This window comes from Canis aureus, chromosome 25 (assembly GCF_053574225.1).
Source record: "Canis aureus isolate CA01 chromosome 25, VMU_Caureus_v.1.0, whole genome shotgun sequence".
In the NCBI taxonomy this organism is placed as follows: domain Eukaryota; kingdom Metazoa; phylum Chordata; class Mammalia; order Carnivora; family Canidae; genus Canis; species Canis aureus.
In genome coordinates this window covers 40773139-41016931 of record NC_135635.1, presented here as the reverse complement: position 1 = coordinate 41016931, position 243793 = coordinate 40773139, and the positions used below count along the sequence as shown (strand labels likewise).

General features: G+C 42.9%; 2 protein-coding genes and 4 long non-coding RNA genes across 22 annotated transcripts; 4 read left to right on the top strand and 2 right to left on the bottom strand.

Annotated features, from left to right (window-relative positions):
- Nucleotides 1–1412: 1412 nt before the first annotated feature.
- On the bottom strand, nucleotides 1413–8339 carry LOC144297379 (uncharacterized). The gene is made up of 2 exons (XR_013364416.1): nucleotides 6304–8339; nucleotides 1413–2156 (listed from the first exon to the last, which is right to left on the bottom strand). It is a non-coding gene; the product is annotated as an uncharacterized LOC144297379 (long non-coding RNA).
- On the top strand, nucleotides 7710–120906 carry KCNA1 (potassium voltage-gated channel subfamily A member 1). Of its 7 annotated transcripts, none has more exons than XR_013364412.1 (6): nucleotides 7710–9010; nucleotides 9375–10757; nucleotides 114364–114467; nucleotides 114965–115077; nucleotides 115244–115396; nucleotides 120524–120906. XR_013364412.1 is itself a non-coding variant. In XM_077871368.1 (5 exons), exons 2-4 carry the CDS (start codon nucleotides 9914–9916, stop codon nucleotides 115061–115063), a joined length of 1047 nt encoding a protein of 348 aa, XP_077727494.1. In that variant the 5' UTR covers nucleotides 7710–9010; nucleotides 9375–9913; the 3' UTR covers nucleotides 115064–115077; nucleotides 115244–115856. The 7 variants fall into 7 exon arrangements, 4 of the variants coding, with proteins under 4 accessions (XP_077727494.1, XP_077727495.1, XP_077727493.1 ...); XR_013364411.1 differs by lacking the exon at nucleotides 120524–120906 and adding an exon at nucleotides 115734–115870; XM_077871368.1 differs by lacking the exon at nucleotides 120524–120906 and having other exon boundaries at nucleotides 115244–115856.
- Nucleotides 88509–103261, top strand: LOC144297380 (uncharacterized). Its single transcript, XR_013364417.1, has 2 exons — nucleotides 88509–101083; nucleotides 102858–103261. It is a non-coding gene; the product is annotated as an uncharacterized LOC144297380 (long non-coding RNA).
- Nucleotides 120907–134161: 13255 nt separating the features above from the next.
- KCNA5 (potassium voltage-gated channel subfamily A member 5) lies at nucleotides 134162–177812 on the top strand. Of its 10 annotated transcripts, none has more exons than XR_013364399.1 (4): nucleotides 134162–136256; nucleotides 161627–161801; nucleotides 176024–176131; nucleotides 177600–177617. XR_013364399.1 is itself a non-coding variant. In XM_077871356.1 (3 exons), the coding sequence occupies exons 1-3, from the start codon at nucleotides 134458–134460 to the stop codon at nucleotides 177640–177642; spliced, it is 1950 nt and encodes a 649-aa protein (XP_077727482.1). In that variant the 5' UTR covers nucleotides 134162–134457; the 3' UTR covers nucleotides 177643–177812. The 10 variants fall into 10 exon arrangements, 1 of the variants encoding a protein (XP_077727482.1); XR_013364398.1 differs by lacking the exon at nucleotides 177600–177617 and adding an exon at nucleotides 163806–163900; XR_013364402.1 differs by lacking the exon at nucleotides 161627–161801 and adding an exon at nucleotides 152526–152766 and having other exon boundaries at nucleotides 134163–136256; nucleotides 177600–177615.
- On the bottom strand, nucleotides 144204–225688 carry LOC144297373 (uncharacterized). Of its 2 annotated transcripts, XR_013364408.1 has the most exons (4): nucleotides 225424–225688; nucleotides 154352–154452; nucleotides 148816–149148; nucleotides 144204–145095 (listed from the first exon to the last, which is right to left on the bottom strand). It is a non-coding gene; the product is annotated as an uncharacterized LOC144297373 (long non-coding RNA). The 2 variants fall into 2 exon arrangements; XR_013364407.1 differs by lacking the exon at nucleotides 144204–145095 and having other exon boundaries at nucleotides 148587–149148.
- On the top strand, nucleotides 185985–189672 carry LOC144297374 (uncharacterized). Its single transcript, XR_013364409.1, has 2 exons — nucleotides 185985–186693; nucleotides 188419–189672. It is a non-coding gene; the product is annotated as an uncharacterized LOC144297374 (long non-coding RNA).
- Nucleotides 225689–243793: the final 18105 nt, after the last annotated feature.

Here is a 243793-nt window from a genome sequence, read left to right as displayed (position 1 = left end):
AGGCCTTTTCCAAAACAGCACATTTGGTTCACTATGGTAGATGATCAACATTAGCAAGAGAGAAGTTGGCTTTTCTTGAGGTGATCCTTTCTGAGGTCATCCCATTGCCCTGCTGGGATACATATAAGCATGGGTCTCTACAGGCTCAGACACAAGAGACAAAATAGAAGAAAGGCAAGATGGAGCAGGGTCCTGAAAGGAGGGCAGAGGGATGAACAAGAAGAACAGGGACAACTGGGGGAAAAATGAATTCTGATATTAAAACTTAAGTGGAGTCTGACTGTACTGGAAAGTGATCTAATGGACAACGGTTAAGAAATATATTATCCCCGTCATTAGCTTCTGATTATATTTATGATTGACCATAAAAAGATTGGGTCTTTATGGTCATAGACTGTGGCACTTCTAGATGACATGTGACAAAATGGGAGGGTTCCATATGTTTTCCAAACCCACTCGTCTTTGAGACTATCTTCTATCTTTCATGGATTCCCCTTGTATGTCCATTAGTAGGTAACATTTTCTACTTCACTAAGAAACTAGAAAACCTCAGATGGAATCTCCCTGAGTTTCCTGAATTTACTTCCCTGTTACAGATGCAGTAATGCATTTCCATCAGTTTTCCCCTCTTTTCACTCTATCACAATGAAAAAAAAAATCCCTTTCTCTTCCTTAAGACTATTTCTTCTAGCTGTACTCTGCATTGCTCTATTCATCATTCCTAGGGATCCTGTTCCATTAATTACCCCATTTCTAGCCTACATATTCAATTTTACCCTTCCTTATAGTTTTTTTCACTTGTCATCTTTAGCATTTAAGCATTTTCAAATCTCTCCTACGTTAAAGACAAAAAAGTTTCCTCAATCTTGCCATCCCGTTTAGCTGTTACCTCTATTTCTCTCTTGCCTTCTACTTCTAAGATTCTTCAAAGAATGCTTAGTTGTCCTAACATCACTTGCCCACTCCATTCATTCTTTGACTACTACAATCTGGCATCTGTTTCCACTACTCCCTGGAAACTACTTTTTTAAGACAACCAATGACCTACATCTCATTCTATCGCTTGTATTAACCGACCTTCCTGAAGTGCTCCCTTCTCTTTCTGATGTGCATTTCTCTCCCAGATGCCCAAATCAGAGACCAGGGAGCCACTCTTAACTCTCTCTATCACCTCCCACCCTGTCTCCCTAACGTACAGTTCTCTCTTATCTTTTTCACTAGCACTCAGGAATTTCCCACCACATAGTTTGGGTGAGATTAACCACATCCTATCTCCAGGGGAAAGCCCTGATTTCTTTAATCCAGTCAGCACATCCCAATTTCCCAGTTGCAGTGATTGGCTCAAAGATGAGTAACAATACCAGTCAGGACAATCAGGGTCACTAAGACTTAGTTCCAAAGCTCTCAGAGCATTCAGAGAATTGGATTTATTTCCTACAAGACACAAAATATACAGTCTCTGGTGTGCCTGGCAGCCATGCTTGAGAGTAGAGTTTGCATTCATAAAGGGAAATGGAGAAAGAAAAATAAATAGATCCTGGCCATAAACTCTGCATGCTAGATATAGCCTTTTCTTAAGTTCCAGATCTGTTCCCAACATGCTTGGTTTTCTTAGCCAGTAAATCATCTTTTTAAATTTAAACCATTTGGGTTTAAGTTTCCACTTCAATTATCAGAAATAGTTGTGACTGACATGAACTCCTGCATCTAAACCATTTCTCCAAATTTATCCATAATATTTTGCAAGTTTCTTTAAAATTCTTAATTAGGAGCACTGGGTGGTTCAGTGGTTGAGCATCTGCTTTTGGCTCAGGTTGTGATCCTGGGGTCTTGGTATTGAGTCCTGCATCAGGGTCCCCAGAAGGAGTCTGCTTCTTTCTCTGCCTATGTCTCTGACTCTGTGTCTCTCATGAATAAATAAATAAAATCTTAAAAAAAAAATAAAATCCTTAATGAGAAATTCTTTAATTATATTTAATGAACAAGCTCAACTCAAACTAACTTGACAATAAGAAAAATTTGAATTTTGTAACAGAAAATTCCATAGCAGAAAGGCTTCATGGCTGATTGATTCAGCAGCTCAATGATGTCACCAGGATCTGGATTCTTTTTCTCCTTCTGCAATGAAATCTTCAGTGTTGGCTTAATCCTTTGGGCTAGTAAGAAGATGGATATAGTAATGATTCGTCCAGAAATGACATCAAGAAGATGAAAAGAAAGTCTTTCTACAGCTGTTTCTTATCTCTGAGGAAGTCTTTCCCTGAAGCCCTCCAATGGACTTCCCCCTCATATCTCTTTGGCTAGGATTAGATCATGGGCCAATTTCTCATGAGAGAGCCTGGAACAGTTGGCTTCTCTTCAGGCACATGACTATGTGTAAGATAATTCCACTGAAGAGAATGAAGAAGACTGGAGGCTCCAAAGGAAATCAGAGGACTGGAAGCTCAAAAGGAAACCAGTGGGCTCAACTACAGTGACTATCAAGGAGCTTTATGACCTGGCTCCTGTCAACTTCTCTGGCTTCATATTTTGCCACCCACCTCATTAAACTTGATCTTCCCTGCAGATTTCTGGTGCTTTTTCTCTGTGTAACTACTTCCTTTTCAGTAATTTGCCTTATAGCTTTCAGCTCAGCCTCACTAGACTGCAGTCTCTGTCTCCTCAACTCAGGGAGTTCATCAGGCTCACTTGGACTCCATTTCTCAGTGCTGCATCCTGTATTTTACATTTTACATAGTTTTCTTTTTTTTTTTTTACATAGTTTTCTAGTTGCTTATTGTGGTAGGAAATGTCTAGCACTAGCTATTCTGCTTTGGTTTAACACTAAAGTTGGCTGTAAGGATTCTGAATGATAGGTGTTACATTTGTTCTTTTCTCTTATTCTTGAATTTTCTAGGGGCTGCTCTGCTCTCAGTGAATATTTATTAAAGATCTGTCTAACACAATGATTCTTGACCTTTCTGGCCACTTTTTCTTGAAGTTGGCATTTCATTGTACTTTAACTCAATGCCAGACACTATTGATCAGTACTCGATTTGTATTTTCCCTCACAGCAGCCTATGATATAGACACTACATTTTACAAATAAGGAGATAAAAATGTAAAATAAAAAAAGTAAAATGATTGGAGTGACTTGTCTAAGATCTGAGTGATTGAATTAAAACTGATCTCTGATTTAAAAACTGAGGCTTTCAACTGTTCCAGTGTAATCTCCTTTTAAGATTTTGACAAAAAAGAGGACCCATACCATTTATTGTCACCTTAAACCCTTGGTGAACTTCTGAACTTTGCTTCCTGTCTGCTAGTCGTTCTATATTACTGTTTACCATTATATTTCATACCATGAAGACCACCATTCCTCTGCTTGTGACCCTGGCCTCAGCAGAATCTAAGGTGAGTTCACATGGCATATCTTTGCCTGGTAAGGCCACTTCTCATATCATGTCTTACCTTACCACTACCTATCACTTAGGAGACCAATCATAAGAAGGAGGCTATATTTTGAACTAATTTCACATTTTCCTATAAAAGATCATTAAAACCAATTCTATTATGACTTACTTCCAAGTTTATGCCAAATACTCAGGGACTGATCACTGAAATGCATACTGCCTCACCACAACGGAGCCCATGATATTGCCAGGCAATCCTTTTACGTTTCCTAATCCTTTCACTTTCCTATTCTCTTGGGTGGTTATTTCACATTCCCTGTTCCTCCCTCATATTTCAAGACCTCCTTTCCATCCTCACTTTTAGTTGTTGATCTTGTTTCCCTTTCACTGAGAAAATTGCTTCTGATTGCATAAGTGAAAGTCCACCAATTCTCACAACCACATCTACTAAACTCCTTGTGTCTGAACTCTGCTTCCTCTCTCTCATTTCTATAGACTAACTGTCCTTCTCCAAAGCCAATCCCTTCTTTTGGATCTTCGATCCCATTCTCCTTTTGCCTTCTCAAGAACATCACTTCAATTTTTCTCTTTCTACTGCATCAATAAATTTTCCTTTTCTACTGAATCATTCCCATCAGCATACAAATATATTGCAATAGCTCTCAATCTTTAAAAAAGTCTTGCCACACTTTATCTTCCTTCAGCTTCTATTCCATTTTTCTTTTTCCCCATTGATCCCCAAATTTCAAGAGTTGATTTTACCCACTATCATTAGTTCTTCTCTCTCAAACTCTTACCAATTCAAAATTTCTAAATCCAATAGTCAATGGTAAGTTCCTCATTCTATTCACCCGATCAGCAGTATTTAACAAAATTGATCTGTAGCCCCTGAAAATACTACTCATTTGCTTCTTTTTAAATATGGAAAACTTATTTATTTATATTTTTTTTAATTGAAGTTTGGTTTGCCAACTTATAGTATAACACCCAGTGCTCATCCCATCAACTCATTTGCTTTGACAGATCCTACCTACACTAACCTGGTTTGCTTACTTTACCAGTCATTCTTTATTAGCTTTCCTTATGTTTTTAGGTCTTAAGATTAGGATATCTTGAAGTGCAATCCCTGAACATTTCCTCTTTTCTTTCTACCTTCATGTCCAAGTGCTCTAGTCTAGTGCTCTAGCCTTAACTATCATTCACCCCAATAGTTCCTAGTAGGGGTGATTTTGCCCCTCGGGGGACATTTGCAATGCCTAGAGACATTTTTGGTTGTCATAACTGGGACCAAGTGATACTAGTAGTTAGTGAGTAGAGGCCAGGGATGCTGCCAAACATCTTAAAATTCAAAGGACAATAAAACAAAAATGTCCTCTACAACCAAAAAGTATCCAGCCCAAATATCAACATGTTGATCCCTGGTCTACCCAGACCTTCTCTCTGAACTCTATACTCACATGCCTAACTTCCTACTCAACATCTTCATTTGGATATTTAACAGATAGCTTAAAGTTAACATGTCTCAAACTGAAGTTTGGATTCCTTTCTGCCTCAGTTCAGGTTCCCTAGAAAACAGAACCCAAGACAAGACTTATGTTTCAATGGAAGGTATGATCCCCATGCAATGAGAGTAAGGAAAATGGGAAGTGAGATGGGGAAGATAGGTTATAAATACAAGGTGGTAAGTTACCAAGCTCGCAACTGCTTCATGAGCCACAAAGAGATGCAGCCCTGTCACTAGACTATGTCATTGTTTGTCTCTGAAAATATTAAAAGAGAAGGCATTTATCTACAGGCTTCATCATATCTCATATCTCATATCTCCTACTGGGCAAGTTCCCACTGGTCCATTGAGTTAATGCTTCCAAATGGCAGTGTTATTCACCTGAACCTTTTTCCAGTCCTGAGAAATCCAAATCCTTGCAGTGTAGTCAACTTCAGGAGGCAGAATTTTGCTGCCCATGCACAGCTGGCTGTTCCAGCACCAGTTGAGGCAGGGCAAGTGGCTACAGGGCAAGAAGAATTGCAATGTGGAGAGAACCTGAGGAGAGGCTTCAGCTGTCCAATACAGTAATAACCAAGGCACACAAGGTCCAAGACTGTTGTAGTTCACATTCTGGTGAGACAGAAGCTGTCCAACCCACTCCTCCAGTCAATGACATCACCATCCACCTGATTACTAAGGCTAAAAACCTAGGAGATGTTCTTGAAATGTTTCTTTTCCCCACATCCCAAATCCTGCTATCCTTATTTTCAAAATGTAATTCTATTCCAACCACTCCTCATAAGCCTACCTGTACCTTGCTTGTTTCAGTCATTGTTGCCTGTGCTACCTAATAACCTCCAATCTCACACCTTGTTTCCAGTAGCCAGAATAACCTTTAAAATGACAAATCATATTATATTACTAAATGAAATATTCTTACAGTGCCCTAAAAGGCCCTACATGATTTGGTCTCTGACTACTTTTCTGACCTACCATCTATGACACCCTTCTTTGGCTACTTTTTTCTAGCCATACTGGTACTCATTTGTTTCCCAAATATGCTAAGCTTGTCCTTGCCTTGGAATCTTTGCATTTGCTCTTACATCTCTGTTTCTGTTTTTCCTACTCCTTGTTCTCCCTCTTCTTGAATTTCTTTGTTCAAATGTTACTTCTGCAAAGGCCCTTCCTATCCATACAGATCTATATCTGTCACTCCATAGCCCCCTTTCTTTATTTTTCTTGCCTAAAGTTGTAATGTGTGGCTTATTTTTTTATTGTCTGTCTCTCCCACCATAACGTTAGCTCCATGAGTTCTGGGACCTCACATGTCATAGTTACTACTATATCTATAGTGCTGCAACAGGAATGACACAAAGCCAGAACTGAGGCAAATATTTGAGTGAATACATTTCTTTAGATCCCTACCAATGGTGGGTTTGCATCAAGAATGATGAGTTCCAGGGTGCCTGGATAGCTCAGTCAGTTAAGCGGCTGAATCTTGATTTTGGCTCAGGTCATGATCTCAGGATTGTGAAATTGAGCCCCCCTTGGGCTCTGGAGTCTGTTTAAGATTCTCAGATTCTCTCCCTCTTCCTCTGCCCTCCCCTAAAAAAAGAAACGAATGATGAGTTTCTAGCTCAATAATGTTCTTCTAATTCCTTGGAGGTCCAGTCCTGCTGTAAACACATCTGCTAGGAATGGTGTAAACCTCTGGATTTTATTATGCCTCTTAATAAAACCCTGAATTTAGGAACCTGGTATCCCATGCAGTCTGCAAGCCTCTTCTAGTTAGACAATCTCTAAATGTTGAATTGGGACAAGTGGAATCCAAATGATGCTAGGGAGATAACAGTCTTAGAGACATTTAAAAGGAGGAAGGGGGCTACCAGCAGAGGGAGGTACAGAAGCCGGGTGGCTGGGACATGGTCAGAAAATGTTCATCCCGTCTAGTAGCCCCATGTCCCATGGGGCTGTAACAGCCACAGCAGGAACAGCAGAAACAGGGAACTTGACAGCATTTCAGTGCATAGCTCCTTCCTTCCTTCCTTCCTTCCTTCCTTCCTTCCTTCCTTCCTTCCTTCCTTCCTTCCTTCCTTCCTTCTTTCCTCCCTCCCTCCCTCCCTCCCTCCCTCCCTCCGTGTAATAGAACAGTAGTGCAGAAAGGCAGGGAACCCTGGAGTGAGTAGGATGCAGGAATATTGTGTGTGGAAGGTGGGGAAAGGGCAGCGTTTAATATGGGACGGAAGAATTTAGGAGAACTCACTGTTCGTAAAAGAAAAGCTGAGGATATGGATCTGGAGGAGTGGAGCGAACAAGTACTTTTCTTTTTCTGAAAGGAATGCTAGAGTCTGAATCTGGAGGAGGGATTTAACTAGTTCCGTACCCAGGATCCTTGCAGTGCCTGCGCAACCCCGCACAGGCCCCTGCTTTCCACTAGCCACAATAGAGTGGGGAGGATACAATCCTTGGCTTTGATTAAAGTGGTGGCTGGTGTAGGCGGGAAGCAACGCGATCCGCGGTGGTGGGAAGGGTGGTCCCGATGCAGCAGGGGAACCAATCAGAGGCGACTCCGGATTCTTGCATCCTCCTTGGAGACTCCGTAGCAGAAGTACCAGAGCTGCTGGCTGCCTTCTGGCGCGCTGCGGGCGCCAACGCGCAGCGCCTCTGGGGGAGCAGCTGCAGCCGCACTCCGAGTGCACGGCGCACGCCCCCGGCTCCTGCTGCCCTGCGCCTCTGTACCGACCCTTTCCTGAAGAAGTTGCAAGCCTCGCAAGTGGCTCTGTGGAGGCCCTAGGCCGAGAAAAAGGGCCCGCGGGAGGAGGGACGTAGGTGGGAGGTGGGCAGGCGACTTGCTTCTCAGATTCGTCCCAATTAGCACCAAGTTGGCAGACAACCCCACAAACCCACGAAGCCTTTGGTTGCCCACAAATCGCATTCTCCGTATTTCAAAATAATCTGACCGTAAGAAAACTTCCAACTCCCATCCTAGGTCAAGGAGGGACAGAGTCCTAGCACCACCGTCTTGCCGTAACAGTACATAGAACAAACCCGGGTGATCCTAAACTGCAGAGCTCTCCCCAAAGTACACATCTCTCCCAGAACGGCGGAGACAAGCTAGGTCACCCCTGCAGAGAGACCCCTGCGGGAGGGGCAGGATGGCATGCAGAGCATGGCGGCAGAAGCCTATTATCGTGGGACTGCACAAACGCAAACCCATCCGAGGAGTTTTGCCAGGAGCACCGCCGCCTGCATTGCGTCGGACCTGACCATTTCCAGTGGGCAATTCCCGGGGAAGGTCGCGACCAGGGAGCGTGCGTGTGCGGGTCTGTGCACCATAAGGCAAGTAGATTGGTGGTCGACTTTTCTGGCAGGAGAAGGAAAAAGCTGTGTTGGCAAGGGTGGGAACTGAATGACAACCCCCCTCTGCCGAGCCACCCCCTCATATTTTCCATCTACCTCCTCGCTCCTGCCCTCCCCCGCCCTCCCCAACCCACGCCCGAGTGGGCCAATCGCTGCTCCGCATTCCAGGCGCTTTCTCAGGTTTCTGCTGATCTTGCAGCGCCCAGAAATGGACCGAGCGGACCCGCTGCCGCACGCACCCTGCCCCACTCGGAGCTCCTAACGGCTCCCGGCGCGCCACTCAGCCTCGGCGAGGTCCACGCTGGGGTGCGGGAGGCGGAGGGGATCCGCGAGCCATGTAGATCCAGGCTCTTGCTCGCCCGCCTCCTTCAGGATCGGATCGAGGGCTCCCACAGTGTTAGGAGGGGGCGAGAGTGCTGTTTCTCGTCATTTGCTTCCGAGCCTCCGGAGAGGGTGGCATTTTGCTTTTCCGCCCCGCATCCTCCGGAACTCCCTGCACCAGCGAGAGGACGGCGTCTCTAGGTTGCTGGCAACCGGTGAGAATGGGGGTAGGGAGCGGACATTTCCTCCGTAGCGCCTCGCTCGCTCGGCTGTCCCACTGATCGGGCGTAGGACGAGGAGGCGAGGGCTGCGACTTTGCCCCGGCGCCTCTCGGATGCTGCCGCGGCTGGGGCTGCCGCTCCCGCCCCGGTGCTGCAAAGGCGACCTGCCGCATTCCCACTCGGGCGCTCCGCCGACTCAGCGCCGCCCCTGCGCCAAGCCGGCCGGCCAGGTAGGGGGCTCCCCAGTCCGGGGCTGCAGCAGTGGGGGTCGGGGTGCGGGGTGGGGAGGCCGGGGCTGTGGGGATACTGCCTGGGACCTGGAACTCCCCCGGCGTCTTTGGCGCTTTCCCGATCTTTAGTTTAACGAAGTTGTAAACAGATCGGCTGTTGGGCACTGGGGAAAGTGGGATGGAAGAGCCCAAACTTGGATTTCCGGGTGTCTCTGTGTGTCTGTCTGCGTGTATGTGCTACCCCTCGCAAAAGTCCAGTGCTTTCTAAAAAAGCTAGAGGTCTGTGCTCTTCGGTGTCTGTAGGTCCGTCCCATCTGAATGCTTCTGATTTTCTACCCCCGTATCACTTTCTATTTCTCTGCAGCGTCCATCGATCGCCCTGGTGGGAGCTTAGAAGGCGGCAGGCGAAGAGGGGTAGGAGGGGGGAGAGCCGAGGAGGAGCAGAGGGGTGACAGGCGAGGGGATCTGCTGCGCTGGCTCTGCACCCGGTCCTAGGAGGGCTCACGGAGGGGAGGGGAGGCCAGGGTGACCCCCGAAGCGATGGCCCGGTCGGCTAGAACGGCACTGCGTTAAGGCACCTCCGAGCAGGAAGAAATACCAACCAACCTCCCCCCCCACACACACACACACTCATCCCACCCCTTGGCAAAAAAGCTGCACCGGGGCCTCAGGCGAGGGGGGATTCCAAACTGAGTAAAAGGCAGGGTGGAGGGGAAGGTAAGGAGAAGCGAAGTCACAGCTCGCTCCACCTGCTGGCTCTGAAGCCCCTCCCCCTGAGCGTGGGGGAGCTGCGCACTCCGGTGGGGGGGGCGCTTGGGTCCCCCCCACCCCCACCCCTCCTCTGCTGCTGCTTCCCACCCCCGGCCCTCTCCTGATCACTCACCCCTGCGCCCTGCTTCCACCATGACGGTGATGTCTGGAGAGAACGTGGATGAGGCTTCGGCCGCCCCGGGCCACCCCCAGGATGGCAGCTACACCCGGCCGGCCGAGCACGACGACCACGAGTGCTGCGAGCGCGTGGTGATCAACATCTCCGGGCTGCGCTTCGAAACGCAGCTCAAGACCCTGGCGCAGTTCCCCAACACGCTGCTGGGCAACCCTAAGAAACGCATGCGCTACTTCGACCCCCTGCGGAACGAGTACTTCTTCGACCGCAACCGGCCCAGCTTCGACGCCATCCTCTACTACTACCAGTCCGGGGGCCGCCTGCGGAGGCCGGTCAACGTGCCCCTGGACATGTTCTCCGAGGAGATCAAATTTTACGAGCTGGGCGAGGAGGCCATGGAGAAGTTCCGGGAGGACGAGGGCTTCATCAAGGAGGAGGAGCGCCCCCTGCCCGAGAAGGAGTACCAGCGCCAGGTGTGGCTGCTCTTCGAGTACCCTGAGAGCTCCGGGCCAGCCCGGGTCATCGCCATCGTCTCCGTCATGGTCATCCTCATCTCCATCGTCATCTTTTGCCTGGAGACTCTACCTGAGCTGAAGGATGACAAGGACTTCACGGGCACCGTGCACCGCATCGACAACACCACGGTTATCTACAATTCCAACATCTTCACGGACCCCTTCTTCATCGTGGAGACCCTGTGCATCATCTGGTTCTCCTTTGAGCTGGTGGTGCGCTTCTTCGCCTGCCCCAGCAAGACAGACTTCTTCAAAAACATCATGAACTTCATCGACATTGTGGCCATCATCCCCTATTTCATCACCCTAGGCACCGAGATAGCCGAGCAGGAGGGGAACCAGAAGGGTGAGCAGGCCACTTCGCTGGCCATCCTCAGGGTCATCCGGTTGGTAAGGGTTTTTAGAATCTTCAAACTCTCCCGCCACTCTAAGGGCCTCCAGATCCTGGGCCAGACCCTTAAGGCTAGTATGAGAGAGCTAGGGCTGCTTATCTTTTTCCTCTTCATTGGGGTCATACTGTTTTCTAGCGCAGTGTACTTTGCCGAGGCGGAAGAAGCTGAGTCGCACTTCTCCAGTATCCCCGATGCTTTCTGGTGGGCGGTGGTGTCCATGACCACTGTAGGATACGGTGACATGTACCCTGTGACAATTGGAGGCAAGATCGTGGGCTCCTTGTGTGCCATCGCTGGTGTGCTGACAATTGCCCTGCCCGTACCTGTCATTGTGTCCAATTTCAACTATTTCTACCACCGAGAAACTGAGGGGGAAGAGCAGGCTCAGTTGCTCCACGTTAGCTCCCCTAACTTAGCCTCTGACAGTGACCTCAGTCGGCGCAGTTCCTCTACTATCAGCAAATCTGAGTACATGGAGATCGAAGAGGATATGAATAATAGCATAGCCCATTATAGACAGGCCAATATCAGAACTGGCAATTGCACCACAGCTAACCAAAACTGCGTTAATAAGAGCAAGCTACTGACCGATGTTTAAAAAGCCAAGCAAACTAACAAAAAAAGGCCCACTTAGCAGCTTGAAAGACTTAAAACAAAAACAAAAACAAAACAAAACAAAAACAAAAGAACAAAAACTCTAGTGACCCACGTCGCTGTTTGTAGATACTTTACTAAATAGTCTCTGTATGTTCTATTTAACTGTCAATGCATTGTTGCATTGCGGATTTTGGAGATGGGGAACCAGAAGCTTTCAAGATTCAGGAAAAAAAGAAACTATTTTCATTTTATTAAAAAATGAGAAAAGAAAGTGTATTTTCTAAAACTGGTTTAAAACAATTCAGTCCATGAGCTAGTCTAGGTAAAATTAGATTCATATGCTTCCTTATACTGAGAGATTTTTAATCCTTTGGCTTCTTTAACTTTTTTCTTTGAACTAAAAACCAGATGATCACTTAGAAATATAAAATTTAAATTTGCATGGGACTCCATTATAAAACTTTTGCAAAATGCACAGCACTTTTAAAATAGTGCATCTGATGTATTATACGTAACATGACATATCAGCCAAAATGGGCAATGAACAAATGTTGTTTTTATTTTGATCAACTGAACTGTATATTACAAGGTGAACACACACACACACACACACACACACGCAAAATTATTTAAGACTGGTTCATAAAGCACCTTATAAATCTGATATTGGTCCTGGTCTGTAGGGATTTTCCCTCTGCCCCATTCCCCTTCTAATCCAAACTATTCAAACTATACTCTAAGAAATAGAGATTTCTCTATTAAAAGATAACTGAATTATATTAATTGATTCATCTGCAGTGCTGCTAAGTTTTCAACTGCAGGTGAGCCAAACACAGGTCTTTTCTCACCAGTCCTGAACCCTGACCCCTGGCCTCCAGAACTGGATGTAAAACCTTTGCTTCCTTATTGCAAGAGAGCACAAGTGGAGCTAAATGTAAGCATGTTTGAATCTGATCATATTTATTTTATAATCGCATGCCAAGAACGTTAACTCAGACAATAGAGGATAAGCTTACGTTGGAATCAACTCTTCTAGAAATAGATCCTTTTTCATTTGCATTCACCAAAAGTGCACTCCTTCATTTATTAACTATTTTATTAGTAAATAAAGTACTGTATTTAAGTGCATATGTTAGTCAGATGGGAACAATAACTTTTTGGAGCTCAAAGCATGTTCTCTTATTCAGCATTATGGCCTATTTGACTAAAGTGTACCTTGAATTAATTAATGCATGATTTCAGTAAAAAAGAAAATTTAAAATCATAAAAATTACAAGTTTGTGGGATGAAGGGCCCAAAGAAATAGTGGGGGGTGGGGGGTGGGGGGACACTCAGTTGATTTTCCTGCCTTTGCTCAGGGAAATGTCAGGTTTCTGTGCAGGTGTAGGCAGAGAGAGGACCAATATGCCCATCCCTTAAAGGGAAGCTATGTGGAAACCTAAGTAAGTCATCAAGGTATATATAGCAACACCTAAGAACAAATATTCTTTCTAGCTAAAAATAAACACAAGCAAAACAAACAAAAAAGGTGCAATACTGCATGTTTTTTGGTGCATTCTTAGGATGTAAATGAACATGTTTATCTCTTGTATGCATCCAAAGCAGAGCTGATTTCTTTTGCAGTCATGATTTGAAGTCTGTAGAGACTTCAGCCCTCCCCTTGAGGCTCCCTGAAGAAACTCAACCAATTGATTTAATAGTTGCTTAGTGCCTTTATCCTGTACCCACAGTGAACTGTAGAAAGTGCCTCCATTAATACAGCGAGAAGTTACGTAACAAAAGGGAGGAAGAGTTGAGGCACAGATATTTTGCTTTTGCTTTTTCCACCCTCCCTGTCTCACTTCACCACTGTGAGAAGACCACACCATCCTAAACGCGGGAGAGGAGAGATCCAGGAGGGTGCTGTCTCTCTGGCCATCCACTGGACTTGGTCCCTTTGGCAGCCTGATCTGGGACCTGAGACCCATCTTCGAAGTGGACATGAACCAGGAACTTGTTTTTTCCCTCTCCTCCACCAGAAGGCAATAGAAAGTTTTTGGGAATTTGTTTCCTGTGGAGGGCCACTCTGGACATGCAAGGCTTCCTCAGGTCCAGTGTAGCATTCCTTGCAAAGTTCCTTATTTCTCCTCTGTTAGCAACAGGACTCTGCAAATCTCTGATTGTCTGATCTTTTCAGGCATCAGTGTGGATGTGGGAACACTGAATTCCTAATAACCTTTTCTGGGTCTTCCCTCCTGACCTACTCCCTTCAGATATTTTCTGTGATGCTCCTATGATCTTCCTACCTGGCAGTCACTTCACAGGCTGAGCATCTAACTTCTGCTGCCCTAGGCTCCCAACCCAGAGAATGGTGGGGACCCTGGGTCTAGCTGAAACAGAGCCACATAACATAGGCCCCTGGGGCCCAGCAGCTGTCCACCAATGGAGAGGCACTCACAGCCTTTTTAAGGACACCGAGGTGGGGAATCTTCATTCTGCACTTAGCATGTGGCTACCTGCTGCTGCCCACCTTACATTCCTGTCCTGATTCTTCTGGAAATCTTCCCTGTTACTTCCATCCCTTCCCCCACCTTATCCTAGAACTAGCAGTGAGGCAATAAATCAAGAAGCTAGAGTAACACCCAGGCTGGCTGACTCAGTTGAAAGAAAGAACATGGATATTTTATTTTCCTGTGTGGTTTGTGAATCTGTAATACTGATGTAACATCATGGAAGACATGGGGCCAAGGATTGAACAGCATCTGACCACAGGGCATTAAACCCTCCCCTGTGATGTTTCCTTCTCTTTTGAACCTTGACTCATCCTGGCTATTCCTCTCCTACCTACCTGCTTAAAAGTCTCCAGTTGGGAAAAAAAGCCAACCTCCCCTAAATTTCTGGGGATATCTTGATATTTTATTTAGACTTTGAGGTCTAGGACACACAGAACTTGAAACGCTGCACTCCGTCAACAGCAATAATCCACTCAGTACTATGGGATGGATGGGTCAGAGGATGAGAAAATGGGACCAAGACTGATAAGACTGGCTTTGGCTACCTGGTATACCTCTCATAGATTTGCTGGACTGGGATTCTTCTGCATGTGTTACAGGAAAAAGTGTTGCATACATGAGCCTGTCAGCCTGGGATCAGGGATGAGTTGTTATAAATTTGGGTGGTAGGGGGGAAATGAATGCTGCGTTTCCATCTGTGGCTCATTGAAACCAAGTCAGTAGGAATGGAGTACAGGGACTATCTGTGTAGCATAGGCATGCGAAGTTTGACAAAGCTCTTACCCTTTGCACTGTAATGTGCTGAAATGTTTTTGTAGACCTGAGGGTGCACTTAAACAAAACTGCCTATTAAGGAATGACTATCTTTTGGTTTACTTCCTTTTATTTATTTTACTGGGCTCTTTACCTTTGAATCCCCTTCCTTGATTCTGAGCTTTAATGGCTCATGTCCTGAATACTTGTTTTCTCCAGAAGGAGAGACTTCTGACTTCTGACATGCTAATATCCATAGCTCAGCTCTTCCAGTGTTTCAGGGCCCTAGTTCAATAGGGTGGCAAGTGGAAGGGTTGGGTCCCACCAGGGCTGTTAGCCATCCCAGCATCTCTGAAGTGGTTAACTCACCTCAAGTGATCTGAATTTGAGAGACCAAAGACATTAATTCCCTCTGTCCTCAGATTTAGAGAAGACAGATTGTAGCCAGGAAAGCTTTTTGTTTTTGCATCTCCCCTTCCCCATCTGTGCACAGCCCTCCCTCGCTCCACCCTTGAGAATTGAGTACTGATTACCAGTTAAAGCAGTTCATTGGGAGTGTGTTAGTGAGTTAGCCTAGCAAAATCAAAGGAACCGATGGCATATTCTTTTGGAATATATCTGATAGTCATTTCTCTAAAATGAAATTGTACAACAGGTTTAGATTCCACTGTGGTAGAACCAAAGCACAGGTGACATAATCTTGAGATTATTAATCTTTAAATCTCACTTGAGAATAAATAAAACAAAGAGACCAACATGTAAATGGTGAGTGAGCAGATTTCTTTAAGTAGAAATTTGGTTTAGTCCACAAAAGGTCTTCTTTATGTTGTGTAGAGTTACAGATTTTTCAAATTAGTTAACATCTGAAGAGTCAGTAAAAATAGTTTCTTGAACCTCCCATTTAGTATAGGAGACCTCAAAACGCATACTTTTTAACAATTTTACAATTGAATTCCTTGTTTGGTAGATTGCCTTGAACAAAAAGGAAGAAGAGCACATCAGCAGAAGGCAGTTCCCCATTTTCTTCCAGGGACGACTCATTCCTGGGAGAGGTGAGAATTGGTGGGTGGTAACCATCCATAGTATAGAATTGTTAGAAAGAATATAAACTGCCAAACAGCCATTTTACCTCCCCGTTTTGTCAAGAAAAGATGAAGTCTTTCCATGTTTATGTTCCTTTCAAGAAGACAAACAAATAAACATTTTTAAACCAGACACAACCCAAGTTGAATTGCAATCTCAGGAGGTGGCCTCTTATTCACCACGTGGCATATTAATACTTGTATTTATATCATGGAATTTCAGGGTATACGCGAACATGTTCAGCATGACTCAGGTAAACTTCAGAAGAATGTACACTACTTATCATTTTTGTAAGACGCGGACAGGAGCTGAATTGTTAACCAAAACTGTTCCATTACCTTGGGTCACTGTGCAAACTCATTCAGGGTTTAGGTGTAAGTCTCAGAAGTCTTGGGATCAAATGCCAGTCTCTTTGCTCAGGCAAAACGACTACGGGCTTTCTTGGGAAATCCAATGTGTATGTAAGGGGTAAGGCCCTGCAGACCTCAGGACTATTAGCTTTAAGGAGATTAGCCCTCGTCCTAGTGATTTTTATGTAGGAGTTAACTAGGAGTTTACTTTTTATGACATGAGACTTCACAGAGTATAGAAGAGTTTTGTACCATAATCAGAGAAGAAGAAGAAATGGTGTGAGGAAGGAAAAGAAAACAAAACACAAAAGACCCCTTGCAAAATATTTCAGGTCAAAAGTTGTCTCCTCTCCAAAACCTGCAGAAACACCTTTCTTCTCTTCAGTGCACTGTCTGGGAGCTGTTTAGGCAGCAGCCATAAGCCAACAGCATGGACTCTATATGACATACCTCTAACATTAAAGATACGGTATTACCAAGGTTAAAAACTAAAAATTGAGTAGTATTAATTTAAAGTGCACCATCAGGACAACAAACCATTGAAGCTGAAAAAGCACTACTTTATTTCTTGAGTTTGCCAGTTGCTTACACCTTGAGTTAAGGATGTGTCTCATTTTCACCTGCTGTGCATTTCCCCTGCCCTAACTGTTTAATATGTCAGGTAGAGGACATTGAATGTTATGAATTGAGAACCTAACTGAAGCGCATAGTTTTCATCTATGCAATTTTACTTGCTTCTGTCACTTTATGATCTGTTCATATTTGGCATCAATTAAAGATAATTTTTAAGGATCTTATCAAGGAATATCTTGACTGGTTATTTGTCTCTTGTTTAACTGGTCTTTAGGGAGGTTTTTCCTGTGGGATATCTTTAAATAGCATAACAAATACAAGATAAAATTATGAAGAATCTGGTTTTCTGTGAAATTCATGTACTATTTCTTCTGTGCAAGGAAATGCACTGGGGTTGAATTTTGATAATAAATTCACAGTTTGGTCTCAGGTAGGATTCCAAGGAGAGGCCTTTGGAATTTGGCTTATGAAAGCAGTGGGGAATTAAGCTTTGAAAAGGGGGGGGGAAAAAAAGAAATGAGGCCCCGGGGAGTAAAGTAATTGATTATATTCGCTTAAATTGTTTTCGATTTGAAACTGTATTTTTCATTCACAGTCTAAGCCTCTTAGAAAGGATAGTGTGTACGTGTGTGTGTGTGTGTGTGTGTGTGTGTGACAGTGTTGTGGTCTGGCATCAACTAACTTGATAGTTATAATATGGTGTTAGAAATGATTTTCATATGAAAAGACAAAGCAATTCCTAGTTGTTCTTTACAAAGACTTTCCCACGTAGTTCTACATGTGGTTAACATTTCTTTCTTTCTTTCTTTCTTTCTTTCTTTCTTTCTTTCTTTCTTTCTTTCTTTCTTTCTTTCTTATGACTTATTGGTGCATTTCCTTTGGATTCTTCCTGAGATTTAGAGGTTCTCTTTTCTTTACTTTAAATATCTTATTTTATACAAGCTTTTTATGTCAGACCAAACAGGGTTACATGCTTTATGACAGGTGTCTGTTATATGACAAATGCATGGGGTGGCATAGAATTGTATTGCATTGTGATGGGTCCAGATTGTAAGATTTGGAGATGACTCTTTCTTTTGCTATAGAAATTGCTACTGAAAGTAGATCATGAGGTGAGGTAGGCTTCTGTGAATTTTCTGTTGTGATCAGAAGAAGGGTAGGGTGAACTTTGACAGAGAAGGATGAGAAAGAGCTAGAACCACATCATTGGTGGGCAAAGGAGCCATGATATTCACAACCCTGAGTGTGTTTCTTAGAACTCAGCATTGGAATGTTGTTCTTGAAGCAGAGACAGACAGGGCTATAATGGAAGCTTTGCACTGCACAAAACTTCAAAAAGAAGGCAAGTCAGTTTTAAGGGAGGCCAATTAGAGGACTCAAGAACAGGGAGCTGATGTGATTTGATCCCAGCCACTGCCACTGGATAGGAAAACTGGCTGCTACTTCCTGCAGTTAATCTAGATTTGTAAAAACCCACTGGCCTAGAGTGTGGAGGGAAGGTTAACCCTGAGGCTGAACAGAGTGTGTCCATTGAAAGTCCTATGCAGGTAAGACAGAATGGTTACTCTGCATGACTGGAAAGCACCCCTTTGAACAGGCTTCAAAACAGGTCATTGAAAATATCCTGTACTAATTAACTGATTTTAATGTACCATCAATTTTAAGATGCACTGTTATTTGACATATTTGTAAGAAAGACAGCTATAGACAGGTATGATATGCCACTGTATTTATTCATTCCAACTGTAGAGATGTAAAAATGTAAAAAAAAAAAGAAAACGAATCTTACAATTGATGAACCACCATGAATCAAACAAGTGTCCCCTTTTATTTCCTGGTGTGGTATTAGCTTTGAATTGTAAATACTAAATTTGGCAGTTCCTTCAGATCTGAACCATCTCTAAAACCTTTAGGTCTTCTCTTCACTACCTTTAAATCCTATGGTGTTTCTGCTCAACTCTGCTGTTATCTTCGGCTTTGTACAGATGTACTTCAGAGCCCCCGTCCTCATGCCGTTTTAGCATCTAGAGATCATTCACCCAATGGAGAACTTAGGTTTCATCATGTCTGGAAGGAAGTTTGCTCTTGCTGATCCTCCTTCCCTTGTCCCTTAATAGATCTATTATCAGACAGGTAGAACCTTCTGCAGCCCTTTACTTTTATCAAGTTGAAGGCAACCTGACACCCTCATTTCCAGGAAGGTGCAAATAGCAACACCTCCAGTTCGTTTAGCTCTCTTTGGAGTTTTCTTTTTTTTTTTTAATTTTTATTTATTTATGATAGTCACAGAGAGAGAGAGAGAGGCAGAGACACAGGCAGAGGGAGAAGCAGGCTCCATGCACCGGCAGCCCGACGTGGGATTCGATCCCGGGTCTCCAGGATCGCGCCCTGGGCCAAAGGCAGGCGCCAAACCGCTGCGCCACCCAGGGATCCCTCTCTTTGGAGTTTTCAAATCACTTCCACATTAATTATATTGCTTTATTCTACTTGGAGAATTAGGTAGGGCTGATATTGCTACCCTTGTCTTAGATGCCAAGGGATCTGCCCAACGTCTCTGGCCGGAGGGAGCAAGCCTAAGTTCATTGATGATTCCATGTCCCATTGCTGGCACATGATAGGGACTCTAGTGTTTATTGAACTGATGGAATGCTGAAAGTGTAATGTCACATGATAAAGAGAGACCGGGAACTTTGCTTGGCAGTGTAGGCTCTCTCAGTCTTTAAATTGCTCATTTCGAAAATGGAAACATAATAGCACATAGGATTGTGTAGATTAAATGAGATGATATAGGTTAACATGTTTGGTAAATGCTAATGTGTCCTATCAATGTAAGATATGAATAGATACATTATTCATTATAATGAGGAACAGAGGAGCAAGTAGAGGAGGCTGCTGCATAATCTATCCCCAGAGGAGGAGTTATCCTTTAAAAAAAGACTCCATGGGGATCAGATGCTCAATTAAAAAAATAATGGTATTATGGTAGAGTTTGAAGACTTGAGGGCAGAGACATTTTCAGTAGGGATCTTTAGTACATCCTGTATGTAGCAGCAGTCATGTTTCAGCCCCGTGGAACACTGAGCTTCTATTTCTGGTTCTGTTCCTCCCTTGCCCTGTGACATAATGTTATTTTACATCTTCAGACCCCAATTATCAAGGGAAAACTTTATTGTATTATAAGAGGAGGAACCATAAGCTATCTTCAGTAATTTGCATTGCTTCTTATTGCCTCATTTCTCTCATGTACCAAATACTGTGTGATTTAATTTTTTCTTTCCACCTGTGAATATCGAGAAATAAAGCAAGATGTTGTTTCCAAAGTTTTCTCATAAGCTTTGTCTGAGAGATATTATATAAATATAAAAAATATTCGTAACGTCTCTTGCTAAAAATAAAATAACCAGGGGATCCCTGGGTGGCTCAGCGGTTTGGCGCCTGCCTTTGGCCTAGGGCGTGATCCTGGAGACCCTGGATCAAGTCCCACATCGGGCTCCCTGCATGGAGCCTGCTTCTCCCTCTGCCTGTGTCTCTGCCTCTCTCTCTCTCTCTCTCTCTCTCTTTGTGTCACTCATGAATAAATAAATAAAATCTTTTAAAAAAATAAAAAAATAAAATAACCCTCACAAGAACACGAGTCAATATAGCCTTTTCTTGAATAGCACAATGCTACAAAGATGTTTCTAAGAATGTATAAGTTATCTCTACAGTGATCCAACCCTTCCTTTTTAAAAAAAATGGATAAAGTAGCTGTGATTTAAATGACAGTGAAACTTTATTTGGTGTTCTTAAGCAGTTTCAATGTAATTAAGTAAAGAGTTGAGTATCTGTTAGAATCTTTGGTTTATGTGACATTTTTCTAGAGAAAAGCAGTCAGGGGCTATATTCTCTAACCTACTAATAATTAGAAAAATAAAATTTACATGGCATGCTCATGCTTGCTGAAACAGATACTTCCATGTTGTTTCAAGTGCTGAATAATATATGCATTTTAGGAGTGTTTCTAGAGAAACTAATTCCAGTTGAAATGTATTTTTTCAGAATTGAAATCAGAGGATGATCAATGAGTAAGGGCTTAAGCTTGGGATAATTAAGTTTTGAGCTCAGGGCCAAATCCAACTTTTACTAAACATGCTCATTATGCCATGTATTGAGTTAAGAATGTTTGGAAATCCAAGGTACTTTAATTATCTCTACAATGATGATTGCTTTTTTTCCCATTCCATACAATAACATTATTTCACTGTTTCAGAAAGGAGGTGATTTTGTTTTACGTGAATTTTAAAGGAAATCTCTCTGAGACGCAGATTTGCCCCATCAAATATTCTCTCTTCGTTAACAAGCAAAACATTTTTTAATTTTAGAGAAAGCTGTGTGTATGTCAGTCCTAAAAGATGGGATGCCCAGCTCAGTTTTTGAAAGATCACAGGATATTGAGTAATTGTTAAAGGACGTTTCTAGTTAATATAGAATGGTTTTCTCTGAAGTTTCCAGAGGATGAAGATCATTTGTTGACATTTAAAAAAATAGTGTTTATTCTTAATGAATAAAGGTGAGTATATTAGTATTCTAAACAGTATTTAATCACATGTTTGGTAATTTAAAAAGTAGAATAATTTATAGCATACAAAATTAGCATGTTGGAAGAAAAGTATTTGTCCTCTGCTACAATTTCCAGGTGGTGCATTAGAGCAGTGTTTCAAGCCAAGGCACCCACTGGATGCACAAAAGGAGGTCATTTAGCATGAAAAATTAAAATACATGTTTTTAATTCTAATTCTCAAGAGTTTGTAGCAAGAGTACGATGGGTGAATGAGAACAATAATATTTTACCTTTCTGAAGGCAGACAGTTTGGCTGGGTTAACTTTCAGGTTTTTAGTTTTAAGATGGGTGGTTGAGAAATGGGCTCACACTAGGGAGATTTGAGACCTGGCTCATCTGTTGTGCCAGATATAGTGTATTAAGTCACTCATTAATTACTCATGGTTATTATGGTGACTAAAATAAAGCTTCCGTCAATTAATGCTGTTTAATGTTAAGTGATGGACTATGCTGTTTCTAAAAAGCCATATAAATTGTGTTATGAAAAAAATTGTGTTATGGGTCAATTTAATGCACTTAGTGGTCAGTCAAGTTGTGACTTGGGTTGTTAAACTCAGGACTAAATTATCCAAGAAGTTTGCTGGTGTTCAGTAAGATAGACTTTTTTGTTATCATAGATTATATAGACAGAATCTTACAAAGAAGAAGAGTAATTAGTCAGATCTTAGGGTATGACCTTGGGAAGCCTTAGAATTCTAATGTTCAAAACTAAAGAACAATATTTTCATAGGTCCTAAGTCTCCTGACCTAAAGAGAAAATGATTAAAGATGATTTCTAACAAAGTCTTGGAAAGTGAAGGAGGATAACCATGTTTCATTTAAATATATTTCATTTACTTCTGATGGTTTTATATTAGCTGCAATTTCCACTCTCCACATAAATTATACAATTGCTCTGTGAATGAAAATTCTGAACTTCTTGCCTGTCACAGCAATTCCCAATTTCTCTGGCTGGCTGACATTTAACCCCCATTGTAGTTCAATTTCCCAGTTCAGTAAACATGGTACTTAAGATTTTCCACAAAAACTATTGTTCTTGGTGTTGTCTCCTTTGGGAAGGAGCCTTTTTTTGTAGTTTATTTTGACAGCAAGTAGCTTTAACCATTGAGAGTTCATTGATAATTGAGTTCTTTCCCAAGACCCAATGACTGAACTCTTCCAGAATATACATTTCATCATCCTTCTTGTTTGAGACTGGATTGGTACATTTTTCACATACATTTCTGCTTCCGTTAGAGGTCAGATGTTGGTAATTCATTTTTCTTGAAAGCTGTTATTCATATTCTTAGCTTACCTGGGGTATGATTTGTTAGAGCATCTCTTTTAGATTGGTAGATATCCTAATATTTTTTTGAGAGTCTTAAAAATTGTCTTACTGGTACATCAGTGCTATGTACTTTTCAGGAGCAAAAGTGGGAATGGGTCTGGGCACTTGAAGATGGAGAAATAGAAATTTATCTCTTCCTTATTATCCCTTATTTCCTATGTACTATTAAGTACCCATACATCACTTATTTTGGGTCCCTGATATCTGTATTGCCAGGAACATGCCTGTCCTCATCCCCAGCTCATGTATTTGCATACACACACACACACACACACACACACACACTTATACACTCCGACTTCTCCTCATGAACCTATAGGTATGTTAGCCCAAATGTGGTAGCACTTTTAATTGATATTAAAGATTTGTCACCACTCCTTTTTAATTAAGCAGCATGCATACATAGACACACACAAATAGATCATGATAAAGTTTTCCATTTTTGCAGTTAAAGAAACTGCAATTCAAACGGAAAGGAAAAAAGCAAAGACCAAACAGTAGAAATTGGGGACCCTGGGATATTTTCCACTGGACTCTGGGTGCTTCCCACAGTGAGTATGGTGACAGTGTTATCTGATTCTTTCTTGAATGGGTTTATGCTCCATTGTTCCTTGGACAGCTCAGGTGCATAGTGACAGGGAGTGGCCTGGGGTGGACAATATGTATGTGGATCATCTCTCATTGGTCTCTTCCTGCCTGGGCCAGTTCTTTCCACTTTGTTAAATGCAAGAAGTATATATTTTCTGTTGTGTGGTCTGCTGAGGAAGTGACATTCCTAAATGAAGCACTAAGCTGGAAACTTTCCTTGGATTTGTAGAATTTGGAGCTCTGTGCCCATATCATGTTTTTTTACTCCTCTAAGACTTTGCTGCTTTGTAAATTTAAGTGATAACAAGAGTACCTGCCTTAGCAATATTATGCGCCTGAGTCACAAAATACCAAACTATTTTGATACTTTTTGGAAAAAGGTTATTGACCTCCTAAAACCCGGCAACACTCCTCAAATTTGGATGAATCGAAGACTTGTCATAAATGAATACAAATTTAAGTGATATAAGGTACTAAAGGTACATAGTTTTTGTATTGTTTAAATTCACTGCTCAGTAAACTTGGACCATCAGCTTTATTTAGACTCTAAACTTGCAGACCACAGAAAAGGTGCACTTTTGTTTTCTATATGTACAAATACCCCATAATTTAATGGTGTCTTAATTAAAAGGGGAGTTTAATAAGTGTTTCTCCTTTATCCTTTGCAATTTATAAGAAAATTTCACATACATGATCTTATTTGACACCTACAGTGGCTGCTTGAGGCGGAAGGTAAGATATAGCTATTTCTTTCCAGCTGGAGACTGAGCCCTCCAGGGAAATAGACTAGGAGGTGGAGATGCCATGCAGGAAGACTGTTAGAAAGTGCTGTTGGGATTATACCTGAGAGGGGAGAGAAGGTGGGGCTGAACAGAGAGGGGTGCACGGTGGCAGTGCAGTCATAGCAGAGGCCCAGTAGGGAGCACTGAAGCTAGGATGGTCCTTCCAAGTTGCCCTGTGTTGGGACAAGGGGGTAGGCCTTTGTTTGTTCTTTCTGATTCATCTTTGGATGAGGCTACCCTGAGAAGGAACTTGTCCTTGGATGAGGTGACTGTCTTTGTCAGAGGCAATTCCCAAGGAAGGCTCATAGCTCAGGGCACTCCCGGCAGCTGGGGGAAGAGTTATTCACTCATGAAGGGGGCTTGAGTAGTGCATCAGAGCACCAACTACAGAGGACATAGTATACCTGTATGTGGCTAGAGGCTAGGTACCAAGTGCGAGAAAGATGAACAATAAAGCAGACGAACATTCAGCAGTGCAGTCATCAGTTTCTAATAATCAGGAGTTTACTATAGTTCATAGATTGACTTGTTAAATGGACAGAGTGCTCTGAGGCCCCTGGAGGTGCTCCTTTTTAATGCATGCTAGAAGGCATCTTCCAGACTAGCCTGAGCTTTTCCTGTATGGATTGAGTTCAATTATTAATCAGGAGTGATGGGCAATGCTGGCTAATGCTGCCTAATGGCACAGACTGGGTAATTGCACTCCTCTGTAATGCATATGCAGAGCACAGGTTCAGATGGTATTGATGCGGTCTGCTCCTTGCTTCATCTGGGTACCTCTGTGGTGTAATGCTTTAAGGTCCCAGTAAAATGCACCAAACCACTCGTGTGACTTAATGCATCTGGGTAACATTAGCGCTTCCTTTTAATGTGTCACATGGATGACAAAGAAGTGCCAGGAAAGGAGTGGGTGGGAAGGGGGCTTTTAAAAGCAAACTTAGCCCATGTGGCATATCACCATGCCACTAAGGGTTTTTGTGGCCAATTTAGATTTATTCGGCATGGAGTCCATACACCTGCATCCTCCTCAGGAGAGTAAGCTTTGCATTTAGTCCAGAAATGACAGGATTACTTGGATCTTCCATTTGAAAACAGATCTCAGAGGAACTAATTGTTTGGACAACTTTGCATTTGGATCTGAAAAAATTTCTAGGGTATGGTGATTCATGATAATTCTGATTATTCTTGTATCTTTAACCTGCTAGGAGGAAATTTGCATTTGCTAAAAAATCCAGTTTGTCTCACCAGAAGCAGATCTGATCCAAAGAAGATTTGAAACTGTTCAGAGAACAAATATGATTCCCTAAACATCTGTCATTCTGTAGTATCAAATCACAGTTGTATTGAAAATTAGATTTTACATTTTGAATCCCAAACCATAGCATTCTGATACTTAAAGTGTCGAATAAAATGTCAGCTTCTTTTGGCTTACGTAGTAAATCACAGAAGCCCATAGATTCTTGCAGTTTATAAACTAACCATTTAAAGAATAAAAATGGATTAGTCATAGTTAAGGCAAGCCAGTTTCAGAGGTGTGAAAGACCCTATAATATTTCTATTTCTCTAGAATCGCTAGGGCCTGAAGCTTGATGGTCTTTGAGGAAAAGAGGGAAGATAAAGAAGTTATCACTTCAGAGGTCTGGCTCTCTTACCTCCCATTGGAAATAATGTCTCTATATGTACGTTTGTCCTTGTGCAGTATTTTTGCTTCCTTATTTACTTTTCTTTCTTATTCTAAGTTTTCTAACAACCAGTGAAACAACAGCTAAATATGAATGACCTTGTTTCAGACCAGACTCCTCTAGAAAAGTGACTTGTGGGAAAAGCTGAGTTGGAACAGAGAAGTACATTTCTTTCTGGCACTCTAGAAACATCATCACTGTCATTTGATTCTTCTAGAAAAATGAGCTAGTCTCTCAAATGAATTCCTTTCTTTAAGGGATAACAAAATTGAAAGGGCTCTAAATAAATGAGATCATTAGCATCTCAGTGAAGGAAAGGGTTATTTCTTTAAAGATTTTTATTTTTTATTTACTTGAGAGAGATAGAGTGAGAGAGAGAGAGCACAAGCAGGGGAGAGGGAAAAGCAGGCTCCTTACAGAGCAGGGAGCCGGATGCAGCGCTTGATTCCAGGACCACAGAATCATGACCTGAGCTGAAGGCAGATGCTTAACCAACTGAGTCACCCAGGTGCCCTGGAAAGAGTTATTTCTATGGGGTAAATTGAATAAACATAAGGACCTATGGGGATAGATTAGATTTTGCAAATAAAGAATATTTGCTTCTACCTAACACTCCACGGATCCACTTTCAAAAAGATATTTGCAAGGATGTAAGGGCAAATCAAAGCAAAACCCACCCTTCTGACAGCACCAGTACCTCGGTGATGTTACCCCTGGATTAACACTCTTGGAAACATTGCCCAAGATAGTACCAAGAAGCCACTGGCTGCCATCGCCCTGTGGCTGCAAAGAGAGAGAGAAAACTCAATGGCAAGGATAAGCTTCCTTATCTTCTCTCTTAAGTAGCTAACACCCAAGACATTTTCATTTCACAGCAACTAAAAATATTCCAGGTCTTGGACGTTATCTAGATTTTTTAGTCTGTTACAGCTCTGGACTAGAGCTTATGCTTACCAAACTGCCTAGGTCAGTATGGATTTCCATATATCCTACTGTCACACACAATTTCCCAGCCAAATGTAACTGGTGCAAACCTACATCCTCTGTAATGTTCAAAATCTGTAATGGTAGCTTGTGTGCAAGATTCCAGTTTTTCTGTGATCTGATATCTATCTATCTATCTATCTATCTATCTATCTATCTATGCAATCACGTATATAATAGCCCCTTGTTATTCCATCTTTAAGTGTGGATGAATAGAAATTTTGTCCAAATAGAAGTTGTGCTATTTAAAATAGCCATCTCAGATGAGCAGGGCTTGGAAATTATGAAATCCAGGGTAGAGTTTTCTCCCTTCATTAATCTGTACATTTTGCATGAAGGAAAATGATCATGCACTATGCCTCTAAAGCTCCCTTATGCATATATGGTGTTAGTCACAAGGGAATTCAGTAAAAAGGCAGGTAGCTGGGAACCTCACATTCATGCAAATATCTTTCTGAGGATAATGCCTCAATACTCAAGGTCATAATGCTGAGTAGTAGAAGAGATGGAGGTCAGAAATTCTGATTCTTTAGCTAGGATTTAGCCATATAATCTTTTACTACTATGAAGATAAGTGATCCGATGAAGCTTGAGAAAATGTTGTAAATAGTAATTAATATATTTTATTCTTATGCCCATTTTAAGTCATTCTACCTGGACACAGTGGTGGTTTAGCATGGTGTGTGGAACATTCATCTAAGGCAAATGCAAAATGCATTTGTTTTTTTATGAACAGATACATATATACATGTATATATGTATATAATTTATTTAAAAAACCCCACTTTTTCATAAATTTGTTGAGGTCTCCCTAGTACATGGTGTGCATGATTGTATATTTTACCAGTGCTGTGTACTGTAATATGAAACCTTTTTTCTTTTAGTTTATTACACCATATTTTATCAGCAAAAGCTTTTAGCCAAAAAAGAAATAAAATCAGGTTTTGGCTAAATAAGAATTTTAGCAAACAAAGAGGATTAGTCAACTTTTTTAGGTGTTTGGAATCATTATTCTCTTCTTTAAAAATATTAATTCTTTCCCACCCTATAGAGGATAAAGTTCACATTCCTTAGTATAGTAACCTAGGACATTAGCCATCCAATCCAGGAAACCTCCCCAAGAAAGGGATGCAATTCTTTTCTCTCTTAAGTAGCTACCACTCAAGAAACTTTTATTAAATAGTATCATCTTATGCCACTTTAATTTGTGTACCCTTTGCTCCCACATCACAGAACTACTCACCATTTCCTGAAATTTCTTTTCTTTTTTAAAAGATTTTATTTATTTATTCATGAAACACACACACACACACAGAGAGAGAGAGAGAGAGAGAGGGAGAGAGAGAAGCAGAGACACAGGCAGAGGGAGAAGCAGGCTCCATGCAGGGAGCCTGACGTGGGACTCCATTAGGATCCCAGGTCCCAAGGATCACACCCTGGGCTAAAGGCGGCGCTAAACTGCTGAGCCACCTGGCTGCCCTTTCTTTTCTTTTTTCTTTTCTTTTCTTTTCTTTTCTTTTCTTTTCTTTTCTTTTCTTTTCTTTTTTCTTCTTTCTTTTCTTTTCTTTCTTTTCTTTCTTTTCTCTTTTCTTTTCTTTCTTTTCTTTTCTTCTTTTCTTTTCTTTCTTTCTTCTTTCTTTCTTTCTTTCTTTCTTTCTTTCTTTCTTTCTTTCTTTCTTTCGTCTTCTTCTTTTCTCTTTTTTTTCATTTCCTGAAATTTCTACTCACCATTTATAAAAATGACATTAATGATATATTTATGTTACTATATTTTTGCATGCATTGTCCTTTGATTGATATTGCCTTGTTTTCCTACTTTTATTTTTATCAGACAACTATTCAATACATAAAAAACCCATCTCAGTCATCACCACCACTATATCCCAATAACAACTTGAAAAATATATTTAAATAAATATATTTAAATAAATAAAATATATTTAAATAAATTCTTATTTTTATCTGTTACTCCTATTATCCTGCACTATTCAGGGGTAGGAATCATGTTTGGTACACAGTAGGTGAGCAATAAATGCTGAAAGAATAAGGAAAGAAATAATATTTTGTTATGTTGGATGCTGTGGGGAGAACTCAAGAGAGTTTTGCAAGCAGGTAAGATTTTAAGTGCTTATAATATATTATTTATGCAACAGCTTTCTTTGAGGAGCTTAATGTTCTAAAGTCTTTAGCCTTATTTTATCCTTCCAGATTTACCATTTGACTTTTGAAAATAGGGTAAATAGTACTCTGTCTGTTATTGCTGTCTTTCACATGGCCCATACAGGTCTTCCTTATGAACTCCTTGTCTATACATCAAATTAAAAATTACATAATGGGGCTGATCACTATACTTCTTTAAGCATCTCTAAGAGAGGGAAGGAGATAGGGAGAAAAGATAGTGAAACAAGCCCAGAAAAGGAAGAGAATCTTCTAAAAATGACACTAAATTAATGGCAGATCTAAGAGTAGAAGCCAGAAGGCCCAACAGGGTTGAAATATTTTCTCTCTCTTAAAAGTCAGACTATTACTATTCATAGTGCAGTGGGGACTGCTTTTTGTCTTTCTGTTCTCACTCAAGCCTAGGAGTTGTGTGTGGTTTTCCACTTAGGCTTTTGATTTCTATGGCTCACAACAGCAGGTCAACTCTTTTAATGCTTCTAGAATTAAACCAGCCCAAGGCTTCCTACCCCTCCCCACCAAAGCATCATATTATAGAAACACTGAGGTTATACAATTTGTCCTAAGTAAATGACCCCAGGGAAAAGCTATGCCATAGGCTTTATTTGTTGAGGATCATGTGGTCTCTCCTGGGTCCCCTTTGTCACCCAGTTGAGTCCTGTCCTCTCTTTTGCCGATATTGTCTTTACCATCCCCATCTTGTCCAATTTCTTTGTCCTCTGTGGTGTTTGCAACACCTCCCAATTTAGCATCCTCCTGCCTTTAATGAACGTGCTGTTAGTGTTTTCCCCTCCTACTTCATCATTAATAAAGATGTTAAGGGAAACTGGGCCCATCACCAATCCATGGAACACCCCGCTAAACACCTCCCACCCACTTGCAACATAACCATTTATCATTACCCTTTGTTTACAATCCTTTCAACTGTTCCTCATCAATGTGGCAGTGCTTATATCCCAGCCAGCTTGCAGTTCTTCCACCAGGGCAACAGAGAATCCTGCAGTTTTCAGCTGCATTGTAATCAGCGAGAGAGCCTTTGTTCAGTGGCAGTGAAATTTGGTGAGAAGTAAGGGATTTGATAAAGAGCAAATACAAATGCTTGAGGTCTGATATATACATATTTTTTAGCAATTATTTCCAGAGAAGGAGTAGACAGCACATAGAGGGTTGACTTAAGAGTCAGATGCCAAGAAAATGACAAGTGTAGCCAGTTAATCTGCCAAAGAGATGCTAGCAGTTTTGTCAACCCAGAATGTATGTAGAGACACTCCCAGAAGCACATACACTCACTCACTTTCTTGTGACTTAAAATAGGTTTACAGCCACCCTTGACTCCCAAATGTTAGATGAGGAGCAAGTTCTCTTGGTCTTTTCTTAAGACTGCATTTTATTTAACTTTGATATACAAGATTCTGAGAATTGAAGAACAAGTAAGACGAGCTCTCTGTTCACAAGGAGCTCAATGTGGGAGAGGGACAGACTCTAGCATTGGCAGTATGATGGAGTAAGCTCACTACCAGCAGGACAAGAGGGAGCTAATATTTCTGACAGGAGGGTCGTGAGAGCTGCTGGGAAGGGGAGACATTTACACTGGGCCTGAAAAAACCTTACTTTGGGGGAAAGCAGGGGGCTTACGACAGTAGGAATGTATTCTCTCACAATTCTGGAGGCTAGCAGTCTGACACCAAGGTGCCACAAAGGCTGTATTCTCTCTCTTTCTCTGAAGGCTCTGGGTGAGGATTCTTCCTACTGACTTCTAGCTTCCAGTGGTTGCAGGCGATCCTTGGTACTCCTTGGTTTGTATGCACATCACTCCAATCTGTCTTCATGAGACTGTCTTCCCTTTGTGTATCTGTGTCTAATTTCCCTTATCTTATGAGGATATGAGTCATTGGATTAGGGCCAACAACTAATCCAGTAAGCATCATTACATATATCATTACAGATCATCCTTTTTCCTACCTGTGTTCTTTGATCTAATTTTAGTGTGTCTGTCCACATTCTGCTCTCTTGAGTTACAGTTACTCAAACTGCATACTGTATTCAGGCATGGATATGCCATAAAAGGTGAAGAAGAATTTTTTGTTCCTTCTTTATAATGCTTGTTTGGTCCAAGAAAATCTTCAGCTTAATTTCAGCCAGCTATCTTTTCTCAATTCTCTGAACTGCCAAAGCATGATATTTACCTCTTTTATGGTACCTCACACTTAAGGATGAGTTGTATGTCTTTATCCCCCATAAAGTTTGTATTGGAAGGAGCCACATTGTGCATTGTGTGTGGCCCCCCACAAAACTGATAGCTTTCCTTACCTGCATCAAGTTGCTTAATACATGCATGAATAGATGCACACATAAATGGAGGAAGGAAGGAAGGAAGGAAGGAAGGAAGGAAGGAAGGAAGGAAGGATGGAAGGAAGGAGTGGTTGTCCTAATATTCTCCCAACTAAAAACAAAACCAAAAAATGATTTTCCCTTCTGAGAACTTCCCTCTCACGTTTCTACTTTAAAATTACAGCAGATAAATTCAATCAAGAGGTAACACAGAAAAAAAAAAAAAACATGATCAATCAGTGACACTTAAAAAAAAAATAGAATGTGTTTTTTCTGCCTACCTTACATTTTTCTGCTGACCTGACCTCTCCGTACTTCCTTTTCATCAGTCTCAGCTCTCCTGCAGGCTGCCAGCTCCTGCACTACCCATGGGAGATGCCAGCAGGTGGGATTTTGGTCTACCTTTTCCTCTAGACTATATAGGTATTAAAACACTCATCTAAAACTTGAAAAGAAAAGACATTTTAAATTTACATACACCTTTTAAATTTTTCTTCAAATCACCCTGTATTCTGATTCTCTCCATTTCTCCCAATGATTCCTACATCTTAGCATTTGCATGTCACTTGCATCCTATAATAGCTGTTTAAATCCCATTTTGATTTTTTAAACTGAGAATAATGGTTGACAAGGGTGCAAATATGAATATGATTCCACCTCTTCTTTTTGCTTAGGAATGAAACTAGCAGGGAAAAGGCAGAAAATTACATGCATAAGTGTGATAGTTGAGAAGTGAACACATTCAGTAGAATAAAATCAGGTGGGATTCTGCACATCTGGGTTTTGGTACTGGCTTTGCCATGGGCAGGTGGTGTGATCCTGCTTTAGTTACTTCCTCTCTCTGGGCCTCAATTTCTCATTCCTTTGCAGTTTGGATATCTAGGTCTCTTTCTAGTTCTGTAGCATAAAACAAAGCTGAGCAACATCATTCTTGGGCAGAGTCTCAGCATATCATGTGATCTCAAAGCATAACTGGCTTTGTATTGTCAGGGGCTGGTTTTTCACCTTGTGATTATTCAGACCTCTTGCTTCTTTATGATTGAGGGAGAGAAATAGAGCAATTGAATCAAATGTTACTTCTAGGCACTTCTTGTAATGTTTGGGAGAAGAGGATTTTTTTTAAAGTAAACCTATTAGTTCTTTGTGAATTTGATTTTAGTTTTATACCCATTTTCCCATTATTCTGGAAAGTAAAAAGCTTCTTTTTAACGGGGATGATATGGACAGTTAGTGGTGTTTAATAGAATGAGTTTCACTGGTACTTACAATGACATAGCGATGATGTAGGAGCAAGCTGACTAAGCTGAACTTAGGAAGCCACATTTATTCATTTATTAATCATACTTGGGTTTCTTCCAGAAATAATATGGAGGGGTACACAACAAAAATTACACTTGTAATAGGACTTAAAGCCATAGTGAAAAAAAATGTGTAGTAAAGGGAGGAGAGATAATTGTACAAGAAAGCCAGAGTTAAAGGTTTTAATTTCAATTGAGCACAGACTTTATCTTTGAGATTCCTGACAGCCAAGGAGAGAAAGAAAACATAATGAGTCACATGGTTCTCATCATCTAGTAAAATAAGCATGTTATGCCTTGAGGTAATGCTATGCCTTGATCTAATTTTTTTCTAATGCTGAAACTCTAACAGCAATTGAATAGATAACTTTTATGCCAATAGGCCTTTTTTCATTAGTGCTTTTACAACAGCTGTAGAATTTTTTATTTTATAAAACTGTATTTTATACAGACCTTCAAATAAAATTGAAAGCATGTTACACTGTAATTATGAAAGCTTTTCTAATGAGATAAAATAAAGCAGTACATAGATTTTTGTTTTTGTTTTGCGATTTTGATAGTTCAACTGGATTCAAAGATAGACCATAAAGAATCAGAAGATCACATTGTTATCATGTTCCTAATTTAATGTGTCTCAAACATGAATTGTCTCCTGCATGCTTTTTTTTTTTTTTTTTTTTTTTTTTACAGGATCTGGAAGTTTACTGTTTGAGTGAAAAACATAAGAAATCCACCTTTTTTTTTTTTTTGTGGAAAAGATAACCATAAGCTTTAGCTACAGAGCAGATTGGTGGCAAAGTCAACATTTTGCTGTGCAATTAAAACTTTCCCTTGTAAGGGAACCTGGATGGCTCAGTTGGTTAAGCCAGCCAACGCTTGATTTCAACTCAAGTCATGACCTCAGGGTCCTGGGATTGAGCCCCATGTGGAATTCTGTGCTCCGAGGGGAGTCTGCGCAAGGATTCTCTTTCCTTGCTCTGTCCCGCCCCCTGCACTCTCTCGCCTTCTCTCTAAAATAAGTTAGCAAATCTTTTTTAAAAAGTTTCCCTTGTAATTTCATCGTATGTGAATCCATTTTATGTGAAAAGGAGGTGGGCTGCTGATTATTTCAGAAAGGTTTAAATTTTGACATTTAAAGTAAAGACAACTATAAATGTAGATAAATCCTCTTTGATGTAGCTTTCCCATTGGGATGTAGTCTTGAGTAGAAAAGTTAATTCTTTTTTTGTTTTTAAAGATTTTATTGATTCATGAGAGACGCGGAGAGAGAGGCAGAAACATAGACAGAAGGAGAAGCAGGCTCTCGCAGGGAGCTGGATGTGGGACTCAATCCTGAGCCAAAGGCAGACGCTCAACCGCTGAGCCACCCAGGTGTCCCAGAAGAGTTAATTCTTAATTCTTGAAGCCCATGGAGATAATAACTATGATGTGGTATTCCCCAAATACATTGAACTATGAAATTATTTTACTTAACAGCATAATAATAGAAATTCAACAGGAGCTTATGAAATATAATGTGTGTTGAAGATGTGAAATCACAGAAGAATTAATCATTGTAAAAATGATCAAACTTGATTCATATGTTTAATATATAATAAACATTGACTAATGTCATAAAGATATGTGAAAATAATAAGATATGATGCATAACATGGACCAACATTCTTCAAAGAGATGATGCACTAATTTGATGCTGGTTTGTAGTTATTCAAGCCAAGGTCTGAGTTTCCAACCCTTTGCTTTTTTAGAGTGCTTTTGGTGGGTAAGGTATGAATACAAAACACTGAGCCAGATAGGGATCACAATATCAGCTTATTACTTGACATACTGCCAAATTATATTAGAGGGCATCATTTAGGCTTGAAGTATCCTTGAAGAGAATGGAGTATCCTCCTCTTTTGCATAACAGAGAGCTGAACCTGCCCACCCAGGCTTACTAAGAGAAGCAGAGGAATTATGAGATGTCCTTTCATCTCCACACACACCCTGCCCAGTAGTTTGCTTGAACCTAGGGAAGTCAACTCAAGAGAGCCAATTGTTAAATATTTAGGAATTTTGCAAACCTATTGTAAAATATAGCCATTATAAGAAAATAAATATTATAAACTTGAAATTAAGGAAATTATATTAAAAACAGTGGCAATATTCACAACTCATCACTTTTTGGCTATTTACTACATTTTATTATTATCAGTGCTCTCAAAATTATACATATCTCGTATATCCATATAATGAAAAAACTCCATAGCTGATGATGTCTAGTTGGTAACTTGAAATTGGCCATGGTAGGAGTATTTACACCATAAAAATTGGCTAATACTATAAGTCCTCTTATATTTTTTGAAAAGTTTGTTGTTAGGCATTTACCAGCACTACTGTGTGCAGCCCTAGCCATAACATTATTATTGTGTCTATTTTGCTAAGAGGAAATTGAGGCAAATAAAACTTAAATAATTGTCCCAAGGTCACAGAGCTGGTTACCCAGGCAGACTGGCTCACGTCTTCCACTCTGATAGCTTGCTGGACTGTCTTGTTACATAATGAGAGTAATGTTTCTACACATGAGATAGCTGCTTCCTGTGTGAATAGGATATTAGGTGGAGGTAGACTATAGTAATTGGCTAATGGAGGTACCAAAATAATTAACAAATTTATTTAAAAATGCTGAGCAATCTTTTGTGCCAGACCCTGATTGTGAAGCTCCTTGCTGCTAAGGAGATGATAGCGGGAGGAAGACAAAGACAAGTCTTCACAGGGTTTTACTACAGCATGGCAAGTGCTGGAGTGGGGTAAATATAAGGTCCTTTAACAGTATATAGTGGAGGGACCTCCCTAAGACTTCAGATCCAAGAAGTCTTCCTGAAAAGAGTAATTTCTAAACTGAGAACTGAAGGACATATAAGCCTTAGATAGACAAAGATCATGGAAAGACTCTTCAAACAGTAAGAATAGCATATGCTGAGGTTCCCCAGAGTGAGGGAGTGCTGAGGAGTTCAGGAACTACAGATTCATTGTACAGGAGTACAGGAACTACAGGTTCATTGTGGACACCAAACAGGGAGCAAGAGGCAGGCCATGGCAGGATCGTGGCAAGTTTTGCCAGCCAAACCTCTGATATTACATTTTTTTATCCCAAAGGCAATGGGGTAAGATTTTAAATAGGAAAGTGGTAGAGTTCCTCTAATTGTTGTTTGAAAACAGACTGGAGGGACCCAAGACTAACAGTCAAGAATCTTTTAGGGCTCTGGAACGTGGGAATACGGACAAAGATGATATTTTGTAGGATGAAGAGTCAGCCTCTTCCAGTGAGTTTTTCACCTGGGGCAACACCTTTGAGAGCAATGCCAGTAGAGTGGCTGGGAAGCCTGGTAGCAGTGGGCTGGGGATTGGATAGGAGGCAAGAAGTGTTGAGAGTGTTCAGAAAATCTTGGGGATTGGTGTATAGGGAAAGCATGGAGGTCACATGAAACTAGAGAAAAGCTTCCATCCACTGGAAGTGGCTTTGTTTTTTGACTTCTTTCTTATGATCTTTCTTATATCCTCAATGTTCCAATTTCAGGAGGATATACACACCTTACTTGTTGCAAACAACCTCAGCTTTCCCCCCCAACAAGTCCAACCTAGGTTCTGGAATGTCTTCTTCCCCTGGCTTCCTCTGACAAAATGCTGATTTTCTCAACTTTCAGTTTTATTCATTCTTGGCTGTCTGAGGACAGAGTCCATGTCCTATTCATCAGCATATCCCCAAGATTTGGTTCCTGTTTGACTCTAAATCTTTGTGGAATGACTGGTTGACTGATTAAATTGGATGACAGTGACTTTGAGGCATCAAATTCCTTTGGAGGGTATTTTCAAATTAAGTGGTGTTTGTTAGCTCAAAGAATTCCTAACTTGAGAATGTGAGGAGAAAAGCTTCTTAGAGAATGAAGTATATAGTATTTTCTCCATGCTTGCTCACTCAAGTCCAGTCTTTCTAGTTTTTCCAGAGTCAGATTGAGGTGGGAAGGAGACATTACTTAACACCTCTTTCTACAAGCCCCTGTTTCAAAATGGAGAAGTTCAGAGCGTAACTCACCTCTTGTCCTGAAGACATGTTCTTCTTCCATTTCTGAAGTGGCGGTCACCAGACTCCTAAACTAAAGCTTCAGAGTGTGGTCCTCAGCAACTTCTTTCCTGCTGCACCCACCTCAACATGGGTTCTTGCCAAGTGGAGCTTCTCATGCTGGCCCAGACTCCATCTCTTGCATAATCTACTCTTGCTACACAGGCACTGCCTTTGCCCAGAATGCCCTTCTTCACTTGGACAATTCAAAGCTGTCTTTCAAGACCATGCTCAAATGTCACTTCCTTGATGAAAGCTTTTGACTCATGTAGGCAGACTTAGTTGCTTCCCATATTTCTGCAATAACTCCTACCACATTGTGGAGTAATTTATCTGTTTATAGGCTTGTCTCTTCTAAATCATGAGCTATCTTTGTATAGACTCATCACAGTTCCCATCACATAAAATATGTTAAATAATATCTACAGAATGATAAATGAATACATGAATGAAGATCCACTTCCTAGTGGGTCCCTGGAAAATGTCTCTGTATGTTAGGAAGACATTCTGCTCCCTCTCCTCTCAATTTAGTGATGCTCATTTGAAATCCAACTGTCTCTTGCATATCCTGTAATATCTCTAGTCTGCTGTATAAGTTTGAATACCTCTCTGGAGGGCACACGTGAATGCTATTTCAACATGAAACTGCTTTTGTTATACTTTTCTATAATTAGACTCTCTATATAATGGGACTTGCTAAATTGGGAAGAGTTAGAGCATGTGTGGGGGGCAGGAAATAAAACTGATAGATTATATTCAGCTCAAACTTTCAATCACTCAAGAGATTTGTTACAGACATGGCAGATGGTGAAATATTCTAAAAAGACTTGTAGAAAAGGATCCACAGAATGCTTTGGAACCAAAGCAAAACACAATCAAATATGAAATGCAGTGGTTAGACATGAAAATGAGAAGACATTCATTCAGTCCACCAATATATATCTCCTCTGTGGTTGTTCTAAATGTCTGGGATACTGCAGTGAATGGTAAAGACAAAGAAGTATCTGCTTTCAGAGAGTTTATAGGCTAGTGGGAGGATACAGATAATAGTAAATAAGTAAAACATACAGACAGTACTAAATGAATGGAGAAAAATAAGGCAGAGAAGGACAAAAAGGAATGTCACAGGACATTAACTTGAAATAGAGAATCCATAAAAAGCAACACTGAGATGGTGATATTTATATGGAGACCTGACAATAAGGGTAAGCCATGCAGATATCTGGGGATTGAGCATTCCAGGCAGAGGAAACAGCAAGTGCAAAGGGCCTGAGGTGGATGTGTGTCTCGCTTGTTCAGACAATGGCAAAAAAGCCAGTTTAATAGTAGTAGGCCAGATGATGTTGGGTTTGTAGATCATTTTAAGGACTTTGGCTTTTGCTTTAAGGCAGAAAGGCACTGAAAGGTTATACGCCAAGAAGCAACATCTGACTTTGTTTTACAAAGACAGAATGGATCTACTCTGGCAGCATTTTGAAATGGATTTCCTAGGTGAAAACAAAGCTAAGCAAAACACTAATACACAGATTCTATGTTAATTCTCTTTCCACAATACCCTTCTCTTTTTAATTTAACAAATATTTAAGAACCTTTTTAGTTCTTTGAGGATGCAGTGATGAGCAAGATGGATAGAGTCCTCACTTTTACAGAATTTGCAGTATAATGGGAAGATAGATGTGAAACATAGTATGTACACTAATTTGGTCTGGGGGCACAAAGGAATATCTCCAGAGGAAGGGGCATTTAAACTGAAATCTGATGGCTGAGTAGAGGCAGCTGAGTGAGGGTATGGAGGAGAGCATATCAGGCGAAGAAACTGCATGTTTCTGTGGTTGGAGCAAGCCCTGTGTGTTCTTGACTCTCAACATATGGTAAGAGGCCAGTATGGCTAGAGTATATGAGTTTGGGCAATGGGGGCAGACACAGTGGTATGGAATGAAGCTGGAGAGGTGGAAGAGATGGATCATGAAGGGCCATAGAAGAATTTATTCTGAAGGCAATAGGGAGACACCAGATAATGGCATGATAAGATTTATATTGTGAAAACATTTTTCATTTTATTTATTTTTAAAGATTTTATTTATTTATTTATTCATGAGACAGAGAGAGAGAAAGAGAGAGAGAGAGGGAGAGACACAGGCAGAGGGAGAAGCATGCTCTTTCGGGCATGCAGGGAGCCCGATGTGGGACTCGAACCCAGGTCTCCAGGATCAGGCCCTGGGCTGAAGGCGGTGCTAAACTGCTGAGCCACCCTGGCTGTCTAATGTTGTTCATTTTAGCTGCAATGTGATGGATGGATTTCCCATTGGAGACTAGCAAGTATACTGTTGTGGCAAGAAGTAAAGACAAACCATGTGGCAGGGATGTGAAGAGAACTGGGTGGATATGGGACATGTCAGAAAGGGAAATGAATAGAATACGATGATTGATTGAATATGGCAATGGTAGGGGAGTGGGGGAATATCAACAATGACTCTCACATTTCTGGTTTGAGAAATTGGAAGGTAACAGCACTGAATTCTGACATAGAATACAGGGGGATTAACAGGTTTGGTAAGGAGAAGTAGGAGCTGACTTTTGGTAGCTGGGAAGCATCTATGAACATGTAGAACAATGTGTAGTTATAGTGATATGTACCAGAGATACAAATTTGGAAATCCTTAGCACATGCATGGTACTTGAAGCCTTGGGAATGATGTGTGACCACTAAGGAGAGAGGCAAATGAAAAGGGCCTGGGGTGCTTTGAGGGAAGTCACATGTAATGGCTGGAATGAGCTTGAGGCTCACAGTAGTCTAAGGAATGAGCGTGAGGCTCACAATAGTCAAGAGAATGTAGTGCCACTGAAATCCAGTGTAGAAAGGGGTGGCTTTGACTCGCTGCAGTTGTTTTCAGCTCTGGGTCCTCTGTTTATGATGTTGCTGAGACTACTACATCAACTAGATCTGATCCTTCAAATTGTCCCCTCTTCAAGTCCAGGAAAAAAGCATGTACTGCCTCATTATTGAGACAAGCTTTGTTGTCTACTTCTCTTTTGCCTTAAAATTAGACTGACTTTAGTCCTGTCTTCTCAAGTGTATGCAGTATAGACAAGGTCTCTCTGATCCACTTATGATACCAAAGAGAATAAAGTGTAGAATTTATGGTTTTTCTTTAAACCATAAAGTGACGTATTCAGGTTCTAAGAGTATTTATTGGGTCATCCTTGGGTCTCCTCTGGTCATCTACATTGAAATCTCATTCTATAAATATGAAGACTGAAGCTCAGAGATGGATTTTTCAAGGACTAACAGTAAGCAAGGGTCAGTCAGGACTTGAACTCCCAGCCCAGTGCTGGCACAGTTCTTTGCTTACACACACCTACACAAAGCACACCCCAGACACACTCACTTACAGTTTGGAGCTCCTACTTATTCAGCCATCAGTGGAAGAGGTTAGAGAGACACAAACTTTTTCAAAGACAGTTTTGGAGAGACCATTAGATGCTGTTTGTCCACACTTGCCTTTCATGTCCTGGTTCTCTTCTGATAGGCTTTTGTAAAAATATAAAGACAGACAGGATATTGACACTGAGTTGCTGAAGTCAACTGGAGAACTCCACAGAACCAATAAACCAATACCTTGCTAAAATTGCACTTTATTTTCAAAATCCAAAGGGTTGAAACCTATGACAACTGGCTTCCAAAACATCATTGCTTTTGTTATCATAGCAGTAATAAGAAGCAGGCTGGATTATGGGGAAAGAATAAGACTAAATGATGACTTTCTGTTCAGTGAAAGGCACCAGAGACTAGTAATAGATCACAGACATAGGGATGGTATTTTCAACATTTAAAATTAGTAAGAAAATTGATCCAGAAAAGGGTAAGAAGTCAATAGAAAGAAGCAGAAAGTATAAAACTGGTGAATAACTAACGAATATTTGAAAGAATGCCCTGTCTCGTTAGTAATAAAAGAAAGCTAATTAAAAATGAAATATTGTTCTAAACCTATTTATTGACAAAATTTTAAAAATAGGATAATAGTGTTTCTGAGGATATAGGGGAACAAGAACCCTTAGGCTCCTTTGGTGAAAGTGAAAATTAGCACGGCCCATTTGCAGCAGGAATTTAAATATGCACCCATGACACAGTAGTCCCCACTCCCGTGTACTGACTTTAGAACAGCTCTTGCACAGGTCTGGAGAAATGTGTGAAGGTGTCCATCACAGCATTGTTTGTGATAACTGGCTAATGAATACAGCCCAGGTATCATCTCCATAGAAAAGGACAAGTTACATGTGGTGTGTACACAATTGTGGAATGCTTTATATCAAATGAGAGGTGGATCTTAAAACAATAGACCGAGTTAAGGTTGAGTCCTAGAATACATATTTATTAATGTAAGTAAAAACACACACATGAATTAGAGTACTGTCTATTCCTCAGGGACACTTATTTATTCAAAGACATATAGCCATCACATTGGAGTGGGTATTTGTCAGGGAACTAAGAAAGGGAACAAGGGGGTCAAGATCAGGGATGAAGGGGGAAAATAGCACAAAAAAGTTCCTTGCAATGATTCTCAGGACCTGAGATCCAAAAACAAAGGAAAAGACAAGGCATAGGATTTGGAGTCATAAGGTTGACATTTTCCATTTGAATGTGGTCCCTGATCCTTATGCACATGACTTAAATATCCAGTCTCAGCTTTCTCATCTGTAAAATTAGAATAATCAATAACCTCCCTGATAGGATGTGGTTGGTAGCAATTGAGAAGATGAAAGCATCTTATTTGGCACATAGTAGATATACAGCCAACGTTAAAGTCCTGCCTCCTGTCCACCAGTATCTCTTGGGGAGATACAGGGGTTTACCCTCCACATCTTTCTCCTTGGCTGGGTCTTTAACAGTTGCTCATCTGTGACCATTCCCTCCAGTGGGTACTGCTGCTCAACACACAGAGTCAGACTGTTGAAAGGACACAAGATGTCCTGGGGCCAGAAACACAGAAGAGCCTCCTTGCAAGATCAATCTTCTGCAACCTTTCAGCTCAGGGTGAGCAAAGCAATGCTGGTTTTTCCAGGTTGTTCCTCAGAAACAAACTGGCTTCTCTGCAATCTGAGATTCTGGGTTTCTGTGCCCTTGTTCCCACTTTAGTGAAAGGCTGGGCTGTTCCTCTCAGAGACCTTAGTTACTTCTCACTTAGTTTATCCAGCCAGCCTGGAATTACTCCCAAACCCACATGGATTTTCAAAGGAGGTTTTGTTTTATCTTCTTTGATTAGATCTAGTCTAACAGAAAGGCCTTCTCCCTCTCTCACCACAAGTAAGTAAAAGCCCTTCAATAGTTCCTCATAGTCCTTGGGATAAATCCCAAACTTCTTATGACAGGCTCATCTGCCCTCACTTTACCTGTTTGAATAGGTTCATCTCTTTTGACTCCCTTAAGTCTTTAAATTGTTTGCTTCAGTCACCTAAATTCTCTTTCAGCTACTTTGATGTGTTCTGCTCTCACTTTAGTGTCTTTGCCCAAGCTGTGCATTCATTCACTCAACAAATTTTTGTTGAGCCCTACTATATGCCAGGCACCACAATAGGCTCTATTCTTTCTGTATGGAATATTTTCCCTACCCTATCTTTTCCTAGTTACATCTCATCATCTTTCAGGATGCCTGTGAAACATCACTTCCTTCCAGAGCCTAACTCGATCCCCTTCCCTATGCAGGTTAGAGGCTGTGGCTGTGCATTCCATAGTACCTCATATGTCTCTAATCATTGCACTCCTGTATAGCTTCCTTTGCTCTTTTGTTTCTATCCTTGGACTCCAAGTGCTAAGAGCATAGGGCTCCATCTGTTTCAATCACCTCTATGAATGGCTGGTGAGTATAAGAGAATGACCTCATAGCATGTTCTAGTGTTGTGTTACACTGCTGTTTTAGATTCAAAGAGACTCTGGAGATAGCTTGAGCTCAGGCCTTTTTTCTCCCATTCTTTTTAAATAAAAAAAACAAGTGTTATTAAGATATAATTCATATACCATAAGATTTATTTTTTAAAATGTGTCCAATTCAGTCATTGGTATATTCACAAGGCTGTGCAATCATCACTACTACCTAATTCCAAAATATTTTTATCACCCCCAAAAGAAATCTGGTGCCCATTAACAGTTGCTCCCCATCTCCTCCTCTCCCCAGGCCCAAACAACTGCTAATCTACTTTCTGCCTCTATGGATCTGCATCTTCTGAACATTTCATATAAAGAGAATTGCATAATAGGTGGACTTTTGTGTCTGGCTTCTTCAATTTCTCATAATGTTTTTAAGGTTCATATATGTAGCTTACATCAGTATTTCATTCTTTTTATTACTGAATAATATTTCATCATGGGGCTATATCACATTTTTATTTATCCATTCATCAGACAATGACTGGACATTTGGGTTGTTTCCAACTTCTGGTTATTTTGAAAAATACTGCTATGAGAATTCATAAATAAATTTCTGTCTGAACATATGCCTTCAATTCTTTTCAGTATATACCTAGGAGTGGAATTACTGGGTCCTATGGTAACTCCTTTTAACTTTTTGAGCAACTGCCATTTTGTATTCCAGAGTGGCTGCTCTATTGTTAATATACAGCGGTTCAAATTTCTCCATGTCTTCACACACTTGCTATTTCCCTTTTTTAAAATAAAAAAAAAAGTCTTTCAGGTAGGTGAAGCTTTTCTTTCTCACCAATATCTTGTGTCCCTTTATGGAAAAATAATTTTTTTTTTGCATTTGACCTTGGATATGTTATTTAACCCTTGGTGAACTCTCTTTCTTACAGAGGCAAATATTTCTATCTCATAGGGTAATTTCTGCCTCGTAGGGTCATTGTAGGGATGGAATGAATTGATGGCTAGAGAGCACTTAATGCAGTATGTGCCCACTGGATTCAGTGGATGTAAGCCATTATGATTGTGGCTTCTGATGAAATTCTCTGCATCCAGGGATCCTCACAGACAAAGAAGATGAAGTTGTTCAGCTTGGGCTTTGGCTTTGTGGGAGCAATTGCCTGTGGCAGTGACCTGAGGTGGCTGAGGAATGGAGAGGCTGGAAAGGCCAAGAAGCCCTGGAAGTGCAGAGGTCTCTGACCTCATGCACTCCATCCACATTTAGGGAATGTTTTGGAGTGAATGAGGTCATACTCACAGACCTGCCCTGCATATTAGTGCTGGCGTGGAACCCTATTATATCCAGGGTAGCCTTGAACACAGGAGCTGTGGTCATGGTATGTGAATATTCAGAAAGCTAGAAAACATGGAGCCAGGTGCTTTGGCTGCCCCCTTCAGATGCTTTGGCAGGTCAGTATGGGAACACTTTACAATCTGAGAGGAGTTTTTGCTGGCCAGTTGATTCTTTTCAGTACTCATCTGCCATGCCCAGTCACTCAGCTCATGATATCTCATCATACTTCATAATAAGAACTGCTCTTCTCATTCCTGTCAACTAGACCTGTGGGAAAAGTACCTCACTGTGCTGCTGTCTTTTGTACTTAATGCAAAGGCAGCAGCAGGAATGGAGGCAACACAACCCTTCTGTGGCTCTGCTATAATTACTTTGGCCTGGGGAATTCCTTTAGCCTCAAGGATCAATAATTCAGTCTCTGAAGCCAGAGGACTGACCTGCTAAATGATATTCCTTACCCCAGGTCCCTGGGTTTCCCTGATCTCTGAGCAGCCAGAGTGATGGCATATATTAATTCTGCTTGATGTATGTTTCTCCAATAGTCAGCTGATTGGAATTCCTGATAAAAACACCAAATGTACCTGCTAGGAGACTTTCAAAGCAGATTAACTTGGGTGTCCTATTTACTATGAGACCTGCACACAATGAGGGGTTTTGCAAATCTGCCCTGATTGCCCCTTACTGTGCCTTTTACAGCTCAGCAGGAGCATTTCAGGACATATTGGGCCAGAGGGGCCTTCTTTCCAGTGCCTCTTGGGACTTGTTACAAGTACAGGCTAAGCAATTTCAGCAGCTCTGCTGTGGGGTTTGAATTAATTAGCCAAGGTGAAGGTGCATTAAACTGTGGGGAAGGGATGTCTGGGTGGCTCAGCGGTTGAGCATCTGCCATTGGCTCAGGGCGTGATCCTGGAGTCCTGAGATAGAGTCCCACATTGGGATTCCTGCAGGAAGCCTGCTTCTCCCTCTGCCTGTGTCTCTGCCTCTCTCTCCGTGTGTCTCTCATGAATAAATAAATAAAATCCTAAAAAAAAAGAAACTGTGGGGAAAGTGGGGGTAAGGAGAGTATTGCAGAAAGAATATGGGAGCCCAGAAATGGGACATGTTGATAGTGACTGTAGGTGGTTGGGTTGCCACTTTGTAAAATATTTCCTCATCTGAAAAGTAGGGAATTAATTGGAACTCTCAATCTCTAAATCTGTGCTTATTGCCATTGAGTAGCCTCAAGATTAAAAGAAATAATAATAATAAGTGGTCTAAAAACTCAAGATTTTTAGCTGAAGTGGGAGAAGGAGAGGAAGGAGGCATCCCTCCCTCCCTCCCCTCCTTCCTTCCTTCCTCTTCCTCACTTCCCACCTTGCTTCCTTCAGCTTCCTTCTCTCCTTCATTCCTTCCTTCCTCCCTCCCTCCTTTCCTTCCTTCCTCCCTCCCTCCTCCCCTCCTTCCTTTGTGGCCACGTGAAAAATAATTGTGATTGAACGATTAGTCAGGAACCAGCAGAAACAACTGATGTCTCTTGAATGTCTTGAAAAATCTAGGGTCCATGACATTTTCAGAGGAGCATAAACAAAGTTCGGGGAGATGTGCTCAGAGATGCCTAATGGAGATAAGGGAGGCATATCTGACAGTGTTTTTGAAGAAATAAAGACAATAATAAAATCTCAATCAAATGTGATATCCCCCTCAGCTTCAGGGAACTGAATTATGGTATTTTACTTATTGGACTTATTGGACTCTTAGGTGACTTAATCCTTTTTAAATTTAAATCCACAAGTATTTTTGGTATGCATTGTATTTACACATTAGCATTTCTACTTTGTTTTCAGCATAAAAATTCAGATAGTATCTTGGTTGAAAGAGAGAGAGAGAAAGAGAGGGAAAATAAAATTTATTTGCTCTATGTAGGCAACCAACCTGCTACGATCATCTAAAACATATTTGAAGATATCAGCTTCAAATTGGGATACTGCCTGTGTCTATGACAACACACTCATGCATCTCAAACACATCCTGGATGGGCCTGATTACTCTAATTTTTTTTGCATTGCATGTTAGCCTTTTGAATTTATGGCATGAAGTGTGGTGGACAGAGGACCCTGGATGGAGGGGGACAGAAGAAAGAAAACATGTACATGTGTGAGAGAGTTTTCCTAAGACTGAGGATGGAGGCCTATTGTATATGGGGTTACTTCTTTTCCTCCATTTATCTAAATTCAGCTCAGCCAGCTCATATCTGCATCCAGGATTCAAAAGGGGCTTGGGAAACACCATTTTTGATACTGCTGGGGAAGACATTTTTGGATTAAAGTATTGGGTTTGGTCATCTTGGTGAATTTAAAGAACCTTTTTAGAACTCTCAAGGCTGTCCTTTGACTATCCTTTGTGCTCTATCGATTATTCTGATATTCTGGCAAATTGTTTATAATGACCTAAAAAAAAAAAAAAAAAAACAAATGGTGACCCAGTCTCCATGTGCTATGTAGAAGGGACTTCTGCAAGGTCTTTTGTATTCCACCTGTGAGAAGGCTACCTCCTCGGCAGGGCTGTTCTGCAAGGTGGTGGAAGACTCTGAGGTCCACACTGTGGACTGCTTTTTCTCAGCAGCGGGCACAGGTGGCAGAACTGAAAGCTCTTCGAAGGTGAGCCCAAATGCTTACTCTGGCTGCTGGGGCACCAGGAACTGCTTTCATCAGAGAAGAGAGAGGAGAGCATCAAGAGTGTTTAACAGAGGTGAGAGAAACTTTTCTACCATGCTACTGCCTAAACAGATGGTATGACAGTGAGTTTTTCCAAAGTCCTTCAATATGCACTTTCTGAACTGAACTATTTTGTGCTTTGATTTCTGCAGGCAACAAAAGCACACTGTCCTCCTCCTAAAATCCTTATTAGATTAGCCCCTTTCAGCCAAAGAGTACCTCTCATTAAAAATGCTCATCCACCTTGGGAAGGGGATACTTCCAAATGTTAGAGTGCTGGGATTATGGATGTTTTTGCTCTCTTTTGTAAACCTTACGTACTTTTGGTATATTACTTTAAAATAGAAATCACTATGTAAAAAAACTTCAGTTTTCACAAAGCTCATTAAGGCTAAACAGGCTCATCATCACCAAATGATCATTTAAAAACACTGGTGATTAAATTGTAAATGAAGTAGAAACACGTGGATTAATTTTTCCACGGGGACATGATTGCAAATTTATATTTTGTTGAAGATAATATATTTGTACAAATTATTTTGTTAGAAAAAAAAAAAAGCTTCTTCAAACCATTGCTGAAGGATCTAGAGCCTGGAAAGGAATTCACATAAAAGTGAGGTTTGGGCTTACAATGACATTTCCTGGAAAAGGTGGCAGGAATGCAATAATTTATAAAGCATGAACATGTACATCAAATAATAAACCCTCAATGAAGTAGCACAATCTTTGCATTAAGACACAGGATGTTTTTGGTTTTGTTCTCTAGGCATGCATCTAACAAGACTGTAAGCATCTCCAGAGCAGGGACCTGTTCCTTCAACTGCTCTGTGAAGTCACCCTGCACCAAAGATTTTGTGTAGAGTTAGCATGCTGCAGCCTGTAGTGACTAATGGAAGCTGATTTAGGGCACTGAAAACTCTCATGGAACAATTTTAAACAATGTTATTGGAGTAGATTGTAGTAGATGCTGGATACTTGGCGCCCTCAAAGCTAAGAGCCGTGCTCGGGGGGCTGATGCAACTGTGGTGGTAAGAGGTTCACTGGTAGCTTTGCTGTACACACACTTCCCCCCCCAGAGAACTGTGATCCATATCATCTCCCACTTCTAGAGAACATGGACCCTGGCCCTTTCTTTTTCTGCCAAGGCAGAAAAAGAAAAAGGCTCTGTTTGGTTCTTTCTTTGGAACTTAGCACAGAGCTAGCTAGCCGGTTAGTCTCCAGTCTGGTCTGTTAGAGAAAGGGCACAAAGCCAAATATAACAGCTTGTGTGCTATCAGAAGGACCCTGTACTAGGTCTGCAGTCCTGGGTGGACCATACCCTGGTACGTCTGACTTTGGAGTGTACCTGGAGGGTCTGTAATCAGAGGAAAGAGATGGATTGCACCAGATACAGTCTCAACTAGACCTCCTTGGCCCCCCAGGGGATATTTGGCACTATCTGGAGACATTTTGGTTATAATTACTGGGGTGGTGATGCTATTAGCATCTAGTAGGTAGAAGCCAGACATGCTGCTAAACATCCTACAGAGTACAAGACAAACTTCCACACTAAGATCTGTCTAGTCTGAGATGTCAGTAGTGTCGAGGTTGAGAAATCCTGCTCCAGAATAGTATGGGCTGGGTCATTTGTTAGACACAAGTTTTGATCCTTTGTAGCAGAGCTATGAGCTGGGTGATGGTTAAGCTCCTTTTTAGCTTTTTAAATTTCTTTTCCTTTTTAAATTTTTTTCCTTAAAAGATGAGCAGAGAGGGATGCCTGGGTGGCTTAGCAGTTGAGCATCTGCCTTTGGCTCAGGGTGTGTTCTCGGTCCTGGGATGGAGTCCCACATCAGGCTCCATGCGAGGAGCCTGCTTCTCCCTCTGTCTGTGTCTCTGCCTCTTTCTGTGTGTCTCTCATGAATGAATGAATGAATGAATGAATAAATAAAATATTTTTTAAAATGGGTAGAGAGTTGGGAAATGAAGGCAGGTAGAAAATTAAGGTTGTTTAGTGTGAGAAATTGAAAAGTGAATCATTTGCCATCAGGCTTAGAATTTTTTTTTACGTATGTTTTTTTCTCCTTTGGAGAAACATTTTTATTTTTATTCTCCTTTGGAGACTAAAGAAATGGTAAAATTTGTGTTTGATCTGAAAAGCTGTTTGTGCATCATAAGAAATTAGTCTCAGTTGGCAGAAGAAAGTTGTACAATCATTTTTCATGGAAAACCTTTAATGAAGTGAAGGGATAGTTATCTCTCTGGGATGAGGAGAATAGCCTTGAACCCAGGGCAGAGTCTCTTTGAGTCTTGGCAACCTATGGCTCTTTTATCCTATCCTTTCCTTATTCCACAGGATAAACAATTTCATGATTGCTATTTTTTCCCTTAGCATTCTGTCCTCAATTTTCATCTGCTCACCTCACCTGCTATCCATCTGCACCTGTTAGTAAACATAAATGGTTACTGACTTTCCACTTGCTTCTTTCTGCTCAGACCCATTTCCATCTCTCTTCATCCCAGCATCATTGACTATTGGTTGAGAGCTTTCCGGGGCTAAGGCTCACATCAAATGGTGCCCTGTAATTGTGACCCACCTGGGGTATAAACAAAGAACTCATCACTCTTTTAACCCACGGTGTGATTGATGCCTTGGCTTGGGAAATTTTGCAAGTCACATTAGCGTTGAATTTTTCTGCCTTATTGGATATCAATTCTGTATCTAATTTGCTGACCAATATCATTATCCTTAGATCTTTCTTGATGTTCCTCCAAATCTCTCCTATCTGCCAAAGTTCTGTGATTGTGATGATTGTTTCCTGTGGAAAGTATTTTCTGGATGGATTTGATTTTTGTGGTCTTTGCCCCATGTTTGTTACAGAGGAGGAAGAAAATGATTCAGTCTAATTTTTTTCTGCAAAGTTTTAATGAAAAAGAAAGGAGAATGTAGGATGTTTTTCTCCTTCCTCCCTATCCTCTCTTCAATCTTATGTCTTCCACTTCCACTTTGACTTCTCAGGGTTTATTTCCAAACATCCTGGGCAGAGAAGTTGTGTCCCCTTTGTAAACTAATTATTTTCATTTAGAGAAAAATTCTATTTTATGAACAAACACTGTATACTCTTCCCCAAGCCAATGATCTTACAACATTTTTGCCTGGCAATAGTTAGAGAATGGGGATGCTTTTGTCATAGCTTGCCCCTCAGAGCACGTGTCTTCCCATTGGCAGCTCATTTGCATAATCTTTCCTGATGGAATTTTGTCTTTCAATCCTACTAGTTAAGAGTGCAGGCTTTAAACTGTGGAAGGAACCTCAGTGTCCATCAAAAGATGAATGCATAAAGAAGATGTGGTCCATGTATACAATGGAATATTACTCAGCTGTTAGAAACGACAAATACCCACCATTTGCTTCGAGGTAGATGGACCTGGAGGGTATTATGCTGAGTGAAATAAGTCAATCGGAAAAGGACAAACATTATATGGTCTCATTCATTTGGGGAATATAAAAATTGGTGAAAGGGAATAAAGGGAAAGGAGAGAAAATGAGTGAAAATATCAGTGAGGGAGACAAAACATGAGAGACACCTAACTCTGAGAAATAAACAAGGGGTAGTGGAAGAGGAGGTGGGCGGGGGGTTGTGGTGACTGGGTGATGATCACTGAGGGGGGTCACTTGGCAGGATGAGCACTGGGTGTTATGCTATATGTTGGCAAATTGAACTCCAATAAAAAAATAAATAAATAAAATGGAAAAAAAAATAAAAATAAAGAGTGCAGGCTTTGTGGCCAGTCCTGCTGGTTCTAATCTTTGCTCTAGCACTCTGTGACCTTAGGTATGTTACCTACCCTTCCTCTGCATTAATTTCTTCATCTGTAAAATGAGTCTCATGTTGGACATTGACCATAAAGGGTTCTCATGTGGACTAAATGAGATAAATTACTTAATTCAGGTCCTAGTGCAAATAATCCCTTTGTAAATGTTAACTATGTGAACTAGTTATCCAAAGAGATCTGAAGCAAAGAGAAACACATTGGAAATTGAGATATTCTGAAACATCCAGAATTCCTAGAAATTATTACTATGTTATCTGCTTGTCACCATTTCTCCATTGAACAGGTCCAATTTTGGACTCAGTTGTGATCTTGGATGGATGTCCATCCATGGGTCCTGGGGGAGACCATGGATACCAGTGTGAGGGGCTTGGCCCTGGGAGAAGTATGCCATTCCTGCCCATATTCTGGAACTCTCCTTATCATTGTTTGCTGCCCTCAGTTTTCACCCTTGCTAAGGGTCACAGCCAGCTTTCTGCCAGTGTGCCATTTTTCTCTCCAAGTCACAGTTGATTTATCATGTCCATTTTTGTGAACTCTGGTTTCAGATGTGATCTAGAAACTGTCTATTCATTGTTTTTTGGACCAAGGCAGTTGGTTTTGTCTGGCCTTTTGTATTTTAGGAGAACCAACTGGTGTGGATACCAGTCTTCCTAGGTAGAAAAACAGATGCTCTATTGCCCAGCTTTAGGATGTGGCAGCTGCACAACTTACCAACTTGGAAGCAAGCACCTGAAGTGCTGTCAGCAGTTTCTTAGAAATTACTTGTGGATATGATCTGAGCCTCTAGCTCCTTGCTTACTTCCCAGGCCCCTTTCTTATCTAGATGATTTATAGGACAGAACACTCTAAATAGCATATGTAAGGAAATGTGCATAAGTCAGAATATTTATTATGCTTTTCTTTTAAATTTTAGTTAGATATATGTGTATGAGAGCTTGGTTCTATGTGAGGTCAAGTTCTTGATGCCCTGAGGGGCTGATTTGGTTCACAACGAATGGTGCACTGGTTATCTTTTAACCTTAATAGGGGAATCCTGGGGTATCTGGACCAAAAGAGAAAAATAGGTTGCAGAAGGAGGGTTGAGGGGCACTCATGGCCCCTATTGTATCAGGTCAGGAAAAAAAAAAGCCAAATAAGGATGAAGAATGGAGGGACAAAGCTATGGGAAAGGGATCTGTCATGGACACTCCTGTAGACCCTCTTCTGCCACATAGCATCCCAAGCCCTTGGTCTCAACCCAAACTTGCAGATAAACCCAGAACTGCTGCTGGCTGCCAAAATTGTGTATGAGCTAAATAATCTCCAGGGTATTGTCAAATATGATTTGATATTGGCATTTAATTTTCTCCTTAACTCTAACCCTGTTCTTCTCCAGAGCAAGTAACTCTTAGCAAAGTTGAGGCCAGTTCGGCTTCAGCTTGTATGGCTCGTAGGCCACCAAGGACCAGAGAAAATGCACTGTGTTGTATGTTCCTGTTGGGACCTGCTGACTCCCACTTCTTTGCTCCACCTAAGGTTTTTTTTTTTTTTTTTTTTTTTTAATTCCTTCTTAGGCCAGCAGAAAAATCCAGCTCTGTTTACTTCTTTTCAACTCAGTTCCTTCTTAAATCAGGAAATTCTTCACTGATTGTCAGTGACTGTGGAGGACCCTGGGCTTTTGAGATGGAAAAGAGAGTCTCTGCCCTCAGAAAGCTCTAAGTAGAGGAGAGAATAAAAATCAAACATCTGGCTTAGTGTGATATGTGCCGGAACAGAGGGCGCGGGGGAGCCAAGGGAAGACAGAGGAGAGCTGCCTGCCTGCTGGTGTGAGGTGGGGTGGGTGGGGCAGGACGAAAGGAGGACCAAGAAGGCTTCTCAGAGGAGGTGAAAAGCTGAAACACAAGTAGGAGTTACTCTGGCAGACATCCCGGGAAGAGGGAAGAGCATGTGTGAAGGCCGGAAGTGTGAGACCCTGGTACTTTTGCAGAGCTGCTGATAACTGTACGGGTGCAGTGTGGGGTTGGGGTAGGGAGTCTGGCAGAGAGAGGAGGGTAGTAGTAGGGGATGAGGTGGGAGAGGCAGGCACCACTCGAATCTTGAAGGACCTCATGGGCCAGGAAGGTTATAAGATGCAATGGATAGGGGGTTGTTTATAATTTTGCAACACTCCTTGTGGCCATGATGTAAAGGAAGGATTGGAAGCTGGGAGAAAAAAACAGATATGTTGAGAACCTTCACTCTAAAGGTGGTTGGAGTTACTTAGAAAGGTGAACCAGGGGTCCCCATTTTGCACAGGGGGCATGAGCACACTTTGCTGTGTCAAACAAGACAGTTAACAGTGGTGTGGGATGCCAAGCCAAGCTTGCTCAATGCCCTTGGTTGGGAGCTGGCTCTTCCTATACTCTTTCTCTAGCATGGATCTTTGGAAGGGTTAACAGAATAAAAAAGGAAACAGCTTCAGCTATGGGGTATGTGAAAAGATCTTGTGAAAGAAAGCAGCCAGAAAATCTCAGGCAGAGAGCGGAGGAAGGGAAAATATGCAGAGTAACAATGGATTTTAACAGAAATGTGAGCCCTTGTCAGAGGGGATGTGTCTGACTCACTCTTCAATAAGGAGCTGAGTGGAGGGGAGCGTGGTGGCTGCCTGCTGACAAGAAGGGGACAGGGGATCTCAATAATCTGCATTTCATTCATGCACTTTGTGTTTGGACCTCTAGTCAATGTTAAGGATGGTAAAAAGAATCTAACCACAGAAGAGAGTGGATATTGATGGTAATACCATCAGCAGTGATTCAAGTAGAAGCTTGCTTACAATACAAAGTCAAGGCTATGAAATAAAATCTTTGATGATATTGTCTTGGGATACAAAGAGTGCCAGAATTTGCTACTGAGGGCTGACATTTATTAAGCCCTTAGAATGTGACAGGCACAGTTCTAAGAGTCTTGTATGTCACTCACTCAAGCCTTCTGGCAGCCTCAGGAGCTAGGTCTTATTATTAGCATCCCCATTTTACAGATGAAGAAACCAAGACACAGAGTTTATCTAAATGACTCAAAGTTGCACAGCTCATGAAGTGAAGAGCTAGGACTGCAGCCATCCTACTAAGCCTTCTCTAAGAGTGGCCTAGTTAAGTGAGGTAAACCAGTTAGATGATATGGAAATGGATGTACATGCTGGTCAGAGCTGTTCACAGCCAGCACTGGAAAATTCCAAGTACATTTGGGAGAACAGAGTCATTGGAAAAAGCCAAAGACATCCCAATGCAAATCAAATGGCATGGTGCAACCTTGCTGGAGGCAGGGAGACTGAGGACTGGTGAGGACTCATGGGCAGGAGGGGCTGGGAGGAGAGGCAGAGGTATCTGCTGGGGAGATGACTCTCTGAGGAGAGCATGTGTCAGCAGGGCAGTGGACACAAAGCAAGGAGCATCAAAAGAGCCCTGCCATGTGGTCTTCCAAAAGTCCCATGTTCAGGACTGTGCTCTGGCAACTGAAAGCTGACTCTGCAGGACCAGTTCAGCCCTGGCCTAGGAAAATTGGGGCAAGGTTACCTGCTCCTCTCCCTGTCCACATTTGACCTCACTTATCCATCTTAGAACACTTGGATTTTCTGTCCTTATACACCCCTGGGATAGCTGGGAGAAGATACCCCTGTTTCTTTTGTAGGATCAGAATTTTGTGAAATCAGCCATGGTTCCTTTAAATGCTTGAGATGTCGGGTCATTTGTTTGTTCATGGTCTCAGTGACAGTGAGAATTGGATCAAGAAACTAGAGCCTCTGCTGGTCCAACTAACTCCCTTACTTTACAGACATAGAAACAGTCTTAGGAAGAGAAGTGCTTGACAGGGACACCCAGCTGGTTGGGGGCAGGGCAGCATTGAGTTCAGTTCCCCTGACTTCTGTTCTGTACCCTTTGACGAGCTAGTTTTATTCAAGTTCCACTTTAGCAAAGTGTTCAGTTCAGATAGCCAATGAAGTGGTTAGTTAGCCACTCAGAACCAGTGAGTTCCTGTGTTAAGAAGTCACTTTATGTTTGTTTGTTTGTTTTTTCTCTGTCCCCTGGTTTTCTTTTTCTCCTTTCTTCTCCCCACTTATCCCACATCTGACTTCTCCCATGATGGCCTCCCTGTCCTCCTATTCCTTATATTCTCTCAGGGTTGTTACTCCTGCTCTTTCTCCCTTCCATGGCTCTCCTCCCTCCCCTCCTCTCTCACCCCTCCCTCCTCATATACAGGGCCTTGCTCCCCTCACACTGGCTCATGGTTTCCCTCTCAACTTAGAGAGAGACTCAGACAGGCTGGCTCCATCCTCTCCCCCTCAGGAGTGCTGAAAAACAGTCCATCTGCTGTGGATCTGGTTATTATTTGAAATTTTGCCTTATGGCAAAAGACAGAGGCCAGGATTCCTACATTTTCTCACTCTTCTCTTTAAACACAGGGAAGTGGATTTTTCTCACCTAATAAGCACAGTAATAAAAATTTGGCAGGGAATAGGGAAGCCATATTGACATCCACTTCCAGGGGAATTAGTGCGGTGTTTTTTGTTGTTGTTGTTTTGTTTTTTGTTTTTTTATTTTTTGTTTTTTGTTTGTTTTTTGTTTTTTTTGCAGATGGGCACATAATAAATTTTTGATGATGGAAGTGATGTGGGCTAGTCATGGCTTAAACACTAGCTTACTGAATAGCCATGGACATCAGTCAGTTTTCTTTCTTGGAATTATTTTGCCATGTTGGATTGTAGCGATGTGGCCAGTAGGATGACTGAGGTTGGAGCAGTGAGTTAATAACCCTGGAGTGGGATTTGGAGGGTGCAGGAGGCCCAGGGCTAGAACCCTGACTCTCAGGTCAGAGTGGCCTGGTGTGGGAGTGGAGAGGCAGTGAACTTCAGAGCATTGAGAGGAGGAGGGGCCATCTGCCAACTCCACTCAAGAATTCACTCATCACTAATGGCCGCAGAGTGCAATTCCACTAGCAAGGACTTCTCAGTGGGAGCTTCTCATCCCATGTTGACACCTCAGGGGCAACTAAATGCAGTTCAAGTATTGTCATTCCTTGTCAGCCCCACCTTGTGCAGACTTGATTTTGTTCAGGATGTTTTCTCTCTCCAGGAGCTTCCTCAAACAGACTCCATGAATTTCTAGGTCTCTGTCACCACTCACATACCTACCCAACTCTTCTGTTCAAGTCTGCTTTTCTGAGCCACTGGCCCTCTTTTACTAAGGTGACTTATAGGGTTGGCCTTCTGAAGTCCAGTTTTCTCCCCATCCCATCTAGTGTGTCTCCATGTAGGCCAGAGATGAAGGGAATTCCATTTTATTTCACTTTAGTTACAGGGCCTCCTCCCAGATTTCATGCCCCTGCTGCTCCCCTCCTTCTGAATCATGGACTAGTGTATAGCCAGGACTCAGAAGACTAAAATGCTGGTGGGACCTTGGACAAGTGTCTTCATGGCAACTATAAAAGGAGGCTATTAAGACCAGCCCTTCCTACTTCACAGCAAAGCTCTATTTTACAAAGGAATTGTGAGAAGTATGGAATGCTATGAGGGAAATATCATATTGGCCTTTTAGCTGTTCGAGTTAGTGTTTTTAAAGTTGGGATGATGAATAATGTTATACATTCACCCTCCTCAAGAGCCACAGCCCATATTAATATTGACTAGTATTAGCAATGTTGTTGGGTGCCATGGAATCAAATTCTTTTTTCCACCAGGATTGAATCCCAAATATAGACCTCATTATCCCTCTCCTTCTAACTTCCTGGGATAGTCTGACTGTATTATAGGACTGAATGATTTGGGAATTTTTTGGGAGATATGTAAAGACATCCTTAGTTTCTTGAAGGAGAAGCCAGGGGGTTATAGAGAAAAATGACACTTCCTTCCAAATCTCTGCCCTTCCTGAACAAAATCTTCACCTATGGTGCAACTACCTTCCTAGTAGGCATTTAGATATGAGTAAAAGGATTGGTGTTGTCATTGTGACATTTGGTGCCAGGAGCAAGAAATGCCAAGCATTATGCTCTACTGCATCCAGTCTGCACTGTAAAAAACTGTTCCACCCAAAATGCTGAGAAGCACAGGTAGGAAGTCATGCAGCTGCAGCGAAATGGACAGAAGTCCAGTCTGAGGCCAGGATTCCAACGCCCTCCTTTTACAGAGGACTGAAAAGGGAAGGTGGTTTGCTTGAGGTCATGCATCTAGCTAGTGGCAAAGTTGGGACAAGAGCCCAGCTCTGGAGCTCACAGCCCAGTGAGCTTTCTGCAGTGTTAGTGCAGCAGAGGGAATGGAGAGAGCTGCAAGAAAGGCCTTCACTGAGCATAGCCTGCAGGCAGGCCCTGAGTGGCAGGGCCACTTGGTCATGGACTGTATCTGCAATTCTGGAATTGAGCCAGCATGCCACCCCCCAGGTTCATCACTGCCCAGGGCTGGTTGGGGACTGTTGCTTTCCTTTAGAGCAATAGGTTTGCTTATTTTGTTTAGCTTTTCCTTCTCCCTCTAGGAAACGCCCCCCCACCCCCCCAAACAGCCCCTATGTTGAAAGCAACATTAGTTAGCTTAATGAAATGTAGCAACTTCCCTGGGGATAGAAGTAGGAGCTTTCTTGATGAATGCCCCATGTTGTATACACTAGTAGAAGGAAGGGGGAGAGGCTCTGGGTGGGTAGAGAGCAGGAGGTCGGAGGTTTATTATTAGCTCTGTTGCTATATGATGCTGGGCAAGCCATTGAGGCTTCTTGTTCTCAGCTCAATCAGCTCTTGGTGTTTGGCCACCTGTACCCCACCTTGGGCATTGCCAGTGGGTGAATCTTCAATGTGAAGCTTCAATGCTGGAGCTGGGTCATGTGGAGGGTGGGAACCTTATGGAATCTGCATGCATCAGTCAATGTCCACACAGGAAATAGATACCACATTCAAATGAGGTAACTGAAGATATTTCAATAAAAGAATCGTCCTCTATGGAGGCAATCAAGTGAAGTGATTCACTTCAATGAGTGAAGGGTACTCGGTGGTCTCAGACCTCCTCCTTCTCCCCTATATAGACTGTCTTATCCCTTCTGGAGGAGAGTCTCAGGGCTGCTGGGTAGCTTCCTTTTCCTTCTCTAAATTTACTCTTTATGCTTTTACACCTGCTCTGTAACCTCAACTTGGTAAGAAATACATTGTCTGGGCAAGAGAGAGAGCTGCGTGCTCACCCACTGCTGGGTCATTTGTTGCTTGGCCATATTCTTCCTCTGAGGCTGCAGCTCCTATAAGCTGGTCCTCTCCACACAGTTGACCCTCTGCGTCCTAGGAATTCCCCTCCCCTTCGTCCTGTAGGTGCGTGAAACATCCGTACTCACAGTGAGAAAGGCCGGCAATGACCGGCAATGACCTGGGTGTTCAGCAGCAAGATTCCTAGCTGCCCGTGGAGATGGCAGAAAAGGCTTCTGGGAAGCAGAGACACTTGAGTTCAGTCTTGACCATGGATGAATGGACAAGATTAGTACCAACACTATAAGCAGAAGGAACAGCACATGCAGAAGCACCACTGAAAATGAAAGTAATGAAGCATATTCAAGAACTGCAAGTCCTTTTTTGATTGCAAACAGTAGAAACCAAACTCAAAGTAGTTTTCCCAAGAGAAAAAACAAATGTGTTGCTTCCAAGAACTAAAAAGTCCAGGGGCTGCAGGTATGGTCTGGCTTCAGGTATAGCAAAGGTAATCCTCAGGCCTCTGACTTTCCCTCTGCCCATCTCAGCTCTGCCTGCATTAGCTTAATTCCTAGGCAGGCTTTCTCCACTGTGGGAGGTGGGGTAGTAGAGGTGAGGAGGTGGAGGAGGAAGGGAAACAGTTCCCATGGCAGTAGGCTCCTGTGTTTCTTTTAATATGTAAACCTAGAGAAAGTGAGGCACTTCTCTTCCAGCCTCCAGAAAGCAAATATGAAAAGTTAGCCCTGCTAGGGCCAGGGCTCCTCCCAGCTGAGACAAGAAGGAGTAACTAGGACAAAGTCTGAGACGAGGCCTATCCTTGGGTAGGTTGAAGGCACGAATCTGTACACTTAGACCACACAGAGAAGGTTCCCACAGGAAAGAGGACCCTTATTACCGAAGAAGAGGGAAAGGCAGAGCATTCTGAGAAGACCAAAACTAGAGCTCCCACAGTTCATTTCACTGCATATAACTGGAGAGCAGGATGCATGTGTAGGGGTATTAGGGGATGAAGCTGAACAGGTAGTGGGATCCAGGTAATGGCAACTTCCCTATGAGCAATGGGGAGCCCCTGAAGCATTCTAAACTGGGAAAGATTTAGTCAGACTTGTATTTTTGAGGCATAATTTGAAAAGCAATGCTGCTCTCCACTAAAATAGTAATGATAATAATAATTAAATTATATTAAATTTAAAAATGAACCGTATTTTCTTCCTAAAGCCAAAAAGAAATGCATTTGGAATCATTTGTTGTTTAGATCTCCCTGTTTTGCTGTCTTCCCACACATCCACTCTGGAGTTTGGCTGCATCATCTGAGGACCAAGCATGATCTGAGAGTGTGGCTTTTCAGACACATTAGACTTCTACTTGTGAAGGGGCCTGATCCTGATCTGGGAGGCTGGCTGTCTGACAGGCAGCCTCCCAGAACTGCTGCCTTCATCCCCACCATGGGCCTGTGAGTCACAGCAGGGTCCTGTGACATGTAGAGCAGTCACTAAGCCACACACTCCACTCCCCACCGTAGCAGACAATTGCTACTCACACTGTCCAGTTGCACAACCATGTTTCATTTGTCAAGACCCACCTGTCTCCGTACAGAATAGGGACTGACAGTCAGTTGGGGGTGGACATTTATCAGTTTGAAGGAAGCTGAGACATTTTGGTAAGAGTGACTATTGGAATATCAGTAGCAGAGGATTCGAGAACGTGATGGGAGAGAGGAACGTGGGCTCTGGAATTGGACTCTATGTGTTCCACTGCAGTTACTGGCTCTTATTGGCATGCTGTTTCAGGCAGGTGACTTTAACTTGTTCATCTGTGAGCTATGAGATCCAAGTACCCACTTCAAGTGTGTGCAGGTAAAATGGGATGGTGATGGCAAAGTACTCAGCACAGGACCTGGTTAATAAGTGTTAACTGTCATCAGTGTCACATTTCCCTGGCCTTTTGATTTAGAGGAGTCCCTGTTTGTGATGAGACCTCTCCATATTGCTTTATGCTGTTTTCCTCAGTGCTGGATGGTTGGTGGGTGGTTAGATCAGGCAGGACAAGCCTGGGCAGAGGAAGCAAGAAGCTTTGGCCTCTAGGGCCTTGGCCTCTAGGGAGGCACATCTTCTGTCTTTCTCAGAAAGGACTTCCTCTGCACCACACAGTTCCTGCCCTTCTGGAAGGCAAAGAGGTCATTACAGAGCTAGAAGGGACATGTGATTGGTTTAGTTGCAGAACTAAAGTATTGCAGAAATACTTGGTGTGCAAATATTTTCACAGTTTCCTCATTTATTAACTCAGACTATACATTGGAAACCTCAACATTTTCATATATGGCCTCTTCTAGGGTCATTTGCATTGAAAATGGATGGCTTATTTATCCAATAGTGGGTTTTAAGGACATTTTTTTCTCAATTCCTTGTTGTGACCTTCATTCTAGTGTATAAATGGTCATTCCCTCCTAGTTTGGGCCAACGGAGAAATAAGACTGCATGGTTGTAAAAAGTGGGGATTAAAAGATGAGCATTTTCTTAGTGATAAAGCAGACGTGGAGAGTAAGACTTGTGGTCACGACAGTGCTCCCTAATAGTTTCAGCCCTGAATTAATCTTGCCATGTGGTCACAGGCAGAGTTGCACACACCCAGCCCCTCCTGTGAGGTCAGGCCTCTGGCCCCATCGATGGAGGGCAGGGGAGGAGAGGCACCTGTGCTCTCATCTTATACCAGCATGTCTGTAACCAAACCTATTGCCCTCTAGGGTTCCAAGCTCAGCAAGTGGCACCACTGAGCCACCTTGGACACTTAGGAAGAAGCCCTCGAGCCCCCCACCCTCCCCCCAAACCTCTTTTCCTTCCCACCTTCCATCCGATATGACAAGAATTTATGGTGAACATATCCCAAAAAAATGCATCTTTCTCATTCTTAACCATACCTCAGCCCCACCGCCACCTTCGCTTGATCCAAGCCATGCTCACTTCTTGTTTAGACAACCTAGATATCTTCCCAGCATCTCTCTTTGGTTTCCCTCTCACAACACAGCAGCTAGAGTGATGGCCAACCATAAATCAGACCATGTTACTCCTCTGCTCCAAAACTCCTCATAGTTTTCCATTAGAAGGAAAATGTAAGCTCTTTAATTTCACTTCTAAAGCTCCTCATGACAGCTCCTGCCAGCTTCTCTGACCTTACCTCCACCCCCGACCCAAACACACTGCTTCAGCCACTGCGCCCTTCTTGAGATTCCTTGAGAACTCCAAGCTCAGGATCTTTGCACTTGGTATTTCCTCTTTGATCCATTCTTCCTCTGATCTTTGCTCATCATTTAATTCAGGTCACTGCTCAGCTTTGTCTCTCAGAGAGGCCACACCTGATTGCTTTGTCTAAAATAGCTACCCTCTCTATTATTCTCTTTTCCTTTGTCTCACTTATTTAAAATCACTTATTAGTACCTTGACATTATATTATGCAACTTTTATTTACTAAAAATAAATAAAATTTTAATTCCAGTTAATTAACATATAGCTAACTAATACTAGGTAGTATTAGTTTCAGATGTAAAATTTAGTGACTCAACACTTTCATACATCATCCAGTGCCCATCACTACAAGTACCCTCCAGGATCCCCATCACCTATTTCACCCATCCCCTACATACCTCCCCTCCAATAACCCTCAGTTTGTTCTCTGTAGTCAAGAGTCTCTTATGATTCTCCTCCTTCTCTCTTCTCCTGTTTATCTGTTCTATTTCTTAAATTCCACATATGAGTGAAATCATATGGTATTTGCCTTTCTCTAACTTATTTCACTTAGCATAATATACTCCAGCTCCATCTACATCATTGCAAATGGCAAGATTTCCCTCTTCTTAATGGCTGAGTAATGGTCCATTGTATATATGTATTTTAAATGCTTCTTTAGAACCCTGTTTTAGTAATACTGTTTTCCTAGTGCTTAGCACAAGGCCTAACTTGGAGTTGGAGCTCAGCAGATGTGTACTGAGTAAACTTATCTTATAGTCAGGCAAAGCAGATGAGAAGGCATTCTGGGTTGGGAGTGTTAAGTGACTTCCCCAGTATGACATGACCCAAAGTAGCCAAGCAGAATTTGGACCAAGGTAGTTTGACTCAAAATGTCTTTGCTCCCACCCCCGCCCCCTTGCTCACATCTACTGCCTCTCCCTGGGGAGCAGAGGCCATCAGGGTGCTATTATGAAGATCAGTGGGGTGAGCGCTGTTTAGCCCTTTGGGCAGCCCCTATGTGATCCAGGGCTGTATTGGGCACCTACTTTGGGCTGGCACTGTGCTAGTTCCTGGAGATAGAGTGTTGAAGGTGACAATCTGTACCCTTAAGAAAGTTAGTGTGGTGGGGGAAACAGAAGAGTGAAACACAGCAATTTTACTACAGTGTAGTAAGTACTATGATGTCATGAGCCCAGGAGGCAATAGCACATGGGAAGGATTTAGTCTTTCTTTATCTAGTCTTGGGAGGATTTCAGAAGAGGGGATCTACCTGGAGTCCTGAAAGATGAGTGGAACTCAGCCATTTGAAGGAGAGGAGAGTGAGTGCCATCTGCCTCAAGAATCGCATGCCGTTCTCAGCCTTTGGACTGGATTGTTGAGTGAAGGAATGGGGACAGATAAGTTTGGAGAGAAAGACAAGAGACCATATCCTGAAGGGCATTGAGTGATGAGTGAGAAAGCTGAGATCATGTCCTGCAGGCAATGGGAAATGAGTGTCTTGAAGAAACTAGGCAGTGTTGGCAGATATGCCTGTGAGACAGATCATTCTAGTTTTAGTGTGGACAGCAAACTTAAGAGAGAGCCAGAAAAGAAGCAAGATGATAAATCATGAGACCACTTCAGTGTTTGGGGCCTGAACTAAAAGGTAGATCTGGGGATGGAGAGAATAGTAGAGATTTAAGAAATATGACAGAGATAAAATTGTCAGCTACCATCTTAAATAACTCTACACTTGACAATTTCCAGGCAAGAGGCACTAGGAACAGTATAATGAAAATATGGACACAAGGCTATATATCTTCACTAGAGGAGGATGCAAGCCCATCCCAAATGCTTCATAGGTGTTATGCTTTCACCTCCGCAGTGAGTTGGTCCTCTGAGGAAGAGCTGGCCAGTTATAGCCATGGTGTTACGGCTGCAATGCTACAGCCTCTTGCTGAAGCAAAGCTGTTCTGCAGCTGTCATTCTTCCCCCATCTGGCTCTCCCTGTGACTTGGAAGAACTCAAAAGTGCTGGTTCTTTCCACAAACTGCCCTCCATCACTTCTCTTCTGTTCTCATGCCACTGGCATTCAAGAACCCCATGACCCATCCCATTTGACTGCTCCACCAGATACTGACTATTCCACCTTCACTTTATAAAATTTCTATTGATGTTTTCAGGAATCCCAGGAAATGCAGGCTTTTGAACTTAGACAGGTGAGAGAATCTCTAGGGACTCCAGGAACACAATGAAAAAGAAGTAAAAGAAAATGAATTACAGCGGCTCCTCAGATCTTTTTTTTTTTTTTTTTTTTGGTTGCAGCACCCTCTTGGTAAGATCTGAACAGGACTTGGACTATCCACTAGCAAGGTGTGGATGAACTAACTAATGATGACAAAGCCCTTAGAAATTAAGGTCTTAACTATTCACAGGTGTCACAAGCTGATGTTTGTTTTGAGCTTTTGAATTGAACCACTGAAACGTTTTCTTTTTTGAGGGATAGAGTATAAATATAATAATCCAGAACAAAGCAACCAAACATTTTTGATTAATTTATTTGCTTCCTTACCTGAATAAAGTAGACATTTTCCAAGCCTCTGTTATAAAGCATCCATTGGGAGAGTAGTAGGGAATAATGCACACCTCTCCTTCACCCCACCCACAACAGTTGCAAGGAGAGTATCTCCCCCTTTTTCCCACGATTTCCTCACTGCTTAAGGAAAATCAAGTTAAATACTTATTGTTAGTCATTTATTTTGAGAGAAAAATCTCATTTTCCATTCTGTAAAAGCAACCTTGTTTTCATAACACTTCTTGTAGAAGAGACAATATATACATTGTAGTTAAAGACATGAGTTTGAGTCCTGGCTCTTTTGACTAAGGTTCTAACAATTACTTGTTCTCTGTGCCTCAGTTACCAACCTACGGTAAGGAAATTTTAAGAGTCTTTACTCAGAGTGTTGTAAAGATGGAATGAAATAATGTGTATAAAGCTTCCTGCGTGGTACATAGTGAAGGCTTAAAATGTAATTGGTAATGACACTCATTGTGGTAGCATTAGTAATGATAATAAAATATAATAAAGAACTCAGAGCTCTTTATTTGGAGGTTAAGGCATAAGTGGTTAGGTTCATTTTAGAGCTTAGGATATCAAGACTCTTGGCCACAAGTCAGAGATGATTCTTCGAGTAAGAAACAGATCCTGAAAAGGGATCACTTCCCCTTTCAGCTCTGTGGAACCCCATCCTCTTGTCCTGGGGTCATTCATACCACCAAGGCATTGAGGAAAGGTCTGTACATTTCTCCCTGGTAAGGAGAGGCAGAAGACTTGGCCATTCTCTAAACAGCAATCCAAAAAGAACTCTAATGAGGCTGCAGCAAATCAAGAATGTATCTATAGCTCTTTGAGATAGATGGCAGTTGGAATCCATATGGAAAAAAATAAGGTTGTGTGTCCTCTCCCCATTAAAGTCTCAGAGTCTGTCCTGGACTGAGCAGTTATAAGAAACTGTTAGCAGCCTTTTGACCAGAGATTCTATGCCTCCTACTTCCAAGGCTTCTGGGGGCACATTTGCCATCACTTTTCTCTTGTTACTGGTTCCCTCTTCAACTACTCAGTGCCTTTCTGATATAACACACATATATATTAATATATGTAAATGGCCTGGAAGAAATAAAGACATCCATGAACCAAATCGTAAAGGTTCTGAGATATATGCTGGATCTCTCCACACTCCCTTCAGTAAAATTCTCTTATCAACTGTCTCAGTAAAACTTGATTAAAAAAGAAACACTAAAAAAGAAAGAAAGAAAGAAAGAAAGAAAGAAAGAAAGAAAGAAAGAAAGAAAGAAAGAAAGAAACACTATTTTCATATAATGTGAATCCTGGATTGTTTCTAATTAAAGAAAGAACTCAAAAAACACAGTATGAATGAAATGTCCATAGAACTATATTTATTGCTGAATTTAAACAATGTATTTCAAAATAATTCATTGATTACTAAGTGTTTTCATATATGTTTTCTTAATTGATTTTTATAACAATTTTGTAATGAGAAAGGTAAGTGTTATTATGACAATTTTATATTTTGCAAAATCTATAGAGCCATTTTTCTGAGTCAACTGTTCTTCAAACTGCGTCTCAGTTTAAAGGTGTATTTCTTCAATCTCAGAGGAGAAAAGAGCTACAGAAGTCTGTTACCTTGTCTATACATGTTCGATCTTCAGTGACCTTTGGAAGGAAGGCAACGGATAGATAACAGTTCTCCTGGTTTCCTGCAAATGGCTTTTCCATTTAATGACTCTGGAATACCAACCTGATCCATTTGTGCTGCATACTAAATCCACAGTCTCTGCAGGGTCCTCATCAGAGGTGAGAACAGTGACTACCATGTCCCAAAGGAAACTTTGGGGCTGTGGGAATGTTCAGTAGGAACCTTAATAACATCTGTCCCAGCATAATAATCCCAGTTCTGTCCACTCATCCTCACAGTTATCTCCCACAACCTCCTGTGCATTTCATTCCTCTTCCTCAGACATGAGTGGGTGGTCTCCACAGATAGATTTTCAGAGCGAATGACCACTGTAAGCTCTCTGGTCTAAAGCCTTGTTCTTAAACTTTAGTGTGCTTGAGACTCGTGAAGCGAACACACCGCAGACACAGCCCTCTAGACTCTGATTTGGGAGTCCTGGCGGTGAGGCCAGGAGGTACGTTTTGAATCAGCTCCTTTAGGAACTCTGCTGCAGGGATAGTTTGCAAACCAGCTCATGACCGGAGCAATAATTTTAAGTGACTGCAGAGGAAGGCATGGGTTCTGCCACATAGCAGAGCTCAATAAATTCTGTTTGAATAAATGAAGAATGTTGTTCACTTCAGAGTGGATTGATGCTAAGAGACTTGTAAAAAGTGACTCTTCTATCCCTACCAGGCAGAAAAGAGATTAGTTTTTACATGCTTTTGTTCTTTTTTTATAATAAATTTTTTTTTATTGGTGCTCAATTTGCCAACATACAGAATAAATACATGCTTTTGAAAAACAATGGGCAGAGGAGTTTTCCTGCAGATCCACTGTCAGGGAAACAGATTTAGTCAATGTAGCATAAATCCTATAAAGCATGAGTTGGTATTTTATCACATGGCCTCAGCTTCCACAAAATAATAGGCCAGGCAACTCACCCCAAAATGGAGAACCAAGATGCAGAAAACCAGTTGGCCCCTCAGGAATTTTGTTGCACACACTGGAAAGATCACTAGCAATATTGCTATGACTTTTCAGGGAAAGGAGTAGTTGCATTCAGCTGAGGGGGTCTTGGAGGACTTTGCAGAGATGAAAGGTGTGAACTGAGTCTAATTTGGATAGACGGGAGCAGCATATTCTGGGGGATGGTCTACGTGGAGAGAAGCATGCCTGGGAGAAAGTAACTGTTCTAACTATAGTGAGGGCAGCCTGGGTGGCTCAGCGGTTTAGTGCCGCCTTTGGTCCAGGGCGTGATCCTGGAGGCCCCGGGATCGAGTCCCACATCGGGCTCCCTGCATGGAGCCTGCTTCTCCCTTTGCCTGTGTCTCTGCCTCTCTCTCTCTCTCTCTCTCTTTCTGTGTGTGTGTCTCTCATGAGTAAATAAATAATAATTTTAAAAAAAGAAATTTAACTATTGTGAGTTGACTGGCTAGACTAACAGTTAGGAGGGCGAGAGGGGGAAGATGCTAATACAGATATGTTACATATACGTAATTTTATTTAATTCTCATGACAATTCTACAAGGAAGGTAATAATGGCCCGTTGTATGGAAAGAAGATCAGAAGAGTAAATTAAAATAAACAATTCAAAACCACACAGTTTGCACAATGCAGACTTAGGATTTGAATCCAGCTCATGTGAATGCCCAACCTAATGTCAGGGTAGGCTCTCACTTCCCCAATTAAACTGCCAGAAAGCCCTGAATGTCAAGCTTAGGGTTTTGTGTTCAACCTGCAGGCAATACATGCCTTGTAGTCCAGAGGCAGATTCCATCCAGAAGTCTTTCCAGTTCTCTTTGCATCTTTAGTATTATCTTCTGAAACTACTACCCTGGAGATAACCACCACCATGCCATTTTGACCCATCAGATCCTGTTGGCGGTTTGTTGAATGCAAACAGAGTATCATGCGATAGCAGGTGGAGAGTTTTACAGATTCCTTCTCTAGCTGCTATTGTCTAATTAATATTGTCACCACATGGCCCAGTTATCTTGTCAGGAGCAGGCAAATGTCATCAGTGCATGCTTGGGTGTGTGTGTTTATAAAAGTTGTTGATAAATCAACAGCTTTTCCATGTGAACAAAGCCTGCGTCTCCAGCTGACATCTTAATTCTAGGGTTCAGAAAACACGGGACAAGGAAAATGAAACTTCCTGCTTGCTGCTTGTAAGTAACAGATTAAGAAACTCCTTGACTGTGTGTGGCAAGGGTGGCCACAGACATCTCTGGTTATCACTTTTCATCAGGAGGTTTGTCTGGTGAGACAGTTCCCGCACAGGGCTAATAGGATAAGGATGGCTTGAAGGGGGTTCTCTGTTTCCCCAATAAAACTTGTTTCTTTGCTGTATAAATGAGATACCAATTTAGAAAGGATTTTTCTGTTCAGTGATCTCCAAGTTTATCAAGTATTTTTCCACATAATTTAATTCTTGAAATAGTCCTGGGAAGTTTCTATAATCATCTCCATCCTTCAGATGAGAAAACTAGGTGCCAGACATGAAATGTCTTGACCAAAAGTTAAATAAATATTAGTCAGTGTGGGTGGGACCACTACAACTTGTATTAGCTGCTCTTATATGTATTCACACGTTTGCTTGTTCATTCATGCTTTCATTTATTCATTCATTCAACATTTATTGAACACCTGCTATGTCCCTAGCATTGCGTTAGGTTGTGGAAATCTGAAGATAAAAATTAGAGCTATTTTGAGCTCCTTGAATAGAGGCTAATGAAAGAGGGAACAAGTCAATTATTGGTTCATTCTTCGGAACTCTAATTGGTGTTATTCCCATTCACATTTAGATACAAAAAAAAACAAACAAACATTAGGATCTATGAGTTTTTCAGGTAGTCCCTGAAGGTATTTTGCTTTCACTTATCCATCTGCACATTTTAAGGTGTTCTATTACCTGCCCTGTTCAATATTTGCCTCAGTTCAATATTAATTACTTCCTGGATGCATATGTTTCCTTTCTCTCGGTTCCTAAAAAGAATATGTTTCAATGTATCTGTGTGTTGAATCTATATAAGATAACTTTTCCACCTGAATCATCTCCATAAAGGTTGTCCCCTACTTTCTTTTTCTGAATCTTCTTGGAAAAGAAGATTTAATTCCAAATGGCCATAATTGCAATTTGATAGAATAAAACTTGCTTCTCTCCCCATTGTGCTCCATTCTGCAATTATTTTTTATTTATTTTTATTATTTTTTTAGAAGGAGGGAACATGGGAGGGGCAGAGGGAGAGGCAGAGAATCTTAAGCAGGCTCCACACCCACTGCAGAGCCCAACATGGGGCTCGATCTCAGGACCTTGAGATCATGACCTGAGCCAAAATCAAGAGTTGGACACTTAACATATTGAGCCTCTCAGGTGTCCCTATTTGGTATTTTTCATATCACATCACACAGTGCCTTGGAGTATAGGTATATGTCTACATGTCCTACCTTCTTTACTAAATTAAATGGTAAGCTCTCTGAATCATGGTGCATTTAGCACTACACCCTTCACAGAACCTAGCACATTCCATGATTTATTTAAGAGTCTCAATAAATATGTATAAATTGAGATCCCATGATGCCAAAGCTCATTTCTCCAAAAGATTCCTTCTCAGAGCACTTTGAGTGTTACCTCAAGTGTCCCCTACCCTAAGGGGGTGCAATCTTGACATTGAGCCCACCCACCACCACCTGACCTGAACAGTAGCCCATGACCTCTCTTGCTGAGCGTTTCCTTTCTTTGTTCCAATTTTACTTAAACATTGTTGGGTTCCTCAGCTTCTCCTACTTGGAGTTAAGTTGGAATCTTTGAGCAGAGCATCAGGATACCTCATAAGAGGCTGCATCTGAGGGTTTGTAGCAGCCAAGCTGTGGTTGTTCTATATCTCCCAGTTACAATTTGTGTGGATATTGTTTCCTCATGAGAACACTTACAAATCTAGTCATTGTAGAGAAGAGCATGGAGCCCAATAGAAGGGAAAGAGACTCAGAGTAAATGGGATATAAACTTCTCTGTTCAGAATCAGAGACGTGGATGAAATCGAGCATCTATGGCAGGTGCCGCCTGGGGATGAAGGGCGGGAAAGTACTTGATTTCGGGTCAGAATTTTTACTACTAAAGTCTTGAGGTGCTCTGAAGGTAAAATTACAAACTTACTTAGATCTTCCAAAATGGTTCATTTCAATATACAGGTGTATTGAGTCTCCTCCTTATCTTCCATGAGTATCCAAAGCAGGCAGTAGGTGTCCACTATGGGATGGTACCATTTAACCTACAAAGACCTCCCTATTGGGCAAAGCTGCCACTGAGATTCTTGGAGTTTATGAGGTACCAAGAGTCTACATGCCTCCTAGGCTGCATGACATGCAGCTGGTTGGGCAAGTCAAGTTTGTTACAATCTTTGGAAAATATTGGCCTGTAGCTGGATCCTGCAGAACAGTTTTGCTATGCTGAAGAATAAGAGACCTGGTCATGAATTACATTCTTCTAAGGACTTTTTCTGTTTCTGCATCTGTAAAGAGAGATATTACTTTCCATATATGTGTATACCCTCAGGGACCATGAAGTGATGTCACAGAGAGAAGTAGGGTGAGTGTAGGTCAAGAAGGCATGAGGATAACTGGGGGATGCAGGACCTGCATAAATGCTCTCAAATTTAAAATTTGTCAAGCCAATTTGTAAGCTCTGTTGTAATGAGTTTGGCCTTCTCCTTGGAAGGAAAGTAATATACAAGTAAGTCTAAGTCATTATCATCAGCAATCACTTAGTCAATAGTATTATTTATATGCTCCCTATGGACAGGGTTCCATGCATGTGCTAAAGAAGAATTCACAAAAATTTTTACCATGTGGCCCCTATTTTTAAGGATTTAATTATCTGGTCTAATTGTATAGACCAGATGCCCACTCATATTCATTCATTAAAGAAATACTTACCAAACAGCTACTATGTGCCTTCCTCAGATCTATAAACACAATGTGGGTTTACAGTGGTGATCAAAAATACAGGGCCTACATCGAAAGATGAATGGATAAAGAAGATGTGGTTTATGTATACAATGGAACATTACTCAGCCATTATAAATGACAAATACCCACCATTTGCTTCAACGTGGATGGAACTGGAGGGTATTATGCTGAGTGAAATAAGTCAATTGGAGAAGGACAAACATTATATGTTCTCATTCATTTGGGGAATATAAATAATAGTGAAAGGGAATAGAAGGGAAAGGAGAAGAAATGTGTGGGAAATATCAGAAAGGGAGACAGAACATAAAGACTCCTAAGTCTGGAAAACGAACTAGGGGTGGTGGAAGGCGAGGAGGGCGGGGGGTGGGGGTGAATGGGTGACGGGCACTGAGGTGGGCACTTGACGGGATGAGCACTGGGTGTTATTCTGTATGTTGGCAATTTGAACACCAATAAAAAAATAAATTTATTATAAAAAATACAGGGTCCCTGCCTTTGTGGAGGTTACATTTATTAAATTCAAGTTCAGCCTCTCAAAAGGTCCAAGGGACACAGTGAAGGCCAGGATGTGGGCTTTGCCCTCAAGTAGCTCATATGCTAGTGAGAGAGACAGAGACTCATATGACCCCCATTCCCGACATGAGATGGCACTGCTAGAGTGGGAACATGCTCCAGCGTCTGTGGCTGCAAAGAGAATGGAGGATTATTACCCTAGCAAGGATCAAGATGGACTTTCTAGATGAAGTCATATTTTTGTGAATCTGGATTTTGATATGTAATTCAGTTCAGGGGTGAGTGGATGGCGATATATTTTAGGGGAAGAAACATACAGAAGGGACCCAGAGGTAGAAGAGGCAAGGAATAAGTGGTAGCATCATGTGGCTGAAGCCTTGAGGGATACTATGTGGAAAAAAGGCTGGGGAGATGGACAAGGCATGGATAATTACACATGCAGTGTTAAGGTGTTTGGGTTTTATTTCCTTGCCATTAAGGTGTGGTGGAAGACTTGAGACATGATCAGACTCTGGCAGTAGCTCTTCTCTTCCTACCTTAAAGGGCTTCTCCATTCTCACCCTCTCTTTCCTCTCCTGCCTCAAGGAACAAGTGTAACTATTTATCCACACAGCCTGAGACCGAATTCCCTGACTTCTTTTTCTCCACAAGAACTCTTGACTTTGACCTTCGTTTAGGATTCTTCTGTCATATGTCTTTATCGATTCTCTCTCACCTGCATTTTCCAAATGTTCCTGCAAGTCTAGACCCTTCTTCCTTTCCTATAGATATGCTTAGTTTTCCTCTCCTAAAGTCAAAACTGAAAATCTTCTCTTAGCCACGCACGTAGTAGGTGCTTAGTGATCATAATTATAACTATTACTGCTCTTTCAGGCCACTGCCTCATATTTTTCCTTTGACCATGCAACTTTTTGGTTTACTTCATGGCCACCTGCTTCTACTTTCTTTTCATTCACTGGTTTTTAACCTCTCGTAGTCTGGCATATGCCTTACCCCTGGCAGGGGCTGGGCTTTCTTCCTGATTAGCTGTGGCCTATCCCCAACAATTGTTTCCCTCAGCCTCTCTATATTCGAGTGTGCTTGATCCAGGAACTTCCCGAGTCCCCAGGGTGGGCTAAATGAATTGCCCTTCACATGTGATGCCTCAGTGTTCCTCTTTTTTGCTGCATTGGTTGGAAGTATCTGTGCTATCATACTTCGCTCCTCAAAGGCCGGGAACACACTTTACCCATTTTGGATCCCTAATACTCAGAATAACCAGTACCTACAGCAACCCAGTTTGGTAGCCATGAACCACATGCAGTACTGAACACTTGACATGTGTCTGCAATGAAAGGTGCTGAAAATGTAAAATATACACGAATTCCAAATATTTAGTACAAAGATGTAAAATATCTTGTGAATAATTTTATCCTGAGTACATATCAAAGTGACTATATTTTGGATACAATGAATTAACTAAAGCATATTATTAAAATTAATTTTACTTGCTTCATTTGACTTTTTAAATGTGACTATGAAGACATTTTTAATTATATATGTGGCTCCCGTTATATTTCTGTCGGACATGTGACCTATAACACATCCAGGAAGACAGGCCTGCAAACCATGGTTATTAAACTGAACTGAATTGGATTGAGTACAGTACCCAGTCTTTTGAACCTCCTTCCCCAGTTTCAGTAGTGATCCTCTCTTGGTTCTCCTCCCACCTCTGACACTTTCATCTCCCACCCTCTGAGCATTGGTCATGGCTAGATCTGAGCCTTTATCCAGCCCCTGTGTACATAGCACTTGGAGACTGATCTAAGAAAAAGAATAAATGCACAGAGCCATGGTGATTTTTTTTTAAAGCAAATGAATGAAATAAAAAAATGAGGGACCCCCTAGCAAATGGTGCGGGTTAGCCATTGAGGGCCTCCATGGCAATGCAACCTTCCCAAGAGGCTTTTGGAGGCAAGACACAGGGAAGGGCAGGCTGGCAGACACAGCCCTCCTCCACCCACTTACATAAAGGCTGCTGTGAAACGCAGAGCAGTATTTTAAGTGCATCGGAGGTCGTGGATTGAAAACTGAGAGACCTTGAAATCGAGAAGTGTTTGCTTTAGTAACCGCGGGCGTTGCCTCTCTGGATGGGAACAGCAGGGCGGCTAGGCAGCAGACAGGCCGAGGAGGCAGCCCCAGGGCTCCTCCTGTGCCCAGACCTCCAAGCCTCTTTAGTCCTGTTCTGGGAGAAAGCAGCTGCCAATGGTCATTTCAGCTCAGGGCTGGACGGGGACCCTCCGTCTGCCAGAGCACTGCCTCTCTGTTTGGAGCCCTGGTCAGATTTCAGAAACAAGTTCTCTTACTTTTGGCTCACCTTGTTCTGGAACCTTGATTAGATCCCTCTGACCTCTCCATTCCATGACTTAAAAGCCTTTTCTTTTTCCTTCTCAGAGTTCGGAAAGATGAGTAATGTATAATAAAAAAGGATTCCGAGTTTCTCTAGGTAAATGTGAAGTTGTAGGTAGAGTTCTGTTATCAGGCAAGCTGGAAAATCCTTAACCAACTTGGGACAATCCCCAGTTTTATTTGTTCCTGTCAGTGACAGGGCTTAGATGAGTTAAGTATCAATGTCAATATTATTGCTTATTGGCACCCCCTATGTCCCTGTCCTCTTACTGGCCAGTGAGCTGGATGTTAATGTCAGCATCATGTGGATGAGAAGGCTGATCCTCAAAAGATCCCACATATAAGGGGCAGAACTGGAAGCTGAGTCCATATGTGTCTCATGCTCTTTTCACTGTTATTACATACAGTCCTCCAAAAAACCAGGAACCCCAAGGCTGTGTTTTGTATTCAGTTCTCATTCAGCAATTAGCTTTTCCAGTCCAATTTAATTTGGTCTGGGAACTACTAAGATTTGATAGATAGTGAACGGTAATCTCTAACATTTAACTGTAAAGTTATATTCTTAAGTGTTTGAAAAAGTGAACTGGACAGGGATTTTTCAGCCCTTTCACAAATGGCTGATCTAATGTTCAGCACAGTGATGTGTTCAAGGTCACACAAGGAGTGAATGGCTAGGCTGACTGTCTGGATTCTGGGCAGGGAACATTGGAAAGAGCTGTCCCTTCCCTCTGCAGAAATTCAGAGGGCACAAGTTCCCAGAACAGAGGATCCAGCCCTTTCCAGGCTGCCCTTGAGGCTGGGGGAAGAGAGAGGGCTGTTGTCTGCAGATTGGCATGCCTCCCTCTCTAATGAGTGCCATCTGTCCCTGCAAGCGTCTTGTGTGGTGGCGGCATCCTGTTCTCCCTTGCTTGTATTCTCAACATAGGTCTCTGCATGGTCTGAGAACTCATCGCACAGGACTACAGCAGCTTAGAGGAAGGCATATGAAAGCCTTTAGAATGGTGGGAATGCATCTTACCTTGAAAATTGCCTGGAAACAGATGATTCATTATGCCCTCTGCTTCCAGGCAAGATCACACCTACAGCATCCCCAATAGTATGTGGGGAAAGACAGTGTATTACCGTTCATAATGGTCTATGTGAGGATCACATAACCCAGTACCTCATGGGTAGGCAGTTCCTCTTCACATAAAGCTCAAAGCTAAGGAGTCAGGGAGGAAATACTTTGAATATCCTTACTCAGGATCTTCAAAAAATGGTGGACTGTGCCTGCCTCCTGGGGCTGACAAGGCAGGTATCATCAAGAACTAAGCAAGGATCAGGGGACTATGGCTGAGACCAGGGACCTGTCCTTTGGGCTGAGGAACTCATACAGGCTGGTTAAGGTCAAAGGCTAGTCTGGAGGCCTTTGGTGTAAGTCTTTCAATTTGCATATGGAGGAACAGGGTACCTCAGATCGTGGTTCACCTCCATCAGTACTAAGTCGGAGGCCAAATCAGAATGCTTAGTGACTGCCACTTCTCCCTTTGTGGACAGTGTACCATCAACTAGCCAGAGGTTCTCAACCCAGGCTATACACGGGAGTCTCACAGACACCCCTCCCAGAGACTGAGTTAGTCTGTGCGAGGAAGCCTGAAATTTTTGTTTTTAGCCTTCACAGGTGATTCTAATGTATGGCTAGGATGGAGAGTGAACGGCCTGGGTGAGGTGGAAAGGCCAGGAAGTAAGGTCATGTTTGGCCAACGTCTGCTTTGGCTTGTCAGTCAGGCTCTAGCATATCACACTGGTTGATTTTCTTATCTCAGACTGGAATAATTTCTTTGCTTACATTTTCTGCCTCTTCCTAGTAGAGTGTAAACTCCATAAGAGCAGAGAGGCAACATTTTTCATTCCCCACTGTATTCTGGCACCCAGAACAGAACTGGCACATAGTAGGTGCTTCATGAATATCAGTTCAGTGAATCATCAGGGAAGGAAGTTTGTAGTGAAAGTAGCAGATGAGCTGGGTCTTCAGGCACAAGCAAGACTTTCCAAGGAAAGGGGAAAATATGGAGGCACAGCAGGTTGGGAGTGGGGAGTGAGCAAAATTGCCCATGTAAAACAAAGGATGCATGTGTTTGGGAAAGGGTGGGAGATAGTGAGTAGGTCGGATTGCCTACACAAAGGAGTGCTTTAGGGGGAGCAATGAGAGATATGGCCAGAAAAGCAAGTCTGAGATTATTAGTGGAAACTGTGAACGTCAGGTTCAGAAGGGTAGTCCCACTGAAGGTAAGTGAGGAGGAGATGCACATGGTCATTCAGCAGCTGCATACAGATGTTTGAGATTGAGAGAGCAGCCAGGGACCCTGATGTCACAATGATGACCTAAGGAGAAAAGTCTTAGTCTCCATGCTTCCTCAAGTGCCAGGTGGCCTAAAGCTGAGCTGGAGAGGAGTGCCCCCATGGGAGGTGATTGTGTCAGGGGAGGGGGCAGGGCAGGCGGCCCTTTGGATGGGCTGGCAGTGCGCCCTCAATGCTGACAGAGAATGACTCAGATCCCCTACTGGCACCAGCCTGCTCCGGCAGTGCAAGCTGTTCCTTTGGCTCCTGGAGACTGGGCTGGCTCCTCACTTCTCCTCTAGGATTGAGGCCAGGGAGAAGGGGTGCTGGTGTCTGTGTTCCCACCCCTCCCCTTCTCCCAGCACAGGGGTGGAAGAGGAGGAAGGGCAGGTTGGGGTCCTGGGCTCTGGGTGCACTTCCTGCAACACCTCCCACACTGCACTGTCACAAGCCTGCTTAGCACACACACAGCAGGATACCAGGCATGCTGGATAGATGACCAGGTAATGTGGTACTTGCATAGAAGGTTTTCCTGAAAAGTTACCATCAAAATATGGGTCAGGTGAAAAAATACTGATGGAACATGGGCAATGACTTAATGGCATGACCTAAGATTGTTCAGCACAAAACATTTGTACAGCACTTTGTAGCTTGCAAAATCTTTTCCCGTCAATATCCTCAGAACCACCCTGGGACCTTTGCTCTGACACCTGGGAGCAAAGTGATATTCCTGGGGTTTTTTTGTTGTTGTTGTTTGTTTGTTTTTTGTTTTTGTTTTTGTTTTGTTTTGTTTTTTTATCTGAAGCTCAGAGAAGGTAAGTCGCTTGCCAAAGGTCACATAGATGTTGAAAGGCAGGGCTGAGAACCTGAACCTGGGTCTCTGGTTTATGAGTTTTATGAAACCCCATACTTGTGCCAGCTTTCTTGGACTCCTAGACATAAGCATTTTTATATTTTAACCTTTTCTTGAAATATCACATGAAGAACTCTGGTGATCACTAGTGCCTGTGGACCCACCCATTCACACTTTTTAAAGGATGATATGCAGGTGAGTAAATACTGGAAGTCCCTATATTTTCAAATGATGATTCACTCATTGATCAAATATTTCCTATTTATCCTGTTTATCAGTTATTGCTATTTACTTAACCTGGCATATTACATTAGGTTGAGTCATTTGAAATTGCCATTTTTTGTTAGTCAAAAATGGTCAAATGTCAGCCATATTTTGAAGTTCAACTTAATATATTAAAGGTACCATATAAGCAACTGCATTTTATTTGAGAGAATCTAGAGCATATGGGGGTTCATATTTTCAAAGCAGACTCTGCTTCCTGAATCTATATCATGGAGAGAATACCACCCTGGAGTGTTGTTGGAGGATAAATCAGATACTTATAAAAGAGCTTGCTTAGTTCAGTGCCTGTGAGATTACTGCAAAATTAGCTTTCTCTGAATGGGCATAAAACCTTGCCCTCTGTCAACAAAGGGAGTTGAGGCTTACCCATCCAGAAAGAGTCCAGGGATCTTGAGTCTAGTGGTTGGAAGGTAGTGTTAAAGCCAAGACCCTGAAGTCAAAGTTCCCTGGCTGGAATCCTGGGTTTGCCATATGCTTGCTCTGTGACCTTGGGCAAATTACTGTTATCTCTGTGGCTCAGTTTTCTCATCAGCGGAACAGGTTAATAGCATACTTACCTCACTGAGTTGTGAAGATTAAGATAATGAATGCAAAGGACTTAGAATTGTTCCTGGCACCTAGAAAATGCTCAGTCAGTTTTAGCTGCTATTATTACTTCTATAATTATTCTTAATATTCTTATTTCCTGAAAGAGAGTACTTGTGGCACAAGATGGAAGATCCTCCTGCCTATAATCTCAGGGTAATGTTCACAGCTTCTGAGAATGCTGTTGTCTCTGATATTTGAGTTCCCTTGATTAGGCTCTATGACTAGGTCTCCCTTCAGTGGGAAAGGTCTTCATAAAAATCTGAAGATTGGAAGCCAGGAGAGTTATTCATGGCTACCCAGAGCATCTGTTGTCCTACTTCCCTGGGTTGAATGACACGTCCTATGTTTCACATCTCTGAATATATGAAAGGTTCTGCAACATTTGGGGGAGCACAGTCCATATAAGACCACTTTTATCTCTGACACCAGCTGTAAGTTCAGAGATTCCTAAGACCATGTTTAGGTTTGATAACTTGCCAAAAGGATTTGTAGAACTCACTGAAAGCTGTTATGGTTATGGTTTATTACAAGGAAAGGATAAACTTGAAATCAGCCAAGGAAAGAAGCACATAGGCCAGAGTCCAAGAAAAGCTCCAAATATGGAGCTTCCAGTTGCCCTCTCCCTATGGAATCAAGACAGCATTACAGTTGACTCTTGAACAACACAGGGGTTAGAAGGTGCCAACCTCCTGCACAGTCAGAAATTCATGTATAACTTTTGACTTCCTCAAGACTTAACTAGTCATAGTCTACTGTTGACCAGAAGCCTTACAGATAACATAGTCGATTAACAAATATTTTGGGTGCACCTGGGTGGCTCAGTCAGTTAAGCAGCTGCCTTCAGCTCAGGTCATGATCCTAGGGTCCTGGAATTGAGCCCCACATCAGGCTCCCTGTTCAGTGGGGAGTCTGCTTCTCCTCCCTCCTTCCCTCCCTCTGTCACTCCCCCTGCTTGTGTTCTCTCACTCTCTCTCTCTGTCAAATAAATAAATAAAATATTTAATAAATAAACATTTTGTATGTTATATGTATTATATAGTATATCATTATAATAATTAAGCTAGGGAAACACTGGTAAGAAAATCATAAAAAGAGAAAATACATTTATAGTACTGAACTGTATCAAAAAAATCCACATATAGTAAGTGGACTCATGCAGCTCAAACTCATGTTATTTAAAGGTACTTTCCTGACATTGATGGGTGACAGTACACATGGTATTGCCAAATAGGGAAGTCTTCCTTCAAGCCTTGGTGCCCAGAGTTTTTGTTTGGAGCTCCATCATGTACATGACTGACTTCCCATGTGGCTAATCTCAGTCCCCCAGGCTCTCAGGAAGTTGCTGATACCATGTGACTGACTCAAAGACTTCACCCTACATTATATTGTCACTGTGGCTCAAAGCCTACACCCTAAATCACATTGTTGCTATCTAGCTGGCTTTAGATCCCCTGGCAAACAGAGATACTCCTATTAGCCATGACATCCCAAGGGCTTAGGGATTATCTCCTAGAAGCCAAAGATAAAGGAAGCCCTTTTTCTGGGCATGGTTAAATTCTTTACTACACAGGTTCTATGTAGGCCTTGGGGACACCAAGGTAATGGAATATGGCCTCTATTCCAGGGAGCTCATAGTCTACTGGGAGAGAAGGTAGGTGACCAGTGCAAGTCAGCCAGTGTGTGGTTGTACTAGCATCCAAGATCATTGGAGGGCACTGCAGTGAGGTTCTTCCTGGAAGAGCTGGCATGACCTGGTTATAATCGGAAAAAGGCCAGCCTGGTTAGTGAACTTTGTGTCCAAAGGTGAGACCCCCAAAGTCTTTGTAGATAAGAGGTTTATGACTTATTTTGACATGCTGATCAGTTCCACTGGCCCAGAGGATCTCCACATTCAGCCTTCCTCACTCACTGTCTCCCTGACTATGGGGGCTGGAAGGCAGGGTGAGGGTTGAAATTTCCAAAACAAATGGGAAGCTCAGCATCTCAGTAGGTTGAAGTAGCCTTGAGGCTGGGCCAGAGTAGGTGAATGATTGACTGGGGACAAAAGTGTGTAGACATGATTATGTAAGCTCTCAGAGACCTGTCCATAAACCACCCATCAGAGTCAGCCCTCACTTGGAAACTGTTCTCTTTAATAATTGTAGCTGCAACACAGATTTCCTCTGGGGTCAGTGAGAGGGCAGGGCTGTTCTTCCTCCACCATAGTCTTTCTCAGTGGCTGTCCTGGGCCCCTCTGGGTAGGAGGAACACCCTCAGATGCTCTTTGACACAGTTTGCCTGCTAGCCAGTGCCATGGTCTCCACTGCCATCATTCTCATCTCTCACCACTCCCAGGAATTTGCTTATACTGACACTGACCTCACTATCAACACATTGATGGAAAGTTAAGCTCAGAGTCCCTTTCCCTTCCATCCCCATGCATTTTATGTTCTATTTCTGGCCCTCACATTCATTCCCTGGGTCCCTGGGGATCAGAAACTCTATTAGACCAATTCAGAGGGATCATCACACCTGTCAGTCTGCAGATAAGTGGCCTTGCCAGGAGGACTGCAAGTGTCAGTAGGGACTATAAAGACCACACCTGGACATGGCCCTGTGCAGGAGGGCCCCATCGTCTTACGTCCCAGGAAGTTTCACTCCTGAGTTAATTTAGGCCTTGTTTAGCATGGCTGGGCAGCACAGTGCTTGTCCACAGTCCTTACATTGTTCAAGGGAAGCAGCAGACTCTGGGTCTTATCACAGAGTACCAATCCCACAGCCACCATTTCACAACTTGATAACTGATGATACTTTTTGGGGGGAAGAGGCTTCCAAGTAGCTTTATGTTTTTACATTTTGTGATTTTTTTTTTCCAAATCTATGTCTTGGCTTCTCTGTATAGGACTCCAGGGCAGCAGGTAAAAAGAAATCTGGTTCATTCAGTTCATGAATATTCATTAAAAATTCACCATAGAACTGGAACTATTGGCGTTCTGGGAATTCAGAGGTGACAAAGTCATAGTGCTTGAGGAACACGCAGTCCAATTGGGGAAGACAGGCATGTAAATAATAAACTGAGCAGCAAAGTGACTGATGCCATCAAGGTGGGGATAGGTACTGAATTCTTCTGCAAGGAGTGACAATCAGGCAGGGGTTCCCAGAGAAGGAAATGGTTCAAGCTGGCCTTGAAAGAATACTAGAGCTCCCCAGTTGAAGAATAGAGAGAAACTGTACAGGCAGGGAGAGCTGCATAGACAAAAGAAAGGAGGTGTGAGAATGCACAATATGTTCATCGAGGACACAGAAGAATCAAGGCCAACACCCACAGTTGCTATGACTGTGCACTGCACAACTCGAGGGAGGCCAGTTATCCAGGCTGCAATGTGAATAGCACCTGGAGTCCTGCAGTGTGGCAGTCAGACAGAGGGTACATGGAAGCGGGGGGGGGGGGGCGGTGTAGCAATAACAGGTGTCATCTGTTATTTTGGCCACTAACGAGAAATTGCCCAGCAAATATTGGTTAACTATTGAGTAGTTGGGACTTTAAACTATCTCTGTCATTCTAGTCTACTCTGCAAGCAGAGGCTATTGAGGCCTGTCTCCAATAATTCTTACCAGTCCTGTTCAGCAGAAGGTCAGCACTCTTCAGACCTAATGATTTAGCTCACATTTCAGTGACAGGTGTATGTCACTGAAATGACAGTGAGCCCCTGTCGTCCGGCATTGCAGATGTCTTCAAGTAGTAGGGGATGGTAATGAACATCTAATTCAACATCCTTACCCTATGAATGAGGAACCGAGAGCCATAGGAAGAAATGACTTGAGAATCACACAGATAGATAATTTTAGAGCCTGGACTAGGAGATAGGTTCCCTACCTTGAATTCAGTAATATTTCCATCAAATATCTTTTTTTTTTTATTTTTTTTTTAAATTTTTTAAAAATTTTTATTTATTTGTGATAGTCACAGAGAGAGAAAGAGAATGAGGCAGAGACACAGGCAGAGGGAGAAGCAGGCTCCATGCACCGGGAGCCCGACGTGGGACTCGATCCCGGGTCTCCAGGATCGCGCCCTGGGCCAAAGGCAGGCGCCAAACCGCTGCGCCACCTAGGGATCCCCTATTTCCATCAAATATCTAAAGAATTGCAATTAAGTACCATTTATTTGTCTTTCCTAGAAGAGAGAATTGCACCTGCACCAGTTCCAGCTGCTCTGATAGTAATCATGGAGAGTCCAGTGACCTGACACTATAAAAGTTTATATCTTATGGCCCAGTAGGGTGACCTAGGGGTGTCAGGGCTTCCAGCTTGTAGCAGAAAGAATGTAAAAAACACATTCACTTCCCCAGATTAGGAGGAGTGATGCACATCTCATTGATGAGAACAATTGCAGATTGCATCTAGATGCAAAGGGGTTGGAAAATGTAGTTTAGCTGTGTGCCCAGGTACATAAGATGAGTTTAAGTAGGTATCCAGCCAGCTATGCCACAGTAATAATACTTCTGTGTCATAGATGTTATCCCTGATGCTAGCAACACAGTCAATCAAGTAGTTATCTGGTCTTCACCCCCAAATAAAGCCATCACCAAGCCATCACCAAGCCATCACCTCCTTCCTTTTTGCCTCTCTCCATGTTTCATTCCTTAAAAGTGGAAACTCTGTCCCAGCAAATGCAGTGACCTGTCCAGGGTCATGCCCACCTACACAGCCCAGGACTTAAACCCAGGGTTCTAAATTTCAGGGGGTGCCCCTTCTCCCTTCAGGTGTACTTGGAGGCATCTGTGGCTTCTCTCAGAGGACCAAGTTCACCACAGCACATCTCTGAAGGGTTGTGTGCAGTAGTGGGAGGTCCAGGCATTAGGGTCCCTGGGGAGAGAGAGGAGAAAGGAGGGAGCAACTCTCTTCTCTTGGAGATGTTTTTCCTCATCTGCCTGCCCTGCTTTCCTCTTCCTCAATGATGGAATTGTTCATTTTTCCTGACAGTGAGCACCATGGCTCAGAATATTGATCTGCAGGAGAGAGCAGCAGGGATGAGTCTTGGGCCAGCATGTGTGTGGGTATGTGCACTGTGGGTTCATGCTCACGTGGCCACCTGCTGCTTTGGTTTCAACTTAGCTTGCCCTGTGGTGCAGGGCAGAAAGCAGTTTCTTCCCACCTCCGGGCACCATGGAGGTCATTCTGGGGGAAGGTTATTTTGGGGGAAAGCAGCGGTTTGGAGAGAGGCGTGCATAGTCTCCTGAGTAACAGCCCCCTGGGGTCAGTGGAGCTCTTCTCACTACTCAACACACATCCCTTTCACACCACTGCTTTTTCTTCCATCCCAATCTCCCAAGGGCTTACCAGACTGAGCATTTACCGCCTTTGGGTATTCCTGCAGGCACTTGGAGGGCAAGGCCAGGGCATGAGATTTGAATCCATTCCGAAAACATACCAGTGGGTTATTTGATCTATTTAGAATCGCTTCTTGGTTCCTGAGGACACTACCCCCTAATCTTTAAGCTTTTTTACTTGCAGCCTTAGTTCAAGCTGTTGAAGCTTAAGTACAACAAACTTTTATTTATTTACTTACTTATTTGAGAAAAAAGATATTAAAATTTATTGAGTTCCTTGGTGATAGGCACTGTGCTGATTGCTTTCTTTTACTTTATTATCTCATTTTATCCTCAAAGCAAGAGGTCATCAGTTGCTGTGTGGAAGGCACTTGATTAGACACTGCACAGGTTAAAGGTAACTTTAAAATGACTCCATTGTTCCAGGAACTCAGTCTAGTGACCATAATGGTTTCTTGCCAACGTAATCACTATCATGAGTGATAGTATGGCAGCAGGACACAGGTTACTGAGTGAGCTTCCTTTTTGTGCCAGGGAGTACACGAAGTACTGGACATGCATAACCTTGTTTATTCCTCACACCACTCCTAGGAGGTAGACGTTATTATACCCATTTTACAGTCAAGTAACCTGGGTCGTGGAGAGGTGAAGCCACCTGCCCAAAGCATGGAGCTGGTATGTAATAGAGCTGGTATCTAATTGATATCTGGCTGACTCTAGAGTTAAGAAATAGATTATCTGTCACAAAAAAATGCAATAGAAGCCAGAACTATAGAAAAGACCACATCAGAGTTACAGATGGAGTGCCAAGGGAAAGGGAGAGGTTAATTAATTCTCAGTAGGGAGACTTGGAAGGTGACCTAGATAAGCTTGAACTTGAGTTGGTCCCTAACACATGGCAGGGCTCCCAAAGGCAGAGTTACACAGCAGGAAGTCCAATGGGAGAGAACATCACTTCACAAAGGTAGAGGTACTACTTGAGATGGGGTTGTGAGGAGCCCACCAAAGCAGTAGAAGGAGCTAATTCATGTTTTTCCCCATTTATCTTACAACTCCTTCAAGTAAGATTATTTCAGAGATATTTAAATGACCAGAAGAATGATTGCACTACTATAATGAGCAGGGTTATCCCTTCCCATTTGGCAGACTGGGGTCATTAAAGCTCTGTTCAGAACTGCTAAGGCACAGAGAATGCTCCCTTCCAGGCATGTGGAACCAGGGCTGCAGGAGTGCTCAACCACATTCCTTCAGGGAGCTCTGGCCTGCAGTGAGCTGGGAAGCCCTGGAACAGCCTGTGGCCCCTCAGACCTGGGTGAGGGCAGCAAGACAGCAGCCCTAGGGATCTAGGACAGAGCAGCAGTGTTCTCCTGCCTGCTTGCCTGTCATGCAACCTCCATTCTTCCCTGAACTTTGGGCTTCCCAACACAACAAAACAGAGCCTGTGTATTGTCACCTCAGGCACAGCTGGAGCCATTGTTCCTGAGATTTCCAGGCCTTTTCTCTGGAAGCAGAGGCTAAAGAACCAAATGTCCACCAGGCTGACTTTTGCTCTCTGCTTGTTCTGTGCCTGGCTCTGTGCCTGGAGCCAGTACACACTGCTGCCTCTACTGATAAAGGCTTCAGGTTTCTTCTCTGAAAACAGAGATGAGCCAGAAAACAGCCAGTGACTCACTGTCATTAAGCAAATGAAGTGTTATTGAAATAGTGATGTGCTGAGGATAGAGCAAGCATAATTCAGCCACAATTATAACAGAAGAGACAGAGGGCTGGCAAGAGAAAGATCTCCTTGCCTGTTGGGATGGGGCAACTGTTCGAACAGACCCGCAAGGGCTGTGTGCAACTTTTTCTCTAGACATTTACGATCAGGATTGACATGTCAGATTACAGGAGAAGGGGGCAGTAAATCCTGACGGAGTTCTGGGGAGATATTCTCTGCTTCTGGGGAAAGGCAGTGCTTCTCAGATTTTAGTGCCACCCAGGTCACTTGGGGATCTTGTTAAAATGCAGAGTAGGATTCAGATGCTCTGGGTGGGGCCGAAGAATCTGCATTTCTACCTAGGTCCCAAAGATTGCTGCTGCTGCTGCTGCTGCTGCTGCTACCACTGGGCTGAGAACCAGCCAGAGCAAAGTGGCAGAGAACATGGCAATAGGATTCTTTCCAACGCAAGAAGGTTTAAGACTCGGATGTGACTTTTCAAAATTGCTTTTGTTTTTAAAAAAATTCCTGAGGTATTTATCTGGGAGTGGAGGAGGTGAGGACCAGGCACGAAGAAAATAGATTGTTTGTGCAGGATGAGCCAAGGGTTTCGTAGGAGCCGGGTTCAGCCAACAAGTCCAAGTAACCACCCAGGCAGGACCTAGTCTCCAGCAAATTCCCATGGGTCTGGGCCCTGGGAGTTAGGTCAGGCCTTGCTGCCCAGGAACTGCAGGAGGGGGCTTCATGGGTGGTGGTGGGGACAAATGATTCTATCCTTTCTTCAAAAGACATACATTCCACCCTCACTTGTTATGACCAAAATAGTCTGTAGAGAGCAGGATATTCTGAATTCATGAGAAATCCAGATTATGGGGTTTGTCAAGAGCTGCCCTTCAGTGACATCTGATATGTGCGTACCTACAGGTCCTGGGGGTCTGCTCTCCTGACAGAGTCTCACCTGCCCCAGCCCTGCAAGTGCTCCTGGGAAGTGGATGCCACACAGGAACTTAGACAGGCAGTTTCTTGTGGGATGTGTTGGTGGCGGAATTCGCCTCTGTGCATCTTTTTTATTTTTTTATTTTTTAAAGGAAAAGCTGAAGTGTTTTATTTTTGTTAATAATAAATGTATTTTTTATTGGTGTTCAATTTGCCAACATACAGAATAACACCCAGTGCTCATCCCGTCAAGTGCCCACCTCAGTGCCCGCCACCACCATCTTTTTTATATCTTCCATCAGCTCTGGTCATCCTTCCTCAGCTTAAGAAAAAGATAGGCTTCAGCCCAGGTTGGCCTATTTGTCACAAGTTCTAAATTATGAAGATGCAAACTACAAACCACCCAGCAACCTGGAAGGGTCCATATTGTTTATTTGCATCCCATCTCTGCAGGGCAGGACAGAACCCTGTTAGGGCTTATTACAGAGAGATGGCCCTTAGTTAAGGGGCCAAGTAGTGGTCAGTGACATGGTTTCTTGAAATCTCCTTTTAGTCTGAGGTCTTCCCCTTGGCCGGATTGCTTTCTTGGCCTCAGCAGTCTAGTACTCTTGATCGGCTCCTTTATAATTTCCAGTTATTAGCAACTGTGCTCTGAAGCAGGTTTCCCAAGGGCCCTAGACCCACAGTTCTCAACCCAGTGTGATTTTGCTTCCAGGGAAATTTAGCAATGTCTGGAGATATTTTTTACTGTTACTACTAAGGGCAAGTCCTACTGGATCTAGTGGCTAGAGGCCAGGGGTACTACTAAACATCCTGTAATATACAGAACAGCCTCCACCAGAAAGAATGATCTGGTCCAAAGTGTCAGTGGTGCTAAGGCTGAGAAACCTAGTCCTAGAAAAGCACCCAGGAGTCCTGGGCTGAACCGGGACAGCTAGATACACAGGTAGCCCAGCTGGGAATCTGCCAGAACACTTACCTCAGGGCAAGGTATTATGGCTTATTTCTCCCCTTAAAATAATGAGGATTTCTATAATTTGCTCTGTCTTCCACTTGCCTTTGTAAACTGCCTTTCACATTATTGTCAGATCTTTTGGTGTTGTCCAGCATTGAAGAGGCTTTAATAGGTAGCTCTGATATAGCAGATGAAATAGTGGGGGAACCAGGGTCTTTCCTTGCATTAAATTCCATACTGGCCACCCTTAGCATCACCCCACAGTTACAGTCAAGTAGAGAAAAAGCACAGGCTGTGGAATCAGACAGTCCTGGATCTTAACTCTGTGTTCTTTGGAAGTGAGTTGACCTCTCTGTCCTCAGTTTCCCCTCTTTCAAGATTCATGTAGCCATGCATCAAACTATGCAAACATTAAAACACTGTGGACATTTAGGAAATGACAGCATAGTTATAAGCACCCAAAACTTTTATGAAATGCTTGATTGCTTTTCTCATCTAACCCTGGATGGTCAGGAAGAGAAATTAAGTCCCTGAAGTCTAGAAGTAAGCACACTAATGATGGCAATAATCACAGGCCGAGAGAGATTCAGGATTTACGCTACATAAAACAGTTATGTCATGATTCTATGTAAGCAAGTGATCTGCTCATCTATCTGCATGCTGAGTTGGATTTTGTCAAACCTCAGGTCTGAGGCAGGGAGTGTTAGAGATAGGTTAGTAGTGCAGGTTAGAGAGTTTAAGTGCATGTGCCTCTGTGGATACGCTAGGACACCATGATGCCTAGGTACTCCAGGGTGCCATGATGGGTATACATATTTGTGGTTAGGTGTGCAAGACTGTGAGAAGTCAAATGAATTTGATTTCCTAGCAATATATAAGCACTTTGAGGCTTAGTCTTGTTTTGCGTTTTATTTTTCTCAGCCTCCATTAAAAGTAAATATGCTGGCAATATATAAATACTATGCTTTTGTTAATTTCTTTTGACATGTCTACTGTCTTTTTCCTAAGAAAAGATTTGAGATAGGTCACATCTAAGGACATAGATAAAGACATAGATGTAGGTAGAGTAAGCTTTCTAAAGCAAGAATGTATTTGTGTATCAGGATTTAAAATCATGCTAATTCTGTAGGCCAATCTACTCACTGTAATAGTTCATTGTATTTGTCTCAGAGCTTCTTGCCAGCTAAGGTAAAAAGGAAAGAGGATAAAATTACATAATGTAAAGTTTTTATGTGTGACCTTGAATGACAAAGTGAACAACTCTCCCAACCACAATTTTACAAACAAATGCAGAAGTGTTTTGTACAACAAATCTTAGTACAAGCTGAGGGCATAGTTTTTGACTGCAGGTTAGTAAAGACAGCCCCCCAAAGTTTCTGAGGGGCCAATAGTCTTGGAATTTCACTTGATAAGGGCTCAAACTTGGAATGTCCATTGGAGTAGAATGTCACCATTCTTTTCTCTAAATATAAATTCTCTGACTGGGCTTTTTACCAGGAGTTATTTACAGATAATTTGAGATGTTACTTCCTTATAAGTACCTGGATGCTGGTTTTCTATATCATAAGCAGATAGGTAAGAGTTCCAATGCTTTATTTTGGCATCAAGTGGGCACTCTGTTAATCTTTTTGTTTATTTATTTTGTCCATTTGTTCTTCCGTCTGTCTGTCCATCCAACCATCCATCCATCAGTCCAACCATCCATCCATCCATCCATTCATCCATCCATCCATCCATCTAGACATCCATCTAGACATCCATCCATCTATCTACACATCCACCTAGCCAACCTTCCCCTAATTTTGCACAAACAGGAGCATATAGTGGCTGACATATCATTTATTTAGATGAGCTTAGATGTCTATGAGATGGAGGCTGCCATCCTCCAGACTCTATAAATGCCTTGATCCTCACTTGTAGTTGTGAAGACCTGTGGGACAGAGTGGAGATGAGCAGGCCTGGCTGCTTAGCAAGGAAACTGTTGTTATCTTGGGCAAGCCAAGCTATGGGAAGGTAATCTAAAAGGCCATCCACAGAATACCTAATTAAATGGGTTCCCCAAGTAAGACCATGCTGTGAAAAAAGGCTTTGTGGTGTCCCTCTCATAAAAGAAAAACAATTCATTGCTTGTTCCATTTCTAGTTACATATTTATCATTGAGGCCATGCTTGTTTGCTCAGCCAATTCTATGGGTACAAATCAATTTATTTTTGTTTTTAGCATTCTGCTATTCAGTTGCCAAAGAAATACATCAATTACTTAATGGTTTACCTAATTCATTCTGTTGATCCTCTGTAATATGATCCATTTCTTTGTTCTTGGTTAAAGCAATCATGTGACTAGAATGTGCCTGAAATTCTGCTTTGAACATCACCATCTCCCATGTCCTGGGCAGGTGCACATATAACTATGCACACACAGTCACTCACATGTACACATTGCATGTATGCCTTTGAAGGCCCAAAGGTTCAGAAAGAGAAAACAGATCACAGCAAGTACAATCAGCCTCTAACTCTCTAAAATCCCCTTGTGACAACTCACATAGCTGTCACTTCTTGAGGAACTAAATTTGAATTCTTCAGGAGCTGTACTATTCTGGCTAATGAACTATGAACTTTCTGAAAGTTCACCAGGACATTTTTTTTCTTGTCTTTTTTGGGTTGCACCATGCTATTGTAACCCTTTGCCACCTTAGTAAATATGAATAATTGAATCTACCTTTGAATGATGAAGGCTCATTATTTTAAGGATAGAGGCTCATTAAGGCATAGAGGACATAGATTTTGGAATGAGACATATGTGGCACTGGGCTTCAGGTTTAAATGCCACTTACATGCTATGTGACTTTAGATAAACTGACTTAAATTCTATTAACCTCTTTTATTTACTGGTCTCCAAAAATAGAGATGATCATATTTACCTTATAGGGCTATAATGGGAGTTGGAAATGATGTAGGTAAATTGCCTGGAGCATAGCAGTATCCCACATATGGTAGCAATTGTTGTTTTGGCTTTTATTATTCCAGAGTGTACCAATGAAACATATAGTTATAAAAGGTTCAGGAAATTGAAATTGAGTCAAATGTGAACTGTGCTCAGGACAGTCTTCTGAAAAACTGAATTCCGATGCCACAAGCAATATCTTCTTTATTAATAACATTGGAGTTTAGTGGAGAGAGATCCATATCTGGTATGTCTATTTGGTGTTCCTCTGAAAGTTGTTGGTATAAGTGGTCTGTGCAGATTGATGGAACCCACATGGGGGAGGGTTGTGTTTCTCAATCACCTAGACTAGGCAAGAAATGCAAGAGCAGGAGTCCTAGGGACTTTCACTCCAGCCACACAGCAGAGTGAAGAAGAGGAAGAATCAGATCTTCTGCCCCAGATCCTGTAGCTGCTGCCTGGTCTCTAAGCCACATGGGTTCCATTCTTTACTTGGTGTGATGGAAGTTGGTTATGGCCCTGTTGTTGAGTAGAGAGAGACATGAAGAGGCAGACAGACAACAAAACATGCTCTTTGGGCATCGTAAGCCTCTAGTAGCTTTTAAGGCAAAGGACAATTTGATGAAATATCAGCAAATCAAAGACCTATGGTTTTCACTTCTTGCTCTCAGACTCCTAGAATCATTAAGGAGGAAGAGGTTGACAGAATATGATGTTGACCCCAGGTAGCTGAAAACCCACCTAGGCAAAGATCCAGATGATGGTGGCAAGAGGGACGGGAGCTCCCACAAATCACGGCCATCCACATTTCTAAGAGCAGAATCATATTCAATCAGTCCTATATTTGCCAAGCCACAGCGTACAACAAAACCTCAAAGAATCCACTTTAGATAAAAGAGCTGAGGCTACTTAAATGTCTTTCCTTCCATTTCTCTTGTTCAGAACATCATAAAATCAAGCCTGACATCTTCAGCTAATAAGGTATTTGAGGGAAAAACCCAGAAAGAAAGAACTAAGAAATCCCCAGCTACCAGTATCCTGGGACTATTCTGTTTCCAGGGCTGGATTTTCAATTATTAATTAATCACAAATTAGTAAATAACAAAAAGTAAATGATAAGAAAGTGTTATGAAGTCTTCCAGTGCTTCTGAAAATGCTAAATGGCAATCTCCATTATAAACTCTCAATAAATATAATTAAATGCCTACTACATGTCAAGTGCTCTGCTGGGCACACTGGAAGTCACAGAGAAGCACCATTTCCTCAGGTCCTCCAGGGGAACTCCGAGTCGATGGGGTATGCAGGAGACATCATGAAAAGGCCACCAGCCATAGGAGAAAGTGCCAATGTCGTGCTCGGCTGGCCCCCCAACTCCAGAAGGCCACAGGACCAGAAAACACATTAGTTGGAAATCTGTTTTCTCCTTGTGGGTTTCATGACATGAGTTTCAATAAGAGAATTTTCAACTGGATATGTTATGTCTTCTAGACAGTAACAGTTTTTAAATCCCAAGGGAGGAATTTTTGAGGATGTCGAGAGAGATTATTCTTTCCTGGAATCTTTGCTCCAAGTGATGTGTATTTGTTTTTTTTTTTAATATTTTATTTATCTATTCATGAGAGAGAGAGAGAGAGAGAGAGGCAGAGACACAGGCAGAGGGAGAAGCAGGCTCCATGCACCGGGAGCCCGACGTGGGATTCGATCCTGGGTCTCCAGGATCGCGCCCTGGGCCAAAGGCAGGCACTAAACCGATGAGCCACTCAGGGATCCCTCCAAGTGATGTGTATTTGTGAGAGGAATGGACCATGATGCCTTATTCTAAGGAGTTCTTACCTGTGCCATTAAATCACTACCTGAACTGAGCATGTATACCACACTTGCATGCATGTGCAGTAGAAGCTGGACCACTGACATCTCCCACGTCCCCCAGGACCCCCCACCCTCTGCCCTGTCTCTAGGCCAAGTGGAATCTTTGACACCAGAGAACCTTCCTGGGCACAACCAGTTTGTACTGTTATTAGAATTTTTGCCTGCTAGCCTGCTAGATACGCTTAGCCTTGATGTAACCTCTGCTACATTAGTAGCACATTCTTGTGACAGTCTGGCTCTGCTCAGCCTACTCTCTGGAGTAAAGCCACCCATTCTTAAATGGGTGCCCCAAGGCTGTCTTGAAGCATTCTCTTTCTTTTTCCTCCCTTAGCTTCCCACCATCTTCTCAAAAGTCTATCTGAAAAAAAGAAATTTCTTCCCTAAACTTTCCCAAGTATTTGAAGGACTGTAGTATAAAAGAATGAGCTCTAACTTTGAGGATATACAAGTGTCTATTCAAAGCATGACTTGGCCACTTGCTAGCTGTGTGGCTTTGGGTAGACAAATTGACCTCTCTGATCCTAAGTTTCTTCATCTGCCAAATAGAGTCTCTATAAGTATTATAGGGTGCCCCACTGGCAAAGCAATTTGTACGGTGCCTGGCATATAGTAGGTGGTTGTTGCATTTAATGTACTTCCTACCCAAATTTCATTTCTTTTTACATGCCTTGCTTATACTAGCATAATTTAGTTCATAAAGTGCCCTTTTATGAGACAGCACTTTGCTAAACACTTTCCTAGGCACCATCTTGTTTAACCCTCCTGTTTTGTTTTGTTATTGTTGTTGTTTTTCTCAGAGATGCTATTTTCAACATTTTCTAGATAGATTTATCAAGGCCAGATATGAAGACTGTAAGCCAAGCTCTCAAAGGATTCCAGAAAAGGCCACCATTGTCTCTTCCATATGCTTCATAGTTACTTAGTTATCTCATTGCCGCTGTTCAGACATGTCATACAAAGGAAGACCATGTTCCTCTCCTCAAGGTGCTTCCAGTCTGGTCGGTGAGAAGAGAGAGAGAGAGAAGATATTGCACATACTTGTTGAGGGCAAGACAGTGCTTTTCTATTCTTGTTGGAGCCTCCTCCTGCAGCCACTGGCTCAACAGGCTGCTCAACTGAGTCTTCTCCATAGCAGAAGATGGCAAAGACTTCCAGGGAAGGAGGCAGGCCAAGGATAGAGCTGGCCTGCATCTCACAATGGAATGTGTGGGTCTGTTCTAGGGCACTTTCCCAAGGATCCTTTTCATAGCTATTCTACCTGTCAAAGGGGTCTATATTTCTAGGTATGAAGCTTTAAGTGAGGGAGGCAGAAAAATGGAAAGGCACAATCCTGTCCCTCAAGGAGCCAAGGTCTTCAGAAAGAACACTTTACCCAGCTCCAGAGACATGGGTACCTGTGGCAGCAGCGGGAATGGGGCAGTGAAGAAGGGGTGGGCCTGCGAGGTTTTGAAGATGAGCTTTATGTGGCCTTGGAAAAGACATCATTGCTAGAATAAAAGAAATGGCCTGAGAATCAAGGGGTGGAGATTTCCTTATTATGAACCAAGAGAAGTATTTCTAAAATTCAGGCTATGGTGAGTAGAAAAGTGAAGGGAGAGAGGACAGCATGAAGGTAAAAGAGATGCTCCAATATGTTGTCAAAAACGTGGCAGGTCTGTTAAGTGACTTGGTAGGATCTTGGTGACAAAGTAAAGTAGCGATTTAGAGAAATAAAAAACAAAAACAAAACAAAACAAACAAACAAAAAAAAACGTGGGCTCTAGACCCAAATTCAAGTCCTGATTGTCGGTGTTGCCACAGAATATGTCTCCTATGATTCATAGAGGCGAGGGCACTACTTCAAGGGTGCTGGTGAGAAAGAAAGGTGGATGCAGCAACTTCCCCTACAGGCAGGCTCCATGCCCCTCTCTGCAGTCCCCACTGCTTTCCTTTGGCTCAGGGCCCCATGGATATGGTCCCACTTGTCACGAGAGAGGTTTGGAGGAGCAAGTCCTCTGACCTTCCAGAAGGAAGCATCCTTCTCCCATGGTGGGAACATAGGCCCTAACTAGCTGGGCCTGTGGGCCAAGATGGGGTGGAGGGTGGCCACATCCCAGCCTGCGAATCCCCACCTGGTCACCCTCTACTGTGGGACACTAGCCCCTTGGAGTTTGCCTCCAGATGATCTTTGCCATTTCTGGAGCTGTGGGATCCAGCCAGGTATAGTTTTCCTCCCCTGCGGCCTGACCTAGTTCTAGTTAAAAAGTATTTAGATTTCTCATGGAAAAGAAAAACAACAAATCAAACATTATATTCCTTTCCTGCATTTTTTAAAATTTTAAAACAATCATTTAGGGGTGGCTCAGTCGGTTAAGCATTTGCCTTCAGCTCAGATCATCATCTCAAGGTCCTAGGATCTAGTCCCACATCAGGCTTCCTACTCTGTGGGGAGTCTGCTTCTCCCTCTGCCTCTGCCTGCTGCTCCCCCGGCTTGTGCTCCCTCATTCTCTCTGTCAAATAAATGAAATCTTAAAAAAACAACAACCAAACAATCCTTTAAGTGAGCTTCTCATTTTCTGAATGGTAAACTGAGCCACAGAGAAGAATACCAGCATGCTATTATCCCACAGTGAATCAGGATCAGAGCATTGGCATGCTGAGCTCCAGCTCTAGACCAGCAATGTGCCTATGAAGCACCAGAGCCTGTTATAAGTAGGTGCTCTGGATCCACCAAGTGGGAGTCAGGTGGAGAAAGCCTGAGCTGGGGCCCTGGGCTTCCCTGTTCTCAAAGTCCCAGGGCCTTCTGACACCAAGGAGAGGGGCCCAGGGACTGCACTTGAGCGTCTTTGCCCTAGACGGGAGATGCTCCACCTCCTCTGTTCCTTTTCCTCTCTTGACAGAGTGTTTTTCTCAGAGGTTCCCCTCTCTGCCCTGCTCAAGCGTGGCCTGGACACAGTCTCGTGGCACCCTGTGAAAACCCCTGCTCCAGCCACCTGTCACTGCCATAGCCAGCCTATTGATGGGGTCCAGGCTGACGAGCTTCCTGTGTGGCCAAGAGAGGACCACTTGGAGGGCTCCAGGACATGTGAGCTAGGCCACAGACTCAGTCTCAGAGACAGGTGCTTTGGGTCCTGCCCCCCTCTTCTCTTCTTCCCTGACGGCTGTTTGCAACAAGCCTGAGCCAGAAAGTCCTGCTGTCCTGTAACCTCTCTGCTGGGCACAATTCGTTTGGGCTTCTTTTCCTTCTGCTTCTGCCTTCACCTCTCCACCTCTCATACTGGTCTTCCCGACTCTAGCTCCCTGAGCTCTCTTGCTCTGTCTCCCGATCTCCTGTCTGATCTCACTCCACTGAGATCCCCAGCATCCAGCCTGCCAGATCGGAGCTAGAAGGCTGTGACTAATGTGCTTGAAGGTGAGTCATCTGCTAAATATAAAAACCCACTCACTCCTTGGATGCCAAAGATTCTGAGAGGCTCTGTGTCCTTCCCACCCAAACCCATCCTTCCTCAGGGGGCCAGGAGAAGTTTATTTGTGAACAGCAAACAAATAAACACCGAAGAGCAGCAACAGCAGCATTATCTCAGTGCCCTTTGGCTCTCTCCTGAGGATCTCTGAAGGCAGTGAATTTCCTGGGTCCCTCCAGCTCCTCTAGCAGGAAGGAGTTGAGTTAGGAAGACAGTGCCTCTGCCCCACCTCCATGGATTTATGAAGAAGGCAAAATTTATCTTCAGGATTTGCTTTCTCCTCTTTCTGCCCTGTCCTTATTCAGGAGACCCCAAACTGCCCATCCTCTTGCAAAGGTAAAGATAAGGCTTGTAAATACATATGCATCTTACAGGAATTAGGTGATGCTTACCCATGCACGAATGAATAGGTAATGGAGGGGTTCAGGTATGGGGCCCCACTGTTGGATGGGTGCCCTCCCATAGTGTCACTCTGTTACCCTCTGCAGGTTGCTTTCTACTTAGCCTGACTGCAATGGTTCTCTGTCATCCTTGGAATATGAGTCCTTGTAGTATATGTATTAAATATCACATGCATATTTAATACTGGATACTCTTGGCAGTTACTTTGTGTCAGGTACCATGCCTAACATCTTACATGGAGAGTTTCAATTAATTTTATCAATCCTATAAGTCTATCATTATTCTCAATTTACAGATGAGGAAACCAAAGTTTGGAAAGATGAAAACAATTATCTATAGGCCCAGTAATAGATTTAGAACCATGATTTAAACCAGTACTTTATACTTTACCTCTAAGCTGAACTAGTAATTTTCAAACTTTCTTTGATGCCAACCCATAGTAGGAAAAATATTTTATGTCATGATGCCATGAATACACGCATACACATATACATGTATATATGTACATGTGTGTATATCTGCACACACATGCATATGAGACAAATGTCTGAGGAAACAACACTCTTACTGTTTTCTGATTCTATTCTTTGCTATTCTATTCTACTCAGTTTCTGTTGTGGTCTAATTTTATTTTTAAAATTATGCAGCCCACCAGATTGTTTTCATGTCCTTCTATAGGTCATTATCTGCAGTTTGAAAAACACTGGGCTGAACCATACTTAAACCATAGTAATTGTTCAACGGGAGAGTGTCTGGGAAGCCAAGTTCCAGTCATAGGACAGTAGCTAAAGTCTGTGACATTAGGCAGGTGTCTTCACTTCCCGGGCCTCATCTTCCTAAAGCCTGATGTGAAATGGCATTTTACAGAATGGCCCAGGAGGCCCAGCTCATGCTTTTCTTTAATTGCCTCAAACCCTCTGCTTATATCACTTTCTGTGAAAGACGAGTGGGCACCTCCCTGGGCATCTATCTCCCGTGTATCTCATCTGTGCACTGGGAGATACTGACTGATGGCCTGGCAGGTCTTCACTCTTGCTTTGGTGATGCGCTTGATCACTGTGGTGTGGAATAGAGAAAATACAGTTTCCACCTGTCTGTGAGTTGTGATCTGAAATGAAACAGCACATTTTTCTCATGCAAAATGTGAATCTGATTCCCCTTCTGTCTTTATATGTGTCTGCTGTTTGGTATCTTTCTTAGGCTTTCTGAAAGGCAGAGGAAAGACCATACCAGTGGAGACTGGGAAGTGTGAGTTGTCAGGAGGGAGACAGACAAAGAGAAAGAACTGCAATAAATCAGATAAACCAGAATGGTGTGTCTGGACTCAAAAAGACTGGGTCCTGATCTCCCTGTGGCCACTAGTGGCTGTGTGACCTTGGACATGACACCTGTCCTTTTTGGGCATATCATTGGATGTGAAGACCTTGCATAAGGTTTCATCCAGCTAGATATTCTAGAATTATGAGTTCACACCTTGAGGTAGGGAGGAGAGAGAGCCAAGCCCTTGGGTGATGCTTCCCATAAGTGGCCAATCCAGGAAACTCCTGATGATGAGAATTGCTTAGGTCTTAATAACTAAAATACCCTGTCATTCTTCTGTTGGCTTCACTCAAAGGGTGTTTATCTCATTCCAATGAGTTTCAGACTTCCAAATTGGCTGCCTGTTGTAGGTGTGCTCCTTTGTGGACAGGTTGCATGCCTGTGCCAAGTGCCATCGAGTAACTAGAGCAGATCAGCACACAGGCATCTCCCATCCTGTAGATTAAACTTTTGGGGAGACGTGATTTGTTTGGGTCCCAGGCTCATTGGTTGCTCTGGCCTATGGGTGATGGTCTACAGAGGCATCTGTAGCTGAGGCCAGGCCAGCTCAATTCCGGGATAGGCTGGTTTATACACAGGCCCTCATGTCTCTGACTCTGGGATGAAGACCCTGTGGGGTTGGTATGCCGCCCCCACTTCTGTGCATCCCAGCTGGCCCTGTGGCTAGGAAGAAGTGCTCTCCCCTGGAACCTGGCCCCCAGGGGGTGGTATTGGCACCAACATCCCTGCAATAACTTGCACCCCACCACCCTGAGACCCAGCGTCACTGACAAGGATACCATTGGCATGCACTCTCTGGAGGCTGTGCTCTGCACTCACCCTTCCCCTCTCTGGTGAGGACACTCAGGCCAGTAGGTCTGTGTCTTTCGGCCCTCTGCACTGTTATCAGACAGGGAACATCCTGGGGGTGATTGGCAGGCCCTGAAGCACAGGACGCAGAGCTCCTTTTACCTGCATCGAGGTGCATAGTTCCTCCCTTCCTGGCAGCCTCCCCAGGAGAGAACTGGGCTCTCCAACTGGCTATGGAATCTACACACTGAAAGAGACTTTCAAGGGTCACCTTGATCCCCTGCCCAGAGGAAGACACAGACCTATTTGATGACCACAGCCTCTGAGGCCAGAGGAGGACAAGCTGCTGCCCTTGTGTGGGGACTCCCACAGGCAGGGAGGCAGCAGCTGAGGCCTCCTGGGCAGGCCTCTCCCATTTGCATTCTCTCCCTCTCTTCCCCCAGCAGGGGATGCTGCCTCTGCCTCTATCAGGGGCAGAGAGTCCTCTGGCTCCCCTTGAAGAGGCAAGAGGAGGAACATCCCAGCATTGCCACACTCCCCAGCAAAGACAGTCTGCATTTCTAGGTGCCCCTAACAACTACTTTGTCAAAAATGAGCCACAAATGTCCAGCTTCTTTGCTCAGCCAACATTCATGGAGCACCTACTCTGCGCCAAGCACTTCCCCATCCTTAAAATGCATGGCGCACAGCAGCTGGATCCGGTTTATCTCAGGATCCCATTTATCTGCAGGCCAGGAGGAAGGGTACCTGTAGGCTCCTGCCCATCCGATGATGGTGCATGGCAAAACACATAGATGCTGCCTCCCCTTCTTCCTCTGCCCCAGTTGGTTAGGGAGAAGAGTGCTGTGCCCTGCTCTGAGGAACTGCTGATGAACTCTGAGTGCCCAGGGAAAAAGGAACATCTGCCTGAAAAATGTTTCCTACAATTGCAACAAGAGAAGGAGATGCAATTTTTTGGCTTGAGCCGGGTTCAGTGCAGATATGGCAGGTAAAGAACGTGGGGCACTGTCTTCTCAGAAAGAGAGGGGTCCATCACTCAGCTCGTGGGAAGACACAGGTCTGTTGCTTCCTGGCCAGGCCTGGTGTGAGCCCCATCCCCACTGGGTCTCCTGGGGACGTGAGCCTGGCTGCTAGCACTACAGGCAGTGAGAGGATGGAGAACTACCCAGTGCAGGACGCAAGCCTTGGTAGCTCCTGGCTCCTGCATACACTGCTCTGTCCCTGGATGCTCAGTGCCTGTTGCTCCAGGATGTACACTTTTGCTGCTTCCCCACAGTGCCTGGTGTGGGGATTCTGCTTAGCCCAGTTAACTCCTGTTGCCTTGAATCAACATGAATGAGGGGCTGAGGAGGAAAGGCAAAAGAAAAAGCAAAAAAAAAAAAAAAAAAAAAAAAAGCCTAGGATTTGTCTCATAGAAACTTATGTTAGTCTTTACAAAACCTTTGTAAGCAGAAGGTGAAGCAAAGTTGATGTAATTTTTAAGCCCACACTCTTGATTTCTTCCTGTCTTGGGCTTTTCCATTTCAGACCCACACAGAGCACACTAGCTTGCCTCTCACAGAGCTGGCTGAAGGGTAAAGGGATAGTCACCGCCACCCACTTTATAGATGACACAAAGGGCCACCAGAAGCACCTGAACCTGTGTATTTCTCCCCACCCTTGCTGCCAGGGATCAGGAGATGGATGGAGGTGCATCCCCTCACATCTCAGCCTTTGGTAATGAAGTCCAGTAGCGCTGGAGGCAGAGCGCCCATGCGTGGTCAGCACTGGGCAGGCACCTCACCTCAGCTCTGCAATGGGGATGAAGCCATGCAAACTCTGTAGACTTGTGAGGACTAAATGAGAGGAGGAATGTTTGATGGTTGGTACAGTTCTTTCTGGCTGTTTATCTATCCTGGAGTTCCATCACCTTCTCCATACTGCCAGACTTTGCTCCTTCTCCAAAGTCCTGATCACCCCAGGATTCCTGGTCTTGTGGAGAAAACAGCAGGAACTTTGAAGCCAGGCCACCCTGTGTTTGAGTCCTAGCTCAGTCACGTACCGGGTATGTGATTTTGGGCAAACTCACCACTCTGACCCTCAGTCTCTTCATCTGTATAGTACTAATACCCCCTCTCCAAAGTGCCTTGAGGATCAGGTAAGGCAAGGAGTATTCACAAGCATGGGACAACCTGGCCCTGCTCAGCCTTAACCCCAAACACACTCATGGGCACATGTTAAGTTTCTCCTCCTTTCTCAACTCCTCAGACTGGCTTCTGCACATCAGCAGTTTTCTAGCTTGGAATATTTGGAGAGTGGAATGTGAGAAGGTGACTCCAAGGTGATACTGCCTGGGATCAGAACACAGAGGGGGCTCAGAACCTTTAGTTTGAGGTTCTCCACTGCAGAGGTAGCAGAAGGGAGGCTAGAGTGAGGTCATAGGACTGCCGATATATATGCCTTTGTTCACTTGGTACATCTCTAGTGATCTCTGAGTTAGACGTATCTTGGCAGATCCATTTAGTATTCTGTTCAGCCTGGAAGCCCAAGGTGCCTTTGGAGCTGCAGAACTGGCTGGCTGACTCCAAGGACGCACCTGCCCTCTAATGGTGAGAAAGGGAAAGGCATGGCAGCCCCAGGCTAAGCTCGCCTACCAAGGAGCCCGCCAGACTTGAGATACTGCAGGTGATGATGTGTGTGGTCACCTGCAACACCAGGCAGCACAGATCCAAACTAGCCTAACACGTGGAGGTCAGTCCCTGGACACACTCCAGGCCCCAGATCTGGGGTTCCACCCACTGATGCATTTATTCATTCCTTCAACACATTTCTATGGAGTGTCTCCTATGGGTGGGGAGGATGGTGGTTCTAGGTGGTAGGGAGATAATAGTGATCAAGACAAGCAAGTCCACCCACTCAGAGTTTTCATTCTAGTGAGTATGCTGTTTGTTGGGCAGGAGTGGAAGCTCTTCTTAACTCTCCCCTTGTCTCAGAGTCAAGAAATCAGCAGACACCAACTAGGCACCTGATTCATGCCAGCATCTCTCATGTCTGTTTCTTTTCATAAAAAATAGTATCAGCAATTAAATGACACAATATAATAGAAGGAGCACTGAACAGACAGTTGGTTGGACTGAGTCTGAACTCTGATGCCTCCACTTACTAGTCGTATGATCTTGGGCTCCTTATTTAAACCCCAGCTTGGCCTGTTACCTCCCAGCAGTATGCCAGGAGCTCATGAGCCAGTGATTGACTAGAGCACATGGTCCATTGGGCTCTCCAGTGATGGGGTGGGGGGTGCCATAACATCAACCTACCCTGTGGCTGGGGATGCTGCAGTGCCTTTCACCTGGCATTTGGAAGGAGCAATCAAAGATTCTTTGTTTTATCATTAAAAGAAGGAAATAAATTCATAAATATTAATTTGATACAATTTGTTTAGTTTCACCATGCACCAGTATTTCAGTTCTCTGCTGCTGTGTAATGAACCACCCCAAAACTTAGTGGCTTAACACAACTGTGCATTATTACGTCTCATGATTTCTGTGGGTTGATCAGACTCAACTAGACAGCTTTTCCACTTTACATGATTGCTGCTGGAGCTGGAATGTCCAAAGTGGCTTTTTCATGCACCTGTCTGGCACTTCTGCTGGAATGGCTGGCTCAGCACTGGGGAAGGGAGGGCCTGATCAGGCATCTGTCTCTTCATAGTGTCTCCAGTGGGTACCTGGCTTTGTGGTGGATCAGGGATCCCAGAGCTTTACAAGAGGCTGAGCCCCAGTGCACAAGTTCTTATCAAAACTCTGATTGCACTGCATTTTCCAGAAGAAGTCATGAGTTCCTGCTTCCTAAAGCAGTGGGGCTGTGTCTTCAGTAGTTTTGGGAATCAGAGCGCATTTTGCTGCTACTGTCCTTCCCAGGAATGACTTCGAATTGGGAAATTGGATGGCTCCATAATCTGGTGTGGCAGGAAATAATATCAGCCCAGCAGGATCACGCCTTCATTTCTTTGAGCAGCAGTCATCCCAGCAAAGAAGCTGTCTACACACTGAGAAACCTGTAAATTTCCTCATTTATTTATCCTTTCCTATTTGTCATCAGTGAGAGAATTGGTGGCATTGGAGGGATAGGACATAATGGCACTAAGGTTTTTGTGAGAGTCAGCATATCCAATTTAAGGTCACTGCGTTCTAGACACAAACTCTAAAAAATAATTTCCAGCTGCTAAGTCTTAGTTTGTTTTTTTCCCCTATTTCTATCTCCAGTGTAGAGGTGGGTTAATCATACCCCTCAGGTCATTAAACTGCCCTTGTCTTGTTTTACTAATATTTTTATGTATGTATGTATGTATTTTCTTTGATTTTCATTCCCACTCTCCATCCCCTTGCAGGCAAACATTCTAAGGCACCTAATTGTGTCTTTGTGCACATTCTTCCAACCGATGCATTCCTCTTTTGTTGGCATATAGGTTTAATTTACCTAACCAGGGTTATGTTATCAATCTAATTTTGCTTTTTATTTTTTTCCCTCAGTATCATGGTTTGTAAGTCCATCCATGTAGCTCCATATTCTTCTATTTGGCTGTTTCTTGGTGTGTACTCACCTAGTGCCCTCCTCCCTCCTTCCATTCTGCTTGGCCCTTCCCAGCAGTGGACTCCCGGATCGCCTCAGCTCCCTCCTGTGAGTATCACCTCTGGGCACATCCTCAGTGGACCTCATGGGCATTTCTTTAGGCTCTTGTGCAGAAGCAGAATTGCCAGTACAGAGAAGGTGTTTATACATCTGTGATGAGATAGTACCAGTGCTTTTCTGAGTGAATGCCCTGGACTCACTTCCAGCAGCAGTGCTAAAGGGCAGATCCTCGGTTTGCAGTCCAGCCCTAGCATTAGCCATAGCAAGAAGATGCAGGCAAAGCCCCTGCTCACAAGGATCCCGTGGCATTACTCCCCAGTTCATCCTAGACACAGGCGCTTGTGGACTTGGGTCTTCGGATTTCACCCCTGGAAGTCTGACTGGGCCCTGGGCAGACCCAGGCCACAGCCATCTGCCTTGGCACCCATGCCTTGTCCACCTGCCCTCTATATGTCAAAGATCTATGCCATGGCAACACACCAAAGCATCTGGGACTGGATTTACTCAGAGAGGAACTCAATGCAGATGAGAGATCTCATCTCCCCAGGGTTACCTAACACATCTCTGGGCTAGCCAGGTGCAGTTCCATAGGTAGTTGCTGGAACACAGTCATTGGCAATAAGTACTTTGTTTTACCATTGGTAGTGAGTCTGAAAAGCCAACTTCTTGTTTGGTTAGTATAGAGTAAACAATGTGACTTTAATGAAATGACCCAATGCCAACCAGATCACCTATTTTACAAACTCTTCACTTCCCAAGAAAAGACACTAAGATCCAGACAAACGATCTTCCAAAGATGGTTGGGTAGTTGAGAGATAGAGCTGAGGCCAGAACCCAGGGACCAAGTTATCCAATCTCCATCCTAACCATTGCCCTAGTTCCTTCTACATGTCAGGGACCCCAAATCCACAGTCTTCAACTCTGTTCCATGAGCTTGAACTCCTTCCTTCACCAGCTCAGTCTTGAAAAAGACAAAGAAATACTAAAGTGGGCTTATTGATGGCATTTCTTCCCTCTCCAATCCAGTAAACAGTAAAATGAGACAGGAATAAATAAAGAGGGAGGAGAAGAAAATAACAGAGCTATTTCTCAAGAGTGAATAGTAGGGTATGGAATAAGGGAATAATATCCTATGAGAATTCTAAGCCAGTGGGTGTTTCCCCCCATTTTCCAGATGGAGAAGCAGAATCAGAGAGGCACCCAAGGAGTAACTGTGAAGAAATATAACTGATTATTTAGCAAAGAGATCTAAAACTATACACACAGTTCCACATTATCCTGTTCACAAGAGTCACCAAAATAGGTTTTATTTCTTTGTAAATGTCTTTTCCTTGTGGCTCAAAGCTATAATTCCCAATATCTTCATATTATATCTTCATTCTTTGATCCAACATTCCCTGAGAATAATAACCATAGTAGTGGTTTCAAAAACTGTTAAATAATATTTACATACCCTTGTAAAATTGACAAAGTTGGACACAGGATGCTGCTTGAGAAAAATCTTAATTCTGTACAAGTAATTAATCGGGAAGGATGGTAGGATTTGAAGATGAGGGGATAAGTTCTGGAAATAAGTAAACAAATATCTAATTGGACATGATCAAGGGGAAGTCTGCTGTTCTACATTACAATACCTTGGAATGTCCTCAGAAACTTCCTTTGCAAATTAGGATAGGTTGGAGGAGAAGAGGATTTCAGAATTTTGAGCTCATTTGCTCTCTACACAGTAAGAGGAATGTTAGAAAGAATGAGTGCTTTCTTTGTAATCCTAAGCCACACTAAGCAATAGCTTTGTGAATGGGGTCATTCTATTCCATTCCAGAGAACGCTTTGAAGGGAACATGACACATAAACATCCATGGCATCCGTGTCCAGGACTGCACCAGTGGACAGCGTCCCTGGCTCTGCAAGCCAGCACTTGATGGCCCCCACCTGATCCCATGCCTTGGAGAGATTTTTTTTATTTTCGAATTCATACACTGTAAAATTCACCCTTTTAATAATGTGCGATTTGGCAGTTTTGAGTATATTCAGAGTTATGGGCCTTCCATCACTATTGAATTCCAGAACACTTTCATCACTCCAAAAAGAAACCTTATACCTGCTAGCAGTTGCTCTTAGTTCTCCCCTTCTTCTGCCCTCCAGTGCCTGGAAACCACTAATTTACTTTCTAACTCTCTAGATCTGTTTATTTTGGACATTTCATATAAATGGAATCACACGAAATGTGGCCTTTTGTGATTGTCTTCTTTCATTCAGGGTAATGCTTTCAGGGCTTATCCTATTGTAGGTTGAATCAGTACTACATTCATTTTTATGGGTGAATGATATTCCGTGGTGTGGATATGCCTACTGTATTTCATTTATCTGTTCATCAGTTGATGCACTCAGAGAGGATTTTAGTACTAATCTGAGCTAAACTTGAAACCTATAGGCAATGAGTAACTTTTTCTATTTCCTGAGCAGGCTGCTAACATGACAAAATCATTGATTTCGGAAGATATCTGTGGTGGGTTGGCCTGTGAAGATCAGATGTGCAGTGAGGCAGAAATGAGCACGGTGGAATTTGGAGCTTATTCTACTAAAGAAGAGAGAAAGGCCAAGGTCACCCAAGGAATCTTTGTGCAAGGAGTAAACCTGAACTCTCTCTCTCTCTCCATCTCTGACCATAAAGCCACAGGCTTATAAGAGCAGCTCATTCTGGTGGGGGAGCACTCAGCAGTGGTTTCAATCTTGTCTCATAAGTCTCTTGGAAGCTCTGTTGAAAATCATCCTACCACACTCCTTCCTGGAATGCGCATGACTGATAATTGCCTTATGCACAATTATCTGCCAAACCCCGTTGTTAATGAAATGAATGATTTAGTTATCCTTGTTGGTAATGGCCCACATTGTACAAGGACCTATTACTGCATCTGTGAGGCTGGCAGGAATGCCCTGCCAAGGCACCTGTAAGTGATTCTTACAATAAGCTCTCTCAGCTCAAGCTTGTTTGGGGAAGGAGGCTGCCTGAGGCCATGGGTACAGCCTCCAGCCTGTACACCCCCCACATGTGTCAAAGCTGGAAACATCTAGGGACAAAGTGAGAAACCAGGCCAAAGTGCAGCAACGTTTGCCAATTTTGACCTGCAAAGCCTGGGGCTGCTTCTTGTCAGCACGTGGGAAGGGACATGTTAAAGGACTGTGGTGACATGTCAGGTTCCCTGAGGTCCAGGGAGATGCTCACCTGGCTGGTGGACATGGGCATCTCCACCCATATTGGTACATCCTAAACCCCTCCTCACATCATGCCCACTGAAGATCTTCCTTCCCTCCTCCCCAGTTTGTCCTGTAGTGTGGGGCTTCTACTCCTTTCCCTACCCCTGTTCCTGGTACTGCACACTCCAAACTTCCTAGATTTCCCTGGCAAGGGAAGCAAGGCAGAGCATCAGAAAGAAAAGTAGACAAAAAATAGGAATGGTTGGGGCAACCCCATGTTTGCTGGTCAGGGCAAATATGTACAGACAGAAATAAAGTTACTTGGCTCACACCATGTTTAATACACCTGTGTGGGCACATGTGCATGCGCGTGCGCATGCGCACACACACACACAAACACACACACTTTCCTTTCATCTTGTCTTTAGGAATTTTCCACTTAGGAGAGATCCTCAAGTTTGGAGCTAGGCACTCCGAGTTATGATGGAGAGATGTAGCTCAGCTAGGCATGCATACCCGTATGGGGCTTTCATGAAGTTAGCAGAACCAGGCAAGCTGGGTAGTAGAGGCTGTGTGGGCAATGGTGCAGGAACAATGGCCTGACTCTGGCCACTGAACCCACAGTGGTATGTAACAGTTGCTCAAAGACTGCTTGCATTCCTAGTTATTTATTTTGACAGCCTCTTGCATGCCGCTCGAAAAATGTTGTCAACTTACAACAGTATTAATGTTACAACAGTATTAATGAAACAAAAGGCTAAACTAAATTATCTCATTCATTTGGGGAATATAAATAATAGTGAAAGGGAATATAAGGGAAGGGAGAAGAAATGTGTGGGAAATATCAGAAAGGGAGACAGAACGTAAAGACTGCTAACTCTGGGAAACGAACTAGGGGTGGTAGAAGGGGAGGAGGGCGGGGGGTGGGAGTGAATGGGTGACGGGCACTGGGGATTATTCAGTATGTTAGTAAATTGAACACCAATAAAAAATAAATTTAAAAAAATAAATAAATAAATTATCATGAGAGGAGCATAACGTATGAAGAATATAATAAAATTAGAAGTAAGATCAACACTGGGAAATGCCTCTTTTGTGGCTGGAATTTAGTCCTGTGAAGCACAGCCCTTCCTGCTTTTGATAGTGAGAAGGTATCACCCAGGGTCCTGGGAGGGATAGTGTATGGAGGCAGAGGGTGGTGCTTTTGATAGTGGCCTTGCAGTGGAGAAAGAAAAGGTCTCACGACTGCTTCTGGGGGCACTCCTCACAGAAGATAGGGGTGAGAGTATGCCAGCTCTCCTGTCAGCACAAACAGCAAAGTATTGCTGCCCAAATTATCCAACTGGAGCTGAGGGTAACATTCACATTATCTATAGTGGTCATTTTCAATGTTTTATAAAAACCAGTGATACTCTTCTATTCCAATAAAATCTTGTGCAAGCTCTCCCCAGAGAGGGGGGGCAAGAAAAAGGGACAGAGGGAGGAGGAGGAGGAGGAAGAGGAGGAAGTAAGAAGAGGAGAGGGAGAGGGAGAGAGAGAGAGAGAGAGAGATTGACAGAAGAGAGGAAAGAACCTTCTTCAGTTCACATTGGAGAGGACCTGGCCATTTTTTCAGCACAACAATATTTGCTAATTTTGACCTGCAAAGCCTGGGGCTGCTTCTTGTCAGCACATGGGAAGGGACATACTAAAGGACTGTGGTGACATGTCAGGTCACCTCCCCAGACAGAGGTGGCTGAAGTGCCCCTACTTTGATCCCAAGGGTCTGGAAATCCCTGGTCTGATCTAGGTGGATGGATGGGCATTAGGAGGTAAGGAAGGAAGGACAGGAGAGAAGAAAGGGGAGAAAGGGAAGGAAGGAGGCTTCTATTGCTACTTGCACAGGGTTATTATGAAAATCAAAAGGAGAATTTGTATTTTGAGTCTGATAAATTGGAGTTTCCTTTTCCTCAAGGCACACTTTGAGTCTTCCCATCTCAATAAAACAAGCCGTGGTACACCAAGACACTTGAAGGGACAGTATAACACACTTGTTAAGTGTATGGGCTCTGGAGCCATACTGCCTCGCTTGAATCCTGACCCTGCTACTTAGGAGCTGTGTGATATTGGACAAGCTATTTAACCTTTTTGTGCCTTAGTTTCCCCATTAGTAAAAGGCAATGTTGATAGTATCTACTTGGTGGGGTCATGATGATCCTACCTGTCAGTGTGTATATGGTGTTTAGAAGAGTGGTTGGCATATGGTAAGGGCTTACTTACTTAGTGGGAGCTATTGTTACTGTATAGGTATGTAAGTATAATATTCTTTGTAAATGCTGGGTCCTACACATAAAATTTCTAGCCCTCTGCTATCAGATAGGCATCCTGCCTCACCTCAGCGCTCCGGACAACCCCAGAGGTGGCTCAGCTCACTCAGCACTCAGAGCAGCTAGGGCACTGTGAGCATGATGGGTCATAGGGTGAGGAAGGAGCAAGAGAGTTTAATGCCCTTTATTATTTTGCTTGATGCGGAAGGAATCTGAGTGGGTATTCAGCCACAATCTTATTTGACTGTTGTAGGATATGGAAAGACAAGCCTTGCCCTAGTCTTTATGATCTATAAACCCCAAGGGCATTAAAGGAGGAGGGCATGGTGGAAGACCAGTGGACTCCTCGCTCAAAGTAGATTTATGCTGAGCTCAAAAAAGGCACGAGGCTATAGTGTCTCTTGCCTAAAATTCATAGTTTAATTCTCTTGATGCCACCTGCTTCCCAGAGATAAGGCAGTGACATGACATCTCAGGTCCTATGCAAAGGATTTTCGAAGGGTATCCCCCAACCACTGTAAGGAGATCCATGTGTAAGAGGTTTTATGATGACCACAACTTTAGGTATCTTGTTTCCATCTGCCTGGCATTGCCTCTAGGGCTCCCATTAGTCTGTTAAATGCAGAGGGGGTCATTTCCCACAGGGAACTTACCATTTACTCTGGACCATTGAACTCACAGGCTAACCTCCATGGTACAGACAGTATCTGTCATGGTCAGAGGGATGATGAATGGGGGCCTCTGTGGAAGAGGAAGGAAGAGTATGCCTTAAATGGGGAAAATGGAGGTGAAAGAGGAAGTATGGCCTCATTAGAGAAGTAGAAATGGGTCTGGGTGGGCCAGGGAGAATGAGGAGACCAGATTGATGGCAGCCTCAGAAGTAGCACATGGACCTAAAGACGCGAGGGTCCAGCAGGAGTAGGAGTAGCCTGCAAGTCCCAGCTGGGTCATTTTGACTTGATTCTATAGGAAATGCCATGTGATATATGACTGAGAAGGACTTGTCTTCTGGCAGAAACCCAGCTAAGAAACATTCCCAGGCAGGAGAAGGGCTGGGGCAGTGTGAAGGTCTGTAACAGCTTGCATGAGTGTACAGGCATACAGCTGAGTGTGTGTGGCCAGACACATCTCTAAACCAAATCCTCCTGGTGGGGATTATGCATTACTTTCTCTAGTTCTTCAAGTCCCTTAATCCTCCGGGCCCTGAGCATGGATAATCTACGGCTTACATAGACATGATTTTTCACAAGCCTTTGCACAGTGTACTGTTTGCTGGAGGAGAAACTGAGGCTCTATGTTTTAAAAAGCGTGGTTCTGGGATCCCTGGGTGGCGCAGCAGTTTGGCGCCTGCCTTTGGCCCAGGGCGTGATCCTGGAGACCCGGGATCGAATCCCACATCGGGCTCCCGATGCATGGAGCCTGCTTCTCCCTCTGCCTGTGTCTCTGCCTCTCTCTCTCTCTCTGTGACTATCATAAATAAATAAAAATTAAAAAAATAAAATAAAAATAAAAAGCGTGGTTCTAGGCGTGGCCCCAGACATGGGCTGCTGGCTTATCATTCAGGGATCTGGCTTCTAAACTTGGTTTTCCCATATCTGATCAAGTGAAGGAAGGACGTACCTAATTGCTTCCTTTAGGCACAGGTTGATAGAGGAGAGGTTGGGAATCCCAATTTCCCTGTGCTCCTTCAGCTTATACTGGTGAGTGGAGAGCAGGCTAAGAAAGCCTGCTCTCCTTAATCCTTGTCCATGTATCCACATGGGACAGAGGGAAGAAGAAAGCAAACCTGAGCAGAGAAGGCATGGCCAAAATGCTGGAGGAGGCATGATGTCCCATGCACACCTTCTTCTCCGAGAGGATTGCCTGTGCTAAGAATGAAGAGTGCAGGGCACGGGTGATGGGGATGCAAAAAGGACCAGTGATCTGACGGTCTGCCTCCATGTGGGCACTGTCCATCCGTGAATTTCTACCCACCCTCTCCAAGCCCCAACCTCTGTTCTTTGCCCTCTGAATTTCTTCTTTCCACCTGGGCTGTCTTTTGTTCTCTTTCTCCCTGAGGCTATGACAGTGGCAGGGTGCCCAGCCAGGACATGGACATCAGCCATGGTTCTAAGTTCTCTGCAAGTGTGTGAGTGTGTGTGTAGGGGCTGGGGATGGGGCTGGAGGTCATTCACAGATCAGAGCACAGGAGGGGAGAGAGAGCTCCTGAGGGTAGGACTGCTGGTCATTCACACCCTACGCCCTGGAGCCCTGAGGACCTGTCACTCGGACCCACCACCAGCCAGAGCAGCATCAGTCACTGACCAGAGGAGCCCAGAAGCCACAGGAGTAAGTTAAGCCCTGGAGGGACTGGGTGTGACTGGGCTCAGTGAGGGGCAGGAGAAGCCAGGGATGTCCAGAAGGAGCAGGCATCATGGAGCCAGAGAAGGGGGAGCAGCAGAGCTTTCTGTACCCCTCTCCCTTGCTCACTGCACAATATCCACATCTCTTACCCTTGGGAACTGCAGCCTGAGGGTCACTGCAGAGACTGGAGATCCCAAGTGGAGCAGCAAAGGGTGTGAGGATTAGAACAAAGTTATGGGCAGTGGAGTCTCTTCAGAGGTGCATGATGGGTGGTTGTCCAATGCCCAAAGGTAGGAACAGTGGGGAGGTCTGCAGTCAGTCGTCATGGGGCGGGGGGCTGAGGAACCTGGTAGACCCTCAGCTGGCCATGTGGTGAGGGAGGGAGAGAGTGAGCAGAGGAAGGTGGTTTGGACAAGGAACAAACACTGCTCTCACTTACAGGTGCCCACATGGCTGGTACATTGGAGACGCTCTGGAATAAATACACCTGGGCCTTTGAAAACGGAGGTAGGGAATGATGTCATTTAATGGGAACTTTTGTTTGTTTAGCCACCCCATCTTGATGTCTGACTTTTGAGGAACCAGAGATGGTGACTGAGCAAGGCCTTGGGAACTGGCTGAGGGGAGGGCTCGGGGCTGGTGGGCATGGTGGCCAGCTCGGCTGTCTCCCTGCCCCTTTGCTTTTCTAGACCTGAGGATGGATTCCTGGTTCCTGGTACACTCACCCTTCCCTGTCCCCCTTCTTTTTGTCTTCTCTCTTCTGGTGGTGGCAAGTCCTTGGTTCATGTCCAGATGGAAGCCTCTGAGGTTAGCAGGACCCCTCGCTGCCTACAACCCGGGCCTGGTAGCTCTCTCAGGGTATCTATTCTGTGAGGTAAGGCCAGTGGGGCCCTGCAGAGTTCTAGAGTCTCCTCCTTTTTTAGGGTGCCCAAAGACCATGATCTGCCTCAGCAGAATGCTGAAAGCCTTGGAGCAGACATATGTAGGAGCTGGGGTTCTGTTCCATCTCTGGTGATCCTGCCTTCCTTGTAGAGACACAGATCCCATCTTCCATTTTCCTATTCTTTAAATGGAAAAATAGAAGTCAGTAGCAAGCAAGATAGAATTCATTCCCCCACCCCCCTACACACTCACCTAATAGAACTCCCAACATCTCCTGTTTCTACCTAGGCTCTGTTCATCTCTGCTCAGTGTTCTGAGCCCCAAACATGGGGTTCCTTCCAGACACCTTGCTCTCAGAGAATGGTTGGTCAGCATGAGCACTGGGCGTGCTCTGGGTGCCAGGTTTTGTGAGGACCTGTAGAGTTGCTACTGGAGAAGGCACAACCGCCCTCCAGGAGATCCCGCTCTAGGTGGGGAGTCAGATGTGGAAATGGGTGATTACAATTCAGGGAAGGCAGGGCACAGAAAGTGTGTGCCAGGGACAAGAGGGGTCAAGTAACTTGGCAGGTGGCAGTGAGGCGCTCTGGCTAAAGAGCTTGCCCCTTCACCTCCAACCCCTCTGCCTCAGTGTACCAGCTAGGAAGCAGTCAAACCTGAAGAAGCAGGTCCTGACAGCCACACCTCTCAGCTTCCCTCCTCTATCTATTGGTCTCTCTTCTCCTCCAGCCCAACCTCTGCACTGCTGATGGGATGATCCTCCCAAATACCTACACACCAAAAGAGACTTGTGGCCCTCTGAAGGCTTCCTGGCAGCCTTACCCTCTGTGGATGGGTGTAGAAGCCTCCCACAGTTCTCTAGGCTCAGCATTGCTCCATCACCTAGGCAGCCTGCACACCTGCCATCTCCAATGCCGCACTGTTTCCCAGGCCCACAGCCTCACCCCATGGGCCCCAGGCCTTGGCACATAATTGCTTCCTGCCAGAAATGCTCTTGTCCTGGGTGCCCTGACAAATTCCTGCATGTTCAGCAGGCCAGGCTTCTCCTGAAGCCTTCCTTGGCTCTCTAAGGCCAGGTCATTTGTTTCCTTCCTTAGGTTTCCACCTCCCTTCTCCTTGGGGGGAACTAGGGCCAGATTCTCCAGCTGGAGAGCACTGCCTGCACGCATCTCTCCCCAACTCCACACTCAGTGACTTTCTGGTAGCTCGAGATCAGTTGTGGTGGGAGCATTTACACCACAGGAACTGGCCAACACTACAATCCACCCATCTTCTCCCACCCTGGCAGCCTGGTAAGCATTTACCAACACTCTGCCATCCCACAATTTGCAGATTTTGTTGGTCTCCCCTCCAAAGAGCAAGTGCTTCAAAGCAGGGCCATGTCTCACTTTTAAAAGTCAGGCCCAGCATGGTGCCTGGTACCATGTGGAAGATACAGATAACTTGTGAGACATGAGACATGCCCAGAGAGCTTATCATTTAATTGTGGCAACAAATTACTCTGCTGCCACCATAATCCTTTGAGAATCTGCCATGCCCACATCCACTTCTTGCTCAGAAGCCCTTCGTAGCTCCCTTGGCCTATCTGACCAGTTTGGGAAGTCCTGCAAGGTAGGGATTTTTGTCTGATTTGTTTTAGGGAGGTGGCTTGGTGCTCAGAACAGAGTCTAGCACGGGGAAGTGCTTAGTACTATTCAACATGTCATTGTCATATGAATATTAAGTGATAAAGTTCAAGCTCCTTAAAATAGTCTTCAAGACTCCTTGTTAATCAAGTCTGTTCTCTCTCTGCATCTGTGGCTGCTCCTCCCCTGGTGGAAGCCTCCACTGCATTCTGACTGATCCCTTGGAGTTGGAAGAGGTCTGGGTAACCAGCATGCCTCCCTTGGTGTGAAGCTGCCTCCCTTCGCCTCTGTTTGCCCAGGGCCTCCTCCTTCTCCAGTCTGCTACCAATGTCTAGAACACCTCCTGGTTCCTACTCTTCATCTGGCCCCAACCTTACAAGTAAGGGTTGTTTCCTCCACCTCAGTGAGCCTTCGAGTTCACTGGGGGCAGGGCTGTTGTCTGCACAGCTTGGTGTTCCTCTCATACTCCAGCACCTAACTTAGGGCCTCACACATAATAGGTGTCCAGGGTGGTTATGTGGTCCATAGTTGTGCACATTAAAACAATTGAGAGACCAGCAAGACGTCTTCAAGTCCCAGCATCTGCTCTAGCCATTCCATGGAGTTGCTCTGATTAGCAGTCACTCGCTGACTATCAGTGAGGGTTGGGGAGGGATGGTGGTACCCAGAACATGACGGGGGAGGTTTTAGTTTCACAGGCCCTGAGCCAGGTAGGTGGGTCTCATGGCAGAACATGCTTTATGACTTGATCTTTCCTTCTGTCTTCTTCTTGGTTCATGGCCACCTCGTTCCTGGCTAACTATGGCTACTTCTGCCGGCCAGTAGGTTACCATCCAAGCGGGCTCAGAATAAGGGGATGGCAGGGCATAGCAGTGTTAGGCCTTGAGAGCGGGTTGATAGGATCCACTTTGTAAAAATGGATCTTGATCAGATGGTGTCACCTGAGACTCCTGAGACTTCTGATGGGAGGCAGTGAACTGGTTGGTACCATAGAGGCCCAGAAGACCTCAGTTTGAATCTCAGCTCTGCCAGTTACTTACTATGTAGCCGTGGGCTGCTTAGTTACCTTTTATGGGCCTCAATTTTTTGATCTATAAAATGGGGGTAATAATAGTTATTTTATAAAAGGAAACAACTGGAAGATGATTGAAATAGATAATGTATGAAAGTGTTTAGCTCTGGGCCTGGCACACACTGAGCTAAGTGGTAGATATTTCATATTTTTTCATATTTTTTTAGCTGTTCTGTTCTCTGTTCAACTGGAAGAAGAGCAAGTAGTTTCCTTACAGAAAAAAAAAAAAAATCTAGCTGAGACTTGACAAGTCACCAGGTAGTGATCTGGATGCTGAATTGAGGGATGTTGAATGATGGGTTGAAGTCCTGTCGCTCAAAGTATGGTCCCCAGACCAGCAGCATCTGTATCACCTGGAAACTTGTTGAAAATGCAGAATTTCATGTCCCACCCCAGGTGCACTGATTCAGAATCTGCATTTCAACAAACAAGCTGACCAGAAAATCTGTGTGCTCATTAAGATTGAATGGCTACAGGCTAGAGTACCTTTGGAGAGTCTTTCTGTTAATACTTCTGGTAGCTTCTCCTTTTCCTGTGCTAACAGGCATCTTTGGGCAGGCGGGTGGGCACCGTGGGAGCAGGAGGTGCAGAGGAACAGTGGGGACTGTGGCTGAAGCCAGCCCTGTCTGGCCTGCTGCACCAACAGCAGGACCAGCAGGCCGGATGAGCTTCCCCTTGCTGCCCAGAAGATGGCAAACGTGAGCTGGTGGTGCTTCTCAAAGGCCATTGAATTGCCCAAAATTCTGAGTGCCAGGTTGCTTTGGCTCTTACACACTTGTAGGGAGTTATTTCTGCTAGCTAGGTCTGGAGTGGTTTTGGAGGTGCCTTGTTTGAAGCCTTCCCTCCAGCACTCTTGTTGGATGTTCTCAGGGTTGTCCCAGGTGGCCACATCTGAGGCTGATCTCAGAGTAAAACCTCGGTTCCACTAGTGGAAGTGGACACTCAGGGGTGTAACATCTCACATCACCACAGTCCCATGCACTCCCCCTCTTCATTCATGCACCTGCATAAATGTGTGCATTTGCCCCTGTGAGCAACCAGGTTCTAAACTAAATGAAAATGAAAAGATAAATTTAAAACCCTAATATTAAGTGGCAAGGATCATCAAGCAGCAAAAGCCATTCTTAAGTGTTAATGACGAGAAGAAACCTTGCTTGTGAATCCAGAAAGCTTGTAGGATTGAGTGGGATTGCAGCAAGGTTCATAATTTTAGGGGAGTGATGAAAGGGAGGGGGCTCTTTCTTATTAAAAACTTGACAAATGGGGAAGCCCAGGTGGCTCAGCGGTTTAGTGCCACCTTCAGCCCTGGGTGTGATCCTGAAGACCTGGGCCCATGTCGTCGGGCTCCCTGCGTGGAGCCTGCTTCTCCCTCTGCCTGTGTCTCTGCCTCTCTCTCTTTCTCTCTCTCTCTCTGTGTGTCTCATTAATAAATAAAAATCTTTAAAAAAAACTTGACAAATGAACACTGAGCAGAGAACATTTGGGAATTTGTCTTATGGTTGTCTGTGTCCCAGCCTGGGTGTTCAATACCTGAGTTCTCTTCCCAGTGCTCTGGGAAGTGGGATAAGATATTGGAAGGAGCCCAGTTTCTGAAGCCAGACTGTGTTCAAATAACCTTGGGCAAGCTACTCAATCTGTCTATGCCTTAGTTTTCCCATCTGTAAAACGTAGGTAAGTTTAAAGTGTATACTATTATGAGTGTTTATAGAATATTTAAACATGCAAAGTACCTTGAACACAGTAGATGGTATCCAGGTGTTTGACTAGTGTTATTTTCCCTGAGTTCTAGTCTCCCTTCCAGTAAGGCAGGCAGAATCACCCTGTTGTTCATGACAGTTGAGGCCTCAGGAGAAGAGTGAAGAAATAAGGTCCCCAGAATTGACATAATCTTTTCTTCCTCTCCAGGTCTTCTGTATATTAGGAAGGAAGCCAGAGCAGATCACCTTCCTGCAAGTCTGCCATGTTCTTCAATCCATGGGGTGGAGTCAGATATGTGCCGCAGAGTCAAGGTAAGTGACACAGATGCAGGCAGCCCTGCCCCAGGCCCTTGTGAGGAAGGCCCCACTCTGCTGGGCTGAGTCTCCAGCTCGGGAGGTGTGCATCCTGTAAACAATGGTTTGGTTCTAAGGTTCCCCTTCTTTGTGGCCATGAGACAGGCCTTTGCTTCCATTTTATCTCCGTTGTTGTCAGAGCTTCCTAGCCACCCTCTCTGGTATGGGGGAGGGGACAGTGGGAGATTCTCAGGGCCGTGTGCCCAGATGGTACAGACGGGAATTATGAGCGCTCTCATCTGGCACCCCATCAACCCCAACCCACCATCATGACCTCAGGTGTCTCGTGCCAGACCTCACGGTAGGACCTTACCAAGGATTTTTTCTGTAGGATGTGTGGAGGAGCTCTCTGCAGCTTCAAAAATTAGAACATGAAAGAAAAACCCAAACCACTAGGCCTGGCTCCACTATTTCCCTTTATCTCCCCATCCTACTCTGTTGCTTTCTTCATCAAGATGCTGAAATTTTGGTCCATGTCTTCACATATCTGTACCATGGACTGGCTAGTCCGGGGCCCTGTGTGCAGCTCTGCCTGTGCTGGAAGTGACATGTAACCATTCTTCAGCAGGTAAGAAAGACCCATTAGCTCCAGGGGCCATGGCTGAGCCCTAGGTTCTATTCTCAGCTGCACCTATGATGAGATATCTGACCATGAACAAAAGCCCAAATCATCACTGGGTCTTCTTTAGTTTCTCAACTTGCAACTTTCTCACTGACTATCTTGTCAATCCTAGAACCAACCTTAACTCACCGACGTGATGTGGGACCGGCAGCAAATGAACTCCACACTTAAGGCTTCAGTCTCATCTGTGAAGTGAAGGGGCTGGGCTATTTGGCCTCAAATCACTAATATCCTGAGATCTTGGGATCCCTGACTGATCCTCCAGGTGACTGAGTGCCTTGTGTTTTGGGGATCACCATTGCCAGATGCCCTCACGGACCTAGGATGGACGAGTTCAGGTCCATGGCTGGATCGGGGCAAATGGGACACCAGGGCCAGGAGAAGGGTCAGGAAGACTCTTTAGATCCTAAGTTAGAAGAAAATGGGAATGGTGCTTCATCAGGCTTCCTGGCTTTTCTCTTCCCAGGTGGCAGGAGGCCTGCCCCCTGCTGGCAGACAGGGAGGTAAAGACAGGAGGGGGCAAAGGCAACATCCTTCTAGTTCCTTAGCCCTGCTTCTCACTGCTCTCCTGGTTATTTTCTCTCATTCTTCCTTTCACCCAGGGTCAGTGTGTGGCCACCGCTGCCCACTCCTTCTACAATCTCTTCACTGAGCGCTCCGTGATGGGCTCAACATGGTGGGCAGAAGGCAGCATGGGCCGCAGCCCACCCAGATACCTCTGGGCCTGCATTTTGTTCTGTGAAGAATGGAGGAGAGTTGTCTTTCTTTTTTAGAGTTCAGGAGGACAGAATTGGACCACGTTTCCTGTACTCACTTCTGTCACAGAACTCTCCTATGGATTTGTAACGGTTTGCACCTCTCCTTCCTTTACTGGATGTGAGCCCTCCCAGGAGGGACTGTCTTACGCTCAATGTTCCCTGTACCTGGTACAGCGCCTCCATAAATGTGCATTTGGACCCTTGTTTTCCACCACAGGCAGTCATGACTGCTAGTGAAGATCAGGGCTGGCCACACGCCAGAAGTCAAGACTGGCTTGATATCTAAACTTCCAGTAGGAAAGGATGATAAGAATATCTAAGGGTGAGCGTAGGTCGGTTTGCTTTCCAGCGTGGCTGTGTGAACGAACATCTGCTCCTGTATCTCTTCTTGCCTATTCTTTACTACCTTTTTGTAGTTATTCTGTGTGTGTGAATGGGCTGATGGAGAGGGCTACGTGTATATGTCTAAATATTTGTTTTCAAATGTACACGCATGATCCATTTGGTATTCTCTTTGTGTTATTTGCTTGTCTTTTCTGTAAGTCTCTGTAAGTGCCACACAGTAATAAAAGCCTACTGGGATCAATACTTCTATCCCCAGTGGGAGATGTGGAAGTTCGCTGACAATTTCTGAATGTTTCATGTTTCACTGAGAGCCTCCCAAGAGGATGTGAGAAAATGAGAAATGGGAAAAACGAATACTGCTATCTACTTCATAGAGAGGGAAACTAAGAACCAGCAAAAGGGACTACATGGCTGAAATCACATAGTATGGCAGAAGCAAACATTTGCTGAGCCACTTAAAACTAGGAGTGGAGAGTCTTGGGGAAGCAGTTGGCCTGGGAGCTGTGTCTGTTTCCAGGATGCTTATTTTTCCTTTATAATCCCTCTCCTTAGCGCTTTTCCTCCACTAAGTAAATCCTTCTTTTGTGTTGCCTCACCAGTAAAGAACATTCAAGAACTGTTGAAGTTTATGCAATGCTATTTGGGGACTATTTATTCATCAGGTACTCTAGTTAATTAACTCAAGGCCAAGCAGGGCTGCATCCTGTGGACAGTATATTCAGAGAAAATTTCCTCTAAGTTATGCAGGATGTGAACACATCCCACACACTTTTCCATACGCAGGTTGAGTGCCTTTGGAGGTGGGTGCCTATTTTAAGGCAAACTTTTTTTTTTTCTCCTTAAACACATAAGAGTAAAGTCTGTTCATTTGCTTAGCAGCCAGGAGAAGGGAAAAAAACTCATCATTCCAGAGTTCAGAGCTAATGTTCATCAGATCTTTGTAGCTGCCTCTGCCTGATTAAGCAGCACAAGAGGAAGTGATAGGTCCCAGGTCATGTCTGAATGAAGTAAGATTTTGGCTGGGGAGAGCCTGGTGTAAGGCAGTGTGGTAGAGAGGGTTTAGGGAAATATCCTTGGTGAACTGAAAAAATCCTTTCTTTAACCTGCACTATGTTGTAGTGACTCTACCTGATTCAGGAGTACTATGTAGGCATTGTTTACCAGTGTAGAAAGGTTCTGTGAACATTACAAAACACAAAGTTATTTATATTTGTCAAATTATAGCCAAATTTATAATTAACATTTCAGTCCACTTCCAAGAATTTTTAAAGATAATGATAAGCAAGGGTGCTGGTTAAAATTTTAAATATATAGCAGGGTTGTGCTGTAGCCCAGAAAGTGGCCACGTGCCAAGACAGAGAGGCCCAGAGTAGCCAGTGGGACTGTCCCAGAGACAGAAGTAAAGGGTTTGTGCTGCATGTGACATAAGGGTGCAAAAGCTGATGGTCTGGGTTCCTGGCTATCACTTCATAAATCAGAATACATCTAATAGAAGGAATAAAACCCATTCAAGATGGAGCAGCTTTGTGATCATCTTCTAGCTCAGAATTCAATGATCATTCCCATTCCTGCCAGCTGACACAACACTCCATTGTGTACTCAGCTGAGCATGCATCCCAGGTGCTGCTGGGCCTGGACAGGTAGCTGGAGCCAGAAATTAGGAGAAAAGCCATGTTCCTCTTCCGTCACCCTCCCTTTCACTCTTTCATGGGGTTCTCTGTGTTAATGGAGGAACCTTTCCAAAAGAGGACAGTATTTTGTCTTTTGTTCCTGGATGGTCTTAGGGCAAAATACCTGCTACAAAGGTAGACTTAATTAGGGTTTTTGGAATTGAAGCTGTCCCAATCAGGATCTAAGATCTTATGGATTTGCAAGCTTTAGGTAGTCATCAAGCTGGTCCGGCCGATACTGGTGGGAAGAAGAGGGAGTAAACCACCAAAGAAGTAGAATATCTTGATTTGAGTGACGTGCATATTAACAGGAGAGGGAGGACAGGGGATCATGAATAAAATAAGGGAAGACCCATTTCCAACAGTCCACATAGAGCCATTATAAAGGTGGAGACACACGCTGGACAGCACGCACTGGGGAGCCCTGGATTCTCAGAAGCAACAGCTGAGTTGAGAGTCTGCCTTTGTCTTCTTGCTGCCAGGGGGATGTGGGCAGTTCACATCATCTTTTAATGTCTTTTTCATGTGTAGAATTCAGGTAGAGGGTGTTCTTAGCTCTAAAAAAAATACTCTGATAGAGCTGGGGTAATAATATATGATCCCACAAAACCCCATTCTTTTAAAAAATGTAATAATTTATCAATACATAAGGGAAGGGAGAAGAAATGTGTGGGAAATATCAGAAAGGGAGACAGAACATAAAGACTCCTAACTCTGGGAAACGAACTAGGGGTGGTGGAAGGGGAGGAGGGCGGTGGGGGGGGTGAATGGGTGACGGGCACTGAGGGGGGCACTTGACGGGATGAGCACTGCGTGTTATTCTGTATGTTGGTAAATTGAACACCAATAAAAAATTATTTTATTAAAAAAATACAATGTTAAATAAAAATGTAAGAGCATCCCAATTTCACAGACAATTACATGTAAAATATGAACATAAAAATGTTAACAACACCATCTTGTGAGATTATGGATGTTTTGAATTTCTTTGTATTTTCCTGTTTTCTGCAATGCCAGTTTTTTTAATCATAAAAATTTTACTATTACAATGTGACATATTCAGGATTCCTAGGTTGTTCTTTTTTTCTGAGAATTATGAGAGTATTTATTTGATCTGCTCATCAGATCTTCATTACTGACATGGGTGGCACAGTTGACTCCACTACTGACTTCTAGGTCATGCAATATACAAATATGGAGGGTATACTGTGTTCCAGGTGCTGAGCTCTGTGTTAGGGATCTGACACATACCAAATAGGATTTGCACTGAAAGGATGATGTGAATACTTAAAAAGCTAAACCGTTAGCCACTTCCACTGGTTCAGGACAAGTTAGGTAGAAAGGCAAGTTTGTCCCAGCGTGGTAGTGAAAGAGGAGTTTCAACAAAAACTTATACTTAGTTTCAAATGTGAAAATGGGGCTGACACCCATCCTAAATCCAACCTTCCTGTGTGACTCCATTCATTGGTTTGAAGAGAGCTTCCAGAACATTAGAAGTGAGGCATCCAAATGGAGATCTGAAATCCTTTCTTAAAAATTAACCAAATATGATACATTTAAATAATTATCCATGTCCAAGAGTTAACTTTTGCCCAGACCATGGACTAATTTACACTTGTTAGCAAAGGCTTTTTGAAGTGAGAATCTAAGGGGGAGGCTTCATAACAATCTTTACACGTGGAACAAAAGTGGATTGATTAGTTGTGAATGGTAGTGATTATTGAACTATAGTTTTGTTGAGTTTCCAATGACCTTAGTATTTAAAGACGTACTTGAAAAGTGAAGAAAATGATGAGGAGAATCAATATAATGACAGAGCCATAACTGGGGCCTTTGCTTCTTGACTGCTTGTCTGGGCTCCTTGTCCTCTAGGCCTGGGTCAGCATGAAAGGAATGTATTCTTGTAAATAGGGCAGTTTAGATATCCCAGATCCTAAGTCCTAGCTCATAGCTCATCCTACTGGAAAAATTACATTAGGCTTTCTATCTGCCACTACCGCCATCCTGTGCCTCCTTTCGTTCTTTTTTTTTTTTTTTTTTAAGATTGTATTCATTTATTTGAGAGATAGTGAGAGCCAGAGCAATCACAGAGGGAGGGGCAGAGGGAGAAGCAGACTCAGCTGCTGAGCAGAGAGCCTGATGTGGGGCTTGATCCCAGGACCCTGAGATTATGACCTGAGTGGAAGGCAGATGCTTAACCTACTGAGCCACCCAGGTGCCCCTTGTGCCTTCTTTCCTGTCCCCTATTTCAAACATAGTGTACTTCTTTGGTGCTTAAATTCACCATGTAGCTCAGTGGTTGCAAAATACAAATAGGATCGGGATGAAAAGAGGGGGAGAAGGGAAAGACACGGAGGGAAAAATTGTTTTAAAAAGCTGATTTTTAAAAGGAAGAAGGAAAAAAGGTATCTGCAGTCTTCAGATTCTCTAGGAGCCAAAAAGGGTAACACAGGTATGGTTTTAGAAGCTCCAGCACCAGATCTGAAGACAACAGCCTTACAGAGACTGTTTCGCCAACTCCCACATTGGGTCAAGTCCCTGTGACTAATCCCTTACCATACATACCTCCTAGTGGTCAGTTTCTTTGATACAACTCTGGCTGATATCATTTCCCCGCAGGGTATACAGCTCCACAAAGTCACAGAGAGCCCTGAATTAAAAATGGAGAGAAGCAGCCTTTCAGCAGTGTCTGCAACCTGTTAAGAACGGAGAGCAAAGGAGGCTGAGCCGGCAGCGATTGCAGGTGCTCCTGCAAGGATCAAGAGCGCCCTCCAGCGCCAGGATTGTGAACTTCACCCCAACCCTGGACAACCTGGGGCTGTCTGAAGATCCAGCTTCTGCTTACCTTTCTTCATTAAGGCAGCTAGATAAGGGGACCTTCCCTGCATTAAGATTATCAGCCAAATCATCTGAGAACAACAAACCTAAATTCTTGGCTTTTGAGGAAAAGTCTAAGTTCACATGTAGGGAAAGATTGGAAAATATATATGAGATTGAGCAGGGTTGGGTTTTTTTCTTCTTCTTTCTTCCTCCTTTCCTTTTCCTCTTCTTCCATCCCCACCTGCACCCCCACCATCTAATAAAACCAAGGGGTCGGGGAGGTTGGAAGTTATGTAATTCAGTTAGACGTGAGTGTGGAGACTCTGTGTCATGTACCAGCTTCATTTAGTTTGAAGATTTGAGCAAGGGATAACCTTGTTGAAGTCTAGGGATGTGATAAATCTTCCAGATGAGACAGTAGATATACAAATGGACAATGGTGAGACCATCTATAAAAGTAGAGCTCAGATCCAGTCTGCAGAACCAACCCAGGAAACCAAACCATTACTGATAGTACCCAGCCCAGGAAATCAGAGAGGCTGTGAGATCAGCCTCTCTCAGTGAGATCAGATCAGGAAATCAGCCTGCTAACTACAAGTCACTGGTAGGAAATAAGAGCAACCATCTCTAGCAAGTGGTCCAGAAAGCCACACAATAACCTCTATAACAACCACCTCAAACACTAGGACTTAAAACTGACAGATTCCCTAATTTTTGTCCCTGCTCCCAACTTAGGACCAACCCAAAAAAAGCTAAATATGCACGCACTCCTGACCAATTGCATAGGATGCCTTGCTTCAAGTTAGCACACCAACAGTTTCCCCATACCAGCAGCCTCCAATCAGGGCACATCTGAATCCTTTCCTTCCCACTATCTAGGTTTCCTAACTCTGTCTGCTTTGAGATTCTGCCAAATGCAATGGAGATTGACTCCCTGCTATCACAAGCTTTGCTTGTTCCCCTTTGGTTCCACTTCCTTTATTTGCACATATAGAAGTCTCCTGTGCTTGCAACTGCAGCAGCCTTAAGGTAGTATGGTCTGCCTATGCTGGAGAGGGCTGGAAAAGTTTCTTGAGTTTCTCGTGACTTTGCACTGACCCAAGAGGTAGGGTTGCCAAATAAAATGCAGAATGTCCAGTTACATTTGAATTTCAGAAAAATAATGAATAATTTTCAACATAAATATGCAATATTTGGGGCATACTTATTCTAAAAAGGTATTCGCTATTTATCTGAAATTCAAATGTAACTGAGTGTCGTATATTTTTATTTGCTAAATCTGGTAATTCTACAAGGAGGGCAACTCAGTGCTCTCATGCCCCATTCCCACAACTGGAAAGAAAAATTTAAGAAGTCAGGAGTGAGATCCCTGGTGAGTCTAGAAAGAGTTTCAGAGCTAAAAGGGGGAAAACACATCAGAGGTGACTTGGGTAAACTTCCCAGGGATTGGATGAAGATACAGCTGTGTCTCAATGGATTGCCACGGTAGAGGAGGCATGCCCAAAAACTAGAAGCAAAATGATCATTGTAGAGCAAAATAGTGAGCTGGACATATGTAGGTCCAGAAGACGGTGTACACTTCTCACCAATGATGCTACATTTGTGTAAACATTACACCCATCCCCACCCTGCCCCTCACCACAAGCCTAACATCAACCCAGAAAGAAGGGAGGCAGATGGAAGCAACATCCTGAAAATGATTGAGCTGTCAATCTAAAATGACATGTTAAGACTTCTAGGGGAGTGTGTCATCATTGCTGGATTTGACCAGTTTACCTGGAAAGAACTAGATTACATTTCTGCATCTGTCAGAATGGACCCTCAATATTAAAAAGCAAATCTAGTTCCTCCAGAGAAGTGTGTCAAATCTCACTCTATTTGGTCTGCATCATGAAAACAATAGTGTTATTTTTCACTTTCCAAATACTAAGTTACATTTTATTGAATATACTTTTCAGCCTTCATATCAACCTCCCATGTCATCAATGTTGACATTGACTAGACTATCTATGTTGAGAATCATTGACTTAAAGTCTACCTTGTTTTCTTCCTACATAACAGATTGATGATGATGAAGGTGATGATGATTATGATGATGGCCATGATGACAATAGTGATTCCCCCCAGTTGAGGGCATGCTGGATTCCACTTACTTTCTATGTATCATCCAACCAGATCACAACTCTGCAAGCTGGACATCATTGTCCCCATTTTACAGAGAAAAGTGAGGCTCAGAGAGGTCCAGTGACTTGTTCAATGTATCAGAGAGTAAGTGATGGAGTGGATTAAAATCCAGATTTGTCTAATTCCAAAGCCTGTGACTTTTCCACACAGCCCCACTGCTGGCCACCACAGTTCCCTAATTCGCAGGAAATTCTTGCATCCTTTGGTTGGCTCTAATTATAGTCTTTCTAAAGAGGAATGTGCTGGGCTCTCTTCCTGGCATTGACTGCACCTCACTGGGAATGTTGGGCATCTTTAAAATTTCATTTATTAATAAACACTTATATAATGCCTGCTGGGTGCCAGACACTGATCTGAGCAGTTCATAAATATTAACTCACTTAATCTTTACGGCAACCCCATGGTTAAGCACCATTATTATTATTATTACTCTTATTTTACAGATGAAGAAACTAAAGCAAAGAGAAGTTAAGTGACTAGCTCAAGGTCACACAGCCAGTAAGTTTTGTAGAGCCAGGTTTCACATCTATTATTATGCAGTGCAACCCACTCTTCCTTCTGAGATTTGGATTTCTCATCCTAACCTTTCCTTTAACTATTTCCTGTAGGTGCTGAGAGAACGATGGGGTCAAGGGCTTAGAGTTCCCCAAAAGAAAGGTTCTGGGTAAGCTCAAGTTTTAAAAAACATCCATCATAAGGTGAAAGCTGGCATGGTCCAGCTGAAGCTCCCAGCAATTATTATCTCTGTTTCAAAAAACAGGTCCTGCCTTATGTCCAGAGTTTGCTCAGTGCTGATGGCTTCTAAGAAGGCTCCTCCTTCTGAGATTGAAAACCCAATATCTAGACTTGGTGGTCTTAACCTTCCTTCCTATCCACAGCTCTCTTCACACTCAGTGCCTCCCTTATCAGCCAAGCTGCACAGGCCAGAGAGGTGCAGATGGAAGGGAGAGTCGACAGGGGGCGCTGTCTCCTTCGAGTAAGCACTGTGGCTGCCCTAACCTGGGAAGTCACACACCACCAGGTGGAAAACCTCTGCCTCTTAGAGTCACGTGGTTTTGACAAGCTGCCAAGCATCCCACCTTTTAGAATTTCTTATGCTCTAGCAAGCAATGACCTGGAAACTCTTCAGAGCTATCAGTCATTCACACCTATGTCACTGGCTTTTCCCCAAAAGGACATAACAGAGACTTGACATGGCCAAAGGCAGGGTGGACAAAGATATAGCAAGTTAGGAAGAGAGAGCCCACAAAAAGCTCCTTCTGTTATACCCTTGTTCAGACGAGATGCCCTAATAATGGCATAACAACTAGCAGTTACCAGGGCTCTGCATTTACATCTCAATAAATCTTAGATAACTTGCTTACCTGCATTTAACTCTCAGTTTCCATATTTGTAAACTAGGATTCATAATAGCATCTATCTCATAAGGTTGTGATTGAGGATAAAATGCCATATGTATGTAAGACGATCACTTGTGTAGTTAAAGATTAAGCATATAGTAAGAACTCAAGAAATGTAAATTATTATGATTATATAATAAATACCAGCTTCTGTGCAGTTTGCTATTTTACATGAACCCAATTATAACCTATGGAGTCAATGTTTATTTCCCATTTTACAGATCAAAAATGTTAACAAATATTTAGAGAAGTTAAATTACGTGCTCAAGCCACCTGCTAATAGAGGTACAGAGTGAGGCCCCAAAGTCTTGGTTGGCTACCTTCCAATGTCACACCTATTACATTGCCTATAGACAGTGTTAGCAGTCACCTTCTTCTTCCTCCTCAGCCAACACACACGCGCATACACACACACACACACACACTCTCTCTCACACACTCATTCACTGCTACTTCCATTTGTTCCTGAGCTCCAGGAAAGCCACCCTTACAACGTGGTAATTGGCTTTCATACCACCCAGTGTACTACACTAACTCTGGAGAGTGGAGAGAAACCAGGCAGTTCAGAGAGTCAGCCATGGGGGCATCTGCAAGCCATTTCTTTGTTGGCAGAGACAAAGGCTCTGAAGCTTAGTAAAAAAATCCAATGGGTGGTGGCTAAGTCCCAGCTGAAAGTGTGAAAGTCCTAATCATGATCCTCCCCATCATATTCCTACTGATGGCATCAGCCTACTAAAAATAAGGAAGATATTTCCCCAAGATTAATGAAAAGAAAGGAAGAGGCTGGGAGGTGGGGGTTTGGCGTCGGCTGGGGAAGGGGAAATAGAAAGCAACAGACATTAAAATAGCAGCAAATGAATACTGTGTAATTTCAAACAGTCGATAATGTCACACTGCAAGGTTGGTAATTCTGCGGAGATAATTGCCCTTCCCCAGATTACTGTCTTTACCAGAGAAAGAAGTGATGGCTGTGTGTGAGAAATCACATTGCCTCTCACTTCATGAGCAGTGGCAGTGATTAATGAGAGGTCAGGCTTCAAGTTCACAAATATTTTATCCATGCACAGGGACTTTTAGGAGTAGAGACACAGCTCTTCGAGCAAAAAACATGATCAATGCTTCTTCCACAAACAGGGAGACTGAGATACTCATGGAATGATGCAGCCTTTTGAGTCACGTTTTATCTTCCAGCAAGTCTGGGTCTGAAGAATTATGGCTTGACATGACTGGCCACTCATGGGTGTTTCCCTGCTGCAGAGAGATTGTCTGCTGGAGAAACCACTGAACTTGACTCCCCAGACCTGGGTTAGACAGCCTTGGGTTGCTCAGCCTCTGCTTCTTCTCTGGAGCAAACTTTCAGGTGTTTGTTATCAGTACAATGGAAGAATTTGACTAGCTAACAGTGTCGGTTCCACTCAGCACTCAAAGCTCCATCCTCAGAGTCTCTCTGGGAGGGGCAGGAACACTGTGGCAGGCTGTGTAATGGTCCTGCAAAGATGTCCAGGTCCTCATCCCTCATATAGCAAAGAGGATTTAGCAATGTGATTAAAGTAAGGATCACAAAATAGGAAGCCAGCATAATTGAAGGTCCTTAGAAGATGGAAGAAAAGCAAAGGAGACATGAAAAAAGAAGCAGTGTTGGAGGGATGCTATTCCACTAGCTTTGAGGATGAAGGAAGGGGCTATAAGCCAAAGGATACAGGTGGCTTCTAGCGAATTCTTCCTGGAGACTCCAGAAGGAACCAGACCTGCTGACACCTTAATTTTAACCCAGAAAGATGCATTTTTGTACTTCTAACCTCCTGAATTATAAGATAATAAATTTATACTGTTTTAAGCCATCACTTTGGGGTAGTATGTTAGAGCAGCAATAGGAAACTAATATTAACAGCAAGACCAGGGGCCAGACGATGACCAGTTTACCCCCAAACCCACCACTTAGGGCAACTGCAGTGCTGGGCAGTTTTACTTTCCACCAAACTGGGAACCCATAGCTCCATGACTGGGTTAACAGAGAGGAAAACCATTAATATAATGACACCACTAGTCACTACAAGCAACTAATGGAGATGATTTAGGGCCCATGCATTCATTTGGCACCTGTCAGATTACATGGACTAGCTAGCATTAACAATATTAATATCAATTGAGTGCTTATGATTTTCTATACATTTTAATGCCTAAAACAAGTACGAAAGGTAAGCAGTATTAGTGTCTTTATTTGACAGAAGAAGCTGAGGCAGAAGCTAGGGCAGCCTGCGTGGCTCAGTGGTTTAGTGCTGCCTCCAGCCCAGGGCCTGATCCTGGAGACCCGGGATCGAGTCCCACGTTGGGCTCCGGGTGCATGGAGCCTGCTTCTCCCTCTGCCTGTGTCTCTGCCTCTCTCTCTCTCTCTCTCTCTCTGTGTGTGTGTGTGTCTCATAAATAAATAATATCATATTAAAAAGAAAGAAGCTGAGGCCTAAAGAGGTTGAGTGTCATAATGAGTAAGAGATGTTGCTGGCACTCCACTGGGATCTACCTCAATCCAGATCCCAAGCTCTCTTGCAGGAAAATTTCCCAGCCCCTGGATTCCTTATGCAACACAGCATCTAATAAAAGGACCAGACTCCTGAGTGGGACAGGCCCTCTAGGACATGGGTTCTCAAACTTTAGTAGCATCAGAATCACCTGGAGAGCTTGTTAAAACACAGATTCCTGGGATCCATCTCCAGATATTCTAGATTCAGCAGGTCTGAGAAGAGGCTTGGCAAATAACATTTCTCATAAGCTCTAGGATGATCTTGATACTACTGGTCCATGAACTGCTCTTTGAGTAGCAAGCATCTCGAAGCCATCCCATCTCAGCTCCTACCTCCAGGTGCAGCCACACTGAAACTGTGGCTGAGCCCTAATCCTGTTTTATGACTAAACCATCTTTTTGTCAAATCAGAATAAAGAGGATTTATTTTTATAGGGACATTGAGAAAAATGGGTGCTGTCTGGCCTGCATGAATTGTATAGTGACCACATGTTTTTCCAGACTTAGGAAGGATGCTCCTTCCATAGTAATAAAACTGTCTTACCTTTGCTTAGCACTTTTAAAATAAAGTGCTTTTTGTGTATACCTTGATACATAGCCTCAATTCATAATATATCTTTATGCGATGTGGACAACAATTTAGCTAGGAAAGCCATTGAATGTAAAATTCTCAGCTAAGGGGTGCCTGGGTGGCTCAGTGGTTGAGCATCTGCCTTTGGCTCAGATAGTGATCCCCGGGTCCTGGGAGGTTCCCCGCAGGGACCCTACTCTGCCTCTCTCTCTCTCTCTCTCTCTCTCTCTCTCTCTCTGTGTGTGTGTCTCATGAATAAATAAATAAAATATTTTAAAAATTCTCAGCTAATGCCTTCCTTGATCTGGATGCCAAGGCAGAAAGCAAGGAAATGAGAGTTATAGGTAGTATTGAAAAAGTGAAAAACAATTTAAATACCTCTGGCCCTAACAACACATGAAGCTCCTGGTTCATAATTTCAAAGTCAGAAAGTTTTCATGTTATATGAGTGAATACCATAGTGAGGTGTATTGAGGGCAAAAAAGAAAGAGTGAGAAAAATAGGATGCATGGATAACCCATCCACCAGCTCCTCAGTGGAGGAGCAGAGGGGGAGAGAGGGAAACCATTATTCACCTGGGCAAGTCCTCCCTTGAACCTCCCAGCCCCTGTGCATCTAGGTCACTTCCCTTTCTATGTTTGGCCTCTGAAAATGCAGTGGACGTATTAATGAATTTATTCCTGGATTAAATCTGGGGAAGGAGGGAGGGAGGGAGAGAAAAAGCCAAGCTCCAGATGTGAGCCTTGATTTGTGAAGGGCCTCTCATCTTAATCCCTGAAACAGGAAATCCTAGCAGTGGGCTGAGGTCTCTCTCAGGATCTGGGTCAGTTTAGGTATAAGCTTTCCCTCTCTGCTGCTCGTCATCTTCTCCTGCTTCCATCTCTTAACACAGCAGATAAATCCTCTCCCCCACACCCCACAAACACACACTCATTTGTTCCTTGTATGCTTTGTTGCCTCCACCTCTGCTGCTCCGATACAACAGGAAAGGAAAGGTCATTTCCGAGGCTTCCTTCCCAAGGTGTTGGATTGAGGGGCAAGTGAGAAGGGAAGGGGAGGGAAAGAAGAACAGCTGCTCCCCTCATTAAGATGTTTTCCACCACAGATCTTGAAACAGAATACATCTGGGAGAGAGGATTAGGCAAGAGACAGCTTTACCCTTTCTCTGACTAATACTGTATCACCAATTATTGCTTGATAATATGCCCTTGTAATATGTTATTTGATAGTAATGAACCATAGAATCATATACTTTGTAACATTTAGCAGTAAGATCTAGCCTATCAGGGGTCCATTAATCACATTTTCCTCTTAATTTTTTTAAACAATGTATTTTGGTTTATTTTAACTATGCTGCCTCCTATCTGGTTCTCCTGGTCCAGCCTAAGAAGCCTTGAGTCCTCTCTCCTGATTCCTAGCACCTCCATGTTTCCTTAGAAAGATGCTGACCAAGGAGTAGTGGGGAGGTTGAGGGAAGATAAGCCTCCCCAGTCTGAGGGTGACGGCTTCCTTCATGGAGGAGATACCATGGTGATTTTGTCCAATTTTCCTTTATAATGAAGAGGAGATTCAGGTGTGATGACAGTAATTCAACATAACTGGCTCACCAGAGTGATAGGAGGGGGACTGGGGAAATGACTCAGCCTGCACCTCTCCTCCTTAAGAAATCTAAGATCTCACAGCCATGGACAGTACCCGTGGATGCTTTAGAGATGCCGTCCCCTAGGTCCCCTTGGCAGAAGCAGAGCATCTCTCCCTCCAAAAGAAAGAGCAGAAGTACCTGAGCCCTGAGGCCCTGACCAACTGGCTACTACTTTTACTGGTTTGTCAGCCTGGCCTGTTGCTAGGACCCTCTCATTGCATTTTTGATGAGATTCCTAGGTCTGTAACCTGTCCAAGGTGGAGAAGCAAAATTGATGTTTGACAGGAAAGACTAGTGGCATAATTAGAACAGAATTTTATTTTTGTCTCTTCCTGTTCCTTTAAATTTTGTCCAATGGTGGAAGCTTTTCCCTTGATCTAGATGAAAATTCAGTGGACCTTTATGCTATATGGTTTTGTCTTATATAATATATAGAATTACAGTAACTTTGGTTCTCAAAGTCTCTCTCAGCTTGGGAACCATATTGCACAGTCCAATATATTAAACTGTTTTTAGCCACAAAGTTGTTTTCATACACAAAGTTGAGGTGGGTTCTATAATAATAAATAATGCATATATCCTGAACAAAGGGCCAAAGCAGATTTAATTCACTTCCCCTATCTGGCCACCCAAATGAGTCTTAGATTTTTCTGATTGGGTTCCATGTCCACAATCACTTTGAGTATTTTTCTAAAAGATTTTATTTCTTCATTCATGAGAGACACACAGAAAAAGGCAGAGACACAGAGGGAGAAGCAGGGTCCCCATGGGTAGCCTGATGTGGGACTCGATCCCAGGACCCAGGGATCACGACCTGAGCCAAAGGCAGATGCTCAACCACTGAGCCACTCAGGTGTCCCTCACTTTGAGTATTTAATCTCAGAACTCACATTCAGTTCCTATCCCTGTTTCTCCCCCCTTCCTGCTCCATAGCTGAACTCCTATCTCTTGGTTCAACTACATTTAACTCGAACTTACTGAAATTCATAAGATGAATGTTTGGTGGGGTAAAGAAAATTGGGGATGAGTAAAGTATGGTCTTTGATTTCAAGATCTATTTCTATTATCTGTCTATCCATTTACCTGTCTACCTACCTATGTATTATCTATCTATCCATGCACCCACCTACCTACCTGCCTACCTATCTATATATCCATCTACCTGCCTAGGAAGTGGGAGGGGGGAAAAGGTTAAAACAAGTAGTGGAGTGTAAACTAGAAGTACATTGCCACATTCACTTTAATAGAGACACAAACAACGTATCTGAACGTGGAAAAAATGAAGTATTATTGCATCTTGCTTGGGTGATCATGAAACCTGACCCAGAAAGATCTTTATAATCTGGATCCTCCACCTCTCTAGCCAGATCTCACAGAACTCTTTCTGAGCCCCCCATCAACTATCCTAAGCTCCTCTAACCAGCCCTAGGGCCTTGAAACATACTCTTCCTCCTGCCTGGAATAGCTGTCTTCCCCATCACCACCTCAGGAAAGCTTCCCTGGGTCCAAGATGAGGTCAGGCTTCCCACTATTCTCACAACACCCTGTATTCTAGATGGTACCTCTTAAAATTGTAATTAAACAACCAGTGTAAAATTAGATGCTGGTGGCTTTTGCCTTCCCCAAGATATAACTCCACAGAAATTAGGAAATATATCTGTCTTGGTCATCAGTATACTCCCAGAACCTGGAACAATGTTTTGCACATAGTAGATACTGAATAGATTATTTTCTAATGGATTAAAAAAGGTGGCATTTAGGATTCTTTCTCCTCCTCCCCTTCTTCTTTCTCTCCTTCCTCTTTGATCCCAGCTCTCCTTCCCATCAATGCCTTACTTCTCCCAATATTATTCTTTTCTTTTTTTCAAAGATTTTATTTATTTATTCATGAGAGGTACAGAGACAGAGGCAGAGACATAGGTAGAGGGGGAAGCAGACTCCCTACAGGGAGCCCCATGTGGGACTCGGTCCCAGGACTCCAGGATCATGCCCTGAGGCAAGGCAGGGGCTCAACTACTGAGGCACCCAGGCATCCCAAATAATATTCTTTTCTTTTTGGTTCTGTACACCTTAAAAGTCCTCCTGTGGTCTTTGAGGACCATCCTATGAATGAAGAAAAGATTTCCCATTTATCTCCTCTGAATAGCTCATGCTTGAACATAGTCTAGGTGCTCCAAATAATTCCTTCCAAGGCGAATCTTTCCGAGGTTTGTCTGAGAGGAGGTGCTCACAAGTGTGATCTTTGGACAAGAGTGTCAGCAGTGCTGTGGACCTGGCTTGAAATGTGGTCTAAGAAAAAAAAAAAAAAAAGAAATGTGGTCTAAGTTCACCCTACATCAGAGTCTGTGTTTGAACCAGATCCTCAGTGGTGGTGCATGTGAAGCTCTGCTATGGAGGGGCTCATCTCCTAGGATTAGTTGGGTAGAGAAGAGGGTAAGTTTCAGTTATATGATGTGTCAGTTGGTGCTGGAGTTCAAGGAGTTTACTGGAAAGGAACGGAAGAGAAAAGAGCCTGAAGAAGCCAGCAGGGAAAGCCTTCAGCCCTTGATGCTGACCTGATGACACCTGTGAAAGGAAAGGGAGGAGGAAGAGGGATGAATAGAGTCTCAGACTGCAAAGAATTTCTTACAAAGTTGTGGCCCATTCAACCGGGGAGATCCAAAGCAAAGAGAGCACAGCAGAAGAGTCCTGCTCAGGGCAGGACTGGCTAGGTCTCTGTAAGTCCGTCAGGCTCAGTCATTGGCAAAGGGCTGCCCAGGAAGGGCCCCAAGCTGCCAATGGCTGGAAGCTCTCAGCAAATTGTACTCCTTGAAGCTGAAAAGCAACTTCTTTCTTCAAAGGACATCTTTCCAGTATATCCTGATGGCTGCCACATGTGACATCTGAAGGTAATTCAGATGGATACCAGCTCCTATCAAGGCTGGTAAATGTATGGAAAGCAGATTTAAGAATTTACCACATCAAGGAGGCCTGCTTTGCATGCTTTTTCAGCACTGTTTATGTTGTGTTCTTATTCTTAAGGGAACAATCTCTCCAAGGGCTCCTGGAAGACAAGTTCCAGAAGACTCCCTCCCATAGGGACCTCAAGCAGAGCCCGTGTGAACCAAGATGTTATCCCTGTATTCACAGGATGCATGAGTCAGTAAACAAGACTCAGTGGCCATGGGTGTCTGAGCTCAGCCTCTATGAGTTCAGTAGGCCCGAGGCTCCCAGGGGCAGACCTGATCCTGACTGACAGCCTCAGAGCCAGAGAAGAATAAAAACCCCTGGGCAGATGGAGCAGGGACAGCAGAAGTCTGGGGAGGGGAGTACAATGCCCTGTGGTTACAGTGATGGCCTCACATACTGATTTTCCCTCTCCTGCCCCTTGCTCACCAAGGCACATCTGCAAGGACAGCCAACCACATGTACAGAGTCACACACAGCGAAAACAGTTACATATACCCAATTCACAACCGCCTTCATGCAACACACAAAAAGGCCCCACACGTATATACTTCCCCAACCCCGACCTAAGCTAGTATGTGCACACCTTGCTATTCCAACAAACACTTGTGCACCTCATAGCAAGTTTCCAAAATTTCCCTCAGGTACAGATATAATCACAGGCAAGAGGCTGTAACATCCACATATAAAAACAGTAAACAGCATACAAGAACAAAAATAGACAAACACATTCGAAAACTCTGAATGCACTTCGAACATTCAAAAACAGTGACTTTGGTGACTTAAAACCAACAAATACCTGGAGAGTCTGTCTGGAACTGGCAGATACGCCTTGCAAGATATTTCCTTTGGCCACAGATACCCGCTAAAATCACACAGGGGCTGGAGGCAGATGGCCCATTTCTGGACCCCAAAAGACAGCTGTGGCCTCAGCCATCCTCCTGCCTCCTGCAGGAGAAAACGGGAAGCTCTGGGGCCAGAGGCTGGGAGGAGGGCGCACTTGTACCTGGAGGAGGGGTTACACGTTTCTATAGAGGAGTGGAGTGGAGGGAGCAAGGGCTCAAAGTCCACTGGCTTGGGATTGAATCCCAGCCTCACCACTTTCCACCTATATGCCCACGAGCAATGTACTTCATCCTCTGCGTCTCATTTTCCTCACCTATAAAGTGGAGGTAGTAAGAGCACTGAGAGAATACATTGCTATAGGAATACACCAGTCAGTCATAGTAAAGAGCCGACAATGCACCTGGTACATCATAGGAACAAAGTAAGTATTGCTTCTTATTCTGCTCCGTGGAGGCCTCCAACCTTGGGATTCCACAGCCTCCAGGGCCCCACTCCTGCCCCCTACATACCCCCCCGCCCCCCCCCCCCCCCCACACACACACAAAGCTGCAGTTGCCAGCTCCAAACTTCACTGGAGAAGAACAGCTCTCTTCCTCTCTTTCTCTCTTACTGGATTTTGCAAACCGGATTTATGCAGAGTGAGGAGTTGTATGTCCTCAGGAATAGGAGACCAGGCAGTGAATTTGTCCCACGGGCCATGACTCTCTGGACTGCGAATCAGGGCTGTCCCAGGGCTATGGCAGGGGGCACTGCCAGCTGTCAACCGGTTACCTTTGGGTGGGAAGAGAGAGGCTTCTACACCTTGGTCTGGAGGTATCTCCAGCCCTAGGTATCTCTAGATCTATAGATCCCCAGAGCCCATAGCTCTGCCCAGCCTCTTCTTGTCCATAATTCTTCCCCAAGAAGATGGAATGGTTAGTTACTCCTCCAAAGGAGGATTGTAAAAGGGCTGTTATTTCATGTCTCATCCGTCCAACCCAAGGCAGTTCATTTCCCCTGGAGTCCACTTGGCGTTCAGCGGGTTCCCAGGTGAACTGAAATCCACAGCTATTCTCATCTGGTTGCCCTGGGAGTTTTGGCGCTGTCGGTACAACCTGTTCCTTCAGCCTCTCACTCCCCCCCTCCCTCCCCCCACCTCCAGGCTGCTCCCTTCTCCGCCACACCCCCCCCCCCAGTCGCCCCAGGCCCCAGCCGTGCCCTCCCTCCGGGGAGACACCCGCTGCTGGAGACCCAGGAGGGGACGCGGGGGAAGGAGGAGGGGAGGGGAGGGGACGGGGCGGGGTAGGGAAGAGGCGGGAGAGCCGCGCTGGGTGGAGGCCGAGGCCGAGCGCCGCCCCGCAGCCAGAGAGGGGCGGCTGAAGGTTGCATCTGCTGGAAGGAGGCTTTTGGCTGCCTGGTAACGGGCTGCCGGAACGGAGAGCGGAGAGCGAGGCAGCGAGCAGGGCAGCAGCTTCCTGACGTCAGGGCCGAGCCGGGGATCGCGCCAGCAGCCCCAGCCCGCCCCGCAGGGAGGCCGGCCGACGGCTGGAGAAGAGCCTGAGCCACGCAAGGCGCCCAGCCGGGCGCGAGCGGGGGCTCGGACGCCGGTCAGTGGGGGCGCAGCATGCCCCCTGCCCCCCGGCCATGGAGCTCGCCCTGGTGCCCCTGGAGAACGGCGGGGCCATGACCGTCAGGGGAGGAGGTGAGGCCCGGGCAGGCTGTGGCCAGGCCGTAGGGGGGGAGCTCCAGTGCCCCCCGACGGCTGCGCGCGGCGCCGGCCCCAAGGAGCGGGAGCCCAGGGAGCGCGGCCCGCCGAGGGGAGCGGACCCCGGAGCGCGGCCTCTGCCAGCGCTGCCTCTGCCTCGACGGCTGCCCCCGGAGGACAAGGAGGGAGACGGCGACCCCGCCCTGGGCCTGGCGGAGGACCAGGTGCCGGGCCCGGGCTCGGGGTCCTTTCACCACCAGCGCGTCCTCATCAACATCTCCGGGCTGCGCTTCGAGACGCAGCTGGGCACCCTGGCGCAGTTCCCCGACACCCTCCTGGGGGACCCGGCCAAGCGCCTGCGCTACTTCGACCCCCTGCGGAACGAGTACTTCTTCGACCGCAACCGGCCCAGCTTCGACGGCATCCTCTACTACTACCAGTCCGGGGGCCGCCTGCGGAGGCCGGTCAACGTCTCGCTGGACGTGTTCGCCGATGAGATCCGCTTCTACCAGCTGGGGGACGAGGCCCTGGAGCGCTTCCGCGAGGACGAGGGCTTCATCAAGGAGGAGGAGAAGCCGCTGCCCCGCAACGAGTTCCAGCGACAGGTGTGGCTTATCTTCGAGTACCCGGAAAGCTCCGGGTCCGCCAGGGCCATCGCGATCGTCTCGGTCTTGGTCATTCTCATCTCCATCATCACCTTCTGCTTGGAGACCTTGCCCGAGTTCCGGGACGAGCGCGAGCTGCTGCGCCATCCCCCGGGGCCCCCCCACCCCCCCGGGCCCGCCCGGGGGACCAACGGCAGCGCGGCCCTGGCGCCCGCCTCGGGCCCCACGGTGGCGCCTCTCCTGCCGCGGACCCTGGCTGACCCCTTCTTCATCGTAGAGACCACGTGCGTCATCTGGTTCACCTTCGAGCTGCTCGTGCGCTTCTTCGCCTGCCCCAGCAAGGCGGAGTTCTCTCGGAACATCATGAACATCATTGACGTGGTGGCCATCTTCCCCTACTTCATCACCCTGGGCACCGAGCTGGCCGAGCAACAGCCAGGCGGGGGAGGGGGTGGCCAGAATGGGCAGCAGGCCATGTCCCTGGCCATCCTCAGAGTGATCCGCCTGGTCCGGGTGTTCCGCATCTTCAAGCTCTCCCGCCACTCCAAGGGGCTGCAGATCCTGGGCAAGACCTTGCAGGCCTCCATGAGGGAGCTGGGCCTGCTCATCTTCTTCCTCTTCATCGGGGTCATCCTCTTCTCCAGTGCCGTCTACTTCGCAGAGGCTGACAACCAGGAGACCCACTTTTCCAGCATCCCGGACGCCTTCTGGTGGGCAGTCGTCACAATGACCACGGTAGGCTATGGGGACATGAGGCCTGTCACTGTGGGGGGCAAGATCGTGGGCTCGCTGTGTGCCATCGCCGGGGTCCTCACCATCGCCCTGCCTGTGCCCGTCATTGTCTCCAACTTCAACTACTTCTACCACCGGGAGACGGACCACGAGGAGCAGGCCGCTCTGAAGGAAGAGCAGGGCAGCCAGAGCCAGGGGACAGGGCTGGACAGCGGAGGCCCTCGGAAGACCAGCTGGAGCAAGGGGTCCCTGTGCAAGGCTGGAGTGTCCCTGGAGAATGCAGACGGAGCCCGAAGGGGCAGCTGCCCCCTGGAGAAGTGTAACCTCAAGGCCAAAAGCAATGTGGACTTGCGGCGATCCCTCTATGCCCTCTGCCTGGACACGAGTCGGGAAACGGATTTGTAAGGGGGAGCCCCGGCAGAGTGGTGGTAGTGGGGTGGGGATAGCAGAGACCTCCTGAGCCGGGGTACTGACTTTATACCACGGAGTATTTCAAGCCCACCTTGAAGTCTGTCCCTCTTTAGACTTCTCTCCTTCCCTCCCTCCCTTGATCCCCCATTTTTCCTCTTCTTTCCATGACACCAAGGGTCGCCTATTTTTAAAAAGTACCACATTCCATGACGCAGGAGCTGTTGAAATGGTGAGCACTACGAAATGGATGTATTTGTAGCCAGTTCCCTATACCCAGCAGAGGGATAACCCAAACAAAAAATGACTTTAAATAGCCAAGATCCCAAGGGATTTTGTAACCCCCTCCATGTGTTCCAAATTTGCTTTACATATGATTTTATTTGTGTATAGGGGAAAATATTATTTTTATGGCTGGTGAGTGGATTTTTGTACTGTAGTTCAGATGGAGATATTTTGGATACATTTTCCAGAAATGCTGTATTTATGGAAGAGGGAGTTATTGTGATGTTTTTCTGTGATAATTCTATTAGAGCCAGAGACCCTGGTTATGGCTGTTCTGGTTCCTGTTGTCTGTAAGCCTCTCTGTTTTCTGGGATCTGGTATCGGTGTTTTGCGTCTAGGGCAAGGAATGTTCTGGAAGAAAGGCAAGACTGACTTTCTCTGTGCGCCTTAAACAATTCTTGTAATTTTCTTTGAAAAGCATTTTAATGATGTTGAAGAAAGACTTTTGATAATTCATTCTCTTTATTTCTATCCCAGGAAATAAAATGTATGTGGCTGAGGCGAGTGTTAGTTGTTTTTTGTTGCTGTTTTTTGAAGTTTTCAAAAGGAGTCTGTCACTTGCTGTTTCTGCTTTTGAAGTCAGAGCAAACACCACCTTGACTGGGGTGGATTACTTGGAAAAGTAATGATTTGATGGTAAACTTCTTTCTGTTGGGACCCCTCTGTGCATCACAGAGGAGCAAATTCTGTTTGTCTCAGGCTGTTCCCGACATACTGCCTGATGCTGTGCTATCAGATGCAACTGCCAGCACGTGTGCGTGTGTGTGTGTGTGTGTGTGTGTGTGTGTGTATGCAGCTAAAAGGCAAGGGAAGATCAGACCCCCGCAGCCCCACAGCCACCTCTTGGGGCTGCAGTTCGGAGTTCTGCTTTGTCTGCAGGCTTTAAGCCCTGCTTCACAGGGCTCTCAACAGCTCTGTGAAACAAGCCTGATTCTCACAGACATAAAGCCTGTTCACAGAAGTGCAGTCCTGGTGTGAAAGTCACAGAAGAGTAAAGGAGGGAAGATTGCTCTATGTTAAACTCTCCCCCTCAACCATGGTGTGACAGAGAATGCAGAGCCTTTCTGGTGGACAGAGGCAGAAAGAAGGATTTGCCTGGCCACTTCAGAGGCTAGTTTCTACAGATTGTGGCCTTGTGCTGAGCAATCCCCAACTCAGAAAGAAACTCTTGGTTTTCTGTTCACTGGGTGGGTGGTTCATAGTAGGTATAACACTGGCTGCAATTTCTCTCTGGGATTAACTACGTTCCAGGGGGCTCCAGATTCCTTCTCTTGCTTTTGCTGCTAAATAATCTAAAGACCCGTTGTCTTACATCCACACCAGGGTGGGCCACAATCACACCTCCCCCACAACAACAGGGAGCTTGATGTTTGGCTCTGAGGGTGCATCCACATCCCCATGGGGTGAGAGAGGCTTTGCTAAATTGATGTCTGGGAACTGTGGATTTAAATAAGACGCCGACATGATAATAAAAGCCAGTGTCTGTGACTGCCTGGAGTCATTTCCAGTCAGGAACTGTTAACAGCAAATCTGAGGCGGAAACAGAAGAATTGTGCAGGCAGGGCTCTGTTGTTTTTCATTACATGCTGAAGCAAAAGAAGAACAGAGACTATTTATTTATAATTTACAATCTGCCTAAAAGCAGGGCATCTTGCCAAAGCTCAACTCCACAGACTCACCTCCAAGCCCTAATGTATGTCTTTAAAGCTAATGCATATAGTTCAGCACACACCTGGTGATTGGGACTGGATCCCCCTTCAGGCTCCACCCTCCTTTAAAGATAAAAGGGACATCATTATCTGAAAGTCAGTTCTTTTAGGCTCAGAGAGCAACACGCAGGTCTTAGATGTGTCTGGGTGCTCATAGGTTTTGGTCCAAATAGAACAACTGCTTCATTGAAATGTCCAGTAAGTGGCTTCCATCTAATACAAATCCTAAGCGAGAGAGGGAAGGAAAATAGACTGTTTATGTAGTTTACATGAAAGAAGGGGATACAGGGCAGGGTTATGAAGGGGGGCCCTCAGGGCAGTGCTGGAGGGGGTGTCGGGTACCCGAGTGGCCTGCTGCAGCCTCCCATCCCAGATTTCAGTGCCCCGATACCCGCCCTGGGGTACTGGCTGGGCACCCACCAGGCGGTTCAATGGTTTCAATATCTCTGTCTTCCTAGTCCACCTGTTGCCATGATTCCTGAAATAGGCTGTGCTGCTTCACTCCAGCTATCATCGTTTGCCTCTTCACATTGATGAATGAAAAGGAACCTTAATGTCAAAACTCTTACTCAGGCTATCTGAGATAAGGGTCCCTTCATGCTCTCCCCCTCTCCTCTTTTATGCTGTCATTGACTTTCCATAGCCTCCACCTTCCTGAGGAGATTAGATCAAGTGGCTTCAGCCAGGCTTTTTATCCAGATGTTGTGTCTTGGCTCCCACTGCAGGAAACCGGCACTGAGTTCCTAATCTACCAGCTCTGGCAACCAGAACTCAGAGAGCAGGGCTGCACTCTGCGTCATGCTCTTGTGGAAGGACAGCTTCTCTATTACAAAGCATCTGGCCCCTTCCTTTTCTCTACTTGCTGGTTTCTTCTCCTGTCCATATGCTTCCTGAACCCTAAGCAATGACAGATTCAAAAAACAAATAGTTTCACATGCTTTAAGAAACCCAGCTCCTTGATTTTCCCTGCCTGAAACACTCCCTGGAGGGGAAAATGAAACAGAGTATCAGCCCTAGAGGAATCTTTTCACAGAGCTGGCCTTTGAGTGATTCTAGTGTTAATGATAGAAGCACTTCTGGGCTTGGAGTGGACGGCACAAAGTGTTTCTCTTGGAGCAGGGACACCTTGCTCCAAGTGCCCTCCAGAAATGGCAGACTTGTGCACAGTGGAGTGTGACCCTGGGTGGTGTTCAAGTATTCTCTGCACTTGGACTTCAGCAGCACATGGCTACTCACCAGCTGCTCCAGGCCCAGCACTCCTTATTGTGCTGGGGTTGGGGAATACCAGAACACACGTCAGGATGTGGTCCCTGCCTTCTCACGCTTCCAGTCCCTCTCGAGAAGCAATCCTTATAAAACAAGCAAATCATGCAAGACAGCATGTGGTCAAGTGTCTTGGGAGTTCCCAAATAAAGTGTTATGGGTCAGGTGTGGAAGGGTGAGAAAGAATAGGGTAGAAAAGAGAAGCTTCTGGAGACCTGGGAGGTGGCTAGGAAGAGAGGAAGCAGTGGGAATGAAGGAGATGGGAGCAGTGGGTCAGACAGTGACTGCCCTGTCCTATCACCATCATTCTCAGGTGGTGTCCAGAGTTAAAGGCTGCTCCCAGCACTACAGTCGGAGTTCCAATTTTGCCATTGACAGGGACACTCAGCGGTTGTTCAGGGCAGAGGCTGGCAAAAGTTCTGAAAAGGGCCAGAGAGTAAATACTGTAGTTTGGAGGCCTAGAAGGAAATGGAAACTCCTACCATAGGTACGCACATAACTATTTAAAATATAGTCATTTAAAAATGTCAAAACCAACCTTAGCGCAAGAGCTGCACATCTGTCTCTTATTGGTTTATCTGTCACACAGAGGGTGCCTCCTGGGCATCCAGTCATGCCTGTGATGCCTGACCTGGCTCCCTGATTTGATTTTACCCCATTGAATTTGGTGTTTCTTGCAAATGCTGCTCCCTGGCTTAGAGAAGGTCTCTCATGCTAGGATTTCCTAGAGCAGGGAAGGCCTTATTAAGAAGATGTTACTCACTTCTACATCCTTAGGAAAATTAGACTGTGCTAGTGGCTATGGGAAAGGCTGCCCTGCTTTGAGGGAGGAGGAAGAAAATGCCAAATTGGAACCTCTGCCTAAGACTCTGAGCAGTGGGTTTTCCGCAAGCTGTGGGTGGAAGTGGGCCCACACTGCCAGAGGTTGGGCCTTCTTCTCCTTCTGGTCCTTAGTCTCTCCCTGGACGTGACATCATACAGGGAGGGAGTCCTTGGGATACACCCTCTCTCCCCTCTTCACCTGACTCTTCTCTGGCAATGGGCTCTGGGCTTGTGTGTCCCTTGCGTATGCATGGTATGCATATGGTATGCACATGTATAGGAGTGTGCATGATGGGGGAGCTGTGACACAGCCTGGAGTGAATCAACTTCAGAACACAGGCCTCAGACAAAGCCAGATGCTTGTTACCTGCCCTTTTAATTGCTATTTATTTTCTCATGTCAAACTTTGCTCCATGTCATGTTCAGCTGGCAGGAACCTTCCAAGTAATCTGGTCTGTCCTGCTTATTTTACAAATGAGCAAACTGAGACCCAGAGATAAGAGGTGATTTCCTCAAGGTCACACCCAGAGTAAAGTAAAGTAGGACTGGCATTGTCTTTCCTGACTCCTAGGTTGGATTTCTCCTTGTGTTCCATTCTACTGTTTTGGCATGAAAATTCTCAATCTGCCTCCTACCCTGCCTTCCTGAGCACATCCCTGCCACATTAGTTTATGTTTACCCAGTCTGCCTGTGAGGGCTGCCTCCTGGGTATCCAGTCATGCTTGCAAAGCCCTGATTTGTTTCCTGTGATTTGATTTTGCTCAATTCTACTTACACTTATTACAAATGTCAAGCCTCTATGGGCAATGGAGGTATAGCACTGTAATAAACAGGCTCCTATAGACAAGATCTCATTGTCTAGGGGCGGGGAACTGAAACATCTGTAATCCAGTGTCCCTGATACTATCATTCATTCATTTGTTCATTCACTTATTCGTTCATTTATTCAACAATATTATTCAACCAATATTTCGTTTGTGGCAGCACCATGCTATGCTCTGGGAATAACTGCCAAGGGACCTTCCCTGATTGGTTTTCCAGTCTAGTGGGGGAGAATCAACAATCAAGTAAGCAAATGAATATTTTGCTAAATCATTTGGAAATTGTGGGCCATTGGGGAAATGAGCAGTGTTGTGACTAGAGGAGAGAGAAGCATGGTTCAAGAAGAGCAACACATGAGGGAAGAAGGAGAAAGCACAAAATAGGGTGAAGAAAGGGGGACAGGGGAGTGGGGACCATGGGAATACCAGGAGGGAGTGAGTGTATGTTTTCCTAGAGAAGTGCAGGGGTGGAGACCTCAAGGCTGAGTGCCAGGGGAAAGTGAAGTCCCCCTGGACAGCTCCAGGCAGGATTGTCAATCCCAGCACCACCTACCACTGAGGAACAGGAATGTGGCCCTGCCATTTCAGGCAACACAGTCGAAAGAGATGCAGTGGGACCATCTCACCAAGAGAAGCACAATGCAAATTTCTTCTGGAAGGCCAATGATGGGTTCAGACACGAGTTTTAAAAATTAGTGGGGGTGGGTAGGGAAAAACCCTCAGATATCCCCTTAATTGCTTGGTCAACTAACAGGAGACCCTAGTAGATTTTTGAGTCTGTGCTAAAAAGCAGGTATGACCACTCTGAGACTGTGGTCTGAGGTCAGCCCCACATGAGAGGTAGGGAACAGAGAGGAAAGAAGCCCTAGACACCTATAGTTTCTCATAACTATTCAAAGAGCAGGAACAGTAATGGTAAAACCTAGGAGGGGATGTAGTGGGATCAAGAAGAGAGCATGGTGGGAGAGCCAGACTTCTGTGTGCAAAGCCTGTGATTGCCTAGACATTCAAGATAGCCCCACTGGCACCTGGACAGTGAAGTCGGCTTGGATGCCCTTGAGCATGCTCCTCTGTGGTTCTTTCAAGACTGAAGGGCTCTGGAGGACAGTAGGGTTTCCCCTTGCAGCCTCCCCACACTCTTTCCTTCTTCTGGGAGGCACTGGGTCTCCTTTCTCAGTGTGAGAACCCTCCTTTGGGAGAAGTGGAGAGGTGTAGATGGTAAAGGAACTGAAGACAAGCACTGGCCATTGAGGTGGATTGCCCAGTATTTCCCTCTTCTCACCACATTCTCTATATCCTCTCTCATGCATGTCCTCTGTACCCAGGAGAAGTTACTTCTGTCTCCCACAGTGTCCTCTATCTGCTGGCACAAGCCAACAGTCCTGGGTACTGTGATGGAAACAGGAATGAAACCAATTCTGCTCTCAGGAAACTCAGAGACTCCTGTGGGCAGGCTATACCTGCCTGAACATAAGCAGATACCTGCAAAAAATCATAACTAAAAAAAAAAAACTAAAAATAAAACCAAAGAATCAGCTAAAAATGCCCTTAAGAAATACAATTGCACTTAAAGGTTTGGGGGATCGATCTAAACCCAGCAGAGTTATTTGAACCAGGGTTTCTAGAAGTGATCCAGAGCAGAGTGAGGGAAAGGGCATTAATTTAGTGCCTCTTAGTATAAGTCATCACCATCCTCCTGCCCCATGAGCCCTCCTGCCAAGTCCTACAACCCTGTCTTGTCCCATGTAACTCTAGCCCTCGGGCCCAGTCAGAGATTCTCTGTCAGGTTGCGAGCTGGCTGCTCACAGCACATGACATCTTGGGTCTGGCCACCACTGTCAGCTCCTTGCACATGGCCTTTGCATACATCAAGCCATGCACTCCAGTATAGTGAGAGATCAGTAATAATCTGCTAAATGTTCACTTCTACATAGAAAGAATGAATTTGCCTTTTGATTTTCTTGTTTTCAGTTTTATAGTGATCTTTCTTCTAAAACATCTGAAGACTACTTTTAAGAGTCCTCGACTTCATTTTTTTTTTTTTTTTTTTTTTGGTGGTGCGTAAATTGTGTTCCAATGCAAGGCCTGCTCTTTTGGAACTTCTACGTGCCTATAATGTAACACCATTGCAATGGAATATTTATTGTAATTTTACAGGTTGCTGCAATAACAAAACTGAAGATTTATACAGCAGCTTTACTCCAAGAAGTGCAAACATCTGTCCCTCTGGCATGTATTATAAACAACTGAGATCACTAAGACCTGAATGGGTACCTCTTAGTAATCCGTGCCAGTCAGAGGAAACATGGCTTGTTTTCTTCCCTAGCTGATTAAATTTTCTATTACTGCAATAATCTGCATTTTTAAAAAGGATGTCACATGAAAAATTGAAGAAAGCGATCCCAAGCACAGTCCCTTGTGCTTAGGTGGCCAAGGCATCCAATTGCCAGGAAGTACAATTGACCCCTAACAACATGGGCTTGAACAGCATGGATAGATTTATACATGGAAATTTTTTTATACATACAGTACAGTCCTATAAATGTATTTTCTCATCTTTATGGTTTTCTTAATATTTTATTTTCTCTGGCTTACTATTATAAGAATACAGCATATAGTGCATGTAACATACAAAATATGTGTTAATCAACTGTTCATGTTATTGGTAAGACTTCTGGTCAACAGTAGGCTATCAGTAGTTAAGTTTGGGGGGAGTTGAAAGTTATATGCAGATTTTCAATGGCATGGAAGGGTGGTGCCCCTAACCTCCATGTTGTTCAAGGGTCAACTGTATTTCTTACAGAATATCTAGGTTGGACAACTGATCATTGTTTATGCTTCTGTTCCTCTATTGTTCTCTCTATATAGTGTACACATTATTATTATATTGTTATTTTTTGTTGTTTTTCTTCTTTGGTTGTAGTAAAGTCACCTATAAATTCCATGTCCTTTGGACACCAGTTTTAAATTAGAGTCTGGGATGGCCATAGTATGCTTCCCATGGTCTTTCTTTTTGCCTTTCATGTCTGCCTCCATTCAACCTACTTGGAACTTTTAAATTAATCTCTCTGGAGGACAACACATATGATCAAGTCATTTAAGGACTACTAAACAGAATAATACCATCCCTTTGACCTGATGTGGAAGTTCTCCTTAATGTGATATTTAGATTTTCCTTTTTCAACCTTTTCTTTCTCTACATAATGTACCCTCCAAAGACCCTCAGACCTTGTAGCCAAATGGATAAAGTTATGTTCCTGGGTGACACCCAGCAGAGTGCCTCAGTCATCCTCTTGGTTGGAATACCTGACTCTTACTTTTATCTGTTGAAATTCTACTCCTACTTCAACGAACAGCTCAAATGCCTTCTCCTTAAAGGAGCCAACTTCAGTTCCTCCAGCCCACAGCCATTTCCCTTCTTTAGTATTCCTATCATAAATACATCTGCCCCAACCTTGGTGGTTCTTTACCTACCTTCCTTCCTTCTGAGTAGGAACTGGCTGCCATCTTCCAATTCATCTTGATGCCTAGAATTAGCCTGGAATCCAGTGGGCACTCAATAATATGGCTTTCTGGGCTGCATTGACTCCTCTTCTGACATTTTGCATGTACCCTAGGAGTAGGTTCCAGGCCTCCTAAGACACTGTGCATATATATGAGCTTCATCATAATCTCCATATATAATGTGTTGATGAGGCACCTGCTATGGTTATGGAGCTGGGTTAAGTCCTTGGCATGCTGCTTTGCAATGCAATAAAATATAGTCACTTTGAGCCTCCCACAATGAATGTTGTAGAGTGGTCACTGATACATTTTTTTGCATCTAGGAAGCTGTGGGAGATTGGCCTGCATTTTCAATTGTCATTGTTCTGCCTTCACTCACCATGTGTGTAGTCCAGGTTGATGAAGACATCCAATGTGAGCTGGCTCTCCTAGAATTAGAAAGATGGAACATGCTCTGGATGAGGATCTGGGGGAGTGTTTCAGAGCTGAGGAAGAGCCATAGGGTGGGAATGAAAGAGAGGATTTGGCTGAGGGACAAGGTGGAAGACCGGAGAAGTTGTCACTGTGGGTAAAAAACTGTTGGTGAAAGTGACTATACATCAGATCTGCCAAGGACAACCAATGTACACCTGTTGTTGAACGATGAAATCTTACTATTTCCAGCACTCCATCTCCCTTACTCCCAAAATGCCTGACGCTGGAAGATTATTAAACGGTCGCCCAAGTGCAAGTGGGAGGTGAGGGGAGTGGTGACTGTCTCTTCTTCCATCAATATCCACTGTCATTTCCATGGGAAGCCTTGGATTGCTAGGTTGGTTGACTGTCATACCAGTAGCAATAGTGCCTACAGGGCCAAGTGTAATGAGACCATCATACATTTTCTGAGCTGTGCTGTGCTAGCTGCTGGAATTTAGGCATACATAAGACATTAGGGTGTTCTGTGTGGCATTTAATCTGTCCTCAACCCCAGTCTCATACAATATAGTTGTCTAATTCCTGGCCCAGGACTGGGTAAAATCTTTAGACATCTTAAGCACTGAAAATAATATGATGCTCCCTCATATGTAATTCAAAATAAAAGCAATACTAACCAAAGCATAAATTTAAGAAAGTTCCCAAAAGTTCTAATATTTTCCTTGATGCTTTTACTGAAATATCAAATAATTAAAAAAAATTTTTTCAATGTCACCTCTTGAGCTAGTGCCCTCAGTTCAGGTTACCTCTTTTTGTTGGATAATCTGACTCTGACCAATCCCCTCCCAGCCCTCAGGGGATCCCCATGCTTCCTTGGCCACATCACTAGGCCCAATTATGGGTATAGGCAGTTCTGTCTGGGTGGCTTTTCCAAGTGGGAAATGGATTCCAGATGTTGACAGCTGGAGGCCACCAAACCAGACCTGGATCTGAGTGGAGCATGGAATTTCCCAGAGCCACATTGAAGCCTTTGTTCTGCAGCTTTGAAAGGGTTGCTCTGATGCCATCCCCAGCAAGACAGGGTTTGTTAGGTCTTTTCTGGGAAAACTCCAAGAGGGCAATGTTGAGGATTAAGTCTCTGCTGTGAATTAGTGATCACCCCTTTCTGATGCTGTGTCTAGACCACCCTCACGCTGTGGGCAGCAGAGGGGCTATATAGTGTGGACACTGAATTTCAGAGACAAACCTGGAAAAAGGAACAATGATGGGATCATGATGAAAAAATGTTGAATTGTTTGATAAACAGTATGAATGAAGTCTAACCATGAATTCATTAGAGTTTTCTAAAGCAAATTTTATGTACAGACCTTCTGACACCCAAATAATAAATGTTCAACATTTGTGTGCTACTCAGACTCAGTTCTTTGAGTTGATGGATATCAAATGTCAAATTCCCACTGAACTTTAAGTGGCATGCAGTCACTCATACTTTGGTATGAACTAGTTAAATGCAACTTAGTTATAATCTCACAGCCTAGAAAATGGGAGTTTAAGCAGAAGGTTGTGTAGAGGGAGGCAGAGTCTGGCAGTGGAATGCTGGATGGTAGATGGATTAAAGAATTGTTGGGGGCAGCCCAGGGGCTCAGCGGTTTAGCGCCACCTTCAGCCCAGGGCATGATCCTGGAGACCCAGGATGGAGTTCCACGTCAGGCTCCTTGCATGGAGCCTGTGTCTCTGCCTCTCTTTCTCTCTGTGTCTCTCATGAATAAATAAATAAAACCTTTAAAAAAAAGAATTGTGGGGAATGAAGAATTTAGGGCCTCCAGATAGCAGCTGGGGAATGTGCTGTACCCCAAGAGGCTGAAGGTAGGGCTGGGATATATGGGCCACAGGTGGAAGAGGGTCAGGAAGGCATAAAGAGAAGCCACAGGGCCAGTGTATGGGGGGGTAATGAGTCAGTCAAGCATTTGGTTAAACGAGAGGTTTGGAGGCAGGTAGATCTGAGTTGGAATCCTAGTTTTGCCATTTATCAGCAATATGACCAAATGCAAGCAATTCCCTTCTAAATGTCTTGCAGTCTTTTCCAATGATAAACTAGGAATAATAATATGGCCTTCTTTCAGAGTTGTCATGGGCAAATATAATAAACAACATAGATGTTTGTTAGGCAGTAAACCCTCAGCAAGGGTCATTTTTTTGTTGTTATTGCCATGTGAAATTCCAGAAGGGAGCTTAGAACAAGCCCTGCCTCTTCCAAGTGGGAGCAATGTAAAATTCATTTCAGCAATGTTTATTAAGCACTAATATCTCCCCTGTTGGGCTAGGGCTATAACATGTAAAAAGATGAATTAGAAGGAATTATTTGTCCACAATCTGTGAAGCAGCCCAAACTAAGTGCACAAATGACAAAAATGGATACAGGAATCAGGTGTTTGGAATGGATTTGAAGGATGGTGGGATGTACACTGGTAGAAAAAGTGGCAGGAGATCCAGGAGGAAGCCTTCGTTTGAGCAGAGGTACATGGGTAGAATTCCTGGGGCCATGAGTGGACCCTCAGTGCAGCAGAGCAAAAATAAGACTGTCCGGGCCCACTGTACGAGAAGCCCTAAATGTGTGACTGGCTCTCATCTTATCTCAGCTTTGTTTCCAGCATAGATCTGAGAACTGGGCTCTTTCCTGACCATCACAGGGCACTACACAAAAATTTCTTGTGAACTGATGAGCTACACAGGAGGAAAGAAAATGTCATTTATTTTACTGTTTGATTTGTCCAACCTCAAAAACTAAACTCTCTCAGACTGCCTCTCATCTCAGACAAGTGGCTATTTGGTTGGATATTGGAAAATGTGTGAGTATTTGGGTGTAGCTATGTGCCAGGTGCATTTACTATATGGATTCCAACAATCCAAAGCCTGAAGCACATAGGCTTCATCTCTGTAGCCCTCCTAGAAATTAATGAGGTAAAAGATCACGTTGACAATCGATCATTCATTCGCTCATGCCTACATGCATCACGGGATAGGAAACCAACAGGTCCTGAAATGGACCACCAGGGTTTGCACTGTCACTCTAGCTTATTTTCTATGAAACATCTTTGGGTCTATCATGAAGGGATTGCAGTACCTTACCCATATGGCAGTTGTGAGAATTGAACGAACAGTGCATGGCAGGTACTCAGTCCATTCCCTGTCATGTAGTAAATTGTGAATAATGTGACACATCACTATCATTCAGCATCTTCTATGTATCAGGTGCTAAGCTTAGTGCTATGAATAAAATGTAGCCCTCGACCAAGAGACCTAGAGTCCATTCTAGTATCCTTTGTGTTTCTCCAGCATTTATAGGCAGCTCCCTACTGGAAGGAATTTCTTTTTTTTTTTAATTTATTTTTTATTGGTGTTCAATTTGCCAACATATAGAATAACACCCAGTGCTCATCCCATCAAGTGCCCCCCTCAGTGCCCGTCACCTAGTCACCCCCACCCCCCGCCCACCTCCCTTTCTACTACCCCTTGTTCGTTTCCCAGTGTTAGGAGTCTCTCATGTTCTGTGTCCCTTTCTGAAATTTCCCACTCATTTTTTCTCTGGAAGGAGTTTCTAAGCATCTCTTCTCTTATATCTTAGCTCTTTTGACAAATTAGTCACACCACCTCTTCAGAAAGGCTTTCTCTGACCTCCTGCCCCTTCAGCTCCATCTACCTGTCTTTCATCTAATTTCGTTTATAGCACTCACCATTTCTGAACTTGCTTCTTTCTTCTACTGGAATGTAAGCTCTATGTGAACTAGGACCTTGTCCGACTCATCCACTCTCTGTACCCCAGGCGCACAGCAATGTGTAATAAATATTTCTAGGCTGGCTGACTGCTGACTGAAGGCTCGCAGAAGGTCTTGGGTAATGCAGATTTGACAGGATAACTATATTTTAAATTGTTCCTTGAGGACAGAGGCCATGTTTTTTTCTGTTATCTTCCTTGGCTCCCGATAGAGTTCTGAGCACATAGTAAAGCATGATAAATACTTGTTGGTTGACTGATTGAATCAACAGCAACAAGAGAGAAGGCATACCTAGATGGAGAAAAGAGAGTAATAAGATTATTGGTCTTAAAGACCGAAAAAAAAAAAAAAGGCATAGGAAGTTATTTCTAGCATAAGGGGAGGTTTTATTATTGTGCTGTGGTAGGGACAAGTGGATTTATAGTAATTTTTTACTATTTATAAATTCTAAAATACGGTACATGGGCTTATATAAGAAATCTGGAAGTTTCACAATTTTCCATTGCTTTGAAATAGAAGTGACTTCCATATACACTAGCATCCCCGGCCCCACCCCCTCTGGGGTCTACGTGACATTTACAAATCATTTATCTGCATTGAACTCCCAAGAGCTTGCCCTGCCATTCTCTTAAGATGTTAGCTGACATCGCTGACAAGGGAAGTTGGGATGTGTTTTGACAACCAAGTGGTTTCCTTAGCAAGCTGCTGGTGTTCTCAGGCAGCTCCACAGAGAAAGCTCTGGCTCTCAGATCAAGAGTGTAACTCTCAAGGGCTTCCCTTCTCAGAAGCACACATCGACTTCATCCTAAGAATGTTATATGGATTTGTCTCCAGGCTCTGTGAAGCTGGCTTGTCAATTGAGTACAAAGCTGGTCTCAGGCCTCATCACCTTTATTTTACTTAAGAAAAACCAATGAACTTATAGCAAAACACCCAGAGACCCCCTCAAAATATTTTCTGAGTCCATTCTAAAAACTCAGAAGTAAGCCACCATGGTGGGGGGAGTACAGTAAAGACACCGTGAGTCAAATTGAGTCAGATGAGATTTAGGAATTCAAGGTACTAGGCACTACTAATACTACTAGCTTCTACTTACTATGCACCTACTGTGTCATGCTTCATGGCAGACATTTTATATGCAGTATTCCCAATCATAGGAAAAACTTCCCAGCTTGTAGAGACAAGAAAATTTAGAGAAATCACACAGTTAATAACTGGCACAGCTAAATTTAAACCCATACTCTCTGCCTCCAGACTGTGTGTCTCTTTCCACCCAGGAAGCTGGGTGGTTGAGGGCTGACTGTGTAGGAGCAAAGATCCATGTTGGTAAGTGGTCAAGGTAAAGCAATGAAGACCTACCTTCAGGCTAGTACAGGATTTGAAAAGTTGGAAAAGAAGAGCCAGGTCAGGGAAGAGCAGAGCTCAGTAGCAGGAGGGGAAATTATGACCACAAAATTCTGGAGGTAAGTGTGTAAAATGCACTGAGAAGAGAGTAAGAGTTTGTTTTTGCTTGAGCCGAAGGTATGTGAGTATCTGAGAAGGTTCATGGGAATTGTAGGAGCCCAATTTGGGAAGATAAGTTGAGGCCAGCTGCGGTAGGCTTTGAACAGCTGATTCAGGAGCTTGGGACTCATTCTATACCATAGATGAGGGCCACTATGGAGGTTTTCAAGATGAGGGAATTAGGGTTCCTGGGTGGCTCAGTTAGTTAAGTGTTTGCCTTGGGCTTAGGTCATGATCCCAGGGTCCTGAGACTAGGCCCTGAGTGGGGCTTCCTGCTCAGCAGGGAATCTGCTTCTCCCTCTCCCTCTGTCCCTCCCCCTGCTTGTGTGCATGCTCTCTCTCTCTCTCTCAAATAAATAAAACCTTGAATAAAAATAAAAAGAAGAGATAATTACCTGATAAAACTGATATTTTAAGGAGACAGATAAGGAGGGCTTGTAGGAGATCTGGGGCAATGACGTTCAGCCAGGGCAGAGGCCTGAGAGTGTTCCCAGGTCCCTACTGGCTTTTCTGTCTGAGAACCATTTTCTTTCCTCTCTGCTTATCTCCATTTCAGCACAGCTGCTCATGTCCTCCCATAGTAGTCAACACAGCTCTGCCCTTCCTATGTGCTCTGCCCAGCTCCTGTTAGGCCTGTGGCCTGACTCCCTTAGGCTGGGGCACCACCACTATGTCTAAGGTTGCCTGGCCATGCTGGGCCTCAGCAGATCTCCTTGGCCCGAGGGAAGCCTGCCAATGCATTGCCACCAAAAAGGGTTACACATTTTTTGCTTTCTTGCTGAAAAATGCCATTGGGCATTAGAGAAATAACTTGGATGTTGTAGAACAAATTTATTTCCTTTATCCCACTTAGGAAAGATGGGAAGATGGTGCATCTTGTTTTAAATGGAAGACCAACATTACATATTCCATAATATCATACCTGACTTTTGCTGAAACGTTGTCCATGAGGAACAGATAAAATATCATGATTTTTTCCCCTGCAATGTGGTCAGGATTCCTGGAAAACATAGTTACTTTTGCTTGAAAAATATCAGTTCGCTGATTGTGGGCTGCTATAAGCACCCCAGGCTCAGGTGACACACTTATGGCAGATTTTAAGTGATTTATGGGTGTGGAGAAGGGAAAAAAGAATTCTGAGGTCTCTTCTCTCTTTGGGTCTTAGACACTTATGATCAGTTATCTACTGCCAAAGATCTTCATGATTTATATCCTGATTCCTTTAACAATGTCATTGCCTAGTATAATAATCAGGACCATGTTGTTTTAGAGACACTAACTTCTAGATATGGTAGTGTCTTTGTTGAAAAATTATAGTTAAAGAATTTTTTTTTGCTTAACTGTCAAAACTACCTCCTTGGATAAGTATAAGGTATTACACATCTATTCCTGTGTCTTACAAAGAGCAAAATCAAAACTTCTCCTTCAGCTACCTCCATCTACAAGCAAGCTGTAGTTAGCTCGTAGTTACTGAGTATTTATATTGCCCAAAGTCTGTCTGAAGTGTGGTACATGTATTATCCCATCTAATCCTCAGAACAACCGTATGGTGCAGTAGTATAAGTCTTTTACCACCATTGAGAACTATAAAATGAGATAGCAATATTTGACTAGGGCCCGTAGGAAATAAGTTTCAGAGCCAGGATTTAAAACCAGGCAGTGGGCTCTGGAGTAGTGCTGAACTAATCTTTTTTTCTATAGTTTAAGCTTATTCTTTCTTGCTGTGTCAGCAGTGAAGATTAAATCATCCATTCAACAAATATTTATCTAGTGCTTAGTCTTTTCTAGGCTAGGGCAACCTGTATGGTCTCTGACTTTATGTAGCTGGGTCTAATGAGGGAGAAAGACACTGATCAAATAATCCTACAAATCTATTTGAAATTGCTTCTGTGAAAAAGCAAAAGGCACTGAAAGAGATGAAAATGCATAATAGGATGATTTTGCTGGTTGGGTAGGTATGAAATGGAGGTCTGAAACTACAAGACCCCCCCCCCCCCCATGTGACAAGGCCCTGCAAGGTTTTTTGTTCCTACAATAGCTAAGGACTCTGTGACCTAACCTCAACTTTGGGAGCCTTGGGTCGGAAGGAGAGAAGAATAAGCAGGAGAGTGTTATGCCTCCTCCAGGCAGCTTCTCTTATTCCCTTTACTACCTGCCTTTTCCAGCCCTGAACTGAGCCTTTGAGAGCGTGAAGCAGGTGGGCCTCCTAGCAGTCAGCCGGAAAGCTTACTCCTTCCTAGTATAAGAATTCAGCATCAGAACTTCGTTGGTGGAAGAAAGTTCTTGAAAAGAGTCACCCACATCCACTCTGCTGAGAGAGGAATCAGTGTCAGGCATGCAGACCTCAGGGGAGAAGAGGATGGACCCTCCATGGGAACTGGGATCCCAGTGGCAGATCCTACAGAGGTAGATTTTCTATGTTTGCCTGGTATGCTTTCTATGGTGAAGTGAGGACAACATGGGTCCCCTGATATCACATCACCTCCAAAGATTGGTGTGAGTGTCACCACACACATCCACTGGAGAGCTCTGGAGGCTCAGGGACCACACAGGTGATATCTGAAGTGTTGTACCATCTGAGCATAGTGTGCTAATTGAAGAGAGGATGGAGAGGTATTCTCTGTCAGTAGCCTCTAAAGACCCTTGATGGTGGGGCTTTTCTGCCTAGATCCTTGAGTCCTTGTGTCCTAGCCCAACTGACATAATTGGCATCAGTGACACAGAAAATGGGCAATTAAGGAAAGGAAGCTGATCGACCCAAACCAAAACTTTACCAAAAAGGAAAACTTGGAAAGAAAGAAAAGGGAGATGGCAGTGTGAGAAGAGGAGACTAGCTCAGACTCTCTGAGGGAGTAGTTGAGCAGTGCTTGAGGGGCTTCTATGGCCTGCTATGGGCCTGCTATGCCCCCTGTCCCCACACTTCAGGGGCAAGCTACTTTGCAAGGTCCAGAGTGTGAGGTTATGAGTTGCACAGACTATCAGCCTCTCCAAGATCAGGGCCAAGACTAACAACCGAGGCAGGGCACAGGAGTTCAGGGTTGACCAGAGGGCCAGCCTCCAGTGTATCAGCCCTAGTGACTGGCATTTCCTCCAAGACCCACAGCCAATGTGACTCCATCACCCTGAGAGTACATGGTAGAGGGTTTCTGCCAGCCACACTCTCTTCTGAACAATCAGGATGCAAAAAACTAATAATAATGAAGAACTGATTGGTATAGTATTCCTCCACTTAAGGGAAACCCTATTAGAATAGATGGAAACAAAAAGAGATTTCCATTCAGTTAAGATGCTGAACGAAAGGTGGCATAGTTGAGTTAGTCCCACACATAGAGTTAGAAGATGAGAGTTCACATCCTAGTGTTGCCGCTTATTAACTAGCATCCTCATGCAGTCTCTTAAGCCATATTTCAAATCCCTTGGTTATAAAATGGACCTAATACTATCTGCCTTATAGGGTTGTAAATATTTCATAAATGACAGAATACATTTTGCAAGTAAAAGAGGTCACTTCCATTAACCTGAAAATCAATGAAGTAAAAACAGTAAGTGGGATGAGTTTATTTCCCCTATACTGTTACAAGTCTGGAACCGCTTGTCACATTGCATTCCATGTGAATGGCTTTACAGAAGCATGGTGAATGGGGTAGAGGCAATGCATTGGTGTCAAAGCAGGTGGAAGGAAGTCATATTTAAATGAAAAGGATTTTAGTACACAATTCTAGTGTATATTGCATGAAGCTATTAAAGCAGCAAAATATTAATATGAAGTATCAGTAAGAATAGGTTATATTATGCTGTAGTAACAAAATAGCCCCCAATCTCAAAGGCATAAAACACAAAGGTTTATTTTTTCCTCATGTTACTTATCCATCATTGGATAGCAGGGAGCTTTGTTTATTCCAGTAACACAAAGCCCAAGGGTAACAAATAACCCATGCTGGAGTAGAGGTGAGCTCTGAGGAGACTTGCCTCCATAGTCAAATGTTCTTACCTGGAAGTGTGATGCAGTTCTCTCACTCCCCACTCTCACTGGCCAGAACTAGTCATGTGACTGCAGCAACCCACAGCTGGCCCAGAAATAACAATTCTTCCCTGAAGGAAAAGAGCCAAAAAATGGGAATCACTGCCCCAGTCAGTAACTGAAAGCCAACATTATCTTTTACTGTGAAGTAAGGCAGGAATCTGCTGGTGATGAGCCATGTTTAGAAAATCCACCTTCCGAAGTGATGTCAAGGTATGATCTAGTCTCTAAGTTTACTAGATGCCCAAATCGTTCACAGTGCCAGTCTCATTGCTATGCAAACTAACCTCTTACTTATATTTCTTTTTTTATTTTTATTTCTTTATATTTATTTTTTTTAAATAATAAATTTATTTTTATTGGTGTTCAATTTGCCAACCTACAGAATAACACCCAGTGCTCATCCCGTCAAGTGCCCCCCTCAGTGCCCGTCACCCATTCACCTCCATCCCCCGCCCTCCTCCCCTTCCACCACCCCTAGTTTGTTTCCCAGAGTTAGGAGTCTTTATGTTCTGTCTCCCTTACTTATATTTCTAAGTTGTATTTATTGAACCGTAGAATGGCAGGAGTGGATGAGAACTTGGGAAACAGAACCAGATGTTTCCATTTTGTACCATCTCTGATGTTATTTTTTACTGACATGACTGTCTCATTTAACAGAATTCATATACATTACTCCTTTTATCAAATAAAGGAGTGTCTGCTCAGAGAGACCAAGATACCCAGGCTTTTAGTGTCACTTCTAATGGAGTGGCTTATTTCCTAAACTATTCATAAATTCATTTGCTAGGACTCTGGTTAGCTTGTGGAGCTTACATGAGAGAGCTGTGTGTTGTGGTTGTTAGGTAAAGAGCAGCCCTCTGTCTTCTGGTTACGTGTTTCAACACTGTGACTTGGTGAGCTATGATAGTATAAACAACTATTTATCTCATACTAAACAGTGAATTCAGTGAGAGCAGGGACCACTTTCACTCAGCCCATACTATATTTCCAGCTTCCAGGCCCTCAGTAAAATTTCTGACAGGAATGATTGTCTACTCGGGCCACGTACTGTGCTAGGTGCATAAATGGTTTATCGCAGCAACCTTGAAGAGTAAATATTATTAGTCCTACTTTATAGATGAACAAACTGAGGTTAAAGAGGAGAGACCTGGGCCCATCTGGCTCCAATGGAGACACTCCTTCCATTAGTGGTTTGTCTTCTTTCTCAATGTTTTGACCTCCAAAAATTCATGAGTTTCTTAGGCTCAGTTTCATGGGATGAATACCTTTACTTTCCTTCTGTTACCCTGAAAGGGTGCTGTGCACACAAGTGGATCATAAATCATTCCTGAAAATATTCTTAGATTTGGGCATAATCAAATTAAAATTAAGGTCTCGGAGAACATCACTCAAAGAGTCACCTAGGAGTTTGATATTCAGAGTCACACAGATCTAGCTTTGACACCTTTCCCTGCCACTTCTGAGGTGTGTTAGCCTGGGCAAGCTAATTTAACCTCTGTCAGCTTCCATTTCCTGATCTGTAAAATGGTGATAAAAATTCCTAACTGATGAGTTTGTTGTGAGAATCCATGAGATATAAGCAAGATGCTTAGTAATAGTAGAGTTCCTGCCATTCTGTAGATGGTAGCAGCAGTAATAGGAAGTGGAGGAATTATAATAGCTGTGGCATTGACAGAGGGTTTTTTTTTGTATATATTTTTATTGTAGTTCGATATGCCAACATATAGCATATCACCCAGTGCTCATCCCATCAAGTGCCCCCCTCAGTGCCCGTCACCCAGTCACCCCAACCCCTTGCCCACCTCCCCTTCCACTACCCCTTGTTTATTTCCCAGAGTTAGGAGTCTCTGGGTGTTTTGTCACCCTCTCTGATATTTCCCACTTATTTTTTCTCCTTTCCCCTTTATTCCCTTTCACTATTTTTTATATTCCTCAAATGAATGAGACCATATAATGTCTGTCCTTCTCCGATTGACTTATTTCACTCAGCATAATACCCTCCAGTTCCATCCACATTGAAGCAAATGGTGGGTATTTGTCATTTCTAATGGCTGAGTAATATTCCATTGTATACATAGACCACATCTTCTTTATCCATTCATCTTTCGATTGACACCGAGGCTCCTTCCACAGTTTGGCTATTGTGGACATTGCTACTATAAACATTGGGGTGCAGGTGTCCTGCTGTTTCACTGCTGGGAATTTACCCAAAGATACAGATGCAGTGACAGAGGTTTTTAATATAAAGGAAATCACTAGTGGATTATACAAAATTCACCTTTATATGCTTCTTCAAGCTGTTCCATGGTTTTCTGCTTGTGTTTTGACAAGTACCTGTTTGAGTAATGGCTGAGAGGGTGGAGTCTTTCAAATGTGTGGTTCATGATTTGCTTCCAATGGGGTTCAGGACACTACCCCAAAAGGTGGCACCTTGGCATATTGAATGTCTTAAATAGAAAGAGCCTGAGAAAAGGCAGAGGCAGGAGGTTCACTCTGGCCTCCCCCACCCCACCCTTCTTCCCCAAAACAGGTCATAAATCGCCTATGTGAAAGGTGCCCTCCCTGTGCCAGGAAGATGGAAGACATTCCTATCATGGAGATGGAATTTGGGGCCAAGAAATCCATATAAACAAACTTCATTAAACTAAACCTTGTCTTTTCTGTTACTTCTTCATGTTTACTACCCAAGCCCAAACCCTTCTGTCTTGCAATTATTCACAAATCTATTGTTTCTTTGTCTAAAAGCTTCCTACTCCAGTCATTTCTTCAGGTCTTCATTCTCTTGTGAGGGTACCCAGGTACATGTAAAAATTCAATGAAATTTATATGCTTTTCTTCTGTTAATCTGTCTTTGTCAGTTAATTTTCAGACCCAGCCAGGGACCTAACAGGGTCAATGAAAACTTTCCTCCCCTACACTTCCCTGGAATTTTGGCCAACGAATCACCCTTTGAAGCTAGATTTTAGGTACTCAAACCCAAAGGTCATGGGTGAGAAAATGGGCACAGTACACTGAAAATCCTCTCATAAAACCCCAGTTAAAAAGAGATGCCATGGTGGTTAACAAAGCAAATGCCAACAAGATCTTTTTAATGCATTGTCTGTATATGTGTGTGAGTCTTAGATTGGTCAAATTCTATTTCTTGCCTTAGTTTCTTTGTTTATAAAATGTGGAGATATGGCCTTCTTCAATAACCAGGGATTGTAGGAAGATAAAAAAATATATATTTAAGAATTGAAATCTTTAGGATCTTTCAAAGGAAAGAATCATGGAAATTTGATGAAACCTCATTGCTGTTATGGAAATCCTATGACTTTAAATATAGAGGGGAAAAGTCTAGGCTCAGATCCCATCTCTGTCACTTGAATATACATTGCTCAATCTCTCTGCGCTATATATTGCTGATGTGCTGTACCTAACTTAGGGAAATGTGGTGTGGACAAAATCAAGGCATCTCCATGAAAGTCTCTATAAACTCTCAAGTATTTTTCTAATCTTTGTTATTGCCTTTGTAATTATAGCTTTGAATCTATGTGCCTCTGGGGGAGGAGCTCTAAAAAGAAAGAGATTCAGATGGAAAAGTGTGGAGTGACAGTTCCCAAGAAGGGGCTGTTTTGGTGGTTGGTCTTGGGCCCCTCCAGCTGATTGTGGCAGGGGTGAGGAGACAAGGCAGAGGCTGTATCTTCTGAGCACTGACCTGCAGTGTGATTTTTCTGGCCAGCCTTCTCCTGCCCTGCAGTCTTGTCTCAGAAGCATAGGTACTGCAGTGTCCAGGGTGAGTCCTATAGGAGGCAGAAAGACTGATGGCAAGAGGCCAGGGGCTGAAGTTGAAACCCAGATAACAGAGCCAATGGGATGAGAGATCTGATCCCCCTAATCCAGATCCTTAAAGCAGCTGGAACAAAGGATTTGTGTTTTTGTAGTGCATTTATACAATGCACAGTTATTCTTTTAATACAGTGTTAATAATAGATTGTAATGATAATGTTGCTGTTTGACAAATGACCTCTTTTTAATCTATCAGATAAACACGTTTAAAAATTGCAAGCCTTGGGGTGCCTGCATAGCTCAGTTGGTTAAGGGACTGACTCTTGATTTCAGCTCAGGTCATAATCACAGATTGAGCCCTGTGTCACTGGGAGTCTGCTTGGGATTCTCCCTCTCGCTCTGCCCCACCCCCCATGTTCTCTCTCTCTCTCTCTCTCTCTGAAATATATAAATCTTAAAAACATTTCTTTTCTCTCTTTCTTTTCTTTTCTCTGTTTCATCCAACATTTATCGAGCTTCTGCTCTGCGTAGTGGACTGTAACAGGTGCTGGGAACACAAAGGAAGAACCCCACCTCTACCACCTAGGAATTGTAATGTGGATAAACTAAGTGGTGAGTGGACAAGAAAAGAGTGAACACTTCTTGAATATTCTATCTTTCTGTCATGTTCTTTCCATTTTCACATATATTTATGTTACTTAACTTCCATAAGGAAGCTAACAATCACAATACATATACATTATTTTATTTAATCCTCAAAATAACCCCATAAGATGAATACTATTATGTCCAGGCCTGACATCAGGAGGCTGAAGCTGAGAGAGTTCAGGACTGGCAGTTAGTGGTGAAGCAGACATTCAGACCCCGTTTCCCTAAATATGGAGCTCACCATGCAATCCTGCCTCTTGTGAGTTAGCTGAAGGACCTCTGGCTCTAAGTGATGGAGCTGCAATTCTACCAAAGAGGCACAAAGCTCTTTCACCCTGAGTAGAGGACACCTCTCAGATATGAGTACAAGAATGAAGCCAGAGGAAGTTGGAGACAAGAGCTGGGAGTGGATTGGGCAGGACCTTGTGAGCCAGGGGAAGGAGTCCGACTCTAGTAAAAAGAAGAACTGTGGACTAGAAGCGGGGAGAGTTTGGTTTCTGTTTTGGCACACACCATCTTTATTCTGGAAAGGTCAAGATGCAGACTCTTTATGCCTCAATTATTCTGGCTGTGAACTGGGAAATTGGGGACAGGAAGGGCACATGGTACTTAGTGTTCCATCTTTTCCAACTTTGCCTAGCAGCAGGAAGCCTGACTTGAAGTCAGACCACCAGGGCACTAGCTAGTGGCTCCCTCATTTACCAAATGACTGTCAACAAGTCAGCTTTCTGCAGCTCTCTTTTCTCAGCAAGGGTAATCCCACATTCCCCATGGGTTCTTGTGAATATGAAATGAAACAATACAGGATAAACGAAATGGCTGAAAATTAGATGGGTAAACATGAGTATAATTATGATGTTTATTTATGTGTGATAAACCAAACATGCCACCATGTCTACAGGGTCCTGTGATGGTAAATTTTGTGTATCAACTTGACAAGGCTAAGAGTTGGCCATATAGCTCATAAAACATGATTTCTGGGTGTGCCTGTGAAGGTGTCTCTGGAAGAGATGAGCATTTCAATCAGTAGACTGAGTAGAGATCACCCTTACCAGTGTGAGTGGCATCATCACTGAAGGCCCCAAGAGAACACAGAGGCGTTCTGCTTGAATGAAGACATCAATCTTCACCTGCCCTAGGACGTTCTTGCTCCATTCTTTGGCTTTTGGACTCAGACTGGTACTTACACCATTAACCTTTACCTGTCATCCTCTGATTCTTAGGACTCAGACTGATTAATACCACTGGCTTTCCTGCTCCACCAGTTTACAGATGGCAGATCATAGGACTTTTCGGGCTCTGTTACTGCGTGAGCCAATTCCTTTAACAAATCTCATGTTTATAAGTATCCTATTGGTTCTGTTTCGCTGGAGAATCCTGTATAACACAGACACTATTCCCCTTTTATAGGGCTCTCCCTGGCAACCTGTCAGCTTGGTATCACCAGGGCTACAGAGTCAGAATGTCTTGCATTTAAAAATAATTCTCCCTCTTCTAACTAGGCTAACTACATTAAAGAACGGAATCTCAGTCCCTTTTATTTAAACAGGAGTGATAATACTGGCCTAATATGTTTGTTAGAAGACTTTAATTAAATGTATATAAAGCAGTTACTGCAATGCCTGACACATAGTAAGTTCTTGATCCACACTGTTTCATATTCCATGTAAGGAGTTTAGGGGGCAGATACTCCCCCTCTTGGAAAGTGAAGGTTATCAGGGGACAAATATCAGCCTGCCTATGCTTGCCAAGTCCCTCCTAATACTATTGTGCTGGGCAAGGGCTTAGAAATCTTCAAATCCAAGCCTTTCATTTTAAGGTCAAGGAAATTAAACTGCAGAGAGATAAACTTCAGTAATAGCTGGGGTCTCTCTGGGGCCAGAACCAAGTTGCCTACTGGTCTCCTCTGGACTCAGCTCCCTGGAATCTTTGCTCATCCCATCATTCCTAACACAACAGGAGCCTTGCAAACAGGCCTGATCTGAGTTGCTCTGGGCTGCTCACTGGAGCAGAGAAAGAAAATTGCTGGAGAAGCTGTGTGGCATTGACCCAAGGAAGCATCAGAAGTAGGGCCTTGAGAGGTTCTGGCAGCAGTGACCTACTTACAAAAGGAAAAATAAGGAGCAGCCATCATGCATTTTACTATTGGAGGGCCTGGATCCACTGTGACCTGCTTCCCAGAATACCAGTTTGCTGAGGTTGAGCCTGAAGAAGAGAGACTAAGTTCTCAGTGTAGTTCATGGTATCTCTGGGCTCTCCATGCTTCACATTATCATCCAGAGTAGAGGCTGCGATGGGGATGGATGGGTGGGACTCAGCATCCACTTCTTCTTCCTTTCCATAGGAAAGGAGTTCCAACCCATCCATCCCCACTGCAGCCCCTACTCTGTATGGAATTTCACAGTTTACACATTGCTTGTGTGTTTTGCCATTTTATCCTCCACAACAGCACTAAGCTAGGTATTTTTTTGTTTTCAACAATTATTTATTGAGTATTTACTATGTGACTGGAAGTAAGTATTGGGATCAAGAAATCATTGCTAGTCAAGTGTATCTTGAATTATTCCATTTTATGGATGAGGAAACAAAGGTTCTGTGACTGATAATAAGTGTTAATAATAAATGTTCAATAAACAGGTTTAGGACTCAAAATTTTTCCATCATGCCACACAATTGGGTATCCCTTAGTGTCATCACACTTTGATATACCCCACTTTGCTCCACCCTCATCCGCTTGGAATGATCTATAGAAATGCATGCCTAAGACCTCTGCATCCATAGTGATCAGCTTATATGAATTCAGAGTCTGAATCTTCTGTTTTACAGTCTCATCTTAAAAATGGAATTGAAGGGATATCTGGTTTTCCCTCTGCTTCTAAGGATTGGGTGCAACTAGATTCCCAATTCAAGAAATGTGCTTATTATAACTGGAAGGATATAAGCTGGATATCAATAAACAGCCATGTATTGAGGATCTTCTAAATGCAGAGAAATGTGCCAGGTGAGTGGAGAGGGCATGAGAATACATAATGACTTATCAGATGTGTAAAGACTAGGGAGCTCAAACTAAAGGATACCAAGACTGGAGGCTGTGACACAGTAAGACAAGAGCTGGTCCCGAGGGATCTATGCCCACGGAAGAGAGAGCATCCAGGCAGAGACATAGCCTTGGGGAAGACACAGAGGTGGGATACATTACGGTATAAGGGAATAGCTGACGTGAGAAAGGCTTGAACACATGAATATCCTGATAGCAAAGCACAGAACCTGAGGCAATAGCCCTGGATTCTCATGCCCTAAGTAGGGGCAGATTTTAATGACAGCAAGTTTTGGTAGATCTAGATCTTGGAACTCTAGAGCCCAGCCCTTTGGCCATTTTGACTCTCCCCATTCCTTGGCATGAAGCCAGGAAAAGGAGACAAGCTACAAGATTTCCACCAGATGGCAGTATTTCCTAGTGTGACTGCCTTAAGGGAGCAGCATGGAGGGAATTTTGACTACAGAGTGCCTGATACTATGACTTACAGTCCTAGGCAGCTGTCCCCAGAGCCAGAATTCTGGTTCGTACCATGCCACTATCTGCCCCCTCCCAAAAGAATATTTTCAACGATTTCATTCCAAGAATGGGAAATGTGAAGTTGTCAGAGGAACTCTCTTTAACTCATAGGGAAGAATAAGCACACCCTCCTCCTCCACCTCCTTCTTCTATGAGGTGGGATGAAGGCAGATAAGGATAGGGACAAATGGGGCTACAGATGATCCAAGGACAAGATGCTCATTATGCTACAAACTTGAACAAGGAGTAGAAGAAGGTGCAGAAGGCAGAAAATGGGCAGGGGGACTTGGGACTCTTTTTGTGCTTTCATTATACAATCTGCAAGTACTTGAGAGCTTTTGGATCAGCTTCATAACTTCAAAGCAGCCTAAATGCAAATGATACCATGTTCTATTTCCTGAAGTCAAGAGAATGGCTACCTTAGGAATAAAGATAAAATTACTTTCGGTTTAAAGAAATATTTTAAGACAACAATAGGTAGCATTCAGACTTAATTTAGCCAAAAACACCCAAAAGGACACATCACACTGAAAGTGCAAGCTTTGGTTAGGAACATGGGGCTTGCTAGGACTTTAGACAGCATTAACAGTTGGGACAAAAGATGATCAGAGTGCATGACAAGCAAAGGGGTCCAGAGATGCTGAGGGAAGGAAGTGACTTGGTTTAGATTTAGGTCAACCTCTAATGATTTGGTAGCCCAAGGCATTCCACACCAGGCAACTTAGATTCTTCTTGCTTCTGAGATCCTTCGTCCCAGTTATCTCTCCAAGCACACTTGGGTTGCTCATTGTCACATGATTTCTTTATAACCACTCTGCTGCTTGTGAAAAATGCAGCCAAATGTGGTATTATTCTCTAAGCTTGGTGGCATTCTCTTTCAAATGTGCCTTCTTCCTCACCCTCTTGAACGGTTGTTGGAAGTGCTCTTTTACAAGCTAAAGAGAAATGCATGTCAAATTCCTTAGCTGATTCTTCTGACATCATTGCTATCAGTGTTTGTATCTTGCATAATATATGTGAGACAGACAGTTGGCACAGTGGAAATCCCACGGATTCATAATCAAAAGATGAGAATTGTATCCCTAGCTTTCAGAAAGCTGATTCTTTAACATCTCTGTGAAGTTTCTATATTAAAAACAAAAAGTGGTAGTAACTGTATGGCTTAAATCCCAGAGTTTTTGTAAACCTAATGAGTTCATGTTGATGAAAGCGCAGGTAAACTATAATTATTACTGAGATTTCAAGGATCTCTCAAATCTCCTCTAGTTTTGTGGGGTTATCCTTTGGGAAAGCAGATGATACTTCCCCCAACACTGAAGCAAGTTTTACCCATGATCTTGCTACACGCTGAGCTCAGAGGGATCAGAGATATTGTTTACAGTATGTTGTGGGACCACTTCCCCTCATCTCGGTCATGTGGTCAACCATGTGGTCTGGGCTCTTCTTTAGCCTACAAATCTCAGACTGGGTCCTGCCTCTCTGTGTCCTGTCACTGCTGCCTTCCTCACATGGAGCACACTCAGCCTTTGTCCACATTATAAATGGTGAGTAGAGGGTCTTTACACCTGGCTTCTACATCTTGGCCTGGTTATTTTTTCATTTCTCTTCTCTGTTCATAACAGTAGCTGACATGGCTTCCCAGAAAGTGCTAATGAAAATCCTGTGCTCTTAACTATGTTGTAAGCCATAGTCACACCCTCTGAGGGCCCCTCAGTAAATACTAAAGACCATTTTGCTTAGGGTTTCAATGAATAAATTTGTTGCAAGGAGTGAATGGATTTAAACTCTATGGGTTAAGTTGGGCTCTACCCAGGTTAAGCCCATTTTCTCCACGAAGCTCCTCAGATCTCTTAAATCATGTTCCTCCAGACTCCCTGTGTATCTATCTATCTACCCTTAGCTCTACATGACTCTCAGAATCTATTTTATACCAGGGAGGCATGTATACAAATTGCAGGGGCTTCTGGGTAGAGGCAGAGAGAAGCTTGATTTGTATTAACATTTATAGATCTGCCACCTTCACTCCACACATATGCCAAGCTTTGTGCTTTGTGTTCAACAAACATAAGAAAAAGCAAGCATTCAATAAGTATAAATTAAGACATTACAGCAAAGCAGTGAGGATCCGCCTTAGGACATTCAGAGATTTACAAGGATGGATGGGATATAGAAATAGGAAACCCAAACGTTAAGTCACCTAAACAAGAAAACTTTGGGTCCCATGCAAGCCCACTATGCTGTAAGCTTGCAGGTAAGTTACAAACTCAGATGTTTGCTTGTATTTGTATTTGTCCATTCTGAAAGGTTACTGGAATGAACAGGGCAGTCAGTCTCACTATGTCTGGTCCTTATTTTTCAGAAAAATGAAAAGACAGAATGAAAATTCCTAGTTACATGAAGTGAGAGCCATGTCCTGGCAGTGCCCTTGTTCTGCTGGTCTAGGTGATCCTTCCTTTCTCAAGTTTATAGAAAGCAAACAAGAGGACCCCTGAAAGTTCAGTCTTAAAATCTAATTTTTTGAGAATTAATTAATTTATTTATTTATTGCACTAGTCGGGGGGAGGGAGAGGGAGAAGGAGAATCCCAGGCATAGCCTGCAACAAGATGGAGCTTAAATTTCACATCCCTGAGATTATGACCTGAGCCCAAATCAAAAGTGAGATGTTTAACCAACTGAGCCACCTAGGCACTGTAGGCCTAGAATTTTCTAATTATCCTATAAGACATCCACACTGCTATGATGGCTGCAAGGTGGACACTCTTTTGACATGTTTCTTTGGGTGAACAGTATGGACTCCATGGCAACAGCAACAGTTGGGTATGGGCGAACTCCAGTGGAACTCTGGAACCCATGAGTCTGTAAGTACCTGATTCAAATTCCTGATCCAAGCCCTAGAAGAATTATTCTAGAGTAATAGGGAAAATCACCCAGACCTCAGCCACCAGTCCAGGTCCATGGGAGTGGCACACTGTCAAGAGCAGTTAAGGTAAATTAAATAGATCAATATGGATCAGTGTTGGTACATCTTGAAGTTGGTACATAACATTGAATGAAAAATACAACCTACAAAAGGATACATGCAGTAGGACATCATCCACGCAAACTTTTTAAATAAGCATGCCCGTTTGTAGAAAAATAGAATCTATGCATGGGAAGGATGCATATTGCATCAGAAGAATGATTTCTTAGAAGGGAAGGAAGAGAGTAAAGCCTCTTGCTTTACCTATAAGTTTATTTGTAATTTATTTCTGAACAAACGTATCCATAACAAATGTATCCAGGTACATAAAATCTGTTGCATGATAGCAGTAGGTACATGGATTACTTTTCAAATACTTGAAGATTCCATAATAAATCAAAACTTTTTTTAAAAAAAGGCTAGAGTAAGGGGATAAAGATTAGAAGAATTCTGGCCATAAAGAGGTAGTTCATGTCCATCACCACCACTCATGGTTCTCTGTTCTGACTGCATATCAGAGCCACAAATGATACTCAGGCCCTCATTCAGATTTATAAATAAAGTTAGAATCGTAGAAGGTGAAGCCCAGGTAAATCTTTTTCTGAAAGTTCCATGATGATTCTGACCCCACCTGGGTCAGATGAGATGTCATAGAACAGTTGTTATCAATCTACCCAGCTGTAAAGTCTATACTGAAGAGTGTCTCAACAAGGTCCTGATCTAATAAATGTCAGCCTTTTACCAAAAGGGACTTTACTCTCATTTCAGCAGCCACTTCTGGATTAAGCTTCTGCCAGTTAAAAATGGTCCCCCTGTTTTAGAGACCCTAGTAGTCTTCTGTTCTGGCCAAAGGGGGCCAAAATAGCTGAAGTTGCAGGGCTGTATAAAAAGTCATCTCACCACTTCTTTGCCTTTGTCATGATAACTTCCAACTACTCTGGGCAGGAGGTCATGAAAGCTACTCTGCAGTCAGCCGTATTAGGGATCTGTTTCTGTGGATCTGCAAGGGTCCCCAAGCCCTGCCTGGTGGGTTCTTGTTTTGCCTCATTTTGGCTTTCAAATTACTCTTCTGAACTTGTTTCCTTTTATTGGGTCTGAGAGAAGGTACAGGGAAGCCCCTGTGTGAATCTACACTAGTCGATATAAGACATGTCGTGCTCTGATAAGATAGTCTTGAATTATAGCCCTGGCCCTGGGGCTGACTGCTGTGTCCTGTGAACCAGAATGCCCCTCTTTGGGCTAGGAAAGCCACTTCGTTTGAGCCTCCCTATGTATGAACCAGCACCGTAGGAGACCTGAATACCAAGGCAGCATTTGCCTCTATCTTACTGTCAAATGATCAATATGGCTTTTACGTTTTCAGATCCATCATAGAGGGTATATAACACAATGCTATATGCATGTTGCACATGCCCAATAAATATTTTTTGATGAAAGGAACTGGTGAATGAATGAAGTGTTCAGAGAAGTGTATGTACAACCTGAGTGTAAGAGATGATTATAATTAGAAAACCATGGCTGGGGCTGGGAACCCAACTGAGGCTCTGGTTCCTGGTGCCCTCTCTATCAGACATGGCTGTCCAGGCTCCCAGACAGCCTGGACCTAAGCCAAGACTCAGAACACTGGCTTTAAGCGAAGCCCCAGGGGAAAAGTCATCCATCATAGAAGGTAATGATGCGAGGAAGGATTTGTCTCCCCTCCTCCTCCCTCAATCTTCCTTAGACTGGTGGCTGTTGGGAAAGAATCTGACTTTCCCAAGAGAAGAAAGGCCAATTTTAGAACAGCTTTCTTTCTTTCTTTTTTTCTAAGCTAGCTGGTGCCAGGACAGGACATTCTGCACTGGACTCATGCTAAGGTATTCCTGAGCCTTCTCGAACTGTGGCCACTTCCTTTCTCCTCAACCATTCCTGCTATACCCCTGGCCTCAGTTCTCCATCTCCCCTTCCACACCTTCCCCCAGGATCACCCATTCTGAAGGGCAGCAGTGTTATTGAGGCCACTCCACAAAAAACCTCAGCTTCTAGAACTGATGCAAGGCACTTAGTGCTGGAGTCACTAACTTGCTCACCATCATTACAAGTGACTGAGGGTGGGTTGGACAGCTTCTCTGAAAGGAAAAGCATCTTTAGGAAGAATTGTACTGACTCCTTCCTCTCTTCAATATCTGTCTGTGGTAGGTATAGGTGACAAGAAGTAGAATAATAGAAAAATAACTGTTTGCGCCTTGCCACTCAAAATGTGGTCCCTAGACCAGCAGCATCGGTGTTATCCAGAGACTTATTAAACTTGTAAAGACTCATTAAACTTGTAAAAACTTGTAAAATCCCACTCCAGACCCACTGAATTAGAATCTAACTTTTAACAAGATACTCATGTGACTTTTATGCCCATGAAAGTTTGAGAAGTACTGTGTTACCCCACTGGTTTTCAAAGTGTGGTTCATGGGCCAGCAGAATCAATTTCACTTTGGAAGTTTGTTAGAAATACTTTCTCAGGCCCTTCCCCAGACCTGGTGCATTAGAAACTCCAGGGGTTTCAATAAGTCTTCCAGAAGACCAAATGTGCACTAAAGTTTGAGAACCCCAAATTTAGAGAAAGCTTCTACCTTAAAGATCATGTAATAAGCAAGGAGAATGGCACTGCATGGATCCAGGCAAATGCAGCCTGAACAACACCAGGTGTTCCACTTTGGGTCCCAGCAAAACATTGCATCTCAGGGACCCTCTCTTGCCTTCTTTTAGCAGAGAATCAGCATTTGCAATTCAAGAGACACACATTTAGATATCCCAGGAGCTGAAAAGATGGGGAGGCAGAGTCAGGCAATTCAGTGAGGAGGTGATTAATGGAACTATGGCCTCTGCCTCTTTTAAGGCCCTCTTTAAGGCCCCAGTCCCAGAATCTTTCCAATGCACTGGGTTTTTTGTGTTGAAGCCTTGTGGGTCTAAGGCTATGGAAGTGATCCTGCAATTCCCTGGTTATTTCTATGAATATGAAAATGGGTACTTTGGCTAGCTGCTGCCCCACCACCTCAGCAGCCTCACACACAGCCAAGAGCTACTCCCTAGGATTCAGCATTCACATCTGTAAGACTAGAGATGGTGCTGGGTGAGAGGGTGCACCATGGTCCCTTCTAGCTTTCTGACTTTTTTCTCCTAAAGTGTCTGGGGGCAGCCTTACTCAGGAGAAATCACATATGGATGAGGTAGCTTTCATAGTGTTTGTTTGGATATCTATTTTGCATATCTCTTAATTTTTTATGTGAACTATTTAACAAGTTTCAGCAAAGCTGATTCTCACTTAAACTATTTCTCGAGGTGCTTTGAAGTATTTTGATTTCTTTATCAGAATTGTTTAAGTGGAAATCCTAGACCACTTGGCTGAAGGGTCCCTAGGCCACTAGGCTAAAGGTTTGATCAGCATAGACTTTGCTTCTACAAGAGGCCATAGGGTGGGAACCATGGCCCAGAACCAATTTCTATATTGATATTCTTCTCCATCATGTGTGTAGTGTATTTTTGGACACCAAACTCATGCTCAACACGGCCTTGAGATTTTTGGTTTCTCATGGGAGCCTTTTTCAGCTCACAGCTCTGAGTAGAGACGAGCTTCCTTGCCAGCACCCTGGGCTGGAAAGGACAGATTTTATAGTCACTTTTTACTGAGGTTATTGTCCTTCACAAACAAGGCAGAAATTTTATAGTTTCTTTTAACTTTGGGATCACAGCTTTGCATAAGCTTCTCAGATGCTACTCTTCAAGACGATATTTCCTGTTCTGTGTCTGCTAATGAAGCCTCTGACTGTCAGGGTCCATTTCAGAAGATTCAGACTCTGAGTCTTTTCTGTCTTTCCCAGGGCTGTTGCAGGAAGAGAATATTATTATTATGGCTTTCATTTCTGTCATTATTTCAAACATCTATGGATTTCCCTTTCTTTCTTGTGACCCCAACTGCATGTTTAAAATTTAAAACTTATTTTATTTAGCATTTCTGTATTGAGGTGGAAGCTTGCAAGAGCTTAGCTCACTATATCCCCTTACCTAAAAGTCCTAGACGGTGTACTATAATTTCCAGATTCCTTCTCCGACAAAGAAATTCTTAATTGCATGAGTAGAGTAAACATTTATCATTCCGGAATTTTCCATGGAGTTCTACTGATGTTGAACCAACAGATAGAGACTCAGAACACCCATTTTCTCTCTAAAGTAGAGGAGGCCCAGCCTCTCAGGCTTAATTTCTAAGCTCCATCATCAGCTATTGGAGCTGATGTCTCTCCCCATCCCCATTCCCCACCTGTTATCCCCAACCCCAGGGCTGGATACTGGTCTGATTTCTATTCACAGACTTCTGTTGGGCTTACCAGGGTACACCGACACTGGCAGGTTTACAAAGCACCACAAAGGGAAACTATAGTGGATGACCTCCTTGTGGAAAAGGAAATGGAGTTGTGTCTCCTTCCTTCTACATCCAAAGCTGTGTTTTCCCTCCTTACAGTTTCCTGAAATGTTAGAAGATGACTCAAAGGTTTCAGCTCTTCGCTGAGTAAGAGGTAGAGGTGTTAAAGAGAGGCATCACCTTATTTGGGGGTTTTCCTTTGTAAGATAGTTATTAACATGCTCTACTCCTTATACTGAGAATGAGAAATCAGATCTCAGGAGGTATGTTTTCGCATGAACATTGTTATCTTGACATTGAAAGAATAATAACACAATCAATTAGGATTTTGAAGGATGAGGAAAGGTGAAAGGAGGGATAAACACATCAAATTCCTCATCCTTCATAGAGAGAGGCCAACGGATTCCATCTGAACTTGAGTAAATACTAAAATTCTAATTGTAGAGGTATTAATAGTAAATGCTTATCTTAAAACAATAATTCTAAGTATATTTGAAACTATATCTTACATTTGAAATAACTTTAAGCATATTATTTGGGTCACAAAGATTACTAGGGAAAAATAAAAATAGTATAACTAATGAAAATTAGAAGACAGATGGGAAAGGGAAAGTATGCAGTTGTAAAGTTCAATAAATACCTCACTGTGACCGTTGGTAGACAATGCTTTCTGTCAAATTTTGATAAACCAGGGGATAGAGGCATAACATAAATATTTTATTTGATGCTACAACAATAAACATAAGGAAAAAAAAAAACAGGCACTGGTGAGAGTGATTATCTCTGGAAGGTAGAGGAGGAGAAATTTCCTCATTTCCTGCCTGTCTGATATGTGACTATTTTTTAAGATCCCCAGCATACAATTATTTCTATAATAATGAAAGCCATTTAACATGCTCAATGGGTCAGAGATAATTGTGTCCCGGTCAGCAAGACATGGCCAGAGAAATGTTTTGATTTTTAGTACTGCCAAATCTATCTTCTTAAGCAAGATAAAGACATGGAGTCCATGAAGGATAAGCTCACTCTGATGTAACAGCCCGGAGAGGGAGCCAGATAAGACTCACCCCACCCCCTCCGATGCAGGGAGCATGGGAGTGAAAGAAGGTCCAGTGCCTGTTGAAAGGTCAGGCTGCTTATTTCAGGGTCACTAAGATCACGCCCAGGAGGACCATTTGGGGACTAAGAATTTTCTGCCCAGGGAACAGGAAAGGAGATAAGAGAAAAGAGTCACTGTGTTTTCCTTTGGGTCCACTGGTTCCCTGCATTTAATTGGCCTTTCTGCCTAATTTTGGGCCCTGTGTCAGAGTTCTTCAGTTGTTTAAGTTAAGGAGTAGCCTAGAGAAAATGAAAGACAAAAGATACGTTAGCCCAGTTGGCATTCCATAAAAAGGAAGCATGCCCTAACACAAGTGAGATTCCTTGTGATCCACAGGGATGGCAAACATGAGCTGAGAACCCCAACTCCTGACTCTTAGGATGGGGCTATTTGTCCCAAAGGATACTGATGGGAATAGATGTCTGTAATGCTACTAAAAATCATAGTTCCAGCCCCAGCTCCAATTCCCACTAGCTTCTGTTGAATGTTTCTTGTGTCTGACAATTCCATGTACTTGAAGAGTCTTTGTCCTTTGGGAACCTCAATAGGTGACTTGGATATCCCCAGTAGGTTTTCCAGGTGGTATTCAAGTTTCTGAGTTTATCTTGCCAGTGAAGAAAGCTATCACATCCCTTTCCTGGACTTAAGTTCCAAGGACTTCCTTGAGTCCACCATGGGAGTGTGAAAAGCGCTCAGCATTGTGCAGCCATGACAAGTACAATACATGTGCCTCTGGGAGGTACCTCTCCCTTCTGGCCACTCAAACTCTGGCCCAAACTATCTCCGACCACTGTGTTGTACTATATATGGTTCTTTAGTATTAGGCTTCTCCTCACTCCATGCTCACTGCTTTTTCTGTACATTGTGCAAGTGCATGCTTCTATACCTTTGCACAAACTCATCTCTGTGCTGGGATGCTCTTCTCCACCTGTCAAATTTGCAAAACCTTTCTTGATGATCTCACAGACTAATTGGTCTTTATTCTGGGCTGCTAGAGCACTTGTATACACCTGTATGTTAGATTTGGCCTTTTGTATTTCACTCATGTCTATGTCTCTGAATATTCCCTAAGGCAGGGACTATGTCCCATCACTCTGGATGCCCAGCTCCCCCTCACACTGGAAGCACACTCTTGGGAGCCTCCATAGTGTAATAGGTATAAATCTGAATGTGGAAATCTAGAAGACCTGGGTAGAAGGTCTGGGCCTGCCATCTGCTCCCCGTGTTACTGTTCTGAGCCTTAGGTTCCCCATTTATATAAATCAGGATCTCTACCTCATTAAGTGGTTGTGATGATTAAGTCATATCCTGACCTGAAAAATGCTTTGCATATACTAAGTGCTCAATCAAATTCAACTGTAGTTATTAGATGAAAAGAATGTTGTGGGGATGCCTGGGTGGCTCGGTGGTTGAGCGTCTGCCTTTCACTCAGGTCATGATCCCGGGGTCCTGGGATTGAGTCCCACATTAGGCTCCCTACAGGGGCCTGCTTCTCCCTTTGTCTGTGTCTCTGCCTCTTTCTCTTTCTCTATGTCTCTCATGAATAAATAAATAAAATACTTTAAAAGAAGAAAATAAGATTGTGCACAATTTCATGGGGTTCTTTTTTCCACATTTTTTCTCATTTTTTAAAAAACTCCTAAGCTATGCAGGCAGAGTGACCCAAACTTTACAGCTTGAAGATGGAACTATAAAATTACAATAGGCCAATCTTCACCTTCTCAAAAATTTGCATTCCAGGCTGGAAGCATTTGCAGATTTCTGGACAGGTTGGTTTTCCGATACTTTGTCTCCAGATAGGCTTGCAGCTTCCAGAATGCTAAGAGGCCATCCTTTTAAAAGTCCTCTATAGATGGAGGTCATCACTTTGCCGGCAAGCACATAGCAACACTGGAATGTTCTTATTTTTGTCTCAGTTCCACCCATCATGATAGATGTAGTTTTAGGCCCTCTGCCCTTGTCCTGTCACCATAGACTTGTGTCCCATAGAGAACAAGTCGTAAATATTGCAGGATCTTCTCTGGTTCTTCTGGACAGGATTTTGAGCAAGAAATTTCCATTACAGGCTAGAGGTTAATCCCGAGTCTCAAACATGGGCCTTGGGTGCCACCTGGTGGGCACATGCCAGATTGCAACCACCTGCCCTTCCTCTGAACAGTCCACAGTTAAGTAGAAAAGTGTGCTACTATACAATACAGACATTTTAGATTTGTTCCCATCATTGAAGGTTATCAGCCAGCACAGGGATTAAACCCACCAGGATATCCAAGTCAGGAGAAGGGAACTTAGGAAGGTGGGAGGATTGTGCAGTGTGAATTGTCCACCTTACCCAGACCCCAGAAAGGGTGATTTGACTCATTTTTTTTTTTTTTTTTTTTTTTTTTTTTTTTTTTTTTTTTTTGATTTGACTCATTTTTGATTATAGCTTCAAGGTGTCAACAGAATTGTCCTCACCAGGGGAGCTCTGCTAACCATGACAGTGACCTCACTCCACTTTCCTGTCTTTCCCGTTACTTTTTCAAAGTACTTGTGCTATTTGAGCCTGACGGTAAGCCAGCAAGGTGGACAAGGACATAATTCTCGCAACTATTTTGTAGGGAAGTTGAAACATCCTGTCCCGAACCAGAGTGCTAAGGATGTCAATCTCCTGCCCTCTGATTTCCTGGTTTTGCTCTTTTCATGCTGCAGTGGTTTCTCTTTCCAGCGTCTTTCTCTCCAACGTCACTTTCCTGCCACGGTCAAGTCTCCCTTCTTTTGCTGCAGTGATGGTAGTGATGGTGTCATTATTCTCTTGCCCCTCATCTCTTCTCCTTTGCTTCCCCTTCCACAGTTAAGTCAGTCATGCTTTTAAAACAGAGACCCAATCATGCCACTACACTGATTTCAAAAATGAAAAAAGAACTTTCATGGTTTCCACTGCAACAAGGGTGAAGCTTATCCCCTCTTAGCAACCTGCACAAATCCCTGACCTGCTATTACCAGGGCCTTAGTGGCCCCTTTCTCACTGCCCACACTTCTCTTCAGCTGCCCATTCTCTGTATGTTTGCTGTTCTACCAGAAGTACCCTGGCTGATGTAACCACTTGCATGAGGCCTTTTCTGCACACTTCTTCCTTCGGGGTGACAGTGGTTATTCCCACACAGAATACTGCACACACGTGCCCTCCACTGACATTACCTTACAGGATTAGCTGTGTGCATGATTAGCAGCTCCACTCTTTAATCCACAGTCCCATATATAGTCTGGCACGCAGCATGAGGTCAAAGTACTTGTTGAATGAATCAGTTCAGGCACAACAGAGACATTTTGTTGTAAAGACTGTGGTGCTGATGATCTCAACATTTTGGGTTTGGATTTTATATGGATCCATTATTTTAATGTAGATCCCAGGGCACTGACTCTACCCTCGTTCTCATGAATCATTCCTCTGGTCCCACTTGGGGTGTGGATTGGCCCATGGGCAATACCACCCTTGTCCAGAAAACACAGGCTCTCAGTGGCACAGCTTTAGGGAGAAAGCCCAATTATACATAAGAGCTATTCCCTGCAAGTCCCCAATATCTTGCTCCCAAGGCTTGAGAGAGAGGGGCTGCCTGGACTGAGAGAATGTCAGGTCAGAGGGGTTTGTGCTTATGAATCAGGGTGATCATCTTGGTATTCCCCCTTAAATCAGGCCAGTACTATGGAACAGTAACCATACTGAGCTTCTAAGGTGGGGGGGCACTGGGGCTAAAGAAGGGCACTGTCTGGGTCTCCTGAATGCACCCCTATCTCCCCTGAGCTAAAGTTGAAATCTTCCTGGAGACCACCAGGAAGAAGAACCCCAGGGGTGGGTGCTGAGTGGGTTGTTGGGAATGCAGGGTGGGAATGACCTTTCATTTCACTGGAGATGCGCCAAACCTCAGAGACGCTATGTATTGTGCTGCTCAGCCCCCCACACCCCCATTTGGGATTCAGAGGTATGCACAGAAAAGTGATGGATGGCCCTGCCTCTCTGTGCGTAGGCCCCACCTCTTCATCATAGCCCCTTCACCAAGCATAAACTGTAGCACCTGCTGCCCCTCCTTTCTCAGACTGTCGTTCCTTGAATTCCTGCAGCCTGAATTTCTGCAGAGCACAGTAGCACTTGCTTGTGTGGGCTGGTGGCAGAAACCGTAGGCAAATCTGTGCTAAGGATCTGCTTTACTTGTTGCCAAAGGGATTGCAGAAGGAAGAGGAAAAGGAAGCTTGGAAGGGAATCTGGGAGGGCGGCCTGAAATTCAGTATTCCTAATGAGTGAACTGGAGCTGCAGAGTTCTGTGTACCTAGGAGGTATTTAACTAAAATTTGATGAGTAAATGAAAAGGCAAAGCCACAAACAGTTACGAAGGCAGAGTTGACTTTATATATCACCCTGCTACCATCGCAATATTCACAGTACATACCCTGTAAGGCCCAAACCTGGGCCTTTGACCTTTGCCCTGTTTCTCTATCAATATTTGGACACTTCAATTAGCCTCTTACTTTTCCTCCAGCATCCTTGTCAAGCATCTTTCTTCCCCCATCCTTGTTTCTTCGCCCTGAGCATGAGGTGGGGCACTGGGCCATCTCCCCATGCTGTTATTTCGGGATTTCTAAGTCTGTTGTGAATAAAGTGATAATTGGCTTCATATTCTTATTCCAAAGAGGCTCCATTTTACTGACCATATTTTTAGTTCCCCTGTGGTCACTTGGAGAATTGAAAAGGCCACAGACATGCCTCGCATACAGAGCAGCATGTTTGTATATGGTGACCTTTATACATGGGGTTGGCCTCTAAGGTGGGTATTTCAATAGATTTGGCCACCACTGTTGCCTCCTCAATGCCCTGAGATAAATGCAGAAAGTGTAGGTTTTCCTATGGGCTACTGGGAAGATGTATCTCTGTCAAGACCCCACCATATATGTAGGGAGTGATAGGGTATATTCCATGCCTTCCACTAACTGTAGAGAGAGGGAGTCATAAGGCCCTAGAACAGCTGAATCAATGGCAAATTGCAACAGTCCTGTGCTTTACTCATGGCAGACTGGCTGAGCCACTGGCCTAATGTTAAACATGGCTGAGTTTAGCCATCTCCTGCAGGGATCCATCTGCTTTTAGGTGTCTACTGGGCACTCAGGAGTTGGCAGGAGAAGTGTCTAGAGTAGTGCAACGGTGCAAACTGGACATAATTTCCACACTCTTTCTTTCCCTCAGATGGCTGGGAGGTCTAGACGGCTCCTGTTTCAAGGAGTGGACATCAATCTGGAAGCATTGCTATATTCCTGCTGGTTGTGACACCACCCAATCAGACCCTGTGTGCAGGTACTGTGTGTACTGCTCCAAATGACCTGTGGTGAGCACCGTGCTCTAGCACGGTACACTGCAGCTACCATGAGTCCTGGGGATGACTACTCCTGGGTCCCTTTGCTTCATGGGAAGAGAAGCTACAATATCAAGAGAAGGGAGGTGGGTATACTCACTGATTTGCACTAACTGTCCTCCAGGACTATATCTCAAGAATGATGTCAACCAGACCACCCCAAATATCCAGGTACACCCTTCACAAGTGGAGGGAGACCTGTTCCATGTGCTGAACCTACCACCCATTGTGTGATATGGCAGGGAAGAGTTTGCAGTCATACCTGTGTCTCTTATCATTATAAAGCTCTGCTGGCAGCTCCTGGCCTCCTGTTCTACAGGACTCAGGCCTAGGTCAGCCCTGCAGGGAGACTCTTCCTTTCTGAAAAACCACTAAAATTCTTCCAATCATTGGAAAAGACTTGGCAGGAAGTTCTGGTGAGCCTTTTCTTGACTTCCCACTGCAGCCACAAATGATAACCTTGTTTCGCTTCTCAAACTCAAGGCCAAGAAACAAGGATGCAGGAGATATACATTTCTTAGGCTTTTTTTTTTAAGATTTATTTATTTCTTTGAGAGAGAGAGAGAGAGAGAGAGAGCTAGCTGGGAGAGGGGAGAGTGAGAGGGAGAAAACCTTGAGCAGACTCTCTGAAATCCCACAACCCTGAGATCATGACCTGAGCTAAAACCAAGAGTCAGATGCTCAACCAACTGAGCCACCTATGCATCCCAAGGCTTTTTAAAAAATAGTCCTCCCTGTCTGTTTTGAGTGAACATGATCACACTCATGAGGGTCACTCAGCCATTGCTAAACAACTTTCAGGATGCCCTACAGTGGTATCTGTGCCTAGCCTTCAGAGGATCTTCAGAGCTCTTCAGAGCTGAAATGGTATGGACTGCTGATAGGGTGGCTGTGATATCTAGAAACCACCCTGCTGCATGGGGGGAGGGAGCTAAAGGTAATGGTTAACTTGCAAACTGGCCTTCTCGAAAAGAAGATACCCTCCTGCCAAGTAACTATGGCCCAATGCTAAGGAAATCAATGGCTGATGTTCCCTAAATCTGACCACTGATGTGGTGAATCTTACCACTAGCTTGCCATGTTACACAATTGGAACTTCAAAGCTTGAACCAGCTCCCTGATTCTTTTTTTTTTTAATATTTTATTTATTTATTCATGAGAGAGAGAGAGAGAGAGAGGCAGAGACACAGGCAGAAGGAGAAGCAGGCTCCATGCAGGAAGCCTGATGTGGGACTAGATTCTGGGTCTGTAGGATCACACCCTGGGCTGAAGGCAGCACTAAACCGCTGAGTCACCTGGGCTGCCCTAGCTCCCTGATTCTTAAAGGGGAGGGCCTCATGCTCTGCACAACCACAAATGCTAAGCTGCCCAGATAAGATGGGGGCCAACGTCCTGCATGTTGTCCTGCAGTTGTATCCTGACCTCTGATCACACCAAGTTGGTGCTTTGCTAAACCAACAACTCAAACCCCAGCATCCAAGAGTTGAGATGCCTGTCCTGGATCCTACAACCACCCCTATCAGATCTCTGGTACTGTCCTAGAAGGCAGTAGACAACGAAGTCCTGCTCACCTCCTTGTCCTCATCTCCATGAGTTTCCCCAGTGAACACTGCTTCCACAGGAGGGATATGTATACTCATACAGTGCTTAATCTTCTGTTATATTTCCTTCTGATTTTTTTTCAGTGTGTGTGTGCATACATGTGCAGACATGTGGGTGTGCTTAAACAAAATTAGAATCATGGAACACAGAGATTTTTACTTTTATTAATTAATGTTTTATTTTGGATAATTTTAGATGTTTGATAGAAGAATTGCAAAAATAGTACAGAGTTCCTGAACACCTTTTATAGTTTCCCTAATGTTAACATCTCAGATAGCCATGGTACATTTGTCAAAACTAAGAAATTAACATCGATTCATTACTACTAATTAAATGACAGACTATATTAAGATTTCACTAGTTTCTTTTTTATTATTATTAATGTCCTTTTTCTGTTCCAGGATACAATGCAAGATAATACATTGAATTTAATCATGTGTTCTCAATCTTCTGGTTTTTTAGCCATTGCCTGTTTTCCATGGCCTTGACAATTTTCAAGAGTACTGGTCAAGTATTTTGTAGAATACCCCTCAGTTCAGTTTGTTTTATATTTTCTCATGATTAGATGCAGGTTGTGGGTCCATGGGAAGAAGATGACAGAGATGAAGTACCCTTCTCCTCACATGATACCTGAGGATGCATGATACCAACAAGACCTACCTCTTAGTTTTGGGGGTTCCTCAAGGTTTCCCACTGGAAAGTTACTGGTTTTTCCTTTCCATATGTTACTCTTTGTGAGTGAGTCACTAAGTCCTGCCTATACTCAAGGGAAGGGGAATCAAGCTTCACCTCCTGGAGAGGGAGGGAGGATACCTGTGGATATTATCTGGAATTTTTCTGTAAGGAATATTTTTTCTTTCTCCCTCATTTATTTATTTACTTATTTAATCACTTACTTATATCACTATGGTGTCATGGATACATATTTTGTTTTGGGAAATTATAATCCAATACTGTCATTATTGATTTTGTCACACAAATTGTCCCAGTTTTGACTTTGGGGAATCTCTTTCAGGTTGGTTTCTATATCCTTTTGGAATGCCCCTAAACTCCCTACCTCCTTTTTTCTGGACACTCTTCCTTACTTCTGGCCTTATAAGGTACTCTGGGTTCAACTTGTATTTTCCCTGTGGAGCCCTATAACGACATCTCCTAGAAGTCCTGGTTTCTTTCACTGGAGAGTCATAGTTAAACCCCAAGATCTGGACTCTGGGGATGCTCATTGCTACTGGGGTGCTACTGCTGCTAAGCCCTCTCAGGAGACAGAGCTAGGAAATACATGGATTTATACTAACCTATGAACACAGGCATAACTATCATTACTTCTGTATCTATTTATCTATATAAATAAACATAAGTTCACAGGTTATCTTCAACTTGAACCCAGTACAGGGTTCACGCTAGCTTTCCACCCTTGCTCATTTGTAATTTCTTTCTCCAGCATTGAGAGATGTGGCTCCCCTTATCTGCAACTTGTTTACTTACTTGTTCAACCCTAATGTATAGAGAAAGTAATTTCAGAATTGCTAACCTCTACCCCAGCAGACTGAGTTTAATATACCAATACTTTTCTTCTTTTAGGTAATGTAAAATTTTTGGAAGGATCAAGTACACATATAAAAGTATACAAGTCAAGAGTGTAAGGTTTGAATTTTCACAAAGTGAGCACATTCTGTTAATCTACACCCAGATCAAGAAAAAAAAATCACCAAAATTCCAAAAGCTCCTGTGGCCCTTGGCCAATCACTTCTCCCCACAAAAAGAAAGTGCAAAATGGCTTCTCATATGGTGGGTTTGGGCTGGATTTGGACTTCATAGACATGGAATCACACTGTATTGTGTCTGCTTCTTTTGTTTGACACTGTGCTAATAAGATCCTTCCCTGTTGTTGCAGGTAGTTGTGGTTCATTTATTCCATATGTCATGCTTTCTTAAGATTATATCATAAGCTGTTTTTCTTGGTCTTAAATATTTCTCTATAATATGATTTTAATGCCTATTTATAGTATGATTATACCATAAACAATTTAATCATCCCCATATTGTAATTTAATTGTCCTCTGGTTTCTACATTATAAATAATGTTGGCTAACGGTACTTTAAGAAGATTGATAGGAGAATAATATAATAATTCTAATGGCTCAAAGTCAGTCAAGCCACATATGGAGTTTTGCATTCCATTTTGGCCTTAGTTGTCAGAGCACATCCAGAGAGGTTTATGAGGGTGCTGTTGATTCTGGAAATTGTGACTTATGAGGCTTAGCTGGTTGAGTGGAGACTGTTTGGCAAGGGAGCAGGCAAGGGAAACACTGTTTGAAAGGAGGGTAAACTTATTCTGTATTGTCAAGTTTTAGTCCTCACATTTAACTAAGAGAAGGCATTTTGTTCCCCTCATGTGAGGGAGGTGACCAATCAACTAAACTAGGACCCATCTGAGAGTGAAAGAAGCACCAGTCATAAATACACCCAAACAATAGACCTACAGTGGGGCTCTCCCAGGCACACCAGATGCTGATCATCACCCTAGGAATGGGAAAGTCTTCCTAATGAGCAGAGACTTACTGAGAAATGGAAAGGCTGATTCATAGTGCTGACCCTCCATTATTTAAGGCATAGTGTATTGTTAGGCATGAATGTGCAAAGATTCCCTGCTTTGGGTTGGAGGTTACTGGATGTTACTCCTTAGCAGATGGCTTCCAAGTTGCCAGATTGTTATCAGATGACATTCTAGCTCTAAACACCCTTAATCCAACTTAGAAAATTATCACCTGCATTGCTGAAATGAGTAAATGACATTCACATATCTTTCTTCCAGGTCCTTGTGGTGCTCAAACATTGTGTTTGGTCTAGAGGAGAAGACAGTGATTTGTAAGGTGCTACATTCAGTGTTACATTCAGTGTTCTGTGTTGGTTTTGGGAAGATTCCATTGGAGGTGCTGAGAATTCTGACTATGTAGAGTGCATTAGTTAGGCTTTTTTGGTTTTGAGAAACAAGTCACTTAGCTAACATAAATAAGCCTGAGGCTCATCTATATACATGCCCTTGAATTCCATGAATGATCCCTCTATATATTTTTTTTAAGGATCCTTCTATCTTGATAAGAAATTTCGCCCCACCCCTTTTTAAATTTTTAGGATAATTTTAGGCTTATAGAGTTGCAGAAATAATGAGAATTCTCACATATTCTTTTTTAAAAATATTTTTAAAGATTTTATTTATTTATTCATGAGAGATACAGAGAGAGAGGTAGAGACATAGGCAGAGGGAGAAACAGGCTCTTTGCAGAGAGCCTGATATGGGACTCTATTCCCTAACCTGGAATCACCCTGAGCCAAAGGCAGATGCTCAATCGCTGAGCCACCCAGGCATCCCGAGAATTCTCACATATTCTTTACCCAATCCTCCCTACATTAACATCTTATATAACCATACCACAATGAACAGAATGAGGAAATTAACACTGGTGCACTACTATCATCTGAACTTCAGATTTTATTCAGAGTTCACCATTTTTCCATGATCTCCAGAATCTCAAATTGCATTTAGTTGTCATGTTTTCTACAATCTCAGTTTGTTCTTCTTTCACATCTGGACAGTTTTGAAGACTACTGATCAGACACTGTGTAGAATGTCTCTCAATTGTGTTTCTCTGATATTTTTTCATGATAACCTGTTTGAGTTAAGGTTACCGACTATTGAGACTATCACCATCGAAGTGATGCTGTGCCCTTCTCATTGCATCGCATCAGGGGACATGTGATATTGCTATGTCTCTTTTCTGGTAAGGTTAAGCTTGATCCTTGAGGTGGTGTTTCTCAAGTTTCTTCACCGTATAGTTACAATTTCCCCTTTGTAATTAGCAAATTTTACTTTGACATAATCCAAATACCATTTTCCTTCTTAAAAACTTGCTCACTAATTTTAGCATTCTTCATAAATCAACTTTTTCTTTTAAGCCGAATCACACAAATTACTGAAGAAAAATGTGTAAGTGCAGACAGCAGGCTTCCTGGCTTCCTACAGTCATCTAATTGCCTTTCTTTATCTGTCAGTTGGGTCAGATTTTCTCTTTAAGTCTGCTTCATTCCTCTCTCTCTGCATGACTGTTTCTGCTTTCCAGTTTATGTGGTGCAGAGTGAGGCTACCATCAGCATCTCTCCTCAGTTTAAGATGCCAGTCCGAGGAGATGAACTCTTTTAGTGCCAAGCCCAAGACTCTGGGCGAAGGGACTCTGGTTGATCCAATCTGGGTCAGTAACCAAGGGTTGGTCCATTAATTTGGACCCAGAGATGAAAACCAAGTTGCTTATATACATTTGCTTAAAACCCACCTCAGTATTGGGATGGGGTGGAGAATATTCCCTAAAAATCTTTGTGAGATGAGAAGCCCCCCAAGGGGTGCCCAACTCACACAACGAGTCTGGGGTATAGTCAGAACCAGAACACAGTTCTCTTGACTTCACACAGCGTGAATTTCTCTTCTATACCTTGACCCATGTTAGACACTGAATCAAAGACATCTTGACTTCCTGTCTTGATCAAACTCAAGGGAGAGTGGCATCTTATCCCAAATCTTGGAAATAAATATGAAACTACAGTTGGGTAGGGAAGGAGATAGAAGGTTGAAGGTCCCTAATAATTCCTTGGATTTAAAGCTCTCTTTGATAGATCTGTGGAGCTGAATTATCTATCCAGCTGTGTTACCCTAATTCTCTAAAGACATGGAACTAAACCCAAAAGCTAATCCCTTAATGGGATTGACCTTAAAATGCAGCAGATTTTCAGAAATGATTGGAAAATCTTTTCTGAAAGGAGAGACGCCTGGGTCAGATTCTTTAAGGAAGGAAAGCAAAGTATACCTTCCTGGTTCAGCAGAGAGAAAAGGGAGGGGTGGGTGCCTATAGGGAAGAAACAATGCTTAGCAGCATTTCCTAGATTCCTGATTTATAATTTCCCTCTGATGTCGGTAATGGAGCATCCTTTTTTCTTCTGGCAGCTTGGTTATGGCACTAAGAAATTAAAGATAAATGGTATGCTCTGTGAACAGACCCTGGAACAGCTGGACATTGCTGGACACCACTGCAATGGTTGGTCAAATGGGGACATCTGGTTCTCTTCCCCAGAGGTTTGGCAAAAGCAGGAAGTCCAGTAAAGATAATTCAATTGGCCACTGCCTGGTTGAGCTCCCAGGCTGGGGAGGTTGGGTTTCTTTTTCATGGGAGCAGAGGAGGGAGAGTGGCAGGACAGCCAGCTATGCACCAGGGCCTTTCTTGCCTGCAATCCTAGGTCCATTTGACTATGGGGGATAACCTTCCAGGAAAGCTGGGGGATTGCCTAGAAGAGTTTGGGAGATTTTTTACATTTGTAATTTGGGAGCATACTAATGGCTCCCAATGAGAAAGTCTGGAATCTCATTATCATGAGAATTTCTTCACCTGCAGAGTGACAAGTATTTGCTCTGTAATGATGAGGTTGAAGGACTCTTAGCTAGAGGTTAGGAGACATAGGATCAGGACTGTTTTATATCATGCAAGAGGTCAGCGGTCTTGGGCAAAAGACTTAAGTCTCTTCTGAAGCTCAATTTTCTCAGCTATAAAATGAGGGCAGTAATACCTGCTTCCAGGACTGTTATGAACATTATATGAAACCATGGACATGGAGAAGTTTGCTAGAAAAACATGAGCTGGGATGCCTTGGTGGCTCAGTGGTTGAGCGTCTGCCTTCAGCTCAGGGCGTGATCCTGGTGTCCCGGTATCGAGTCTCCTCTCAGGGATCCTGTTTTTCCTTCTCCATCTGCCTATGTCTCTGCCTCTCTCTCTCTCTCTCTCTCTCTCTCTCTCTCCCATGAATAAATAAATGAAATCTTAAAAAAAAAAAAAAAGAAAAACCTGAGCCATTTTGGTGGTGGATGAGATAATTTAAAATACAGTTGGAAATGCTTATGACCAATTATCAGTTCTCCATGGTGACAGGCAATGCAGAGAACTGAAATCCACAGAAGACTCAGATATCTCCATTTTAGCCTCTAGTCTCAAACTGTAAAAAAAAGTCATTTAGCTCTTTTTTAAATAAAGACAATATATGGGCAAAAAGACATGCTGGATATCCATGCCTTAATTTCCACTCAGAGGACCCATGAACAATAGGCTGACTAGAAGGTCACAGAGGAAGGGTGTGGATCTAATTAGATTTGAGTGATTGAGGTTCAGGAAAGGGACAAGATTTTGGCTATAAGATCATAATTTAGAGCAGGGCCTGACATCAAGCTCTCATGGGCAAGTGATTTTTGGTTCCAACACTCTGCAATTCCCCAAGCTGAAACTATTAAGAGTCTGGTAACTAAATCAGTAATTTACTAGTACTTTACCTTGGTTTCTCAATATGGCTCCAGTCACCTCAGGACACAGGAGTGCTTTAAAAGGAGTGATTCTTGAGAAAAATTGTCCAGGAGCATTGTCGAAGAAGTTATACTAAATCACTTTAAAAGTTAAACTAAATGTGTGTGGAGTAAGGGTGGGTAGAAGCAGCTGGAGAGGAGAGAGAGGATTATTTGGCTGTAGTGCCCTTGTCTGCAGAAATGCCCACAGTGTATGGACACTGGAGAGGGAAGGGGCAAAATGACAAAACAGGATGCAGCCACAAGGGCCTCTCAGAGAAGAGAGAATGTGACATGAGGAAGGACTCTTTTATGTAGCTTGCTCCATTTGGTCATATTTGTCAGCAGGATCATGAGTCAGAAAGAAAAGGGTCTTTTCTAACCTAAAAATAAAGCCATAGGGATACAGCAATCAGGGGAGGGTTTGTGGCTTGACCTTTTCTATTTCTGAATGTGGGTGAAGCATGTGTATGTTGTGGGGGAGGAGGAAGTGGGGTGGACATGAAGAGAGCCATAACTTCTTGCGATCTCCAGCCCTGATAGCAAGAAGTTATGTTGGTGAAGCAAGCACTTGGTGACAGGGGAAGTTAGCATCATACCTAAACTAAAAACCAGAATTCCAATCCTTTCAGCCTCTGGTTTGCTAAGGATCCATCATCCTTTACCCCAAATCAACTCTACGGTCCACCCCTTAGCCCCAGTGCATGCACACAGGTGTGCTGCCAAATATTGATCAATGTCTAAGACTGACTTTGAGTTCATTGAGGATGCACACTACCCTGGTGATGACCACCTGAACTGAGACATATCACAGGATGGAGGGCATAGCATGAGGACAGACTGTCATCACAACATGCAAGAATTCTGCTCTTAGGTGTCAAAGAGCAAACCAGGGCTGGGAAGGCAACACAAGGTTAGTACAGTCATGGAGGATGCAACTTAATCCCTTCTAGTATACAGCCCTCAAATCTAGTGCATGAAGTTATGCCCCAAGGACAAAAATGGTTGGAAACCACAGTCAAACAACTTTGCAGACATGTGCAGAAAACCTTTGAGGTCATATCCTCTTTATCTTCCTCATCTCCTGTGGGCTCATCAGAAAGCAAGCATTTGTCTGTGATCCCCACAGAATGTAGTATCTGACAGAAGCTCAAGAAGTCCTGGAAATCAATGAGGACAGTGACAAGAAAGAGCAAAAGCAGAACACATCCCACTTTCTTTTCCACTCACCATGCTGTGACTACTCCTCTACCCACTTCATGCTCTTCTCCTCTGGTTCCTCTGGATAAATCCTACTCATCCTGGAAAAGCCAGTCCCATCCACCCTCCCCAAGGAAACCTTCCCCAAATGTTCTATCCCACACTTCTCCCTCCTTCCTCCCAATCCCCCAAATACACTCTGTATCACTCAGTGCTAGCACTTACTGATAGGCTGTTCTGTTGTCTGCCCCTGTTTTGCACGTAGGGGAACTTGTAACCATAATGAAGCTGGACAAGAATGAGGCATCAGACCTTGGTCTAAGTCCGAGGCAAACACTTGCACTCTCTACTACACAGCTTTCTTGTCAGTAAAATGAGGTTAATCATATCCCTCTCATGGAATTATTTCGAGAAGGAAATGAAGAAAAGTATGCAAAAGACTAAGAATAATAGCTGACACATAATAAATGTTTAAAAACACTGTCTAGGGGTGCCTGGGTGGCACAGTGAGTTAATTTTGGCTCAGGTCATAATCTCAGGGTTGTAGGATAGAGCCCCACCTTGGGATCTGTGTTCAGTGCAGAGTATGCTTGTCCTCCCTCTGCTCCTCCCTGACTCACTCTCTCACTTACTCTGCCCTTCAAATACATAAATAAATACAATCTTAAAAAAAATAAAAACACTATCTATTGGTATAAAGAGGGCAATATTTGTTTAGATCAAAAACTCTTCCGACATATTGTCCCTCATCATATTCATTGTATAATTACTGGTCCAAAAATAAAGGTGAAATAGAAGTATTACATGAGCTTCAATGGAAGGGTTGGTACTGTCACTGATGCAAAGCTGCTGAATGACCCCATTAATATGGCCTACTCCTTGGCCCTATTTACCCCGTCGCCCCATTTAGTCAGGGGTGAGCACTCTGACACTGGCCTGCATGGCTGAGTGTCTTGAGAAATGGCCCACAAGTCAGAACATGAGCTCCCAGGGGCCTGGAGACCATGTGTTCTATGACCTTCCTGGGGCCTCTTCCAGCCTCACACTCCATAAATCTGAATTTGATTAGGATAGGCAATGGTTGGAGATGCTCCCCAGCGAAGTGGTGCCAAGAGCCCTGCCCAGGAGGGGGACAGCGCCTGTGATGAAGTAATCGGAGGGGGACAGCTGCATCTGTCTTGGTAAACAGATGAACTCAGTCAACAGCCTCATCAGCAACCAAGGCAGAGAGAAGCCACCCACAAGACCTTCTCACTCTCCAGCCAGGACATTAACCAGCTCATCCATTCCCCACACACCACACATGGGAAAGCGAATGCCAAAGAGGTGAAGTGATTTGTCTGTACTTACACCTATAGTGTGTGAAAAACTCAGACCTAAGACAACAGTCTCCTGAATCCCATTCCACTGCTCCTGGATAAGAATAAATTTGACAGAATCAATACAACACCTTCAAGTCTGCCATAGTACTGCATGAGAGATCCTGGGGGCCAGGGGCATTCCCAAAGTCATACTGTCAATTTTTTGCCCCATTGAAGAGGAGATTAGTCCCTGAATACAGGTGACATATTGGGTGCAAATAGTCTCAGATTTGGGCTGGTTGATTTGCACCGTGACTGAGGTAGCTGGCTGTTTTTGAGTTTTTGTTTCTCTGTTGAGTGAGGAGAATAATTTGTGGCCTACTGCATCTGAGATTTTTAAAAAAATCAGTGAATCCCTCAGGGTCTAGTAGGAGTACATCAGTTTCTAATAGGAACTCAAAAAAATGTTAAATGAATCCTGTCTGCTTGAAAATGTTCTTTTTTTTTTTTTTTTTTGAAAATGTTTTGATTGAGTTCACATGCCCCCAAGAAAAGGAGAGTTACAGTTAGACGGATTCTGTGACTCCAGGGCTTGATCTTTTGGGGACAAGTGCCAGCATGGGAGAGTCCATATCACTGCTGCATTCAAAAGGAGAGGGAAGGAATATTTAGTCCTCTTCAGGAGTCTGGAGGTGCTTCATGGTTGATTGCGAAAGCCTGGGTTCCTAGAGGAGAGTTTTCTATTTCCTTCTGAGAAAGTCACTTAATCTCAATGAGCCTCGGTTTCTTCATCCATAAAACAGTGACAATAATCTCTCTCATATTGGGAGGCAGTAAGGATTAAAAGAGACAATGCACTTTGTAAATTTAAGTGCAGTAACATGAGCCATTATTGCTCTATTTAAAGATGACTGTCAATGCAAATAGAAACATTTAAGCTGGTACTTGTGATGGACCTATTTTTTTCCCAGGGTCATTCGGAAAGATTCAGTGCTTCCCAGCAAAGACCCTCAGGCTATGGCTGCACCTGCATGTCTAGGCAGCACCCAGCTGCCTATTGGACACTATACTGTTAGGGTCTGTTCTGCACCTGGTTGTGGTGATCCCCACAAGGGGGAGATAGTGGAGCACTGTTCCATGTGAAAGGAGCAAGTGAAGAGATGTGCAACATTTCCTGCTGGGCCCTCTCAACTCTAAATGCCTTTCCTCCTGGAGTCCCAACAAATCGCTTTGGATGATACCCTTGGGGACAGATAGCCAGAAGGTGGATGCTCTTTCCCTGCTTTTTCTTCCTCCTCCCCCTCCTGCTCTTTCTCCTTTCGCTACTAACTTGAACATTTTAATCAATATGGCACTTCTCCAGGGTCTCCATGCTGTCACTGCAATTTGCTGTGGTTCAGTGGGTGAATTTTCTTTTCCCTTCTAGTGGGAAACAGAATTATTTCCATGATAGGAACTGACTGGTACAGAGAGCCCTCCACACAAAGAACACAATGAAGAAAGGAGACAGCTGGCTGAAAAGAGAGAAGGGATTTGGGGAATTGAAATTCCTTATGATATTGGACTTAAACGTGGAAAATTCACTGCTCTGCATTGCTCAAATGCCTCTGAATTAGAGCAGAAGGGGTATCAGTTAATTTGTTAGCTCTGGGAGGAATTCAAGGCCCAGAGATATACAGGATTTTTTTTCCAACTGGTTATGATGTCCATTGTGCTTGGTGTTGATCTACACTCATCTTTTCTTTTACAGTCTCAACCAACCCATCATCTCTGTGCCTTAAGGAAAGAGGACATTCAAACCACTTCAGACAAGGAGCTGCCTCCAGTTACTTTCACCATCTCTTCAGGTGTAAGGACTGTGGACATCCTTGTGTGTATATTCAGAAAAGCACAAGACCAAGACTGCAAGATTGGGTTCTGGTCCCCTCTCTCACTCACCTGCTGGTGACCCAGGAGCAGTCACTTCCCTCTCTGACCCTCCTCTGTCTCAGCTGTGAAGTGAGAGACACAGTTTTGGCCTTTTCTCTATGGTCAGTGGAGAGCCATGCAGTTTCAAGTAAGGTTGTGATGGCTGGAGTTGTTGACACAGGGGGTTGTGGTGGATGCTGTGTAGATGGGAGAGTAAGTGAGCTGGCTTTATTCACAGCACATCTCAGGGGTGTTCCTCAAATCTGTCCCTGCAAAATGACTCCCCAACATTGGATGACAGTAAAGCTCTCTAGGCTTAAAGTTTGACTCTTATCAAGGTCCAACTACCTCTGGGAGGGAAAACACATGGCTCTTATCAGTGACCAACCCCAGGGGCCCTCAGCTGGGCAATGACATCTCCAAAGAGGTTCTTGGGAAATTTATGGGAACAGCTTTTTTTTTTTTTTTTAAAGTACAGTTGTACCTGAGCATTGACCTATCAAAATACATGTTTTTTTTATACATTTTGTTTCTCTTATATACAGTGGAGCCTTTTGTTTGCATATTACGAGTATAAGTAGATATAGGCAGATAGGCATGTTATAAAAAGCAAATATTTGATCACTTCACACCCATTAGGATGGTAACTATTAAAAAAAAGCCCAGAAAATGACAAAAGTTGGATATGGAGAAATTATAACCTTGTGCACTATTGTTGTGGGAATAATGCAAAATAGGGTGGCTGCTATGGAAAACAGCATGACAGTTTCTAAAAAAAAAAAAAAAAAAATTAAAAATAGATTTACCATCAGATCCAGCAATTCCATTTTAAAATATATAACCAAAATAATTGAAGGCAAATTCTTGAACAGATATTTGTACACCAATGTTCATAGCAGCCTTATTCACAATAGCCAAACAATGGACGCAATCCAAGTGTCCTTCAACTGATGAATGGGGAAGCAAAATGTGGTGTAAACATAGAGCGGAATATTATTCAGCCCTAAAAAGGAAGGAAATTTTGACGTGTGACACAACATTGATGAACCTTGAAGACATTGTACTAAGTGAAATAAACCAGTCACAAAAAGATGAATACTGAGTGGTTACTAGAATAGCCAAATTCACAGAAACAAAAAGTAGAATGGGGTTGCTAGCGGCTAGGGGAAGAGGGAATTCATCATCACTGTCACAAGGTGAAAAAAGTTCTGGAGATTGATTGTGCAACAATATAAACTGAATGTACATAACACTCCTGAACTGTAAAATTGTTAAGAGATAAAATAAAAAATGGTTAATATGTTAATTTAAAAAAAGAAAGAAAAAGAATAAAGCAGATGTTGAGTCTGATGGTGATAAGAACCAGACTAACTACTTAGTGCAAACCAGTTAAAGTTGACTTCCTGAGAGGACAAGGTAGAAATGGCAGGAGGGTCTGGGACACTGAGGACAGTCAGATGGGCCCTGCTGGTGGGATAGTAGACCGTCTCAGGTTTCACTGGTTTCACTATCTGAACTATGATGAGGGCCACGACAGGTACTTCCTTGGAGGTAGCTGAAGATGACTGTATCCCCACTTGAGTTGTGGCTATGCAGTCTTGGAGACAAGACTGTGAAGGAGATGAAGGTTGGAAATAAAAGCCCTGAGTTAGGGATCTCTTCCTCTTAAGATTATTTAGCATTCCCGAAGCATCATCTTATTTTCCTAGCTTGATCCAATAGATGACACATACTTATTGAGCTTGATGTCTATTTATATATTTTTAGCCCTTTGATTCTACTCAACTCAGCCATCTCAATAGGCAGCTTGGCACTCAGTTGAAATATATAATACTAGTTCTGAAGGGTTTTCTAGTTGAGAAGCACCATAGACAACATTTTAGCATAGATCACACCCAGAGCAGAGTCTGAATCTGAATGTAAATCAAATGAGCTAAATTATTTGGGAAGTATAAGTAAAGAGAAAAAGTTGTGAGATAGGGATGAAGGAAGAGCAAAAGTGAGAATGTACTCTCATGATGGCCACACTCGATGCCCAGAAAAATCCATCCCAGAGGAGGAAGGAGAAAATGTATCCACCAACTCGTATGTCCTATCCATGAAATTTTTGCTGAATGTACATCAACTCCCTTGGAATTTCAGGTAAAATATGTAGGGTTATCTAAGAAGTCTCTGGTGATTCATACTCCAGCTGGCAGTGGGAAACCCCAAGGTGAGAGCAGGGAGGACACAGTAGGGCCATAAGATGAGAGCTTTTGGGTTGTGCTTGATGGGATCATATGTATTTTCCACAGAACAATTGGTCAAGAGCTAGAGAAAGACAAGTGAGATTGGAAAAATCTGAGGTAGCTCAACAAATAAAAATGACTGATTCGGTAAACTAAAAGGAAAATTGGAAAGTCCCACTTTGATGTCTTCTTAAAAAAGATTATATTTATTTATTTGAGAGAGAGATAGAGAGATAGAGAGAGAGAATGGTGGGGGAAGAGGCAGAGGGAGAAGCAGACTCTCTGCTGTGCCAGGAGCCTGACAACATAGTGCTCCATCATAGGACCATGAGATCGTGACCAGAGCCTAAAGCAAACCCTTAACAGGTTGAGCCACCCCGGTGCCCCTTAATGTCTTTTTTTTTATTGTAATTCTATTAGGTACAATATATAAACTGCATTCTGCAATTTGGCTGGCTTTATTTATTTATTTATTTATTTATTTATTTATTTATTTATTTTACTCTTACATGTTTTTGTTTAGGCTGCATACGTTCCTGTGCAGGGGTGTATCCTCTGCTCCCACAACTTTTAAGTGAGCACATAGGACTATATTATCTCTAAGTTATTACCTTGCTTCTCTGATTTTGCTGTAAATCCCTGACATAGTTGCATGCAGCCCTGATTGGAAATGTTCTGGGTATTGGTTCTTTTTTTTTTTTTTTCCTTTTATTTTTTTTTATTTTTTTTTTTTAATTTTTTTTTATTGGTGTTCAATTTACTAACATACAGAATAACACCCAGTGCCCGTCACCCATTCACTCCCACCCCCCGCCCTCCTCCCCTTCTACCACCCCTAGTTCGTTTCCCAGAGTTAGCAGTCTTTATGTTCTGTCTCCCTTTCTGATATTTCCCACACATTTCTTCTCCCTTCCCTTATTTTCCCTTTCACTATTATTTATATTCCCCAAATGAATGAGAACATATAATGTTTGTCCTTCTCCGACTGACTTACTTCACTTCAAGATGTGGTTTATATGGGGTACATCCATGGAAGATGCGGTGAATATGGGGAGGCAAAGTCTGATGACAGAAAGCTATTTCTCCCCTATCATTTTCCTTTTTTAGGCACCTGAAAATGGTGCCCCTGAATCACAGTATGAGCCACTGGAATCTGTATTCTGAGGATCTTTACTCAGTCAGTCATATGTGTTGAACATCTTCCAGAAGAGCTGATCTTCCAGGTAAATTATCATCCAGGTAAATCAAAATTGTTCACAATGTAGATGTGCCTAAATATGTTGTACATCTGTATATTTCTAGGAGTCTTGGTATGTGACTAGAAGCCAAAATGGCTTTATTTTTGGTTTTTGGGATATCAATTTAGCCTGAAAATGAAGAGACACTGTCTAACTGTAGGTACCATTTATTTATACTTACCATACTTACTATATACCTAGAATTGTTCTAGATGCTTGCCATAAACTCATAGTATCATTATTTTTACAGCATAACACAAAAAGGTAGCTAATTTCAGTCTCTATTTATAGATGAGAAATCAAGGATTAAGAAGTAAAATAACTTTCCCAAGTTCTCACAGCTAGTAAGTGACTGAATCAGGGTTCAACTCCACCTTGTGTGAGGACATCTTTGCTGTGTAGCCTCACCATCCATTTGGGGAGAGGACCAGATTAGGGCAGCCAATGTGATTTCTCCCAAGTCACCTGGAATTGGAATAGATGTTTTGTGCCTGAACTACTAAGAGTTTTGTCTTTGGGTCAAAGGTCTCAGGTAGAGTCTCGGGCTTCAGATCAGCAATGAATGACACCATCAGTCATTTGGTCTTAGTATGGATACATCCATTTCTTGGGAAGTTCAGCTTCTTAGCGCTTTGCTTCTTCTCTTTAACTGGAGAAAGCTGACAAGCCAGGAAAGCTCTAGAGCTCCATTCTAGGATGTTTCCATCCTCAGAAAAGAGACTTCACTACCTCCAAAAGGATGTGCTTAGGAGCATAGGGACTTTGGTAAGAACTGTGTGCTGCCAGAGTGGAGAAAGTATTCAGCAGAAGCAAGCTATGTCAACACAGAAAAAATCTGGAATGTCACCTCTCCACCCCCACCAAGTTGCAATGAATTAAGCCATTTTTATCTACTAATCTCTACCCACCACTAGGTTCTGCATTATGGGTAAAATAAATGAAGACATAATAACAGGGTCCTGTTTGCAAATTTTTCTAATTTGTTTTCATCCTCCTTCTCTTTCTTTTCCCATACACTCTCCCTCCCACCCTTCCTCCCTCACTTCCTCCCTCCAAAAATGATGGGACCTTATATAGACAAAAAAATTCTTACAGGGATCCCTGAGTGGCTCAGGGATTTAGCACCTGCCTTTGGCCCAGGGTGTGATTCTGGAGTCCCGAGATCGAGTCCCACGTCAGGCTTCCTGCATGGAGCCTGCTTCTCCCTCTGCTTGTGTCTCTGCCTCTCTCTCTCTCTCTCTGTCTCTCTCGCTCTGTCTATCATGAATAAATAAATTTAAAAGAAATCTTACAGATTTTGCAAGCCCACTCAGTGGGCTTTGCTTAATAAACCTACTCTGGGACCTTAAGGTTTGTGAGTGATCACACCCGTAATTATTTTTAAGTTAGGAACTAATTGAGTATATACAAGAATTGAATAGATGGATATCAACATGTCATTTTTATGATGGATGAAGCTGAATTCAGTAAGTGGTTGAAACACATGGCCTCAAATGGACTTCCCATTACCCCTTCCCTCCCCAAATATCTTGGTAGAATTTGGTTTGCAGAGGAGACATGCTCAATGTCACCATCAGGAGAGTAAGGCCAAAGACAGAGAAAAGGAAAAAGACTACACTATGCTTAGTTTTTAATATACTAATTCCACTTGGGGAAAGGCCCAAGAAGGGCTTGGTTAAAGCTGGAAAGAAAGAACCAATCTACTAGTCAGTAAACATTATAGCATGAAAACATGAAATAAGGAGAATAAAAGTTTCCCTCTGGGGTAGGTAAAATTCTCCAACCAGTCTACCTCAGTTAACTTAAAATCGGGCAGCCCAGGTGGCTCAGCAGTTTAGGGCCGCCTTTGGCCCAGGGCGTGATCCTGGAGACCGGGGATGGAGTCTGCATCAGGCTCCCTGCATGGAGCCTGCTTCTCTTTCTGCCTGTGTCTCTGCACCTCTCTCTAACTGTGTGTCTCTCATAAATAAATAAATAAAATCCTTTTTAAAAAACTGAAAAAGCAGTCCTCCTAGTTAAAGAAAATGTAAAATCTCAGCAAAAACAAAAATCCTTTGATGTTTTACCAAGGCTTACACTCTGACCCTCTTAATCAATGTATCTTACAAGTAGCCAATACACTTCATTAGCTTACAACATTTATTTCTCTCCTGTCTGTGTGTCATGAGGATCTTCACCTTCACCTGACTGTCAAAGACTAATTCCCCCCACCCCCAAAAAAGACTAATTCCCACCTTTTGCAGCTAAGAAGGGTGTCTTAGGTTTTAACCCCCTATAAAAATAAGTCTGTAAGTAAAAACCATCCCCTACCACACATACACTTCATTTGGTTCCAAAATACAGATTTTTCAGCTTATGGCAAAGCTATCTCCAGCTTATGTTGTGGTCTCTTTCTCCACGACAGCAGCCTCTGACAGCAAAAGCATCCTGGATTTCATTTACCAATATCCTTATTCATAAAAGAAAAATATCAGCCTAGTAGTGCGCTGAACTCTATTAAACTATATTAGCAGAAGCGCTCCTGGATTGTATTTTTCTATTCTGAAGCCTGGCTCCACTTCCAATTCAACCATCTCCATCCTCACGCTCCGGAGCAGGAGAGTTCTAGTTCATAAGGATTGTGAGGCCTCTTGGAAATGGCTTTACAGGCCATTTTCTGAAGGGAGCAATTAACTCTGTAGGAAACCAGAGAGCAGCAGGGTATTACTGACTGGAAGGCTCTCGGTGATGGCAGGTTTCTTCACCTTCAGAAGGACTCCAAACAACACCCAAGGGATGTGCCTGCAATCCTTTAAATCTGGTACTTAGAAGGGATCCCCAAGGTTATCTGCCATTTCTCTCCTCAGAGGGACAGGTGTCTCTTGTTCTCTTTGACCTTCTGAGATGTTTAAAACCCTCTCTCTTAACTTATTTGGTCATTTCCATTAGGAAATTCTTTTCAGTGCCAAACTGCTTTTAGCAGTCATGTGGTTTTAAAACCTGGGCATTCATGCAACCTATAAAATACAGGATCAGGAAATCTTCAAAGAAAATACATTCCCCTGTAGCCCATTTGGCAGAGCTATCCTCGTCTAGGCTAGAAATTACAAAGCAATGAACCCCCAAAGTAAATAGCTAGAGTCTTCATTCAATGGAGATATCTTTCCCTTTAAACTACTCTGTTAAAAAGTCTGCAGAACACTAATCAAGCTTTCATCAACTATCTGCTCAATATTTTCAGCTAGATTCCTTTGTTTTGTATTTCTCCCTCCCAATTATCCTGAGGTCTTTCCTATCTCTAGTTCAACACATGTCTTCCATGGGAAGGGCACATCAGCCCAGTAGGTTCCTTCCCCACCTCCACAGGATAAGAACCGGTGCTCAACATGGTGACCCACCACAATCAAGGAAGGATTCAGTGGGGTGCACTGTCCCTCAGGCAAAGAAGTGGATTAGCAATGCAAGGAGGAGCTTCAGAGACCACTCAGTCCAATCTTCTCCCTTGGTAGATTTGGAAACTGAAGTTCTGGGAGGGAAAACCAGTTGGCTCAGGTCACACAGATTGTTAGTGGAAGAACCAGTAGATCAGACCCTCTTCCCTCTACTCTTAGTTGAATGTTATTTCTGCTGCAAACAATATTAGCTCATAATCATAGAAAATTTTTCAACATGAATTAAAAGGAAAATAATTTTCTAGCTATTAAGAAAACCAACTCTCCGGAATGTTTCATTTTTTATTATTCAACTTATTCAAAATTATACTGTTTTAACATTTTAAAAATATCTTAGATGTTAGCAGTAAAGCCAAAAAAATAACCCCAGGAATGAATACCCATATTTAGATATACTCCATGACCAACCATGCTTCCCAAACATAATGCCCAGTCAAGTAAAAGCCTGCTCAAACCCCATGGGTCTGATTCTTTTCCCATTATAATAGGATTATAAAGTACTTAACTTCTGCAACCGCTTTTGGGACCAGATTTACTTCCTCACCACAGAATCCCTTTCAGGGATAGCCAAAGGCCCCGTGCATCTTAATCATTTATCACTTGTTTCAAGGGCTTTGACTTTGATCTGGGGATAATTCCTTACGTTTGAAAGAGGAATAAGCCTTTTATCTAATCTGGGGAACAAAGTACGGAATCCAGCAGCCAGAAGTTCTGGGTTTATTTTTCTTAGGCAAACCCATGAATTCATCATCACTTTAGGGAGAAACAAAGAAGGGGTTTCAGAACACAGTTCCCAGCTGTTGGCTACTCATTTACAAAAAAGGGGGGGAAAAAGCCTGCCAGGCTGAAATGTTGGTGATCCAGATCCCAATAAAAAGGGGAAACAGGCATTCCTCATTCCCACTGGCTGGGTTGTGAGGACCTTCTTCTGGATCACATCTCTAGGAACATGGTCTGTTCTGGGCCTCCAACCATGAACTCTTGAAGCTCTACAAGGACTTAATTTAGCATGAGGGAGTGCAGGTTATCAGCCTGACAGCTGATTGCTCTTCTTAGTAGGGTTTGCAGAGCTTAAGTCTTGGATGAATGAGAAACACATGCACTTCAGCTCCATTTAGAAGTTACATGGATTTACCGCAAGACAAGGAATTATGGACTTTTCTTGAACTTTAATGGACAGATGGACTCAGTATCTGAAGTTGAGTTCTGCCCAAGCTGATGTTTCATCATTTCTGTTATTACTGATTTTTAAAATATAATTCCCCTCATGAACTCATAGATAGCTTTATGCTTATGGTATGCCAAGGAACTATATTACCCATTGTTTCCAATGTTATTGATTTAAAATATCTTTTATGAATAGAGAGTTGGCTTCCAAGCCTTTGGTTCTATTCCGACCTTAAGTTTAAATTTGCTTTTGGAGAGTTCTACTTCTATTTCAATGGAATTTGCTCTCCTTTGTGACCTTGAAGGCTGAAAACCGCATATGACATAAATGAAGTAGGAGAATTGGGCCCAGTTTTCTCCTTTTTCTTCCATATTGCCCTTTTCTGTCTATTTTTACTTTCTTTGTTTGTTTCAAAACAAAGAGTTTTGAAATGTACTTCCTCTAAGAAGGGAATGTACATAGGACACTTGATGTTTTAGAAAATATAACCAAAATCCACATAGACAAAAGTACAAGTAAATATTGATGACCTATTATTAAGGTCACTCTGGGATTTAATTGTTAATAATTGATGCATTTGTACTTTATGTAATCTTCGATAAGTATTTGCTAACATGGAGAGATTAAAATGTCATACACATGTACATCTAACTTACAGCAGAACTGAGAACAGAACCTGGGTATCACTACTCAAATTTCATTAATTTTACAATATACTTAAATTTGAATAGACCATTTTCCCCTGGTATTAAAGTGACTTTAACTGATAACGAAGATTCTAATTTCTCACCAATATCTCCCAATATTCTGCCAATATTTCCCAATATGCCCTCAGGTCCTATCTCCCCAGATCACTTTATCAATTTTCAGTGGCTCCCCATCACAGAGGAAGCAAGAGCATTTCAAGGATACCAGCTACTTGGCAGACCTTCCAGGATCTCCATAGATGTCTAAAAAAATACATTCTGGGGTCACTGGGTTAAGTGGTTAAGTTAACCCAGTGGTTAAGCTCAGTTGGTTAAGCAGCGGCCTTTGGCTCAGGTCATGATCCTAGGACCCTGGGAATGAAGCCCCATTTCAGGCCCCCTGCTCAGCTCCCTCTGCTAGTGCTCTCTCTCACTCAGGTAAATAAATAAAATATTTAAAAAAATTTTAAATATAAAAAAGCACATTCTTCCAGACACGCTTCAGTAAAATATAGTAGGATATTGTATTAGAAAGAACACTGGATGCAAAATCAAATAGATATAAGTTCAAATCTGGTAACTACATAAAAATCTCTATATACAAATTCTTAATAAAATGTTAGAAATTTTATCTAGGCATCTATAATGTATATATAATTTTTACAACCAAGTACAACTTATTCAGGAAGGCAAAATTTGTTTAACATTAAAATTCAATTAATGTAATTTACCACATTAATCTAAAAATATCTCCATAGGGATCCCTGGGTGGCGCAGCGGTTTGGAGCCTGCCTTTGGCCCAGGGCGCGATCCTGGAGACCTGGAATCGAATCCCACATCGGGCTCCCGGTGCATGGAGCCTGCTTCTCCCTCTGCCTGTGTCTCTGCCTCTCTCTCTCTCTCTCTCTGTGACTATCATGAATAAATAAATAAAATCTTTAAAAAATAAATAAATAAATAAAAAATAAATAAATAAAAATATCTCCATAGATGCAGAAGGAGCATTTCACAAAATTTAACACTTATTCACAAAAACAAAGGAAATACACCTTTTAATAACCTAGGGGTAGAAAGGAACTTCTGCAATCTCCTAAATTAAATCTATGAAAAACCTGTAGCTAGCAGCATATTTTATAATGAAATATTGAATGCTTTTCCCCTAAGATAAGGACAAAAACAAGGATATTTGCTTCCATTATTTTTATTCAACTTTGTACTAGAAGTCCCAGTCTGTGTGATAAACCAAGATAAAGGAATGAAAAGCATAAAGAATGGAAAGGAAAGAAGTCAAACTCTCTTAATTTACACATGGCATAATATTTATTTATTTATTTATTTATTTATTTATTTATATTTTAAATTTATTTTTTATTGGTGTTCAATTTGCTAACATATAGAATAACACCCAGTGCTCATCCCATCAAGTGCCCACCTCAGTGCCCGTCACCCAGTCACCCCCACCCCCTGCCACCTCTCCTTCCACCACCCCTAGTTCGTTTCCCAGAGTTAGGAGTCTTTCATGTTCTGTCTCCCTTTCTGATATTTCCCACTTTTTTCTCCTTTCCCCTTCATTCCCTTTCACTATTTTTTAAATTTCCCAAATGAATGAGAGGGTATTATGCTGAGTGAAATAAGTCAATCGGAGAAGGACAAACATTACATGGCATGATTTTTAAAAATATATTTTATTTATTTATTCATGAGAGACACACAGAGAGAGGGGCAGAGACACAGGCAGAGGGAGAAGAAGGCTCTCTACAGGGAGCCCAATGAGGGACTTGATCCTGGGACTCCAGGATCACTCTCTGAGCCAAAGGCAGACACTCAACACTGAGCCACCCAGGCATCCCTACACATGGCATGATTATATTTGTAGACAAGTTTAAGAAATCAATAAAATACTAGTAATAATAAGTAACTCTAAAGATGGTGGAAACAAAGTTAATATGTAAAAATAATTTTATTTCTATATACCCCAAAAACCCTGGAAAGTGAAAAAATTAAAAACAATTTACAAAAGATAAAAAAATATAAAATACTTAGGAACAAATTTAGTGGCAATGTATAAAACCTCTGAATTGGTGCACCTGGGTGACACAGTTAGTTAAGCGTCTAACTCTTGGTTTCAGCTCAGGTCATGATCTCAGGGTCATGAGATCAAGCCCCACATTGGAATCTGCCTTCATTGTGGAGTCTGCTAATGTTTTCTCTCTCTCACTCTCTCTCTCTCTCTTTCTCTCTCCCCCTCTACCCTTCCCCATTGCTCACTCTCTCTATATAAAATAAATACATCTTTAAAAAAAAAAAAAACCTCTACATTGAAAACCAGAAAACGTTGCCCAAGGAAATTGAAGAAGACCTAAATAAATGGAGAGATATCCCACATTCATGAATTAGAAGACTCATTATCAGTAAGATGGCAACACTTCTCAACTTGCCTAAAAGAATCAGTGAAATCTTAGCAAAAATCCTGGGGGCTTCTTTTGGTAGTAGCTGATAAACAGATTCTAAAATTTATATGTAAATATAATAAAACTAAAATTTCCAATATAATCTTGAAAAAAAAACAATAGAAGTTGGAGGAATTTTACCATCCAACTTTTAGATTTCTTATAAGCATACAGTAATGAAAAGACGGTGATATTGACATAAGAAATCACAAATAGATCAATGGAACACAATAAAGAGCCCCCAAATAAACCTACTCATATATAGTTGATTAAATTTTTGACAGTCACCAAGATGATTCGATGGAGAACAGAAAGTCTTCAAATAAATGGTGTTAGAACAACTAGATTCCATATGGAGGGGAAAATGAACTACACACATGAGCTTACACCATGTTCAGAAACTAGTTTAACATAGGTCACAGAATAAAATGTAAAAAGTGAAACTATAGAGCTTCTAGAAGACATAGGGGAGTATATTTACTACTATAGCTTAGGCAAAAATTTCTCAGAACAGGACATCCAAAATCCTAAACTATAAAAGAAAAAAAAAGATGAGTTGGACTTTATAATATTAAAAATTCCTTCTCATCAAAAATAGTGCTAAGAAAATGGAAAGCAAGCTGTAGACTGGAAGGGGATATTCCCAATGCATTTATCTGACAAACATTTATATAGAATGTTGAAGAAGTCCCACGAATCAGTAGTAAGAAAGACAACTCAATTGTTTCTAAAAGGGCAAATAACTTTGACTATACACTTCACTAAGATATATAGAATAATAAGCACATGCAAAGGGGCTCAATATCACTAGTAATTAGGCAAATTCAATTAAAATCACAATGCGATACTATTTCACATATAAGAGCAATTAAATTTGAAGAGACTGAGAAATACCAAGTGTTGACAATGATGTGCGGGAACTGGAGATCTCTAATACTGTTGGTGCACTTGGAAAATGGTACAGCCACTTTGGAAACCTGTTATACAATTTTGAAAGTAATCCTGCACTTGCCTTGTGCTCCTGCAATTCTACTCCCAGATATTTACCCAAAAGAAATTAACACATATGCACAAAAAGACAAATAAGATAGGCTGATCCTCCTCTGTCCCCTGAAAACAGGAAATAAATCTCCCAGGTGAAAGGTAGCCTCTCAGTACCAGGAGGGAAGGAGATGTCCTTCACTAGAAATAGGAAATTTAGAGCCCAGAAGGCTATATATAGATATAACTCTTGTTATAATAATTTACTAATTTGCTAATTTACTACCTCAGCCCAAATTCTGTTTAGTGAAGCTCTCAAAGTTAAATTTTCTTTGTCTTGTCAATTTTTCACACATTTATTGTTCCTTTGTTTAAAAGTATAAAAATTCTTTGCCTCAAATTCCTTGCCATCTCTTTAGGTCTCAATTTCATAGCCAGGCCTCTGTGCACATCTAATAAAACTTTGTGGGTTTTTTTTCCTTTATGAATCTGTCACCTTAAATTTAATTCTTAGTTCAATTGGAAGACCTTGAGTGTAAGAAGAATTTCTCCTATACTTCAGGTGAAGGAGGCCAGATGCAAGAGTATAATCTATATGGTTAGATTTATATGAAATACAAGAATAGATGTTATGGGCTGAATTGTGTATCCCCAAATTCATATGTTGAAGTCCTTACCCCTAGTACTTCGGAACATGACTGTATTTGGAGATAGAGACTTTAAGGAAGTGATTAAGTTAAAATGAGGTTATTAGGGTGGGCCCTAATCCAATCTGATTGGTGTTCTTATATGAAAAGATTAGGAGGCTCACACACACAGGGAAGACCATGTGAAGACATAGAGAGAAGACAGTCATCTGTAAGCCAAGGACAGAGGCTGCAGAATAAATCAATCCTTCTAACACCTTGATTTTGGACTTCTAGCTTCCAGAATTATGAGAAAATAAATTTCTGTTGTTTAAGACATCCAGTCTATAGTACTATTTTATGGCAGCCCTAGCAAATTAGTACAATAGGCAAAAGTGACAAATAATAGAAATGTAAAGAATGGTTGACTTTTGGGGGAAGGATTTTTGACTTTGAAAGGGGCATCAAGAAACTTTCTTGGGTGATGAACATGTTCTACATCTTGGTTAAAGACGTGGTTATTTGTGTGTATAATTGCCAAAACCCATTAAACTGCATTCATGATATAGGTACACATACTGTATGTAAATTATACATAAATTTAAACAGAAAACATCTAAATTCATTTCCATTCCAAGATTTCACCTGAATAGTGAAACGGTAACAGTGTAACTCTTATGGGGCTTTTGATAAAATAGCACCTATGAAACACCTGACCTGATGCTTAGCACATAGTAAGGTCTCAGTGTTAGTTCAATCAGAACTTGCCCCATACTCTAGCCTCTTGTTCCTTTGAAATATTTGCTTTCTGGAATTTTAGTGAAAAATATCAACATTACACCACATTACTTTGTTCTTTTTTCTGCTAACTCTGCTTTCTGTTGGAGGTCTCTTTCTCCTTACAGTATGTCCTAGAATAATCTCCAAGTACCATGTAGAAGTGCCAGCATCCCACCCATGCTGGGCTTGCTCTTCATTGGGCAAGTGGCTCTGATTCCATCCATGAAAGAATTTCACACATTCTCCTGATGGCCATTGATTCCTTTCCGGCTCCAATGTCACCCTGGAAACTACCCCAAGAAGGGTTTGTTTTCAAACATTCAGAGATGCGGCTGCTGACCTTGCCCACATTCACTTTTGTGCTGGGAATAAAGCTTGCCCCCTCCTCCTGGGTTTTTAAAGTTGTTTACTTTGGGCCTAAAGCAAAGAGCCGGTATTCAGCTGTTCACATTTGAAAGCCAATTGATGGGAGAGCCTGATACCCTTTGTCTCAGTCATTCTGATTTCACCTAAGATTCTAAGAAAAATAATGTTAATGCTCATCTTAAATTTTTCCTTGTGCACAAAAAGTAGAATACATGAAAGTCTCTGAATTCATCAATGAAATGATCATAAAGGAATCCATAACCTTGTTCATATGTGTCTTTTCTTCACCTGGGTCATTTACAAATCCCTGGCAAACTTAGCTGTGTTCATATGAGTGAAAGGATGGGAAGCTATTACAACATGGCCTGAGCTAACAAATTGTCTAGGAACCTAAGTGTCAGCCTGGATGGCATCACAAAGTTTGTTCTAATATGATTATGCTCAAACACCTTCCTGCTTGTTGCCATAAAAGATCTGAACTGACCTGGTCTTCCTAGTGACACAGCACCTGGCCTTCCCACCTATACAGCTTTACTTCTTCTGTTATCCAGCATATACCTTCTGCTCTTGCAAGATTTATGTCTTTACTGTCTCTATGTGAGTTATACTCATTCCCATCCAAAGCCTGTGGATGATTTTAGGGTTGGTGATAGTTACGCAGAGGCAGATATCTGGGACAAGAGTCGGAATATACTGAGGAACAGATAGGCTCAGAAATAGCTAAAACTAGCTAAGTGCCTTTTGGACCCTGAAGAAGATGGGAAACTTGGGGGGTTCCAGGTTGGACAGGTAGGGAAAGTCCTTGATAATCTTTTGGTTTCATCAAGAAAGCTTCATGGAGTATCACTGCATCATACAACTCCAGGGGCATGGCGCCCATAGAATAAAATGAGAGTTGTGCCACATGGATGCCTTTGCTTCACAGTGGAGTGGATTTCAAAAGCAACTTAAATGATGGAAAAAGAGAGAAAAGGGGAGAAAGAGGAGAGATTATCCAAAGTATAGCTGTGGAAGTAACTCACACATGAATGAGGGAATGTTATCTATTGGTGAAAAATACCTTCTTGCAACTCCTCTTGGTCAGAACATTTCCAGGGTCTTTCATTTCTATTTCAGCCTGAAAATAAGACTGAAAAGAAGGTAAAGAATCTGGAATTACTTTGCATGGAGTAATAGAGCCCAAAGGATGACTCAGGAAAGTAGTCGAGTCCAGGAAAGGTCATTCTACAGATTCTGATGACCAGCTGTCCTCTAAATCTCATGGCTGCAAAACAAGTTTTTAACCCATGGCAATTCATGACTCATTTTAGAAGGCTATTCTGCATGGTTGACTCCATGCCAATTTATTCATACCCTACTTAGCTCCATAAAAGGGTTTGAGGAACCAGTATTTGGACTCTTTAAACAACAAATATCACAAGAGATGCAATCCCTCACTAACTCATCATAGACTTGACATCATGGCAGGGGATTTAGATAGTATGTAAGTCTTATTATTTATTTATTTATTTATTTATTTATTTATTTATTTATTTATATTTATTTTATAAGGGCAAAAACACCTCAAGATATAAAGTACTACACCTAAATCACATAAATAAGTGGCTTTATTTTATTTTATTTTCAGAAAAAACCCAATAATATGGATATTCTTTATTTAGTAACTATGAGCACCTAAGTGGTCTCTGAATCCCTTGAATTTGTATGCAAAATGTTATGTGTATCTGCAAGTCTGCTACTCAGTGGTTTATTTTAGTACATCTGTATTGGTTATTAAAACATCCACATGCCTCCATAGTGGTTCCAAATCCTCCTAGAGATCCACAATCCCAGGTTTTCTAGGCTTTCTCTAGGGACTCTCCAGATATCCCAGCAATCCAGCAAGTAAAGAGCCAGCATCTGGCAAGGGATTTCCAGGACTATGCTCTATGTCTGATATTTCAAAACACGTCTGTGTGTGTGTGTGTGTGTGTGTGTGCGCATATATGTACCTTTCTGGAGACAGGGCTTATATAATCTTTAGTTAGGTTGTCCAAAAGGTCTTTGAACCCAAAATGATAGGGATCCACGGTGCCAGGATTATAATTCCACTATGATATTTGGCTCTATCCTCAATGCCTAGTAGTAGAGTCAAGTCTTTGGAGTTACATGTAGAATGCCTTGCCAAAATTTTCAAAGGGTTGAGCAAGTCAAGAGTTCAAAAATAGTTGGTACCATAAGTTATTATTCTTGTGGTCTTCTCCTGCTGAAACTGTTGGGGGGCATAAAGAACCCAAATTACTAATAAAACATATTTGATCATACTTCCTACTAAACATTTATTTGCACATAAGTGAAGTCCCCTACAGCTACAGCAAAATTATGTGTCTGGATTAATAGGAAGTGGACATGGCATGGAATATCATTGCTGAGGCTCTATATCAAAAGTCTGTCTCTTATAGACTAACATCAGAGCAAGCAGGATTCCAATTCAATACAATTAGATTTATATTCCACACCTTTTGGGGTGTCAGAATAGAGAGGCCTGAGGAGCCAATAGTCAATAAACATTTATTGTATTCCAACTATGTGTCAAGTTTTTAGCTAGGGTCTACAAAAGCGTTCTGGAATCAGACTTGAAAAGAATCTGAGATGTATTTGGGCTACATTCTTTATGGATAGGGAGACTGAAACTCAAGATACTAGTGACTTGCCAGGTTTACTCAACAGGTAGGTGAACAACTGAACTTCAAGTCTTGGTCTTTGGATTTTAAGTTGTGTTGTTTGTCTATAATTTTTGGACATGAAAGAGATGTAGAGGCTATCTGGTTTGAACTCCTCTTTCTACAGATAAGAAAACAGATTCACCAAGGTCAGTGCAGCTATCGATTGAAAAAAAAAAAAAAATCCAGGGATCCCTGGGTGGCGCAGCAGTTTAGCGCCTGCCTTTGGCCCAGGGCTCGATCCTGGAAACCCGGGATCGAATCCCACGTCGGGCTCCCGGTGCATGGGGCCTGCTTCTCCCTCTGCCTATGTCTCTGTCTCTCTCTCTCTCTCTCTCTCTGTGTGACTATCATAAAAAAAAAAAAAAAAATCCAAACAGGATCCCAGCTTAGTTCTTCTGATTTTCTGACCAGTGCCCTTTGTCATAGCCTATGGGTCTTGTTCTGCTTTGTTAGAGTAATGGGGGTTAGAGATAAGAGACTCATGGGGACCCAAAGATGAGGAATAGAAAAGAACAAAGAACAAGTTTCATTCATCAGTCTTACAATTTTGCCTGAGGCAGGTCCTATTTGAGTTCTGACCATACCATTAACAGTCTTTGGCAAATAACAGATTCCCTGAATCTTAGTGCTCTTCACAATACTAGGGTAATACTTATGTACCTCTCAAGCTTGTCATAAATATTAAATATAATTCTTTGTAAGGCATCTCGCATTATGCCTGATGTGCACCGTGGGCTCATCCAACTTTAGTCCTCACAATTTCATATGTTCTTCCCTCCCAACTTGCCAAAATTAAATTTATTTCCTCATAAATTAGGAGCTGAGGAGGATCCTTTAGACAGGACACCTCTAGGGAGAGAACTGTCTGCTTAGAACTCTGAAGGTTTGCAAAAAAAAAAATATTGTGGTGGTGGTTAACCTTCCCCCAAATAAAATTCTAGGAAAGGAAATATTTTGAAGCCACTTTATCAGCCCTGAAGAATGTACTTCTCTTTGATTTACAGATATCATTTCTAGGAATTTATCCTGAGTAAATAAACAGCAACTTTATGAATGTTTATATTACATTGTAGTTTATGAAAGAAAACCAAGACTATCTAGCATTGGATTAGAACCAATCTCACCACAGGTTGATACAATCAGTCCATATAGACAGCAATACTATGTTGCTTCTTAAGGTTGAGTTATTGAGAAATGTTTATAGTTAAGTTGCAGAGTTTAAAAAAAAATGCTCTAGGGGTGCCTGGGTGGCTCAGAGGTTGAGCATCTGCCTTCGGCTCAGGGTGTAATCCTGGAGTTCCAGGATCGAGTCCCACATTGGGCTCCCGGCATGGAGCCTGCTTCTCCCTCTGCCTATGTCTCTTCCTCTCCCTTTGTCTCTTATGAATAAATAAATAAAATATTTTTAAAAATATGCTCTAAAACAGTATATTGTCATGTGATGCCATTTTACAAGTGTATTTATCTATTTATATATGCATGGGTAAAGGTCACAAAACATATGAGCCATTTGTTAACAGTAAACTGTCTCAGGCTCATTGGTGATCTGTTGTACTCTATTGCTATTAGGTGGTATGGCAGAGGGGGAGCTCTGAGTCAGCCCTACCAATGCCATTTTCCTTCTAGGCATTTAAAAAAACCATATTTCCCAGCCTCTTTGCATGTCAGTGTGCGATGGGATCAACTCTGGCCACTGGGATATAGGAAAAGTAAAGTACTTACAGTCCTCACTTTAGAAAATCCAGAGAAATCCTCTCTCTCTCTCTCTCTCTCTCTCAATTTCCTTGTTGACTTATCAAATGATACAGAGGGTCTAGCTGAAGACTCTGAGGCCCTGGCTCTGAGGCAGCAAGAATGAAGACTTCTGGATCCCTAAGTCACCACTTGGAGGGGAGTCACCAGAGAGAACCACTCACCAAGGTGCATTTTTGTTCAACTTTGTGTGAGAAATGCATTTTTATTCTGTTAATCTACTGTGATTTTGAGATTGTTTGTTATAGGAACTGATGTTAATTGCCTTGACTAACACATGGCGTTGAAGTTTTCTCCACTAAATATGCATTATTTCAAAATTAGAAAAACAAGTTCTTAAGAAAGAATAACTATCCATCCCTCTCTTTCTACCTGACATCCTCTACTCTAAGGCATTCAAGAAGATCTGTATCTCCAAATACCTGTGTGTGGAGGGATAATCACCTTCTAGCCCTCTCGTGTCTCATTCAAAGACACAGTACCTGGAAGTATTTTGGCAAACCTGCTATTCCTTTGTATCTGTGCAGTTACAGCTTTTTTGAAGACTTAAGCTGTTTTACCAGAAACCTGGGGAGCAGAGCAGCAAAGCCACTGGCAGCTGATTCAAGGAAATCAGACGCAGCCACGAGTCCTGCTGTTTGGCCTGGTGCCCAGCATATGGTTTTGGACAAGAAGTATTTTCTATGGATGGTTCTCACTCTGCAATTCCACTTACGCCCAATGAGTTGCTTGATGTGAACATGAAAGTGGTAGCAGGGAAACAACTGGGGCCTAGTTAAAGGTGATGCCAGCATGCAGGTGGACTTCTACTTGTGCTGAACTAGTCCATCCACTACTTTTCCCTTTCCAGGAAGAGTAGACAGGCTCTTAACCATTGGTAATGCACATACCTGAGGTTGGGACACATGTCCGTTAGCATCAGAATGAGGGCAGAAGGTCAAGTACTATTACTTAGAAGCCCTGACCTGGGCACTAGGAACATAGCCAGAGCATGGAACAGAGATAAGTGGGGAAACTTACTGCCTACCAGACACAGTCCTGGGTACTTGTGATGCATACTGGCTTCATTCTCCTTGCCAGTCCTGAAAGGGAGGCATTATCATACTCATGTTACAGATGAGCATAGCAAGGCCTAAAAGTTTACATACCTTGCTACAATCAACACACAGTAGCACTAAAATTTGGCTCTGGAACTAAGAGTGGTTCTTCTTCTATCTTCCCCACCCCCTTAATAAGAATGATTAAAGTATTCAGCTTAAAGTCATAGGAGACATTTCAATTTTTGGTTTCAGATTTTTATGACCATTAAAATATCTTCCTCTCATCCCACTTGCTCCTTTTTTTTTTTTTTTAATTTTAGGAATTCATTTGAATGCCATCTTACTTTTGCCTTTTGCTTCATTTATTTTATTTTCTCCACATCCACATTGGACTAGGACTAATTGAGTTACCTTGGGGACTGAGTACAAGTACTCTGGCTGCCCCATTTGTGCTCTGTAGACTGTACACTCTAGACTCTGACTTCTGAGATGAAATTGTCACTTGAGCACTCCCATCTCCCTTACTGCCAGCACTTTGCCTTCACTCTTCTGCCTTCAAAGTGTACAGGTTTAAGTGCTCTTCAGGTGGTTTCTTCTCCCTCTCCTCTTCCTCCAAATCCCCCTCCCTTTTTCATATGTGTACACACACACACACACACACACACACACACACGCGTTTAAGTTTCCATTTAAGACAATCATGATAAACTCCTCCTAGGAAGGCTTTATTTTAAGGTTAAGTGCTCACCTGGCAGTCTATTTCTCTGTAACTGTACCCATGGTAGCTCTTTTAGAAATTGTGCTGATGTTCATGATTGAGAGACTTAGAAGATGCTGGGGTGTTTTAGGACATGTCCTTTTATGAGGCCTCGATTAGGTAAGTTTTTATATGAAGTGAATTTTCACTGAATATTTAATATACCCCCCCCCAAAATATTAAATATCCTAGTCAAATGAAAAGAGGAAAACAAGTCTATAGTGCAGACACCATTTGAATCTTGACAGGGATAAAAAAGTGTCTGTGTGTCAGAGCACTGAGTTCCTTGGAAGGCCGCACTGGCTAACTCTTCTTGGGTACAGGATAGTCCATTGCCCTTGTCCTCCATCTCAGAAAGTTAATGAGGATGGTCTTCCTTCAGAGGCCTATAGCACTTGAATAGCTCTTTTCTTATTGGTACTAGTCACTCAAGGATTTCCTTAGGGAGTGAGAAAGCATGTTCCCTATTGGGAAGCTACCATCAGAATTGAGACTCTCTTCATCTCTTGAACCTGCTTCCCTTCCCCTTCACTGTCTTAGTTCTCAGCAGGCATCCAATGCAATGGCAAAGCTGGATCCATGCTTCTCCAGGATTTCTGGTCCTCTGATCCTGGTCCTCATGATCCCAGAGAAGAAAAAAGCTCCTTGCTCTTTCTCAAAGTCTGTATCTCAAAACATGGAGAAGGCTCTGGTTAGCCCTATTTGGGTTATATGCCTATTTCTGAGCAATTGCCTCAGGCATAAAGGCTAACATGCTGCAAGAGGCCAGGCCTGGGTCACAGAAGCACCCCTTTGACAGGACCTAGGAAGGATAGATTGGTGTCAGAGTAGCCATAGTCAAACCACTTGCAATGGATTCTCACAAGAAAGAAAGTTTCTGTAGCAGAAGAGGGATAAAAGAGGCCTGGGAAGGCAAAAAGAACACTCCTGGGTACATTACGTGCATGTTAAACATGGGGTAAACATTGTGGTTTCTCAAGGATGTTGATGTTCCAGCAAATCTTTGACATGTGGGAGTGCCATTTGAGTTACAAAACTGCAGTAAATACTTATTATTTTTATTAACCTACTCTTTCAGATGCTGTAGGTCTTAATCTCCTGTTCTTTTTTCCCTCCTCTAAGTAAAAATTCCACAGATGTTTGCATTCAGGCTTAAATTTCATTCATTCTGATGTTTTCTATAATGCCGCTTGGGAATTAGACTATCCCTCTTATGTGCTTTGCTGTGATTTGGCAAAATCGAGGAATGAATTTCTTGCTTTTGTCCTTCTTTCCATGGGAGAATTGAAAGCAGTAGCCTTCTTGCAATAAAATTACTTTTTATCCTTTCTCTTTTATTTTTATAAAGGATTTAAAAGAATGTCAATTTGGGCCAAGAATCCAGGGACAGCTCTACCCTCTGGTCTTACTGTTTTCTGTCCCTCTCTGATATTCCCACATCTAGTTGTCTTTTGGTACCATTTTCAACTCTCTCTTCCTGCTCCTTTTCTTCCTGGCTTCAGAGAACACTAAGGCCTAGGTCTAAGGCAAGCACAGTCTAGGCTCCATTCACCAGCTCATCCCCCCATTGCCATGTCCCTTATTACCCTCCCTGTAGTCAACCCAGACCCCCAAGAGAATAGTTCTCACATGGAATGGACCTGGGCAGATATACCCTAGAATATATTGTATGTATGGAGGCGTATACTTTTGTTGAAAACAGAGATTGAACTATAAAATGCTGGGAGACTCCATCTAGCCCAAGACACTAGTGATGCCATGGAGATGCCACAGACTACCAAAAAGTATATACCCGGGATGCCTGATCTCCCATTTGACTAGTCCTTGTGAACACTTAATTTTAGCTAAATTAACACCTAAGTTTGCCTTCATTTATAACCAGGAATTCTAGACCAAGTCTTGCTTAATAACTATCAGTTTAGAATACTAAATGTCGTACAAATTACCTCACTTAATCCTCTTAAGCACCTAATGGGTTAGGTATCACTATCTTCATTTTATCAGAATGTAGACTGAGGCTTAAAAGAAGATAGATCACTTTATCATGTTCATATATCCAGCAAGTTGCAAAACCAAGTTTATGCCACCAAAATAAATTGTCTTATGGCTATAAGGCAAATCATATACATAGGAAATCTGTAGGGTGGGCCAGCACCTGGATGTCCCTTTACTTCATCTTCTTAAAGTCAAGTAGTTATAGGAGTGTCTAGGTGGCTCAGTCAGCTAAGTGTCTCCCTTACTCTCAGGTCATGATCCCAGAGTCCTGGGATCAAGTCCAGCATTGGGATCCCTGCTCAGCGGGGAGTCTGCTTCTCCGTCTCCCTCTGCCCCTCCCCACATTGTGCTCTCTCTTGTGCTCTCTCTCAAAGAAATAAATAAAAATCCATTTAAAAATTAAGAAAAATAAAGTCAAGCAATTGTAAATGTTAATGACATGTATAAAACATCTTCATGGCATCTTCTAGTGTTGACTAAACTGAGAGTCATAGCTTAGCCAAGTTGACAGACAAAATCATGTACTTCCTCTGATCACACTCTGCTTTGGAGGGGATGTGTCTCAGTTGGCACAACTGAAAAACGGAGGTAGATTATTTAGCCTGCACTAGATTTGGCGTGAAAAAATAAACTTTAAGTGTATTTAATCCCTGAAATGTTGAAGTTTGTTATTATGCCAAAGCTTATCCTGTATTGACCAACTTAAATGTTCTTGGTTGTAAGTAACAAAATACTCTATTTTCAAAAACAAACAAACAAAAAAACCTGACCATCATCAATAATGACTTCAAGGATCTAGATATTTTTCTATTTCTGGCAAATAGTAGGAATGTCAACTGTAGAAACTGATTATCAATTTAGTCTCACCAAACCCTGATTCTTTGTGGGCACAAGATAGCACCATATGTACCGGGAAATATTCCATGCAGATTGATTTAGACTAATCATTTTCAAACTTGAATACATGTGACAATTACCCACAGATACTTGAAAATATGACCACTGTCCAAGCCATAGCCCACAGCAATTAAATCAGAATCTCTAAGGTAGGGATTTCCATCCCCTTGGGGATGAGCCCCGAGAATTAACTCTAACTAGGTCCAAATCCCTTGCAAAAAAGTAAGTTGGAAACTTAAACCAACAAATGAGAATCTGAGAACCCGACCTTCTAGACCACTGATACCTCTGTTCACTTCCACCAGGAAAATTCATCAAGTCACAGTTAGAAGATACCCATTTCAGTAAGAAAACACTTGTCAGGAAGCAACCACAGAACATTTAAATTACCCATTTAATTGATAAATATTTCCCAGACACTGACAAGATACCGTTCGTGGAAAATATATACTTATCTCTGTAGGCACCTTAATAAATTGCCAGTTCAAATCAGTAACGTAGAAAAGGAAATTTTCTAAAAATAATAAATAACCTTGGTCTTAAAAAAAAAAAAAAGGAATCTCTAAGGTATGGGAAACAGCAATCACCAAGCTTTCCAGGTGAGTCTGATGAGCACCAAGTAGGGAAAACCACCGACCTAGCCAGACCAATCAGAATCTCTAGAATCCTGGAAGGAAGGAGAAAGCAAAAGTAAGAAAGAACCCATTATTTAGGGGACAGAGTATCTCTACTGTAAGTTTGACAATTAAATTGCAAATACTCCTGGCTCAGAAAACTTAGTGACTTAAATATTTGTGATCATAGAAGAAACTTTGAAGAGATTAGGTTTTGACAGGGAGGAGGGAATCTCAATAAGGGAGGAGATTTGGAGTAAAAAGATGGGTAGGGATACCACAGAGATTTTACTATCTCATTGTTAATTCACGGTCCCAAATCTCATCTCTCATAGGTTGATTTTAGGCATGTGGGCTTTCGAGAGTATTTGACAATGCTCTCAATGTGCCTGATGGTCTCCAATTCTGTGTGAAGAATATTTTGATACAGATGTTAAGGAGGTAGATAAGGAAACCCTATTTTAATTTTCTTCTTTTCCTCTATCAAGTTAGGGCTTGGGTGTGACTCTTCAGCCCCTAATCCAACAAGCCATCCCACAGTCCCCACAGTCCCTTTCTTCATTGCTTGCTTAAGTCAGTGAGGATAATTTTCAAGTACATATGTGAGCAAGAAGTAGATATGATAATAAATGAGGAAAATGAAGTCTTACCTAAGAAGAACTTCAATTTTGAGTTAAAAGTCAAGTTCATTTATTTATTTATTTTTTAATAAAAACACACACAATGCACATAAGCCCCCTTTTTTCCTTGCTAATCAATTAATTGCCTCCTGGTCACTCTCTCTTTCCTACCCTGTTCATGAAAAACTGCTGCCTTTGAACTGCTCAAGGAGATGGTGCACTGTTTTGTATGCTCTTGTGACTTCCCAAACTATGTTCAAATGCTGCTAAACTGGCGGTATTAAACGCTTGGAAATTTTAGATTAATCTTTGGCCATAGTCTATATGCTCCTGCATGTTTCTCTGGTTTGTCTCCTGATTTATTCTAGGCCTATGTCTCAGATAATATCTTTTCAAAGCCCAAAGTCAAGGTAGACTCCTCTTGCTCATGTACCATCATTGGTCTGTTTTTCTAAAGAGATTTTATCTTCTTGAAAGCAATTACAGTGTCATTCGTTATATATCTCCAACTCTGATTAAGTGTTTGGCAAATAATTCATACTGAAAACACTGTTTTCTTGAATGAATGAATGAATGAATGAATGAACGAATGAGTATCACTGAGTTGATCAACCAGTCACCAACCTGTATAAAACTCAGTATGGGCAGAAAATCTGATGAGTGCTCCATAATATTGAAAAAGTAATCTTTCATCTTCAAAAATCAAATATTTCCCAATCGAAGAATCAAGGCTCTCTTTTATTATAAGGACATCAATTTTTACACAAGGCATTATGGGAAGGAAATCTTATAATCAAATGTGCTAATGTAAAGCAAGTCCTTATTTTTGCTTCTGAACAATCCTGTAGTTTTGGAGGTTGCATTCCTAACCAAATATTGGGCTCTAGATCAGAGCTTATGATTGACCACATGTCTTATAAGACATCTGTAATAATAACAAATGAGTAAATTCGTTGGAAACAGCAAATGTATGTTTTCAATTGTACAAATATGCTACAGAGATTCACATTTGAATAAAGTGCATGGTCATTTTATTTACTTTATTAGAACTTAGAAAACTTGTTTGAAGATGATTGGAAATGGCCCAGCAAAAAACATTTAAAATGTTGTCACTGATGCCTTATAAAATTTGGCATAAAATTTCCCCATATAATTTTGCCTGAAATAGGCGGATACATTCAAAATTATTCCACTGATTGTATAGCTGCTTCAAGATTTGTAAAATGTTTTTAGCATGTGAATTTGCTACTGCTGAAGTTGCTGGTAGTGATGATGATGGCGGTGATGAAAAATACATTTTTTTTTCTCACTGAAAAATAACTTTCAAAACTAAGGACTATCCAGTTCACTCCCTGTCACTCTCTCCTACTTTCCTTATTCACATGAAACCTATGCCTTTGAACTGCTAAAGGGGACCATGTGTGCTCTGGGTCTGCTGTTATAACTTTCCATGGCATTGAAATGCCTTAAAAACAATTACAGGGCCATTCACAGAGATCCTCTAAGAGGAGCTTCCAAAAACACCCGGTTTGGAAACCACCAGGATCCATGCTGGCTGCTGTCTGTTTCACCTTCCTTAGGTAAGGGCATGAAGAAACTCTGAATTGGTAAACCAGAACATTCTTAGTGTGGAGGGAAATGATTGAAAGTAAAGGAAAGAGAAGGTGGCCCTAACCAAAATTCAAGTGCCTGGATGTTCAAGACACATAAGTGATAATGCTCCCTCTTCCTCAACCCAATCTGTCCCTTGTACACAGAAAGTACTTAGCATTGATCTAATAACTACTAAGTTCTTGGATTAACCTACTTCTTAGTTCTATTAAAAACAAAATATGATTGAATAAATTTTTAAAATTTAGATCTTATTGACTTTATCTTATTGACTTTATTCGGTAATTCATGAATGGGACAGCATCCAATCTAGCACATCTCTGAGGAGCTCTACAAAACAAAAGACTTTCATAGGCACAAGGGAGAAGGAAAAAGGACTTTACACAGGTGGAGAAACAGGTTGGTTACAGCAAAGCTACCTCCTCTTAGGGAATGAGAAGGGTCTATCAGGCAGATTGCCTGTCCAGGGCTGACTAGGTGATTGATTCCTGATTGACTGACTGGTTTAAGATGCCATTTCTGGGAAAGCTGAAACTATCACTAAGTCTTGGTTGATGACATGGGGCATAACACAAGAGGCTTCATTTTGGATCTTTTATCTTGTTTCTTATAGCAGTCAGGAAAAATTGTGAAAATCTTTTAAATTGACTTTTAAATATAGATCCATATTTCTGGGTGTCTTGACTAGCTCTCCATCCAGATTATCTTTGCCTCTCATTCTCTTTGAGCTATTTGACAATTCTTTAAATTGTATGAAACTGACATTAATCCAAAGGATTCTTTCCATAGTACAAATTTGTTGTGTTTGTTAGAGTGTAATTGACTGTTGCACCGTGGATAGGCCAGGTTTTGTATCTATTTGTAAACTAATCTCAGCCTTCCTTTACTTCATGTAAACATATGTTTCTTTTAATTCTTTTTTGACCTGGTGTGATATCTTACTGGCTCCCTTACTGATTAATGAGTTAGATAAAAATTTTGATGATATTTCATTTTATGCTTGTATGAAAATCATGATTATACTCTCTTTTAAAAATTATCTTATAACAACTTGGTAATTGACTCATGTTCTAAAATAGTTTCTTTCCATCAAAAGGCATAAGTGAGGACTCTGATAGATCAACAAAATAATATTAGATTTATTTGGTCCTAACCTTATTCCCTAAAACTCCAGTGTATAATTTTAAGTGCATTTATAGTCACATTACCTAACAATAGCTAACTTCTACATAATGCTTTGCAGCTTGCAAAATGTTTTCAGCTATTTGATTTGTATACCAGTACCTTATATAATAAGTTGAACAAGAATTACTATGACTCTCATTTTGTAGATAGGAACTAAGGGGGTTCAGTATTTTGTCCGACATGAGTAGAAACTCAGATCTTCTAAGAGAAATTCCTTGTCCTTTCCTTTATACTAACAACCACATCACACACCACTATACCCAATTCTAAACTTCAAAGTGCCTCTTGAAAAATCAAAGTCAATTCAATTAAGTTTGAGACAATTTTAGAGTTAAAGATATTTTATTTGTATATGCCAATAATTTACAAATTGATATTTAGCTGTGGTTTGTAGGTTAACTCTCTTTTAATCACATTACTTAATTGATCTATAAAATTGTTGCCAGGGTAATTTATAATCATATTCATTTTCTGGAGGAAGAAAATAAGCTAACATTTATTAAATGCTTGCAATGTAGCAGGTCTTTTTAACCTACTTTTTTTTTCATTTAATCTTCAAGATAATTTTATGAGGTAAATTCCATGTCTTCATTTTACTGTTGGTGATGAAATATAATATAAATCATTGGTACCATTTATTGACCATTCATATATTATCGATATATTCATCACAACAATTCTATCAGATCAGTTGCATAAATAAAAATTAAATCATAGGAGCATTAATAGATATTCCCAAAGTCATATAATTAGGATTTGAACTTAGGTTCAAAGCTCATGTTCTTAACAACTGCTTAGTGGTTCAGAGTAGCCTAGACCATTGTTATCTTGCATCATCGTCAGTGCAACAGTGTCCATTCTGCATGGAGCTTTGTACTCAGGATTGTGAAGAATAAAAGGGGCCTCTGGTCCTGGGTGTCTTACTGTCTGCTAGTGACACAGGATCAAGGAAACAGATGGGATTTGAGTTGAAAGAAAAAGGAACAAGGAAATTCTTGACAATGGCTAAAAGTGCAAGAGAAATTTCTTTTCCAGGGATCTGGAGGGCCGGAGATATGAAGTCCTTAAAGTGATCTTCCTGTTTACTCCAAGCCCTCAACTTTTCTCAGTCTTCAGTCCAGGGTAAATCCACCATTTTGAAGAAAAGAAAAGGGGTTTCTCCTCTTTTGTCTATGTAATTGGTTCCAAAATTAACTCTTGTCAAAAACAAAACAAAACAAACAAACAAACAAAAACCAAAATTAACTCTTGTCAAAGCTTTGAGAAAGTAAGGACAATAGTAAATGCAAAACAACCCAAAGGGTTTTTAAGGCACATTAGGTGCTGAGTCAAGTACAAGGTTCAGTGCTTCGGGTTACTGGTCAGACAGAGAGGCGACAGAGAGAACATGGAGCTCTCTTGCCTTCTCCAGTTCTGGTATTCTTGTCTAAGAGAATGACCCTCTAATTGGAATGAACTGGCCAGGGGGAAATTGAAGCTGCCCTAGATGAAGAGGTGTCAGAACTTCTAGATGCTCTTTATGTGGCTCACCTTACTGGTCTAAGGGGATTCTGGTGCAGGAGACCTGTGGGTGTGCTTGCTGAGCAGCTCTGGTAGTTGGTGGAGAACCAGAGACAACAGGAGATGTGGTGGACACCAACCTTCAGGTAAACATGACACGACTGTCAAAAGTGAAAGAATGTGGAGACTTGGGAGCCAGGGCAGATTCCAAAAGGGATTGTTAGAAGATGGTGTGTACATTTTGGAAGAGGAGTGATCTGATCACTTAGGAACCATCTGGAGATCACTAAGGACAAATCATAAAACATGTCCAGTGAGGAACGTTCTTAGCTGGCAAGTCAGACAAATGCAATATAGATGGAGGGTCTGGATTTCCGTAAAGCATTTGTCAAAGTTAGAGCTCTTGGGATGTCTGGGTGGCTCAGCAGTTGAGCATCTGCCTTCGTTCAGGGCGTGATCCTGGGATCCTGGGATCGAGTCCTGCATTGGGCTTCCTACAAGGAGCCTGCTTCTCCCTCTGCCTGTGTCTCTGCCTCTCTCTCTCTCTCTGTGTGTCTCTCATGAATAAATAAATTAAATCTTTAAAAAACACAGAGCTCTTGCCCATGTAGATGTTGCAGGACATATTAGAGCTTCTTACAGAAGATTAAAGTTTGCTGTCTGATAAGGTCTGGAAGTCTGTGGTTCTCTGTGTGTACACTGAATGAAGATTCCCAGATTAGATGTTTCTAGAAAACACTGATATATAATGTACTGTACAACATACAGAAACCATACTGTATGATGGATGAATACAGAGAACATCACAGCTGAAATACATTTTGAGTACTGACTTCTTCTACCCATGTATCCACCTTTTCTTTTGCATGAATCAAATGTATAAACCTTTGTATGAATCCCTCTATCCTTCTTCTGCCCAATCATGAAAAGGCTTTCTTTTGCAGTGAGTTTTCCAATTGTTGAGGAAGGATGAAAAGCTTCCCTTTCCCATCATCATCCAGGCTTCTCTTTCCAGAAAGGTATGGGGTAAGGTCAGATGACTTTTATCCTTTTGACCCTTGTCCCTTGTTTGGCACTGGAATGTCTTCTGCTGTCCAGACTTTCTTCACTGGCTACACACAACATATTCTTACAGCAGGCTGAGAAGATTATTTTCCCCTCCATTGGCAGACTCTATTAGGTTTCTTATGTTTATAAATATGGGTCTTCAAGCTTTATGGGAGAAATAATTTTCATTTTTTGTTTTTCTGTGGAATTGAGCAAATCTCCACCTCCTGTCTAAAGGTTACATAAACAAGAAGGACTGGAGGATGTTTTTTCTTCCTCAAAAACAAGGAAAAAATGAAGCATTCTCCTCTTCCAAGAATGGCCAGTGTATATGCTAGAGTTCTAATAAAAAACCACAAAGGAATTGTTTCCTACTAGAGTATGTGCTTGTGATCAGGAGGGGACGCAGAACAGTGCATACTCGGTAAGTCGTTTGAAACTCTATAATATGGACAGAAACAGACACACACACACACACACCATGAGAGAAATAGTGAAATAAACATATGTCCAAGGCATACAGAGACCTCAACAAATGAATTAGAAGCATACACATTAGAGACGCACACATTGAGAGAGCTAGAGAGAAATGAAGGCACTGGGAGAAACAAGGGGAAGAGGTGTGTGGGACGTGGAGAACCCCATTCCTTGAATGACTTCCATTCTTCACGTGCTGCCTTGGGCTTCTTACAGAGGATCATAATGCAGTTTTGATAAATACGGGATCTGAATCTTGCCTCCAACACTTGCAAATTGTGCAACAATGGACCAGCTACTTAGCTTCTCCGAGGTTCAGTTTCTTTATCTCTAAAATACCTACAATTACAGGGCTGTTATAAGAACTAAATGAGATCAAGTGTTTGCTCATTGCCTGGTTCAGAGTTAGTACTCGAGAGCTCATGAGTAATGTTATTATTAACATTCATAACAAGGACATGGAGTAGGTATTATGATTCTTAATACTGATAAGGAAATTGAACCTCAGAGAAGTCATAGAGCTTGCCCCAGCTGTAGAATTATTGCATGGCTAGGCCAGATTTGGGCTCGAATCTACCTGGCTCAAAAGCCTGTAGTCCTTTCCCCACACCACAGCTAAAACTTACCTACCTCATTTATTTTTATTTTTTTAAAGGGTTTTTTTTAAATTTATTTATTTATAGAGACACAGCTAGAGAGAGACACAGAGACACAGCTAGAGAGAGAGGCAGAGACACAGGCAGAGGGAGAAGCAGGCACCATGCAGGGAGCCTGATGTGGGACTTGATCCCGGGTCTCCAGGATCACACCCTTGGCTGCAGGCAGCGCTAAACCACTGCGCCACCGGGGCTGCCCACCTACCTCATTTAAAATGTTGCATTTATGTGTGTGTACATGCATCTGTGCCTGTGTTTTTGCAGTGGGGACACGGTAATATGACCCTTTCTCTAAACTTTAAAAACTGCTCCAAGAGTCCAGATCTTGTTATGCAAATTACCTTGGATTCCATGTGGAATTCTTAGCTTTCTTTCTTTCTTTCTTTCTTTCTTTCTTTCTTTCTTTCTTTCTTTCTTTCTTTTTTAACATTTCTTTTATTTATTCACAAGAGACATAGAAAGAGAGGCAGAGACATAGGTAGAGGGAGAAGCAGGCCCCCTGCGGGGAGTCTGATATGGGACTCGATCCCAGAACCCTGGGATCACGACCTGAGCCAAATGCAGATGCTCAACAACTGAGCCACCCAGGCACCCCCTTGCAGATGCTCAACAACTGAGCCACCCAGGCACCCCCTTGATTTCTTTCTTTTTTTTTTTAATTTGTATTTATTTATGATAGTCACAGAGAGAGAGAGAGAGAGAGAGGCAGAGACACAGGCAGAGGGAGAAGCAGGCTCCATGCACCGGGAGCCCGATGTGGGATTCGATCCCGGGTCTCTAGGATCGCGCCCTGGGCCAAAGGCAGGCGCCAAACCGCTGTGCCACCCAGGGATCCCGCCCTTGATTTATTTCTTAAACTCTTCTTCCTATGTATCAATGATGAAGATTTTTTATTTCACAGCTCTGTGAAGTGAGCTTCCAGAAACTTCTTAGAAATATATTTGACCTTTTAGATACTGCTGCCACAATCTTGTTTGTCTGTAATCAAGGGTATGAAGGTATGTCCTCTGAGCTTCTCTTAATTGGGGTGCAATTAAGAAAAGCATTCTCCAAACTCACGTTTTCAAGGCTGTTCTGCTCCCAGACGCCCTCAACAGGAAGGGTTAATTCCATTTATGAGATTACAGTCAGTCCTCTTGGTTAGAAGTCATTCCCTAGATATCTCCCAAATGCTGGGTCAGTCTCTCTCTTTTTCTAATTGCTTCTAATGAAACCAAACCATTCTTCTCAGGAACTTCTATTAGGCTTCTCTGCCTATGACCGTGTCTATCTGCTAACCTTGAAGCTACCCAAGAGCAGAACTTCTGCCTTTGTATCACCAGGACCTGCTACAATGTTTGTGACAGGCAGTCACTAAATGTTTGTTCACTAAATACATGAATCCCATCTGGAGGCTCCCCATAGAAGCCAATCTGTTCTTCGACCACAATTTTCATCCTTTCCTATTGCATTTTGAGTATTTTATATTGTATTTGAGTAGCTGATATCTATGCCCTATCTCAAGAGTAGGTCCTATGCTTGCCCCCTTTTGTGCCAGAAATCCTGCCTTAAGGCCAGAAGAGTGCCATACATATTTTATGGTTCCCTTCTTTAGTAAGCTTTACTCCTACACTCTCTCCTTAACTCAGCCAGAATTGTGAGAACACCTGGCTCAGATCCAGCAGATTCAACCACTTCATGGCAGCTTTTCCTTTTATGGACTCATTCCGAGGACGCAATTGCCCGGGACCTTGCAGACGTGCCACCTGAACCTTAAATGCAGTGCATGGGCATTGGGATCTGACCTACCAGCAAGCAAAATCTTCAGAAGGTTTTTTCCAACTGCTAAGTCAAAAATGAGCTGCCCCTCCCCCCATACACACTTAAAATCTGCGTTCTCACAGCGTTTCTATATCTGGTGTGTGCCAGATGAATCTACCCTGGATTATACATTTCCACATGAGCATTGGTGAGCCTGTGTTGTTTGTGTGTGTCCTTTCCCCACAGTGCAAGGTTCTGGGCCCCTTCTTTTTCGTGGCGACCACAGAGAATCTGTGTTTGAAGGCCTGATATGTTATCATGTGTCAGTCTCTTTGCTTAATCACCCCAAAACATGGCTGTTTGGCATTTTTCTGACATTCTTCATTCGTGAAAGGAATGAGAGTGGTTTGACCTTGGGAACAGTGCCCTATGAATGAAGCTCTCTAAAAATGCCAGAGCTTTTCTCTCACTTGCTCAGGCCAGTAGAGAGAGGGTGTCCTTGTTGTAGATGGATGTTTCTAGCATCCACTGACCTGTACCAAAAGCAAAGAAGAAGAGAGAAGCAGAACGGCCCTCTGATAGTGAGCTCCTGAAAGGTGGGCTCTGGTCTCAATAGCCGAAAAGTCATATAAGCAGCCACTGCCATGGAGTGTAAACCTCAGGGTGACAGCCCCTTCTTTACAACAGATTCCATAAAGTTGTGAAAGGTGGAGATAGAAGAATTCAGAGGAAGAGATAGAAGAGGCCAAGAGAAAGTGTTATAAACAGGTACATTTCCTGAAGTGTGGCTTCCTGGGATGGAGGTCTAGATCCATTGGGAGTGTTGCTGGCTCTCATTCATAATTGCTTTCTGAGCTTTCAAATTGTTTTATGGTCTCTTTGAAATATCACCTTCCATTTGATCTAGGAGCAGCCAATATATCAGAACATGTTTGTGATGTACAGAGGCATAAATACATACTCGCTGCCAAAGTCCCTAAATTTTGCTGGAACATTAAGTGGCATATTCAGTGGGTGGTGCAGTCGAGTGTGACACATGCTGGTGGTTGTTACTATACCAGGTATGTACAAAGATACACAGAGTAAAGTGCTGTGGAAATAATGTTTATTTAATGTGGACCTCATATCTATGGATTTCTATAGGTGAGGCAGCTGGGGCACAGATTAGTGAGGCCACTTGACCACAGGCCCGTCTCCCCATCCTCCCTCCCTTCCTCTTTCACCAAAAAGCTCTCTGAAACAATCCCAGGCCACCTGTGAGTCTAGGTGTGTGCAAAAACATAAAGAGATGCACATACAAACTTTCTCTTTCTTATTCTTACAGATGGTCTTTCAGTGAAAATTATTTTAGAGCATAACATAATATTAACCCAAATGAAGGCCTGTCCCACTTGAGTGGCTTTTATAACAGCATAACATTTGGTATCAACGGATTTGTACATTTAAATAAACAAAAAGGATAATAATAGCAGTAAGGGTAGAATCTCTGTTCTAAACCAGCTAGGCTACGGCACAATGATCTCACTTAACCCTGTGGCAACAGCTCTAGGAAGAGGTATTATTTTATTGTATCTTGTGAATGAAGAAACCTAAGCCCAGCATGGTCAAGTAACAGGCTTTTGGGTTACCCAACTGACAAGTGTGGACTCTAGATTCACACACTGATTTTCCTTGATTCCAGAAACCCGGCTCTTCACCTCTGTCCTAGATCCCTTGCCTGGGTTCCAGTTCCACAAAACCTAGTTCTGCTTAATTAAGTTTATGCATGCATTTCCTTCCCAGGTTCCCAAATAGAAGTGCCTGGATGCATTCCTAGGGTCTTAAGTCTCATGCCAGCACTCCTTCCAGGCATGTGTCAAAATACCACTTCCCTTGTACCCTCCCTTTGGCACACCTCTGCCAGCTTTTAGGCCCTTCCCGCTCCTGGCTGCCTCCCCTGCTCACTCTGTGCTGCCTGCTGTGGCAGCTTTCCCCTCCTGAGTCAGGCCTCTTTAGAGAACATTTTAGTCTTTTTGTTTGTTTGTTTGCTTGCTTGCTTACTTGGCTTGCTCATTTTTTTCTCATTTGAAAAAAGCAGACCACTGAAGACTGCATGCCTCTCACTTCCCCACTGGGCTCTTGAGTGGCTATATTTGCTCCTCAATCAACTGGTTTATATTTGTAGCTTATTTCTTTTTCCCCATCCTTCCTACCTTTTAAACAAATGTTATTAGGTCTCTAAAATTTTATATAACTTCTACTCTTGAAGTTTAGGTCAAGCTTCTTTCTTAATGTCGTAAGAACACTTCAAGTATATCTTGAACTTTACAAAAATAGAATTTTTTTTTCTGTTCAATTAAACATTTCAACATAAAATATTTCAAAGCTTAGAAAGGTTTAGACAATAGCATAAACACTTGGATTCTCACCACCCAGCTTTATAAAATCTTAACATTTAGCCTTTTTTTCCAGATTTTTTTTTTTTAGAGAAAGAAAAGCAGCTCCCGATTCTGAAACTTGATAGTGAAAAGGAAACAAGGGAATGTAGTTCTTGTGTAACCTATACTTCAGGATAGCTAAGTACCCCTTGCAGATGAAGAAAGATCCGTTTCTTTACAGACTAATTCCAACTAATAGAGTGAAAAAATGATTGAATTAGGAAAGCACCATTTTGCGACATCAGATGAAATCATCCATCCAGGCAATGAGCACCAGTGGATAAACTACCCAGTGAAAATGGATGGGAAACTTTGCCACAGAATGTTTGCATTGCCTCTGTCTGTGTCGTTTCCATCAGTTTTCCATCACTAAAACATGGGGTATTTCCAGATATGGTGCAGTGGAAAAATTCAGCATAATCTAGGAAGTTCCCTTACCAAAAAAAAGTTGATCCTGAATTTAGAAAATGTCCAGTTTTAGAGATGAGTACTGAATTAAGGCATTTGATTTAAAACAGTCAAAACCGGGGTGCCTGGGTAGTGCAGTTGGTTGAGTGTCCAATTCTTCGTTTCAGCTTAGGTCATGATCTCAGGATCCTGGGATCAACCCTCATCCAGTTGATGCACAGCAGAGAGTCTGCTTAAGAGTCTCCCTCTTCTGGCACTGGGGTGGCTCAGTTGGTTAAGCGTCTGCCTTCAGCTCAGGTCATGATCCTGGGGTCCTGGGATGGGGTCCTGGGATGGAGCCCTGTGTCTGGCTCCCTGCTCAGCTGGGTGTCTGCTTCTCCCTCTCCCTTGGCCCCTCCCCAACTCTTGTGCTTGCTCTCTCTCTCTCTCTCTCTCTCTAATGGATAAATAAAAAAATCTTAAAAAAAAAAGATTCTCCCTCTCCTGCTCCCTCTGCCCCTCCTCTCCACTCTCTCTTTCTAAACAAATGAACAACAAAAATTAAATTTAAAAAATTAAAAATAAAACAAAAACAGTAAAAACAACTAAACATCACATATAAACTTGAGGTCCTTGAGTGAACTCCTCCCTAATCTTGTTCTTCTCCTTACCTCATAAAAAGCATCTGAATTTGATGTTTACTATTTCCACCATATCTGTTTTTATTTCTTCATGTGTATGCACCCATAAGTGAAAAATAGTATTAAGTATTTATAACTTTGAACCTTCCACAAGTGGTATTCTATAGCATGCATTTTTCCATAACTTCTTTTTTTTAATATATAACATTACCATTTGGAAGTGTATTCATCCCAAATATATAGACATCGCCATCTATTTCATTGCTTTATTATTGTCCATTATAAGAATATGGACTTCTTTTTTTTTATTTTATTTATTTATGATAGGCACACAGTGAGAGAGAGAGAGAGGCAGAGACACAGGCAGATGGAGAAGCAGGCTCCATGCACCGGGAGCCTGATGTGGGATTCGATCCTGGGTCTCCAGGATCGCGCCCTGGGCCAAAGGCAGGCGCTAAACCGCTGTGCCACCCAGGGATCCCAGAATATGGACTTCTTTATGGACTCAAGAGTTTCTCAATTTCATCGTGCACATTTGCTAGAATCCTCCTGGAAGCAGATTTGAGGAGCTTAAAGGTATTTACATTTTTACGTTTGCCGAAATCAAGAGATTATCCTCCAACGGTGCTGAAATAATTTATATGCCCAACACCATTTATAAAAATGTATGAACTTCCACATGTTTGCCAACACTTGTGATTATCAGGTGTGAATAGAATTAACTGTGAATCATAGCTATTTGGAGATTTTCTCACACAGAGACTTGAACTTTTAAGTGCAAGTCTCTGAATGAAAGCATGTTGAAATTGGAGGAACAACACAAATTCACGAAACAAATACAAAAAAGCCTACCTGTATCCCAACTTTCAGCTGTATCACGGCTTCAACATATCGTAGTCCTGGCACCTCTCTAGTTGCTCAGTCTATACAGTAAAGCCCTGAAATCAGGCAGCAGCCAGGGTTTAAACAAACTAAGAGGAAAAAGCACTGGTCATCTATGATGGAAGGCTAGAGATGATGCAGAGAAGGATGGAGGAACTCGCACTGGGGGATGCAGGGAGCCCACGCCCCTGCTTAGGAATCCTCTGATGCGCTCTCATCCCAGTCACAGAGCATGGTTGAGAGAGAGGCTGGGGCCAGAACAACTGCAGATGTGATGATCTAATCACTGGCATTATTAACAATCAAACCTAAGCTGCTCCATGTTTGGTAAAGTGGGCAGAGCCTCATGTTGTGGGATAACAAGGAAGCAATAAAAAGCAAACAGCTTAGAGTAACTATTTTGAAAAAAAAGATTATGAAATGTTTTTGATGTACAAGCAGGGTAAAGAATAATACAAATATCCACAATTGAAGTTAATAAACAAAACATCCACACAGTTGAAGCCACCCATGATGCTCTTACATTGAATTCAGAGTTTATAATTCCCATACAGGTTACTCTGCCTTTACTCATAGGAATATGCCCCTAAGGCATGTAGAACATGTTGTTTATTTTTTTTTTAATTTTATTTATTTATGATAGTCACACAGAGAGAGAGAGAGAGAGAGGCGGAGACATAGGCAGAGGGAGAAGCAGGCTCCATGCACCAGGAGCCCGACGTGGGACTCGATCCCGGGTCTCCAGGATCGTGCCCTGGGCCAAAGGCAGGCACCAAACCGCTGCGCCACCCAGGGATCCCTTAATTTTTTTTTTTTAAATTGAACATGTTGTTTAAATGACCATCTACTCTGTGAATTATGCTACAATTTGTTTTTCTCTGAACATTAAGTTTTTAAGAATCTTTCATATCTGTGACTTTTGCTCATTCATTTTTGCCACTGTATAGAATTTTATTGCATGAATATGCCATAATTTATTTATGCATCATCTGGGAAAGGGCTTTTAGACTGTTTCATTTTTCACTGTTATGATACTTCATGTTTTCTTATGTGCATGTACCAGCATTGCCCGAGAGTTCATACCAAGAAATGGACTTTCTCCATGTAGAGCATGAGAATCTTTGGCTTTGCCAAGTTTATCCTTAATTTGGTAGTCTCAGTGTGCATCCAACAAAGTATCAGAGTTCTAATTGTTTTGTCTTAGCCAGTGCTTGGTGCTAGCCGATTCAAATTTTTATCCTTAATTTAACGGGTGGGAAGTGGGTTTATCAATGTGTTTCTAATTTATAATTTCTGATGATTAGCATAAATGCGTGCTGCTCCTTCTTTGGATCATTTGTTCAGATCTCTTGCTCATTGTCTTTTTTTTTTTTCTGTTGAATTGTCTTTTGTGAACATATAAGTGGAGCATGTGTGTTAGTGTATGTGTGTAATCTGTAGGAATTCCTGATCATTGTGGGGAAATTTGTGCAAAATCTACTCATTCCAGAAACTGTTTAAATCTCTCCCAAAGACAACACTGTCTAAAATATAACCCTATCTGCTGTTCCTCTCCTAGTCTATCATGAAGGAGACAAAGTAGCCTGTGAAACAGTGTGCATTCCTGAGAGTTTGAATGCTGCTCTCTATAGTAAGAAATAGGGAGAGAAATTGCTAGAACTTGGACATATGTACTCTTAACAGTTTTACTGAGACCTTATTGGCATACAGTAAATTTTACATTTAAGGAGAACAGGGCAGCCCGGGTGGCTCAGTGGTTTAGTGCCGCCTTTGGCCTGGGACTTTGATCCTAGGGACCCAGCATCGAGTCCCACATCAGACTCCCTGCATAGAACCTGCTTCTCCCTCTACCTGTCTCTGCCTCTCTGTGTGTGTGTGTCTCATGAATAAATAAAGTCTAAAAAAATAAAGAACAATTTTATACATGTTGACATGTGTTGTACCTGTGAAACTATCATCAGAATCAAGATAATAAACCTATCACCCCCTAAATCTTCTCCATGCTTCATTATAATCCCTCCTGCCCCTATTCCCAGACAATCACTAATCTGTTTTTTACCACTAAAGATTAGTTTGTATTTTACTGAATGTGTGATCATACCATATGCTCTTTTTGGTCTTGCATATTTCACTCAGCAAAATTATTTTGAAATTCATCTATGTTGTTCAGTATATCACTAGTTCATTTCTTTTTATTGCTGAATAGTATTCCACTGTATGGGTATACCACAGTTTAACTTATCAGTTTACCTGTTGATTGACATTAAGGCTGTTTCCAGATTCGGGGCAATTATAAATAAAGCTGATATTTGTGTACAAGTCTTTGGGCATATGCTTTCCTTTATCTTGAGTAAATAGGAGTGGAATGGCTGGATCATACAGTAATACATGTTTAACTTTTAGGAAACAGTTTTCAAAAAACTTGGTTTGAAAAATGCTGTACCATTTTACATTCCCACTCACCATGTATGATATGAAAGTTCTAGTTTTTCCACATTTTTGCTAATATTTGGTGTGGTCACTCTTTTTTTGTTTTGCCATTCTGATAGGTGTAAAATGGAACATCATGATTTCAATTTTATTTACATATTCCTGATGACAAACAATGCTGACCATCTTTTTATGTGCTTATATTCCATCTGTATATCTTCTTGGGTGAAGTAAGTATTCACATCTTCTTCCCATTTTATTATTCAGATAATTTGTTTTCTGATTTTGAGTTTGCAGAGTACTTTATCATATTTGGAACTTAAGTTCTTTATAAGACAATATGATTTAGGGATCCCTGGGTGGCGCAGCGGTTTGGCGCCTGCCTTTGGCCCAGGGCGTGATCCTGGAGACCCGGGATCGAATCCCACATCGGGCTCCCGGTGCATGGAGCCTGGTTCTCCCTCCGCCTGTGTCTCTGCCTCTCTCTCTCTCTCTGTGACTATCATAAGTAAATAAAAAAAATTAAAAAAAGAAAAAAAAAGACAATATGATTTACAATTGTTTTCTCCTACTCTGTGGCTTGTCTCCTCATTTTCTTAATGCAGTTTTTTGAAAAGAATGGTTCTTAATATTGATGATGTTCAATTTATCAGTTTGTTCCTTTATAAATCATGCTTTTGGTGTTACATATAAGAAATATTTGTGCGATTCATAAGGTTTTCTCTGAAGTTTTTTTCCTAGAAGTCTTATAGTTTTCAGTTTTATATCTAGATCTCTGATACAATGAGATATAATTTTTGTAAATGATGTAAAGTTTGGATTGAAACTTTCCTTTTTTTTATTTTTCTTTTTTTTTTCTTATGGCTATCCAATTGTCCTAGCACCATTTCTTAAAAAGACTATCCTTTCTTCAGTGAATTTACAACTTTGTTAAAAATCAGTTGTCTGCATATCAACCTAGAATCTTTATTCTGACCAGTTTCTCTCTTGGTTAATATTGAATTACGAGTTCCACATTCTTGCTTTCTCTGAAAGCTGTCCACCACCTTTTCTTTCATGTCAGCTTCCTAGTTGCAACGGTTTTCCAGACTGACTCCCTGAGATTACCCTAAATCATCCTGATGGCCTTGGATTTTCACAAATCTCTATTCCTGTATTTCTAGATTATCCTTTGGTCTTTAGTCTAAGGATAATAGCCATTCATTTTACTAGCTCTTAAGATTTTATTTATTTATTCATAGATGTGGAGCCCGATGTGGGACTCGATCTCGGGTCTCCAGGATCACACCTCGGGCTGCAGGCGGCACTAAACTGCTGCACCACAAGGGCTGCACTTTACTAACTCTTCTTACTTTTATTCTTAAAACTCCATGGATCCAACATGTCATTCCCGAATCTTAACACGATATGATGCTAGAATTCTGACCAGTTCTTGAGGACCAATAACCTTTGCTCCAGCTATTCTACAAAGTGATAAGATTTTAATGGTCCTTACTAATGTTGGTCTTGGTAGACCACACTAACATCTCGTATCATCACTTAAGAGCATAGCTTCTAAAGTTGGAGCACATTCATTCATGCATCAGTCACTTTTGAGCACCTGCTGTGTGCCAGGCACTTACCTAGTCTTATGGAGATAAAGAGATGGGTAACACAGAATCTTGATTCCCAAGATATTTCAATTCTAATATATTCTGTACTTTAGGTCCCAAGGCCACTGAGAGTCTAAGGATCAAAATCATGCAGGTTTCAGAACCCAGATCTGCATTTTTTTTCCCTCATAGAAAAGGCCGTAGCCATCACTGGGAGGAAATAAAGTGCTTTCTGAGTCAAATCAGACATCCTAATTCAAGAATGGTGGGATTTGGTTGACATAGACAAGCTCTAAGAAGGGATAAAGAATGCAGACAGGACCAGATGCCAGAACACAGAAGCCAAACCCCTGAAGAAGGAGTCACTTTGGGTCACTGAACATTTGTCAAAAAAGAGTAAGAAAGAAGGAAAGGGGAGTAAAGCAGTAAAGAATTATCTTCACCTTCACCTCTTGACTGGGAAGTGGATGTGTAGGAGAATGGGTAAAAGTGAATTTGAGCCTCAAGGATAAAAGATGCAGGATAAAAGTTCAGTTGGTATTACCTTTCCTACTGTGGGGTCATTGAGGCAGGAAGAGTCCAGACATGTCCCAGAGAAAGGAAATGAATCAATGTGAGATTACTTGTCTTCTGTGATAAATATGGGTTTTGCACACATCATTAACAAGCACTTCACAAAGGGCAGACAGATGAGGTGTCTGCCAAATGAAGCAGTTCTTTTAAAAGCTATTGCCTGGCCAACGTGCATTACAATAATAAGCATGGAGAGCAAAAAGGGCAGCCTCTGGTCTCAGCCAGGGAACATAAAGGTATTGCGTGCTCTTCTCCAGGACCACTGACGTACTTCCTGGGAGGAAGTGCAGAGGAGTTAGGGAAAGACATCCGGCTCCTATCAATATGTAGCTCTGGAAAGTCAGCAGCAGCTGGGAAAAGGAGTCCAAGGCAAAGACCGAGAGAACTGGAGCATATTGCAGTGAGAATTCAGAAATTGAATTCCCTTACCAAAAGGAAGTGAGTAGCCAAAAGAGAAGGGTGAGGCAGGTGGGGCATCACTGGCCTCACATGTGAGCTGAGGAGCCTATAGTAAACGCTGTGTGATTCCAATATCCCAAAGGAGACTTTCTGCCTGAAATCACAGTTCCACCCCTCAACTAGAGCTTAATATTCCCTTAAACTGAAGCATAAACTTTTCTTCATAATTAAAGGTAAAAACTTATAATTTCATATCCCTGGGAGCATTAAATTCACATTAGGCAAATTCTAGATGTTTTTAAGAGTAGTATTGGAGGAGAGAACAATGATAAGAATCTGATGGAAGGAGACAATGCATAGAAAAAGAAGATAGGGATCTGGAAGACAGACTCCATAGTTCTTGGTGGCCAGCCTGATGCTGTGGCCTATTGGGGCTGCCAGATTTGGCAAGACACACAGAAAGAAACAACATACTCAGTTACATGTATCAAATTCAAATTTAACTTAATAGCCTATATTTCATGTGGCAACCCCAGATCAATGGGAAGTTCTGCCTCATTGTCCCACTTAAACATTGCCACTGTACTTGTAGGTTCCCAGAGCCTTCACTGGTGTACATGAGCACCGTAGGGCTGGGGGTGTGGCAGGGAGAAAACAGAACCACAATACATGATGAGGAAGATACATTACTGAGACCTGAGAATGTGAACTCCTTGAGGACCCAGACTGCACCCTCAGTGCTTTGCATAAGTCCTGGGTATGTCAACATTCTAAAAAATGTTAATAATAATAATATTGGCAAGCATACATACGGTGCTTACTACACTCAGCCTGTCCTCTGAGCACTTCTTTTTTTTTTTAAGATTTTATTTATTTATTCATGAGAGACACAGAGAGAGGGAGGCAGAGACATAGAGGGAGAAGTGGGCTCCATGCAGAGAGCCTGATGGGACCCGATCCTGGGACTCCAGGATCACACCCTGAGCCAAAGGCAGATGCTCAACTGCTGAGCCACCCAGGTGTCCCTCTGAGCACTTCTCTGAAAAGCCAAGATGATGCATAAGACGTGGTGCAGGTGACTTAAAAGGGACTTGTCAGACATTGCTTTTTAATTAAGTGGATTCTTTTATTATCAGTGTGCAGTCCTTCTTGGTTGATGAGTTGTCCAGACCTCAACCCAGGCTTCCACTCAACTCTTCAGCTCTCCTGCTCCTACAAGACAAGAGCACAATCAAAGCTGGTTATGATAATACTTCTTCCCTATCTCCCTTCTATAACTGTTCCCATCTCCAGACTGCAGCGACACTTCACACCAGTTCACCCAGGGGCCCCATACCCCCTCCAGGGTGCACATACACACCCAGGAGTGCAAAGAAGCTCTTTGTTAAGTGAGTAAACAACTTTTGAAATAATTTATTAATGCATTTTGCAAATATAGATGATGTGGAGTTACATGGAAACTTGGGTTATCTAAGCTCCTTGTGTCCATTCACAGAAAGTCCCAAGCCTTGTTTTGTGCTTGTGTGGAAACCTGCAAGCAGAGGGGCAAGGGTTAGATGATTAAGCCAAGAGCATCTCTAGTCCGGGATGGAATTGGCCTCAGATTTGCCAAACAGAGCACTCAGGAAGTTTGGCTTCATTACATCTATCAGATTAAGACCAGGCAAGGCTCAGGGCAACTTTGGGATTGGGAAAGCAAGTTTGGAGCAATTGCTTCTACTTTTGTACATATCTTTATTTTTTTAGGCAGAACCTCAAATGCTTTCCATCAGTGCCCTTTCTCACCCTCACCATCTCCATTCAACCTCCACCCAACCCCTAGGGTGCCATCCTTATGTGGGGAGAGCTGGCCACACACAGCTTTGATTCATGTGCATCTAACTTATCTAAATATTGTTTAGTCAAAGCAACTCCCTGTCTAAACTGAGGTAAGTCTAGCTTAAGCCTATTGTTTTTTATTGCTTTTCTTTGAACTAATACGTTGCCAGCCCTAAACTAAAGTAGGCCTGAGAAGCTGCATTTGTCATTGAGTCATTGTATTATCTGATGCTGGAATCTGGTCAGCCCAGCATGTTCCCTAGTTGGTGAAAAGTACACTCAGAGCTGTTTTTGAAGGCATCAAAAAATCAGTAAGTCTGGACTGTGAATGCATCAGCTCTACCTGGCAGTATTACCTGGAGTCTGTCACTGCTCTTCATTTTCATTGCTTCTACTCTGGTCCAAACCACTGTCATTTGTCACTGGCTGCCTAACATGCATAAGTCATCATTCTGTCCTTGCTCTGACTATATCACTCTCCTGTTCATGGCCCATGGTGGTCCTTCTGAAACAAGGTATTCATAGCAAGGTTACAACAGGCTCTCTACCTAATGGTACTCCAAAATTGAGGAAAATGTTATTATTTTATATTTTAAAAACCTATGGAATAGAATATAAAAGTAACAAACATTCTGATGATAGCACAGGAAGTCGAAGGGAAATTTGAAGCTTGAAGTACACTACTTTGGATTAGATCCCAAGGCCCCCAAGAAATATATTCGTCGCCTCTGCCACTAGTGAACATGGGTTAATGTTTGAGAAGACTAAAGTAGAGTAGCTCAGTGTCCCAACAGGTCTGTCAAAGCCCATCCCAAAGCCCACCTCATTCCCAAACCTCAGTCTAATCTACTGCTCACTAATCTAATCACTGCTCACATGTATCTCGTTCTCTGAAGAAATAGACAAGTCCTCATTCTTCAATCCATTTTCACTCTAGATATTTATTCTTATAACCAGAATGCCTTCAAATTTCTTGATCTCCTAATTCCATGTCCATTTTTCTTTCCATTATAGACACATTCTTTATATGACTCAGCGCTCTGGTCATGGCACTGGGTTGTCAAGGAATATTCATTGAAAAGTTGTGGGTAGAACACACTTACTGATATCTTGAGGTGGGCAGAAAGGAATGGAGCATGTCTCTGGTCTTAGCAGGAAATGGGACAGGGAGGTGCTAAGTGAAGATTCTAAAGAACTTTTCTAGGACTTACTGTTCTCTTAACTTCATTAAATCCCAGGTCTTGCTTCCAGAGTAGGGAAGCAAAGGTTGGGGTGAGGGCAGGGATTCAGAGGATGGGCACAAACCCATCTAGATAGGGCTGATGATGTGAAAATGGGAAGAAAGATGGATGATATGGGTTGTATTAAAAAAGAAAGAAAAAACAAGCCCAAACTAGAGTCACTTGTACCCCCAAAACAGCAAACCAAGCCTTAATTAGAGTTTCAAGCTATCCAGGAATGTGACTTTTTGAAAAGTCAGTCTGAAATTTCCAGATCAGCATTGGTGAGAGTAGGTAATCTACATGATAGAAAACCCTACGATTTCCCCAAAAAAATATGGTTTCCTAGCCTGAAACAATTTGTTTTGTTTTGTTTTTGCTTTTTGGTTTTTGCTGCTAATAACTTCTTGCCCCACCCTCCTTCCTATAAAAACTTTCCATTTTGTATACTTCCTCTGGGCATCTCTCTGCTTGCTAGATAGGATGCTGATTCATGACTCATTTAGCGAAGCCATTTAAACATTCGAATTACTTAGTTGAATTTTGTTTTTTTAACAACTGCAAATTGGTGACCTGCAAACCTATTTCCTCCCAACACTAGATAGATGATAGATAGAGAGATAGATCCCCGGATGGCTCAGCGATTTAGCGCCTGCGTTCTGCCCAGGGCATGATCCTGGAGTCCCGGGATCGAGTCCCATATCGGGCTTCCTGCATGGAGCCTGCTTCTGCCTGTGTCTCTGCCTCTCTCTCTCTCTCTCTCTCTGTGTGTCTGTCATGAATAAATAAATGAAATCTTAAAAAAAAAGAAAAAAAAAAAGAAAAGAGAGAGACATACATACACACACAGAATTTTCAAAAAACTATCCTGGAATTTTTGATTCCCTTGAAAAATCCAAGTTGGTTAGTGTGATACTGTGATTTGTAATGAGAATATATATATATATATATATATATATATATGTTTTAGTTCCTGTCTCTAGCACAGAGCTTCTAGAACTCTTGGGATTTCCTAGATGATAAGAGCCATGAAAATGTCTGAACGAGGTAACTTTCAGAAGCACCTAAGGTTAGGGGCTGATTGCTAGAAGAACATACTATGTGATTAGAGTGCAGGAATTTTCAGTCCTTCTCCCTGACCTCTGGGGAGGGGAGAAGGGCTAGAGAGTTCAATTGTTAATGGCCAAAGATTGAATCCATCATACCTATGTAACAAAGCCTCCATAAAACCCCAGAAAGACAATTTCAAAAAGTTTTCCAGATGGTGAATGTTGGAGATTTGAAGACAGGGCAAAGGAGCTCTGGGCCCTTTCCCACGGACCTTGCCCTATGCATTTTATCCATCGGCTATTCCTGAGTTATATTCTTTTATAATAAACCAATCAACCAGCAAGTAATATGTTTCTCTGAGTTGTGTGAGCTCTAGCAAATTGATCAAACTCAAAGAGTAGGAACTTCTAATTTTTAGCCAGTGGGTCAGAAGGCAAGGTGACAACCTGGACTCGTGATTGGTGCTGAAATGGAGGGGTATGATATAGTATTCCTCTTCATCTCTCACTACAGTCTTTGGTGTAAATTTTAGTTTATCTGTCCACAATAGCCAAACTGTGGAAGGAGCCTCGGTGTCCATCGAAAGATGAATGGATAAAGAAGATGTGGTCTATGTATACAATGGACTATTACTCAGCCATTAGAAACGACAAATATGGGCAGTCCCTGTGGCGCAGCGGTTTGGCGCCGCCTGCAGCCCAGGGTGTGATCCTGGAGACCTGGGATCGAGTCCCACATCTGGCTCCTTGCATGGAGCCTGCAAAAAAGAAAGAAAGAAAGAAAGAAAGAAAGAAAGAAAGAAAGAACAAATACCCACCATTTGCTTTGATGTGGATGGACCTGGAAGGTATTATGCTGAGTGAAGTAAGTCAATCGGAGAAGGACAAACATTATATGGTCTCGTTCATTTGGGGAATATAAATAATAGTGAAAGGGAACAGAGGGGAAGGGAGAAGAAATGGGTAGGAAATATCAGAAAGGGAGACAGAACATGAAGACTCCTAACTCTGGGAAACGAACTAGGGGTGGTGGAAGGGGAGGAGGGCGAGGGGTGGGGGTGAGTGGGTGACGGGCACTGAGGGGGGCACTTGGCGGGATGAGCACTGGGTGTTATTCTGTATGTTGACAAATTGAACACCAATAAAAAATAAATTTATTATTAAAAAGAAAATGAAATGGAGGGGCAGGGGCAGCCTGTTGGGCCTGAGCCCTCAACCTATGGAATCTGATATTATCTCAGGGTGATAGAGTCAGAATCAAGTTGAATTCTAGGATATCCGGATAGTATTGGAGAATTGCTTGTGGAGAACCCCACCCTCTCCACACATACAAACCCACAACATGTTGGAATTGAGAGTAAGAACCCAAACAATTAGGGACTTTGAACTGGTTTCTCTGCAGTCAGCAGAGGAAGTAAGCCTTGGCTGCTATCTGGAGATGGGGTCTGGACTCCCCATCCCCCTACAGTCCCCACCACTCCTCATCTACAGACACAGTGTACACTCCCATGAGTACTTTAGCTGGCTGCTCTGATACAGAAGATAGATAAAAACTATTAAAAATTCCTATTTAGAATCTACAGGTAAAAATTCTGAGGAGATACCAGAAGAATGAATTGTGATTGGTTAAAGAGAGAAGACCTCAGGCCAAAGCCCAGTTGGAGGTGAATTGAGACATTCCTTTCTGAGCTAAGTTATTTAGCTTTATTTCATGGCTTCTCTGTTCAAATTCATCACACATACAATAAACATGTCCGGTATCGTTCAAGAAATGGTCTTCAGGCTCTGAGCCACAGCTTGGGACCTGCGCAGCAGCCATGTTCTCCCGGCACTTCTCAGTAGTTTAGCCTCTGTCTCCATGTCTTGTCTTCCGTTCTTGATTTGCCTGGAGCCATGTTAGAGCTTGTTCTGCCTCTGAGCCGCTCAGATTCAGACATTTTGCTCAATTAATCTCAAGGACTATTAGAAAAATTCATCCAAGATCTGATCTCTTCTCTCTCATTTCAAACAGGTTTCTAATGCCAAGGAGGGGAACAAAGTCAAACTTCTCGTTTCTCCAGACCCTGGAGCAGGGGGCTTACCCTTGCTTCCCTGTCCTATCCACAGTTCTAACCAGGCTTCCAGAAAGGGGACTAACTGCTTTATCCCCAAGCTTCTCATTTCACCTGTCACAATGGGGAGAAAAGCAAGGGCTGATAGGGATCCCCCAAGGAGTTCTCTGTCTATTAGGCCATTCATGAACAGACCATTCCCAGGGCTTCGGATTTCAGGATGGGGAGATTAGTGAGGGGCCTTCCAACCAGGCGGACGGGCTAGGAATCTTCATTTCTCCCTTCCGGCTGTTTATCTTCAGAATTAAAGTAGCTTCCATGTCTGAGGAAGCTGAGAGCTGTGCTTTCCCTGTCTCCGCGGGCCAGTGGGTCGGCGAGGCATGGCTATAGACAGAATTGCTAACAGATTGGCTTTGCTCTTAGGACTCAGTCCATAGTGAAATCAAAGAGAGAGAGTTCACCTTTACTTCAAAGACCACAAACAGAAGAATCTCACCTTCTTTTACTGTTCTGTTCTTTCCATGGTCTCTTCTTCCGTCACTTCTCACACACACAATAATAAAAGCATCATAGAATTTCAGAATCAGAATATACTTTAAAAGTCTTTGGCCTGCTAACTCTCCTCAGGTTACATATGAGCAAACAGTAATGAAAGAGGTGCAGTGACTTGTCCAAGGCACATGCTGGAGAGCACCAGGATGAGGAGGGGAACGAGGCACTTCTGACTTCTTTCTCTGTTTCTCAGTTTCATTGGTTCCCAGCCTCGAGTCATAAACATAGCTTTCACCATTTTTGGCATGTCAGCCAACACCTGTGCTATTACTTAATACTTCTTCTTTAACCAGACCCGTTTTTGACTTAAGTATAGTTACTTTAAAAGGAAACTCTATCACTAATGCCAATGAAAAAGCAGTACTATTTACTCCAAATGCTGGAGACCAAAGGAAAGCAGTGTTATGAAGCTAGCTGGATATTGCGATCTATTGAAGGCTGTCACTCCATGACCTATTCATTTGGGGTTGAAATGGGAGCTTTGGGTTTGAGAAGAGTTAAGGACATTGTAATATCTGACTGAGACACTCTCCTTGAAGGGAAGAAGGAGACTTGAAATGAGAGCAACCTTCCTGAAAACCATGAATACCTCTCCATGCACCAGTAAAGTTTCTCCCACCCCTTGTGGTGTGTTTCTCCCGGTTTGGGACTGCTACACTAGATGGCTCTGCTTCCAGAAGGAGTGTTTTCCCTTTTCAGGGGTAGGTTCCACAGACACAGAAGACACATGCAGTTTTCCACACACATATCAAAAAGCGTGGGCAGTGGTTCCTGGAAAGGAGTGGCTTCTTTGATGTTAGTTCTGTTGCTGGCCGGTGGAGCTTCTCACAATTATCTGGCTGGGAACATCCTGGAGAAGGAAGAAGAGTCACAGAGGTGTTTAGGGAAGTTCTTGGATCTGAGAGATGGTGAGGTAAATTTCTGCACACTAGATCTCCTCCATCTCCTCCTTCTTGCCATCCCCATGAGAGGCTGTGTGACCCACATCACTGTCCGTGATGACAGTAATAAATTGGATTCCTTCCCCAGTGGGAATATCAAACTGTAAATGATCTGAGACTCAGAACTCTAGGTGAAATGGGTCTGTTTCCAGCGCAGCCTGGAGGTGTAATCTTAGCATTGTCAAAGTAGCGACCCAGTTGGTAAGTGTTTCTTAACCACCTGCTACTGTCCTAGGTATGGGGGTAACAGAAATAAATAATGCATCATGTCCGTATGTAAAACAGCTTTGGGCAGTTGAGACAAATTTTATTTGCATAAAAGAGTAAGAAGGACATACATGCTACATAATGCTGACAGGTGGTCTGATGAATGTTCTGGAAGCCTTGAGGAAATGAGGCCAGGGGCTTGAAGGGGCAGTGGAAGCTTTGTAGAGGAGGTAGGATTTTTGCAGGACCTCCTTCTCCCTATTTTCCTCTGGTCCTCCTCCTCCCCCTTCTTGCCCTCTTCCAGAACGGGTGCAAAGTTTGCACTGGCAGAGGGCTGGGGGTTGGCTCTCGCCCCTAGATGTGGGTTGAACAAGCATCCGGGAGCCTGTGCTGGTGGGAGGCTGGCAGGTGGACAGCACCCACACTGTTGCCTGTGAGATCCTCGAAGACAGATTTACCAGTTGCCAAATTCTCCTTATAGCCCACTCTCCTCCCTGTGGCCCTGCACAGCAATTCCTGAGGCCTAGTGAGGGAGGAGAGGGCTCAGGAAGGCAGAAGAGGGGGCATCACACATAACCTGCCAGGTTATGCCATAGGGCCCCCTCGGCAGTTTTCTGAGCACACATTGGATCTATCTACCTTTATAAGACCCCTCAGGCCACACAGGGAGGACACAGGCTGACATGGGCTCTCTGGAAGAACGCTCTGGCAGGGAATCGGAAGTGGGTGCCAGCTCAGCCACTGAGCCTCCATTTTCTCATCTGCCCTATTTGCCAGCTATTTATGAATATCCTATTCTGGATTTGGAAGGAAAATGAGAGAATGAGGCAAAGAGGAGAGAGGGGGGAGAGAGGGAGAAGAGACAGGGGCACAGAGAGAAGGGGCAGGTAGGAAAAACAGCAGTAAAGTGAAATGGTAGTGTTACCGGGAAGACAGGGAAAGGGGAGGGAGGACTCAGGAAAAGAGCAGGCCAACCTGTGTTTAAGGCATCACAGCACCTTAAATATCCAGGGAACACACACATAAGACTGTACCTCTTGTTCATCTCCGTGCCTTTTGGTGGGGCTGCATGCGCACTAGCCAAATCTGGCGCCATCAGTTCTGGTCCATAAACATTAGCTGAGGGAATTTCTCCGTGGTCCACACTGTACCTGGGAAATACAGGGGTTACCAGGTGTGCACGTAGGCTCTGACAGGCATAAACTTGCACAATCATAGGGGAAAAAATGCAAAAATCACAATACAGAGTTAAGTACCAAAATACATCTATTTAGAATGAGAAAACGCACCACAATAAGTAAAATATGCCACAAAATAGTAAAATAAGTAAAATATTGCAACAAATATCTCAAAATCTGGAAACTAATAGTATTTTCATTAATTAACTTCTTGACAAAGTGCTTTTTCTGCCCTATTTTCCTTTCAGTCATTTTCCCATATAGCAACAACTTTATGAAACCATTTTCTGCAGAGGGAGAGAAAAGGTAATTCAGCTTTCCCTCCAGCACAGTTGATGGGTATTTGTTTTTATAACAGCGAGGATTAGGAGGTGCACACACACCTAAAAGCACTGGCTATTTGTAATACTGCTACAAGTTTGAGCCTTAAAAAGAGAGGAATTCCAATCCATTTCATTTTTGTCTGAATCCCATCAAAAAGGAAAAAGATATGGTGTACTCACATATTCTGCCCAATTGAATATTATAACTGAATCACAATTGAATATATCATTAGTGGATAGAATAAAAATTTGGCCTTAATAAAATTTATTTTATAGAATTGAATATATCCTAAGTGTCCAACAATGGAGAACTGGTTAACTATGCCAATGTTCCAGAAGCATAGTCTTTAATCATTTAGCATACTTTTTGTAGACCTATATTGTGGGCCGGAAAAAGATTTTTTTTACATGTTAGATAAATAAAAAAAGGCATATTATAAGAGCATAATCTCACTTTTTTTAAATGTTAAAATATGTATGTATATATATATATATACATTTCATATACCTACATCTGTATCCATCTCTATATTTGTGCATACCTATATCTACATACCTACTGTCTAAATATCATAATCATAGGAAAAACTTAAGCATAGAAAACTATCTGGAAGGTTACAGAGTTTGGTATTAGTGTGGGCAGTTTCTCTAAAAAAATGGCAGTGGAGTTTTTTCTTGTCTATTATTTCATTTTTCTGTAATGATTATGTTACTATTGTAACAATAGGAAAACAAACAAGTTTTAAATGTATAATTAAGGGACGCCTGGGTGACTCAGTGGTTGAGCATCTACCTTTGGCTCAGGGTGTGATCCCAGGATCCTAGGATCAAGTCCCGCATGAGGCTCCCTGCAGGGAGCCTGCTTGTCCCTCTGCCTGTGTCTCTGCCTCTCTGTGTATGTCTCTCATGAATAAATAAATAAAATCTTTAAAAAATGCATAATTAAAAACCTCTCATTCCCCCACTCAACCCAGTCCCAGGTATGAGAGAACCCCAGGGAGTGAAGGTTAAGAAGCAGTGCGTGTGTGTGCGTATGTACATGTGTGTGTATGTGTAAGTGCGGGGGCGCCCATCTGTGGGCATCGCAAGGAGACACACTGCCTTCAGTTCTCTCCCCTGGCTTAGCTCTGCCCTCATGTTACTGAAATCTTGGTGACTCAATCCCTTAGCCCCCTTGACAAGCCGGAGGCTGGAGAGGGGAGACAAAGGCTCCTGTCAGGATGTGAAAGGACATATTACTCTAAGTGAGAGGAGATGCTTCCCTCCCTGCATGCTCCGAGGGACTTGGGTTCTTCTCACTGAAACCCTATGAAGGGAAGAACAACTGGAGTATGAGATGCCAAGATGAAGGAAGGGCGGATACTGATGAACACCTCAGAGCTTCCCTTCCCATGGTCTGCATCTCAAACTCAAAACCCTCCTAGGTGCCTGTGATAATTCAGAGAAGCAGTTCCACACTCAATTTCTAAGATAACCTTTGAGCCCACATGTCCAGTCCCCCAGCCGCCACAGCAACCCCTTGCAGCCACCCTTCTAGAAGGCACCCTCGGTGAGGGTGAGTCCAGCTCTAGTGAGGGGGCTGCCTTGTGCAATGCGAAGCCTCCTTCCCCCTCCCCCAGGTGTCCCTGGGTTCCATCAGGCTCCTGTCAAGAAGGAAAAGAAATGGAAGGGGGGTCTCCATCTTGGGTTAGTGACATCCTCAGCTCCTTTCCCCAGCTTTTCCTGAGCCAGAGTCTGTTCTCGCCACAGAGACACCCAGGACGTCAGCTGAGCATCTTCTCAGTCTACTTGAGGAGCCTTCAAATCAGTGTTCCCTCAGTCAAACAGGGCAGCACTATTCCACCACCTTCAGCCCACATGCACTTGTACATTAATTCATGAAATAATTTGAGGCCCCGTTCTGCACCAGGTCCTGTGTTGGCTCTGGAGAACTAGCAGAAAACAAATCTAGAAAAGACCCTGTCCTCGGTACCCCTAGAGGTCCCCGTTTTGCTCTCTGTGGGTTGGACCACAGGTGCATGACAGTTTTGTCCAACAGCCACCCTGTTTGTACAAAGTCCTCCCAATCACCACCACGCTGGCTGGAGGGGGTCATGGTGCGGGGGTGCTTCCCCCTATCTTGACCACACTCCTCACCTTCCCATCCTACAGTGCCCCATGGAGTAAAGGGAGAAAATTCCATATATATGGCCAAGACTCCTTTCCTAGAATGGGCAGCCACCCAGAGCTACATATACGTTGAACTCATCCTGTTCCTGGGGTCTGACATATATGGATCTTTTATAAAGTCCTCAGACTAGGGAAGATGAGACTCAGCTCATCTTTAAAGGGGGACTTGTATTATTCCTGTGGATAAATGATTGTTTTCATATGTGCTTTCTCCCAGATCATCTCATCCTCTCTACTACCTTTTAATTCATTCTAAAAATCCCTCCTCCTCCAAGAAGCCTCCAGGACCAAAATGCACAAAGAAGCATACCCTATCCACCCTCTGAGCTTCCCTCTGCTTCCTTGGGCTGAGGTGGGAGGCTCAGAGAGTGAGAAGCAGGGACTGCAGGCAACACTTTGGGTTTTTCCCACTGGACTTCCAATCACGTGAAGAATGACACTCATCAGGATATAAAACATCACTTCCAAACTTAGGAGAGAGAAACCTCTACCCATTTGAAATTATTATCATTCCCTGAAAGAGAAGCAGCCCTCATCTTCCCTTCCCTTGTGCTGTCTGCCTGTGGTGAGTTGCAGAGGAGTGAAGTTGTCAGGCCATCTGGTTGCTCTGACAGTTTATGGTTTAGGGCACTGAGGTCAGACTCAGGGCAACTAGAACACATCTGACAGGGTAATATGCAGAACAAATTTCTACCTGGCATTTTAAAGTATCCTTTTTTTTTTTTTTTTTTAAAGAAGCTGCTGATCCTTTTGCTATGAACAGGTTTTTTTTTAAGATTTTATTTTATTTATTCATTAGAGACACACAGAGAGGAGAGAGAGAGAGAGAGAGAGAGAGACAAGAGGCACAGGCAGAGGGAGAAGCAGGCTCCATGCAGGGAGCCCCACATGGGACTCGATCCCGGGTCTTCAGGATCACATCCTGGGCTCAAGGCAGCACTAAACCGCTGAGCCACCTGGGCTGTCCGCTATGAACAATTTTTAAAAGTTGTCTTTTTTTCTGGAGCACCTGGGTGTCTCAGTCAGTTAAGCAACCGACTCTTAGTTTAGGCTCCGGTCATAATCTCAGCAGCCTGAGATCGAGCCCTCTCTTGGGCTCCATGCTGGGCATGGGGTCTGCTTAAGATTCTCTCTCTCCCTCTCCCTCTGCACCTTCCTTACAGCACTCATGCTCTTGCTCTCTCTCTTAAAAAAATTGTCTTTTTTCCTTGCAGAAACTGGAAAATTCTGAAAAGCACAAATACACATAAATATTCACCATAATACCAGCAACCTGTGATATCTGTTTTTGAGCTTATACATATTTACCACTCTTCTCTATGAATGTGTGCATGCATGGATTCACCAGCTGCCTAGACACCAACCACCCCAAATCCCAATTTCCCTGCTGTGTAGAAGCTGTCTTCCTACTATTCCTTCCTCCAAATAGATAGCTTTCTATCCTCCAAATAGATAGCTTAAATATATAACCTACAAAATCGAGGTGATTCTAAAGGTTGCATATTACAATCTACATTTTTTCACTTAATAATATGTCAAGGTCAAATTCCTCCTGTTATAATTAGATTTGCTTGCAAGAGGATTTTTATGACTATCTAGTATTTTTTTTTATTTTTATTTTTTTTAGTATTTCATCACACAGTTGTAGTATAGCTGAATTAACCACTCCCCCACTGCTCATTTAGGCAGCTTCCAGTGTTGCAATGTCATCAGTGTTCCAATGTCACAGAGAACAACCTTATATAGTTTATATAGTTATCACTGTAAGTATCACTGATTGCCTTCTTCCCATTTGTTCCTAGAAGTAAAATCCCTGGGTCATCTTTGTAGCTTTGGAT

Bases quoted from the DNA above. Each gene is read 5' to 3' on its own strand.
- KCNA1 (XM_077871366.1), top strand. From the start codon at position 9,914: ATGACGGTGATGTCTGGAGAGAACGTGGATGAGGCTTCGGCCGCCCCG.
- KCNA5 (XM_077871356.1), top strand. From the start codon at position 134,458: ATGGAGCTCGCCCTGGTGCCCCTGGAGAACGGCGGGGCCATGACCGTC. The intron at 136,257-176,023 runs GTAAGGGGGAGC...TCTTTCCCTCAG, and splicing joins ACGAGTCGGGAAACGGATTT to ATGGCTGGGAGGTCTAGACG. The intron at 176,132-177,599 runs GTACTGTGTGTA...GTTGTCCTGCAG, and splicing joins CAATCAGACCCTGTGTGCAG to TTGTATCCTGACCTCTGATC.